The sequence below is a fragment of the Cervus canadensis genome, chromosome 28 (assembly GCF_019320065.1).
Source record: "Cervus canadensis isolate Bull #8, Minnesota chromosome 28, ASM1932006v1, whole genome shotgun sequence".
In the NCBI taxonomy this organism is placed as follows: Eukaryota; Metazoa; Chordata; class Mammalia; order Artiodactyla; family Cervidae; genus Cervus; species Cervus canadensis.
In genome coordinates, this window is record NC_057413.1 from 157,121 (window position 1) to 410,111 (window position 252,991).

At 48.2% G+C, this 252,991-nt stretch overlaps 2 protein-coding genes across 8 annotated transcripts; one reads left to right on the top strand and one right to left on the bottom strand.

The window, feature by feature from the left end:
* Positions 1 to 29,135: 29,135 nt before the first annotated feature.
* On the top strand, positions 29,136 to 45,084 carry IRF4 (interferon regulatory factor 4). 5 transcript variants are annotated; one of them, XM_043450674.1, is made up of 9 exons: positions 29,136 to 29,227; positions 30,379 to 30,654; positions 31,631 to 31,817; positions 32,588 to 32,676; positions 33,312 to 33,456; positions 35,436 to 35,543; positions 37,792 to 38,145; positions 41,592 to 41,704; positions 43,634 to 45,084. In XM_043450674.1, the coding sequence occupies exons 2-9, from the start codon at positions 30,439 to 30,441 to the stop codon at positions 43,775 to 43,777; spliced, it is 1,356 nt and encodes a 451-aa protein (XP_043306609.1). In that variant the 5' UTR covers positions 29,136 to 29,227; positions 30,379 to 30,438; the 3' UTR covers positions 43,778 to 45,084. The 5 variants fall into 5 exon arrangements, with proteins under 5 accessions (XP_043306609.1, XP_043306610.1, XP_043306608.1 ...); XM_043450675.1 differs by having other exon boundaries at positions 29,195 to 29,227; positions 30,384 to 30,654; XM_043450673.1 differs by having other exon boundaries at positions 29,196 to 29,227; positions 30,298 to 30,654.
* Positions 45,085 to 77,979: 32,895 nt separating this feature from the next.
* On the bottom strand, positions 77,980 to 195,125 carry EXOC2 (exocyst complex component 2). Of its 3 annotated transcripts, XM_043449222.1 has the most exons (29): positions 194,717 to 195,125; positions 177,911 to 178,043; positions 171,460 to 171,617; positions 166,888 to 167,064; positions 164,351 to 164,477; positions 156,982 to 157,095; positions 155,489 to 155,613; positions 154,216 to 154,296; positions 147,305 to 147,450; positions 147,093 to 147,174; positions 146,275 to 146,377; positions 142,834 to 142,952; positions 136,490 to 136,615; positions 133,715 to 133,839; positions 128,658 to 128,723; positions 128,329 to 128,486; positions 127,846 to 127,967; positions 126,506 to 126,567; positions 121,919 to 121,999; positions 121,625 to 121,684; positions 120,878 to 120,939; positions 119,320 to 119,386; positions 115,702 to 115,818; positions 109,581 to 109,722; positions 87,778 to 87,833; positions 85,663 to 85,785; positions 82,445 to 82,506; positions 81,098 to 81,157; positions 77,980 to 79,522 (listed from the first exon to the last, which is right to left on the bottom strand). In XM_043449222.1, the coding sequence occupies exons 3-29, from the start codon at positions 171,575 to 171,577 to the stop codon at positions 79,429 to 79,431; spliced, it is 2,775 nt and encodes a 924-aa protein (XP_043305157.1). In that variant the 5' UTR covers positions 171,578 to 171,617; positions 177,911 to 178,043; positions 194,717 to 195,125; the 3' UTR covers positions 77,980 to 79,428. The 3 variants fall into 3 exon arrangements, with proteins under 3 accessions (XP_043305157.1, XP_043305156.1, XP_043305158.1); XM_043449221.1 differs by lacking the exon at positions 177,911 to 178,043; XM_043449223.1 differs by lacking the exons at positions 77,980 to 79,522; positions 81,098 to 81,157; positions 82,445 to 82,506; positions 109,581 to 109,722; positions 177,911 to 178,043.
* Positions 195,126 to 252,991: the final 57,866 nt, after the last annotated feature.

The following is a 252,991-nucleotide window of genomic DNA, read 5'->3' on the forward strand; positions in this document are numbered from 1 at the left end:
ACGAACCCAGAACTAACTCCCAGGAGCTAGACTTGTGATGATTAACATCCAATTTAGATATCTAATTTGTTAATTTATTGTGAAAGAGAAAATACTAGGTTAATAAAGACTAATTTGACCCCTAACCAGGTTGTCTTTCATTACCGGATTTGGGGAGCCAATGTGCTGTGCACCTTAACTGACATGATGTTCTAAGTCAGATATGTCTCAATAAAGCTGAGAAAAAGTAAAGCATCTTGTGAGCTGGTCCTGAGGCATCACCCTGCCCTCCTGACGTGGGGCTGAGGTCTGGGTGCGGGGGTGGTGGTCCTGACAGATGCTATGCTGTAGCACCCTGGAGCATCTGCCCAGCCTCCACCACGGAGGGCTCTGTCTGGCCCCTGGCAGCCACCCCGGTGTGCGCCCTCCGCCCACACTGGCTCTCAGGGTGCCTTTGTTAGCCTTTGTTAATCAGGCTTCTCCCTGGCAACGGTTCCTGCAGGACTTTATTATTTATGGAGTGCTGGCTCCCCAGGTCCGTCCCAGCAGGGACTCCCACTTCCAACTTGTGGGGCTGCTCCTATGGCTGCTGCTTCGAGACAGCCCGTGAATCCCAGTGTCTGTGCCCTGCCGTGTCGTGTTGTTAAAGTTCAGAGGACTCCTCAGCCCTCAGAGGGGTCACATGTGCAAAACCAAGGGGCATGTCGAGCCCAGGTAGCTTGGGCAGCAAGTGGGGTTCAGAGCTGTTCACGACCTGCCGCCCTGCACACCAGCGTCTAGTCTTGAAAACAAGGAAACATTAAGACACAAAATCCTGTGATCCCACGTTAGGTGACCCCTCCCATGCTGACACTGAGTTATTAATAATTTTATCAAGAATGTGCTTTCAACATGCCTGTATTTATAGATGTGTTTAACAAGAAATCACCAAGACCTCGGAGGGAAGTTCCTCTTCCCTTTCCTTTTTATTGCCCAGAGGAAGGGAGAAAAAAAAAAAAAAAACAGTGGTCTCTGACTTGTCCCTGAGGCTTGAGAATGTTCACTGTCCCTTCTAAGGATGTACCAGGGTCTCCTTGGGCTATCAGGGGCTTGAACGCAGGGATACCAGCTGCATTTCAGGGGTACGCTTGCCCTCTCGTTTCCTCCCAGCTGCAGCGACGGGCTGTGACAGGGCCAGGAGCGGGGTTAGCATTCTCTCTGGTCCCCGAGGCCCCCACCTCGACAAGGGCTGCAGGGCTGGGCTGGGCTCGCCGGCCACGGCTGAACACTTGCAAGTCTGGGGTATTTTAGCTCCAGGTGAGGTCGATTACAAGGAGATAACCGTCCACAGTTCCCTTTCCTGAAGCCTCTGGTTCAGTTTGAGAGGATGTGAGGGGCAGCATCGACTGGCAAAGGAGCCAGGCTGCCAGGCTGCCAGTGTGCTGATGGGGCCTGAAGGCGACCTTCGTACCAGGCCTGTTTAGGAGACCCGGGCACGGTGGGGACTGAATCTGGGCGAGCAGCCCCTCCCGGGGTGGTGGGATGGTTTCTGGAGACAGTGCGGGTCACCCCAGGTGCGGTTGGTGAGCTGGACCCAGGCAGGCGCCCCACTCGGGCGCTCTGTGCAACAGCCGTGCGCTTCCCTCAGAGTCCACTCGCCCCCAGATGCAGCCAGGCCGGCACAAAGAGGAACCACGCTCCCTGGTGAGCGGGCCTGCTCCGTCCTCCGCCAGTCACTCTGGGTTTCCCCAGGGCATTGATGGCAGCCTCTTTAGAACATAAGAATCAAGAGGCCTCCATGTGTGCCCCAGAGAAATGCCACCTTCTGCTTTGCAAAGGGTGTGCCCTTCATGGCGAGAGGCCGCAGGCACCCAGCTTCCTCAGAAGGGCATCCAGAGAGGCCCCTCCTGCGGGACGTTCCGTTCCCCCGGCGTGTGTGCCGCACTCAGGGTCAGTGACAGGCCGGCAGGCAGGAAGGCGTGAGGCCAGGTCCGTCTTGGGGGCACAGGGGGTGTCCCGGCTCCCACGGCACAGCATCCCCTCCTGCCATGTCCAATGCCGGGAGCTCGGAGCTGCGGGTCCCGATGTGTAGCTGGGGTGGCGGCGGCGGGGGCAGGGAGGGTGCGGCCTGGGCTGGAAACCAAGCGGCCGGTGGGGTCCTGGAGTCTCTGAAACAGCTGGGGAAGCTGCGAGAAGGCAGCTCCCTCCCAAGGGGAGCCTCTCCGTGGGGAGTCTGGTGTGAAGGAAGTGCCCCAGGAGAGCTGGGTGGGGCTGGCCATTGCCCTGCTGCTCTAGGGACCCCCTTGTGCACCCCACCTCCCATCTGGAGGACAGGATGGTCAGTAGTCACTGAGCACTTCGTGTGTGATGTTTCCCTGAAGTCACACCCTCTCAGCAGTCTCCTCACATGGATTTTACTATTATCCCCAGTTTTCGGATGAAGAGGCCAGATTCTAGAGAACTTGAGTGTTGCCCAGTCTCAGGTCAGAAAGTGGCCGTGTGAACCCTGGAGCCCTGCAGCCTGACCAGCCACTCCAAGGTCGCCTCCCTCTGAACACCAGCGTCCCTGCAGGCGCAGGCATCCCTGCAGGCGCGCTCTTAGGAAGCCGTGTGGGGAGCAGCCAGCGCCTGGTGAGACCTGGGGTGTCCAGAAGTACGGAGGGCTGTGTCCTGTCCTGACTCCCAAACCCGAAGCTCAGCCGGCTGGCGGGGCGTCCTACTCGCTGTGGGCCCGACTCTGTCCCACCGGCCGGGCCCTCCGCAGGGAGGGGCGGAGACCCCATGACAGGACGGAGGACACGCCCCTGGCTTCCAAGAAGTGTGAGTGTGGGCAGCTGGTGCTGAAAGTGGGTCCCAGAGAGAGGAGCCTGGTCGCCTTCACGCTCTGCCCCAGAAGCGGGGTGTCGGGAACCAGCCTGTGACTCACCGCCCTCATCTTTAAAAACTGTCCCTGAAGCGTCTGTGCCTCCCGGTGGGCCCCCGACCTGCACTTTCCCGCAGCCCACCTGGGCGAGTGACCCCTCCGAGGGAAGGCAAGCGGAGTCAGGACTCATCTGACGTCTGCCCCACGAAGGTGGGGCAGGGCCCCGGTCAGGCCCCGGTGCGCACCTGCGCAGGTGCCCGGGACTGCCTGGGGGAGGGGAGGGGTGCGGCTTGGCAGCCCTGCCTTCAGCGGCCTTTCAGTTGAGCTGGGGACAGGAGACAGTCGCTCCAGAATGTTCTGTGAACAAACACTGCACTTAGAAGCACAAGTGCAGGCCAAGAGGTCCCCCTGTGCAGGGTATGCTAGCTGCGGATGGAAGCCAGGGGAGGGGGAAGCCAAGAGGGCCCCCTGTGCAGGGTATGCTGGCTGCGGATGGAGACCGGGGGAGGGGGCAGCCAAGAGGCCCCTGTGCAGGGTATGCTGGCTGCGGATGGAGACCGGGGGAGGCGGCAGTCAAGAGGGCGCCCTGTGCAGGGTATGCTGGCTGCGGATGGAGACCGGCAGTCAAGAGCATGCAGGGCGGGGTGACCTGGAGGCATGGGGCCCTGGCTGTGACTCGCGGGCAGGGTGGGCTGGAGGCGGACAAGAGCTGTTGTGCGGGTGGGTGTCCCATGGGATGCCCACAGGCCCTTCCCAAAGACCATCCACCAGGCAGGGTGGCGGGCGCAGGTAGGTCACCTTGACATGGTGGCGGGCAGGGCTGGTGTGGCTTCCCCAGAGCAGAAAGCATCAGGTGCCAGAGGTGATCGGCAGGGCAGCCCCTGCAGACAGAGGGCTGTCGGGCTGCAGAGGCTCGGGTGGGGGACGCCCAGGAGAGAGGGTGGGGCACCCTGGGGTCACCCAGTGCTGAGGTTCCCTGCGAGGGAACCTCTGCACAAAGTGTGTCCCCATCAGGGCTGCCGAGACTCCTCACCCAAACTCCAGGCTCCAGTCCTGGAGCTTCCGGGCCGCGTGGTCACTGGGTGCTCCTGGCGACCCAAATGCCCGCCCCGTCCCCAGCACTGGGACTTGGGAGCCGGGGTCCTTGTGCCCCTGCCGCTCCCGCTGGAGGGGGAGACACACCGGCTACAGAGCACTGATGACAGATGTCTCGTAGTAATAAAGAACCGTAGTTCATCTGTCTTTTGTTACCACCAAGAGCCAGCAATCCTAAACCATACAAGTGCTAAAATACTCCTCCTCCCAAATTTCTGTGGTTCATCTAAATCTCAGTAACCACTGTGTATGCTGTAGTTTTAATAATATAATGGCAACCTCAGACATGGTCATTTTAAATACACACCCTTTAATTAGCAGTGTCTCCTACATGGACGTGAACGTGGAAGACTTCCCGCTGACAGCAGCCCTGGCACAGAAAGAATAAGACAGAGAATATGTTAGTTTTAGTTTTGTCCTTTTCTTTTTCAGTAAATTCAGAAAATGGCTTCCCTGGGGGCTCAGACGGTAAAGAATCCGCCTGCAATGTGGGAGACCTGGGTTCGATTCCTGGGTTGGGAAGATCCCCTGGAGGCAGGAATGGCAACCCACTCCAGTACTCTTGCCAGGAGAACCCCGTAGACAGAGGAGCCTGGTGGGCTACAGTCCATGGGGTCGCAAACAGTCGGACATGGCTGAGCCACTGACACTTCGCATTCAGGAAGACTTGGGATCCGAGCCCCATGGGGGCAGTTTGGTCTCTAACATGCAGAGTAGATTTGAAATAATCAAGGGCAGCCCCTCTGTACATTTACCGGCCTAAACAACATTGGGACTGGGACGGATTTGAAAGCCAGCAGAATTGGTCCCAAAGAAGCATAGTACCGCTGTGCTCAGTCGTGTCCGCCTCTTTGCGACCCCGTGGACTCTAGCCCACCAGGCTCTGCTGCCCATAGGATTCTCCAGGCAAGAATACTGGAGTGGGTTGCCATGCCTTCCTCCAGAGGATCTTCCCGACCCAGGAATCGAACCCAGGTCTTCCACATTGCAGGCAGATTCTTTACTGTCTGAGCCACCAGGAGGGAAGTATGGACTTGCTGTTAATGGAATTTGACATCACATGGGATTTCTATGAATCTCTCCCAATCTTATCCTTTTAACACTTTTCCTATTTGTTACTTAACATGAAAGAAAATTTTCAAAATTAAAGCAAAAGTGGTCTGTGATCAACGATGAGTAAAGATAGGCTGAAAATCTGACATGAAGAGAAATTTAGCTTTGACACAATCATCGACAAATTTGCAAAAGTTAAGGCATTAAAACAAATTGTAATTACTCATTAATGTGACAGACTGACACAAAGACATATATGCATTTTCCCATTTTTCAAAATACATTTTTATTGCAATTGAAAGTATTAGTCCATGACTTTTTCTATCCTTTTTACTGTGACATTTATTTTAATTTTGTTCCCATTTACTTATTGGCATGATAATAAATATAAAATTCAATAAGAAGGTTTTTACACCACGTGTTTCTCTTTTGTCCCGTACTGTTTTTTGTTTCATTTCGTGGCCGTTATTGGCTGTCACGTGGAGACTCCTGGTCGTCTCTGCCATGTGGACCAGTACTCCCAGGGAAATCCCGAGGCCCTGAGACTGTCAGTGTACTGCGGCCTGTGTGCATGGGGGCTGGAGCCATTCTGATCTGTCTTTTTCATGTTTCCTGATAACTGGGATGTGGCCAATGTGCTTCCATTTCATTCTCTGTAGAGGCTCCAGTGAAAAGACTGAATAGTCTCTGACTTCTCCCATGTCTATTTTTTCTGGTCCTTTCTTCAAAGAGAATTGAAGTGTACTGTTGCTGTCTGAGGCCCCTGGAGAGAGAGCTGTTTCCTGCGCAGTGTTCTCCTGTGGTGTCCCTTCCACTCAGAAACTCATGTACAAAAACGTACATTTCACAAGAGACTCAGGTACAAACACGTGCATTTCACAAGAGTCTCAAGTACAAAAACCTGCATTTCACAAGAGGCTCATGTACAAAAACGTACATTTCACAAGAGACTCATGTACAAAAACGTACATTTCACAGGCGGCTCAGGTACAAACACGTACATTTCACAAGAGCCTCAGGTACAAACACGTACGTTTCACAAGAGACTCAGGTACAAAAATGTGCATTTCACAAGAGACTCAGGTACAAAACGTGCATTTCACAAGAGGCTCAGGTACAACCACGTACATTTCACAAGAGGCTCAAGTACAAAAACGTACATTTCACAAGCGGCTCAGGTACAAAAGCATACATTTCACAAGAGGCTCAGGTACAAACACGTACGTTTCACAAGAGACTCAAGTACAAAAACGTACATTTCACAAGAGGTTCAAGTACAGAAGCATACATTTCACAAGAGGCTCAGGTACAAAAACGTACATTTCACAAGAGACTCAGGTACAAACACATACATTTCACAAGAGACTCAGGTACAAACATGTACATTTCACAAGAGACTCAGGTACAAACACATGCATTTCACAAGAGACTCAGGTACAAAACGTGCATTTCACAAGAGGCTCAGGTACAACCATGTACATTTCACAAGAGGCTCAAGTACAAAAACGTGCATTTCACAAGAGACTCAGGTACAATACGTACGTTTCACAGGAGACTCAGGTACAAACACGTGCATTTCACAAGCGGCTCAGGTACACACACGTACATTTCACAAGAGACTCAAGTACAAACAAGTGCATTTCACAAGAGGTGAACAGAGGCTGAAAGGCCCCCTCTCTCCCAGTGCATTTCAGAGACTCAGATATATAATCATTCTACAGACATACAACTTACTATCTTCTCTATTGCAAAAATCACAATGCCTTTCTGCTTGCTGTTGGCACCTAATTTAGGTTTTTGTGAGGCTTTGATGAATACCAGCCATAAAGCATGCCTTTCCTGGGACTTCCCTGGTGATCCAGAAATAAAAATAAATATCTTTCAAAAAATTTAAAAAGCATGCCTTTCCTGTGTCAGAAACTACCAAGTGCGTTTCTTTTTTTAATTGAAGTTTAGTTGGTTTACAATATTGTGTTGGCTTCAAGTGTACAGCAGAGTGACTCAATTTTATATATTGATGCTTTAAAAATTTTATTTTCCATTATAGGTTATTACAAGATATTGAGTAGAGTTCCATGTGCTATTTGGTAAATCCTTGTCCCTTACCAGTGCGTTTCTAAGGTAAGGGTACCAGCCTAGGCCAAGGGACCCTCAGCTCCTAGGGTCGGGGCCTGGCCCATAGCAGGAGCTTGAGTCCGCCCCCTCTCCCACCCCTCCCAGCCCCTGCTTGGGCACTCCTCCGGCCAGCAAGCCCCCAGGCCCGGCTCCTGCCCGCCTTGTTCCCAGACCCCAGGGCACAGTCTGTGCTTCCCCCTGCTCCTGGAGTGTGGGCTGAGCCATCGTTGGAGGACAGGAGCCCCTGCTCCTGCCCGCCTGCCCGCCCAGTCCCAGAACAGCGCTCAGGGCCTTGTTTGGCATGCAGTTAGCACCGTGGGAACTGCAGGAATCTAAGCAGGACCCGGCTCAGCCCACCCGGAGCTTCAAGCCCTCCGTGTGCCCACATCATTCGTTTCTTTAAGAAATAAATACATAAAAGTCAAATGTTTTGAGAATTGAATCTTAGCCTCTTTCTTTTTATCAAGGCCTCACCACTAGCACCTGAATCTTGTTTTATTTTGCTTCTCAAGCTAAAAATATACTTCTGCTGACATGTTTATATCTTCTCTGTATGTAAGTTAATCAGTCAAAACCACTAGTGGCCCCACTGTGCCCACAGCCCTGGGCCAGGCCCCCGCCCAGCCAAGCCCATGGGTCCGCTGAGGGCACAGGTTGCTCTGCACACAGAAAGCCCTGTTCCAGGGTCTCCTCCAGGATTCCCTCTGAGCCAGAGCCCAGCTCCACCTCTCTGACTGCAGATGCGTTCCTGTGGCTGGGATTTTTAAACACAGCTACGCATTTCTCACAATATCACTGACCTTCGTCTGTCACCTTTCACTCCAATCCATGTGCTTGCTATCTGATAGCCCCATTCTGTTTCCTGGATTTCTTAATTCACTGCCTTTCTCACAATTTATGTTCATTTCTCAGAAGAGGGTGATGCTGATTGTTTGCTGTGAAACTAGCTCTGGACAAAGTTCACAGAACCAGTTGAAATGGTTGCTTAAAGCCATGTTTCTTCTCTCGAGAAGCATGGCTGGTCCTGGCACTGCACACCTTTCTGGAACAGACGCGGGACGTCGGCGGCGGGAATACTGAGTGTGCCCCAGGCTCAGCGTGAGGAGCTCCGCTGCGGTACCACGTGCAGACCTGCCTGCTTTATGCCTGCACCCCTTTTCTCCAGGTTTCTCAGGAAAAAGTCCACACTCTAGGTCTTCTCTCCAACAAGTTCTTCCTGAGATTATGAAAATTCATCCACCCTCTGCAAGTGAAAGGCATCTACAACGGCATTCAGAAAATTACTCTGGCTTGGTCAGTTCTGTAATGCTTCACAAAATGCTCCCATGCCGAGAGCACCTTCAGGTGCACTTACTCCTTTTCCCAGCAGAGCCGGTCAGCGTCCCGCACCAGTGCTCAGCTGACCTGGAACTCAGGTCCGACTCGTAGTCCAGTGCTCTTTGCTCTACAGCACGTCAGAACCAACAGGCTCTCTCTGTGAGCAAAACAAAGATAACCGCCAAAATAATTTGGGCACAAAGGTCGAGGCAGTGTTGTCATGTGACACAGCCAGGTCCCAGCAGATTGATTTATGATTTAATAAAGCGGAATTGAATCACAGAATCGCAGGCCGCAGTTGCCTGGTCTCCACATGATCCACTCACACAGGAAAGTGTCATTCTTCAAGGAAGGTGGCTCTGAAACTGTCTTGAGGCTTGTAGACTGGAGCTGGTTGTCAAAGATGCACTGACGAGGCCCAGAGCAGCCAGTGGTTAGAAGGGCAGCAGGTAGAGAGGGGTCTGCCGCGGGCACCTGCTGGAAGAACCAAGACAGAGGCGCAGACAATAAGCTAAAGGGGAGCGGCAGCGGCAGCAGGCAGGTGGCCCGAAAACCGGGCAGAGAGGGAGGAGGGAAGCTGGTCTGGGGGAGGGACGGACCAGGAGCAGGGCCCACGGTCCCGGGGACTGGCCGGGAAGAGGGCAGTGTGCTGCTGTCATGCTGGACAGGTCAGCATGAGCCACACATTCTCCAGCACAGCTCTAGACCAGTGGGAGCTCTTCAGTCTGCACCGAGTCATCAGACGTACCTCAACATAACCTTAAGACCAGAGTCTCGGTCTCCTCTTGTACAAAATTCTTTTACCCTAGAACTTAAAAAAAATAGATCTGAGGTCCATGGAAAAGAATTGACTTTTTCAAGAGAAAATTTGAGTAGGAAAGGAAACCATGGGGCAGCTGAAAAGTAGTTACAACAACCGATCTAAAGAGGCAATCGTAAGTATTTTCATGCATGATGGTTAAGTACGGTGGTGACTACATCTATGACTCTCTTAGCTAGAATAAACCTAGTTGAGTTGTTGAACCAGTAACCCTGCCTCCCACTTTTTTTTCTGTAAGTTTAAAACTTGAAGCGTAGAAAGCCAAGTCACCACTGTATTCTTAACTTAGCTTGCATCACTTGGGCAGTGAGGACCATGTTGCTCACTCTGGTCATGACAGTTGACAACTGTCAATATTTGGAAAGAGAACTTTAAAAATTACTCCTGAAGCTTATCTTTATGTATCTGTCAAACAGAGGTAGGGAAGAAAACCCTGACTTCGGATCTACTCTAGCAATGTCACATTTTCCCCCAATGTTTTAGAATGTGCTTATTTTTAACATGTGTTTGTTGCCCGGACCCTGCTCAGCAAAACACTGTGCATATTTCACAGAGTATGCGTGAGACATCCTCTGTCTTTTGCTGCCCGTTGTTGTGGCTGATCAGCAAGTCAGAGAGAACGTTCTACATGACACTTTCTAGGAAACCAGTGGGATTTAACTGGTAGGTCAGCATCCTTCCTGCCCTTCAGCTCACTTCAGAGGTTGGCCCTAATCAGAATTATTGATCATTCAGTTGCTTTTCCTGAGTTGTTGGCAGGCATTGTTGGGTGAACCTCCTCCTAGCACCTTCCACTGGGGCTGGTGTGAGTTCCCATGTCCTCAGTTTGCTGGCCTTCAAGCAGGGACAAGACTTCTCAGAATTGCACTGTCTTGTAACATATCAGATGTAGAATCATTAAAACAGAAAGTTATCTTTTTGCGTGAGAGGCCTTGGGGAAAATTTAAATTGTTAAATTTAAATTGAAATTGAAATCATCTCTTCTCTTCCACAAAGTCCCCACAGCTTCCAGCGAAAGGAGGTGGGGAGTGAATTCACTACCAACCCCTTTATCCAAAACTTGGCCACAATGAGGTCTTGGGATAATTTACCCGACAGCCTCCATTTCTAACCACTGTTCACTTTTCACAGGTCCATTAGAGCTGAAGATTCTAGAAATGTCAAGTGCTGCCTCACGGAGGGTTGGATATGTATTGGGTATTTATAGTAGGTAATTATAACTTCATCAGGAAGGCTCCAAACCCCTGGGAATAACCGGGATTCCAGGTAAGGGAGAGTATTTCTGTTCCCCAAAAAGAGGCCCCAGAATTGTTTGACTAGCAACAGGAGCTGTTGTTTAACACACAGCGAAGGAGACAGGCTTCTTTCTTCTTTTTTTACTGTGGCAGAGGTTTGAGTCTGCCATGGGGGATTCTGGGGGGTTTCAAGCCTTTTTCCCCTTTGCATCTCATGTCACAGTAGGCATGCTCCATCATGAATGGTCCCCACCTCACCACGAAGAACACACAAGGTCCTACAGGGCAGACCCCGTGGGTCGCCTGTCTTCTTCCTGGCCAGGTTGGACATGGGTGGCCATGCGTACACACTGTTTTCCATAGAAAGACACACACAAGCGCTGACTACACAGCCCGTTGGGTTGCATCAGGTGCTAACAGACGGTGCAGCTGTTTGACCGGCAAAAACATCTTGCTCGGTCTAACGGTCACTGTGGTCAGCAGCATGCTGGGGTCTGGCCTCGGTTTGGGGAGACCACGGCCCAGACTCCAGGGAAGTCCCTGGGATGGGGCTGCCCACCCTTCTGCAGTGCGTTTACCCTCCTATTGGGGTTTTTTTTTTTTCCACTTTTTTAAAAACAGCTTTATTGAGGTCAAATTTACATACTATAAACATCACTTGTCTGGAGTGTTCATCTCAGTGAGGTTGAGAACCCTGACCTGGCCGTGCAGCTGTCCCCGTAAACCAGATGCACCGTGTTTCCACCAGCCCGTGGCCTTCCCACCCACCCCGACGCCCACCCATGCACTGTCGTTCCCTGTAAACTGCCTTGCAGAATGTGTCATATAAACAGGACCTCTGGGTCTGGTGTCCTTCCTGGCATACAGTTTTTGAGAGTCACACATGGTGTAGCATGTGCTGGTATTTCTTCCCTTTTTATTGAACAGCCTTTGTTTTAGTTTTGTTTTGTCTTGCTTTTTACCAGAGTTAAGGATTCATCCATGGTTCTGCACTGGGCTGTCTGGGGGCACTGTGTTGTCACGTGTGGAGGCAGGCTGCTCCCAGCATCTGGTGGAGAGGCTGGCAATGCTGATAAACAAGCCCAGCAGCAAACGTGACCTGTGCCCACACGCCAGCAGTGCTGAAGCTGAGACTCCCTGGGTTGGGCCTCAGGAAACATCCTCTGACCCTCAAAGCACATGTTCAAAGCCAAGTGTCACCTGAGGGACTCTTCCTTGTGTGTACCAAATATCATTGACGTTATGTTTGCCTAATTTATATGAATGTTTAAAATATAAACTCATTTGCAAAATTGATACTATTTTTTATCATTTTGGAAAATTTTGCAATCTCCAAAAATATTATTCAACAGGTTGCATTGTCCACCAGGGAGAAAGAGGAGGAAGAGGAGTAGATAGTTCTTGTTTCCTGGTTGAGGTCTCAGTAGAACTTGGTTCTGGAAATTTATTGACAGAAAAGGGACAAATGGTGTGGCTTGTACAGCTTAAATTCTAGGAGCTGCAAGAATCATTGGGGGCTTATAATAAAGGAATTTAATAAAGGACATTAAGCTTACTTAGGAAAACATTGCACCATAATTTTTGTGGCATAACAGTGTTATGTACTCTGGTTATAATTTTCCACTTCATCTCCAGACCTTTGAATCTCAATGTTATTCTTAACATTAATGAATAAAATTTACAGGGGGCAGGAGTTAGAAGAAACAGATCCAAAAAACAAAACTGAAGATGTTCTTATCACCCAGCCTAACACCTCTCTTGAGAAAAAGAAATCAACCAGAATTAAAATATTTTGTTTTACCTGAGACTAGAGTCCTTGCTTGACTTTTCCTGTCAAGTGGTTGAAGTACCAAGAGGTGGGATTGTCTCTTGGTTCCTTTGAGCTTTGTGTGGTGATGAGTAAGAAACAAAGTTCTCTGGAACTTAATAATGCAAGAGGAGACTGAAGTGCTGTGAGTGGAAAAGCCGTCCCCAGTAGGGGCACCTCTGGGGATCCGGCAAATAAACAGTGTGTTCCTGCCGCCCTGGGTGGCTTCTCGCTCAGACCACTCCTGTGTCCCCACGGACGAGGCAGGGCGCAGGGCAGGCTGAGCGGGGTCTCCTGGCAGCTTGCCTGCTTTCTGACCTCCCGTATCGCCCCTGGGTCTCATCAGCTCCTCCTGCCTTCACGTCAGAACTACGTGGTGGAGGTAAACTGAGGGCAAATGCAAACATACATGTGCAGGTGTGCACACATGTATGCACATGGGCGCCTGCATGTACAGTCACATGACACATGACACACAACATGCACACACACACAACACACGTGGGCATGGCACAGATGCACACACACATTCCTCAGAATGACCATAAGCACTTTGGAGACACATTCATCACCCCCAGGTAGTTATTTTGTGTCTGTGTTACAGTTGAGGACACAGGCTCAGAGAGGTTGAGTAATTTGAACAGGGCCACACAGCTGTTAAGTAGTAGAGATTAGAACGAAGTTTTCTCTAAATCCAAATTCCAAAAAGAAAAGTAGTACTAAAAGAGATTTGGCCTTTAAAATCTGTACCCAACATAAACAGACCAGGTGATGACAAGCATTTGTATCTCCCGGTTCTGGAGGCAGAAGTCCAGGGTCAAGGTGTCAGCAGCAGACACGGCGTCTGGGGAGGCCCCGTCCCAGTTCACAGATCTCCATCCTCCTTTGTGGCCGAGGCAGCTGTCTGGCTCACCTCTGTGGGGACGCCAATCCCATTCCCGAGGCTCCACCCCCAAGGCCCAACCTCCTAACACCTTCACCTTGGGGGCCAGGGCTGCAGACGCGAATGCCTGTGGCACCGACCCTTCAAACAGCCGTTCTGGGGAGCTCACCCCTGGCACCGACTTCCTGTCAGGTTAGTACTGCACATTCCTCACCTGGAAAGGCTGTGGACAAAAGGCTTGTGTTCAGAGCGAGGAGGCTCTGCCATTTCTGTTGGCTTGCTCTTCACTCCTGCCACCTTCAGTCACAGTTTCTTGCTAACAGTTCTTTGGGGGCCTGTCTGCTCAAATCCACATACAGGGCCCTGCAGTGCCCATGCTGGTCACCTCTAGGAGGGGCCACTGTCGCTCTCTAGGCTAAGCAAGGAGTCAGCTCATTTGTTTAAACTTTGCGTTAAAACAAACAGAAGTTCTGGCATACCCCTTTGGAGATCTGCTAAGAACACACAGCTGGCCCTGCGGTGCCCCGGGCCGGCAGTGCGCGTGGCGCGTGCTGACACAGGCTGACTGTGCGAGAGGAATCTGGGCAGGAGTCACCTTCCTGTCAAAGACTGACGGGGCCAAGCGACAAACCTCCGGTGGAGCTGAGCCTCCGAGCTCCCTCTAGTCTGGGAGGCGGGGTGCTCAGGCAGCTTTCCAGACTCTCGCATGTGCCCCACGGAGTATGAGCTGTGAAGTGACGCCTCTGGGGGGGCCGGGGGAAGACTCAGGGTGTAAAGTCTGCTTTCTGTGCTGTCACCTCCTGGAGTGAGTCGGGAGCCAGGCTGACGGAACAGCATGTGTGCCCTGTGAGTTTGCCTCACACCCCCAGCGCTGGGAAAGCAGGAGTCCGCCAGGAGCCCTGAGTACCACCCTCAAACAGAGCAGGGGTTCTCACAATAATAAAGATACAAGTAAAAGTGCTTCACTGTAGGTGAATTCAACAGTCACGCTCAGCACAGTGCGTCGCCCTCCACCTCGCTCCTGGGGCTGCTCGCCCCCAGCTCTGGACGCCCCCATCTCTGGATACCCCCAGCTCTGGACGCCCCAGGCTCTGGACCCCCCCGGCTCTGGACGCCCCCAGCTCTGGACGCCCCTGGCTCTGGACTCCCCTGGCTCTGGACACCCCCAGCTCTGGACGCCCCTGGCTCTGGACGCCCCGGGCTCTGGATGCCCCCGGCTCTGGACCCCCCAGCTCTGGACGCCCCCAGCTCCTGGAAGCCCCCAAGCTCTGGACGCCCCCCAGGCTCTGGACACCCCGCAGTTCTGGATGCCCCAGGCTCTGGATGCCCCCAGCTCTGGACACCCACCACCACCACACCCCCACCTCCCCCGTGGGCTTGTGTGTCCCCCACGAGCGGGCAGAGGAGCCCTGACGACCTGTTGCCTGTGCGCCCTTGTGGCCCTGCCCCCTGATGTCCCAGGACACAGCTGTCCTGAGTCCTGGCTGCTCTGACAGCTCTCAGTTCTGCAGGGTGACTTACGTCTCCTGGATTCTGTTACCTTACCAGCTACTTTTAGAAATATGAGATGCTTGATTCCTAGTTTCCGGCTCCCCAGGCTGGCAGAAGCTGGAACTGCCTAAAAGCCTGATTCCTTCTGTGGCCCATATGCGGGCAGTGGCTCCAGAGCAATCTGCAGGCAGGGGTCGGGGGGAGGGGCGAGGGTGGGGGTGGATAAGGGTCGGGGTGGGCTGGGAGTCGGGGTGCGGGCTGGGGGGCACCTCTGCCAGGGATGGACGCGGAGGCCTTGCTCCAGGAGGTGTGGATTGGGCACAATTGTGGTTGTGAAACGAGACTCAGAAACAGAGGCAAGGTTCAAGCCTCGCCACCCCGAGGTCTGTTTCCAGCAAGATGACCTGCTGTGGGGTCTGGCAGTGGGGGAAGTGGGGGAAACTACCCAGGAACCCGAGATGGGTGGGGCCAGAAACCCGGTGGCTTGAGGAAGAGAGGGAGGAGCCCTGGCCACTCCCACCTCCAGGGGCAAACGCACCTCCTGTGAGCAGCCAGCAGATAGGAGCGTCCCCCCCATGGATTACAAGTGTTGGGTCCTAATCTATGGAACAAAGTAAGCGTCCGTGAGTCCACAGTGATGGATATAAACACATAAATAGATAAACAAAGGACAGAGCCCGGCAGCGCCTCCTTACAGAAGAATTCAAGCCAACAAATGTGGAAGAAACGGGAAAGGGCCAAATCACCAACAGGCAAACCTCACAGTAATAGACATCACAGGAAAGATCTGCTCATGGACGCAAGTCACTGGACTTTGAGAGAAAAATAGGGTGTTTTCGTAGTCTCTTATGAAAGATACCTCTTATGATAAGACAGGCAACTTATCCCTCCCCAGAGATTGATCAGTTAAAAAGAAAGAAACTAACTGCACGGTCCTTACCGTGGTGAGCACCCACAGCGTGGTGATCAGTGAGGAAGTCCCGTCTCCAGGAAGAAGAGACTCCTCAAGGTGATGCTCGCGGAGGGCCACGCACATCTCTGTGGGATTCCGGCTGAAAGGCATCCCCTTAGCCGCTCTGCACTGAGGAAACGCCAGACAAGTCCTCATGCTGACACTTTCCATAAGATCATGAGCCCAAGGGCGTGAAAGACAAGAAAATGTTGAGAAACCATAGAAAAGCTCTCATGACCTTCTCTCCTAAAAAACAAACAGGTGATGAGGGTTGAGATGCAGAGAAGCTCGTAAGCTTGGCCTGAGCTTGGCGTCACCTGGAAGCCTTGCCAGTCCAGTGCAATGTGGCCCCAAAGTCTCTGTCGGGATGAAATGAGGCATGAGAGAAAAGCACCTGAGTGTGGCAGATGGAGATGGACAGTTAAGGTAGTACAAACTCAGATGTCTTTTTTTTATTATTATTAATTTAGTCTCATTTGAAAAACTGCCTGAATTCTCAAAATCTTGTTGCCTGCCTGAGAACTTGCTTTATGTACAGCACTATTGTAAGTCTTTGGAAAAAGAAAAGAATTAGAAAACAGGATCCTTACCCTCAGAACCTAAGGGAAAATAAGGCATTACAAGACAAAGACACAAATCAAAGATTAGAATATGCCTGTAATCATTGACCACACACTCCCCTCACCTACAGCGCTTGCCAACTCTAGTCTTTTAGCCTCTAAATTGCAAGTGGTTTCGGGGGATTGAATTACTTTATTTATTTATATTTTCGGCAGCACTTGGTGGTTGCTGCTGGGTGCAGGCTGTCCCCAGGCGTGCAGAGCAGAGTGCTCACTGTGGGGGCCTCTCTCCTTGTGCAGCATGTGATCTGGGGCGTGTGGACTTCAGTATGTGCAGAGCACAGGCTCAGAAGTTCTGGAGCACTGGGGGCTCAGCTGCCCCAGGGTGTGTGGGATCACCCCAGATCAGGGGTCAGACCTGTGTCTCCTGCATTGGCACCACTGGGCCACCAGGGAAGCCCTAAAGTGCAATTGTTTGAAGATGGGTGTCAATCCGTCAGTGCCTGGTCTCACAGCCTAGAGAGTGCCTTGCATATTGTTAAAGGTACTCAGAAATATTTATTCCATGTATAAAATGTCTTACAATTTCTAAAAATGCTTATAATGAGTGGATAAAGAAATGTGTTGTATACATACATGGGAATTGTTCGACAACATGGATGGACCTTGATGGAGGGTGTTGTACTCGGTGAGGTGGGCAGATGCTGAACCCGGGGTGGAGGGCAGACACAGGACAGATCCTGTGTGGCCTCACTTGTGTGCAGAATCTCAAGCACTCACAGCAGAGGGGAGAAGAGTGGCAGAGAGGGATGGAGGAGGAGAACGGGTGATGTTCAGAGAGCAGGTGATGCTCAGAGAGCACCGTCAGCTGCAGGCACCAGGCTGAACGCGCACAAGTCCTGGAAGTCAATGTTGAGCCTGGTGCCTGCAGCTGACGGCACTGTGACGCACTCACACTTGGCTGAGATGACTGACTTGTGTTAAGTGTTCTTGCCGCAAAGTAACAACAACAATAGTAGTGGCAATAGTAATAATAAAAGGGATGGGAGGAAACTTTGGGAGGTGATGGATGTTTGTGGCCTTGATCGCGTCCCAGACGATAGTTATCCCCAAACTCAAGTTATACATATTAAGTAGGTACAGCTTTCCACATGTCATTCATACCTCAATATAGCAGTTCACAATTTAAATACATAATTAATTGACTTTTAGAAACCATGCACATGGACATTAGAGGAGCTCTGAGGTGGAACTCCTGCCAAGCAAAGGGACAGCGCGTTAAAGGTGAGCAGGACAGACAGTACCAGTCCAGGAAGAAGAAGTCAAGAGCTGTGGGTGAATGCTCGAATTTGGGCTGCAAGAAGACTATTCTGGGATGGAGGGAGACCTGCCTTTTTCCACAGAAGACACAGCACTCAGTCAAGAGGAGCTGGGGGTGATGGAGGTGAGAGGCATCAGTGAGGTTCGAGCTTCTGGTTGAAGAGAATAGAATAGGCCACTGGGTCCAAGGTTATGAGGGTGATTGTATCAGGAAGATGAATATCTCCAAAGTATTTGGTCAGATGATCAGGGTTGATTCAAGAGTACTATGAGGCCAGGAGACACTGAGAAGCAGGAAAGGAATTCAGTTAGATGCCAGTGGAAGATGAAAGTGATGAAGACAGAGCAGGAGCTCTCTGAAGACCAGACCCGAGCCCATTGTGGAGAAGGGGCTGGTTGGTCTCTGCAGAGGAGCTGAGAGGCCCCGAGACTCAGAAAAGGGAGGGGGCCATTGGATTTCTGCCAGGAGAATGTCCTTGGTAGTTTATTAATAAAAGTAGCTTCTTCACAGTGAAGACCAGAGAACCAAAGGTCAACTGAGAACGTATCGGGAGCAGCAGGCAGCCGGGTCACATCTCTGTGCGCTCAGTAACTCAGTGTCCGACTCTGCGACCCATGGACTGCAGCCCTCCAGGCTCCTCTGTCCGTGGGATTCTCCAGGCAAGAATACTGCGGTGGGTAGCCTTTCCCTCCTCCAGGGGATCTTCCCGACCCAGGGATCGAACCCAAATCTCTGTTGTCTCCTGTACTGGCAAGTAGGTTCTTTACCACTAGCACCACCTGGGAAGCCCAGTAAATCTCTGTATTTCCACCCAAATACCCAACGCGTCCAGAAGACCATCCTGGAATTCTGAGAGTGGAATTCTATGTTTCCCTAACAAGAGCTTCAGTCCAAGCCAGACTTCAAACAACCCAGAAAAACACACCAGCGTGAAGATGCATAACTTGCATCAAAGACGTTGGAGGAGAAATTTTACAGGAAGAAGGAGGGGAACATGGGGCTGGCATAGACTGAGGGGCTACAGAAACATGCGGGGCAGAAGGTGGCATCAAGCTGGGAGTGTCTGGTGTGTGCGGGCACCACCCCGCCCTTGCGGGCCGACCTCCAGAGAGCGCGGGTGACCGGCTCGGACAGTGACGGGAGAGGAGGCCAACCGTCTCCGACCTGAAGGTCCGTCTGAACCAGGGATGCTCCTGTGCGGTGGTTTCCATGCTGGTCACACCGGGCTCTGCTCACAGGAGGCAGGAGGCTGAGGGCCTCTGTGTCCCGCTCATCTGTTGACACGGGTGCCCCTAGCACCCCCTGATCTCAAGGGTTCATCCCTAAGGGGAATCCTAGCACCCACCCCATCCCCACCTGCTCTCTGTGGGCAGCAGGGAAGCAGCGTCGATAGCCCTGCGTGGCAGCTGCAGACCAGAGGCGAGGCTGGCCCCCTGACCCAAACCCTGATCCGAAGGTTCACCTTGTGGAGACCTCTGACCTCCCCACACGGGGAGACCACGTGGGGACAGTCATGGGAACAGGTGCCTGACCACACGCAGCCCAGCTCCCCACTTCCAGGGCGGGGCAGCGTCACAGTTCGGGCTCGGTCTGGGAGAAGAGCCTCCACAGAGCTGCTGCCTCCTCAGGGCGCCCCTGCCTTTCCCCCCGACCCTCTCCTTCCTGCCGCCCCAGCACATGTCTGCTCAGAGCGGGCCTGGCCCGGGCTTTCCTTCCGGGAACCGGAGCCTTGAAGGAAGTCACCTTGGGTGGCCCCCATCAGGGCCACCCCAAAGCTGTGCCAGGAAACCTCCTGGAAGGGAAGTGACCGGACCACATCGGGGAGCGTGTCCCTCCTGACCTCCACTGCCCAGCCTGAGCACTCTGGGGACCCACCGTGCCAGAGAAGCTGGGGTCCCCCCGCCTCACTGCCCGCCAGGGCCTGTCTGCCCACCCCCAGGCTTCTGAGGAGGACTCTGCTGCTCTTCAGAGGGCAGTCCACCCAAACGGTCCTGATCCCGCATCCGGCTCCCATCCTCCACCCTGAACATGGTCACCCTCCGAGCCTGCGTCTCGGCACCCCCAGGCCCAGCAGCGCCCCGTCTCCCACCCACCGAGCCGGCTCCTCTGATCCCTAGTCCCCCACTGCGAAGTGGCCTTCCTGACCCCTGGTCCCCTTCTCCCAGCTGTGTCCAAAGTGAGTGGTCCTGGGACCCCAGAGACAAGTGGATGGAAATGCAGCTTTCTGAGCCCAGTGGCCAAGTCTACACCCTGGACCCCAGTGACGCTGGACAGCCAGGGTCCTGCCCACACGGTGCGGGTCCCACGGCTTCCCCCACTGAGGCTCTCGCGGGCTTCCTGCTGGGTCTCGAACCCTTCCTGGCCCTTTATCCCCAAGCACCCCTTCGCCCGGACGGCGCTCTCCCACAGGGTCCCAGCTCGAACATCCTTCCCTTCCTCTGTGACACTGATGCCCTCAAAGTCCAGGTCAAACACCATCTTTGAGACGCTGAGTTCCCTCAGTGCCACCCCCTTCCTGTCGGCCTGACCAGATTTCCTCGGGGGCAGGTAGTGCCTCGGGGTGCGGGGGGCTCCTGCGGGCCCTTCTCCTGGCTTCCTAGGAGCCTGGCCCCGGGACCCCAAGAATCTCAGAAGATCTCTGCAGAGACCCAAGGTATGACTCCAGCCTGAAAGGGAGAGACTCCAGCAAGAAAGGGAGACTCCTTACTTCCAATTTTGGGACCCTGCTTCTACAAGCCCTGCCTCCCACAAGAGGGGGACCACAGCAGAATCTTACCGAGAGAGGGGACCTTGCAGTCGCAGGACTGTCCACCATCCCTGCCCCCGTGGAGGAGGGTGGGACCTGGACAGGTGCTTGGGCCTGGGTCACGGGGGCACCTGCTTCTACTTCCCTGAGACCTGGTCGCACAGTGAGGGACGCAGCCTGTGGCAAAGCCGGGGCCTGAGGTTCTGTGCTGTAGGTCGAGACGCGTGGACAATAAGGCAGAAGCCTCAGGATGGACAGATGGAGGGACGTGGGCAGGTGCACAGGGCCTCCTCACAAAGGACTGAAGCGTCCACCCACTGGGACCTGTGAGTGATTTTCAGGGTCTCAAGAATAAGCTTTTTTTCCTGAGCATTATCCAGTTAGCTAACAGAAAAAAAACAGCACCGACTGTTTTTTTCCATACACACTCATCAACTGGGTGCTTTAATTTGAGAAGCAAAGGAAACAAATAAGGACTTTGCTGATGGACCCTGAACTTGATTTTCAAAAGGAAGAAATTTTGAAGGAATTGAGAAATTCCATTGAACTTTTTTTTAGTAAACTTTTAAGAAGGATTTTTAATTTATAAAGATGGAGGCAGAGAAGAATGGGTTAGAGGACTTTTGTTATAGATGCTACAAAAAGAAGTCAAGAAATAACAAAAATGTATCCCCCAGAGGGATGACATATTAATTTATAAAATAAAAACTGGTATAAATCACAAACTGGCAGAATGCAAAATGTTATGCTTCCCAAAGATTCTATGTGGGTCGCCCAGAACGAACACCTCAGAAAACAGCCTATAAGAAACCATTCATCACCTGTGACCATCAGGGATGCTGGTGACACTTTCTTCAAGACACAAGAAAAGTGCACAAGCCAAAGAAGTGTGATTAGGATGTGCACAGCACTGCTCCTCTGAGGCCTTACTTCTGTATAAGCTGGTTCCTTTTTACACTAGACAGACAATATCAACCAAAAACAGAACAGAATTCAGTGAGCAGAAAGGAACACTCAAGTTCATGGGTTTATTCAAAGTGCACTGCCTACTGGCTTTGAATGATGATTTTGCAAAGAGTTGAAGCACAACATTTAGAAGAGAAAGGGATTTTCTGAAGGGAGTTTCAAAACAAATTTCAGTTTAAACGGGGTGAAGGACACAGGCTACTTCAGGAACCCATGAGAGCCTCCTGGACTCAGGGTACCTAGGAGGAGCTGTGGGGGTCAGACAGGTTCCCAGGGCGCTGGGGGACCACACACAGCAGAGGGGACAGAATGGGGGGACAGCCGGACACTGACAGAGTCAGCAGGGGGAGAGCGCGCGCCCGCTGGAGACCTCGGCCCTTCCTGCAGAGCCGTCCCGGCTGCTGACGTCGGGGCCATGGCAGGGTAAGCCTTATGAAGGACAACCACCACAAGCTCTCGAGAAAGCTGGACACTTCTCCGTGTCCGGCACACCCCTGTCACTCCCCAGGGGCCATAAGCACCCTGCTTGCCTTGTCTCCCTGGCCGCACAGACCGTTCAGACCTTTGAAGGCTGCAAGTCCAGCACCTGGACGGGACTCTGGGAGGGCGCCTCCGGCTAGCCCTCTGCTCCTGCCATGGTCTCTGGACAAAGGCGAGCCGGGCAGCATGCACTCTGACGTGGGAGGCACATGAGGGCAGGGGGGCACCAAAGCGGTGGGCAGCTTTGTCCCTTAGGACCAGCGAGCCAGGGGATGGGCGCGTTGGGGCCAGATCCCAGGGGCCTCGCAGAAAGGCTGCTGACGGCTCAGAGGCCAGGGGGCTGCAGCAAGCTGCGTGGCCTCACGGACCAGCAGGTCCTGTTGACATCAGTGCCCCAACCCCACTCACGAGTGTCCACCTCTCAGATGGAGTCCTAACACCTGTCTCATTTTCCCACTGGCAGGTGGACGGGGAACGCTGCCACCCTGCCACCCCCTGAGCTCAGAAGGGGCAGAGCAGTGTGGTCTGTGGGGTCCTGCCGCGCATCTTCTGAGGGGAGACCGAGGCCTGGCTCTGCTCAGAGCCCAGAATCCACACTGCACTTCCCAGGGCATCTGCTCCCACAGCCCAGGGGCGGGGCGGGCTCAGTGGGTGACCTGCGTCCTCAGATGGGGTCGGACTGGGCCCCTCACACTTCTGAAACAGGGTGAAACATTCGCGTTCATAAATGAAGACCTTAGAACATTAAAAAGAAAATACGCTCAGATTTTTTAAGCTAAACATATGTGGAGAGTAGTTGAAAGAAACTTTTTTAGTATCCAAATTAAGGTTAGCAACTCATGCTAAAATCAGTTAATGCGTACAAAGCCTCTAAACAGCTGCATGTGAGAGGCTGTCTGTCCAATGCCTAAAGCACAGAGCAAACAGGAACCAACTATCTCCAGGGTGACCTGGACGAGGCTGCTTCCCAGCCGGGGGCGCCCCCAGATCCTGGCCCCACTGCCAGGCCCCCCGAGTTCCCACATCGTCACCCTCGGTTCCCCTGCTAGGACCTCAGGGAGGGGTGCCAGCCCTCCACCAGATGGCAGGGGAGCCAGCCTGGCACAGCCCGCAGGGCACCAGTGAGGGTGAGGGGCGTGCGGGGTCCCTGAGAGGAGCCTGTGGTGGGGGGCACAGGTGAGGATGAGGGGCATGTGGGGTCCCTGAGCAGAGCCCGTGGGGCACAGGTGAGGATGAGGGGGCATGCAGGGTCCCTGAGAGGAGCCCATGGTGGGGGGCACCGGTGAGGGTGAGGGGCATGTGGGGTCCCTGAGCGCAGCCCGTGGGGCACTGGTGAGGGTGAGGGGCGTGCGGGGTCCCTGAGAGGAGCCTGTGGTGGGGGGCACAGGTGAGGATGAGGGGCATGTGGGGTCCCTGAGCAGAGCCCATGGGGGGCACTGGTGACGGTGAGGGGCGTGCAGGGTCCCTGAGAGGAGCCCGTGGTGGGGGGGCACAGGTGAGGATGAGGGGCATGCGGGGGTCCCTGAGCACAGCCCATGGGGGGCACAGGTGAGGATGAGGGGCGTGTGGGGCCCCTGAGCAAAGCCCATGGGGGGCACAGGTGAGGATGAGGGGGCATGCGGGGCCCCTGAGCAGAGCCCGTGGGGCACAGGTGAGGATGAGGGGGCGTGCAGGGTCCCTGAGAGGAGCCCGTGGTGGGGGGCACAGGTGAGGATGAGGGGCATGCGGGGCCCCTGAGCAAAGCCCATGGTGGGGGGCACAGGTGAGGATGAGGGGGCGTACAGGGTCCCTGAGCAGAGCCCATGGGGGGCACAGGTGAGGATGAGGGGGCGTGCAGGGTCCCTGAGCGGAGCCCGACCACCAGCCTGTCCTGAATGCTCTGAGCAGGCAGGAGCGCCCCTTCCTACCGAGGCTACTGCTCCCCTATTGGGAACTGATGCAGACAACATGCACCCCTCAGACTCAGCCCCATTGCTCCTCCAGGCTAGCCACTGGGGTCAGGTTCCTAGACAGCCTGCCCGGCGTGAGGAGGACCCCAGCCCTGTCAGGCAGAGGAACTGGCAGGATGCAGGCCAGTGCTCCTGGATGGGCTCTGAGGGCACCAGGCGCCTGGTGCGGGGACCTAAGACAGACGGGACTGAACCCCCAGCAAGGCCCCAGAGACGCCGGCCGGCCACGTGCAGGAAGGAGGCGAGAGCGACAGCCCCACCCAGGGGGCGGCGGTGGGAGCAGGGCGGGACCTGCAGGCACAGTCTTCACCACTGGCTGCCCAGGCGGCTCAGGGGGCCAGGGTGGGGGTAGTCAGGGGGAGCAGGGTGATCACTCCCAGAGACTGTGTCAGGGAGGTGTGCTCCCAGAGTCCTCTCCACCCCCGAAACCTGCTGCCCCCACCCCCAACCTCTGGGCCTGGAAATGCCTCATTTCAGCTCCAGCTCTCCGCATCCAGCCACCTGCTGCCCTCCTCTGACCGCCCTCCACGCACCCTGGACCGAGAGCCCCTGCTCTCCCTGGGCCCCTAGGTTCCTGCCTCACCCAGGCCCTCTTGCTTTCCGTGGAGAGTCCTCATCTCCCACCAAGGGTGCAGGGGCTGTGGTGAGACGATGCTCAGAGAACCAGCACCATCTCTACGTTGTGTGAGCAGGAACGTCTGTGTGCATGCAGCTTGCTTGGCCTGAATTCTCAGAGTGAAGATGACCACGTGTGAATAAGAGGCAGCCTGCGTGGTTCCAAGCCCCTGGGACTGGGGGTATTGGGTGCTGGGGCAGAGCCCCCGGCAGGACCCACAAGACTCAGGAGTGACACTTCTTATGTGTCAAGTGACAGCCTGCCCCACAGGGTCCAGCTGGAAGAAGGGGTGAGCTTGAGAATAAGCCAGCTGCAAACAGGAGGAACTGGCTTTTCACCTAGTGCTTCAATTTTCAGAAAGTTGCCCAAAGTCTCTGCAAACCATTTGCCCTTTCGTTGGTTTGGTGAAGGGAGCTGGCAGAATCACACAGTTCCTTGTTCAAGCCACGTCACTGTTGATGTAGAGTCAGGAAGACACATCACAGGAGGCTTCTCAGAATACTGGCAAGAAGAGGAGACAAAAGGGAACAGCTGTTTAAAAGTCTTTGATTCTGTGACTTTCTGTCACATAATTGATTAAAATCACAAACCCAGTTTCCTATGTGCCTGGCAGGGGATTGTTCTCCGTGCCTGTGGGCAACAGGGTCCCCAGCCAGGCCTGGGCTCTGGGGACGCTCCAGGCTGTTCTGTTTCATTGAAGAAGCTCAGGCCACTAAATTAAGTGGAAAAGTGTATACAGTCCTGCGTGATAAAAGACCAGCTTCAGGGGTACTGTTGATATTGCCAAGTGATTCGTCACTTTAGAAAGTCCAGCTCAGTTCCTTTAGACTGGGTATGTGGTGGTGACAGCGTTTAAGGTTCATGTCTTTTCCATCCAAAGTGTTCCACCGCAACTCCTGTCCTGTGCAAATGGTTGATGAGGTTATACTTCCCAGAGGATGAAATATTCATGAGCAGGATGCTCTGAGTGTGGAACAGAACTGTACAGAGAAGAACGAAGTGGAGACCAAAGGTTAGGTGAGTGGCTTGAAGAAAAGGCAGTTTTTCTTACTCTGAACTCACTATAAACTGGAAGGCCACTGGTTCTAAGAGCAGAGGAGGAAACAGCTGTTCAGGGTTTGGAGACGTTTCCCTGGTCCCTGCGCCCAGCCTCTGCAACAGCAGGAGGGCTGCCTCTCCTCTCTCACTGGAGGGGGCCCAGCTGCCCTGGGAGTGCTGCCTGCCACAGACAGACCCGCCTCGGAGCCGTCTCCATGGCAGCTGAGGCCCTGCAGGCTGGGGGAGGATGGACATGGCCGAGCGGAGCCGCGGGGGTCTCGGCGGGCCGTCTCTCTCTCCTCACCTGGGCGCGGCCTGGGTGCTGCCCTCCCTGCCTCCGGGGCAGCTTCAGCTGGAGATCAAGTGAGAAAAAGTCTATGCGGTTCCCCTGGATGTTGACGCATAAGTGACCAGAGTCTCAACGGGTTGAACACGGGGTGTGCCAGGTCTGGGTCCCCGCAGGACTCTGGGAGACAGGAAAGCCACGTGCACCACTGACCTCGGAAGGGGAAACCTCAGTCAGTTCAGACCTCAGGAGTCTGAGCCAGGGCCGCTGCCTCCGCGCCTGAGCGTTGAGCTGTTAATGTCACCACATAGTAACATTACTGTCTACAGAATCCAGCCCCATGCCATCACAGAGCACCGCGACACCTTAGTGTCTACTACACAGACAGTCTACCTCTCAAACGCTCTAACACACGCACACAGCCTCACAAGAGGGTCAGAACATGCTGTATGGGGTGCACTAGAGGTCTTACTGTCTGTTACTGCACTACCACACAGCCAGTTCAGTTCAGTTGCTCAGCCGTGTCCAACTCTTTGTGACCCCATGGACTGCATCATGCCAGGCTTCCCTGTCCATCACCAACTCAGGGACTTCCCTGATAGCTGAGTTGGTAAAGAATCTGCCAGGTAAAGGAGACCCTGGTTCAATTCCTGGGTTGGGAAGATCCCCTGGAGAAGGGAAAGACTACTCACTCCAGTATTCTGGCCTTGAGAATTCCATTGCTTACTATATATTACTAATAATACAATAATAACATAAAAATACTGTCATATAGGATGCCACAGTCAAAGGTAATAATTAGCAATGCATATACGAACAGCTGAAGAGTGTTAGAGGAGATTATTTACCTTAAATTAACCACATTATAACAACCAAACATTTTTAGTATTTTCCTGGATTTTTATAAGTTCCTAAAACCACTACCATATAAATGTTTTCAATGATATAAATAGCTGCACAGTTTTTATTTTTTTTTTGGTTGCACTGTTTTTAATACATTGTCATTCCCTCCTTGGGCTTCCCTGGTGGCTCAGTGGTAAAGAATCCACCTGCAATGCAGGAGATGTGGGTTCCATCCCCAAGGAAATCCCCTGGAGAAGGAAATGGCAACTCACTCCAGTATTCTTGCCTGGAGAATCCCATGGAAGGAGGAGCCTGGCGGGCTATAGTCCACAGGATCACAAAGAGTCAGACACGACTGAACAACTAAACAACAGTTCCTCCCTTCTTGAAAAATAAATTAGTGAGAAAATAGTTTTATCCAAAACAAGGTTGTTTTTTTGTATCTAGTATGGGTTTTTCTAAAATACTTTTCTTGCATGTGAATGTATAATTTTAAAAGATTGATTTCTAAATTACCGAATTTAGGTAAATTCAACTTTTCTTATGGTTTCTCTATGATAAATGTGAAGTGAAAATTGAGCTCCTGCGTTCAGACCGGGCTCCGTCTACAACAGCACTTGGCCATCTGGACAAGTGGCCGAAATAAACAACCTCCTCACAGAACTCTCTGATGGGCTCTGTTTTGGATACACGTTCAACTAACTGATTTCCTACTTGCGCCATTTGAAGGTCTTCTCTGAGGGGCACTCTGAGCTCCTCCAACATGTGGGGGAGGGTCAGTCTAAACCTCCTGTCCCTTCTGCTTGAACCGTGACTAAGACGGAAAACTCTGCAGTGAGCAGCGAGCTGGCAAGGCCAAGCCCTCCCTCCCCACCTCCTGGGGCAGTGAGGACTTCGAGAGTTCAGTGATTAAAACACACGATTCTCTGTATCCACCTCATCATAACAGAGAAAATACCACTTCTGGTAGATCAATATGACAAATGAGTAAACCAGAAGATGGCGTTGAAGGTTTGCAATCACATTTTAAAACAAGGCGACCTGGTTTTCAACGTCTGAAAGTGCATGAGTGAGGGGAACGGTGAGACAACCAAGTCCGGGCAGAGGACATGTGTGTGAAAGCGCAGAAAGCTCTAGTTGTGGCTGTCTTTGTTCTCAGCAATCCCCCTTCTGCTGCTGGTGAGCACGCTGGGGAAAGCAACCCGCTGACTAAAGCGCAAGGCAGCTGGGAGGCAGCCACGTCCACTTTGTTGGCTGAGGTATCCAAGTGCTGAGCTCAGCTCCTGACAGGTAGAGGGGGCCCCCAAAATATCTGTTGAATGAATGAATCCATGAAAGAAGAAAGGAAGGAAAACCGCCGTGACCAGAATTTTCTTTGAAAAATACCCTGTTGTTTACTACATAGACTCTGATAGTGGAAAACTTACTTGAGTGAATAAAAACATAGCATCCTGTTAATTTCTGAGAAAGTCGTTGGTTTGAGGAAAAGCTTACCCACTCTGCACCTCGTGGCTGTTTTGCTCTAGGCCGAGCTTGGTTGTTTCTTTGGGTGGGAGACGGTGGCCCAACATTTAAAAGAAAAACTGAGAAATAAGTGAAATCAAAAGCTTTTCAAAAGTTGCGAGTTGACCTAGGGTGGTAGTGGTCTAAAATCATATAGAAACCAGTGATCTGACGGTTTACCTGAAATTGGTAACTACACAAACATGCTGAAGCATTCAAGATGCTGGGGGGTGGGGGTGGGGGTGGGGGTGGTTAGATCTTGGAACATTAAGTAAAATCCCTCTGTTTAAATATTGCTCTTATTCTGGCCATTTAAACCCCTACTTGTAAATTGTTTCTCCCACGTTGCGGTTAAAACTATGCCACTGCGAGGAGGACTTGGACGCTGCTTCCAGTTCTTTCCTGCGGCCACAACTAAAGCTCTCGGGGTGCTGTCTCAGTCACTGAAGTCCTCCAGTTGTGCCGACCAGCAGGATGCGAGCATTTCAAGCGCACACAGCGTGTGAGCGCAGTTTATAGCTCAAGGTATCTGGGCCATTTCCTTTTTTCTTTTCAATGAGTGTGATGTTCTCTAAACACGGCGGAGGGGCGGGGCTCCCGGTGACAGTCAAGGGTGCCCCCCACCCACCCACGGTCGTTCGACGCGGACAGTCCTCTGTCTTTGGTTACGAACTCTGCAAGCCCAGTCCCCTTCGCACCAGATTCCCGCTCCTGCACGCCCCCACTTCCCGCCCTGACAGCGCTGGCGTAGCTGAGCTACTGCTCAGCGGTCCCCGCGCGGAGGCGAGGTCCCCTCGCGCCTTGCCCTCGGCAGGAAACCGCCCGAGTGAGGTTCCCTTGGCCCGTGCGCCCGACTCGAGGTGCGTCCCCAGCGCAGCCTGGCCCCGCGCCCCCGGCTCTCCGTCCGCAGCCCGCTACCCCATCCCGCGCACCCGGCTCCCTGCCCAGAGCCCCCTGACCAACCCCGCGCCCCAGCTGGGAGCCGGCGTTCCGCCAGCCCGGGTTCCGACCCGGCCTCGCGCCCCGGGCTCTGCGTCCGCAGCCCCTAGCCCAGCTTCGGCCCCATGGCCCCGGCTCTCCGTTCGCAGACCCCGCCGCACCCCGCGCGCCCGGCCCTCTGCCCGGAACCCCCAGACCAGCCCCGCGCGCCCAGCTCGATGCCCTCAGCCCCCACCCTGCCAGGAGGCGCCCCGGTTGGCCCCGCCCCGCGTAGGCCCCGCCCCAAGCGCGGCTTTTAAGCTTTATAAAGTTCCTCTTTCCTACCTCGGAGGCTTAGTTTCACTGCTTGGACTTGGGACTCACCGCTGCCCTCAGCTCGAGTCCGGGCGAGGTAAGACTTGGGTCGGGAAGGACCAGGGCTGCGAGGCGGGTACCGCAGAAACCCGTCCGGGGTCCACCTCGGGGCAGCGCGGGGCACCCTAGGGTCGGCACCGGGAGGGAGCACGCCCCTCGAGGGAGCCGCGACGCCCACCCCATCTGCTCTTGGCCGGGGAGTCCCGCGGTCCCAGCGTCCGTGGGTCGGCCGAGCCCGGGCCCTGGGAGGCCACGCGCGGGACCGGGTGTGATAACGAGGTCGCCGGGCCATCAGCGGCCGAGGGGGTCGTCGAAGGGACCCACACCGGGCGGCAGGCTTAACCGCGGGGGACAGACCCTTCCTCCCGAGGCTGTTTCTGTTGCTCCTCGCTCTTGAGGGGCTCAAACTCACCTCAGCCCCCGGCTCGCGGCTTCCCGACCGGTGGTGGAAGAGGAGGCGCTCCAAATTCAGGCCACTAGGGGCCCCGCGCTCCGCGACCCCCGTCTTCCCGGCACCTTCCCGCCCCCGCTCCCCCCGCCGGCCTCCCTGCCCGGCTGATGTTCGGCGCGCGGGGATCCCCCACGACGAGGCTGCGCTCGCCGCCTGAGGCCAGGTCGCTCTGTCGCATGTGGCTCCCGGGCCAACTGGTCGTTGCTACCTGCCTGGGGCTCCGGGGCATTCTTGGGGCAAAGAGTGCGAGTTTCAGAGAGAGCCGCGGGAGAGCTGCTGCCGCCGCTCACCTGGAAGGCCAGGCCACAGGGGATCCCGCGAAACACGCGGGGCCACTGGGGAGTGGGGACTCGGGAGAGGGCGCAGGAGGAAACTGGCCGTGGCAGGAGAAAGGGACTGTCCACGGCTCAGGCCTGGGCAGGGTAGCGGGAGTAGGAGTGAGGAGGGCCACGCGCGGTGGCAGTTGGATTTCGGAGGTGCGCGAAGATCAGAGCCCTGAGTCTGGGCAGCGCGCGGGCCGCAGGGGGAAACGCGAATGGAGCGTTCAGAAGGTGAGGTCGCGGACGGGCTCGGGGAGGCGGCAGGACGGCGGGCCAAGGGCACGCACGAGCCGGGGCGTCTGAGAAGGGCCTTCTCTCGGGTCTTCGGCGTCACAGACTCAGCGGCGCGCGCCTCGCCGCCTCCGAGACTCCGCGGCCTCGTGGTCATTGCCGGAGGACCGCCTCCTCTCCCCGCAGCGCAGAGCGAGTGCCGGAGCGGAGCCTGGGTTGCGAAGGGACAGCATCGGCGCGCGGGGCATGAACCTGGAGGGCGGCAGCCGAGGCGGCGAGTTCGGCATGAGCTCCGTGAGCTGCGGCAACGGAAAGCTCCGCCAGTGGCTTATCGACCAGATCGACAGCGGCAAGTACCCGGGGCTGGTGTGGGAGAACGAGGAGAAGAGCATCTTCCGCATCCCCTGGAAGCACGCGGGCAAGCAGGACTACAACCGCGAGGAGGACGCCGCCCTCTTCAAGGTACCCGGGGCGGGGCTGGGAGGGGCCAGGGCCCTCGCGCCGACCCGACCCGGGCTCCGCGGGCCGGTCCGCGCCGCGGGCTCCGGGCCTCGTGCGGGAGCGCGGGTGGCCCGCGGCTCCTCCCGGCCACTTCGCAGAGGGCAGACCCGGTGCCACGCCTGAGCGCGTGGGGCGCACGGTCCCCCGGAGTCAGGTGCCCGTCCGCGCTCCCGCCGGGTAGAGGGGTGGGCCAAGGCTGCGCCTCTCTGTCCCTGGCGGCCTCTTTCTGGAACTTTGGATACCTCCTCGCCTCCGCGGATCAGCTGTGTCTCTTCCTTGCGCGCGGACAGGTGTGTGCGCTGAGCCTCTCAGGTCTGGTCTCTGCGCCCCTCCCCACGTTGTCCCGCCTCACGCCCCCTCTCTGGCCAGCGCTCTCCTTTAGGCCTTCGTTGCGCTCTGTCTTCGTGTCTCTCCCTCTGTCTCACTGTCTCTGTGTGACTCCCTCTTCCCGAGTCTCCCTTCCTCTTTCTCCTCTCTCTCCCTCCCAGGGTCTCCTTCGGGCCTCTCTCTGGGGGTTTCTCTTTGCCCTGTGTGTGTGTGTCCCTGTCCTGACCGTTTCCCCCTTGGGCCGTTTACCCAGCGGCCAGTGCTGCAGGGCCCGGCCCCACCACCTGTGGGCAGAGCGTGGATGGGGACTTCCTCAGGGAACTTGCCCAAAGAGTACCTCAGGCTCTCTGACGTCCAGAGGTGCCCTGTGGTGGCCCCTCAGCCCACAGCTCTGTCCTTGCTTCCAGCCTAACTGCTTCATTGGGTGGGTGAGCCTTTGTGGGGGTACTCCAATTTCACCCATCTTTTATAAACACCTGGTGTCTTTCTGTCCCACATTCCTGTGACTCTGAAGCCCCCCCCTCCACCATTCTTTCCTTTAGAAATACAAGTTCCAGATTCATTTTTGAAAGACCTTCATTTTAACTTTTCCCTGCTTCTTTCCCACCAGGCTTGGGCACTGTTTAAAGGGAAGTTTCGAGAAGGCATCGACAAGCCAGACCCTCCAACCTGGAAGACACGCCTGCGATGTGCTCTGAACAAGAGCAATGACTTTGAGGAGCTGGTGGAGCGGAGCCAGCTGGACATCTCGGACCCCTACAAAGTGTATCGGATTGTCCCCGAGGGAGCCAAGAAAGGTGGGCTTCCCGGGCTGGGGCCGCCTGCACTCACACCTCACGCTCACTGTCAGAGTCTGGTTTTTTCTTTGCTGCTTTTGTAGCCTGCTTGCCTGGGCCTCCCACCCAAGCCTAGCAGGTGGTTTTCCCAGCTTCTCTGCGTCACAAATTGAAGTTCTCGTGGTGTTAGTGCAAGATGATTTCTCAGACTCCTGGTCTCTTCCTGTGTATGTGCATATGTGTGTGTTTTCCAGTTAGTTCTCCTAAGATATGGGCCAGATTTCCAAGCCAAAAATGGAAAAGCTGTTTGAAGCTTTACTTACTCATCTGTTTCTTGTGATTAGCCATTTTGCAGAAGGGAAGGTTCATGATCTACATATCGTTACCATTTGTAGTAAGAGAAGTGTCAACATTTAAACTTTGCCATGGTCAACTGGGCTGCTTGTTAAAACTAAAGTTCCCACTTTCCAAGATTCTGACCCAGAGCAGAGCCCAGTTTAAACAAACCACAGGTGACCTCACTAGATGGACATCTGCTGGGGGAGCTCATGCCACGAGGCCCATCACCCTCGGGCTTCTCTACTTGTGCTCCCTTTATGGGACCTTGTAGGAACCAGTTTAATGGACTGGACAAATAATTGCCCAAGGGAATTGCAGAAAAATGCCTTATTTGTCAACACTGTGCTATGCATTCTAGGAATTAGACGCTCAGGTATTTTTCTAAGATTTGACATTTCGTCCTGTCAGTTCCTTTTTCACACTGTGCATTTCCCTCTTCCCCAAACCCTCAGGAGCAAAGCAGCTGACCCTGGAGGACCCACAGCTGCCCATGAGCCACCCATACAGCATGCCGGCCCCTTACTCCTCGCTGCCTGCTCAGGTATGGGAGGGGCAGGGCTTCAAGCAGGGGAGTCGGGGCCTATGAGAGGCAGTTGGGCCAGATCCCACGTGGCGGGAGAGACCTGCAAACAGAAGCAAGCAGAACTCCATTTTTGCTGTTTGTCAAACTGCCAAGCCACATCCCAGGTTGCTGGATGAATGTTTCAGTTTCCACCTGGTGTTGCTGGTTTGAAGAGAGGGAGATGAGGGTGGGTGTATCTGCTTGCTGGTTAGATTTCCCCACTGACTCTGAAATCTTCTGGGAAACAGACCTTTTGTGGAAGCCAAAGATTTTGGAAGCAGGGCTTTATCATGTGAAACCACAGGGCAGCTGACCCTGTCGGACTTCTCCGATGTGAATTCCAGCTCTGTTTTATTCACTTTGCTGGAAGGGAGGTAGAGCCCCCAGCAGGGCTCTTGGTTTAACCATATGATGAAGCCTCACATAAAGCGTCGCTTTACAGCGCTATCTCGTTTGTGCTTTGGATTCTTTGTGGCGAGTTTCCACCACGACTTTTCTGATAAGAGGATTTGGCTGCCTGCCACACGAGCGGTCCCCGAGGAGTCTCGGGGGGCTCCCCCAGGCTGACCCCTAGCTGGCCGCTCTCCACCCCAGCCCCCCTCTGGTTCCTCCAGCAGGTTCACAACTACATGATCCCGCCCCACGACCGGGGCTGGAGGGAGTTCGTCCCCGACCAGCCACACGCAGAGATCCCATATCAGTGTCCCATGACCTTCGGACCCCGCGGCCACCACTGGCAAGGCCCAGCCTGTGAAAATGGTAAGGGCAGTGCCTGTGGCCAGAGGGCCTGGCCCCTCCTGGCCTGACCTCCGGGCAGTCCCGTGGCTCTCTGCCTGCTCAGAGCTGCCAGGGAAGGCCCTGCATGCAGTAAAGGAGGGCACGGGTCCCAGAGGAGGACTCCAGGTCCATGGTGCCCGGACCGCTGTGCCCCTGGACAGGCTCAGGGCTGCGTCATGGAACCCAGGGTCACGCCAGGCTCCAGGGAGCTGCCCTGCTTTTCACAGAATGTAAGCAGTGTGCCCACAGCTGCCCAGTGAGGCTGAGGGCTGGGGTCCACCTCCAGGTCTCCTGACCCCAGAGCCCAGCCACACAGGACAGGGAACGTCAGAATTCAGACTGGCCGACTTTATGCTTATTAAGCTAACATGTTTCTCCCTCCTTGAATAATCTTAAATTTTATTTTTAACCTTGGGCAAGAAGTAGTTGATTTTGTTAGTGTTCCCAGAGAAGGCTGGACCATCCCTTAATCCTGACTGTCTCTGTCTATACATCTGCAAAACTGGCATCCCACAGCTGTGGCCTAGCCTCCCTGCACCCACCTCAGCCCACAGGGACCCCAGGGGAGTTTTGTGCTGGTAGATTTCTCTTAAGCAGTGGTGTGTCCAGGCTGTTGTTCCTGGGATTAGAGGTGACAGTAAGAAGAGGAGGTGTAAATACTGTGAAGGAAACACAGAAGGTCTCCACAGAAGCGGGCCTGGTGGGTGCTGCTCTTGGACTGAATGGCGTGGTCCCCGGAGGCCTTCACCAGCCCTCAGAATGAGACCTCTCTCAGAGGTCTAGTTTGCTAAGTGCAGAGAAGATTTCACACAGTGTGTTCAGTGCATCAAAGCACAAGCTGTCAGGACCTGTGAGTTAATTGTTTATATAGAAATCCTGAGACCCGTCAACACCTAGATGTTTTGAATGTTCTAGGAGTATTGGCTCCTTTTTCCAGTCATGTCCAGCTCACTCTTGGCTTGTGGAATTGAAGAAGTAGCCTATTATTTAAGATTGGTTTTGAGTGACAAATTTTTTTAAAAAATCGCAAAATTTGGTTTTATTAGCTTTTTAAGAGTGATTTGCAGCAAAAGTTGGTTTTCCATATTGTGGTGGGAGAGTCTGGACAGGTTCCTGCAGTTCAGACCTGGGTCTGGTGCATCAGCTCTGCTGAACTAGTGACCCTGGTGCAGAGGGTAGGCTGGTGGACAGATCTTGACACATAAGTGACATTATGTGATGTGCCAGCCAGCTGAGGTTCTAGCACACACTCTGTGTTAACGTCTCACGCAGCACAGCTGCTGTGCTGGCTGGAGCCGTGGTTCCCTTTCCTCCTGAACCCAGGAGCAGTAACTAATGAACCGGGCCTATCAACATGTAGGGTTTTGGTCTGGCTCTTGGAGGTTGGAACTCATGTAGAGACCTGGGCTCAGCTCTGCTGTGAGCTCTCTGTGTGCATGTGGTGAATCACACAGCCTCTGAACTCAGTCACCCTGCCCATCAGCTGTGCAGGGACAGTGCACAGCCTTCCAGTTATGAGACGAGTAGATGCTGGGGCTGAGCCTGGCACACACAGTGAACGCTGCACTGGGGCCTGGAAAGTGACCAGGACAGTAGGTCTCAAACGTTCTCAGCAGACACACCCACACAGGTGACTCGGAGGCGCTGGAGGGTTAATGACAAAAAAGAAGGGAAGGAAGGGAGGGAGAGAGGAAGAAGACTGTAGAGGCGATGCCAAGGTTCCTTCCAGCTGTGGAGAGGCTCCGTCCCTCTTCAGCCTTGGTTTTTCAGTAGGACCTCAGGCTCCTTGCCTCTCGGGAGGGGGTGTGTGTGGGGTGGGCAGTGTTGCTCCGGAGGGCCCAGGCCCTTCCCTCCCAGCCTGGTGCACCCCCGGGGCTGACGGGCCACCCTCAGGCAGAGGCAGCTTCCCTCTGCTTCCGAGGGACTCTTAGACGGCATCTGATTTTTATTTGCAAATGCAGGTTGCCAGGTCACAGGAACCTTTTATGCTTGTGCCCCGCCTGAGTCCCAGGCCCCCGGGATCCCCATAGAGCCAAGCATAAGGTCTGCCGAAGCCTTGGCCCTCTCAGGTGAGTGGGGGCCCCCTGGAGGCGGCGTCTGTGAGGGTCCTCTCACCTTGGGTGGATTTGAGGGGTCTGGAGTGGGTAGAAGAGTTAGCATCAGGGGCCGGCTTCCCAGCCTGACCCACTTCTCCAGGTGGATCTGAGCTGTGTCAGCTCTCCAGGAATGTGCAGGTGCCCCAGTTCCATTTGCCAAGGGCCCCCTTCAGCCAGCTTCTCAAACCACGCTGCAGGGGCTCCTCATCGTCCTTGCAGGCTTAGCTGCAAACAGGTGGCCCATCGGCATCCCAGGACGATAGTTCTGGGTTCTTTCTCCTCATCACATACAGTGCCTTCTCAGCCAGCATCTTGCTCTTCCTTTGAGCGTGGTGTGTCTCACAAACAAATCCAGATCAGATCTGGTCTTTAGAGTTTCATCTCTAAAAGAGGCCCGGATCTCAGCCGTCTCACCTGTTTTAAGGAAGACACCTTGAGGTGTACTAAGCGTGTGTGATATATGCATATTTATCTTTTAGATAGTGTTTTGATTGTTTTAAAATGAGATTTGCATATGTTAAAAATGAATAGCTTATGCTTTGGAATTCTCACCCTGCTCCCTGCCCTCTTTGAAAATCAGAGACAGGAAATATAAGCTGGATTCTCCAGGTTTCAGGAGAGCACAGCTGGGGCCCTTCCTTGCTCTTTCTGGTTCTGAGGTTCTGAAGGAGGCTTCCTGCCTTTCTCGGATGCTCCTGGATGGTGGAGGGAGCAGAGGTGTCTGAGCAGAAAGGCCTGTGTTGTTTTTAGAAACTTTCAAACCCTTTCCTTAAGCACCTAGGACTTGAGTGTGTGCCTAGAGAGTAGGAAATAAACAGCTATTTATATCCCTGTGACCTCGTGATTTCTGATGACGTTCAATGAAATGAAACCCCGAGTGGCCGACACCCACTCCTCGGGGTTCACAGCGGCAGGAGCGGCAGAGGCGGCTGGAGGCAGTAATGTGGGTTGTCTGAGTCTCAAAACCTACCCTTGAGGAATGAGAGGCTTTTGTGGGTTTCTGTGGGTGCGCTCAGTACAGATTACCATCCTGGCCGTTTATCCAGGGTCAGCCAGCCGTTCAGGCTTGAACCCCACGCAGTTGCCCCTGGTACTTCAAGTCCAGGGCCCTCGGCAAACCAGGTTGGTCCTTTCAGCCCATGGGTCAGATTTTAGAGAAGGTGCTAAAATCAGCAAAATTTCAGAAATGAGCTCATGTTGTTTAGTTTTGGAGAAAGCACGACTCTAGAGCCATCCTCAGACTCAAACATAAACCAAGGTGTGTCTCAACTGACTTTACGCTTGGGCTGTTTCCTTCATTTTTACAATAAGAGTAGAACACAGACAGTGGGAAAATAAGTTAAAAATCAGTAAAGCAAAAACGTGAAATAAAAACATCATAGTCCCACTCAGAGCTCACCAGTGTTAAGGCTTGTCCTTCCCCAAACTTCAGTGTGCTTCTGTGTGTATGATTTTCTTTTCCTAAATGACATCATACTGATGTTTTTAGTGTAGTTTTGGATGTATGGACATATTTGCCTTTTTCCTGAAAGACCATTGTACTTTTTTGCTGATAAGAATTATTTAAGGTAGGATTCGGAGAAGGCAGTGGCAACCCACTCCAGCACTCTCACCTGGAAAATCCCATGGATGGAGGAGCCTGGTGGGCTGCAGTCCATGAGGTCGTGAAGAGTCGGACACGACTGAGCGACCTCACTTTCACCTTTCACTTTCATGCACTGGAGAAGGAAATGGCAACCCATTCCAGTGTTCTTGCCTGGAGAATCCCAGGGACGGTGGAGCCTGCTGGGCTTCGTCTATGGGGTCCCACAGTCGGACATGACTGAAGCGACTTAGCAGCAGCAAGGTAGGGTTTACTTCTTCCAAATTCAAAACTGATGGCCATGCTTAAAATGAGCTTTCGTTTGGTGGCACGTGACTTGGTGTGTTAGACATAAATGCTGTCATCACCACTATTGAGCTCTCCCCTAGATTCTGTGTCTCACACATTTGGAAAAATGCTGGGTTAGAGAGCGTCACAGACTGACGCAGAAGTCCTTCACCATTGGGCAGGCTCAGGCTCAGAGAGGGTCGTAGGCCTTGCAGTGTCTGCCCCCAGACCCCTTGGTACAGGCGTCCCGCCAACGATGCTCTTCTTGGGCAGTCGCCTGGCCCGTTGCTGAGTACCAGCTCCGGGCTCCCGGCAGTGAGCCTGCACTGACCGCTAGCGCTGTGCTTGCAGACTGCCGGCTCCACATCTGCCTCTACTACCGGGAAGTTCTGGTCAAAGAGCTGACCACGTCCAGCCCCGAGGGCTGCCGGATCTCCCACGGCCACACCTACGATGCCAGCAGCCTGGACCAGGTCCTCTTTCCCTACCCGGAGGACAACAGCCAGAGGAAGAACATCGAGAAGCTGCTGAGCCACTTGGAGAGGGGCGTGGTCCTCTGGATGGCCCCCGACGGGCTTTATGCCAAAAGACTGTGCCAGAGCAGGATCTACTGGGACGGGCCCCTGGCACTGTGCAGCGACCGGCCCAACAAACTGGAGAGAGACCAGACCTGCAAGCTGTTTGACACGCAGCAGTTCCTATCAGGTGAGGTGGAGAGGCTCGGCCGGAATGGGGTGCCTGTGCGAGCCGGGCCTGGGAGCGTGGAGCTGCTGATGGTTGGTGTGCCCCCCGCAAGGGTCATGGCGGCAGGTTGCTCAGCGGGGCTTCCTTCTGTGCGGCCCTGCGCCCACCAGGCCCGACCCCAGAGTAGGTCTCCTGTTGGTTCACCTGTCACCCCATCTGCGGGAGCCTGTGAAGCATGGGAGATTGTCCCGGACCTGTGGTTCAGGCTGAGGTCTAAAAAGTTTAGGATGTACCTACTCCTCACCAGCCAATAAGGCTCCTGTTTTACTGGCACAAGTGGTCTCAGCAAGCATATCTGCTGATGTTTCAGCTCTTTTACGGTTCCTAGAAAAATTGTAAGGTTAGAGGTATGTTGTTAACGTTTGTGGTTGTGAGATGTGTCACCCTCAGCAGATGTCTCCCAGCAGGTGGGACCCCGGTAAGTGTGCTGAACTGATTTTGCAGAGGGGAAATTATGAGTTGTTTCTAGATTTCAAATCACATTTTCCAGAGTCACCAGGTTTTGTTTTCCTAGTATTGATTTCGTGGCAATTAAATCAGGCCTGGGCTGGCTTTTGCGAGTCCTGCGGCCACCTTGTGGGGGGAAGTCCGTCCCCAGGGTCCGTTCAGCTGTCACCATCACCAGACCTCTTCTGGACGGAGAGCTGGTTCTCCAGCATCCTTAGCTCTTTTTGTATAAGCGCCTCCTTCAGAAACAGCCTGTGTCTGGGCTTTCATGGGCTGCCCCTTCCCTGAAGCTGCTTCTTGATTCAGCTCACCTGGAGCGCAAAGCCCATGCAGTCCACTAGCAGAGACTGCGCTCAGCTCCGGGGTCCGTGGCTCACGTTTGCTGAGGCTGCTCTAGATTCTCTTTCGTTGCCCAAGCAAACATGTCCCTGGTGACTCACCCTCCCCCAGAGGCAAACCGGCAGGAGGAGGGAGAGCTGGCCTCTGGTCCCTGGCAGCAGCCCCTGCCTGACCCAGGCCTCACGACGCATGGGGTCGTCCGTCCTGGGCCCAGTGTGTGGACTGCCTGCCGCGGAGCTTGAGGAGCCGGGAGCCTGAGGTCCGGGGCCAAGTCAGGAAGAGCCTGGCTCTGGGTCTCCTCAAGGGGACAGGTCTTGGATTGAGAAGGGTCACTGCGGGTGGGAGGGGCTTCATCCTGGAGAAGGGGCCCTCGCTTCTTGGGGTGTCTCTGGCCCCGCAGCTGTAGGAACGGAGCTCTGTTGGACATAGCTGTCAGCCTCTGGGACTGTGGGCCCCGTCATGTGGGGTGGTATGCTTCTTCATGGAGGGCTATGCGCCTCCTCATGGGGGGCTGTGTGTCCGCTCATGGGGGGATGTGTGTCTCCTCATGTCCTCATGTGAGGCTGTGTGTCCCCTCATGTGGGGCTGTGTGCTCCCTCATATCCTCATGTGGGGCTGTGCACCCCCTCATGTCCTCAGGGGGGGCTGTGTGTCCCCTCATGTCCTCATGTGGGGCTGTGTGTCCCCTCATGTGCTCATGTGAGGCTCTGTGTCCCCTCATGTCCTCATGTGAGGCTCTGTGTCCCCTCATGTCCTCACGTGGGGCTCTGTGTCCCCTCATGTCTCATGTGAGGCTGTGTCCCCTCATGTCCTCATGTGAGGCTGTGTCCCCTCATGTCCTCATGTGAGGCTCTGTGTCCCCTCATGTCCTCATGTGAGACTGTGTGTCCCCTCATGTCTCATGTGAGACTGTGTGTCCCCTCATGTGCTCACGTGGGGCTGTGTGTCCCCTCATGTCTCATGTGAGGCTGTGTCCCCTCATGTCCTCATGTGAGACTGTGTGTCCCCTCATGTCTCATGTGAGACTGTGTGTCCCCTCATGTGCTCACGTGGGGCTGTGTGTCCCCTCATGTGCTCATGTGAGGCTCTGTGTCCCCTCATGTCCTCATGTGAGGCTCTGTGTCCCCTCATGTCCTCATGTGAGGCTCTGTGTCCCCTCATGTCCTCATGTGAGGCTCTGTGTCCCCTCATGTCCTCATGTGGGGCTGTGTCCCCTCATGTCTCATGTGGGGCTGTGTCTCCTCATGTCCTCACGTGGGGCTGTGTGTCCCCTCATGTGCTCACGTGGGGCTGTGTGTCCCCTCATGTGCTCACGTGGGGCTCTGTGTCCCCTCATGTGCTCACGTGGGGCTCTGTGTCCCCTCATGTCCTCACGTGGGGCTCTGTGTCCCCTCATGTCCTCACGTGAGGCTGTGTGTCCCCTCATGTGCTCACGTGGGGCTGTGTCCCCTCATGTCTCATGTGGGGCTGTGTGTCCCCTCATGTGCTCATGTGGGGCTGTGTGTCCCCTCATGTGCTCATGTGGGGCTGTGTGTCCCCTCATGTCCTCATGTGGGGCTGTGTCCCCGTCCCTCATGTTGTGTCCGACCAAGAGCTGTTTCAGTTTTGCTCTTTCCCTGTGACCCAGGGCTGTGCTCTGTGCTACTGCAACCTCTTGTCTTGAAGTGTTTTCTGAGGTTCGAGGAGGAAACTGAACTAAAAGCTGCAGCTGTGCAGGCGGGCCCCTCCAGTCAGGGATTCCCGCGAACCTTCTTGAGCCGCCAGGCCTCTCAGCCAACTGTTTCAGAGAACTGAGCCAACGCAGAGGCGTGGGTGTCACCCCCGCCCCCTCGCAGTGTGGAAGCCTGGCGCATGTTCTGCTGAAGTCAGTTAGGTTTGATTTGAATTCTGGAAGAAAAAAAAAAAAGCAGGAAGTCAATGGTCCAGTGAGTTAGCTAGAAACTTTTCTTCGGTTGAAGAGAACAGTGGAAATCTTTGATATCTACCCATTCAGGATCTGCAGCCTCCTGGGGACAGCCCCGCAGCGGGGCGCACATCTGATAAGGCCGCCGCGGCTGTGCACACGCGGCCGCGCCCTTGTGAGCCTCTCCTCTGCGGACTGACATGTGCTCTGGGGGCGGGGCCAGGGTGCTGGCTAAAGTGGGCGCGGGGCGGGCCCAGGGCCCCATCCCACCTTCCGTTCTGAGGGAAGCAGCTCAGAATCACCGGGTCTCCAAGATAACTTCCTGCACTCTGCAGTGTCAGAGGTCGTGGGCAACACAGACTGTAGATTAGAGGTCCTGGGTCAAATCAGAAAATTTTGATTTTTTGGAAAAAGATTCTCCTCTGTGTAAATGATTCTTTTGGCCCAAAATAGATCCATTTCCTTTTCGTCCTCACCTACTCCTTTCCGAGACCTTTGCTTCCTTGTGGGTCCAAAGCTGCAAAACGAGCCCTGCCTCTTGGGGTGCAGCCCCCTTGAGGTGAAGGCGGTGCCCCGGAGGAGACCCGTGGGAACACTCATATGCACCCCCGCGTCTGGTCCCGCCCTCACCTATGTCTGGCCTCCACATCCACGTGGGCTCCCATCCCCTCCCCGCGTCCAGCATGTGGGTCTCTGAACTGCTTCCGTTGGTCTGCAGAGCTGCAGGCGTTCGCGCACCACGGCCGGCCGCTGCCAAGGTTCCAGGTGACTCTGTGCTTCGGGGAGGAGTTCCCAGACCCTCAGAGGCAGCGTAAGCTCATCACTGCCCACGTGAGTGTCTGGTCACCTTCGGGTGACTCAGGAACGGGCCCTACTTAGAGGGGTTCAGGTGGGAAATCAATGTCCGGGGCCCTGGGCAGAGCAGGAGGGAGGGTGTCTGGGGACAGTGCCTCCCAGCCTGGACACCTGCCCATCACCACCTGGGATGACCTCTGGCCTGCACTGCACCCGTCCCATATGTTTTGTTTTCCAAAGAAATAGTCATATTCCCATTTCATAGGGATTTAAAAGGATGGGGCTAAAAGTTGCCCTTTAAAATTCTTGACATTTACTGTTACTTTTAAAAATGCCTTCTAGCTGATCTTCCCTTAAGGGGAAGCTTTCCCCCTGACTTGAGTATTATGTAAGCCCCCTCCAAAAGTCCCCCATCCTCTTTTACTTCTGGGTTATTAGAATTTATTTAATTGTCGGGAGCTGAGGGCCATCAGTGTCTGGTGGAGCAGAGTCTCTATGGCCTTCGGGCAGCTCAGGCCATGGTCACGCTTTCCAGCAGAGTCTAGCATGGGTTCACCTGCACAGAGTAAACATCTTTCACAGAAAAGGAAAGGAGGAAGGTTTAGAGAGATAACATGTAGCATTAATTTGCCTCAGAAAGCAGAGTTTTGAGTACTCGAGATTTTCAAATTTGAAACTGAAGCCTCTGAAGGCTGTGATCTGTGAAAGTTATTAACAGGCCCAGGTGACAAATAGCAGCAGGGAAAGTCACACCAAACAATAAGAGATTTCAGGTCAGATCTTTTAAAAAATATTGTAATTAAAATTTTCAAAAAGCTTTTATTTTAGCCGACAATGTTGTGACAGTCTCAGGTGGACAGCAGAGGGATTTGCCGCACACATATATATGCATCCACACAACCTCTGCTTCTTGATTATAAAATCAAAAAACAACTGACCAACCAAGAGAAATACAGTCCCCATAAATCTTTAGAGTTTTCTCATGAATTCTCTCACTGACCCGACAGTTACTGATATAATAACAGATTCTTGTTAACAACTGTCCAAGGACTGAGTGACCTTGGCACAGGCACACAACACCTCGGAAGACGGTGGTGAGCCCTGTGTCTGAGTCTCGGGGCTGGCACACACTGGCCTGGGTCAGCCGGGACCCTGGGTGCACCCAGGAGTCTTGCTCCCCTTATTATGGATTGAATTTGCTTCAGTGACTTCAGATGAGTTATGCCTGAGCCATTATATGTTGACTCTCATAAAGGCTCAGCTGAGGAGCACAGCTGACGGGATGAATGTGCTCCGTTCCTTACTGTGAGTTCAGAAAAAGCTGAGCACTGAATACTCTCTGGTGGATGTGCTCCACCCTCATACTGAGACTAGAGGGATCTGGGGTCAGTTAACTTCTCTTTTTCCACCATCCCTGTTAAATGGCAGATGTGGAAAAATAAGTCCAGTGGCCTAACTTACCGGATTACATTAAACTTGAATGAGACTCAGGTTTGATCCCTGGGTCAAGAAGATCCCCTTGAAGGAGGGGTTGGCAACCCACTCTGGTATTCTTGCCTGGAGAATCCCAAGGACAGAGGAGCCTGGAGGGCTACAGAACATAGGGTTGTGAAGTTGGATGCAGCTGACATGACCGAGCATGCACGCACCTTAATTTATCTTTAGTTTTACCTTAATTTTTACGATTACCTTTAATTCAGTCATTTTACCAATGTGCTTGATTTAGTTCTAGTTTAGTGTAAATGTCAAGTGGCAGTTGGTTTTACAAACACCATCATTACCTTTCCTTTCAACTGAAGCGCAGATTCAGTAGATCCTGTTTGTAAGTCTCTGTGTTCTCCAGAAGGCTCCTCATATGGCACGTCTTCACGGTCAGGGCACCTGACTGTACGTGTGACCGCGTCCTTAGATGTGGTGGGTTGTTGCCAGATGTCGACGATGTCTTGTTTTGATCTTCCACTGCAGGTTGAGCCTCTGCTAGCCAGACAGCTCTACTATTTTGCTCAGCAAAACAGTGGACACTTCCTGAGGGGCTATGACCTGCCCGAGCACGCCGGCGGCCCGGAGGACTTCCACAGGCCCCCGCGCCACTCCTCCATCCAGGAGTGAGGGCCCCGGGCGGGAGATGGCGCACGCGTAAATATGCGCGAGGGGGCGGCTGGCTGAGCCCCTGCTCTTTCTCTGTGAAATGTGGGAACGGGGGCTTCAGTCCCACCCCTGAGGAGAACATTGGTAGAAAATCAACTTGACAGATGAGCTTTTTCGAGAAGAAAGAATGGTTTTCAGGGTCTTCTGTGGACCCCGATGATAATGTGAAAACTCATCATCATGTGGTTTACATTTACTGACTTGCTGTCTCCAGTCTGATGTGGACTCTTTCTTGCATGAAGACTGAGAAACCTGTGCTTCATCGCTGACCGCCAGGATGGCACGAAGGTACCCAAGTGCCAGTCTGTTTCTCAGGGAAGTAGAACCTACTGTTCTGCCCAGAGGAGGAGTGTGCCGGCCGCTGTGGATGGCGCACCTCCGGATGCTGACGAGAAGACAGACCCGGCTCTGGGGGTCCCCACCTTCCTGGGGCCCCTCCCTGGGTGGCCCGCCGCCTGCTGTCTGCACCCCCAGGCCCGGAGCTCAGCTGGTGTGACCCTGCGGTGCTTCTCGAGCCAAAAGCATCAGGGCCACCCTAAGTGCCGTGTTTTGTCACCTCATACTGACTGGTTAAGATACTTTTTGTTTGTCTTTTTGTCTCTCATGCTATAGAAATTATTGCTATAGCAAAAAGAGAAAGATTGACAGATCAACAACCCAAGACATATTTCTGAAGCTTGGTGCACGTCTCCCCTCTTGTCCTGTTTGTTAGGAGACCGGCCACCATGGCAACACTAAGAGGAGGAGTGCCCGCCTGCCCGGGGAGAGCCCTGCGCGAGGGCAGGACAGGGCTCTGCAGATTGAGCAACTGCAGGCCAGGGGAGCTGTTTTTGCTTACTTTGTATATTATACGCTTCCTCATGCCAGTGACCGCTTGACAGGGCCTTAAAATTATTGGGCTATTTCCAAACACGGCTTTTTATAGAATCACTAAGATATCTAATTGCTTAAGTGAACCTGACCACTTCTTTGCTCTTCCTTTTGGAAAAGTACAGATGTTTGGACCATGGTCTAGCAGTTTATTTCTGTCCTACTAGGAAGTAACTGCCATAACTTAGGCTCAGTGTATGAACTGATGATTCTCTTATTCTAGGCTGTGTCTTTAAGTAATTCAACAAACTTGCATTAGACAGATTGTAGCTTTTATCCAGAGAAGGCAATGGCACCCCACTCCAGTACTCTTGCCTGGAAAATCCAATGGACGGAGGAGGCTGGTAGGCTGCAGTCCATGGGGTCGCAAAGAGTCAGACATGACTGAGCGACTTCACTTTCACTTTTCACTTTTATGCATTGGAGAAGGAAATGGCAACCCACTCCAGTGTTCTTGCCTGGAGAATCCCAGGGATGGGGTCGCACAGAGTCGGACACGACTGAAGTGACTTAGCAGCATCAGCTTTTATCCAGCTTAGTAAGCAATGAAGGCTGGAAATGTCATTTCTTCTTTTTTTTTGGAAAACGTTTTTAGGGATAAAATAATACATATTACCCACAAAAGTGTTAGACAGTACAAAAAAGCAAAACCCAAAGAGAATCTTCCTTTTTTTCCAATCCAAATCCTCCTCCTTTTAGGTGCCCACAAGAAGAATTTGATTGTTCCAGCAGATTTTACTTTTCTATAGATAGACACAAACCTAAAAAATCTCAGGGGTCCTTCGTGCACCCAGAGGTGCGGATTCACCTGCTCCTGGGGTGCTCCTGCCGAGCCCAACTTGAGGCCCTCAGCGCGGTTTAAGCAGTTCATTACCCACATGGAGTCCACCCCTTCCGACAGTAGATTGCACTCCGTGGGCCACAGTGACTTATGCATCTTATAGATGTGAGCATCTGGGGTACATTACCCCCGGGGGGCAGGAGACTGCGGGCCACAGCATGGCTCTGCCGCGGTTGGCCGGCACCCCAGCCTCCAAGCAGACGCGCGAGCCCCTCGTCTCCTTTTCCAGCACGAAGCTGCTCTGACTAGAGCTCCGTGTCTGGCAGATGCTGTTGGCCGGGGCCACACCCGTCCACGAGCACAGCGTGCGTGAGCGGCAGCTTTCTGTGGTCTAGGGGATCCACAGCGTGGGGCGGTAGGTGGAACACCATGAAGCAGGCCCGGTGAGGGACCCCGATGTGGGCTCAGTGTGTTAGTGGAGGGTGCTGTCAAGTTTAGGCCCTTGTTATCTGGAAGAGTTTTAGGTCCGTGGGGAAGGTCTCGAGGGCGCCCCTGGCTTGTTTCTTGTTCCTGAGGTTTGGTCACACTGTGGGCAGACCAGCATCTTCTGGAGCACCACAGAGAGCTCCTTCACACCATGGCTTCGGAAGCTCCTGTCACCACGCGGAGACCCAGCCAGGTGGTCGGTTTGTGATGGAGAAACTGATCCATGTGGCCCAACAAGCCTACAACCGTGGGGACCTCCTGAGTCCAGCAGTGCCCTGCATGAGCAGAGAGGCATCCACGGGCTCAGCTGTGAACAAGGCTTTTGTCCCGGTCACTGCGAACAAGCCTGGGTGCAGGTCTGACATGGGCTGTGTCCTCAGGCTGGTGATGGGGTTGTGTCCCCAGGGAAGGTTGCACCAGTGAAGGTCTTTTATTTCTGTGAATCATTTTATTAGCGAAAATCCAGACACAGCATAAGCCCTTCCATTCTCCTGCGGTCACATCACCCCGCTTCCTCCACAGGCAATTCTCCTCTGAAGGTGCTGAGCTTCCTTAAGCTCAGCATCTTTGTTACCTGTCTCCCTAAACAGCTGTAGCTCATGTGGGCTGTCCTGCCGTGTGCATCGTCTTGCAACTCGCCTCTTGGGCCCCGACTCGGAGCTGGACACATGTCAGTGTTTGGGGGGTGGTCTCCTCTAGCCCTGTTTACTGTTGTGGAAGACTGTGAGGGCCGCTTCCCGGTTTCTCTTTTCACGACTTTTAGGAAGGCAAGTGTGTGGAGCACAGCTGACGCGCAGGAGAGACAGGCCAGCCTCTTCCAGGGCAAACTCTCTGTTAACCTCTTGGGGAGGGGGCTTTGCAGGTGCAGAGGGTCTCCCACCACCCAACCTCCCTCCTGAGACTGTTCTAGGCTGAACAGTCCTTGGACAATTGTACATAATCTTATGAATTTTGCTGTAAATTGCTTTTCAAAGCAGATTTATATTTGTGATATTTTAGAATCTTAATAAAGATTTTTTTTAAAAGCAGTCTTTTATGGGCTGTGTGTGTTATTAAACCCTCATCTTGATAGCTTTTTAAATACTTCCTCCTTCTGTTGCATTTGGCTGCCTGTTTCCTTCCTGGTTGCTGTGAGCCTCCCAAAAATCAGATCTCACATGTTTAGCTTGTTTAAAAAAAAAAACACACCCTGCCGCTCGCGTCCCACTGTTGAGCAGCTCCCCACCCCGCGCCCTACCACCGTGAGGGTCTCAGCGCCGAGGACCTGTGTCCACGCTTCCTTCTGTTCCGTCGCTGTTGCTAAAGGAAAGGGGGTGTCAGTTCGCCAGCATCCAGACTGTGGAAAGCGACCAGTCAGGTGCGGGGGGGGCACAGATGAGACAACCCCACCCCAGGGCCTGCGCCCCTGCCCCCGGTCTTCAGCCCCCGGCTCCTGCCCCCACATGTGCTGTTAAAACCCTTGCAGCTGAAGACTGTGTGATGCTCTCAGAAGTATGTGTCCTTTGCATATAGGAACACTAGAATGCTAGATCTGAATAATTTCAGATTTGCTAAATGGTAACCAAATCAAAATAATGGGGAAATAAACTATGACACTGCTCTGGGGGCCCTGTCTGCTCAGAAAGTGTGGGTGGACTTAGTCTCACAGCAAGTTTTATTCAAACAATCTGTCCTCGCCTTACATCTGAAAGAGGCTTTCAAGGGACTCTGTGCCCTTGAGCTTGGTCTCAGGCGGTTCTCCATGGCTGTCGGGTATCGCAGGGGTAAGCCTTTCTCCACCCACAGGGCAGGTTTGGCTGTCCTGGGTTCACCTTCCTCGACAAGTGCTCCCGTTTGCTGGGAGGATCACCGTCTCCCACGTCATCTCTCTGCAAAGAAGCTCCAGCGGTTGAGTGAGGGAGGTCATGTTTTTCCAGGAGGTGCTATCCCCGAGCTGACCCCGGCAACTGGGCCAGTGTCTTCTGAATTAGTTATGAGTCCTGGGCTGTTACAGGCACCTGGAGAGTCAGGAACTCTTCAGTGACCCCCGTCTGCCAGGGGACAGCGTGTGGCCCACGGCTGTCCGGGGAGACTTGCTGGAGGGTGGGGACCCTGGCGCTGTCAGCGGGCGTCTGATCCAATATATTATAAAGTTCATTTTATCTCAGTCCTTGAGCGAACGGTCAGAAGTTTGGAATCTGTGGACATCTTATGATCTTTGAAAGCTGTTGCTTCGCTTCTTTAGAAATTCCTGTTCTCCTTCTCGCCCACCCCCACCTGCCCCTGCCTTCCCATCAGCTGGGCATGACGGCGACTGCGCGGAGAATCGTCCCAGTGGATAAGGCGTCTTTGTCTCCCCTGACCTCTCCTCCGGGTCACACTCCCACAGTGGCCCGACACCTCCTCTTCGGGAAAGCCTCTCCTGACTGCCCAGCCACACCTCCCACCAGGGCCCAGCTCTGACTGTGGCCCTTCTGAAGGCGTTTCTTACCCCACTGTGTACACCCCCTACACCCTACCTGGCTCACTCCCGGGCAGAAAGACAACACTTGTCCTTGGTGGGAAAAGGGAGGGCTCAAGAAGGCTGGGAATTTAAGAAAGATCAGCACCCCCTTCAGCCCTCTGGACTCAGCCAGACCAGAGAAAGATGCTCAGAGCCGAGGAAAGGGGCCACCTGAGAAGAAACGCGTACCCAGGCGTCAGTGTCTCCAGGGTGAAGGCCAGCTGTCCTCCTGGAGAGAACCACCATGGAGTAAACCTGAGAGGAGCGTCCGTGTGGGTTTGGGGGCCCAGGGCGGGATGGGAGAGCACCACGCGGGGTGGGCAGAGCCGTGGGTGCTGGCTATCTGAGCGAGGCCACGCCAAGGGCCAGCACCAAAGTTAGTGCCAGCTCGAGTGAAGGGGTGCGATCTGAAGGGAACCGAGATCAAGCTCCCTTGGTGGAGTAAGAGCTAAAATGAAAATTGCACTGCTAAATGAAACACAACATATTTCTTTGAAACATCAGCCACGGCTTAGATTTGCACCTGCTGTGAAGCCTTTGACTGTGTGGATCACAATAAAGTGTGGAAAATTCTGAAAGAGATGGGAATACCTCTTGAGAAACCTGCATGCAGGTCAGGAAGCAACAGTTAGAACTGGACATGGAACAACAGACTGGTTCCAAATAGGAAAAGGAGTACATCAAGGCTGTATATTGTCACCCTGCTTATTTAACTTATATGCAGAGTACATCATGAGAAACGCTGGGCTGGAAGAAGCACAAGCTGGAATCAAGATTGCCGGCAGAAATATCAATAACCTCAGATATGCAGATGACACCACCCTTATGGCAGAAAGTGAAGAGGAACTAAAAAGCCTCTTGATGAAACTGAAAGAGGAGAGTGAAAAAGTTGGCTTAAAGCTCAACATTCAGAAAACTAAGATCATGGCATCTGGTCACATCACCTCATGGGAAATAGATGGGGAGACAGTGGAAATAGTGTCTGACTTTATTTTTCTGGTCTCCAAAATCACTGCAGATGGTGATTGCAGCCATGAAATTAAAAGAAACTTACTCCTTAGAAGGAAATTTATGACCAACCTGGATAGCATATTTAAAAGCAGAGACATTACTTTTCCAACAAAGGTCCATCTAGTCAAGGCTATGGTTTTTCCAGTGGTCTTTCATGGATGTGAGAGTTGGATGGTGAAGAAAGCTGAGGGCTGAAGAATAGATGCTTTTGAACTGTGGTGTTGGAGAAGACTCTTCAGAGTTCCTTGGACTGCAAGGAGATCCATCCAGTCCATCCTAAAGCAGATCAGTCCTGGGTGTTCATTGGAAGGACTGATGTTGAAGCTGAAACTCCAAAACTTTGGCCACCTCATGCGAAGACTTGACTCACTGGAAAAGACCCTCATGCTGGGAAAGATTGAAGGCAGGAGGAGAAGGGGAAGACAGAGGATGAGATGGTTGGATGGCATCACCGACTCGATGGACATGGATTTGGGTAAACTCCAGGAGCTGGTGATGGACAGGGAGGCCTGAAGTGCTGTGGTTCATGAGGTTGCAAAGAGTTGGACACGACTGAGCAACTGAACTGAGCTGAACTGTGTGCAGCATGACCCTGGTCACGCTACATTCTGTGTTGTAGTCACTGTTCATTAATTTTCTTTCATACAATAAGGTTCTTGAAGACAGGGCTGCACCTCACCGCATACCTGGTGTGTGTGGGGCCTGCCCTCGAGACTCAGAAGGCAGTATTGGGTGTGAGGATGAAGCGAAGGCCACTGCAGAACGCGCACCGGGTGCCACTGCAGCACGTGTGGTGGAGAAATGCTCATCGGGTTACGTGGTGTCCCCGTCTGCCAGGGCACGGAGCACGGGCACAGGGCCCTTCTGGAGGGAAGCAGGAGACTGTGGGCTCAGCCCTCCCCTCCAGGGTCCCCGCCCCCCCTCCTTGGACCTGTGTCTTTCTGCTGTTTCCCCTGGGAGACTGTCCTCTCAAAACTATCTCTTCGGCAGGGAAGCTCTATACTGTGCTGAACTCTACTCTGGCCCTTCTGTCTGAGGTGACCCCTCTCTGCATCACCTCCACCCTCCCTGGGGACCTCCCTCCATCACCCCCACCCTCCCTGGGGACCTCCCTCCATCACCCCACACTCCCCGGGGACCTCCTTCCATCACCCCTCCCCCAGCACCCCTCCCTCCCTGGGGACCTCCCTCCATCACCCCTCCCTCCCTGGGGACCTCCCTCCATCACCCCTCCCTCCCCGGGGACCTCCCTCCATCACCCCTCCCTCCCTGGGGACCTCCTTCCATCACCCCTCCCTCCCCGGGGACCTCCTTCCATCACCCCACACTCCCTGGGGACCTCCTTCCATCACCCCTCCCTCCCTGGGGACCTCCCTCCATCACCCCACACTCCCTGGGGACCTCCCTCCATCACCCCTCCCCCACCCTCTTTGCCCCTACAGGGTCACTCTGCCTTTGGTTCTACTATTTACCTCGTGTGAATGGCAAGGTAAGGTTGCTTAAAAACAGGAAGGAAAGGAACACTGACGTAGACTTTTAACTGCGGTACAACACAGAAGTAAAACGTGTGCTTTGTAAGGCAAGCTCAGCGGCACCAAGTCCATTCACCTGACACTTCACAGCCATCACCCTTGTCACCCCAGAGCGCTTCATCTCTCAGGCTGAACCGGTCCCGAGAACACTCACTCCCCTTCCCCTCCCTCGGGCCCAGGAAACCACCATCCACTTTCAGTCTATGAATCAGAGGCTTCTAGGGGCCTCATGTAAGTAAAATAATTCAGGACTTGTCCTTTGTGACTGGTTGATTTCATGAACATAATGTCCCCAAGGTCCATCCATGTTGTAGCCTGTGTTGGGACTTCCTTTTTAAGGCTGGGTGATGTTCCTTTGGGGGAAGGACCACATGCTCACCCATCATCCTTGCACAGATGGGCATCTGGGTTGCCTTCACCTTTGGCCTGTAGTGAATAATGCTGCTGTCAATATGGGGTACAATACCTGTTTGAGACCCTTCTTCTAATTCTCTGGGGGCATATGTGGAATTATCAGGCCATCTGGTAATTCACTTTTAATTTTTGAGGACCCTTCATTTCATATCATTTTCCACAGAGCTGCACTGGTTCACACTCCCACCACCAGGGCACAAGTGCTCCAGTTTCTCCACATCCTCACCAACACTGGTTGGAACATTAAAAAAAAATTCTATTTACTACGAAGCACTTCCTGAAGACCCACTGTGTTCCTGGCCTCTGCTTCATCCAGGGACGCGCAGCCTCTGAGAGTGGTGTCCGTGGTGGAGCTGGGCCCCACGTGGGCAGTCTCTCCCTGGCCGGGGGCAGGATGGCCTTCAGGAAGGGAGGTGAAGAAACAGGCTCAGGAATCCTAAAGTTACTGTCGGGTTGGCCAAAAAGTTCCCTGGGGTCTATGACAAATATCCTTATTCAATTCGTTATTGTCATTTAAAATGTGACTTTTCAAAATACATTTAAAAGTACTTAAAAAAAATTTAGGTTGACTCACTTTTCAAGCTTAAATGTCTGCTTTAGCGTCACTGTAAGTAATGACAATTTGTAAATACACAAAGTGAGTGTGATTGTTTTATTTCCATTTCCCAGTATCCACTGAAACAGCAATGATTTAGAGACACCCTCCCCTGAAGCATCTGAAACGAGCCTCCCGGGGAAACACCAAGCTTCTTGGTCTTCAGCTTCCCAGGAACACGGCGTGGTCTTTAGGTGTCAGTGTTTGTCAAATCAATGGATTATTTAATCAGTTAAATTAATTAAATAAGTTAATTAAAAAGAATTAACTTCTTAATTGACTATTGGCTTCATGGGAAATATCAGTATGTTCCATCTCTAACCCGGTACCTTTCATTGGCTATGAAATCTCCTATTAATGAAAATGCTGTAATACATCTCAGTTTCTTTTTCTGAAAAAGCTTCAAGGGTTCAGTTGGTAGAAATGGGACTCGGTGGCTCCTAACAAAGCCTGCACTCCCAAGGACCACGCACCCTGCGCCCACGGGCGGCTCCGGGCCCGGGGGTCCCCAGCGCTCAGGTGTGACAGGCCTGGAGGCTGGGGCCTCCCTGACTCCTGCCTCCCCCCACCCTGGCTCCTCGCTGTAGACGGGGACTCACCAGGGACTTCTCCTGGCAAGAGGACCAAGAAGGGCAGCCCAGGCTGGGGTGGCCCCCGGGACTCACTCTGTGACCCTGGTCTCCCTGGGACCCTGCTGCCTGGGACCCCACCTCGAGGGCTGCTTTCTTCCTGGGGAACAAGCTGCAGCAGCAAAGTCAAGGTCCACGGACACTCATGGCCCCAGTCATCCCGTGCAGCGCCACACTTTGGGGGAAACACCGCTCAGGTTTAGATGAAAGTGTCCTTTCTCCTTCTGAAGAAGGTGTGGGGTGTGGGCAAAGGGCCAGACCTGGGCCCTTCTCGTCACCCCTGTCCGTGACTGCCGCAGCCCTCGGGGCTCTGCGCTCCTTCCAGCTGCAGCCAGGACTCCGCCACCCTGGGGACCAAAGATTCTGCCAAGGGCGCTCCCCAACTTGAGGGTCTAAGAGGGGTGGGGGGAGGGCAGGGGTCTGCACCCTTCCACTAACCCCGATGTCTTCTTGGGAAAGGGCCCTCAGGAGCCCCCCTGGAAAGACAGCAAGACATCCAACCGTTTCACACGGCCGTTTAGACTAACAAGACCTGTGGGGCAGAGAGCGTAGTGGGCGCAGGGTGGGCCCCACGCGCCCTGGTCCAGGAGCCTGCGGACGCCGCAGGCCGGGGGGCAAGGCTCGGGCAACAAACGCGGTCTCCCAGGGCGGCGAGGCCAGTGCGTCTTTGAGGGACCCCAGCGTCTTCACCTGGCCGGGCGTCGGGGGGCGCTGGACCTGCGGGGCTCCGTGCAGCCCCGCTCCCGAACCCCACTCCCAGACCCCAGTCCCCGGCCCCCCGGGCGCCCCCAGTCCCGCCTCCGAGCCAGAAGCGCCCGCCTGTTCCTGGAAGCCCAGCAAAAGCCCCCACAGCCGATGAATAACTGCTCCGCGATTAGAAAGCACCGACCGGCAGCAGTCAAACCTCAGGCGGGGAAACACGGACCTTCTTCCTGCGACAGCCGGGCCCCACCCCCACCCCATCCGCACCCACCCCCATCCCTCAACTCCCCATCCCCATCCCCCTAACCCATCATCCCCCACCCCCATCCCCTCATCTCCTTAACCCCTTCCCTCAACTCCCCATCCCCCAACCCATCATCCCCCACCCCCATCCCCTCATCTCCTTAACCCCCATCCCTCAACTCCCCACCCTCATCCCCCGACCCCCCATCCCCCATCTCCCTAACCCCCAACCCTCAACTCCCCACCCCCACCCCACCCCATCCCTCAACTCCCCACCCATCCCTCAACTCCCCACCCCCCTAACCCATGAACCCCCCCACCCCCCATCCCTCTGACCCCCACCCCCGTGGCTCTAGGTCCCTGGGGGCCACGAGAGGGAAGAGCCCCCCGCCCCCATCTGAGGGTTCCGCACCCCCTCCGTGGGGGTCCCGCAGGGTGTCCACCGTCCCCCTCCCCCTCTCCTGGGATCGGGGACCCAGGCTTTCTCAGGCCACCAGGCCTCCTGGGACTTCTGTGGGGCTGCAAGGCCCGTGGGGAGGGCCTGAGGGGCCGGGGTGCTGGCCAGAGAGGGAGGTCTGAGGCAGGAAAGAGCGGCAGCTGGACAGGCCCCCGGGGTGCAGCTGGGCCGCCGGCTGGGCAGCGCTGGACACAGGGAGCCAGGTCCAGGAAGGCGCCCGCTGAACCGGAACCGGAAACTCCGGTCTGCCCTCCCAGGTGTGTCTCCGCGTGTCTCCAGGGGTCTCCGCCGCCTCCTTGCAGGGGGGAAAATGACTGCCACGAGAGGTTTCCTGTGAGTCAGAAGCCGGAGTGCCCTCTGCCCAGACAGCCCAGCTCTGCTGGTGCCGCCCTGAGGGCCCGGGAGGAGGAGGTGGAGGACACGCGTGGCTGAGCCCGAGCGGGCATCACTGGTCCAGCCTCCACCTCCTCCCATCTCGGGGCTGGGCTAGGTCTGCTGGCTCCAGGGTCATTAAACAGAGCCATTATTGAAAATTAAATATCATAAATTATAGTAAAAGAAAAAGAGCAAATTCTCATTATTTGCAAGTTACCTGGCTACTCTTTACCGCCATCTCTGCTCTGGAATTTACGGGTAGTGTGTGCTGTGGTACACGGTGCGGCCCCGAGTCACTTTCTGCGTCTGTGAGCACAGATGGAGGTGGGGTGTTCGCCCCACAGCCCCTGGCCCTGGGGGCATCCCCTCCAGCCCCGCTCAGAGAGAGGAAGGTGGAAGACAGGAACAGCCGTGGTGTCTCCTGAGGGCCCGGGAGGGGGCGGGTTGAGTGGGGGTGCTCCAGGCCACAGACGCTTCTGCATGCCCGACGGTGGCCGCCCCGCCCTGGACATTGCCGGCCTCCCTGCCCTGGGCATTGCCGGCCTCCCTCTGGGGCCTTCTCCTGGCTGCAGAAATGCACTACGAGTCTCTCCCAGGGTAGGCTCTCCAGCCCCCCAGGTGTTTCCTGGAGCCCCTCCCCAGGCACAGAAGAGACACCCCCCGGACTGTCACCCCAACTCTAGGAAGCAGAAGAGGGTGTGCCCCGGGCAGGGTGACCGAGGGCCAGCGGTGGGCTCTGCCCAGAGTGTGTGCCACTTTCTCTCCTTGACAGCGTCTGCTTGCCCCTGGTCCCTGGCTGCCTCACCACCTGGCGCCCACAGAGAGGAGGCGAGCTCTGGAGAGAAGGGGGGCAGGTGTGGATGGACACTGAGCCTCGTCCGTCGGGGGCGGGCGGTGCTCTGGGGGGTTCCCCTGGTGGCTGGGCGGAGGGCTAACCCAGAGGGCGAGTGTGGACCAGGGCACCGGCCGCCTGGGCTCCGCCCTTGCAGGGTGGACCACGCCTGGGTGACCTGTCTGGTCTCCCCCCACTTCCTGCTCCTGAGACGCTGATGGTCAAGGCCAGCTCTCCAGGTGCAGACAGAGCCTCTCAAAACAAGGAGGGACTACTGCAGTCCTGTTTGTAGAGGCCGAGGTTTTACCAAGTGTCTGAACTAACGTGCAGAGTCTCGTGCAGACAGAGGGGTCAGTTTCAGAGGGTGTGCATCTGGGGTCACAGGGGGTGTAATTTGTTTTCTAGTTTATTCCAGTGATGCTATTCTAATGTGGACACCTTAAGTTCAGCTGCCCACCCACACCACCGATATGTCATTATTAGTAATCCCAATTTCTTGCTTAATTTCCATGCAAGATAGGGCTTGCCTGTAAAATGCATTGACAGAGGCACATTCTATATTTAGTGAAAGAGATGTTATCTCCAGATTACAGGGAAATGATTACATCAAGGTCCTCTGTTGATGAAATAAATAAACCACAAGAAAGAAATAAACTGTATGAGTCGCTGAGAACCAAAGCGAGCTGGCTTTCTCGCATCTAAAGGTCCCTTTGCCCACAAGTGTCGTCCAAGTGAATGGGCCACGTGCCCTCTGTGGTTCAGGGAACAGCAGCTGACAATCCTCTAGGTCCAGAGGAAGCCTCGACCACAAGCCACTGGGGCCATGGGCCATGTTAGGGGCGGAGAGAAGCAGGTGTCATTTGCCTTTAGCATAAGACTCAAGGTGGACATCCTTCCGCTTTTCTGGACATGGAGACGGCGGTGCAGGGCGGGGAGGCCGTGGAGACTCTCGAGCTTGGGTTCCACTTCCGAGGGGTCACCTAGACAGCCTCGTGACCTCCTCAGGCTCAGTGCTCCCTGGTACAGAGCAAGGCGTGGGGGCCCTTACGGGGTGACCTCCCCAGTGTTCTGAGAAGGGTGTCGCTTCCTCAGACGATCAATCACTCCAAGTTGTTAAAAACATGTTATCAGAAACCTCCTGTATGTCTTTTCTCTGATAATTAGTGATGTCAAGCATCTTTCTATGTGTTTTTGGCCACCTGTATGTCTTCTTGGGAGAAATGTCTATTTAGATCTGCTCTTGTTTCGATTGGGCTGTTTGCTTTTTTGACACAGAGCTGTGTGAGCTGTTTGTATGTTTTGGAGATGAATCTGTTGTCCGCTTTGTTTGCAGATACTTTCCCCCATTCTGAGGGTTGTCTTTTCCTTTTGTTTGCTTTGGCACATCCAGACGAGCTTGGGTACGGCAGAGGATAAGGAGACAACATTGAATAAATGTCAGAGGTAGGAAGTGGGGAGCAGGTGAATGGAGTGACTCGCCCAGGTCTGCGGCCGCTGTTAGGGCGAGCTGAGGCTCAGCTGACGGGCTCTGGCCTGTGTCCAAGGGTGGAGGCTCACACCACAAGGGCATGTGAGCACGAGACCGCGTGCCTCTCCGGGGCGACACTAGGAAACGCCTTCTCTCCATTTTGAGTGTCGTCCCCCACCCTCAAGCAGCCTTGAACCATGCTCTGCCTATGGGGCTTGCGTACAGCTGCCTCCTGACGGCCGGGCCTCCTCCCACCCGCCTTCTGCTCAGATGCGCGTGGACACACTCTGGGCCCAAGAGAGCTTATGGGCGGTGGGGGCTGAGGACAGACAGGAGGGGGAATGGCAGGGCCGGGGCTCGCCGGTCACCAAGCTCTCGCGGCCCTTTCCCGGCCCTTTCCCGGCCCTTGGCCTTTCTCTCTGGCTGCACAGAGTGCAGAAGGCTGGGATTCAGGAAATCAGCAGCAACTCCAGTCAGGTACCTGGAGCACAGAGGAGTCCAGGTCTGTGGGCCCTCCTCTCCTGGCCAGCACCCCGCAGGCTCCCTGAGCCCCTGGCAGGCCGTGCTGTGCAGATGCGGGTCCCTGGGTGTAGGTGTCCTCTGTCCACCGCGTCCTGGGGCTGTGGGCTTTGTCTGACTGGACCCGCATCCTCAGGGACCAACGCGTGGTTCCAGCATCGCTGACTCTGAGGACGTACGTGCAGGAAGAAAGCAGACAGGGCGACGGTCTGGCCTCCTGTCCTGGCTCTGCCTCTTCCAGGAAGGGGGAAACTCCAGAGGGGAAAGGTGAGCAACCTCAAATGAGTTCTTTGCACAGCGCCTCTGACCACACACACTCAGAATGGATATTTCATAACTGACATGAGAATTACCTTAATCACAGAACTGGCCAAGTGACACTTAAAAGGGGTGCGTTCCGCTCCCCCCGGGCTGGGCAGGAGCACCCAGGGACCCTTTGTGTGCTGTGTGTCTGTTCTCTACGCTAGGGCGGGGGCTTGCCTGGGGGGGATGCAGCTAGGAGGAGCCATAGCCAGAACGAGTGGTCAGAGCAGTGACTCATCCCGCTCTGTAGGAGCGATCAACGTTCGCTTTCAGAGGAAAACGCCCAGGTCAAACGCAGTTCTTCAGTTATTGAAAACACTGTGTGGTTCCCCATCCTTGGCCTGAGTCACTGGCACGAGCCAAGTGTGCGAAGAGAGCTGCCCGCTCACTGGCCTCACTTGTTTTTGATTTAAGATGAACTTTGTGTTAGAAACGAGAAATAGCAGGTCTTTCTGAGGTTCTAGGGCCACGTCTGGCTCAGGACCGGCAGAGGCAGTTCTGACCCAGAGGCTCCCGCTCGGAGGTCTGCCAGCCACAGACGAGCCCCCACGACCGGCCTCGGGGCCTGCGGGCTGGCCTGGGCACCCGGGCTCAAGACGCTGAGATAGCCCGACGTATGAGCCGAACACTGCACCGCCTGGACCCTGAGTAATACTTGGCTGCCTCCCCAAATCAATCTCATAGACGACTGCTGTGAATTCTCAGAAGAACCTGCAATACTGTGCCCTGGAAAGACTCTCAGGGCGGGGACGTCGGCTCTGACCCCAGGGCTTTATACACAGAACGCCAAACTGACCGTCCTGACCGCTCTGACGTGACGGCTCGGTGACCAAACGCACATCCACCCTGCAGTGCGGCCATCACCACACAGAGCTCTCCTCCGAAACTCAGAGGGACGGCCTGCCCTGCCCCAGCCCCGGGCCCCCACCCTCCTGCCCTCCAGCTGCCTGGATCTGACTCCTCCAGGGACCTCCTGTGAGCAGAACCACACTGTGTTTGTCTCATGGCGACTGGTTTACTTCAATGGGCATTGTGTTCTCAGAGTCATCCACGGTGCAGCTTGGGTCGGGATTTCCCTCCTTTTGAAGGCTGAGCGATACCGCGCTATGTGGATGGACCACATTGTCTGTCTTTCTGCGGACGGGCACGGGGCTTGCCCCCACCTCCTAGCTGCTGTGAACGTGCGAGCATGAATAGCTCCTGAGTCCCCACTCTCCTGTCCTTTGGGTGCACGCCCAGCGTGGAATTGCTGGACCACGGGGTCCTTCCTCGTTCAGCATCTTGAGGAGTCGTCATGCTGCTGTCCGCGGTGGCTACGCTGTGTCACCCCTGCTCATCTTGTTCCGTGGGCTGCTGCAGAGCTGCTGCCTGTTGAGAAAAAAGAAGCGTCTGCTCTGCACGGTTCTGGGGTGGGGGCTGAAGGCCAGAACAGCAGTGTGGGCAGGGGTGGTGTCTGGGAGGACCTTTCCGGTGCATAGGTCTCTGCTTGTGTCCTCACGTGGTGGATGCCCATGGTGCGGGAGCTTTCAGGGTCCCACTGACCAGGCTGCTAGCCCTAAGGGTTGAGCCTTGAGACCCAGCCCTCTCCCAGAGGCCCCTTGTCCTGAGACCATTCCCTTCAGTCAGTTCAGTCCCTCAGTCATGTTTGACTCTCTGCGACCCCATGGACCGCAGCACACCAGGCCTCCCTGTCCATCACCAACTCCCGGAGTTTACTCAAACTCATGTCCATTGAGTCAGCGATGCCATCCAACCATCTCATCCTCTGTCGTCCCCTTCTCCTCCCACCTTCAATCTTGCCCAGCATCAGGGTCTTTACTGGAAAACACCCTGAGGATCAGGATTTCAGCAGATGAACTCAGAGACATGGGCATCCAGACCACAGCTCCCCAGGACCGAATCTTCTCTAAGTTAGAGACAGGAAGGTGTGGTTTTAACCAAATGGAGCTGGAAGGTAGTTGTGGGGGAGCAGGAACCCCAGGAGAGCCGGCCAGCTGACCAGCATTTCTGGGGCCTCTTCAGATGTGTCCTTGTGAAGGAGGGCACTCTGGCAGGAGGTGGCGAGGGTCACCCGTGCACTGGGCGGCGTCCTCGATGGGATGAGGGAAGCCCGGGAGGTGAAGTGCAGCCACTTGAACCTGGCGAGACTGGGGAGGAGGACCACGCGCCTGGGGAACATGTGGGGTTTCAGATTTTGGGGGCCTTTTTGACCTGGAGGTAGTTCTTGGGGAGTCAACTCAAGGGACCTGCTGATAGGAGTTCAGACACTTCAAGGGTAATAATCACAGTAAACCTGCAAAGAGCTGTGATTTACGGGTGTCAGCGTACTCACTCCCTTCACAGCTCCACGAGGGAGGAGCTACAAGCCCCCACTTACCCAAGTGAAGAGTCACCCGAGGTCCCACGGGGGACGGGGAGGGGCCCGGCTCAGGCTCTGCGCTGGGCTCTGCCTTCTCTGCTTGCACCCGGACGCCCACCCCCAAGGAGAGCAGACACACAGCCTGGGGCGGGGCGGGGCGGAAAGGCCGGAATGTTCTGTCCATCCATCTCTGCCGCAGCTCCTCGAGGGCCCGCTGGGTGGGGACCGCGTCAGACAACACTGCCAAGGGCCCGGTGACCGCGGCTCCAGTTGGACTCTGTTTGTGGAAACTGATATTTCAAGTCTGATGAGTGTGGGCCCCCAGGATGGGGTGGGGGTCTTGTGCCCTTATTTTTGTCTCAGATGTGTCTCTACCAGGTACTATAGCAGGGTCTGCACACCACAGTCCGCGGGGCCGGTCCATTTGACTGGGTTTGAAGTTTTCACCAGCCTTTAAAAAAAATGTGAAACACTTCTTAGACCTCATTGAATGTGATTTGACCTCATCAAACAATTTCCGTTATCGACAGCAGCACTAGGAATTGCTCTGAGGCCTTAAATGACCTTGTCTGCCCAAAGTGTAAATAAAACGACTGTTCCGACCATTCCCAGCACACAGCCCAGGGCTCTGTGCCCGCAGCATCTCCGACGGGTCCCTGTGTGTGTCGGGGGGGCATCTTGCGCCATCTGTGACCACGCCACTACTCTCACTCCCAGGATTAGTGTGAAATGACTCCCAGGCATCACACCAAGAAATAAATGAGTTTTAAAAGCACATATGTCTTAGAAAACTTTTTATTCATAACATATCATGCAAATCAATTAAGGATTATATTAAAACTCCATGATTTTGTATTGTTCAGATTCATCTGGGTTTACCTTAACATTTCCTGACATAAATGTGCCAGAGACATCTTTCTAATCTAGTTGAACTGAAATCAGATTCCAGTGCAATTTCATTTTCCAAAAAAAAAACAACAAAAAAAGAATGGTCAAAGAGAACATCACGCAATATTAGAAACAGGAAAGGCTAATTTCCCTGGAGAGCCCTGCAGATGTGCGGCGGGGATGGAACAAGGCCGCTCCCTGCCGAGCTGCGTGGGGTCGGGAGGCGGCCCCAACATGGATGGCTGCCGCCCGCCCCCCGGAACGTCATGCGCACAGGCAACACAGCTCAGACCAGCATCATCCCTGATTGTCAGCGCTTTATGCCCGGAGCCCAGGGCGTGAGGCGCGTGTGTGATGCCCACGAGCGGGCTGGCAGGCACCCCCTGGCCCCGGGAGTCCGCCGCACAGCGGCCGTGCGGGCTGCCTGTCCCCGCCTGCGTTCCCAAGGCACCCACATTGCGTGACAAGAGCGCCTGGCGCATCCGCTCTGTTGGGGGCTTCCTCGTGGGCGAAGGAAGGTCGCTCAGCCCTGCTTTGAAGAGGGAGCATTTCAAAGCCCCCAGTTTCACCTTCATGCCAGCTGGGGTCTCCCACCTGCATCTGCGCTGTGTCCACACCAGACACGGCCCGGATATGGAGGGCGACCAGCCCCCCTTTGCCCAAGCCTGAGGGTCCCGGGATGCAGGCTGGCCCCCACGTCCAGGCTCTGGGAGAGCAGCCTCCTCACTGCTGGTGTGCCGTCTCCACAGCAGGACTGGGCACCCGTCAACCCCGTCTGGATGTTTGGGGCACAGGCGGGTTCAGAGCACCCGGAGGAGCGGGAGTGGGGGGTGGGGGGGAAGAAGCCCCCCTGCTGCCTCACTGGGGGCAGTGCCAGCCTCAAAGGGGCAACAGGGGGGCGTCAAGCCTGGTGGGTCTGGGGGGAGCCTGGAGGGTCTGGGGGCCTGGGGGGATCTGGGGGGCCTAGGGGGCAGTTTGGGGGGAGCCTGGGGGGAGTCTGGGGGGCCCGGGGGGCACAGAGCAGGTACGAGGGGAGTCCATGTGACAATGTTGTGCTGAGTGTTGAATGAACTTGAAATCAAAGACGAAACCACAGCCCATGAGAGGAAGCGGAGAGGCTGCAGAGAGAGTGAGGCTGCAGGGATGGAAAAGTGGGCCTGCAGGGGGCGGGGCCTCAGAAACCCAGAGACACGCGGCTCTGCTTTTTCCTTCCCTGATGACAGTGGTGATTGTTTTGTTGTTTTTCTGGTTTTTCAGACTTTGAAGTGATCCGTTAGGGGATTCGTAAGAATCAGGGCAAATAAGCAGCCCAGCACATCTTCACGACCTGCCACTGGCCTCTGTGGTTTCAGAGCAGGTGTTACGACAGAGTCTGGAACAAACACGGTTGAGGCGTGGAGCTTCGCCTGGAGCCCAGGTCTGGCCTTTGCAGAAGCTGTCGTGGGAACCGATCAAAGAAACTGCAGGAAAACGGCAGCAAGTGGATCAGCCATGATGAGCACACCTGCCCTTGGCGAGCACAGCCGGAATGAGTAACAGAATCAGAGACCGGTGGGGAGGCACAGCAGGCCCCTCAGGGACCCTGGGGCAGAGACCCCCGAGTCTCCAAGCGCACAGCCCTCGTGGGCCCCAGGGTCGGGAGGTCCAGCCCTCGAGGAGGTCCAGCCCTGGGTGCTGGACCCCAGCAGATCCAGCCCTCGAGGAGGCGGCGGCAGGGGTCTTGCTCACCGCACATGCAAGGGCATCGGAGGGCTCTGCAGGCTCAGCACCAAGCCACGGTTTTAAGGGATGTATTTGCGGCCTGTCCCTGAATGCCTGCCCGATTCAGACCCTGTGTCCCCTCTGGGCTGGGGCTCCCTGTCCCTCCCTGGCTGATTCCCAGGACACGGAGCCTGCCGGCCCCCTCCCCTGGCCTGCCTGGGAGGGCCCATGGGGCAGGGGGCACATGCCGGGGAGGGAAGGTTCTAGAGCAGCATGAGGAGGGGGCTGCAGGCGGGGTGACTGGAGGGGCCCCGCTGTTGTGCGGGGCCGCAGCCGCCCGCTGGGGGTCCCGGGCTCCCAAGGCTCCTATTGCCGCGGACGCAGGCATCACCCCCGGCCTGTCCGGAGCCGGGGTCGGGGGGCGCTCTACTGTGTTGGGAAGGTAGATGGTGGGTGAAGAGGAGCGCTCACCCCTGAGAACCCACCCGGTGCCTTTAACACAGCACTGGACAAACACAAACAGCCCCCCTCTCCTGAAGGTCCCAGGAGAGTGGCTGCCTCGGTGGAAACAGTGATGGAGCCGCGAGGTGCCCGGGCAGCAGAGCCGCGGCCCCGGCCTGACTCAGGGAGGAAGTCGTGTTTCCACTCAGCTCAAAACAAGTGGTTTCAGGACGGCGCGTGTGTCACCGGCATTTCCCTGTTGTGTTTATGAGATGAGGTGGGAATAGGCCCCGTGGTTACTCTAATCTTGTCTTTTACAAGAAACAAGAAGCCCCCAGTGGAACACTGGGAGGGGGCTGAGAGGCGGGAGGCGCTGGGGAAACCCAAGGACGCCCGCAGGGAGGGGGCGCGCTCCGGGCTGGAACTGGGCCGAGCCCTCTGTCCAGCGGCGCCTTCTCAAGATGGGCCGTGCCAACAGCCGACATCCAGGGGGCGGGGGACACAGGCCACCCCAGGGCCAGGCTGGGCCGGGTGCCCTGGAGGATGGTCAGCATGCAGCAGGTGTGTGGGGTGTGGGGACGCTTGAAAGGCTGGGGCTCGGGAGTCCTAGGGGCCCTGAGGTCGGCAATTTCCCCAGAAACCAGTTCAGAGGTCACAGCTCCTACTCTGTGGGGACAGGGCTGCACTGGTAAGGGCCAAAGCGAGAAAGTGGCTATTTCGGTGACATGTGAATGGTATCCGCCACCCTGGGGAGGCGGCCACACTCCTCGAACACAGCGCCCGTGGAGGCCCAGCCCCAGGCCCCGGCTGTGGAATGTGGACCATGGGCTGGGGGCTGGTGGCCGGGAACTGGGGGCCGGGGGCCATGGGCTGGGGTCCGGGGGCCATGGGCTGGGGGCTGGGGGTTGGGGTCAATGGGCTGGAGGCTTGAGGCTGGGGGGCCCGGCCTCCTGCCCTCGGAAGCAGAGTTCATAGGAGGCTCCAGGATGAGCAGCCCGAGTGAGCTGCCTTTGAAGTGACACGCTGGGTTCATGTCTATATTTAAACCAGAGTGAAAGACAATAAACCAGATGAAAGAATTCGCTGAAAACAGCCTCCTCAGCAGCGGTGACGCCAGGCAGCCACGCCGTCTGGGCGAAGCGCGTGTTCCACTCACCTGTTTGGGTGGTGATCAGGCAGCAAAACAACGGGAGGAAAAAAATCCCCACTTTTTCACAAGGAGGCTTTACTGGAAAATCTAATAAACAGAGTCGGAAGCACAGCAATCTTGAAACCGCCTTCTCTTCACCCAGTGCTGTTTTCATGATCGGCTCTCTCATGGCCGCCCTGAGGCCTGGGCACCGGGCCCACTCCGGTGGCCAGCGGTCACAGGCTGCACCCCCGTCATCTGTCAGGGGCTGAACTGGTCCCCTCAAAATTCATGCGCTGCAGCCCTAACCCCGCACCTCGGGTCTGGAGACGGGCCTGTAAAGAGGTGAGGTGGGGTCACTAGGGTGGGTCCTGACCCCACAGGACTGGTGTCTCAGGCCAAGAGGAGGTGAGGACACTGGCAACACGGCACGCACGGGGCAACGAGCCCCTGGGGGCAGGGGCGCGGGGGGCATGCCCAGGCTCAGGACAGCGGCCTCCGGACGGACACCCTGGGCCCAGCCGGCCAGCCTCCAGGACTGAGTGTGGACAACTTTTCTGGCTTCAGCCGCCCCGTCTGTGGTACTGCTATTTGTGGCGGCCTTGGCAGACCCACACCATCTCTCTAGAGACTTTTTTTTAAGAAAAAGGATACTTGGAAGACAGCGAGTCCCCCTCATTTTATAGACAAGGAAAATGAGCCCCCAAATCTGTGATGCATCTGAGCTCAATCCACAACCACTGAGCAAGTTGACGGGCTCCCCCTTCCAGGAGGCTCCCCAGGGCAGCGTGAGAACTGAGGGTGCTGGGGGCAAGTTCTGGAAACACTTTAAAGGGAGACAACAGGATCTGCCAATAGATCAGATGTAGCGCCAAGTCCTGAGACCTGGCTGCAGAGACCCGAGGTCCTGGGCTCAGACAAGGTACCAAGGTCCCGGCTGGGCTAGGGGGGTTCTGGGCGAAGCCAAGAGGGAGCGTGGGGCTGGCAAGAGGGTCGCGGGCGGGGCGAGGACGCCGGGAGGGACCGAGACTTGCGGGTTCTGGGCCGGGACTTGCGCCCCGCAGGCGGCACACCCAGCCCTCTCGGCTTGGGAAGAGCTGCAGGCCACTCCTCCACCCCGGGCTCTGTCGTGAATCCTGCACCTGCAGGTTACAGACCCGTTTTCCTACTTTTGGTTTAGACAGGCTTTTAAAGCAATTAAAAATAAGAAAAAATGTCTTTGATGTATATTCTTTCTCATTTTTAAAACATTCAGTATTCTTCAGCATGTGTGTAGGTAATAATTTCCACCTAGCATCTTCCCCTTTGATTGAAAATCTTCCTTGAACATTTCTTATAACATAGGTCTTTGTTTGCTGGAAACGAATTGCCTCAGCTTTACTTTATCTGAAAACACCTATACTTTACCCCCTCATTTTGGAGAGCTACGCTGACTTGGTAAAGAATTTCAGAAGGGCAATTTGTTTCAGTACTAAAGATGTTTATCTACTGTCTTTGGCAAGGTTAGTCCTCCTATAATTTCCTCTCATTAAATCCACCTGTTTAGGCTAAAAATAAGTTCAATACATCTTCTATGAGATAGCCATCCAAATACTTGAAGACAAGTATTATTCAACAGTATATTAAAGACTCAGTACCAAGGTGCCAGGTACTGTCACATGAAATCAGTGTAACTCTCACTTTCCAAGACGGTGAGGCAGGTGAACCTCCACAGAGCCAGCGAGGCCTGGCGGGTGAGGCTGTCAGGGGCCGCGACTGCCCTATCCGTGGGGAACCGCCACCCCAGCCTCACTCAGCATCGTGTGTCCTGCTAAGAAGTGGCCTCAGAGGCTGGCCAGGCCTTACCCAACTGGCTTGAGGCTGGAGAGGCTTAGAATGTGGGGAATTTATACGGGAAGCCTGAAAGTGAAAGTGAAGTCACTCAGTCTTGTCCGACTCTTTTGTGACCTTATGGACTGTAGCCTACCAGGCTCCGCCGTCCATGGAATTTTCCAGGCAAGAGTACTGGTGGGTTGCCATTTCCTTCTCCAGGGGATCTTCTTGACCCAGGGATTGAACCCAGGTCTCCCACATTGCAGGCAGACGCTTTACCACCTGAGCCACCTGGGAAGAGCCACTGGAAGCCTGGCTGGAGCCTCTCGGGTTCACCGCCCTGGACTTAATGGAACAGGATCCCGGCAGGGAGAGGCACGAGGTAGGGGGAGGACTGGGGACCAATGTCTGTAAAGGGCACAGATGCTCAGAGCAGGGACGCCGTCATCCCAGGACGTGGGTCAGCTAAGGCGCCAGGTCTGAACACTTCTAAAGAGTGGACTTTGGTGTCACCCCTTCCAGAGCCCCTGTGTCCGCCGGGACCCCTGGTGCCTCCTGAACCTGCCCTGACCGCTGACCCAGGAGTTCTGCCCTGGACCTGCCGGACTTCCTGGCCAATGGGTCCCATCCCTCCGTGCCTTCCCATGCTCACGGCCCTGGGGGCCCTGAGTGGTACATCCAGCTTCTTCAAACGCAAACAGAAGCGCCGGGCTGCTGGGCGCGAAGAGGATGAACGCTGCCAAGTGTCCTCTCAGGCGAGCTTGACGGGAAGGGCCCCTGACCACGGGGCGCAGGGTCTGGGGGGCGCAGGCCTTGCGGCCTGGGGCTTCTGCGCCTGGGCCCGTCCGTGCTGGCGTCAGAAGGTGGGCGAGCGGCTGGGCGCAGGTGGGGCTGGAGGAGAAGGGGCCGGTGCAGGACGCACACCTCTCTCGCGTCACCAGCAGGCGAAGACAGCTCGGTCCTTCACCACATGGCAGTTTTCCGAGGCCCCGAGAGGAGCCCGCAGGCGCCGTTTCCATGGTCGGTGCGGGTGGCTCCTTGGGCACCGTCTCCCGAGCGTGGGCTCCACGCTCTGAGCTGAGCCAGCCCCGGGGCCGGCCTGGGGACACTCTGCCCGCCGCTGCCTCACAGCTCTCTCCTCTGATGGGAGGAGGTTCTGGCGGAGGGGCTGTGCGCGCCTCCCTCCCCGCTTACCATCAAATCCAGGGCCAGGGGTCCCGTTTGAGTACAGAACCACCTTGTTTTTGAGAAGTAGCTTGCGTTTCCCATTTCCCCTCCATTTGGCTCCAGTCTCCACCGCTTCTCATGCCGCCCACCTCCGGGTCCGCCTCTGTCCAGCCTTCGGACCCGACTGCCCCTGTCGAATCTGTTTTTGATTCCTTTGGGATCGTTTTTCCTTTTTACCTTTGTGTTTGACGCTTAGCTCATGTTCAACATGTGAGCTGCATCTCACGTTTTGGTGTGGAATTATTATTATTCAGCTCTCGATTTTTTCTAATTTTTGTGATGGTTTCTTCTTGACCAATGTGTTCTTCAGAAATCGGGTCGAAAATTCACATGTGTACAGTTTTTTTTTTTTTTAAAGTTACCTTCTCATCACTAATTTCTAATACAGTTTTATTGTGGTTAGGAAACATGATGCTGATTCTTCGTTATTTCTTGACACTTGGTTTGTGGCTACTATATGGTTAATTCTCTATCTAATAGATAGAGATAGTAGGCTTCTATAAATTTCTGCCAGATTGCATTCTAATTGTGCTTTTCAAGTTTTCTTTAAATTTTATAATTATTTTGCCTTCTTAATCCATGAATACTGAGAAGAATGTGTTAAAAAAAAAACAAACTACCAATCTGACTGTGGATTTCAGCAGTTTTTAAATTATATTTCTTGAGATTATATCATTAAGTGTACCCTAAGTTTAGAACTATTTTATTTCCCTTGAGAATTATTACTTTTACCATTACATAGTAACTATTTTTATTCCTGAGCACATTTTGCTTTAAAGTCTCCTTTATTTGATATCAAATTAGCACTACTGCCTTCATCAATATTTTCCTGGCATACTGTTTTATTTATTTTTTTCCCTGGCCTGGCATTCTTTTGCTTTTAATCTTTACGAATCTTTATCTTTTAGGACCGGTGTCTGTCTAGGCACTCAGTCATGTCTGACTGTTTGCGACCCTGTGGACTGTAGCTTGCCAGGCTCCTCTGTCCTTGGGATTCTCCAGGCAAGAATACTGGAGTGGGTTGCCATGCCCTCCTCCAGGGGATCTTCCTGACCTTGGAATCGAACCCACATCTCCTGTCTCCTGCACTGCCGGCAGATTCTTTACCTGGTGGGCCATCAGGGAAGCCCACTTAGGACCCAGAAATAACATATTTAAAAATACCATGTACATGGAATTTGTTATTGTTCTAATCTGAGGTTCTAGTTTATCTGAAAACATTGTAATATTGTTTTAATTCGTTTAAAAATATTTTTACTTTCGTGTTCACATTTTCTATTTATTTTTTATACTTCACTTTCCCCTAATTCCACTGTTTAATTCCTCACCAACATACACTGATTTGAAAGTTATCTGTATTTTTCTTTTAGAAAAAAAGGGCAATTTTTCATTTTTAAATAATTTAAGACATAAAAAGCTTCAAAAAATAGTATGAAGGATTCACGTATTCCTTCTCTTCACCCAACTTCTCCAAATATTAGCCACTGCACAATGACCCAAACCAGGAAATCCCAGGCAAAGATTTATTATTAATGCATCTGCAGATCTTATTCCAGCATCACCAAGTATCCATGGAGGTCTTTTTCCTGGCTCAGGACCACCCAGGACCACATGTCTCAGGTAACTGTCATGCCTCCAGCCTGGGACAGTGCCTGGTCATCTTCCGTGACTGCACTCTGGAGATGATCCGTGCGGTACTTTGCGGACTGTCCCTTAGTCGTGCTTGTTTTGTGTTTCTTTTTGATTAAATTTATGAGTATTGCTTCTCTGACATTTTTGCCAAAAAGTATGTTAATGCTGCCAGTTGGCAAACTGGGTGTTTCGTTCCAAATACTGTGCTTATCACATACCGTTCTGACCGTACCTCCTGATTCAGTGGGACAAGGTCAGCCCCAGGCAGCCCGTGGCCTCCCACAGCCCAGAGAGGCTGCTGGGGTGGCTGTTGGGGCAGCCTCCTGGGAGCTGGTCTGGAGAATTTAACTTGAGATGGTCTGGTACTACTCAGAAGGGTGGTTTATTCAAGTGTAAGATCCAGTGAGGTGTGCTTCCTTCTAGACATTAAACCATATTCTAAATTGTTATTGCAGGAATCCAGTAACTTTGAGAAAGAACCTCCTTTAATGAGAGCTGTGGACAAATCAGAGATGCTCCTTATACCTGTCTCACCAGAATTTATTTTAAGGCAGAAAATTTTGACTTTGCTCAGGATCTGATTAAATCTTAAAAATCATGCAGGCAACTTATAAGGGGAAGATAGACCCAAAGAACAAAGACAGTGACTTTCCAAGGGCCTCAGGAGCAAGTCAAACAGAAATCAGCTTGGACCTCCTGCCTCTGGTTTGAGAACAAGTTCACTGGCGGAGAAGTCAACCATCTGGTGCTTGAGGCAGAACTGACTGACTGTGCCACGTCTGCCCCCGGAAAACATCTGAGTGCTGAGAGAACACATGCCAGGTGATCTTGTAGCCTGGAGACGGGATTGTACTTGGAGGTTCATTTATTTGGCATCTTCACTGAGCAACTATCAGCACTTGCTTACAGTTACAATTCCACTCCTGTTGCTTTTCTGCCTTGGAAGCACCTAGCAACCGAGAGCACTGCGTGTGTCGTCTGAGCCCGACCACGTGCTACAGATGAGTCAACAGAGGCATTGGGAGGTGACGCGCTCCCGGCTGCTGCAGAGCTGAGGCGGAGGCTGGACAGGGGGGCCACCTGGAGCCGCCCGTGCTGTCCTCACGTGGGGGCTTGCTCTGCTCTTGCCGACCACGGGCACAGAGCGCGTCCATCCATGGCCACCTCCTGCCTAAAACGAGCCTTTAAAGCCCGCAACCCTCCTCTAGGCACTCCCCTAGCTGCATTTTCTTTTTTCATTCAGTTCATTTCCTTTCCATTCCATTTCAAAGTATTTTCTGAATTCTCTGGTGATTTCCTCCTTGAGTTAGCTTCCAAATATTTGGAATGTGTTAACTTCCAAATACTTAGCTTTATTTTATTGACTTCTAATAAAAGTTAACACAGTTTATTGACTTCTTAATTCTCCATACGATGTACATATGTTGTGTGTTAGATCTGCCTGCAGCCCTGTGTAAGGCATGGTGAATGTTCTGTCCTGGTGAATGTTCTGTGGACCTTAACAGCGTGTATCCTACAGGTGCTGAATGTAGAGTTTCACGAATGCACTCAGGTTAAGATAGTTGGTGGTATTACTAAGAACCTACATCTTTCCTGATTTTTTTTTGTTGTTGTTGTTCAGTTTTGTCAATTGCTAAGGAGTTTAACAGGAAAAGGAGTACGTCAAGGCTGTATATTGTCACCCTGCTTATTTAACTTATATGCAGAGTATATCATGAAAAACGCTGGGCTGGAAGAAGCACAAGCTGGAATCAAGATTGCCGGGAGAAATATCAATAACCTCAGATATGCAGATGACACCACCCTTATGGCAGAAAGTGAAGAGGAACTAAAATCCTCTTGATGAAAGTGAAAGAGGAGAGGGGAAAAGTTGGCTTAAAGCTCAACATTCAGAAAACTAAGATCATGGCATCTGGTCACATGACCTCATGGTAAATAGATGGGGAGACAGTGGAAACAGTATCAGACTTTATTTTTTTGGGCTCCAAAATCACTGCAGATGGTGACTGAAGCCATGAAATTAAAAGACGCTTACTCCTTGGAAGGAAAGTTATGACCAACCTAGATAGCATATTAAAAAGCAGAGACATTACTTTTCCAACAAAGGTCCGTCTGGTCAAGGCTATGGTTTTTCCAGTGGTCACGTATGGATGTGAGAGTTGAACTGTGAAGAAAGCTGAGTGCCGAAAAATTGATGCTTTTGAACTATGGTGTTGGAGAAGACTCTTGAGAGTCCCTTGGACTGCAAGGAGATCCAACCAGTCCATCCTATGGGAGAGCAGTCCTGGGTGTTCATTGGAAGGACTGATGCTGAAGCTGAAACTCCAGTACTTTGGCCACCTCATGCGAAGAGTTGACTCATTGGAAAAGACCCTGATGCTGGGAGGGATTGGGGGCAGGAGGAGAAGGGGACGACAAGAGGATGAGATGGCTGGATGGCATCACCGACTCGATGGGCATGAGTTTGAGTAAACTCTGGGAGTTGGTGATGGAAAGGGAGGCCTGGTGTGCTGCGATGCATGGGGTCGCAAAGAGTTGGACACGACTGAGTGACTGAACTGAACTGAACTGAGTTTAACTCTCCAAATATGGTAACATCAGAATTGCCCATTTCTCCCTTTCTCATTTTTTCTTCATGTATTTCAATGCTCTATTCGTTCTATTAGGTCAGACACATGCAGAATCATCTTTTTGAATGCTTTATAATTATGAAGAGTCCTTCCTTGTTGCTTCTGAGATTTTTGTCTTGAGATCGACTTTATCTCGTACCAGCAGAGCCACTTGAGCCTCCTCGCGCGTCACTGCATGGTGTACCTTTTCCATCCAGCTACCTTCAGTCTAGGCTTCCCCGATGGCTCAGCTGGTGAAGAATCTGCCTGCGATGCAGGAGACCTGGGTTTGTTCCCTGGGTTGGGAAGATCCCCTGGAGAAGGGAAGGGCTACCCACTCCAGTATTCTGGCCTAGAGAATTCCATGAACTGTATAGGCCATGGGATTGCAAAGAGTCGGATACGACTAAGCAACTTTCACTTCACTTTCAACCTATCTGTGGTTTTAATTATAAAGTACATCTTTTTTTCTGTGTCTTTAAATATAAAGTGAATCTCTGTATATAGCATAATTTGGATTTATGTTGCTTAATATCCATTTTGACATCCTTTTTGCCCTTTTAATTGACATTTAGCCTATTAATGTTTAATGAAACAATTGCTATGGTTTTGTTTGGGTAAACCACTCTATTGTTTGTTTTCTATTCTTTCAAACATTTTAAATATTATTTGAATACAAAATATTATTTCAATTGTAACTGAATTCTTCAGTTTTCCGATTGCTTTTCAGCTGTATTTCTCTATATAATTATCTTAGTGATTGTTGTGGGATTACAATGCATCCCCTTTGCACAGTCCATTTGCAATCAATATACTATTTCATGTAACTTGCAGAAATCTTGCAACTGTATGTCCATACCTTGTTCTCTCATGTAACATCTACAAATGTTATAGACCCACATGAAAAAAATTGTTAGTTTTTACTCTAAACAATCAGATATGTTATGTGTATGGCATATCTATTATGTCTTAACAGAAAAGGAAAAAAAACCCCAAAACCTTTGCATTTCCTGAGATGTAGTTACACGATGTATGCAGGTGTCTGTACAAATACTGGGCTGTAACCACCCCAGATGCCCTCCGTCCACAGCTGAGGGACTGAGGCCTCATCAGAAGTCACCTCCTCTCAGTCTGAAAAACTTCCTTTAGCACTCCTTATGGTCCAGTTCTGCTGGCAACACGTCCTCTGAGTTTTATCTGAAAATGTATTTTGATTTCATTCTGGAAGAGTATTTTCACTTGATGTGGAATTCTGGTTGACTTTAGACACGGCCATCTCACTGTCCTGGGTCTGTGGTTTTTGATGTGAGGCCAGAGTGAATCCAAAATTTGCTCGCCTGAGACACCTTGTTTCTCCGCTGCTGCTACTGGATTTGCTCTTTATCTTTTTGCCTCTCACTGTTATCCTTCTAGAAGTCCAAATACACATGGCATACTATCTGACAACATCTAACACTTTATCCCAAGTATTTCCCCCCCTATTCTACATTTTAGATCAAACCCAGTGACCTGTAGACGTCGGTCTCAGTTGATTTTTCTGTTCTCTTGAAAATGTCCTCCATTTTCCTTGTTCATGTGTTAGGTGATTTGGGGGTTTTAATTCTAGATCAGTTCAGTTGTTCAGTTGTGTCCAACTCTTTGCAACCCCACGGACTGCAGCACACCAGCTTCCCTGTCCATCACCAACTCCTGGAGATAAACTGCTAATAATCTGGATCAACAACCAACTGCAGCTAATTGGTTAGACTTACATTCAAAGAGTCTGTGCGAGTTTCTTGACTGTAGCTTTAATCTCAGGCTGCATCTTCCTCTTTAGCTCAACTGCTCTACTTCACTCAGGTGTTCAAGGATGTTGGCCAGAGAGTTAGGCAGCAGAATTTGGGGGTCTCATCTCTGGCTCCTTCTTTCCTAAAATCCCTCCTCTCTTTCCAGTAGGGGTACTTTTCCGGACACAATCTTCTAAGAGCAGAAACACATCAGTTCCCGCCGGCGCCCCTTGCCACCCTCCTCGCCGTGCCAACTGCACCTGGTTCCCAGCTACAGGCCACAGAACAGGAGCGGCTCCAGGTGCCGTGATCCTGAGTGGATGCCGCCTGCTCTGTCCACTCCTCAGGGCCTTCAGGGGGTTGCCTTATGGATGATGGCCAGAGTTCTTGGTTGTTAACCCCGAGAGTCGTCTGAGAGGATTTTACCCAGCAAGAAGAATTAGAACTCTACCTTTTGAAAGACTAAGCTTCACTTTGACGGTAATTATTATGCCCTAAAACACTAATAATTCAAGGATGCATAAGAGAAATACCTGTTTTTTAATGTAAATTTGTCTTTCATAGAGCTCATCTTTTTTTCTGAGTCACTTTCAGAATATATCCACAATTTGGGAGAAGGACTGTTCCACCTGTCGGAATCTGTGACTGGTGCCGTGGCAGCAGCCATCAGCGCCCTTATCATGCTGAGGCAAGACTGCAGCTTTGACTGCTCAGGTCGTGACCCAGGCAATGTGCCTTAACCAAGAGCCTCAGCCACACCTTCTTGCTTGGCAGCGCGGCCCCTCCCTGGGTCTGAGGCCCCCTCACCCTCCAGGCATCTTTTCAATCACAAAGGGGCTTCCCATCAGTCTCCTCTCCCAGCTCAACTGATCGTTGTTCAGTCGCTCAGTCATGTCCAACTCTGTGACCCCATGCACTGCAGCCCGCCAGGCTTCCCTGTCCTTAACCATCCCCCGGAGTTTGCTCAAGCTCATGGCCATCGAGTTGGTGATGCCATCCATCTCATCCTCTGTCACCCTCTTCTCTTCCTGCCCTCAATGTTTCTCGGCATCAGGGTCTTTTCCAACCGATTACACTTCAGTATAACTGAGCTGGGCTACTCTGTGGCTATCTTTGTGTCTTTCCTGTTTAAAACTTTACTATGGACAATTTCAAATGTATCAAAAGTGAAGAGAATGCTATATATATATGTATGTCTCTCACTTTAAGCTTAGTGAGGAAGGCGCACTGAAAGGCAAGGTGGGCCTCTTGTGCCAGCTAGCCAAGCTGTAACAGTGAATGAAAAGTCCTTAAAGGAAACGAAGAGAGCTGCTCCACTGAACACACGGGTGATGAGAAAGTGAAACAGCCTCACTGCTGATACGGAGAAAGTGGAGAGAAGACCGACCAGCCGCATCATCCCCTTCAGCGGACGTGTGATCCACAGCAAGGCCCAGCTCCCTTCACTGTGAGGCGGCTGCCGGGTAGGAGTGTGAGACCAGAGGCTGGCTCGCGGGGTCGCCGGGAGGCCGCTGCCTCCGGAACGGGAGTGCTCCCTGAGGGCTGAGCCGGAGCACAGGCAGGTGCCCAAAGGACGGAGCCAGGGAGGCCGCGATGAGCCACCAGCCACTGTCCACTGGAAGGAGTGCTGCCCAGGACTCTGGTGGCCAAGTGAGGCCAGGGCTCATTTACCATCTGAACATCCCAGGGCCCTTAGAACCATGTTAAATCTACTCTGCCTGTGCTCTGTAAATGGAACAACAAAGTTGGGATGACAGCGTATCTATTTACTGGTAGTTTACTATTTTAAAAAATTTCCTGGTGACTCAGATGGTAGAGGATCTTGCAGGAGACCCAGGTTTGATCCCTGGGTCAGGAAGATCCCTTGGAGAAGGAAACAGCAACCCACTCCAGTAATCTTGCCTGGAGAATTCCATGGACAGAGGAGCCTGGTGGGCTACAGTCCATGGGGGTCACAAAGAGTCGGACATGACTGAGCGACAAACACGTTTTTTTTTTTTTGAACTATTTTAAGCCCACTGTTGAGACCTACTGCTCAGAAAACAAAATTCTTTCCCAATTACTGCTCGCTGACAGGTACCTTCTCACCCAAGAGCTCTGACGGACGATGAGGCTTGTGCTGTTTTCACACCTACTAACACAGCCCCAACCTGCAGCCCATGGAGCAAGGAGTCATCCTGACTTTCAAGTCTTGTCATTTAAGAAGCACATCTCACAAGGCTACAGCTGCCAGAGAGCAGTTCTTCGAAGGATCTGGGCAACCCTCTGGAGAGGAGTTGGCATTCCAGATGCCGTGAAGGACATTCGTGATTTGTGCAAAAATGTCAGAATGTCCACAGTAACAGGAGCTGGAGAAAGTGGATCCCAGCCCTCAGGGATAGCTTCTCAGGGCTCAAGATTTTTGTTCATGTATGACAAAAAGCCACAAAATTCTGTAAAGAAATATCCTTCAATTTAAAAAAAAGAGGGGGGGGGGAGAGGAAGAAGAGACTTCAGTGGAAGAAGCAGCAGTAGGTGAGGGGGAACAGCATGAGGACTGCAGTCATGCATGGAGCCTGAAGACGGGACCGAAGTGCATGGATCTCAGGATGAAGTCTGAACAGAGGAGGAGCTGCTTCCCATGGATAAGCAAAGGAAGCGGTTGCTTGAGACAGAATTTACTCCTGGTGAAGATGCTGTGAAGACTGTGGAAATTATAACAAGGGTTTAGGATATTCTATAAAGCTTAAAAGCTAAAACAGTGGCAGAGTTTGAGAGGATGGACTCCAATTTTGAAAGAAGTTCTACTATGGGTAAAATTCCACCGAACAGCACTGATACTGCAGAGAAGGCACTGGTGAAAGGCAGAGTCAATCCATGAGGCAAAGTTCACTGACTCATCTTAAGGAACAGCCGCAGCCACTACGACTTTCAGTGAACACCACTCGGACAGCCGGCAGCTGTCAACACAGAGGCAAGACCCTCCACCAGCAGAAAGACTGTGCTCACTGAGGCCTAGATGATATTCGGGTAGCACTGTCTAGCAATAAATCATGCTTTAACTGAAGTATGTACAGTTTTTAGGTATGCTATTGCAACTTAAGAGTGCAAACACACTCTGAGAACCCAACAATCTGTATGCTTGCCCCTTCTACTGCGGGGGTCTGGGCTGAGCCCACGGTCGAGGCCGACTGTAGCAATTCTGCTCATCGTCCATGGTGCGTTCTTCACTCCCCTGTATTTCCTGTAGATTATGAGGCAGACAAATCCAGACTTCAAGTCTCTTTTTAGCAAGAATTCATCATAGTACTGTGAGATGTATTTCTGATTATGGGATAAAAGATATGTTGTGCACACTCTGTCTGACTTGGTACCATCAGCCCCTGGCATGGGGAGTGGGGTCGTCAAAACAGGAGGCTCATGGCTCCTTTTTCAACTTTTAAAAGTTGCCGTAAATGCTCACGTTTGTGAGCAAGAAATATGAAGCACGCACATGTAAGCAGTTTGGTGTTATGATCAAACAAAACAAAAAAACAAAAAGTTAACCTGAACTTTCAGTTACAGAAGGCAGATTGAAACCACACATTAACCTTACCTCTAACCAAAGCCCTACGAAAATGACAGAGCAGCGTGTGTGTACACACAGCGTTCATGCCCAGGGCATTCAGAGTCCACCTTTTGCACACAACACAGATGTAATTATACAGACGGAGTTAACACCACAGTTAAACAGACACACAGGAGTTTAAAAGCTGCCGAGAATATGGGTGAGTGGAAACTGATGGGGTCAAACTTAGATCGTAAATTGGCAGCATGAGAACAAAGATGCAACCTAGTTCACACTGCAGAATTGAGCCCAAGAGTCAAGAACTTATGCTATGGGAACTCCCCAAATGGGGATAAAGTCCAATGGTCCATAAAGGCTGTTAAGAAAGAGACAGCTGTCCCCACCCCACGCCCACCAACCCACCACAGTGGAGCCAGTGCTTCCTTCTCCTCGACGGTGACGCAGGAGCCTGTGTGGCACCAGGGCCAGAGCAGCGTGGACACCTGCGTGAAAAGCTCTGCTACAGCCCTGCCAGAGAGCTGACTCGGGACAGCCACTTCACACGCGTATTAGTACATGAGACACACTCAACTCTACCTATTTTAGGAAACTTGTCTTCATTAAAAGTTGGTGGGGACACGTTTTGACCCTCAACCACCAGCCGATCCCTTAAGCACATGAGCAGGACAGAGGCAGGGGTGTCTGGAACCACCTCAGAGTAGAAGACAATCTCTTCAGTTCACCTTCAAGAAAACCAACTGCAGGACGGGGCTGGACTGCCTTGGGTACCACACCCACGGCAGTGACACTTGTCTTCCATGATGGGGTCATTTCTGGAATGCGCGTTCACAGACACCAAGGTCTTGCAAACCCAGACTGCTTCCAGGACTCTCCTCGCGCAGAAGGCCAGGCCGATGTGCAGCCCTGGCTGTGCCAAGCCCACGGGGCTCTGTGCGCCTCACTTCTCGGCAGCCAGGCCGATGTGCAGCCCTGGCTGTGCCAAGCCCACGGGGCTCTGTGCGCCTCACTTCTCGGCACCTCTTTTTCCCTCCATGTCCTGCTCTACCTCTTGGCTTCCTCCACACCACCGCGTCCAGCCATCTCCTCTACTGAATTCTCTCCTGCAGCCCAAGCAGGTCTTCTCCAGGAGCCGCTTCCTCCGTGAGCCCGGCTTTGAGTCTGGAGTTTGTGTGTGCCCACGCTCCACTCAGAGCTGGAGATGCTGAGTCTCTGCATCACTGGCACTGTCCTCGGCCACCGTGTCTCTGAGCCCGACACTCTCGTCTGGCTACCAGGGGCCCGGCAGGGTGGAGCCACCGACGAGAGGACAGGTAGCAGGTGATGCCGTCCAACAACGATCAGAAGACACGGGGAAACCGGGGTTTAAGTATTTATTCTGGGTGTTAAAATTAGACATACAAAAAAATTACATAGCAAATGAAAGTGTTGAAATAAAGATGCTTAGGGAAAAAATATCAACGAAATTACTTTGTAGTAAAGACACCTTCTTTATTGGCTGAAGGGTCTTCATCATACACTTAAAATAAGACAAATGCTCAGGACTGTGGTTTTGTCATTTGAGTCACAGACGCAGGGGATACAGGGGTGAACATGCCTAGGAGAGACTACCTTCAGTGTATTTCTTCATAAGTTTTGTTCAAGACAAAACCTTCCTTGACACCAAATGAACAAACACAAGACTGACTTACTTCAAATGATGGACACAGCACATGGCCATGGAGGACCTCAGAGCTCCTTGTACTAATACATCAACGCCAGCACTGAAAACGGGACCGTGGCATCGGGGAAAAATCTAAAATCTGACTCAGTTTTCTGAAGCAAATGGTGTGACGAAGGCAGGTCAGGGAAGCCGAGTCTGCAGGAGGACACGGCGGCCTGACCTGTTCTGGTGACACAGACACCACCACAGCAGAGACTCCGAACCACCAAGCAGCACCCTGGAGAGGCCAGAAAGGTGGTGCGGGTGGGCAGCAGGGCTCCCGGTTCTGGAGGAGGCGCTGACTGCAGCCCCTCACGTGTGCGGGGCTCAGGGGGGCAGGAGGCCCACGTTGGGTTCAGGGCGAGTCCCACAGAGGAGGCCTGACAACGTCAGCGCCATGCACATAGAAGCCAAGCAGCAGAGGTAACTCTGAACCCGAGGCCACAGGCAGCTTCCCCCGCGTAACACCGTGGGGGGCGGGCCTCATGCTCTTCTCAAAGTCCACTTGGGTTAGGGCTGGGGGCGCCAGAGCCATCGGTGTGAAAGGAAGGCGTTCACACAGCTGCACAGCTCAGGGCAGCTCCAGGTGCTCACGTAACCCACGCATCCCCTCCCAAGGTGTCCTGGAAGCTGCAGGACACTCGGGAAGACACCCAGGGCCTGAGCTGCCCTACCTTCTGTAGCCTTCACCACGCAGCACGTAGCTTTGAGACGCTCCCTAATTTTTAGAAAGGTATAAAGTCATACTGTTAAAGTCGCTCAATCACATCTGACTCTTTGCAACCCCATGCACTGTACAGTCCATGGGATTCTCCAGGCCAGAATACTGGAGTGGGTAGCCTTTCCCTTCTCCAGGCAATCTTCCCAACCCAGGGATCGAACCCAGGTCTCCCATGTTGCAGGTGGATTGTTTACCAGCTGAGTCATACAAGAATGGCAAAGCAAATACTTCCTGGGCATTTTAAATCAGGTCAGTTTGGTTGAAATAAAACATACACCAACTTCTTTCTAAGCTCCCCAATGAGGGGAAAGAAAAGAGAGAGGGCCAGCTAGGCTTCCACGCAGACACCTGTGGGCGCTCAGTGGAGCATCGGCTGGAGGCTCTACGTCTTCACGGCAGGTGGGGGGGCAGCCTGGAAGCAGGCCAGCTGCAGGTGCATGCCACTCTTGACCCGGCTCAGCAGCTCCTCCAGCAGCCTGTGGGAGAGACACAGACAGCCACGTGGCTCCTGCCCCGTGGTGCTTCTCCAGCCAGAAAAGTCACTTTTCTATGGGCTCTGAATTCCAAGACAGAAGAAACTCAAATAAAGAAGGTCCTCTATGGGAACATCTATCTGTAGACATACTTACGTTTATACATGAAACCGTCCTTCTGCCCCTTCCCCTGGATTAACTGGACCCCTCCCTAAGCAGACTGACGTTTGCGGTCTAGCACTCCAGAGCTCTGACATGCACTGTCTGTGACTCTGATAACACAGCGCAGCGTCTCACGACCCCCACGTCAGGACCAAACCCTCTTGTGCTGCCCATCTGTAGTCACCTTTGCCCTCACCCCACTCCTTGGCAATGACTGATCTATCTTCCATTCTCCTTATTTTGCATTTCTGCCTTTAACAAATATTGGAGAGGTGAACTGAAGGCATGAAGAGGCACCCACAGAGTTGGGGTAGTCCAAGCTGCAGCAGTGACTCCACCTGGCCCCTATGCTGGCCAGATACAACTGGATAACTTCAGGGCCATGAGGGGTCTGACAGCTCCCTGGGCTCAGATGACGCAATCAAGAAATGAGCTTGCTGGTACTTGGGTCAAGGGATTGCTTCCTGGTTTAACGATGCTCCCAGCAGACCTAAAACAGCCCCGTCTGGCCTTCATCACTGTATCTGTGGCTCTCAATCGCCCCAAACCACTGGTCTTCTGAGGAGATGAGTGAGCACTACTTGCATGGGTTGACGGTAAGTGAGGCTTTAAATCTTTCACTTAATTATATTAAAGGACAGAACAGCATTTGAACATAGGTCAGTGAGGAGGCGGGACTGGAAGCCAGGGCTGCCCAGCTCCTCTTAGACAGACCAGGTCACCCTGCTCTCCCAGCCCTGTCCACGCCTCCAGGGCCCCCTCTGCCCGTGCAGGTCCGCCACACTTCCCTACGCCGTCATAGCTGACCCTGAGGGCTGCACGCGGTCGGGGCTCCCTAACTGTCCACGACCCGTCCGGCAGCTGCAGGGTGGGGGACCTCTGCTGGGCTGGGGAAGGAGCTCAGGCACGCTGACATCTGCCTGGCCTAGATTTTGTTACATGAGTAGCAAAGTTGAAGATCAGGCTGAGACTATTAATACAGTACTAGTGGAACATATGTAACTTCATTTTGTCACGTGTGCACATTTACTCTTAATGCTTCACATCACCCGGAGCACAAATGTACACTGCTGACCTACTTGAAAGACAAAGTCTCTGAGTCCTGCATTTTACTCTGCTGTCGTCTCTTTTACATTTCTCTAAGTATTGTTTTCTTACAAATTTCAGATAATAATAGTTTTCTGAGTCAAAATAAACTTTCTTATAAAAAAGTTTAAGTGACTAGTATAGTTACTTAAAACAAGGAAAGAAGTAATTTCTGAAACGTCATAAACCAGGTTCCACCTCCTCCTGCCACGTGGGAGACGGGCTAACGCCAGGCACGCCCAAGGGCCACCGAGTCCCACCTCCCTCCAGGCTCCACCTGAAGACGTGTCCAGGTGACAACACGTCACCCGAGAACAGCACGAGACTTACTTTCTATCTGCTCCGCTTGAGAGCTGAGGCAGGGCTTCCAGGGCCTGCTTGAAACTGGATCTGTAAGAGACAGCATCCCAGGCAGAGACACGCCGGCCCCACCGGGAACAGGGACGTTAGAGAAAAGCATGTCTTATGTTCAGAGGAACTCACAGGCCGGTGAAGCAAGTAGAGCAGGAGGGAAAGTGAAAATGAAAGCAAGGGTTTGCAGAAGCAGGGCCAGAAGAACTAAAGCAGGAAATAAAACATGACTTGAAAAGCAAAGGAGAAACTGAATTTTACCCAAGGTGCTTCTAATAGTAGATGAGAGCTTGGTGTGGAGTTGTTAAATTAAAAAAGGTTTTTACTTTCAAAACAAAACTGAACTATACAGATAAAGCAGTTGCTAAGAAAGGAAGAGAGCTAGGTAGGAACAGGGGTGATCTTGTGCAAAATGAGACAAAGGGGCACTTTTGGAATTGACACATTCCAGGCCTGATATACAGCCAACTTCTTATAATAATTGAACATGTCTTAAGAGCACTTAGCTATTATATCTAAAATTTGTATAATAATGGAGAGGTATATGTATATACACGCATAACTCGATATCATTTCATTTCAAATATGGAAAAGGGAGAGAATTTAACAAATGATTTGGTATGTCTAACTTTCTAAAGTAGGAGGTGCCAGCAGAGTAACTAAATCAAGTAGTAACGCGGAGCAGACGGCGGCGGGAGCCGTCAGAAAGGCTCCTGGTGAATATCCTCATGCGTTAGGAAGAAAAGGAAGTCTTCCCAGCCACATGGTGGCAGTCAGGTTGAGGGCCTGAGCTCGCCATCCAGAGCTGGAAACAAACGGCAAGTGCATCGTGGGACACGTTTAAACAGCTTCCTCGTGGACCCGGCACTTCCCAGGCGGCACTGCCAATGAGGTAAACAGTCTTGTGTAGGCAGAGCTGTTTCAGTTCGCCTAATGATGTTTCAATGATAGGAAATCCTGACTTTCATTCAAAACAGCTAGAAATTATCATCAAATTTCCACTACAAAATTTTGCAGAGAAACCACAAGGCTTCCTCTTATGCTGACATTCATTAAGAGTCTGCGATGAGTAAACTGACTCGATTCTTATTTTCTCCTTTTCAAAGGAAGTACAGGATGCTCTGTGACAGCGCTCACAGACCGAGGCTCATCTCCACCATGAGGAAGCGCCTATGCACCCTTGGCTTGGTGTCGCTCAGTGCTTTTGAACAAGACAGCTGGTCAGATGCAAACATGACGTCACCGAGTCACGAGCGTGCGTGCGGGACCACCACCCATACCGAGAGCCTCGTGGGGGCTCTCGGGACGCAGCACGGAGCTCCTCACCTGCTCTCCGGTGTCAGGTGGGCCGCCACAGTGTCCCGCAGGGTGCAGATTTCAAGCCTGGCCTGGAGGTGAGAAAGGGACAGGTGACCACGGGGAACCATGCCGACTGTCCAGCAGAAAGCAGCAAGGGTGAGCTCCAACCTGCTCCCCGCAGAGCAGACCGCCACGGCCACGGCAGCAGCTCCTTAGCGCAGACCTTCTAAATCAGCCCAGGGAGACCAGCCGTGGAAACGCTCCCTGTTACTCAACAAGGGTGTGAGCTGTCAAGTCTGACTCCATAGAGGCAGGGGTCTTGCTCTGAAAGGTACAGACTGTGCCAGGGCCGTCCAGCCCCAGGCCTCACCATTCAACAGCACCTCCCCTGGTCTCCTCGGGGCGGAAGCGAGGTCTCACTGCCCCGAGGCTGACGGGGACGGAAGCACACAGGCTGCCTCACGGTCCCCATGCTGCCCTCCAGCACCGTGGCTCCCCCTGGCGCTAAGTGCTGCAGGCTCCGTGCTGCGCTGTTAAAACTACAGCTGACTTTTCTCTTTTGTTTTTTCTTTTCTTTTTAAAAACAAAATATGACAAGTTGGTCCCAGACAAACAACATTGAAAAGGAATAGCACAGTCAGAGAAACTCAGACCTTCAGACTTCAAAATGTCCTGCAGAGCTACAATAATTCCAACAGTGTGGCGCTGGCACATGGCCTGACACGTGGAACAGGACAGGACTGAGTGGCAGAAACAAACCTTTACATTTACAATCAAACCACTTCCAACAAGGCGCCAGGGCCATCTGGTGGGGGAGATGGTCTCTCTAATACATGGTGCTGGGACAGCAGGGCAACTGGATGTCCACACTCCAAGGACTGCAAGTGAGCCTCTTCCTTAAAACAAAAACTGACTCCAAGGAGAGCACAGACCGCGTACGTGATAAAACTGCACAATGCCTGGAGGAAAACCAGAGTGGGCCTTTGTGACGTCAGGCTAGGCCTGCCTTCTTAGGAATGACAACAGAAGTACAAGTGACAAAAGAAAAAAGAGAAAACTTGGAATTCCTCAGAATTAAAACATCCTGTGCTACAAAGGACATCATCACAGGTGTGATGATCACACAGAACAAGACACCCTTGGCAGACATGGGCATGGCCACGACCAGCCAGTCACACACTGCCGATGAGGATGTGGGAAATCTGGGTTCTTCATACACAGCGGTAGGAAAGCAGCTGCACCTCCTCTGAAAGCAGTCTGGAGTTCATCCAGTGATTCCAGGAGCCACCATAACCCAGCGATTCTAGTCCCTGCTATATGCGCAAGAGAATGAGAACATGTGGCCACAGAGAATCTGCACACAAGTGTTCACAGAACCATTCTTCCTATCAGCCAAAAAGTGCAAACCCTAGTGTCCATCAAACGATGGGCAGACAGACACGAGGCAGCAAGCCTACACAGTGGAATGCTAGCCACAAAAAGGCGCGATGCAGGCTACAGCACCGAAGGGCCTGGAGCTGCCCGGGAGGCTGTCTAAGACACACACAGGCAAGGATGAGTGCCAGGCTGGGTTTAGATTCGCCCACAGAGAGGAAGGCTGACTTACATAAGATACATGTGCAGTCTAGAAAGCAGATGTTTGGGCCCATTTTTCAGGGGGTCAGAAGCCTGAAACAGCTCATGATGAGAAAGTGTTCATGTGACTATCTGTCTTTACTGTTTATGTTCTATATATATAAAAACGGACCTACAAAGAGAATATCAAGAGAAAAAATAAGGTAGAACTTTCAGCTCACTATTTTAGGAGATGGATTAAATCACTATAAAATTAATCTTTGCTAGAAACTTTATTCAGACAAAGTGACAAGGTGTTTTAATTAACCTATGAATTATACCTATTATAAGAGCTGTGATGATTCACACAAAACACATGGGCTGTTGGCCAGCAAACGCTCCTCCTGGCCGGCTCTTGGGAAGGTCTGAGGCTGGTGGCCACTCAGCTCTTCATGCTAGGCCCTCTCTGTTACCTGCTAAGGTGGAGGTCACACACGGGCAGCTGCAAGGGCAGTGGGCAGAGGTTTTCAGAACAGAACTGACTGTCTCCAGGGAGCACAGGGCATGGGAGACCAGGCAGGTATGGAGGCTGGGCCTCCAGCTGATTCAGACATCTCTTCTGGCCCCTTCCTGTCAGCCATGAGAGAAACTCAGCCATCAGCTAAATGGGCTGCAGAGAAGGTGTGGGGAGGGGGGATTTTGTTCTAATTCCAAGACCCCTTGGGCTTCCCTGGTGGCTCTGCTGCTAAAGAATCTGCCTGCAATGTGGGAGACCTGGCTTCGATCCCTGGGTTGGGAAGATCTGCTGGAGAAGGGAACGGCCACCCACTCCAGTATTCTGGTCTGGAGAATTCCATGGACTGTACAGTCCACGGGGTCGCAAAGAGTCAGAGACGACTGAGCAATTTTCACTTTCACTTTCAAGACCCCTTAGGCCCAAAGCAGATACTGCAACTTCCCTTTAGTTCATCTTCACACACACAAGGTTCCTGTTATGAGTCTTCAGGTTTTTCTTTTTACTGATACATTTTCTTATTTTTATTATTACTCAGGTTTAAGTTGTTATCTGTAGGGGGTTGGCCTGAAAGTAGGGCCTCAGCCAGTACTAGAAGCAACACTTCCAGGACTTTTAGAAAAACTCTCACGAGGCCCTTGCCATGAGGCCCATGGGTGGGGCTCAGGCCCCCACAAGTCTGCAGTCCTGGCTCCTACAATCTGGCCACGTGTAAACTCGGACCCATCTGACTTGGATATCCAAGTTACATTTGTTACTGTAATTATGCAATTCCATGAAATACAACATACACCAATGGAGTATGAGTAGAAAGAAATAGCTGCCATTTCTATGCAAATCGCACTGACTGCTCTGGAAAGACTATTTACAAGTAAGTTGCTAAAAATTCCCTGTTAAATTAGATGTAGTGAAGACATCTGTAAAACAAACAAGAAGAACATGACAGAGCGGCAGGACTCTGCATTCAGACAGGCGCATAAGCACCGCCACACTCTGAAGGGAGAGCAGCTCTGGGGCCACTGACGTCCTGGATGTGGTCCCAGGGGACGGTGCACCCCGCAACTGGCAGAGCCACCGGGAAATAACACAAAGCCTGTGTGGACCTCCTGGGGCTACAACCGACATATGTCTCCGTGGTTTAAAAACTGTGTCCAGATGCACAGGACTGGCGTGGTACCTGTAAAGCTCCATTTTTGCTGAAGGATGAGACGCACTGCATGAGCCGACTCAGCTCCTCAGAGACCGCCTCCACCACCCTGGACAGCACCCGGGGCACCAGGTCCTTGGAGACAGTGAACACCTGACGGAAGGTTGAAAATACGAAGAAATGGTGTGTTAGGGGGACTTTCCTTGACCTGAATGTGTTAGACACAAAGGGATGCGCGAAGCAAAACCGCCCCCAGGCCTCCTGAGCCAGGAATGGGAGGGAGACGCGGCCGACTCTCCCGAATGGGAGGGAGACGCGGCCGACTCTCCCGCCGGGTTCCCCGACCCACGATAAAAGGTAACCTCCAAAAACAGATCGGCAGAGAGAACTCTGAAAGGTGCTGCTGCTGATGGTGACAAGGTGAAACAGTTTTAAGGATTTTTTCCTCCTCTTACCCTTTTCACAAGAAGAAATGTGATTTCTAAAGAGGAAATTGTAGACACAAAAACATACTGGGTCAGACTCTCCTTGGATCAAAACAACTGCTACTTCATACTGGGTACATAACTCTGTATTGCACAAGACTTTCCAATTTTACTATTTGCTGAATTAAAAGTATATTTCCTTTCATTTGACAAAAACACCATTTTCAAGTTTTGAATTTTGATAGTTTCAAACTAAGAATTACTATATTTGGTGAAACATTACTATCCTGACATATATTAAACTAAATCATATTTTCTTTTTAGCTTTTCCATTTTTCAGATTTAATCACTAGTCTTAAACCTTCAGATCAACCCAAACATAACCTTAGCATTGAAGAAAATTCTGGGCAAGGTAAGACTGTTTGGGAACAGTAAACAGTAAATGTTACGTACAGAATTCTACTTTCAGCCCCTGGGATGTGTGGAAAAGGGACCGGAAAAGCCTCTTTTGTTTGTTTGTTTGTAAACAATGACAGTGGGTGCCTCAGTAGGAGTCACCACCATCACTCAAAGGCCCACGCACCCTGCAGCGCCCTTGGCACCGCCTGCGACGGGCTGTCTCCACCGCCTGAGGATCTAATGCCGCACTGACTTTTCCAGAAGCTAACCTAACAGAAGAGCGTTTTTATAAAGATCTCTGATGTATAAAAAGCATCAAAGTTTAAAGTATGCCACTCATCATAAAAAGGTGTATGTGGTAAATTCCCGCCTGAGCTAAACCATGTAAAACTTTATCTCACGGAAAATGAGTGTACCATGCCACACAAGGACCTGAGAAGGATGGACACCACGGCCCGCTCTCTGCAGAGGCTGCTGGACGTGGCTGCCTCGGCAAGCAGGCAACTGTGTCCTTCGCTCACGCTCTGGTTCAGCCTCCATGACCATGTGTCTCCAGGTCACCGAGGTGACCCAGACAGCACGTGTGGGTACAGAGGGTGATGCAGACCTCACCCCCTGATGCACCTGCACAGAGGAAGACACTCAGAAGGAGGTTTTTTGGCAGTGGTCACTGCAACAGCAGTCTTCTACTGAGAACCTCTCTGCTGGGCGCACCTCATCTACTGGACGATGGCCCACGGGCTGCAGCTGAGCCAGAAGTCCACAACTGTGAACTGCAAAGGCAGCCACAGTGGGGACAATGGTGGATGGGACACTAGCGGAAAGCTCCCTGGGGAGCGGGCCATGCGTGACCGGCAGCACCGGTGTCCGGGAACCCTCATCAGTCACAGAGGGGAGGCCACCGCCTGCGCCCTGCCACAGGCTGAGCCTGTCCCTCCAGCACGCCCCACGGCTGCCAGAGTAAGATGCCAACGCTCACTGGTACCTGGTGTAAACCAGGGCAACGGGTACCCAAGGTGGAGAAAACATCCTTTCACTCTCTAACCTCTTTACCTTCCAAATATCCATTAGTTTTAATTATGAGAAAAAAACATACCAAATTTCAGAAAAAATACTCTCATAGTTAAAACACGCACATATGGGCATTGAAACCAGATACTGTGTTTTATTCAGTAAAACTCAGTAAAACACTCAAATCTGTGTTTTAGTCAGACTAAAAATACATTCTGAAGGAAGAAGACCCCCTTAAGAACCACTGAATTTGCCCCTGCTTTCTTGCCCAGTTACCCACACCCCTTAGGAATAGTTAGCGACAGCTTACCTCTGCATGCACGGCGATTATATTCACCAATGCTTCTTTCAAGTAGTTTCTGACACCTGCAATCAGACGGGGGAGGGAAAGGCATTCAGTGGAGACGCGAGTGCCTCGCACCTTCCATGAGGCAGATGGACAGCACAGGCCCAAAGCTCCTGGGGGCAAATGGCCAGAGGGCTACGCTCATACAAGTCTTTAAAAGGGCGGAACTGCAAGTTTTCTTTCATAGTTCTTCCATTTCTCTCATTGTTCTGTCCTCTGTAATCAGTCTGCTTCAAAAGTGAAATTTAAAACTGCCCGTCGATGTCTTCATACACGTTCTTCATATGTATGTATGTAAACACACACACACCAGACCAAGACCAAAGGAGAATATTTACCAGAGTTTATGAAACACCTGCTACACACCTGCTGCAGCATCGGCTTCCAAATTTAAAGTCAAATTATGCAGAATAACTATTTTGATCTTAGAAATGTAAGTTCTGGGAGAAACTTCTGAAAAAGATACATTCCACCTGATTCTGTAAGCAAGTTAGAGACTGGACAAACCCAGGACTTGAGGCTGGCAGGGCTGCCCTCCAGTGCGGGCACACGCTGGGGAGGGGTGGTCAGCAGGTGAGAGCATGGGTCCAGCCCCATCTCCTCCCCACAAGCCAGGACCTGCGGCAGGAGGGCTGGGAGACCACCCCAGCCCCCACCCACAAGTGTGAGGTTCACACCCTTTGTGGGGTTGCAGTGAGGAGGCCCTGGTGCTCACAGGGCTCCTAAGAGCCCCAGTGCTATTTTGTAAGAAAAAGTATAAAAACAAAATACTGCTCTAGTAACTCCAAAACAATTACTTTCACTTGGAGGAGAACAGTATTTCAGGATGCCTTCCACAGTTAACAGCATGAACTGAGAATTTCTTCTGTATGAAACAGAAAATTGTGTTGCAAAGTCACTTTCCCCACAATCTGCCCAAGCTGCTGATGAGTTAGGAGGGCTGAACCACAACCCTCGTGAGGGCCCGGCATGTGTGGATTCTAAACACACAGCTGCGTCAGAGGCCGTTGTGTTCCGGGCCGTGTGTGGATGCTCACAAATTTTGAGGAGCCAATCTCATAAATATTTCTTTGGTTCTATTTTGCTGATGGAATAACTGAGAAAACAGATTGAAACATAATTAAATACAAGTATGTTGATTCTTCCTGAGAACAAGGACAGCTGCAGGGTGGTAACAAGTCCTATTTAGGAGGAAACAGCCATACCAGTGAAGGTGAAAGGTGAAATGTGTGACTAGTGCGATGACCAGCAGAGCTGGCTCCCCGAGAGGATGCCCCCTAGGCCAGGCAGGGGCTTGTGGGCCTCAGCGCTGTGCTCTGGTCAACCCGACCACTGGGCTTAAGACTCGAGTCTTTAAATTGAACCGTGTGGAGGGCTGGCTTCTGCACACCCAGAGGTAAAAGCAGTCCCTGGGCCCGCCACAGTGACCACACACACACATGCATGTGCAAACACACACAGAGTCCTCGGGAGGCTATGAGCCCGCCGGAACTCTCTGCTCACACTCTGCACGGGTTTGGGAAGGATGGTGCATGTCGCCTGCCCCGTGGAAGGGGCGCCTGGCTCCCAGGTGACATCGGGGAGATGGGCTGAGTGAACGAGAACCGCAGCCAGCCCTGACCTCAGGCCTCCCCGGAGCTCCTGGACGGCCCTGACTGGTGAGCTGCAGCAGAGGTGCTGCCTGCTCCACACGGGGCATCTCTCAGAGGACAGCGAGGCAGGGAGCTCTCCCCGGTGCGGCCGGGCCGGCACGCAGGCTCCACCAGGCCTCCCGGCCAAGTTGGCTGACGCCGTCTCCCTGCTGGACTGTCAGCTCCGTGGGCATGGGGCTTGCCCCCTTCACTGCACCTCTGGGGCCTCACACCCACCACACAGGCTGGGCGGCAGCTCAAGAATGTTTACGCATAAGAAACAAGAGGGCAAAGGCAGCATGTGCTTACTCACGATGATGCTCCCAGGGTTGAGTCCTCTTAGGCTAAAAAGTGAACGCGTGAGTGAACAAACGTGAGAGAAAAAGCACAGGCAGGATTCTGCAGTATCCACAAAGAGGGTCAACGCTGGGTGTCTGTGTGAAGGGGATGTCTGCTAAAGCAAGTCTCTCCCCTTTCACAGGATTTAAGAAAACAAAGGCAGCCTTCTGAAGTTAAGTTTTCAGGATCCATTTGGAAAATATAACTTGAATAAACAAAGTACAGCAGAATACAATACTGCTGAGGCTAAATACATCTGTTTTTCAGCCTGATTTTTCCGGCTGTATCCCTGAGCAAACGGCCTGCTCCAAAGAACAGAACATCAACACGGCCTGAACGCTCACTATGCCAGGTACCTAGAAGACGCCCGCCTCCTAGAACCGTGAACACTCGGGATGGGTGCTGGCTCTCGGGTCGGCCCAGCAGAGCGGGTCATGAATGCCAACCTCGCGGGCCTCGAGCAGGCAGGCACGCACACAGGAAGGCAGAGCAAGCACCGCTCTGTTGTGATGCGGCAGTCGGTGTTGTTTGTAAGAAGGTTCCTCTTAGATGAACGCCCACGACTTTCCATGTTCTTCAGACACAGAATGAGAAGAGCTTCTGAGTATTTACAATCTTGCCTCCTCAACTCCGAACGTGGAATCAGAGTGTGTCATGGTATTTGACGAGAGAAGTGTCCCCACCCACACAGCACCAGTCCAGACTGTCGCCGAGCAGCGTGCCCAGTGGTGCAGCGGGAATTCCCCACGGAGTGGCAGAGCCCAGCTCTTCTGGGCAAGAGTCCCCGGGCCCCCCGCAGGATGGGCTTCTCACACGGGGGCCTGGACCTCAGAGCATCTTTGCCAACAATGAAGGTCTTGTTTTTCATACATTAAAGTGGAAAAGAAGTCTCTCTTCTAGCTGTATTTATTGGTTTCCTGTTTTAATCAAATAGGGAGGACACCATTTTGGAATAACTAGCAGAATTTTTATTGAATGCCTATTACTGTTACCTGCCAGACTCTGTTCCACGTGCTGGGGACAGGGGAGTGGCCTCAAGAACAAACTCACAAAAAACAAAGCCCCCTCCTCACAGGGCTACATGCCCCTCGTGTTTCCCCACAGGAGAGAGCCTTACCGGGTCTCGGAAGCAGCCCTCAGAAAGCAGGCTCCAGGGACAGAACCGTTCGCAGCAGTAAAACGGCGCTTCTGCTTGACAAGACCCCTCAGCGCTGTCTGTGGAGAAACGGGCCCTACCAGCGGAAAAGCAAGCAGAGCCGTTCTGTGCCTCCCTCAGGAACGACACCCAGCGACAGCCTGAAACACAGGTGCACCGGGGCACACACTGACTGAAGCTTCGGGTTTTCTCCTTGAAATACGGGACACTGTTTTTTCCAATTAAAAAGTGTTATTCAGGCAGACTCGAGTTTTCCTATGATAATTTGAACAAATGGGAAACTGTCTATTCAGTTCAAGAGTGCTATATAGGCAGACTTGAGTCTTCCTATAATAATTTGGACAAGTGGTTAGGCAGTCCTCTCTAGAGAGTATCCACATTAAAGACCAGAATAGTGAAAACTTTGGATTGATCAAGACTATATTCTTGTTTTGAAAATATTAAATGCACACTGAAAAGAAGACACAGAATTGTAAGTTTTCCTAATAACAAATAAAAGTCCAGTAAGCTTCCCCTTTATCTTTCTCCCTAGCATGGTGTGTCTTCTACGAATATAATTTTTTTTCCTAAAAAGTAAGCTGACAGTGCTCATTCCTGAGTCTTGCGTCTTTCCCTGATGTCCATGCACTCTTCAGTGCTGGTGTGCACACACTGACCTTATCATCACTGGCTGCTGAGGGTTTTTTAGCATGGATGTGCCGTAATTTACTCATCTTATTTATTCTAAGTTGTTTCATTACTTCTACTCACTCATAACTTACCCTACTACTCAGCAGTCACGCTACCTTTCAGTATACAACATCATAAACAACACCACGAGGCTACCGGTCCTTACACTCTCATAGAATAATTTACTCAGATACCTTCCAGAAGTGAAATTGCTGAGTCAAAGATTTTGATCCATTCTGCCAACTTGAAATTGAAAAGGCCACTCAAAATTAAACCCCCACTTCCTCATGCTATTTTACTTTCTACTTGGATTCTCTACTTACTATAATTAATAAAAACCATAATATACGCTTCTCAACTATGATGATGACAAAACTTTCCATCAAAACACTATAAGAAAAATTCAAGCAAAATGCAAAGGTCAAAGGAAATTTACTTTGTTATACAAGACTTAGACCGACAGAATAAACTGTCTGAGCGAGAGGTGGACAGAGACACTGCAAGTACAGAAGACACTGGTCCCCCCTCCCCAACACCCAGCTTTCCTCCAAGGCACTTCCTGCTAAATCCTCCACACACGGCTGGTCTCAGGCACCCTGCCTCTTGTTGTTCTGAAACACTGCACTCAGTAATAAAAGTCTGACTCTGGAAACTCTGGAGAGACTGCCTACTTTATAAACCACATTTCCTGTTTTTAACCCTTGTGCCCTAAATCAGTTACCAGTCCTAGTCTACAGATAAAAATAGATTGAAAAATACTATAAATATCCCACAATGTACTTTTTTTTTGGTCAAACTGAAACACTACATGAAAGAACTTTGGGGTATTTCTTTTCAAGTAAATCATCTATTCAATTACAGTGTGAAGACACATTATTGAAATTACGGCCTATTAAAGGCAACCAGAAACGGGATCAACACTGTCAGTTAGAAAGGCTTAAAACTTCTGCAGCAAAACCACTTGTGCTGGAGCAGAGAACAGCTTCAGGTCCAGGTCTTTATGTTTAATTCACTCTTTCTTGACATATCTGGGATTTGTAAATGAATGCTTGGGGTCAAAAGAACCCATTTCATATGTAGTATATGAATGAATAAATAGGTCTCTACAGTTTTCTATTTTCTTTCTCAGAATCCTTTTTTTTTGGGGCTTTAATTAATATATCTCAGATCATGAACTCCTTATTGCCAAATTCAGACTTAAATTGAAGTAGGGAAAACCACTAGACCATTCAGGTATGACCTAAATCAAATCCCTAACGATCATACAGTGGAAGTGAGAAATAGATTTAAGGGACTAGATCTGATAGAGTGCCTGATGAACTATGGACGGAGGTTCGTGACGTTGTACAGGAGACAGGGAGCAAGACCATCCGCAAGAAAAAGAAATGCAAAAAAGCAAAATGGCTGTCTGACGAGGCCTTACAAATAGCTGTGAAAAGAAGAGAAGCCAAAAGCAAAGGAGAAATGGAAAGATATACCCATTTGAATGCAGAGTTCCAAAGAATAGCAAGGAGAGATAAGAAAGCCTTCCTCAGTGATCAATGCAAAGAAATAGAGGAAAGCAATAGAATGGGAAAGACTAAAGATCTCTTCAAGAAAATCTGAGATACCAAGGGAACATTTCAGGCAAAGATGGGCTCAATATAGGACAGAAATGGTATGGGCCTAACAGATGAGCAGAAGACATTAAGAAGAGGTGGTAGGAATACACAGAAGAACTGTACAAAAAAGATCTTCACAACCCAGATAACCACGATGGTGTGATCACTCACCTAGAGCCAGACACCCTGGAATGTGAAGTCAAGTGGGCCTTAGGAAGCATCACTACGAACAAAGCTAGTGGAGGTGATGGAATTCCAGTTGAGCTATTTTAAATCCTGAAAGATGATGCTGTGAAAGTGCTGCACTCAATATGCCAGCAAATTTGGAAAACTCAGCAGTGGCCATAGGACTGGAAAAGGTCAGTTTTCATTCCAATCCCTAAGAAAGGCAATGCCAAAGAATGCTCAAACTATCACACAATTGCACTCATCTCACATGCTAGCAAAGTAATGCTCAAAATTCTCCAAGCCAGGCTTCAACAATATGTGAACTGTGCACATCCAGATGTTCAAACTGGTTTTAGAAAAGGCAGAGGAACCAGAGATCAAATTGCCAACATCTGCTGGATCATCAAAAAAACAAGAGAGTTCCAGAAAAACATCTATTTCTGCTTTATTGACTATGCCAAAGCCTTTGACTGTGTGGATCACAATAAACTCTGGAAAATTCTGAAAGAGATGGGAATACCAGACCACCTGACCTGCCTCTTGAGAAATCTGTATACAGGTCAGGAAGCAACAGTTAGAACTGGACATGGAACAAGACTGGTTCCAAATAGGAAAAGGAGTATATCAAGGCTGTATGTACGAGGCTGTAAATAAGTCACCCTTCTTATTTGACTTATGTGCAGAGTACATCATGAGAAACGCTGGGCTGGATGAAGCACAAGCTGGAATCAAGATTGCTGGGAGAAATATCAATAACCTCAGATATGCAGATGACACCACCCTTATGGCAGAAAACAAAGAAGAACTAAAGAGCCTCTTGAAGAAAGTCAAAGAGGAGAGTGAAAAAGTTGGCTTTAAGCTCAACATTCAGAAAACAAAGATCATGGGATCCAGTCCCATCACTTCATGGCAAATAGATGGGGAAACAGTGGCAGACTTTATTTTTTGGGGCTCCAAAATCATTGCAGATGGTGACTGCAGCCATGAAATTAAAAGACGCTTACTCTTTGGAAGGAAAGTTATGACCAACCTAGACAACATGTTAAAAAGCAGAGATATTACTTTGCCAACAAAGGTCCATCTAGTCAAGGCTATGGTTTTTCCAGTAGTCATGTATGGATGTGAGAGTTGGACCATAAAGAAAGCTGAATGCCAAAGAATTGATGCTTTTGAACTGTGGTGCTGGAGAAGACTCTTGAGAGTCCCTTGGACTGCAAGGAGATTCAACCAGTCAATCCTAAAGGAAATCAGTCCTGAATGTTCACTGGAAGGACTGATGTTGAAGCTGAAACTCCAATACTTTGGCCACCTGATGCGAAGAACTGACTCATTTGAAAAGACCCTGATGCTGGGAAAGATTGAAGGTGGGAGGAGAAGGGGACGACAGAGGATGAGATGATTGGATGGCATCTCTGACTCAATGGACATGAGTCTGAGTAAACTCCGGGAGTTGGTGATGGACAGGGAGGCCTGGCGTGCTGCAGTCCATGGGATTGCAAAGAGTCGGACACGACTGAACAACTGAACTGAATATATCTCCTAGTTTTTAAATATGAATAGGAAAACTCTGTCCTATGAAAACAGAAAATAAAATATCACCATCCATGAAAATAACAGTAAATTTATTTCACGGCTTACTTTTTCCATTTCTAAGAGGATTTATATTCATAAGAGTTTAGCTTTCATAAACTTCAGAGACAAACTTTACCTTTGAAGATTCTAATACAGGCAAGGGAGTCATAATCTCTCCGATTTCAAAGTCAGAATCTGGTGTGTAAAATAGTCTGTGAACTTATTCTAACCTAAAATATTATAGAACACGATACATTTAGCATGAAGTATCAGTTTCAACATTCAAAACTGATACTGAATTTTAGACTTAAAGGTATAAAAATTTAATTAATATTAATATAAATCAATTTTATTTGCTTCAATTTCTTCTTTTGGCAGGAAAAAAATGTTTTCATTAGAAGGCAACTTCAATTAGAAAAGTAAAAATGAATGAATCAGTTGGGCGAACCGAGAGCCTGTCATACAGAATGACGTAAAATAAAAAGATACTGTATATTACTGCATAAATACGGAATCTAGAAAAATGGTACTGACGAGTCTATTTGCAGGGCAGGAACAGAGAGGCAGACATGGAGAACAGACTTGTGGACAGAGCGGAGGGCGGGCAGGGTGGGACGAGTCGAGAGAGTAGCACTGACGTGTACACACAACCACGTGTAACAGCTAGCGGGGACCGCTGTGCAACCCGAGCTCAGCTCAGGGCTCCGTGACAACCTCCCTCCCCGCGCTGGATGGGAGGGAGGCGAAAGTGGGAAGGGATGCACGCGTATTTACGGCTGATACACGTTGCTGCATGGCAGAAATCAACACAACATTATAAAGCAATTACCCTTCAATTAAAAATAAAAAATATAAAGGTGACAAGAAAACAGAACTCATTCTACATATGCAAATGTGTTTGTTTCACACTGTGAGGTGTTACAGTTATATATATACTTCATAAAGGTCTGTAGAATCTTCAGATTTCACAACCTCTAGGAGCCCGGCCCCAGCCCTCAACAAGAATGACCTCAAAGGAAATCAAACTAATAAACGCTTGTGAGGGAAGCCGGACTGCAGACCACAGCTCTGGAGCCTGACGGCCTGCTTCAGGACGGCAGCCCCACTGTCTAAGCCGTGGCCGTGGCAGAGGGTGCACGTGTGTGGCCGCTGCAGGTGGCCTGGTCCTGTGCAGCTCTGCTTCCAATGCTGGAGCCGGCATGGTGAGCAGAGCACGGAGCGTCCACTCTCAGGACCAGGTTCCACCCACAGTGTAAGCAGCAAGGTTCAACTAGGCCAAGCTTCTGCTATTAAACCAAAGAAAAGGCCTTGGAATCAAAAAGAGAGGAGTTGTAATAAAATCAAAGGCAGAAAAAACATGAAAGCCAAGAGTTAACCTGGAGCTTCGTCTTCATGTATATCAGAAGGGATCTCTGGAGTCAGCACATGGAGAAGTATAATTGTGAGGAGGGGCTGCAGGCCTGGCCAGTTGCAGTGGAGACCTGGACCTTGCGGCTATCAGAGCTGAGAGACTGCAAAGCACCACCGCAAGATGTGAGCTTGGAAACAGCGCCAATGGTCATCCTTGCTAATTGTGATGTTCTGCTGTTAAGGTTTCTAAGTCTGCAAGTAGGAGTTGTCCCCTCTTTTCCAGTTAAACAGAACTCTCAGCTAGGAAAGCACATATATCCTGTTTCCTGCACACACATGTACCAGCATCTCAGTGGAGACACGGCAGCCTGCTCCCCACAGGCGCTCCTGCACCTCGTCCCTGTCGGCCCAGGACTGGGAGGTGGCCCCGCCTGCCCGCACCTCCCCGTGCAGACTGCCCGCACTCCCCAGCAGAGGAGGGAGCAGCGTGCCGCCCTTCGGGCTCTATCCAACGTCAGGGCCTGGCCTCGGGTGGGACAGGCCTCCCTGCCTGGATGAGCATGTCACGCTCACATGCCCACTCCATGCTGTGGGCACTAACTGGTCTCCAGCTTCCAGTTACTTCAGACAGAGCTGCAGTGGAGACGCTGTCTGCTGGTGCAGAGACGCTTGCTCCCCTCGGGGACATCCTGGGAGGGAGTGGGCCCCTGCCAAGCGCACCGCTGCCTCTGCCAGCCTTCTCCAGGGGAAGGCAGAGCAACCCTGCTTCCCAAACCACGTCAGCAGCAGTCTACATGCTATCTAGGTGGATATGGACCCATCAATGTGTCTAAAAGGAGCACTTGCTCTAGTTTAAAAAAAAAAAAAAAGGATTTCCACACCTATTTTCCTTAGCATAAGATAAAAAAGTCACAGCACAGCACAGAGGAAAAAAGAGAAAAGTCTAAGAATGTACACCAATTTTTCTTTTCACTAACACAACCCAACTGTGCAATACAAGAAGGTGCGTGCCTTTCATTTCCATCACGTCTGAAGTCCCTGAAAGTACCTTTGTGGTTTCATAAAGCCTACCATCATCTCTCCTTCAATACACAAACTTGCTCAGAGTGACATGCACTCCACGTACAATCTCAGGTCCTTATTACTGCAATCACAGGCTGCCACAGCATTTGCAATCAGAAGTGAAAGCAACTGCAAAGCTGAAAACTGCGTTTTCAAATGTATCATGCTTGGGAATATACTTTGGTTGTCACTCAAACATTTTGATTACTAGTATGAGATATTAACAGAGAACTGAAGTAAAATGACCCAGAAGAAAACTCATACTCAAGCACCCTCCTGCACAACATGAAGGCTCTATTCACAGTCTCTTCCATTTGCTCCTGTGGGGGACACCTGCCCTGCAGCTGTGGGTGCCCTGTCACCAACACCTGGTCCCAAACTGACTGCGGGCAAGCTGTCCCGCTGCCCCACATGAGTGGAGGAGACGGGGGGCTGCCGGAGCACCGGCTCACGGAGGAGCCGAGCCACAGGGCAGCCCAGCTTCTGTCAGCCACACGTCCTCGGCTTCAGGGAGGGAGGCCAGCCTGAAAATTTCCTTTCTGTCGTGGGCTTCCAGGAAATTCTCGAGACGCTGCTTTAAAACACACACTCACAAGTTTTCCACCAGAATGTGCAGAATAAAGGGCCAACCAAATGGCTAACTGTTAAGCTATACTCAGAATAGCCAAGGGTTGGCTTTCTTGGCTCATTAAGAGAAGACGGTCACGAAAGTTCACCTGGTGTTGGGAGAGACACAGAGAGCTGGCATTTCTGGTCTGGCTGTGACAGGTCAGAGGAGGTGAAACATCCAAAGATCACGCCGTGGTTTGGTGTTCTCACAAGATCTGGTAGGTGTGCGTGCTCTGCTGGAACCAGTGAACTTGGCAGTTTCCGAGTGTGCAGTACACTCAGGTAACGACACTCCCCAGGTGCACAAGACTCCGGGCCAGGTTGCAAAGGCTGGTCTTGCAGAGGAGGAAGGGCCGGAAATGCCAAGCGAGGGTGAAAAGGCGTCCCCAAGCACGCCCTGCGAGAGACCTGAGTGGGTGGGAGCGTTGAAGCTAAGCGTAGCAGAGGCTCGGGGCCGTTCTCCCCCAGCCTACGGTGGGGAAGGTTCACGGATGCACAACTTAAATGACACTACACATCCTGGGGTTCACAGCAAACCCTCCGAACAGTCACCGCTGTTCCAGCACAGAGAAGGGCAGCTCTGCCTAGAAGACAGCAACTGGGGGCCCTGACTGACCCACCCCATTCCAGAAACCAAAGTGAAGTGTGAAGTTCAAAACAGAAAGTTTAGGAAGGTAGGTGAGAGAACTTCCACGCAGGCAGTGGAAGTGAATATGGAAGTATGAAAAAAGTTCTGTCCTTAACGTCTCTCTACCCTTTCTACACTGAGTCTTCAGACCTGTCTACCCATGGCTGTTCTGTAATTTCTCCTACTCCCTTTGAAATCAAACTCCTGCACCACGGTTGGAGGTAAGCTGTCTTGGGAGGCGGAAGTGGTGTGCTGACAAGGCTCACTAGTCCTGGGGGAGGGGTAACAACTACATAATGTCATTAACAATGATTGTCAGTAAAGAGAGGAGACCATGTGCACACACACAGACACGCACGCACCTGTGCGCCGTCCTCGGGTATCTGCCCTGAGCACAAAGATGCTTCCTGGGTTTCCGTTAGACACAGTCTATCCTCAGTTTGACTACTGTGACTTCAGTCCTTTAGAGTCTGTTAACCGCTAATTTATTAAAACACTTTTGATGGTGACCTAATTTGTTAAGAAGTCAAAATACAACAACTGGAATCATCTGAACTTCACCCTTCCCATTGTGGTGCATGTTTTAAACAACTGGGAAAGTGAGCGTTTGCCACCGTTTTCAGGTGAAAGCAACAATTTGGAGCCGTCTTGTTACCATGCCCCTCAGGCACCCCATGCCCCCAAATCCAGGGGCACTCCAGCACTCTGAGGGAACCCGCACCCGACGCTGGGCACGGGGACCAGTGCTGTGCAGCGCCAGGAGGACAGGGGCATGCCTCTGGTTCTGAGGAGGAATCCGAGTGCAGACAGCGTGGCTCCAACAGCCAGGCCAGACTTGCTCAATGACGGGCCAGCGCCTCCTGGGCCAAGCCGCGGTGTCCGCTCCGTGGACGCGTGGGGTGCCTGCCTGCTCGTGGGCTGGGCTTGTGGACAAATGGAGGGGCCAGTGCCGCTGTCGGCTTAGCATGCTGGGCCACGGCCTCCACCAGCCTCCAGGTCGTGCGCTGAGCTGGAGACCAGAGCCGGGGCAGACCCTTTGGCGCCCTTTCAAACTCCTCACCCAGAACCGTCTGCAGACAAACACCTGTGAGTTCGGAATGAGCACTAAGCTCACAGCAGCCAAGGTCACCGGAGATAGCAAGTAGCTGGGAAGCAGAACGGAGCGCACCAACGGCAGGGTGTGCACGAGGTTCCCCCGCTATCTCCCAGGGCGCACTTTTACACAAGTTTTAGAAAAAGACTCTTGGTCATAATTAGACAAAATCAGGTGAAGTGAGTGAAAAAACCTCGGATACTGTTCACAGGACCTAGAAACGGAAGTTCTGCAGACTCACAATTACGAGATGTCCACACAGTTTCCCGAACACCAGAGGGGACACAGCCTGGCAGGACCATGTGGTTAAGGAATGGGCCAGCTGATGTGACTGAACAGAAGCAACGGTGCTGCTGAGACGTAAGAAACCAAAGGGAACGCAGTGCTTGTCCAATCGTGCAAGACTTCTGGGTGCGGTTTAACGAGAGCAAAAGGGATTACAAAAGGCAAGGGGGGGATCTAGGGAGGACAGACACATACAGGGAAAGAATAAGACAAATTTGACAGAGGGAAGTTTTTCCGTATTTCATATCATTTCATACCCGACTGATGGCCGGCTGCACATCTGAGGAGAGAAGGGACTCAGTGGGTGTGGCACCTGGACACAGAGAGCAGGCAGGCCTGGAGCCCCTGTGGAAAGACTCCCAGCCAGAGAGGGAACAGTTTGATTACTATGATAATGAATTGACACTCAATTAAATATGCTCAAGCTGAGTTAGAAAAATATGCTCAAGCCATGATAATTAGAAAACATCTTCACAACTTAGCGACTGAACAACAACTAGGAGATAAAAGATCATGGCAACAATTACCAATGGTGCTAAAACTACTGATGAAAAGCTTGACAGTTTTAAAGGGTGGAGAGAGCTGATAACACTTGAATCCAGTTTTCAATCTCAACATCACAAAGAGGGGAACAATCAAACATTACGGACGTCCTGGTGACAAAATCCAAATTAAAATCAAGCCTGAAACTGATAAAGCTTCATTAATCATAAGTTCGGAAACACAAGGGGCAGAGAAACATGGCAGATGACACAAGGAGGAAACAATATGAAAACTCCAGAAAATGAGAGTATCTACAGAACCGTCTGATTTATTCAACAAATAAGCTGAAGAGAGGGCCATCAGTCAGTTCAATCACTCAGTCGTATCCGACTCTTTGCGACCCCATAGACTGCAGCACGCCAGGCTTCCCTGTCCATCACTAACTCACGGAGCTTGCTCAAACTCACGTCCATCAAGTTGGTGATGCCATCTGATCATCTCAACCTCTGTGTCACCCCCTTTTTTTCCTGCCTTCAATCTTTCCCAGCATCAGGGTATTTCCCAGCGAGTCAGTTCTTTGAATCAGGTAGCCAAAGTATTAAGAGTTTCAGCTTCAGCATCAGTCCTTCCAATGACTATTCAGGACTGATTTCCTTTAGGATTGAAAAGGCCCTAGAGAAGGGAAAAATTACTTCAGAGACACGCGAGTAAAAAGCAACACATAGACCCTGACAGGAGCCCTGATCTGACCGAACTGTCTAAACAACATTTATGAAAATTCTGGACACTGACTGTGTTCTGGAGTCTAAGCTCAGACTGCTTGCTGCAAAACAGGCCAGTAACTGAGAGGTGAGCTGTCAGGACAAGGAACGCAGCTGAATTCGGAAAGCTGGCAAACGAGAGGAGGGTGGGCTCATGCCCCAAAGGGCCTTCTTGCCTGAGTCAGGACTCAGGCTCCTTCTACACTGAAAAGGGAGAGGGCAAAGCCAAACACGTCCCTGTTTCCGTCAGCCTCCAGAGGGCATGAGTGAATTCCTCCCTGCAGCCACTCACAGGGGGCCTGGTCAGGAGGCTTTCTGTGAGCTAAACCAAAGCATTTTACTAGCTCGATGCTCATGACCCAAGAGGCAAAATTCCCAGAGATGAGCCACGTACAATCTAAGCTTACAGGCACCATCCCTTTAGTGATTAATCTGTAACAGAATACAAAAGGTTCTTTCCTACTGCAATTGGATATTTGATAAAATTAATGGATTGTTACATTTTTTTCCAGATCTGGTAATAGCATTGGGACTGTGTTTTCAAAGACATCATCCTTATCTGATCCGTGTGTGGATGAAATGACCCTTCATCCAGAGAGGGCAGGGGACTGGCCGTGAGCTCAGGGCTGCTGAAGCCGCCACGAAGTCAGCTCCGCACTTCCCTGTTCTGCTGTGATCAACCTCTAGGAATGTCCAAAATAAGTTCAAACAATGACCTTTTGCACAACAGCACATTAATTCACCCTGGTGCCAAATAGCTATCAGTTTAAGACACAATAAAATAAATACTTCAACAGATAATACATGCAATGATGAAAGTATGTAGGCCATAGGTCATCTTAAGGTTAATACATTTCACATTGAATACCATCAGAGCCAACACTTAGCTTTACTGAAAATGCTTGGCAGACACTCTGCAACCAAATGTCCAAAGCACTGTACAGTTTTACAGCACTGACAGTGATGCAGTAAACTGCTTATGAAAAAGGAAAAATGGCTGGGAAAAAAGTAAAGTTAAATAATGAAAGTGCAATTTAAAAAAAGAGGACTGACTAGGGTCATCCTCCTTTGAAAAATGTAAAACTGCCTTTCTCCTATAAATAGATGAAATACAAATTTATTAAAATCTTCCTGACAGTATTTTTGAAATGAAATTAGGAAAAACAGGTCAAGAAATTGATAAAACTACTCTGAGTTCAGCACCAGGAAAGACCACTGAGTTGGATGTCTCTTCAAAGGTGGAATTCACTTGACTGGGATCTCTTTCAGTTAAAAGCAGAATCAGTAAGGTGGCAGACTGGTCTGTGAGTAGGGCACAGGAAACCTGTGGAGGATGATCAAGAGAACGGCAGGTCACCAGGCATTACCACTTGGGTTCCACGTTAAGAGACAAGAACAGATGTGCACAGGGTCTAACAAATAGCACCAGGAATGTGATGCTCATAAAGGCGCCCTCAGAATTCTGCAAGGCTCGGTCTTCAGAATAAATCTGGAAAGGTGAAATGACACTCAGAGACCTTTGGGTTACACCTATTTTGTAAAAATCTAATTACTTCTAAATGAATAGTTCACATGGTGTTTTTGGTAACTGTTTTCTTATTTAATCACCCAAAATTCTCTTCTTCAACATTAACTGAATTAAAGGATAATTCAATCTGATATTCTGTTGAAAATACCTACTAGGGTAAAAACCAAACTTCAAATTAGTATTTTACTTGGTGTGTTTTCCCTGTCATCTCCGGCCCGAGTAATTTATGCCAAGGTGTTTCTCACTAATCAACCACCTGGTGGAGGAAATGTACTGGGGACGGCTTTCTCCACACTGGCACCCAGGAGGGCCACGGCACGGAGATGGAGACGGAGGAGGGAGGGCTGGAGACGGTGGGGCGGGGCCGGAGGGGAGGGAGAGGTGGTGGGAGTGGCGGGGGAAGCCACTGCTGGGCCCCTGTCTAGTTCCACACATGCTGTGAACTGACCCTTGAATGGCCGGCTCGGGTATTTTATAAAACACAGAACTAATATTTGGATGCTGAAATAACTCCTCTTCTTTATTAATGGGACAAAACAAACTTTTTATTTGCTCAACTCAGCTCTTATCTTTTGCCTGCACACCTGGAGCCAGCCCTGGCGGTAGACTGGGTTTAAGGAGAATGGTGTCTCCCGGCACTGCTGGGTTTCGAGTGGGGCTTCCCTGCGGGAGGGAGGAGAGCCTTCGTCCACCTCTGGGGGGATGGCGGCGCACGGGCTCTGTGCCCTTCTCCACTCCCCGCCCGGCCTGTGGGAGGCGGCGAGAGGGCAGAGCAGCTACTTGCAGGAGGAGCTGGTGAGAGCTGGGCTTGCTCGGACCCGCAGCCCCCGCTTTCCCGCAGCCCCCGCTTCCCTGCCTGCTGGCGCCTGTGTCTTTTCCTGCGATTGGTGTCAGATCGGGAGAGAGGACTGTCCTTCACCAGTTCCCGGGGCCCAGAGATTCTAATGGTGTTTCCTGCCTTTCCTTCGTGCAGGCTGAGGCAGCAATGGATGAGAGTCCCTCCGACGTGGGACACGACCACTCCTCTCTTAGGAGGATCCAAGGAGCTGTCCTCACACTTGGTAAACCTCCCCACATGCTCCAGGAAAGCATTCTCCCTAGGGGTGTGCACAGTTTGACAAGGAGTGAGATGGGTGTTTCCATGGTGGTGCTGATTTGATGAGACAAATGGCAGGCAGCCTGCCCACCAGCCCAGTGTTCTTCACTTGAGGTAAGTGCAATTAGCTCACTGGAATACAAGGGTCTGGTTAAATCACAAAAGAGTATAAGAAAAGTGTTGAGGAAAAAAAGAGACATACAACAGGCAATCAAGATACTCTTCACATGGCAGTGGAAATGCATTTACAGGCAGGAATAGGCGATCAGCCAGGATGAAGAGCGTGACTGCAGACTGGTCTCAGCCTTCGCGCCGGATCCACAGCGACCGAGGGAAGCACAGTGCATCCCACGCGAGCCGGCTGCCCTCCCCATGCACCTGGCCCCCACGCTCACAGCGTCCACCACACAGATGTCTTCCCTCCTCACAGCATCCACCACACAGATGTCTTCCCTCCCCCGGTACTTCCAACGACTACAGTTAACAGGAAAGCATTTTGAGGCAAAAATCAGTCAAGTACTTATTAAAAAATGGTTGATTTTAAATTAATCTTTTACCTTTACGAGTATATGTAAACATACATGTTCTAGATAGAAAACAAATATTTAAGTGAAAATTTAAAGAAAGATTACTTTTTTTGTTTAGTACATTTTTAAGATTTAAACTTTCAAGTGTACTTGTAAATGAGATTATTTTTAACTGAGCTAAAACTTATCAAATGCAAATACTCAGAGCCCTTAATAACTGAGGATAACAGAAAAATGACACAATCAGTTAAGTGACTCAGAACTAACCAGAATAATCTTTCCTGATATATATATACATAAAATTAAAGAGGTGATCAACCGGATTTTTTTTTAAAATTAGTACAGTGTCAGAAACTATATTTTTTTAAAATTTATTTCTAACTACAGCAATACACAGGTAGCTATATGATTTGCAAAATTCAGCTCTGAAATGAAAAATGAAATTGGAGATGAAAATTCTAAAGATAATACTAAGGTAACTGAAATTCTTTTGGAGGACTAAAGTCAAACTACTGTGGCTGCTCAGCTAGGTCTCAAAACTTCAGTCAACTTTAAAGAAACGAAAAGTTGCTCTATGACTATAAGAGACTGAGGTTCAGCTGGGGATCCAGTCAAAACCACACTGAGAACAGAACTAGATACAGCTTAGAAAAGTGAAACCGACATCGACAATTTCTAAGAGGTTTTGGCACCAGAGGAATGGCGCGTGAATGGCGGGCGGGGCAGTGGTGTGTGCACATGCCGAGGAGAGGATGCTAACCTGAAAGAAAGCACCACGGGCCTCCATGCCACACAGCCAGCAGCACCTCAATTTGCACAAAAAGCTCCCTGGGTAACCATGACGTCACTCTGCATCCATCATCACTCACACTGTGGGCTGGGAAGACGCGAGGGGCAGAGAAGGACCCCAGACCTGGACACTGAGTCAGGCCACACCTGGCAGCAGGGAAGACCCAAAGAGCCTGGCGATGCCCACCCCGCCCCCTTGCCCTCCTGAGTCCTCACAAGGACTGAGCAAGATGCACCTCAACTGTCCCTGAATAGCAGGTTATGTTGTGCACAGAGATGCCATGCAGAAACGTGCTCACATCAGGTATCCCTGACACTCATGTTTAAATCAAATGCAATTACTTATGACTGAGGGATTGCACATAGCTTCCACAGGGCACAAGCGCTAAAATGTTCACCTCAATTAAACAAATGCCAACATTCACTGTGTACTATTTGTTAAAAAGTGAACAAGATTAATGGAAACTAGAACATCACACGATTTACTTTCCTATCAAAAAACAACAGAGAAAAATCACTGCCGAAGCACAGAGCAAATACTCGAAAGATAAACTAAAGCATGACACATGTTTGCTGAGACTTGAGAACTATGAATTCCCACTGCACGACTGGAGCTTGGTGGACAGGTGGGGCCTGGGAACCAGGAGAGGCCCTGGCTGCCTGGAGGCGGCGTGGGAGGAACCAGGAGCAGGATGAGCAGGAGCCGTGCCCATGAGTGAAGGGGCATCTCTCCCAGGGGTGGGACCAGCCTGGGAGCACCCCACAGAGCACCAAGGCCAGCACGTCCATGGACCCCAGGATGGCTAGAGACATGAGAAAGACACGAGAGGACACAGGGGCCTCAGGCGGAATCTCTGAGGCGCCGCCCAGACAGCTATTTCATGCCAGACTGTAAAGTGGAACCTGTCGGGCTGTGAGTAGTCAGAGTGACAGGAGCTCAAGGGGTTCTGAGCCTGATGTCCTGGCCACCTCTCCCCCACCCTCCGGAGGGAATGAGGATTTGTCTTAAGACAGCTGAAATTTAGGAAATTGTAATAAGTTGGCTTAAAGCTCAACATTCAGAAAACAAACATCATGGGATCCAGTCCCATCACTTCATGGCAAATCGATGGGGAAACAGTGGAAACTGTGGCTGACTTTGTATTTCTGGGCTCCAAAATCACTGCAGATGGTGTCTGCAGCCATGAAATTAAAAGAGACGCTTACTCTTTGGAAGGAAAGTTATGACCAACCTAGACAGCATATTAAAAAGCAGAGACATTACTTTGCCAACAAAGGTCCATCTAGTCAAGGCTATGGTTTTTCCAGTGGTCATGTATGGATCTGAGAGTTGGACTATAAAGAAAGCCGAGTGCTGAAGAATTGATGCTTTTGAACTGTGGTGTTGGAGAAGACTCTTGAGAGTCCCTTGGACTGCAAGGAGATCCAACCAGTCCATCCTAGAGGAGATCAGTCCTGGGTGTTCACTGGAAGGACTGATGTTGAAGCTGAAACTCCGGTACTTTGGCCACCTGATGCGGAGAGCTGAATCATTTGAAAAGACCCTGATGCTGGGAAAGATTGAGGGCAGGAGAAGGGGACGACAGAGGATGAGATGGTTGGATGACATCACCGAATTGATGGACATGAGTCTGAGTAAACTCCAGGAGTTGGTGAAGGACAGGGAGGCCTGGCGTGCTGTGGTTCATGGGGTCGCAAAGAGTCGGACACGACTGAGCGACTGAACTGAACTGAGTATTAAGAGCTAAGTATACATGAGGCACATGCATTACAGGCACACAAATGACTGAAACCGCAAGGAGTTAAAGCACTTGGAGTGCGTATGAGTGTGCATGTGCACAGGTGTGCAGGGCCTGCTGCGCAACAAGTCCTTCATTTGTGAACCAGGGATTGGTTACCTGTTGGTACAAGCGTTCGGTACAGCTGGGCCCAAATCATTTGTTTGTGAATGTGCAAACTCCCAATAAACCTTCATGGTGGCACATGTCACCTGAACTGGTAAGGATCTTGATATCTCTCCTAATCTAATTTCACCCATTTCCCTGCCGCAATCGCTACTGGGATGTAACATGAACTGTGGCATATGCCACTATATTACCTTCCTAAAGCTCCCAAATGTTGAAATTCCCAAAGTCACCTAGCCCAAGAGTTTTGAAAAAGACTGCAGATCGAAAGCTCCAGAGGCTGTTGACAGACCGCCTTGAGACCAGTGATCCACCCAGGGAGTTAGGTTTGCTCATGCGAAGTCAGGAACTCAGCTTACACAGAAGGTGCATGTCATCAACGGCCCTGGATAACTGATCACTACCCCTGAGCTCATGGACTGGGCTATAAGACACTCCACCAACGTAAAGGGCAGTGCTGGGAACTAATGGACAGGATACTCCCTCGTAGATAATTATCTTGCACATAAAACACATGTAATTCCCATAGGTTCCATCTAAAACACCACGCCTACCCTCCAGGGGCCATTATCACATATGCAGAGTAGACGGCTGGAGTCTTGACACTTGAGCAGATGCCTGAGGACAAAGGACTCATGACCATATGGCAAAGGGAGGACCCTGCAGGGAGGATGTGGGAAGTCTTCCCTGTGCGCTGTGGGCAGCTGGTGAGGCCATGGGGTAGAGTGTAGGGTCAGTACTGACCACGTTGCAGATTTTACTGTAAGACACTACAAAAATTTTAAGCAAGTTTCTGACAGGATCTGACATACTGTAAAAGGATGTATTTGGGATGTGAGCTGTCATCCAGTCTGGACACAGAAAAGAATGTATACCTGAACGAACCTAATTCCCAGGGTGGATCACTGGTCTCAAGGTCATCTGAACAGCCACTGGAACTTTTGATCTGCAGTCTTTTTCAAAACTCTTAGGCTAGGTGACTTTGGGAATTTCAACATTTGGGAGCTTTAGGAACGTAATATAGGAAGGAGCATTTAGGAAGGCAATGAATGGCCTTACGGGAGAAAGATCAACTATGATCAGCTTTAGGCAGGAGGCTCAAACGTCTATAATGATGGATGGAGACTTCAGGAATTAAATACCTACAATAACATAATGATTAATCATAATAACTTAATGATTCTGACTCTCAGCTTATCCTTCTGGCATCACTGTATCATTACCCCTAATATGAACAACTTGATGCTTTCAAATTGTGGTGCTGGAGAAGACTCTTGAGAGTCCCTTGGATGGCAAGGAGATCAAACCGGTCAGTCCTAAAGGAAATCAACCCTGAATATTCATTGGAAGGACTGACATTGAAGCTGAAGCTTCCATACTCTGGCCACCTGATGCAAAGAGCCGACTCACTGGAAAAGACCCTGATGCTAGGAAAGATTGAGGGCAAGAAGAGAAGACGGCGACAGAGGATGAGATGGTTGGATGGCATCACCAACTCAATGGACATGAGTCTGAGCAAACTCTAGAAGATAGTGAGGTACAGGAAACCTGGCGTGCTACAGTCCATCGAGTTGCAAAGAGTCTGACATGACTTAGTGACTGAACAACAATATGAACAGTAACAATAAAAAAAAACATATTTAAAGAGTAAATGATGCTATCACCATCTAATAAAAGCATCACACAACAAAAAATGACAGGATATCACAACAAATCGTTGAACGAATAAAGGTAACACAACTTTCCAGCAGGTCACGGGTGCAGGCACACGCGCCCCAAAGACCTGGTATCTAATAAGAACAGAACCATGTTCACACCAGGCAACACCAACATGTTAGTAGGTGGCCTGGCTTTATGTATTCCATGGTACTTCATACAAAGAAAGAAGTATCTGATCAATCAAAAATGTATTTCTTTCAATGAGCAAGTTATTTCTAAAACATACAATACCAAGTGATCTAAGTGACATTTATTTGACGTCACACGATAATACTGGAATTGTCTGCCATCTTTCCACAGTTGAGTTTTCTCTGCTAAATGATGATGATCTTACTCCCATACCTTCTCCTTGGATGTTTCACCTCTCTGGCAACCATAACTGGGTCTTCCATAGAAGCGACCAAATGTCTTAAGTAAATTTTTTGATGAAGGTCGTAAGGTCATTGCATAAAACTGCACTCAGTCTACTGCTTCTATGCAGGTAAGAAGCACCCCAGGAAGCAAGTGTGCATTACTGAGATGATCACACACTCTGAGGTGTAATTAATTATCCTCTGGAATTTACGGTTATCTGTAAGCCATTTTAAGCACTAATAATTTAAAGTCTCCTAATCTCCAAACTATCAAAAAGTGCGTTTAAGCTAATAAAGATTTAAAAATCAAGCCAATCTCTTAGTTAAATATGAAAAGAATGGGAACAAAAAGAAAAGCATCTTAAGCATGTATCAAGAAAAGCAAATCCATATTCATGTCTCAGGATGCATGGATCTGGAGACCAGTAATCTGAAACCACCCACCTGTCGGGGGCAGGCAGTCCCTCCAGTCGAAGTAGCCAGCGTAAATGCCAGGTTCCAAGGAGCCCACGATGGGGTCTGCCTTCAGCTCAATGTAGCTTTCAAACAGCCTCTGGTCCAGATCTTTGAGTGAGGCCATGCTCACCTGTGAGCACAGCAGGAGCACACCAGTGAGACCACGCTCGCTCAAGCGCACAAGTGGGAGCACGCACAAGCGGGAGCACGCACGGGCGTCTACTTGCGGGTGAAGAAACGGCAGAACAGTGTAAGTAAACGCTGAGCAGGTCTGAACATTACTTACCGGCTTTCCCACAAAAAGGCGTGACTTTTACTTCGCCGCTGCTAATAAAGAGCACTCTAGCACGGCAGGTGCCCTGCTTCCCCACTGTCTACACAGGGCTCTGAAGCTCACTCAAAACAGTTACAGAAACATAAAATCATTGTTTTATTTTAATGTCTCCAACTTAAATTTTCTAATTTACTATTGAAAAAACTTTTTTGGTAAGAATACTTTGTAAAAATTAGAACTTCTGAGGAAAAAAAATTACAGAAAAAAAGCCCTGTTATTTTCATTTCAAAGATGACAGAAAGAGCACTTTTAACTGAGCCAGTGCTATAGAAATAAACTCATCAAACTATGGTGTGTGTGTGTGTGTGTGTGAGACAAACTGCTGGGTAAGACAGGCTCAAGGAAGGACTGTACAAGGCTCTAAGACGAGGAACAGAGCCACTATTTTGTAGTTGTATTAAAAAAACAACAAAATTTTAACTAGAATAAATAAAAACAGCAAAAAAAATTATATACAATTAAGCTAAAAATAATCAAATATGCAAAACACATTGCCTATGGTTCAAGTGACTCAATCTTTAAAACTGCTTGCTGTAAACGAGCTTCCCTGAACTTAAAAAAAAAAAAAACCTGTCCTTTCTCCACCTCCATGCTGAAATATTGGAAAGAGATTTACAGGTGTCACAGAAAACCTCACTCAAGAACTGAATGCCACACAACTAAAAGATTCCACATGCCACAACTAAGACATGGCTCAGCCAAATAAGCAACACATAAATAAAAATAAATATACATGTATAAAAAAGAGAGTCTTCCCTCCCTGGCCTGTGAGTGTCTCAGGAGATAGGAGAGGTTGGGGCTGGGGGCCCCATCCCATCCATCTCTCTCTAGGCATTCGACTTTAAAAAGTAATTTAACGCCAGACTTTAATGGCTATTATAACATTCTTGGGTAGATCAAAAATATGCAACTATCCAAACTGTAAATTAGATCATTCTTTTAAAAAGACTGGCACAGAGTATAACAGCTTTTTATATATGTAAGGATCATTCTTTGGATTTATGTAATTACAGCTACTGCAGTAAAATTATAAGCCAAAGTTTATTAACCATACAGCTCTGGTTTTCCCTTCTCAAAGGGCTCAGAGACTGGCCTGCAGCCTCTGAGACCCTTTAAAGAGAATGTTCTCGCCAATGAGCATCTGAGAAAGTGTTAACCTGCCAAGCAAGGAAAGACATGCAAAAGAAAACACCACAAGGGGATGTTTCCTATCAAATGCGAACTAATCAGCAGTGACAGCCAAATGTAAGGGCGCTGCTTCTGAACAGCAACCTGGCAGGCAGAGTCTGCCAGGAGGGAGCCTCTGCAGCAGCAGTTCACTTCCAGGAATTTACTGTGAGGAAGGGAGGAGGGTGATGTGGCCAGCATTCCCTCTCAGTGACAGCCACAAAGTCACCTGAAGGTTCCCAGCAGGAAAAAGTGAAAACAAGAATTTTACAATGGCACATCCAACAGTAACAAATACTATAAAGCCATAAAAGTCACATTTATAAAAATGGGAAAGTGCTCAAACAGAAGAGCCAATACAAAAAGATATATTCATTATAAACTGAATTCAGAATATTGTTTCATATTTTAATGACATATAGACACAGGTCTATGTAAGATACTAATTACTATATATTCTAAAATAAGAGTGTTTATCTTTCGTGGATTACAGGTGATTAAAAAAAAACTTTTTTAGATTTGTATTTCTCCTTTTAAAAAATGATTAGGTCTTAATTAAAAAAAAAAATCATTTATTTTTGGCCGTGCTGACGTTCCCTGTTGGGCGGGCCGTCTCCAGTTACGCTGAGCGGGCTTCTCGCCGCGGCTCCTCATACTGCACAACATGGGCTCCAGAGCGTTCCAGCTTCAGCAGTCGTGGTACACGGGCTTAGCTGCCCTGAGGCACGTGGAATGTTCCAGACCAGGGATTGAACCTGTGTCCCTGCACTGGCAGGTGGGTTCTTAACCACTGGACCACCAGGGAAGTCCAGAGGTCTTACTTTTACAATAAGGGAAAAAAAATGCACGATAAAAAAAATCTCCAACACTTGAGACTGGGAGGCGCTGGCACCGCATGTGGACACGCATGGGCACACGGGTCTCCACAGCACAGCCCAGCGGAGGCCTCCAACGGGGCTCATGCCAAAGGAGTGTCTCGCAGCGAAAGATGGTTTGGAAATGCTGACAGTTTCGTGTTTATTATTTAATGCTGTTTTATGAAGTTCAAAATGATATACATTTAAGCAACCAGCGTCTGATCCTATTCCTCTGGTGTCTTCTCATAGAAACAATTTTGTCCTTTATTTTAGCACAGGCATGATGCCAGAAGAGCTGGCACTCTGGACTCAGCCTGAGAGGCCTGCTTTGTTAACTTCCCTCTCTCTGAGCATCTTTCTGCATGAAAAACAGAAAGAAATTAATTTCCTTAATTACTTCAGAGAGCTATTTTCATCAAACAAAACTGTGTAAAAAAACCATTCCAGTTTTAAAGGATGAAAAGGGAAAAAGTGAGTTAGTGGCTCAGTCGTGTCCGACTCTGCAAGCCCATGGACTGTGGCTCACCAGGCTCTTCTGTCCATGGGATTCTTCAGGCAAGAACACTGGAGTGGATTGCCATTGCCTTCTCCAGAGGATCTTCCCAATCCAGGGATCCAGCCTGTGTCCCCTGCACTAAAGGCAGATTCTTTACTGCCTGAGCCACCAGGGAAGCCCCAAAGGATAAATGATCATTAAATTTTAATGAACTCCTAACAAGCATGATTATTTATGTAAAAATTAATTCCATTCTTACAGATGAAGAGTAAGATTAAGGGAACTAAAAAGGCCAGTGAAGCTCTTCATGAAACAGAATGCAGAAGGAACTGTGTCTGGAGAAACTTTGGCCAAGTCCCCGAGCACGGCTCAGGGGAGACCTGCGAGAGGCGGGGTCCGGGGGGAGAGGACGCCCAGCAGCAGCTCCGAGGGGCCTTCCCTCTGACCGCAGAGCAGAGCATGGATGACCAGTGTTCAAGGTATCTGAATGCCCTGGACTGCTCTCGGATCTGGGCCTCCGGAGTTATGTTACCTGAGAAGGGAACCATGAAAAACAGGGGCAGCTGGCAGCTTTTTTACCTTAATGCAAGAAACATGTTTTACTTCACTGTCATCATGAAATTAATAAATCCACTCATAAAAAACAGAAACAGCACAAAGACTATAAATCTAGTTTACTGTCTATTCCTTTAATGCTCAGTTGAATGCTTTCAAAATATTCAATTCCAAATTCTGAGTGCCACAAATAGCACCGCCCAGATCCTCAAATCACCTTGGTTTCAGAACACAAGAGCCTGGACAAAGACTGGGAAGGACACAAGAGCCCACCTGCATGTCAATTTCCTTCTGCTTCTTACTGACACAGATTCAATCTACAGAAAATCCCCACTTAAAACTTACAAAAAATGCTCAAAATTCTCCAAGCCAGGCTTCAACAATACATGAACCATGAACTTCCAGATGTTCAAACTGGTTTTAGAAAAGGCAGAGGAACCAGAGATCAAATTGCCAATATCCACTGGATCATCAAAAAAGCAAGAGAGTTCCAGAAAAGTATCGATTTCTGCTTTATTGACTATGCCAAAGCCTCTGACTGTGTGGATCACAATCAACTGTGGAAAATTCTGAAAGAGATGGAAATACCAGACCACCTGACCTGCCTCTTGAGAAATCTGTATACAGGTCAGGAAGCAACAGTTAGAACTGGACATGGAACAACAGACTGGTTCCAAATAGGAAAAGGAGTACGTCAAGGCTGTATATTGTCACCCTGCTTATTTAACTTATATGCAGAGTACATCATGAGAAACGTTGGGTTGGATGAAGCACAAGCTGGAATCAAGATTGCTGGGAGAAATATCAATAACCTCAGATATGCAGATGACACCACCCTTATGGCAGAAAGCGAAGAACTAAAGAGCCTCTTGAAGAAAGTCAAAGAGGAGAGTGAAAAAGTTGGCTTTAAGCTCAACATTCAGAAAACAAAGATCATGGCATCTGGTCCCATCACTTCATGGCAAATCGATGGGGAAACAGTGGAAACCGTGGCTGACTTTATTTTGGGGGGCTCCAAAATCACTGCAGATGGTACCTGCAGCCATGAAATTAAAAGATGCTTACTCCTTGGAAGGAAAGTTATGACCACTAGACAGGCTATTAAAAGGCAGAGACATTACTTTGCCAACAAATGTCCATCCAGTCAAGGTTATGGTTTTTCCAGTAGTCATGTATGGATCTGAGAGTTGGACTATAAAGAAAGCTGAGTGCTGAAGAACTGATGCTTTTGAACTGTGGTGTTGGAGAAAACTCTTGAGAGTCCCTTGAACTGCAAGGAGAGCCAACCAGTCCATCCTAAAGGAGATCAGTCCTGAACATGCATTGGAAGGCCTGATGTTGAAGCTGAAACTCCAATACTTTGGCTACCTGATGCGAAGAGCTGATTCTTTTGAAAAGACCCTGATGCTGGGAAAGATTGAAGGTGGAAGGAGAAGGGGACGACAGAGGATGAGATGGTTGGATGGCATCACCACCAACTCAATGGACATGAGTCTGAGTAAACTCCAGGAGTTGGTGATGGACAGGGAGGCCTGGCATGCTGCAGTCCATGGGGTTGCAAAGAGTCGGACATGACTGAGGGACTGAACTGAAATCTCTCCCTGCTTTTATATGCAATTCCTAATCATTTCATATATTTTTAAAATGATAAACGACTTCTCCAATGATAATGTTAGTGTCATTATTATTATTGCATAAAAACAAAATGCCCACTTTCTACAAATACTAACTTTTTACTACAAGAGAACACCTTGTAATTCTCAACCAAAAATTTCTGGAAATAAACTCGACATTTGGCCCTGAAGTCTTAAGTCACAACATTTCTCATCAGGATGATTAATCTTTACGAAAAGGCAGGAAAAGAAGACACAGCCACCCACTCTGACATTTTCTATCTTTAAAAAAAAAATCCCAATCAAGTTCATGAACTGGAACCATCATTTGTAAAAAGTATGCAATCCATCAAGAGCACTTTTTGATTGTAAGATTAACAAGATCACTATCTTATTCTGTGCACTAAGAAAACTGTACTGACATTAAAAAAAGTGGCTCCAGCTTGCTTTACTTAGAAATCTGATAAACCTCTGCCCAGGAACCAAGCAACCTTTAATAATAACAAGATCACTGCATCTTTTTCTTTTCTGATTACTTGAAAAATATAAACACTAAAGTGCAACATCATTTAAAAAAAACAACACTCCAATGATTTATTTATGCAGGATTCATTTTTGTCCAGTTCTCCACATGCAGCACTGGAGAGGGGAGGTGGTGTGCTTTTCAGGAAAGACAAAGCAACCTAGAGCTGCACCTGTGCAAATGCTTCAGCAGGCACGCAGAAGCTCCGCTGTGGTCCCCGGAGCAGGAGAGAGGAAGGAGAGGTGATTGTGAGGTTCAGGGTTTGCTGTTGGCTAGTGACAGCTCTAACCTGAAAGGAGACGCATCTGAGACGCCTCTGGAAGCCTTTCTCTCCTTTCCTACCCTCAGTTTTGGGAAGCTTGGGTGAGAAATATGCCAGCTCTAGTCCTGCAAGGACTTTGCTCCAGAGAAAGAGAAGAGCATTAACTCCAGGTGAGCTGTGAGAAAGGGCCGGGAGGTGAGGGTGAGAGGAGCAGAGGGCGGAGCGAGCGGGGTGGGGCGGCATGAAGAAAACAGCTGAAAATAAGCGGGTGACAGGACCCCCGTCCCTTCACAAGTCATTACCTGTGTTATTTTTTCTATTCCCTGGAAGTTGTGTTTTTCAAAATGGTCTGCTATGTTTAGGAAGGTGTGACGTTCTAGGTAGCAGCAATTACTTAGGACTATCAAAAGTCGCTGTTCCTAAAACCAAAACAAATTTTTAAAAATTACATTTACAGTAACAGATTGAAAATTTAACAGATAACATTTATCACTTGCTAGTTACAATCTTAGTATTTCATATCCATATTCAGCACTTTGTTTATCTTGGTTCCTTCTTTCCAGTAACAGAGAAACATAATACAAATCTGTAATTCTACTAACTAATCACTATGACCTAATACACTGAAGAGTCAAATCATGTTTAACTCAAATTCCTTTGGAAATCTAACAGCTGTATGGAAAGCAGGCAGATGGAGCACAGGAAACCAGTGAGATGGAGTCAGGTGCTGTTCTTAGGAAAGGGGTTCTACTTTGCTGTTTATTTTACATGTTTTGCACCCAAAATAGCTATAAAAATGGATATTAAAAATAACTACCAAAAAACGTTGAAACTTTCGGAAAATAACTTCTAAATTTTTCATAACTTGGAAGAAAACTGTAACGGCACCTACAGACGGGCTCCCTCAGCCACGAGGCCGTTGCAGCCCTCCTCATGGAGAGTCTCCTCCTTGGGGGAGCGAGGGGACAGAGGCTGGGCACCTGCCCAGTCAGCCCCAGAGAGGGCCACGCTACACCCCCAGGCTTCTGGCTGCTCACGGTGATTTCGCATCAAAGTGACCAGACCCCCAGGGTGACGAATCAATCCTCTTCGTAGAGTTCAGAAGAACTGGCTTGTAAGGAAAGTTCTAGGAAGGGCTCTGTCCCACCTCCTCAGGGTGAGGGTTTCTCTAGAACAAGTGTGACTAATCCGAGGCCTCGGTTTAGATCCTGACTGAACTCAGGGCAGAGATCCTCCCTAGGAGACACTCCCACCTGTACTGGGCTCGCTGTGGTGCACTCACCAGTGACTGAGGTCGGGAGGGAAGGGCAGGTGCGCAGACCACAGGGCCGCCCTGGCTGGGCCCGCACTGCCCAAGAGTCCCATTCAGGGCCTTCACAGTGTGCAAACTGCTAGGTCTCTATTTAAAGTTTCATTATTTAAGTTCTGGCAGAGTGTGGTCTACTTGTTGTCTTTTGTGGTCGTCAAAAAATATAATTAAAAGGCCCAGAATTATTATGGTGGTTTAAAAGTAATGAAACGGCCTGAATGACTCTATGGATGAGAAGTGGAGGTTAAAACAAAGAAAATGAGCTATCATCTACCCTCCTCCATGCTCCACGTTCAAACCTTGGCCACTGTGAGACTGGGGGTGACAGGCAAGGCTGGGGGAGGCCGGACCCCTGCCATCATGTGGCCCTTGTAAGGCACTTGACGTGCAGTCACGTGACTCCTCGGCAGCCAATCTGATCTCAGCTGGTCTCCCAGGCCCACAGTCCATCCTTAATCGCCTTCCCTGGGGAGCCGGCTGCCAAGCACCCTCCCGCTGCCCCGCCCTCCAGTGGCCTGCTCCAGCCTACCCTGTCTCCTCTGCCCTGTTCTGTGGCCCATCTGCGGCAGGATCTGCAGACTGAGGACTCCACGGTCTCAGGCACCATCCTGGCCCTCCACAGCGTCTCTGTGATGCAGGCATCAGGCCACCCTCCGTGGTGCCTGAAGCCCTTCGGTCAGTGAACAGCAGCCAGAAGAGAACCAGCAACAAGCCCCCTTTCGTCCCATGCTGCCCTCTGCTGGGAACCAGGACAAGACCCTGCAAGGACCTGAATCCCCGGGGTCAAATCTAATGCAGTATCATCCAGTGGAGAAACGCACAGGGACTGAGCTTGGCACCAAATCTGGAACAATCTCAGGAGAGGGGGACAGGAGACAGTGTGACCCACTCAGGGTTCTGGCTGAGAGCAGGCAGATGGAGGCTAAGGCGTGTTTCGAGGCGGGGTCCAGGCTCTGAGGAGAACTGGGCCCAGTGGGTGTTGTCAGTCCAAGAAGGAAGATGCTGAGCATGCGGCAGCCGCCTCTGCACTGGGAAGACTGTCGTGTGCAAACCGGGCCTGTCCCAAAGACCGGGAAAGGGGCAGCCCTCCCTTCCACTGAGAAGGACGCTGCCTCGGCACGTGCTTAGCCTTCTGTTCGTGTTCACGGGGGAAGCACGGTCTGAACTCACCAGACGGCCTCCACTCACCCTTGACCCAACGCAGGCAGTGCCCCACAGCCGTCCACTCGCCCCCACAAGCCCTGGCTTCAGTCTGACCCGCGGGCACTCCAACAGTCTGCTTTTCCGTCTGGATTTCTTCCTCTCTGATGCTTCCTTCTCTGGAGCTCCCAGGCTCTCTCTTCAGGCCTCCCCTTGGATCCTGAACCCCAATATGATTTCTATATACGTGGTCTCCTCTCTATCCACTAGGACTGTCCCTCGTATCCTCATCCCATCCCAGGCCTCACACTGCTGATTTACAAATCTGTACCTGGACTTCTCTCCTGGGGGCCAACTGCCCACTAGACATCCCATCTGAACACCTCTCATTCAACACATCTGGTCCCAAACTGATGTTTTAATCTTTCTGTAGAACCAATTTTCTTTCTGAATTCTCTCTGTGAACAAGTACTATTATCTGCCTAGTCACACAGTAATTAAATCTACAACAGAGTTTTTAAAAAAATTACTTTGATTATACTTTTCCTAATAAAACAAATCCTTATTTCGGAATTGACACTTATAACAACTGTAGAAATGATGTGTGTGTGTGTGTGCTAGTCACTGAGTCATGGCCAACTCTTTGCGACCCTGTGGACTGCAGCCCACAGGCTTCTCTGTCCATGAGATTTTCCAGACAAGGATACAGGAGTGGGTTGCCATTTCCTTCTCCAGGGGATCTTCCCAACCCAGGGATCGAACCCGGGTCTCCTGCACCACAGGCCAATTCTTCACCAACTGAGCTACAAGGTTGGTACTTATAATAACTGTAGAAATGATATATGGCAGGAAATTTAGGTCATATTTCCTTTCTTGAGAGAAACATACACACCCATCCTTCAAGCTAATGACAAACTGGAGAGGGTTACTACTAATTTTCAAGATAACTGGAGTTTGAATTTTAACAGCTAAATTAACATACAGAAAAAAGCATGTGTGTGAGTCATTCCTAAACACACGCATGTGTTTAAAATACATGTGAGTTTATAGGAAAGGTGATTTGGTTTTGCCATGGAATTTTGAGTTTAAATAAAATGCTAATAGGGAACTTACCGCCCCCCCCCCAAAAAAAAAGAAAAGAAAAGCAGAGCTTCTCTGATTAAAGAGGAAAACAGAGAAAGGGTGCTTGTCCTTTGCCTCCTTCCCGCCTTTCAAGCACTAGAGCATGACGTGATGCAGAGAGCACACGGAAACACTCATGCTGTAGCTGTCAGCCAGTAAGTGTGGAATACACACAGAACTATATCTTTACCAAAACTTTCCAAAAATAAAGCACCAGAGTAAGAGTAGTGTGTTATGGCAATAATGCGGTAACAAAGAAATTTTAGGCTGAGTTATGAAACAGTCATTACGCAGTTTTCAAATGACATGTTTTACTTTCTATTTATCATCTCTTTACGATCTTACTTACAGAAGTCAAACTGAAGTCTTCATGGATACTTCCAAACAGATCAGGAGAAGAAACATCAACGGAGAGACTGAATAGAGAAGTAAGTAAGAGAACAGTTATAGTTAAAGCACTAAAATTAAAAACATTAATATAATGTTATATGTCAATTACACCTCAGTAAAAAATTCCATAAAACCTATGTAAATTTGACTTTAAAATCTTTGGGTTAAAAATCATATAATTTTCTGCTTTTTAATATTTAACACCTAATAGCTCCAAGTAGAAACTGTGAACTATCTGTTACATGGGCCATATAAAATGTGTTTCTGGGATCTTCCCAATAATTTAATTTCTAGGTATAGACTCTCATAATTGAAATGTTTTTGCCCATCACAATCTACAGGGAACTTGTTGAAGCCCATGTTCACAGTAAATGACTAACAGGAGAGCTGAGTTAGGAAATTAGTTACTAACCCACAAGTGACCAGACACACAGAACTGTACGGGAAGAGACACCAAAGAGCCACCAGTCAATTTACAGACACGGCAGGTGACAAGTGACATCTCGGCAGGACCTCTTTCTTTAAATTTAGCCAACTGATTTTAGAGTTCATATGGAAGATGAAAAAGATATCAAATAATATTTTAAAATAGAAAAAGCAATAAAACGATAGCAATCTGAAAAAAACATTAAAAATAATGATAATTAAAACAATAAAAACTGATAGGAAAACATCTGTGAATGAATAGAGCAGAAAAAGTTTAGAAATACCTTCACTGCTAGAATTCAATGATGTGTGGAACAGAAATGGTAACAAAACAAGACTTATTTAATCAAAAATATCAGGAAACTGCTAACAATATAAATTCCTAGTAAATGAATGTGCTAAACATATAAAATCAAAGACTAACCAGAACTGAATATTTATTAGGCCTCAGAGGAATAAATGTCTTATACAGTGAGAGGCAAAAAACAGACAAATATGGGAAAATATCCAGCTATCAGTTATGTTACAGCTTTAATTAAGAGGCATTTATTTCAGTATTATTTGTGTGCAAGCAGAAACCTCAGGTACAGTAAGTCCCATGTGCCAAATATTCAGAAAGACGAGGTTTCAACAACCCCAGAGAGCAGTACGATGACAGAACTCTCTCTCGGACCTAGAAACGTCAGGACTCAGGTGTGCCCTGGGCTCAGGTAACTAAGCTGGCCGGGATATCACCCCACCCACACTGCGGGCCTCTAATAGCAGCTGCGACAACGCCCAACACAGAGCGGCATGGCTGCCAACGATGAGGAGTCGTGCATTTTCACTCTCTTATTACAGACCCTGCTCCTCTGGGTAGTGAGAAAGCTAATCGTGTATTCAGTTTGCTCAAAGTGCCTCTAGTAAAGCTGAGACAAGTTCAGAAGATGAAGAAACTGTGGAAAGAATACAGGCCAAATACAGAAACATAATTCACATGAACACTCGCTCTCTTACTCTAAGTCTCAGGATACAAGCCCAAACACAGAGCAGGAGGCCCTATTTTCAGTCTGCGCAGACGCTCCAGCAGGGCTGCTCTCAGCCCAACTTACTGTGCAGTGTCCACATCGGCATCCGGTTTGGTGCTCAGCTGCTCCAGACAGTGTATAAAAACCTAGGTCAAAGATGGGGCATTTCAGTGATTAGGAACCCTCAGATGCTCATCTGTTTGGACAGCAAAGATAATTTTCCATAAATGACCAGAAATGCAGCGTGTACCCCGCAAGTGGTGTATATGTATGTATACCTTGTTGGGGATGAACTGTGCATCCCATATACAGAGCACATCTACACGGGCACATGTGAGAACACAAGTACTGGGAGTACGTGTCTCCATGTACAACGCTCAGTGATGAAAAAACTTGCAGCACCTGTGTTTTGATCCCACTATTAAGTCCTTGAATATATTTTATATATGCATTTTATTGCCTTCCTCTCACTCACTCATGTGTTCAACTGTGTATATGTGCCCATAAGGCACTGGTCCCAAAGAACTTGGGGCTCTAGACAAAATGTGAATCAGTCATGTCATTTAATCTGTGCTCCAGCAGATAAATACACACACACGCACAACGTGTGTACACAGAACGGGCAGCATAATAAAAATGAATTACTGGGGGAGGCACTGCTAAGCAAGCTGCAACTATTCTTACCTTGAACTTACCTACCATAAACTATTATGCACTCACACAAAATGAAAAAGGGCACACATGATTGTCGGCATCTGCTCTACACCAAGTAAACAGCAGGGAGACCAGCGGTCAGCACTGTCTCAGGTCTCCACTGCTTCTACAAAGTACCTGCATGATATTGATGCTCAGTTGGCAAACCTCCTCCTGGGTTTTAGGGTGCTGGAAGACCTGTAAGGAGGAATGAGAATTTTTGTACTTAGCTAAGAAAACTTTTTGTTCATGAAGCCTGATGTGAACAGGGAACATGTGAACAAGGGCATCCAGGGTGGGGAACCCGATGCTGAGAGGGATGCAGACAGAGACACGGCCTCGGGCCTGAGTGACGGGGCGGCAGTTCCGGTGCCGCAGTGACCCAAACCCGTGTGCTGGGCCCCCCGCCTGGGGCTGCTCCCCGACACTCACGCTGGGCTCTCCAGGCTTGGACTCCAGGACACCACGCAGTGACTGCAGGGAGAGCAGCACGCAGCGCTCGAACTGGCAGGGCTGCGGAGACAGAGCAAACAGGCCTGGGCACGCGGCCCCGACACCTGACTGCCCAGGCGAGCGGAAAGGATGGGGCCACACGTGGTGCCCCTGCCCCGGGGCCAGCAGTCTGCACTGGGTGTCAACAGACAGTCACTCCCAGCAGTGGAGAGGATGTCTAACTCAACTAGAACACAAGTCAGGTAAAACGAGAACTCTTCAACATTCTACTCTTCTGGAAGAGGGCAGGGGCCAGGATGAGGCACAGCTGTGACACATTCTGGGAGAAGCGTGAGCTCCGGGCCTCACTCGTCTCTGGACCCATCGACACAGGTGTGTTGGCAACCATGACAGGATGAGGGCTGGCACCTGTCATTCAGAACTGTCTCTACAGTCACCTTCTGTGTCCATCAAGTCAGAAAATGAAACTTGAAAATATCTCCAACAAATGGCCTATGAGTCTAAACAAGCCCCAGCTGCTCCTCTGGGGTTCCCTCTGTGCGCGTCCACTTCAGAGGACAGCAGCACACATTCTTGTTATTTGTGCATTCTTGTTATTTGTACATTCTGGAGTGGAATCAAAACTGTCACTTTTTACAATAAAAAGGCACAGAAATAAAATAGTGGATTGCAAAGCAGAGTAAATGCAATGGAGAGAAGGACTGGGCCCTCAGAAGAAAACAAACAGAGGGGTCTGTCTCAGCGGGAGAAGCCCCTGGGACAGCGAGACCTCAAGGACACGGGCAGCCGCCATGGACAGAGTCGGAGGGGCCGGGGAGGAGGTAGCAGAACCTGTGGGGACAGCCCCGTGCAGAACCTGCAGGCAGAACTCTCCTCCATACATGCTTCCGTTATTAACAACTTGGGGGGAACTGAACAGAAAAAGGAGACATCGTATACAAACCAAAGAAACACAAGTTTATACTTTCTCACAAGAAGGAATCCAGGCATAAGAAAAGCTAGTGGTGGTAGTAGTGAAAGTCACTCAGTCATGTCCAACTCTTGCGACCCCATGGATTGTAGCCCGCAAGGTTCCTCTGTCCATGGGATTCTCCAGGCAAGAATACTGGAGGGGGTTGCCATTTCCTTCTCCAGGGGATCTTCCCGATCCAGGAATCGAACCCATGTCTCCTGCATTGCAGGCAGATTTTTTACTGACTGAGCTACCTCAATTGGATGTCATTTTAATACTGCACTCTGGAGCCGCCAGAGGGCACCAGAGAGAACGCGCCAAAGTCCAAGTGAAAAAAGAAGGTTGGGGGTGGATACAGAATGAAAGGCCACCTACACAAAGTATTTAAAGAGTGAAAAGCCTCTTAGAGTTGATGAACCCACCTACCTGCCCCAGAAGGCAGGAAAATCTAAGACGTTACCACAGTAACACTGGGAGTTCAACCCCAAATTTCAATGGCAGGCAGTTCAATGCTGCTTTCCTGTGTGGTCACTTTGCTCTCCTGCACTAGGGTCAGGGTTAGGGTCAGAAAGTGAGCAGAGAGCCCCGGGGCCCGAAGGCACGGGAACAAGTGCGTCCACATGGCTGCTACTTCTTTTTTTCTGAAAAGAAAGAAAAGGCACCATCTCTGCATTTTGTCAGTGAATCACCCAAGTTAGCGCATTGTAAGTTGTCACATTATCATTCCAGTTACTCTGAAAGAAGAAAATTCTCAGAATTATCCAAACTGAAAGCAGGCAGAAAACATCTTCAGCACTTGTAGAAAACAGGATGCTCTCCAGCGAGTGTTTCGGGCACAGGCCTGGGGCAAGGCTTGCGAGCACTTCCTTAACTCGATAAGGACTCACAGGGAAAGCAAAACAGCCTCATGTCAAACAAAGGGGATCAGTACTACAAAATGCTAAGATAAGAAAGTGACTCTCCGTTCAAACCTGTGAACTCCAGATGTGCTACAGGTCAACACTCATGACTGGACCCTGCCTGTGGCTCCAAGCCGGGATTCATCTTCCATCCCGGGAAGTCTGTGCCCTGGGCTGACAGCCGCTCAGCTTCCGCAGGCTGACGGGGTGAGCACGCTTCTTCAACAACGGTCATGAGACATACTGGCTGGCGCCAAATCACCGTAAAAGGTTTAGATCTCTGGCTTGTGTGTCACGAGACATGAAATTAGCTATTCTACGGTTACAATCTCTGACCACATTACGGTTTAACTTGACTAGAAACAAGTCTCTACAGTAACCATCTCAGAGGACCTTCCAGGGCATTCATCTTCTACAAACCTCAGACGTGGCCACCTCTCACACACTGTGGACCCAGATGTGCAGCCACCACACACACTCACGTGTGCATGAGGGACACTGACCTGCAGATGGACCTGAAGCCAATGGTATTTTATGACTAACTTGTTTCATTTCTATTAGGCCTTTTTTTTTTTAATGAACATAAATCCCTGAAGGCAGATGCTGTGTTTTCTCAAGATGAACATACATCTTTTTCTTTGTACAACATGGTCTGAAGCTGGAACCAAGACCCAGGGTCAGGCCTGCACTATCTGCTCTGCCCTGGCGTGTGTCATTCAGGGCAGGTACTCAGTGGGGCTGGTCCAGTGACGTGTCTGTGGTCTGCCAGGCTCGCTGTGATAATTAGGGAGGACAGGAGTATAGGAAGAACTTTGATAATGGTAAGGCTTCATGTAAATGTAGGGTCCTTTGATTATAGTGGTCCTAGTGATACAAATATAGGTTGATAAATTAAAATCCTCTGTATATGTATAAAGCTTTGTGGGTTACAGCTTATTTCTATAGCATCTTGTTTAATTCTAACCAACAATACAGTGAACAAACATTCTGCTGCTTCTTTAGCTAGAGGCAGAGACGTTACGTAGCTTCGGAAGATGCACAGCACTGAGACAGCCGAGGAGAGCCAGGTCAGACGCCGAAGCTGGGCTGTGCCTCCTCCTCACCGTGCCCGACACAAGCACAGCGCCAGCCAGACACACGCTGTGGGTGAAATATTTTACTTTCCAGGAACCACAATATGGAAAGTGAAAGAAAAACAAATTTTAATTTATAACATGCAATATATCAAAGTATTATTTCAACATGTAGGCAACATAAAAACTTGAGACGTTTTTCTTTCGAGTTGTGGGGTCTGAAGCTACGTGCCAAGTGGCTGCAGTGTGAGCGGTACAGGTCGGTCCCACCTCCTCCTCCTAATAGAATCCCTTAGTTATAAGAGAGTTTGTATTTAAACACAAATAATAGTGAAAAATAAACCAAATAAATTAAAACAAAATTTTAAAAAAATCCTTTAAAATATAATTGTAACAGAGTTATTAAAAATAAATTTCCTAATTTCAGCATGATTTAATTTACAAAAATTCAGAAGTATTTTTGGTATTCCACACACACACTTGCCTATCTTTGTATTAACTTAAAAGCGAAATTTTGAAAAGAAGTAAAGAATTTCAACTTGTCAAAAATTCCCCAACTGTCAGAGAAAGACTGTGGACAAGCACACAAAAAAATTCAAGGACATGAAGAAACATTATAGGGGATGGCTGCTCCTCACCAATCTGAGCCCCACTACCCTCTAAGTGTGGACAAGGCAGACCATTTTATTCTAGTGTCCCTGTCTACTAAGGTAAGACAAGTTATTGGACAAGCAATGTGCTCGGCCGAAAAACTACATTTTTCCCCCAGCATCTGTTACAGATAGTGGTAGGCATGTGGATAAATTCTGGCCAATTAGATGTAAATAGCTGTCAATTATGGCTCCTGGGAAAATGCTGGACTTCCCTGTGGACAGGAATAAGGCCTGATGTTATGGCTGGAATTGCAGTTGCCATCCTGTGACCATGAGGTATCTTGAGAAATAAGCCACACTAAGGATCACAGAGCAGAGGTCAGAGGAGCCCTGGACCCTGCCTGCATTGCATACTGCAGCCGCCACACCAGTCCCACATCTTCAGTGCGAGAGAAGGAGGACATGCCCCCTTGTTTAAGCCACTGCATGCTTAACCTTGCCTAAAACCCACCTACAGGGCTGCTGTGGATCCATGAGACAGCTGTGAAAACACACAGCTCACGAACCCTGGTCTTCTTTTCAAGGGGACTCTGAAAAACCTCAAAGTCCCATCTGAAAAGATGGCAGCTCTAGAGTGGAAGACTATAGTTTTAACTGCCCACCTGACCTCTGTATGTATCTGGAGAAATTCTTATTGTCCTCTGTTTTGTCTTAGGGTCTAGCAACAATATTTTGTTTTTTTCTGTCTTGCTGTTCAGAAAAATTCAAGTTGCTGGGAAGCTTAGAATTACATTAAAAAATGTTAACACAAACAAAAAGCAGGAGTTACAGGATGAAGAAAGATCACTCTATTACTAATTTTTAAGCATATGTGGTTAGTATTAACCAAAAATGACTATGAGAAGGAAAACTTTGAGAAGTTTGTTTTTCCATTTCCAGAAAATTTTTAGGGTTCCAATAGTGCACTCGCTCATTATTATCATAATAAATCAACTATTCTGAATGTAACAGACACTAACGACTAATCATCTAGAGGAATTTAAACTTACTAGAGATGTCAGGCCTTCGCTGTCGACAACCCAGTCTTCCTTCTCCGCCAGTCTCTTTATGTCTGCAGGGAACACAAGTGCACAAGCATGTCTTACTACAGTTGCCTCACTGAGCTCCAGAGACATAAAATCCATAAAGGCTATGGTCTTTAACTGTTTTATATAAGTTTGCAAAAAATTAGTGAAAACAGGGATAGGCTTCCTCGGTGACTCAGTAAAGAATTCACCTCCCAATGCAGGAGTCCTGGGTTCAATCCCTGAGTTGGGAAGGATCCCCTGGAGATGGAAATGGCTACCCACTCTAGTGTTTGTGCCTGGGAAATTCCATGGACAGAGGAGCCTGGTGGGCTACAGCCCATGGGGTCACGAAGAATCGGACACGACTGAATGACTAACACACACCTAATTCTGGAAGACTCAAGGATTTAAATGTGTGTTACTCACTGGATTTTTCTAATAAAACAATGTAAATAAAACTGTCTACTATGCAGCCCAATCTGAAGAATGCCAGGCCAGGTTCACTGACAACTTCACACTTATTCAGCACTCCTGATAATATTCAACAGGTACAATATAAGACACAAGGCATTTCCCCCAAGATTTCTAATAACCAGTGTGGACTCTCTCTGTCCTGCACATTCCCTACAACAACAGCACGATGCCCATGGCAGGAGAAATAGATCTGGGCACACTTAAGGGCCCAGCCCTCACCTGGGCCAGAGGCCAGTTTTATGCAGACACAGCCAGCCTATGATAAAGTCCTGAGGAAAGACAACAATGGTCTGCACCATTCATAACAATGTTCTTGTTTGTTTCTGAAATATGTAATACCCGAAAGGCTGCTTTGTAAAGATAACCTTTATTGTTTATGACTATATGCAAAAATCCTGAAAACTCTAAAAGTATTAAGAAAATGAGCATCACCTGTAACTTCTGTGCAAAGAGAAACTTAATTCTTTTGACTTAATGCTGTTTCTAAATAAAACATTTTAAATATACATGTATATTTTCCAAATTAAGATCATACTTCATACACACATTTTATAGTCTACTTTTTACACTTGACATTTTCCATAAGGATGTTCTTATATCCTTAAGCATTTTTCAAGAGCATCCATTTAAGTTCTGCATGGCCCGGCATCTCAAAGCAAACAGGATTTGAAAAGTATTCAAAAAAGAAAAAAAAAAAAAAAAAAACTACATTGAACAGTGACAGATGGTCTGAAACATTCACATTTCTCTAAGAGCATCTGTCCTGCTTCTGAGGATTTGGGGACTGGAGAGCGGCAGCGTGCGTGGGAACTGCTGCTGAGCCGACGTCACCAGTTCTCTCGACACACCTTCGGCTGTGTGCTGCAGTGTGACCACCACGCAGCGCACCCGGAGATCCAAGACGAGGTCCTGGATGGTCTGCAGCAGGTCACTAGGGATCTCAAGGGCGGCCAGCGATTCACACGTCAGCCTGCGGAACAAACACAGCGAGACAAAGGTGAGCACGGGGGGCCTGGAGTGGTTCCTAACACAGTTTTGGCACCCACCACGCTTCGCGGTGGCACCGACAAGCTGCCGCTTTACGCTGAAAACAAGGTTGGTACAACCCATGACAAGCACTGTGACGTCACAGGGACACTGACTGAGCAGTGGCGAAGGTGACGCTCGTCAGACCCAAGCGCGAGGAAGGCTCGGGAGCTGAGTCATCAGACGACACACAGGGAGCAGTGGACACAGAAGGACAGAGCAAGATTCTTTGCTGAGTGTGTCTTTTTTTCCCCTAAAAAGACAAAAATATTTGCCCCTTCTCCAGAGAATGCGCCCACACTTACCTGAGAGTCTGGATGACGTGAGCCAGCCACTGGCCAGAGAGCTCGGCCTTCACCTCCCAGCCTCCGTGCTGCCGCCCTCCGCCCTCCGCCGCGCCGAGTGGGAGCAGGGCCCCGCGGACCAGCTTCACGAGACACTGCATGACTTCCTGGATCATTTTCTACACGTTAACAAACAAGCAGAACTGCATTAAAAGACATCAAACTTGACTGAATCAACTGGGGGGAGTCAGCCTGCACAAGACAAGTGTCTTGAATGTAGATCAGGCCTTCCAGTCACTTTAAGAAAACCCTACCCCAAGAAAGAGTCTACATACTTATCCTTAACTTACCTTAAAATCATTTTGTCTTTGCCTTACATTCTTTGATCTCTCAATGTGGCCTGACTTCTCAGCGGTCTGAAAAATGAAAATAAAAAACCCCAAAAACCTATTAGTTGTCTCTAGAAATAATTCATAAAAATAAGAAATGGCTTAGCTGCTGTATGTAAGGAGAGCGAGAAATATGGTTATAACTTGATTAAAAGGAATGTACAAGAAGTAGTCTAAGTCTCTGATTAAGGGATGACTAATTAGAAAACCCTCCTTATTCCAACAAGAAGCTATTTATCTTCCTAAAAGCTTTAAGTACAATTCCCATAAATAAACCTAAGTATTAAGCTGAAGCTATCCTTTCTGTAGGTGAATTTTACATGCCGTTCTCATCCACAACTTTTTACGGTTAAACCTACAGGCACGCAGCCCACAGTGCTGCTCCAGCACCGCTGCCCGGGTGTGGGTGTAGAAGCGAGAGCACAACAGCGCTGGGCGGGTCCGGCCATCTGCGGTCCCCGGCCCACTGCCCCCTCCCTCAGTGTGTGTGCTCAGGCGTGTCCGACTCTTTGTGACCCCGAGGACTGTAGCCCACCAGGCTCCTCTGTCCATGGGATCCTCCAGGCAAGAACACCTGAGTGGGTTGCCATGCCCTCCTCCAGGGGATCTTCCTGACCCAGGGATTGAACTTGCGTCTCTGGTTATCTCCTGCACTGGCAGGTGGGTTCTTTACTAATGCACCACTTGGGAAACCTGTCCCCACACTCCACCCACAGAGACTATAAGCATGAATGGTGGCATTTTATTTTTTAAAAAATTTCACATCGGCAATCTTCTTCCAGGGATTTTTGTCCAGTTTGGAGGGAATGTATTCTAGAACTGACTGTAGAACCAAGTTTTCCTCTGATTTCTCTTTCTCCTTAGAGCAATGTGTAGAAGACTACTTTATACTGATTAAGAGAGAAATCTGTTTAACTGGATTTCAGTTAACTTTTTATTATCAAATTTTCTTACAACCAAATATTATTCTACAGAATGTCCTATCAGGACAAACTTGGGACACTTTCCAAAGGAACATCATGAAATGGCATAATATAAAAAAACTCACCACCATAACCTTAAAAGGAAAAACACTGGTATATTTAGGTGGAGAACTTTAAGTTAGGAATAACTGCATTATAAATGCTACAATACTGACACCAAGGTAATTTTAAAATACTTCAGGTAATGTCATTTTTTAGGTATAAGCCAGAGAAACTGTAGAGAGTCATCTACATGATCAACACTATTGACCCGAAGGAGGACGACAAGGATAAGGATGCTGGTGTTTTCACCAAGAGTCAGACACCCTGACAGACAAAGCCAGCACACGCAGACACACACCCTTCTCTGGCAGTAACTCACACTTCTTGCACAACTTTTAATGTTTTTTTCTTTGTAGTGATGCTTTTTTTGAAAGAATGAAAAATCATGATAATAATTCAACAAGCGAATTCCTAAGTCTCTTGGCCAACAACACTCAAAATTCTTTGTACACCAGGATTTACAGAAATTGATGCTCTTCTCCCTTTATTTTTAAGACACTTGAGAAGTAACTGAAGTGACGCAGAGCCGTGGGGAGATGTGACCAGAGAAGCTCATGTTGGAATCTGACCACCTGGAAGGATAAGAGGCACAGGGTGAGGTGGCCCCTCCCCAGGGCTCCTCCTGAGGCTTCAACGCGCAGACACAACTGATGAGATCACTGGGGACTGAACTCAGCCTCCCGCCCTTCTCTCTGGGGTGGCACTGAAAGTTCCTACCCTCTGAACCCACGGCCGGTCCTCTGGACAAGCCTGGCCTCAGCGGGGATGAGACACTCACTAACATGCCTGCACACTTAGGAAGTCACAATATCAGAAGTGAAGATCAAATATATACTTCTCAGTACTTACAATAAGTCACAAGATCACAGTTCCAAATTCACATCTCCAGCCCAAATCTTTCCTCACAGAAAGATCTCCTTTCCGAATCTGAATTTCAGATTGCCTTCTTGGTGTCCCCAGAAGGCCTGAGCAGAACAGGATGAAAGGGTGGCTTTCTGGGTCTGGAGTCTGCTGGCCTGCAGCTGGGAACCACAAGGGTCTCCAGCATGCTGACTGTGGATCTTGGGGCTATTAACTCCACAGTCCTGGAAGACAGTTTCTTGGAATAAATCCATTCCCTCTATATATATACTGCTGAAAACAGAGCCAACATCCTGGTAGTTGTTTTTCTGAGCCCTGCCCATAAGACCTGGCTTACTGTGCTGTGGAGGAAGGGGAGGGACTCTGAAAGAAGGCGTAATTTGTCTCCGTGAAGGGTCGTGCCCATATAAAACTAAGTATCCTGACTGTCAGATGACATTTTTCTTGTTGCATCTGCCAGCACTAAATGCTTGTCCAATGGGAAGATTACTTCAGAGTCCTCTGTCCTGTGAAATAGCTTTGAATCAAAGGAAAGAATAAAAATCAACTGTTAAAAACATCATACTAAAATTAAGGTTAAACTCTTCCACAACATTTTGCCCACCAAACAGGTGCTACTGCATGCATGAAGACGCCAACTGGACAGAATAACTGTTCGGGCTCCAAGGGCCTGTCTCTAAGCATGTAAAGAGGTGAGCAGGTGGAGTGAGTGGGCGGGGGAACCAGTTGTAAGGCCTTCCTCTTCCAATTGTTAAAAAAAATTGTTACTTATTATTTTTATTTGATGAAGAGTTGAATATCTCCAACATGCTGAATTATGTGCAGTGTGCCCTTTTAAAGTTTTAAAAGGAAAACTTAATTTTGAAACAGAACATTTTAATTTACATTCTATGAGTTACACAACTTTTTAAAATGCTGATTCCGATATTTAAAAATTTGGATACTTTAAAAGTTCTCACCTGAAAATACACCATATTTAAAATATATCTAAAGGTGAGATCTTACCCTACTATTAACCATTTCACTAGCTAAAACCCTTAACTCTTTCCTGCACACACAGACCAAAACTACTTTGTGGTAAGACCAACGGTTAGATTGCACTGTTTTGATTCACATATGTCACTTCACATGGCCGTGACTAGTCTGAAGAACTATCTGTTAAACTGCTGGAAACTCCATCTCAATCTTTTAACGGATGAACTCTAATAAAACAAAACAGTTTTACAACAAGAAAAGATAAGAAATTTCAAGTAAGTTGTAACTAAATATTTCAGAGCTTTCTTGTATGAGATTCAATACCAAAACCCCTGGACTTCTTCCCAAGATTAATTTAATGAAGTCTCCGGTTTTCACTCACAACAGTACCCTCTCCTAACTCCATTCCCACCACTGTCCTCTGAGGTCTTACTCGTTTTCCAGTAGAGGATAACTTAATTTAAAAACACACCCAAATCTGTAGAGTAAATTACACTTAATTAATAATATTACTACAAACTTTTAAGAGAAGTTTATGACTATAAATAGGTAGAAACTCCACAGGCAAATCCAACTCATACAACTAATTACAGTGATTTTTTTTCAGGGCTAATATTATTCCTGAGCTCATTTATTTTTCATCTGCAATTAAATACTTCTTCTAGACATTTACCACAACTAGGTATAACCTGTAAGGCAGGAAAATACAGTCCCTTTTCACTACATTATTCCAGATCAAAAACTCTAAAAAGACTCAAGATGAGATAACTACTGTCCATGTTGGGGGAGACCACCTTCAGAAACTGATACAACTGGAAGGAAAAACACTCTGCTGGAAAAAAGAAAAAAAACAACAACAAGTTTCAGGCAGTTTCCAGGGCTCTGCTCCCCTAGGGTGTGAGCACCGGCCTCAACGTCGTCGCCCCGCGTGCCTGGTCAACACCATTCCCTCACTGCTTACAGCTATGAGACACCTCTGTGTGCCAGGCCGACGACACTTCACATACTGGAAAGAACACTGTCTCCAAATAGTGAGAGCAACACCTCACTCATCCGCCGGATACTGGCGTGAGCATCTCACACACCGTTACCTGCCACGTCGCAGCTAGTCAGCTGCACACACTGGATGTTCAAACGCTGACACTCGGCAAAAGCAGCTACGAACACACCTGTCCAGGCACTGGTGTGGAGGCACCTCCCCTTTCCAGTCTCAAGAGGGGCCTGCTTTGGGGGGGCAGGTAAGAGGGTGAGGGTACGACATGGTAGGGGGGCCGCTGCCTCCCACAGAGGCTGCCGCCCTCACGGCCGTGATGAACAAAGATGTGGGCTGGTGGGGCCCGTGTGTAGTGGAGCGCTGACAAAACCCGCTTCGGGACACTTGAAAGCACGCTCCTCCTTGGGCAGCAACAAGCAGGTCTGCATGTGCGAATGCCAAACTGTGTATATGCTGCATGGGAGACTGACCTCTGCACAGTTAACTTTCAACAGAGCTTTCTCATAACCACTGATAAAAGGCCTCAGAGTCTACACCCTGGGACCTGGGGGCCTGTCACGGGTGAACAGGACTGGAGACAGCAGAGCTGCCTCCTTACGTCCCTAACTTCTGTGCTACCAAGTGTCTACGATCAGGACGCTGAGCACATGTGCAGCTTGTGAGAATGTAAAGGCTTAAACAGCTTCTCAGGCGGATCACACAAGGGCCAGGAACCAGGGTCTTTAAGTTCTGTCCAACCAGGAAATTCCCACTCACTTCAGACCCGGGTGCAAGATGCAAACACTTTTTCCTTGTTTTATCATCGTTCCCTGTCAACTGCATAACAGTCTCACCCACAACACGGCCTGACTGGCACTGTCCTCATCCAGAGTCTTGTTCTCTGAGTGGCCATCTCCCCAAACCCTCACCCGCCTTCCGGGAGATACTCACTGCTCTCTCTCTACAGTCGAGGGCACCGAGGCCAGAACAGGGAGGTCGCTTGATCAAGGCCACATAGCTATTAGTGTTAGGGCTGTGTAGAATTTTCAACTGATTTTAAAATGTCTGACAATAGAGGCTCTGGGCTTCTGAGGTTTTAAAAAAGTCACTTCAAAATATAAAATGATTAAGACTAGAAACTCACAATGACTGAGCTACATCTATAGTCAAATCTGCACACATACCTCACTGAAAAGGCTTCCATTAACATATGAAATCCAGAGTTTCCAGAAGTTGGGCAGCTGACTTAACACAAGCTTGGTCAATTTTTCAACAAATGCCACCCGATGGGGAGTTCTGCATCTCCACGCTAAAGGGGAAAAGAAGGTAACAGCATTAATATACTTTTGAGTCAAGAGTGAAAATCTCTTTAAACACAGTGCTGTGCCCACAACTACACAGCTGGGCAGTGGTGCAGCCAGGAGCCCAGGGAACCTCAGAGCCGGGCCCTGGGGAAGAAAAGGGTGCGGGAGCCCTACAGGCAGTGGGGAGCAGTCCTTCTGCCCAGCCCAGTCCTTTCAGCAGCGGCTCCAGAAGGCAGGCTACTGCTCCAGCAAATTAACCACAGCCCTTGCAAGAAACACACTTATTTGCAAGTAACTGATAAAGTCTCACACTCTTTAATGGGAGACAGCAAAACCCAGACACTCAACATTGAACATTCTCAGTGTCTGAGAAGCAATAAAACATGATTAGCCAGGATGAAAGGCAGGGAAAAGAGAATGAGAACAAGAAAACTGGGAGAAAACTAGTTAAAAGTAGTTAAGAGTAAATGACAGGGATGGAATTAACCCACAAGGACAATGTTTAAGTAAAGAAAAACACAAAAATGATGAAGAATGAAAGGGAAGAAATTCAAAAGAACCAAACGGACTTCTAGAGATGAAAAAACAATGTGAAATGTTTAGGTTAGTCACTGAAAATAAAACATCAGAGAAGCTGAAGGCAGAGTAATCAACTCTATAATGAAGCAGAGTGGAAAGACGGGTGAGGGTCAGACCTCCACAGTCTATGGATAACCCACTGGCTCAACACACATGCCACTGGGGTCCAGAAAAGGAAGCAGAACAGAAAGATATCTGATAAAGTGATTGCCCAGAATCTCCCAAATTTGATGAAAACTTTCAGAATTTGATAAAGTAGATGCAAGAGGCCTGACAAAACCGAGGCAAGATAAATTTGAACTACTCGAGATGGACCATGGCAAACTAAGATCATGGCATCTGGTCCCATCACTTCATGGCAAACAGATGGGAAAATAATGGAAAGAGTGAGAGACTTTATTTTGGGGGGCTCCAAAATCACTGCAGATGGTGACTGCAGCCATGAAATTAAAAGGAAGCTTGCTCCTTGGAAGAAAAGCTATGACCAACCTAGACAGAGTATTAAAAAGCAGAGACATTATTTCACTGACAAAGGTCCATCTAGTAAAGGCTATGGTTTTTCCAGTAGTCATGTATGGATGTGAGAGTTGGACTATAACTAAAGCTGAGCACCAAAGAATTAATGCTTTTAAACTGTGATGTTGAAGAAGACTCTTGAGAGTCCCTTGGACAACAAAGACATCCAAACAGTCCATCCTAAAGGAAATCAGTCCTGAATATTCATTGGAAGGACTGATGCTGAAGCTGAAACTCCAATACTTTGGTCACCTGATATGAAGAACTGACTCACTGGAAAAGACCCTGAGGCTGAGAAAGATTGAAGGTGGGAGGAAAAGGGGACGAGAGAGAATGAGATGGCTGGATGGCATCACCGACTTGATGGACATGAGTTTGAGCAAGCTCCAGTAGTTGGTGATGGACAGGGAGGCCTGGTGGGCTGCAGTCCATTGGGTCGCAAAGAGTTGGACACAACTGAGTGACTGAACTGAATTGGACTGACTAGAGATGGAGATGATATAATTCAGTCAGCCTCAAGTGTCACTTCAAGTTAAGCCTGTTAGAGGGTCAGCTGGCGGCAGGGCAGCGCAGCGCAGCACAGCAGGGAGAGGTGCACACAGGGCTCATGGACACCGTCACCCTGGTCATGGAAGGAGGTGTGCTCTGACACTCGGCAGTCTGTCTGGGTCAGACCCCGGGAGCCTCTGCTCACCAGGCTACACGGCACACACTGGACAGCAGCCGGCAGCGATGCTCCTCCCGATATTTACTCCAGCGTCTTAAAGGGGGACACTGACAGTTACAGAGAGAACCTTCCACTTAGCACAAAAGAATCATCTGATTTTAAGTTGTGCTTACGATGGACATTCATTCATATTATTATCTCTACTCCAATACTTGAAAGAATAATATGAAATACTTTGAAATAATCTTCAGAGATATTTGAAATTAATAAGAAGTATTTCTGTTACCTTATCTGCATTCCTTACATTGATTATTGAGGTTATAAGTAATCAGTGACTAATAGCATCTGTTACATGAATGCACTATAACCAATGTGTTTTGTATTTCACATATGTAAACAAACAACAGACAAATGTCAACCTCAGGAAAAAATGTAACACAGTTGCAATTTGAGATGCCTTACCCCAGGAAAGACGATTACCAATTTATGATTAATATTAAATGAGCAACTTTTTTCAAACCAAATTTTAAAATTCAGTAAAAAGTTGTCTACTATTTTTCTGTACTGCCTACAGAAATTAACTTTTGTTGCAACATTCATCCTGAAGATGTTCTCAGAGAATTTTTTCTGTGACATATTTTGAAAAACTCAACCACAGAAACGTGAGTAACACTGACCTATGCCCAATGATTTATTAAAAAATCAAATGGCATTTCTTTAATGTGCAATGTAAAATACACTGTGATTAAGTTTAATTTCTGGGCTGTTAACAAGTAGAAAGCATGATGGCTGGTAACAGCAGCAGGAACACAAGTAATTATGGAATTTTCCAGGAGAAAAACGGCAGCTACACAAACACAAATCTGAAAGAAAAAGTGGAGGGAGACACGCACCGTCATCCCGACCAGGCTGGAAGCTGCTGCCCCTCTTCAGCGACGCCGTCTGCCCGAGGTGACCAGGCGCGGGGGCGCGCACCTCAGCGTCGAGGTCCACTGGGGCGCCGTGAAGGCCCGGGGGCCCTGCAAAGAGACACAGTGTTTCCTTGGACTCCCGGAAAGTACTAGGTGATTTAATGGACCGAAATTTAGACCTCGCTCTAAATTTCCATCTTTTAAATAAGATAGCAACTAAAGTAGAACTAGAAACATTTTGTCTAAATAGCTTTTAAAAGTCACTCCTACCATACAGATTTGGAGGATTAAATCTGTTACTCTGGCTTAGTACAGACACAGAACTTGTATATCATTTCAGAATGAATGTCTGGCAAAACAGAGGGGGAGGGGTCATAAACATACAAATCAGGATGAAAAATCATTTTTTGAAAAGCAACTTGGCACTGGGAAAGGAAGATAGAGAGTCTAGTGGGGCAGACTTGCAGCATACACCTCTGCCTGCTCCCTTTAAGCCTCTGAATTCCACGATTTCTTTTTCTGGGTCATGGGGCCTGGCTTCCCATTTTTCTTACTGCTGCCAGCCGCCTGGCCCGGGTCCCTCCCAGCCCACACTCTGAACACCCCAGAAGCTAACGCGTCACTGACGGGACCGCGAGTAGACGCTGCACTGTCCCAACAGTGAATCAGATGTTCAAGAGCTGGTGTACTTACTACTAGTCTCCATTTTAATTTGGAAGCTAATTTTGTCTTTTCAAATTAGATTAAGAAACAAATGTACAATCGTGTAAAATCCTACTGAGCTGCATCTAGTATGAAAACAGCTTAAATAAAGTTGCACTGCTTACCCACAACAGCAGCAATTTCCAACGGGATGCACTGTGAATCAGATTCACAGCACCCTAAATATCATCTTGATATCTTCTCCTGAAGAAAGGACAAAGCGAAAGGACAACCAGACCCCCACTGCGCTAGAGAGAAGGCTGCTGCCACTACAGCCACAAGCTGGTACTGTTCTCCAATCCCTCTCTCCTGGATAACTTTCTTCTGTATATCCTCTATGGCTTACAAATCTCAAAGCAAGAGAATAAAATCCTAGTACAAGAGTCTGGAAGCACTGTCTCTTCTAAAGCCACTGAAACAACGGTGAGCAGGGAGGGCACAGCTACGCGGGACTCAGGGTGGGGGAAACACGACCAGCACTGCCCACCTGGACTTGCCTTTCCTCTTTAAATCAACATAGATCATTCTGGGTTCATGTTGCTGTGAAAAACATCGAGGAGAGAAACTACTTTTTTAAATCTCCAAAAAATAAACTTTAGAAACTTCCTAATATATATCCTCATTATAACAACTTTAAAATAAAACTTATTTTATTAAGATATCTAATATATGTATAACAACACATTTACTGTCTTTTCAAGCACAGACCTGTTTTTGTAGTTTTGCAGAAAACTTGAGGAATCTCTAGCCAGTCTTCTAGTGGAAGCTACACCTAACCTGCTGCCTGGGGGCCACCTGAGCCTACGTTACGGAAACACTGGAATTAAACTTAGTAATCCCACTAATTGTCTACATAAAGGTCCCAGTTGTGTTTTTTAAATATCAAAATAAAATATAGTTTAGTTATACTGTATAAATTCACAAAACTGCACATAAATTTGAAATGTAATTTATGCATGTATTTGATGAGCCTGAGTTGAAAAATACAGCCTTTATGTATTTTAAGACAATTGGATAAACAAACATATTTATTTCAGCAAGTAATTAACCTAATAATCTGCTCAACATTTGAAATATTTAAAACAGGAGATATTTAGCACAGCCTCTATGCTTACTATTGTCCCTCTGTAATAGATCCATACTGTGACGGTTCAGATTAAACCTCTCAGGCGTGATGTATCAATCTGCATTTTCATACAGAACCGAAGCCACACAGAAATGTATCTCCTTCTGTCGTGTGACTGTGTCGCGTGGCTGTGTACAGACCCTCCTGCTTCGATCTATTCTAGAAGTGCTGGCCTGCCTCTACCCGGCCACGCCACTGGGAATGACCTAGAAGTGCTGGCCTGCCTCTACCCGGCCACGCCACTGGGAATGACCTGGGAGGACGCAACAGACTGATGCTCCCTGGAGTTACTAGCTTGTATTTTTTAAGACTTAAACTCATTTTCAGAACAAAGGAAAAAATGCCTTTGAAGGCTACCTTTAAAAATCCTGTTTGAGAATGTCGGTAGGGGGTTAAACCAAAGGTTTTTCCTGACAGGAAACCTGAAGATTTAGTCTCATTTTGGCCCTATTTCATAGGAATTTTAAGAGACAAATGACACTTCTTATAAGGCGGTAAAGTTTCGGAAGAGAAGCCCAACAGTTAACTAGCCCAGGATGGAAGAAAACAGACTTGTCCACAGGCATTTACGCTTTAAAGATGAATTCTTTAATGCTGATCTTTATTCTTGCTCTTTCTCCATCTTTGTCTCCCCTTAGAAAAGCCAAAAGTTCGCACGTGGGCTACAGAGGCAGGCCACGAGGAGCAGCGACACGCTCCCGGGTGACCGGCTGGCGGTGCTGAGGGGCAGCGGTCACCTCCTGTCTGAGTCCTGGTGTGCACCATCAGGCACCACTTACCAGGCTGGTATGTGCTATTACCATAAAAGTGGCATCCAGAGAAGGTGCTGCTGCAGTGTTCACAAGAATAGCACCCTGGGACCTACCTCTGTGGACAAAGCTTCATGTGCAAAACAATCGATCCTGGAAAAACGTGGCTTTTATGGAGGATTCAGTTCAGTTCAGTCATGTCTGACTCTTTGCGATCCGATGGACTGCAGCATGCCAGGTTTCCCTGTCTCTGAAAATCTACCACCATCTTTGCTCATGAGCTTTTCTTGAAAACCACAAGACAAATACAATTGGCATTTTTAAACCAAACCACCATGTAAAACTTTAAAAAAAATTATATTAGGGTCCTTAAAGTAATGCATAAAAACCAGCTTTACCTACGAAGACATCTTCTCCTGTCTGAAATATTTACAGTCTATCTTTTAAAACTGTGTTTCACATGACAAAGACTGTCTCAGGTCTTAACTCTTCTGCCTGGGGGTGAGTGAATCAATTTCTCTTCTTTGGTGTTAAAGTCCAAGTGCAGATGTCACAACAGAAGAACTCACAATCTATATTTTAGATTCAGAACCCAACAAGCCTTTGGTTTGAAAACAGGTTCCTGAGAGGACCTGAATGAAAGTGAAGAAGCTTCACAAGAAGTGACAAGTGTTCGAAGAGACGCAGGCACTGCCATCACCACGCCATCAGCTCATCAAGTTCAGAAACCCATGTGATGGTGCACTGGCTTCAGGAACAGAACAGAGAAGTCTGTGGAACTGTGTGCCCGACTCGGAGAAGCCGAGCAGTCCCGTGGCTCCTGAGGCAGCTCCCTCACATGCAAAACGGAGACCTAAGTCATGTCTGAACCAGACAATGTCCCAGGTTTCTACCAGACCCACAAGCTTGTGATTATGAGAGGATGCCAACAGAAAGTCCAAATGATATTTAGGAACCCTGCCCCGTACTGACCTAATTTCTGTTACACATAACTAGGATATCTATAAGCGGGAGTCCATTAGAACAACTAGTTGTGAACTAACAACAACAACAAAAGCTACAGTTATTCCCAGCAAACTTATAACTAAGGCCAATATTTTATATAAACACCCCCCCCCCCCACACACACACGCCTTCACTACATCATTACAGCACCCGCGCAGAGCAGACAGATGCACAATAGAGCTGACGTGTCCAGGGACACTCACACTGATGACGACAACCAGGAGAGCATCTAGGGGCCAAGTGGCCACAGTGGACACTATGTCACTAGCGGCTACTTCTTGTAAGAAATACAAGTTCTGTCTCCATCTGCCTGATGCCTTTGCACTGCCATCATCTGCCTTTGCACTGACCATTGATTAAAAAGTCACAGTATCTATGTACTTAGTTACTGGACACATTAAACTGCTTTTGAAATTGACAGTTAATTGAATGCTTGATATCAAGAAAGTACTGGTAACACTTCAGGTAATGATAATAGCTTTCAAGAAGTTCAAGTGATATAGTTTTCACAAAGCATGTTTATCTTTGAAAATTACATATTGAAATAACTATAGGTGAAATGAAGTGACCTACTTCAAAAATAATTCAGGGTGAGGGAGGGGTTGTAGGTAAAATGAGACTGGCTGTGAGCAGATAACTGTCTAAACTGGGCAGACACAGAAGAGGTCATGGGATCACCCTCGGTGCTCCTAAGTATGTTTGGAATTCTCCAAAATAATAAACTCCTTCTGATGTGAGCTCAAAGAATATACCAGCTTTGCAATTAAAGAGCATGGACTTGTTAGGACTGTCTATATTGTTTATATTAGATGTGTTTACTGACAACAGGTGGATATGGCTCAAGATGTTCTTCTGAATGTCAAAGGACAGTTAAAATCATAATCTATAAACATCTGGCTAATGGATTTAGGAAACTTACACTGTATTGTCATGAAATTTGTGGAGTAAATTCCAAGAGCTAAAACTGTTATGTTGCACTTTTCAATCAGAAAGACCAACTTATGGAAATAACTTTACATAAACCTCATCACTAACAAAAAGGTTCCAGTCAATGCGCATTCCTTCAATTATGCCGCCAGCAAGGAGCAACCTCGACAATAGGCTTGGTCAGAGCAAGTAAAAAGGCAGGTCTCCAGTCACACAGAAGCGAGTGTCATTTTCCCTAGAGATGTTGACTTCCAGCAGTGCTGGATAAGTAAGTTCAGAGATGCTGACTTTCAGCAGTGCTGGGTAAGTTTAAGTAAATACAAAGGCACGTCTCCAGTCACACAGTAGCAAGTGTCCTTTTCCCCGGAGACGCTGCCTCTCGGCAGTGCTGGGTGAGTTAAGTTTAGCAGTATGAAGTATCCAGATGACAAGGACTCCACCAGGTAAGGCTGCATCTCCATTTACCTCCAAGAAGGACCCAGACTTTAGTGACTTTAGGGATTTTGGGTATCAGAGCTTTCAGGTACTGATGTAATGGTAAGCATGAAATTTCCTGTGTGGTCTTTATAAATTACACACGTTTTCCAGAAATCTGAATATTTTCATAACTAAATCATGCAGTCGGATTGTTTCTTACAAGCCTGAGCAGGGAAGGCTTCTGACGGACCCCAGCCCTGTCTGTACTCCTGGCCATCTGACCACTCTTCTGCGGCCCTTCCCTGGAAAACCACACTCCTTGAGGCTCAGTGGCAACAGGAATGTCCCGGGGTCTCTGGTTAACCAGGCTGAGGCAGAGTTCTGTACTCTCCTCTTCGGAATACCTCTCACAATTATACTCACGTGACAAATAAACACCTATGTGACTTTTTAAACCATGTCTCTCTCGCTAGGGGACAAGCTCCAAGAGGCCGGAGACACATGGGTCTGCTCAGCGCAGTACCTCAGTCCTGAGCACGCACCCACCACAGCGTCTGCCAGCCCTGCTGCACCAGAGTCACCCGGAAGCTGTGAAACCACTGATGTGTGGACACCACCACGAGAGTCTAACACAGTGGGAGGGGAGGGGAGGAGGCTGGGGAGTGACAGTCTTTAGAAACACCAGGGGACTGTGTCAGGCAGCCCTGGGTGAGAGCCTGCCTGACCGAGCAGACTCCAAGCACAAGAAACTGAGGCCTCCAGAAACCCACATGGACCTCAGACTGTGTGTGCTGTCTGATATTTTCACTTGTTAAAACTATAAAATAATTAGTGACACAATAGGAGTTTGGATATGGCATCAGGAAAGAGATATTTGGGTTTTCCTAAACATTAAGAATAGAAAAAAACTGATTCACAGCTAGAGAACACTCAGATCCAAGCCAGCTAACCCACGACAGACTGTCAACAAACGCTGCGGCCTCCCCGTGCGCCGCCTTCTGCGCCAGCACCGCTCCCTCGCCGCCTCACTCTCCTCCCAAACCCAGCGTCACCGAGACGGGAGGGCACCCCTGGACTCGGCTCAGGGCCTGGTGAGCAGAAGAGCTCAACAGGCAGCTGATGGAGTGACGAAGGCAGGCGCCTGCCGATGGACACAAGTACCATCCCTACACGCCGTGTCACTTCCGCTGGAGCTCCTGTCCCCTGCCCAAAGCTCTGCCCACACGGCCAGTGCCCCACGAGACAGGCGTGCTGAGGCTTACCCCAGGCCCCTCAGTCCCCGGCCCAGGGAGGATGCTGAGGTGGGGGTGGGGAGGGTGGCACAGGCACGATGAGCGTGAGCCCCCCCAGTCGAGCCCCCCAGGGCGTGCGAGTGACCGAGGAGGACGCGGGGGGCTTGCCTCTGAGGTCCCGCACGCAGCCCTCCCGGCAGCCGTGCATGAGCTGGAGGATCCACCGGTGCTGGGCCCCGATGCACTGCCACGCAGGGTCGCCAGGCGCGTGGAGGTCGCACAGGTACCTGAAACGGCAAGGCCACGGCTGACCGCGTCGGCGTCTGCTGCACAGCCATACAGTCAAAACGAAAGCCAGCATGTGTTAAAGTCACAGCTTTTAAGGATACCTAAAACTTTGTTAACTAGTAAAGCATTTGTCAATCCTTACTCTTTAATATTCAGTTCTAAATGAAACGTATTCAGATTTCCTTGCATGCAATTAACAATAAAAGTACATTTTAAAACGCTTGACTTTATAAGAAGATGACCAAGATGACAAAGACAAGTGTGTAGTGGTCCTGATCACAGTGCTCCGACTTAGTTCTCCGTCACACAAGAAACACCAGCAGAGTCCTCCGCCTGATGGTTTTCTTCTCTGGTCTGAAACACACGGCCACGAGATGGCAGTGTGACCCTGCTTTCTATACCCTCTAAACAGGGCAACTGAAACTTCAGACCACCGTATTACACAGAGGTTTGGTGACAGCAAACACCGACCTATAAGTCTCAACTCTAATTCATGAGAAGACAGTCCTCCAAAAAATGCAGTATAGATGGGCACTTTTCTTAGTTTTAGAATAGGGTGAAAAATATTTAAAGTCTTCTTTGTTTGTGAAAATTCCCAACCCAGATACACAACTGAAGTAGATTTCTGCTGAAAAATTGACAAATATTATTCAAAACTTAGCCCTCATGAAATACGTAAATATAACAAGTTAAAGCAAATTAAATCAACTCCAAAAGCTGGACTTGCTGTCTTAAAATTAAGCTGTCTATTGTCTTGGGGCTGAAGTTCCGTTTAAGAATAAACGGTAACTAATGGTGACAAGCGTGACCTCTTGCAGGGACACATCTGGGCCTCTCTCCCAGGTCCTCCAGCGCCAAGCACTTCCTTACCCAGTCTTCTCAACCAGCAGTTAATCAGAGGAGGAGTCAGTCAGTGACCAACAAAACCTGGCATTCGGGAACAGCCCCCTCCCCGCTGCAGGATGAACGGGGGCGGTGGTTTTCTGCGGGGTTGTCCTGTGTGGGCCCTGGGCCTCTGCTCACGGGGCCGGGAGCCTACTGAGCTGAGCCTGTGGACTGTCTGTCTGCTGGGGCTTCTCCTCAGACAGGAGGAGCTGCGTGGGCCCCAAGGCTCCTGCAGCAGCACCTCCTCCTGCGCTCACACTGCACCCTCAGAGCCGCACCAGCGGCAAACACAGCACCCCCCGTCCCCCCCCCACCTTCCTCTCTGATGCACGCACCTCCCTCTGCTCAGTACCCCCTCAAATTGTAAGGCTCTTCAGCCCTTCCAAAATTTAAGAATAATCCTCTTTCTACCATCTTGTTAATGGGTATTACACAAAAGTTTTATAAAGAAAGATAAATTTGTTGTCTCAGAAACTCTACAGTGTTTCAGTTCAAAAGTACAACTTGTGTTAAGCTTTCCCCTGGTTAAATGACTTAATCCAGTAACTTTCATTTTTTTAGGATGTAGATTAAAAACATATAGTTTCATTTCAAAGATCTTGGCTTAGAATATGATACAGATTATTGCTACTTCCTTTTAAACTTCGTTACCAAAGAATACTTTTTAGAAAGGCCTTTTAGTGGGAAAAAGGTAAGGAACGTTAGCTATGAATGAGCACAGACTCAAAATTTTAAACTTTAAGAATTAGAGCCATTAGGCATACTTAGACATGATTTTTAACAATGACCAAGGAAAGAATCACACCGATATGGAAAGAAGCAGTGATGCGTGGTACTCTGCTGCTTGGTCAAGCTGCTAGCAGCAGCAGAGCAGGGAGAGAGGGAATCGCGAGAACGCCCTGACCTAGAGTCAACAGTGAGCAGCCGCACGGCGACAGGCTGGGCCACACGCTCGGGCCCTGCACAGCTTCCAACACGTGGGAACTGAGACTGCAGTTCTGCTGATAATAAGTTGAGGGCCTCCACCCCCACTTGGTGCTCACGGGATGGCTCATCATAGATTCCAAACTCCAACAGATATTTAACCTGGTTGTGATGTTTTTCCTATTCTTTAATAACTAAACCCTTAATTTAAAAAGGATGATAAACTGCTCCATGTAGTCTCAAAGTGTCAAAAATAAAGATTAAAAAGTAAATAAATTACTTGACATTTTCAGTGACATTCTTGTTCTTTTCCTTTTGAAAGGACAGGGAATAAAGCATTAAATAGGCCATTTAAAAGAACCTTTTAAAATATCACTATCTTTTAAATGGTATCTAGTAGGTAACCAGTCACGGGAACTGTGCATGAGTTATCTACACAATGGCAATTCACTACATAAAGAAATCCTGCACTCCATAAGGTTTAACATCATTTTCCTACCAGGAAATGTAACAGAATAACTGTAATTATTAGTGAAGCAGCATGGCAGAACACAGACAAGACGCTAAACAGCTTCGTATCCTCAATGACAGATTAACCTTCTTGGAACTCTGTTACTTTGCATGTTAAAAAAAAAAAAGAAAAAGCAGTTGGATAACAACACACAGTTAATTAGCAGCATTAAATTTCTATGATTCTACAAACCAGAAAAATTCCTAAGTGCACGCTTTCTTCTGGGGACACTTGGAGAAAAGCACAGACAGGCTGTGAAGGCAGACAGCCGGAGGCCCCGACCTGTGGAGCAAGTGTGGCCCAGGTGCCGCACGGCGACTGCGTGGCTTGTTGGGGGATAGCCGGCACCCCAACTCCCCACTCCTGCCCACGTTAAAACTCCTTCCCTCTTGAGCAACACGGTTCCCACCACGTTGTGGGGTGCACATTTCTGCTGCTACTGCCATCCTTTCCAAGTAAGCATTCCCACTTCCTTTCCAAGCCTGGAAGCTTTCAGAGCCCTCCGCTGTTGAGCCCCACCCTGCCAGCAGCACTGGAGCCTTGTGGGACAGCGCCACCCCCAAAGCCAGCCAGGGAGCAGCCGCCCAGCCAGGGAGCAGCCGCCCAGCCAGGGAGCAGCCCCCCAGCCAGGGAGCAGCGCCCCAGTCAGGGAGCAGCCCCCCAGCCAGGGAGCAGCGCCCCAGTCAGGGAGCAGCCCGCCAGTCAGGGAGCAGCGCCCCAGCCGGGTTAGACCCTGCGGACAGGAGGAGAGGGCAAAGAGGCTGCTTTCCCTTCACCCAAACCGGCAGCATTCTCTTGCCTTTAAAGGGTGACTGCTCCCCAGTCTCTGAGTGCACACAAGAACCTGGTGTCCTACATGGGTCCCCAGACTTCTGCTGCTTGTCTTCCCTTCTGCCATCTCAGCATTCTTCCAGTTTCCCCGAATCTCTGTAAGAGCGACAGGACGTGTCCAGCATCACCCAGATATACGCGATTCGTCAAAACTCTCACAGAAGGTTTACCTTATATAACGTTTCTGGTCATGTAAAGTCGATGGTGTCTCAAGCAACTTCTCTAGAAGTAATTCTCTTAAAGCTTCAATCCGTGTTTCTACTTCAGCATAATCTGATTAAAAAACGAAAAGAATTACAAGATTTACAGACTGAAAATTTAAAATCAAAGTATGGAAAGCAGACTGGCTGTGTGGGGCAGAGGGGCTGACTGAGAAGAGGCAGGAGGGGATCTGCCCCAGCGATGAAACATTCTCTCCAGGGTTCAGGTTACAGGGTGTGTGTACCTGTCAAACTCACTGGACTGCAGGGTGCGAGCCTGTGCATATGCTGCATGGAAATTTATCAAAATAAATAAACTTTTCTGGGTCCTTATGGATTTCTTTACAAATTTAATCAAGTCCGGTGATAGTTCTCCCAGTTAATAAGGCATTTTAGGCTTTTATTTTCTGTAACTCTACCATAGAGATAATTTCAAAACTTGCTTAAAGTAGGGTTAGAATTCATAAATATAGTAGTTGTCTTTCTAAATAGGGAAGAATAAAATGTAGATTTCCATTTCTGTAAAATATCTGTAACGATTCTTTTCAGTAAAAGAGACCTAAGTAGCATCACAATTACCAAGCATCAAAGAATGTCCAGCCATCCTATAGTTCTCTCTCCAGGTCAGCAAGAAACTCCATTATGTTACTTCTGAAGTACCCGTCTTACACTTGAAAAAGGGCACCATATAAACAAAAGCTAAAATGCACGTTAACATTCTTTGCAAAATACATTCCACAATTTTCCTATAAAAGCAAAGTAGAAAATCTTAAAGTAATAAATCTTACATTTCTTGAAAACTTGCACCTCTGTTTTCCCAAAAAGTGACTTGGCCTTTTCATAATCATTAATAACCACATCATAATCACCCTTTAAAATAAAGAAACATTTTGGAGATTGTCAGTAAAGTTTAATTAATTTGGTTAAGATAAAAAACATCTTAACAACTCTTTAAAATGTAAGACATCTAGGACCACAGGTACATAAATAGGCGCTGTACCTTTTGGATGTTCCTTTCAATATTTAGAGGGAGGTTGAAAAGAAACTTGAATCGCTGGAGCACATTGAGTGCATTTCTAGTGGAATCTGCCTTGTCCTTTCGACCTAAGACTTCTTGAAATAACGTATCTGCAGTGTTACTTGCTCCTATTTTAAAAGGAGAAAAAGAAATTTAGATAAAAACTGATTTTAGTCAGAAAATGTGAAACTGGACAAAAAAAACAAAATGTTAGACTGCTATTATACTTGATACTTAACTCAGCAGACTTTTCTAAAAGTCAATTATATTGGAGTTTTGGGTTTTTTTTACAGTTTGCTAAAACACAATTTCCATCTTGCTTGCTAAGTCTTTTCATATGTGTATACCAATTAATGGTATCCAATTAAAAATAACCATACTTACCAGGCCCAAATAAATTCTCTAACTTGAATCTACATTTATTTTAGCTTCTTTTAAGTTTTACAGCATTATGGACCCTTAGGTTATTTCATTAATTCAGACAATAGGTTAAAACACACACATATACATGATGCATGCACACACAAGTACACTAGTTAAATTCTCTGGATTCAGTATCTATATATTCATAGTAATTAAAAAAAAAAAAGGAAGAAAAATTTTTCCGAAAAGTTATTCAAAAGAAGTATTTTAAACCTAACCCTATTTCTATGTAAAATTATCTATGCAGCAGGCTACGTAAGCAATTTAAAATATCAAATTTTAACACATCATCATTAATGAATATTTCTTAAATCAGCTTAATATATCTTAAAATGATAAACTGGACATTTTATATTTACATATATATATGTATTTTTTTTACCTTAAAGGCCTCAAATTATATGAATCACTAACGAAAGTTCATCTAAAACAAAATTTACTGTATATAAAAATACTTAAGCTTTTTCAACTTGTGAATAAATATTTTTAATTAGTCACAAGGAAAGGGGAGAAAAAGGATAAACTCTTTTTGGCTGTTTGATCACTGCTCATATACAGTTTCTACATTATCTGGTCTAGTGACTATACTTTAAGCAAAGATGAAAAAAATGACCTCAGTCTCACTGGGTGGCTGGCATACCGCATTCTCTAGTCCACACTGTGGGTGGCCTGAGTGTGTTAAAAGTTGTCTTTGTAACATAATTGTTTTATCTAAATAATGTTTAAATTCTGTTGAAATTTTAAAGGCCTGATATAAAAACTTTGTTTTGTCAGTATAGCTATTTTCACCACATGTTCTTTAACGTAGAATACTAAATTTCTACCATGAGAAAAGTATATATATTCCCTTACTACCACCAAATCAGATAATGATGAGTAAATGAGTATTAGAAATCTGATTAAGGTTAAAACTATTTTTCTTGGAATACTTATTATTAAGCATTTATCATTTAGAAATAGACTTCATGAATTGAGGCTTCATAAATGAACAGATTTGTGAATGAGGACTGAATATTTTTAAAGGCTGATTACTTAGGTGTGTGCTGTGAATGTTAAATCCTCAAGCACTTTCTCTACAATGAAGGAGCACAAAACATCAAAATTAGATTTTTTTCATCTTGAAGACAATAAAACAATACTAACTAACAATTTTAAACACCCCTAAAAAGCATGAAAACAAGCACAGGTAGAAAATCCACTTAAAATTAAATAATACAAATATTTGATACAGAAATCAAAGAGGCAGAAATTATAAGCTATCAAATTATAATTATACAGAAATATATATAAAATTTTAATTTATACACAAATTTTAAGTTATGAAATTATGATTTTAACTTATAAAACACTTTGTCCATACATTATCATTCTGCTGTGAACTTTACTGCATTCACAATAAAACTTTGGGAGCTCATAACTGATAACTGGATGATTATATACAGTAAGAAAATAATGAAAGCAGTGAAGCCAAGATTTGGGCAAGCAGATAAAAATCAGCAGCAGCTCACCAGCCACTTGAGGTCTTTACTCTGTGGGGCAACTGAGAAGACAAGGACAGGCTGGCTCTGGGAGCTGAGGCAGGAGGCCCTGGAGCAGCCCCACCACATACAGCAGCCCCAGGCCCGTCTGGACTGAAGGCCGTCCCTCCCCCAGGCAGGGACAGTGTGTCCTGCTCTCAGGGACGGACACCCCCAGCAGGGACAGCAAGGACAGAGGCCTCAGCTGGGCTGGCAGGGCAGTGACATGTCCCTCGGCCTAAGACAGGGCGACAGGCATGGGTCTGGAGGGCTCCACGCACATGGAGCCAGAGGCAGACACTGCATGGCTCCTGGAGCCGGAGGAGTGCAGACGGGCAGCCTCAGGGACAGAGCTGACGCCACTGCACGGCAGCCGGGTAGAGAGAACAACACTGCCGTTGGGAAAACCTCACGCCCTCTCGCCACAGACCACGCGCGGCACTCCATGCGGCGACAGCACTGGGGCGACCACACGGCATCACACACAGGTATCCAGCCATCACGCTGCGCGCCTTGAGCTTACACAATATCCGTGTCAACTGTGTCTCAGCAGAGCTGGAGGAAAAGATGGGGAGATGGGCCACTGCAGCACTGCCCCCGGAGCTTCGGTCCTCAATGATGGGAAAGCCTGAGCCTGCATCATGAACCGTCACCCAAAGAAAACACCAGGTGATTCTGAGGTGCCTGGTCACTTCGAGAGTGTCTATCAAAGCAGACACGCGCTCTCTGTGGTCCTGCTCAGGCTGCTGGCACCAGCACAGACCACAGCCCAGGCGACGGTAACCTGCGTGTCTGCCTGGTAGGAGCTGGGGCTCCCCCACAGACCCATGACACAATCTGTACCCCAGGAACAGAAAAGCTAACGAAATTTAAGGTAATTTTTCAACATACAGTTAAACTCATAGCAAAACTCTGACACAAAGAGACTGAACAATCTGCCACGTGTCTTGTTTCTCCTAACAAACTCCAGAAATGGACAGACAAGCAGACATCACAGGGCGACACGAGGTGACAAGGCCACTCTGAGTCACCCAGCGCTTGTCTCCAGCCCTCCTGAGGCTGAGCCCCCACCAGCCTCACGTCCCCAGTCACGCATCTCCCTGGCTCCTCTTCTGTCTCCACCCAGCTTCCTTCCAGTCCATTCTCAACAAATGGCAGAATGTTTAAGTTCACAATCTGACTTCTCTATTTAAAATCCTTCCGGGGCTCACTAGGAGCCTCAAAATAGACAAACTCCAAGACATTGCATAGAAAGCTCCTCACAAGCAGACCCCTCAACCCACAGCCTCACCTCTCATATCCTGCTTACTGAACTGCGGTGGCTCCCCCGACTGGGGGCGCACCTGGGCCCGCTGAGGGCAGGACAGCGCAGGGTCGCGTGCAGGACCGCGTCAGGGATGGGGCAGCTGAGCCCAGCAAACAATCCTAACAATCAACTGGAAGATGACGCTTGTTCTGTGACTTCTAAAACTTTTTGTTGAAATGTTAAAAACTTGCTGTTGGTTATAAACCACTAAGAAATTTTTTTTAAAGAAGAAAAAAACAGTAAAACTAATTTTTATTTAGTACACTATTAATAATAAAACATTAGAAGCACTGAAAATTCAAGTGTTTAATTTCTTTGTAAACAACATTATCAAGATAGCCTGCCTTCTCTTCTTGTCATAAAATCTGCAGCATGTATCAGGCACCCTTTCTAAGCTCCAACAAACGATCACGCTCGTGTCCACAGCTGTCTGCTGTGTTCCAAGCACCCCAGGTGAGCCTCTCGTCATACCCTCCTGGTTTCCGTGGGGACACACACCCTCACCGAGCTCCTCGGGGCTCCCACGTGGTGACAGCACCCCAGCGCAACCTGTCTACACCCCCAGCTGATGGGTCTGAAGCCCGCTTTCCCTGTGCAGGCGCACGGTCATCTCTGTGGACCACGTCCTCCTGTGAGTTTCTCTCTGGGAGACGCGGAGGCCACACACAGGCATGCTCTGTGTCTGAGCGTGACTGGCAAGCGTGGGAACTGGGCACCCCCAACTCTACCACGAGGGCAGCTGGGCGTCCCTAACTGGTGAGCGATGGGTGGATGGGGAGCCAGAAACCAGGCGTGCACTGACGCAACGTGGTGAGAATGCTGGCTACTGAGAGCCGCGCGCTCCAACCCAACAGAGGCTGCCTGCAGTTCACGGCACAGACTCGGAGTCAGATCTCCAGACACAAATGCCACTCACTACAGAAGTGACTTGGGAAACGCATGTCGTCTCTCTGAGCCTCAGATTTTTCATCAATAAAATGAAGATAACAGAACAAGCTTCCCAGAGTAACTACAAGGGCTGAGCACCTGTAGGATGCGGAAGCAGCACCTGGGCCTGGCTGAGGGGTGCCGAGGTCTGGCTGTCACAGCTGCGACTACAGACGCCTGGGCCACACCGTCCCTCCCTGCACCCGGCGCTATCTAACCCGCAGCATCAGACACGTGGGACTGTTTCAAATAAAGTTAAAAATTACGTTCCTCAGTGACACTAGCCATGTTTTAAGTGCTCGACAGCTTCACCTCCGCTGCCACAGAAGCTGCTGGCGGTACACTCCTGGAACAGGCAACACACAGAGGAATGCAGATTCTACAGAAATCAACAGCCATCACTGCACACAGAAGCAGTACTGGGCAGCGTGGCTGTACACTCCTGGAACAGGCAACAACACAGAGAGAGGAATGTGGAGTCTATAGAAATCAACAGTCATCACTGCATCACTGCTTTGAAATTAAGAAGGAATTATTAAGTACCAAAGCAAATATGAGAAATGTATCAGCGAGAACATGTTTTCAAGCATTTCAATGAACAGTTTCAAAACTGGTAAATTCTGAACAAAATGGATTAAATTTCTTATGGCCAATGTCACCCTTCAGAAACTTAAAGTGAAAAGGATTTCCCAAATCTTAAGAAGTTTCATTTAAAATCACTCAGGAAAAGCACTTGTAAGTTAGTACGTAATCACGCACCAGACTGCACCCACTCTCCTGCATAATCTCTGCACAGCTCCTCAAGAGCAGTGACCAGGTCCCACGTTCTGGGCAGGGACCTGCTGGAGGGCGGCAGTCACACGTCTCCCAGGTCTGCGCAGGACGCTGGACCAGCACGACACTAGACACGACCAGCCTTACCAAAGTTGGCCAAGTTCACCTGAGCTACAAACTCACACTGCAATGCAAACATCAACATACAGCTGACAGAAAGATACTTCTAGGAAAAAGGGACTGCTACAAAGGAATATATTCTACAAAAAATGTTTACCCCAGGAAGTCCTGAATCTCAAAGGACTTCTCAAAGAAGTGACATTCATGTTAAGCCAATTTACTCAAAAAAGAGCAAACTTTCAGTAGAAATTTAAAAGGACACATTTCTAGAAAAAGTTTGTGCTTATAAAGGAATAAAAGTAAAACAATTTCTCCTACAAATTTTACTACCACACGTCTCAAGGGAGAATTACCTAAAGAAAAAAGTTATGTTATACACTATGCTGGGCCTCACCATGAAACAGATCTTAATTTTTTTCAACCTTAACAAATATCCATTTTCTTCTACAGATACAATGAGATACTTACTAAGACAGCTTGTTCTCACTAATCACCTTTTCAAAGTTACCATCATCATTTTTTTTTTAAACAGATATCATGGTTTGATGGCAATTTCCCCAGGGAAAATAACATCCCCAAGTAGAAAACAGCCTTCCAAGCCCTTAAAATATCTGACTATGTTAATACAGAAACAGCTTTAGTAAATGCTTATTTGGGCTGAATTCAGACTATATTCATTTGAACAAAGCTGGTGACTGGATACTCAGACAAGAAAAAGAAATGAGGTAAAATCTCAAGGCAAAATGATAATAATACAAAAAAACAGAGAGAAAAATATTTAAAGTGTTGTAAAACTCATACATTTTGAGATGAAATCGAAGTACTCAAATTCTACTACAGGAAAGCCTATATCAAATTAAAACTTCTTTCTAGAAAACACTTATTATCAGAGATCCCAAGGTTTATGAACAGATTATTACCAAAAAGCCCAGAAACTTCTGCTGATGGGACTAAGACAGAAGTGCAAAACTGACTTGTTATCACAGTCCTACATTATAGAATCACTGAAGGGCCGATGTTGGGGGTCTTCAATATTTTAGTTATTCTCGACTCTACTTCCTGGTGAAGTTGTATGCTCTACATACTTATGCTTGACAACTAGGAAAGTCCCCTGGACATTACTGCTCCTTGTCAAGTGTTTCACTATATCTGTGAAGACAACAGTTTACTTTCAAGTTACTAATATTATAACAGGGACTGATTTATCTGCTGAGTTTCTTCTAAATCTGTAGGGTAAGTAGCTGGAAGTTCATATGTCAGCAGAAAGAAGGGGAGGTGGATACAGCCTTGAATTCCATGTATCAGTTTCTCTAGGCCTACAATTCTTACAAAATGTCTCAGAGTTAGAAGCACTCAAGAATGCAGCTGTCTTAAATTTGTTTTGGAAAAAGGCATGGCATAAACAAATAGACAGCTCGGTATCTGTCCTTCCAGCCCTGATGTTATTTGTGTTACCACTGGCAGATGCTTGAAGATGTTGTTCTGTGCTGTTGGTCAGTAATGATCCTAGCTACTGCCACAGCAATTTTTTTACCTTTGATGATGTCATTTATGTACTAGCCTCCTTTATGGTAGCAAATTTTACTTTTTAAGAAGCATACTGGCTTGATCTCAAATGATGATTTCTCATAAACAAAATGCAAACAGAACCAGAACATTCATTTTCAATATTTTTACTCTCCTCTACATTCATTAAATCACTGATATTTAGAAATAAATACCAAAATACAACTTAACTGCCTTTTTCTGTGAAACCAGGTCCAAAAACTATATCAAAGCTTGTTATAAAGTCCATAAATAAGTTTGGGTAGTAGGACAAAACTTACTGTTCAGAACATTCTCCAGTTTCTGCGTCATGGACCCTTCTACTTTTTCCGTTCCATCTGCTTCTAGTTTTTGATGGATAGCTAGAAAAAAAGCACCAAGTTAAAATGTAGGCTATTTTAATGGGTGGGAAAATGGTACATCAAAAAAGACATTTTTAAACAGCTCAAACAATGGTTCTATTTTCACTGCTAGAAAGAAGCACAAACACAAATGCTGCACAGTGACAGCGGACAGCAGCCTAAGTCCCGGCAGGTCAGCGCTGTTAAACAGCTCATAGTGCGTGGACCTAGTCATCTGATCATGGAGGCTGAGCAGTAAAGATGACTGAATTAAAAAAGAAAAATAAGGCTTAAATTACTAATATGTTTGGCATCTGGCCACAGGAAAGTCATTCTTATTTCTCAGTTCCACCATCTACAAAATAGAAATATTACTGTTTGATATCTATCAACCTCAAAATATTTAATTTCAGCTGTGGGACATAACATGGCAATATAGATATTATTCATGTTCTACTCAGTCTATAATTATTTCCCTGGAGGTTCTCAAGAAATATCTAGTAACATCTACCAACATGTCAATTTGTGGATGTGCAAATTACATTAGAGCTTTTTTGCTAGTATTTATATATGTCTGAATGATTCTGATAAAGTATCAAGAAATCATTAATTTATATTTAAAAACTTATACCTACTGATGAGAGGTAGTTTTAAAAGCAAATCAGGTTTCCTCAGGTGAATCATTAAGAAAACTTTCAAAGTAAGTCTCCAAAATTCAATTTCAAATTCAAAACTGTGACACAGTTAAAGTAATAAAAATAGCAAGGTAAACATTCCTGAGACATGACTTTAAGCAGAGCACCATAATAAGTTTCTAACACATGATGTGCATCCAATAAGAAGCTAGTGATGAGGCTCTAATATTATTTCTATTTCACAGATGGGGAAACCATGGCTCAGTGAAATTAAATAAGTTGACCAAGGTCATACAGCCAAACCCAAAATTTGAGCCGAGGCAGTGTGATCCCAGGACAAAAGCTTCACCCCATCCTACCCACACTGCACGGCAGGTGACCCAAAGCCCTCAGCCTGCTTCCACGTCTGTACATTGGGAACAGAACTATGTGCATGGGAACAGCGTTCAGTCACCAAGAGGAGACTTCTCTCACAGTAACAGCCGTGCAAACAGCCCCAGTATCATAGCCTGTTAGCCCTCTGCAAGCTCAGGACTGGAGTCAGCGGGGACGCCCCACAGACACCAAGGGCCAGCTACCTGAGAGGGCGTCCTGCGCCTCAAAGAAGGTGCTGAGCCCCCCTTTCACGTACGCCAGGCTGCCCTCGCTCTTCTTGTTAGCCTGTCTCTTCAGGTGCGTGATCGCCATTTTGAGTTGTTCAAAACTGGAGTGAAATGAAGAAACCACAAGAAGACAATTGATAATTGTAAAATACTGAAGCCTACACTGGAGACACAGACTAATACAATATGTAATCAGATGAAACCAAGCTTTCAAATTCTTACCCAGACCTAAACCTTCGCACGTGACAAACGCCAAGTTACAGCAGCTGTACGACAGCTCTGCGAGCCCTCCCGCATCAGACCCGGGAAGTGACTACACACGCAGACGTGCTTACACCTAACCCAAATCAACACAGGATTTGCCAGGTAAGGAGTTCTGAAGAGCACCTCCAGAGGCAGAGGCCCGGACCACCCGGGGGTGGGTGGCAGGACCCCCGGACGTCCCCTATGTGCACGTCACCACCAGGCCCCACCATTAGCAGTGATCTCACAGGACTCACGGGGGCAGCTCAAAACTTAAGTGAACAGACCGTACTATTGCATCTTTATAACTCAAGCAGAGAAAAATGGGCTGGTCTCTGCATTTCAGAAGTTTTATTTCCACTAAAGCTAAGAAAATCTGGCCATAAACTGTTGACCATATTCTTGAGTGCCAAGATGGTACTACAAAGAGAACAGAGATCAATCCTGACTTACGGTAACAGAAAAGCACATCTATGATGTAAAATCAGAACCATCTTCCCCAAAGAAAGACTTCAGACATTTGCTCTAAAAATTTACCAGGCCAAATTGACTCTAAGTATATACCAACTTTTCTTGTTTTCTATGATGGTTTTGACCCCAATAGGTGGAGGAAGAATTTCTTCTAAGGTGTATTTTAACAAGTTGGGATGTTTCAAGGATACAAATTTTAAACAATAAACCATTTATTCAAACATTTCTAGTACACAAAAGTGTTCTAGCTAGTCTTGCATTAAGAGTCACAGATCTACTGTTGCCCAGAGGGTAGGTAAACTCTTAAGTAGTATAAACAGAGGAGCACTGTAACTGGATATATGACCCTTGTTTATTTTTTGGCTAATTTTAAGTCAAGTCTTTGCAAAATGATAAACAACTCATCTTCCTTTGCTCTCTGGTCAGGAAGCAGGTACCTTCCTTGTTTTAGACCAGTACTTGAGAACTCTTGTTACCTGAGCAGGGAGGGGGTCACACGCAGACACAGGACAGCAGCTGAGACTCCGAAGTTTTACCAGGTGGCACAAACAATGAAACATACAGAAACATCAGGGTAGAAGGAAATAGGGCTCCTCAAATTAATGATCCCATTTAATAAATAAGGAGCCAGCTACTCTGATGTGTTCACAAGCACCTGAGGTCGAGAGGGCTGCTAAGCAGCACAGGGAAACCCGCGCTACCACATCTGATGAGCTGCACCCCGAGAAGCCACACGGCACGGCCCGCACCCTCACCTGGTGTTGGAGTGGTTCTCGATTAGGTACCAGGCAGCTGAAAAGTTCTCACTTGTAAAGTCAGCACTCATTCCAGGGAACAGCATTTCTAAGTCCTTCTGGGGAAATTTACCTCTGAGGGAGGAAAAAGGCTTAAGATGTGTTTAGGGTGCTATTACTACAAAGATGTAACCAAGAGTAATAAACATGGACACAAATCATTACAATGATACATGAGACATTACAGAGTCTAAATCTGTATGTGTGAAAAATAAACTTCCTACACCATATAAACTGTATATATAAACTTTGTATATATGATAGAAAATTAATTAAAATACAGAAATCATATCAATAAAAGAATATAAAACTTAAAGAGGCTGAGTTGATACTTCATGAAATCTATCCAAATAGAAATCATTTCCTATCCAAGAGACAAAATTTAGGTACACTGACATTAAAAACAGTAAATCAACCTGTTAAAATGCTTTCTGTTAAAGACCTATGTGAAAGCTGGCTAAGACACACTGGTGCCAACAACAGTTGCTGACCCAGGCAGACTCGTACGGCACTCACGCTTTTATGAGCAGGTCTAGATCAAGCTCAAGGAAAGCTGATGCTGATGAGCAGTCCCTTATCTGCAGCCCCTCTGCAGCTACGAGGAAATCTGTGCCGCCACGGGCGAACGACGGCAGAGCCAGGCTCCTTACAGCTCGGTGACGCTTCTGGGTCCTGACTCAACCAATTGTGGAACCCACCATCTCTGGACTTCGTATATTATGAGAAATAAAAAATATCTTCCTTGCTTACAGCACAACGGACTTTTGTTTTCTATTACTTACAGCTGAAGGCATCCTGAATCTACCCTAAAATAAGACATGTTACATGAACACCTCAAAAGGAACGTGAGAGAGAAGATCCAGAGAAAGCTGACAAGAAGTGACGCCCCTGGAAGCAGAGATGCCCCGTGGGGAGCAGAGCCACAGAGGCAGCGCAGGGCTGTATGCAGGGTTTACAGAGTTTCTGAACAACCTTGAGGAAGTTATTTTACCTCCCTAAGGCTCCATTTATTCATGAGGACAATGGGATCATAATACCTTCCTCAAGAAAATGCTGAGGATTAAAGTAGGTAATGCATGTGGAAGGCTGAATAGTTTTTGACACTTAGTAAATGCTCAAAACTGTTACTTTGTTACCTTTATTCTTTACACTTGGTTCTCTATATTGAATAGATTCTTTCATTAAGAACCATTTTATCTGATTCTCCTAACAACATGATGAGTTACATGATCCCATTTCAGAGTCAGGAAATAGCTCCAGTACTTCTACTGTCAAATAAAGAACCAGAGAATCTTATGAAAAATGTCTCTCTCTCTCTCTCGCTCTCTATATATATATAGCTATAAATCTAGAAAAATAGAAAGTGGGGGAGAGATTCAGAATGCAGAAAACTGCTAACGGTCTTGGTAATAAGGAAGAGCAGAAGCACTGTGTCAGAGGATCATGAAGTCTGGAGACTTAAAGCTCTGTCCAGAATAACTGGGTCTTAAGGTCTGACCCTCTAAGTGAAGTCATAGCTTACCAGCAAGGCATATTCTAAGTGACCGACTAAATCCACACTTTGAACTCACTAACCAGAGAGTGCGAGCAACAGAGTCTAACGTGTAACACATGATGTGATTCCACTAAGGAACCAACCTTTTCTGTAGCTGACAACCTTCGTGCCCCCACAGTGCACGCTCCCCATTAGATGGCAGTGTGAACTCAGATTACACCTTCCGAAAGGGTTTAGCCATGAGGACCCAGGTACAGTGGTCAGGTGCAAAACTACAGGAATGTCCTCAACCCAGCAGCATTCACTTTCAAAGAGGAAACTGACCTGACGACCCCCAGTCAGCAGAACAACAAAAGTCCTTCTGAGAAAAGTTCGCTGGCCCCACAGAGAGGGCTGGGTGAGCAGCCTGGCTGAGCCCACGCCCCTTTGCTCCAGCTCCCAACTGCAGGCAGAAAGATGGGGGAACGGCGGAGTGCGGCTCTCCTGACGTGTCACAAGTGGTCCGCACAGCTCTCACTCCAACCCCGTGTTACTCTGTGCGTTAAACACCGTCAGCCTGTTGGGGATTGTGTGTGTTTTTCCTTTTGGTCTCACACAGTTTCTGCACGCAGACACTGTACCACAAGTACACAGTCCACAAGTCTGTTTTTAAAAAACTTCTAAAAGGTATTCTTTTCCAATGCGCTTCCCTTCCACACTCATACTAAGAACTACTTTGTCACCTTTCCTTGTTTTCTAACTGGAGCAGGAAAACTGGTCACCTCTTCTTTCTACTGGAAGGCAGCCTGATGAGGGGCAGGCCAGGCTGCGCGGCTCATGAAGCCTCTGTGGACATAACCCAGAGGTCACGGGGCATCAACTCACTGCTCAAGACACTCTTCCCAGGTAGTAACTCCCAACAAAAGGTAGATCATACAAAAGCGGGGCAGGGTGTGGCGGGGAGAAGCTCCACCGTAATGCCCTTACTCCCATGTCAGTCAGTCCAGCCACTCAGTCGTATCTGACTCGTTGAGACCCCATGGATGGCAGCATGCCAGGCCTCCCTGTCCAACACCAACTCCCAGAGTTTACTCAAACTCGTGTCCATTGAGTTGGCGATGCCATCCAACCATCTCATCCTCTGTCATCCCCTTCTCCTCCCGCCTTCAATCTTTCCGACCATCAGGGTCTTTTCACATCAGGTGGCCAAAGTATTGGAGTTTCAGCTTCAGCATCAGTCCTTCCAAAGAATATTCAGGTCTGATCTCCTTTAGGATGGACTGGTTCGATCTCCCTGAAGTCCAAGGGACTCTCAAGAGTCTTCTCCAACACCACAGTTCAAAAGCATCAATTCTTCGGCGCTCAGCTTTAGTTATAGTCCAACTCTCACATCCATACATGACTACTGGAAAAACCATAGCTTTGACTAGATGGACCTTTGTTGGCAGAATAATGTCTCTGCTTTTTAATATGCTGTCTAGGTTGGTCATAGCTTTTCTTCCAAGGAGTAAGCGTCTTTTAATTTCATGGCTGCATTCACAATCTGCAGTGATTTTGGAGCCCCCAAAATAAAGTCTCTCACTGTTTCCCCATCTATTCACCATGATGTGATAGGACCAGATGCCAGGATCTTAGTTTTCTGAATGTTGAGTTTTAAGCCACCTTTTTCACTCTCCTCTTTCACTTTCATCAAAAGGCTCTTTAGTTCTTCGCTTTCTGCCATAAGGGTGGTGTCATCTGCATATCTGAGGTTATTGATATTTCTCCCAGCAATCTTGATTCCAGCTTGTGCTTCATCCATATATGTACCATCTCCAAAAGCTTCACTTACAAATACTCTCTTATTAGGTAGAGAGGACTTTCAAGAAATAAAACCTAGGGAAGGCTTTTACTTATTAATATGAACATGTTTTTATCTTCTTTTTCCAGTTTAAATAGTTTGTCTCCATCATAATTTAAGCAGTGCAAAAAGTGCCCATTTGTGACAATCAGTATATTAGAAATACAGACTTTTTACAAGCAAATCCTAGTCTCAGTTCAAAGTAAAGTTATTTTTTTTCCAAGTAATTAGTAACATTTTTATAAGTTTCAAGGCACTGTGTGTGCAAAATATCTTAAAAGCCTAGGAACATGAAGGCCTTTAGCAGCTGAAGGAGGCCCATAAACGCCAACTGCTAGGCCTGTGGGCAGAAAGACCGCAGCACCCTGACGCGCACACAGGGAGACGCGCCCCTTGCTGCCTCTCGCTGGCGGCTCACACTCAGAGGCACTGCAGGGCGCCCTGGGCTCCATCCCGCACATGTGACTGTGGGACAAGAAGCTCCATAAACATTCACACTGTCATAGACAGGAGCCGACTCCTCTTCCACAGACGACCTCAGCACTTCAGTCTGGGAATAAATCAGGACCACAGCAGTTTACAACAAGTAGTTGTAATTCTTCAAATCTTCTCAATTAATATATTTCAACAAGCAAGTAATTAAATCCTGTTATTCCTTCTCTGATGACATTTTTTAAAAAATTAAAAATAGGTTGTCTCCCATCTTCCAAGTATAAAAGCAGCCCCAAATAAGATTAATAAACAGAAATAAAAGACACAGTAAGAGGAAATGCTCTCAGGGATTCTAACCTGAGTTCAGCCCCATTCTCTACAGGGACCAAAGCTTTTATCTAAAAAATATGAAGTGAGTCAGGGAAATAAAATCCATACCCATATTTTAACATCTGCTTTTCCTTTCCCATCCTCTTTTTCTAAAATAAGGCTTCTCTATTTGAGGTCAGACTTCAATAAAACAAATGCAGCTTTCCTGACAGTATCTTTAAAAGCTAAGAAGGAACCTGAAAAGCATTTTTCTGGCCAAAACTACTCTCTTCTCTTGGTTTCAATACATTTTCCTACTTTCACCTTCCATTTTCTTGCTTTCTGGAATCTCTATTCATTCTTCCTTTTGATGAGAACACTTGTGAACGGGCCGTCCTTTCATTGTGTGCCAGGGCCCCCACGCCGTCCAGGTGCGCCTGCTCTCTGCTGTCACAGAAGCGGAAGTGGGGGCTGACAGAGACCAGGGGTGCCCGGCACAGAAACACCTGTCAGATGAGCGTGCCCCTGGAAAACCACCGGGCAGAGAAGGGACCGGTGGGGCAGCTTCCAGCACTCCTCACTGCCCACCCTGCCTGCCCCCTGGAATTCCCTCTCAACTGGTTTAACATTTCACTGGTTTTCCCATTAATGAATGAATTAAATAAAAGCTTGGACATGTCTGCATTTTGTTTTTGTATGACAGTCAAGCTTCTACCTTTTCTGAAACTATCCTTTAGTTATTCCATGACTGAGCAAATTATTATTGAAACTTTCAAGCAACAGCTTGGAAGAAATATTGTAAATTTTATCACCATTTGAGCACTTCTTGAATGTACATATTACTATTTTAAGATTTGAATACAATTTATCACCCTGAAATCCTAAGTCATGAAAAGGCTTTTCTCCTGGGCAGCAGAGCACTGACTAATACGCTGTGAGCGCACACCCGCCCCCCTCACCCCGCCCGCTCAAACACACGCCCCAACACAGGCCCCTGCCTGCAGACTCCAAGTCACCCTGCAGGCAGCAGGAGGGCCCGGAGCCACGTGAGAGAAGGGCTTGGACCCAACTCACTCCTTCAGAGGAGAAAGAAAAACCATTTCCAAAGAGTCGGGCACTTTCAGTGCCTTCTGGCTGGTCACCATTACATAAGGATTACTCTGAAACCTCTTCAGAAAGAGGGCTCTACAGGATGGGAGGGGGTTTGGGGAAGAACAGATACATGTATATGTATGGCTGAGTCCCTCCACTGTTCACCTGAAATTACCACAACATTGTTAATTGGCTATACCCCAATACAAAATAAAGTTTAAGGTTTGAAAAATAAAATAAAGGAAGAGGGCAGTAAGAGAGAGCTCAAGCCCCCTTCACGGCTAGTGGCAGCAGCACTAACAAGACAATCAAAAGGTGAGAGGACATGAAAAGGTAAAGAGATTAAACCGCGGTGGATTACAAGACAAACTAAAACTCAAGGAAATCATTTTATGATAGTGAGAGTCGCTCAGTTGTGTCAGACTCTTCATGATCTCTTGGACTATACAGTCCATGGAATTCTCCAGGGGATCTTCCCAACCCAGGGATCAAACCTACATCTCCCGAATTGCAGGCAGATTCTTTACCAGCTGAGCCACAAGGGAAGTTCATTTTATGACAGGAAATAACCAATTTAATCCTAACTTTGATTGTTCTGTCTAGTTCAGTTCAGTTCAGTTCAGTCGCTCAGTCGTGTCCGACTCTTTGCAACCCCATGAACCGCAGCACGCCAGGCCTCCCTGTCCATCACCAACTCCCGGAGTTTACTCAAACTCATGCCCATCGAGTCAGTGATGCCATCCAGCCATCTCATCCTCTGTCGTCCCCTTCTCCTCCTGACCCCAATCCCTCCCAGCATCAGGGTCTTTTCCAATGAGTCAACTCTTCGCATGAGGTGGCCAAAGTACTGGAGTTTCAGTTTTAGCATCAGTCCTTCCAACGAACACCCAGGACTGATCTCCTTTAGGATGGACTGTCTAAGGCTCAAACAAAAGTCACAATGTATTCCTATACTCCCGTGGGAATCTTTTTCAGAAGAACCCCCCAGAGGGCCCTTCTGCTCCACACTGCATATGGCGGACCTTAGAAAGAAGCAGAATCCAGGGCACTGAAGCAGGCCACTGGAGGATTTACTCTCAACCACAAGGTCCCCTTATGCAGGAAACCCTGTTCAAATAAAGACCCAGCAATTACCTTTCTTTCCTGGATGTTCTTAATCCTTAAACTCTTAATTTATCAGGCACCGAAACCCTTAAAACAGCTCCAGAATGACCCATGGTGGCCAAAGAGCTTCACAGCTGTGACCCAAAACAGTCCACGCTCACTAAAACCTGACTTTTAAAAACCTCAGGGCTTTTTCAAAACAGGACAACCTCCCAAGACACAGATGTGCTCCCTCCCTCTCAGCTGGCACAAATGCCAGCAGGGAAAAGCGCCTGCTGGTGGCTTACTGGTGGTCTTCAAGTGTAGGCTCAAAGGTCAGATACATAAAGGTTAATGGACAACCTTCCCCATGCCTAGAGAAACCTAAAGAAGCTATGGCTAATGGGCTAGGGATTACTCTGTCAGCGGCAGAAGTGTTTATAGAGCAACACTCAGTATCATTATCACCAACAGAGTCGCCAAGGCCAAGAGACAAATCAGACAGGACTGACGTGCAGGGGAGCTCGGGCAGGAAGACGCAGGGACAAAGGCGCCAACATGGAAGCTGTGAGCACAGCACTTGGGATTAAGAACCGGGAATTCTGGATCTGGTCCAAGACATTTGGAAAGATACCATTTACCCACCATAATTCTGGTAAAGTAAGTCTGAATTAAGTATGAATTACAGGTAGAGAACGTAAACAAAATGACAAGACTACGCTGGGTCTAATTACTGTCAAATATTTCCTGAAAAAAATCAAGCACATGGAAAATTTTATTTTAATCTCAAATACCATCTAAATATTTAAACTTACCAGCTCCAGACAACAAACTAACTCTCGTATCATTAGAAGTATTCGTTATTAAAAATTTCAAAATACATTTTTCCTTCACAAAATGAAAACTCAAAAACTAAAGAGGTAGGTACGTTTTGCCAACATTTTAATTGGAACATTCACTCTAGCAGGCTCCAGAAATGACACCGATTCCCAACGACAGAGGCATCTTCAGTCGTGCTTCCCTGCATGTTTCTGGAGCCTGAACACATGAAATGCTTCAGCACGTGGAAAGCAAGACAACTGAGGTGAGGCAGTACTCACTTTTCAATCTCGATGCCGAGTGGGTTGGCAGGACGCAGGGACAAGGGAGGAATCCCTTTATTCCTGTCGGTGCGCATGTCATAGTAATTCATCTCATCAACCCACACAGCGGACTGATCCAAAATGCCTACCAAAACAAGGAGCACAGACTTAACAGGATACACACACCCCAGGCACTGTCTAAATCTTACTATACTGCTTTCCTGTTTTAAGACCTAACACAAAATGAATACCAAAGTAATTTTTTAAGATCTGATGGCATAAAAGCTTTAATTTTTTTCTTAATTAAAGCACTAAAAATACATAAAAAGGCAGAAACAACAGCTCTTTATTGTAATGTACATTATTTGATATAGAAGATAAATTAACATCTGAGAAAAAGCTCTGCTAAAACACATGTATTTTACAAATAATAAGCAGTACAGTTAATTTGGTGTATCAACAAAGTATCCGACAATTCCTTATATAAAGAAATCAGTCAAACACCTTCTAAGGACCGCATAGCTTGTGTGATGGAAATGACTGAGCCGTTTAGGAAAAACAAAACGTCATCTCTGAAAGCAGCACCCTCTCTCATGTGACTGAGCCCTCTGTCACTCTCCCTGGCAGGCACTTCCCAGGGTCCCCTCTCAGACCCAGAGCATGGGCAGGGAGCCGGGTGAAGCGGAATGCAGGGCGGGGCCAGGGCCCCCTGAAGGAAGGGCTCTTGGCCCAGGCAGCCTCCAGTGGCAGGACTCCTTGTGAGCCCTCTGTTTCAATCAGCACCACATTTGCGCCAGGACGCAAGAAGGCTGTCAGAGAGAAGTGCAGGTCCAGGCGCTCCCAAGTGCGGTTTCATAAGCCTTTCCTGAGCCTGTACATGCTAAGTCCTGGGCAGAGCATTTTAGAATAAAGTCAATACTTGATAATAAGTTCTCTTTATCTGCTGTATAAACATGATACAAGATGGTACTAGATTCTGTCAAAATGTTTTGACAAAATCAAAAAGGTTCCTCCAGAAAACTGAAAACAAGCTCCTACTTTGTAATTTCACAGTTCAGTTTTCAAAGATATTAAACAAAATTAAGCAAAAATAAGAATATTGTGCATATAAAAATGTGTACATGTATTTGCATACACATTTGTATACCTATGTACAGGTCTTCCCTGGTGGCTGAGACAGTAAAGAATCCGCCTGCAATGTGGGAGACCTGGGTTCAATCCCTGGGTTGGGAAGATCTCCTGGAGAAGGGCATGGCAACTCTAGTATTCCTGTCTGGAAAATTCCATGGACAGAGGAGCCTGGTGGGCTACATCCATTGGGTCACAAAGACTTGGACATGACTGAGCAGCTAAGCACAGTACAGCAAGTATCTATATGTAAATCACATTTTGAATTTTCCCTTAAATCCCTCAAATTTTTATTAAAAAAATTTAAAAATCATTTATGTATTAAAAACTTTAACGATATAATGGTAAAGAAAGGTTTTATGCTCTAAGACAGAAAACAATATTTGCCAAATTCTTTGCTTTCCGCTGTGAGAGAAGTATGGCCTGGGTGTAATTATGCCTGTGACAGCTCCACATTATTTAAGTATTTATCCACTGACCATGTGCCAGCCACTACAAGACCACAAAGACAAAGCAGGGGGGATGCTGTGCACACGGAGAGCTAGAAGAAGTAAAACGATCATTTCCGGAGCACTTACTCCAACTCCACTAAGCACTTCCCTGAATGTCCTAATCATCAGTCCTCTGGCGTAGGTGACCCTGGGACTGCACTCCCACCCACAGCTGGGGCCTGTGTGTATGAGAAGTCGTGTCTGACTCTTTGCAACCCCATGGGCTGTAGCCCGCCAGGCTCCTCGGTCCATGGGACTCTCCAGGCAAGCACACTGCAGTGGGTTGCCATTTCCTCCTCCAGGGACCATCCTGACCCAGGGACTGAACCTGCGACTCCTGTGTCTTCCGCTTTGGCAGGCAGGTTAGGTAGCACTGTGCCACAGCTGAGGGCTGCCCCTAGACTATCCAGTCCTGTCTCACACCAAGCTCCGCCCCAGGCAAGGAAGTGCAGGTAAGTGCACAGAGGGAACCCAGAGCTGCCTGGGGCACGAGCAGCAGGCTTTTCTAATCTGGAGGCGAGAGGCACACCTAAGCCATCAACGTCTTGTCCAGGCCAGAAACGCAGGAAGGGAAGAAAAATGAAACATTATTTAGATGATATTACTGGCTAATTTGTATCACAGAAAGAAATGTCATTATTGTATTCAAGATCAAGAAACTAAAACTGGAATTTTGACATGTTAAATGTGCAGACTTTATAAAGAACTTAAAACTACATTTCTTCTAAGGATTATCATCCTTAGGGTTTATTGTTAGCTCAGTAAACTACTTTTTCAAAAGTAACACAAAATTTTAACCAATATCCTATTCCTAAAGAAAGAAAGAAACTGAATCTGAGAGTAAGTAAATTTTATACTAATTTACCAATTGTCAATTTTAAAAGACAAAACCCAATTTCAGTTTACTCTTGAGAGAAAAGTCACAGGAGATGATACCTATTTTCTCAGGTTTGAGCAACTTGAAAGACACTGTGGAGGTTCCTTTGCCACCCGACTTGGTCGTGACGATAATATCTCCTTTGTCATTCTTGGCCTGTCCCACTCGACACACTATTTTACTTGCAGACATCCACTCTGCTGTCAGGAGGCAATTATGCCCACAAATTGTCAGACCTGAAAGTAAAAGCATGCACTGTAACAAAGTCCAAAACAACAACTATGTCCATGAAAAGACAATTTTGTTAGTGTCACTAGGCCTTTTTCATGAACTGAAAAGCAAATACAGAAATAACATATCCTGGTTCATTAGTTATTCCCATTTTTTTAATATACCCAATATTATTTGCAAATAAACTACGGTCTCTACTGAATTCTGTCTAATCTGTTTTTTCTCTAATATTTAAGACTTCCTTTAGATTACTTTTAATTTTCTTCAAACATCAGTGGAATGAGGAACTAATAACCATAACAATGGCTAGGCATTCCAGATTACTCTATAAGAATCTTAAATTGCTTTCATAGGAATTAGAAAGGAAATTATTGCTATTTTTAGAAGCCTAAAGTGTATTATTAATAAATGTGTACATTATTCTCTAAAAAAAATTTACCATTTTCCTAATAACAGTCTGCACACACTTTTCCTGGTGTTTAGTTACAGGTAATATTATAGAAGGAACTAAAACAAACCTCATGTTAAGCACAGCCTGGAGTCTGCTGAGTCGATAAGCATTCCCAGGCATTACTGGATGACTAGAGCACTTTTCATACCTGCACATCACTCCTGCAATGGAGTCGGTCCACGCGGCCTCAGTGTTTTCCTAAGGGTCCTGTCGCTGCACTACTACACTCTGCCCATGCCTGACATCTCTGCCCCCACGTGAACTGTGGGGCAGCAAACACACGAGGAAGACGGGGCTCCGGCAGGGCACCAACACCCCCACGCACTTCTCCACAGAACACACACCCATGTGGGGCACATTCAGGGGGAAGAGAGGCCAAAGTGTCTTCTCATCATCTGACCTCTGATATTGCTTAGCAGTCAAGTGTGGCAAATGTAGTATTTTTTTTAAAAATCAGATACCAGGAACACCTCAACTTATGCCAAATTCAGTTTAAAAAAATGTAGCGAGGGATTCAAGTCATCTTTTGTTACAACTTAAAGCACTATTTAGTAAGAATGCTATATTAACCATAAAAGAATCAAAACAACTCCATTCTATTTATCGAAATAATTACTGAAAATAATTATAAATTATAATAATTTATTGAAATAATATTCAACCCTGAATATTCACTGGAAGTACTGATGCTGAAGCTCTAATACTTTGGCCATCTGACTCGAAGAGTTGATTCATCAGAAAAGACCCTGATGATGGGAAAGATTGAGGGCAGGAGGAGAAGAGGGTGGCAGAGGATAAGATGATTGGATGGCATCACCAGCTCGATGGACATGAGCTTGAGTGAACTCTGGGAGATGGTGAAGGACAAGGGAGCCTGGTGTGTTGCAGTTCATGGGGTTGCAAAGAGTCAGATAAAGACTAAGTGAATAATAATTGAAATAATTAATTTCAGAGATTTTCCTACAAGATCTATTATTATTTATTCATGTAAGAAATTTAGTTTTTCTTAAAAGTTCCTTTAGAATTAAGTTTTCTATTTTTTTTATGTGATGACATTTACATATTTTAAAATGCACTCGTAACTCAAAATTATTTTTCAAAATGGGAGTGTTTATTAGTTTTCCTGATACTTAATTTTTATTATGAAAAATTTAAGCAATTTAAGAAGTTGTAAGCACTCCTGGAACATTTTTCCATCTCCAAGATAAGCCTGAAAAACACTTCAATACATATTTGCTCAAATACCTTTTGTGCACACATTCAACAGGCTACGTATTTAAATAAATGGAAAATGTTTTAATTTATGAACTGTTTAATTACAGATGCTGGATATTTTGATATCACTCTAGGTCAATACATAAGTTGCTATTTTTAAATTTTATAATATCAAGATTTTGTGATTTAGATAACTTCAGAAAGGAAATAACCCAATGATAAATATCAGGTCTCAAAGTATTAAAGTTCCTAATATAAGTTCACTGCTGGGGAGCTACCTTACATTAAAACTGAGAAAAGGGAGACTTCAGATATACAGACAAAGTTGTAAAAACACACCCAGATGAGAAAACACATATGACAGCCACAATGGTCCAAGTTTGAAGGAAAGGAACCACTGTAATAGTTTGCTCATCTGGTTGTAGCTGTTATCAAGGTTCCTCAGATTTAATATGCTCTGTATTTCAACTAAAAAAAAAAAAAAAAAAGAATAATCATCATATAATTTAGAACAGATTTAAACAGGTCATTTTAAATGTTGTGGAAATTAAGTAAAACCATAAGATCTATTTCTTAAGCATATTCTGCTAAGAAATCTGCTTCATGAAATCTAACATTTTTTAAAAATACCTTGTAGAATTCCAAATAAAATGTTTTTAAAGTGTTTTACTGTATAGATGTCATCAGAGTTAAAAATGTTTAAATTATTTAGTAGGTTAAATCTGCTTTTTAAAAAAATGGTTTCTTTGCAATACCTGGACAAGCTGAAAGCTGAACTAGCAGGTTTATAAAAGTCCAAAACACTTAATCCAGCAGTAATCACACTCCCGAAGCTAGCATGAAATCAGCACCCACGCAGGTCTGTAACAGCCCCCTGTGGGGGCTCAGGGGCCACCAGTGAAACTGTAGGACAGAACTTCCAGCTAGATGGTCATTTCCAAGAATTCTAGGTATGTTTCCACTTTTACAAAGAACAAACTGGAATGAGTTTTGTCAAGAACCAAGACTACCTTCATGAGGGTAATAAACTTTAAGTTTTATTTACTTAACAATCACAAACTATAGCTAAAGAAAACAACACAAAATGAGACATATTTAAGTAACACTAGTGAAAAGAACAAGCTGGGAAGGGCAAGACTCAATAACTAAACGTGGTACCCAACTCCAGTCAGCTTTCTCCTCTGCGAGGGATTTCTGGGCAGCCAGAAAACAACGTCAACAGAAACAAGCGCCAACTCATAACCTCTAGTATTTACCCACATTGCTGTTGTTCAATTGCTAAGTCATGTCTGATTCTCTGCAATCCCATGGACTGTAGCATGCCAGGCTCCCCTGTCTTTCACCATCTCCTGGAGTTTGCTTAAACGTGTGTCCATTGAGTCAGTGATGCTGTCCAACCATCTCGTCTTCTGTTGTCCCCTTCTCCTCCTACCCTCAGTCTTTCCCAGCATCAGGGTCTTTTTCCATTGAGTCGGCTCTTTGCATCAGATGACCAAAGTGCTGGAGCTTCAGCTTCTGCATCAGTCCTTCCAATGAATATTCAGGCTTGGTTTCCTTTAGGACTAACTGGTTTGATCTCCTTGCTGTCCAATGGACTCTCAAGTCTTCTCTAGCAACACAATTTGAAAGCATCGATTCTTTGGTGCTCAGCCTTCTTTACGGTCCAACTCTCACATCCATGCAGGACTACTAGAAAAACCATAGTTTTGAGTATGCAGACCTTTGTTGGCAAAGTGATGTCGCCATTTTTCAATATGCTGTCTAGGTTTGTCATAGTTCTCCTTCCAAGGAGCAAGCATCTTTTAATTTCATAGGTGCAGTCACTGTCTGCAGTGATTTTGGAACCCAAGAAAATAAAATCTGTCACTGCTTCCACTTTTTCCCCTTCTGTTTGAGATGAAGTGATGCGACTGGATGCCATGATCTTAGTTTTTTGAATCTTGAGTTTCAAGCCAGATTTTCCACCCTCTTTCACCCTCATCAAGAGGCTCTGGTTCCTTCATAAATTAAGAAATGAGTCAACAGAATATCTGAATCCAAATAAATTAAAGTGGGAAATCAGAATACATATTCAGAAGCACATACTGAGGTGCCTCCCTTCCTCACCCTGAATGTATATGCACAACCTCAGAGAGTTCACAACTGACCTCACGATGACATCGATGGTTTGCTCTCTACCCACAGGCGTTAAGTTTACAGACAGCATGTGGCTGTAAGTCTGGAGCCTTGGTGATCCCCACCCTGAAAGGCATCTTCATGTAGACAGGTGGCCTGCAGGTCCCACGTGTGGCCAGGCGGAAAATACAGGCTCCTCCAGGTAGAGGGAATTTAAATTTGGTTCCAAGAGCCCTAAGGACCAGAAGAGGCTAAGCTGACCTGAACCGGAAGAGGAACACAGACGGCCATTTGAGGAGAGGGAGCAGAGCTGGGCAGCTGCACTGGGAACCCAGGCAGGAGAAGCCAACACTGAGCAGTAAGACAGTGCCCCACGGCCGGGGTCTGTCTCAAGGACCAGGAGAAAGACAACACAGGCAAAAGTTGATAAAATAATGATTTTAACAAAAAATCAGAAAACCAAACAATTCTTTCATTTCCATCCAGATAGCCCTGCACAGACCTCAGGGGTGTTTTTCTGTCACCTTCATTATTTCCAGACAGTGAACTGGCATCTTGCTTCAGCTGCCAACATAAAGATGCCTTTACCATGAACACACAGCATCGGCCCCGCCCTTACCTATGAGGTCAGCTGGCCCAGTGCCCAGGTTTTCTCCTCTAATCGTGACCTTCGTCCACGGGATGCCTTCATTTGGAGAGATGCCTGTCACAAGAGGGGGCTGTCGGGATCGAGACATTGTGCTTGCTGAAGAAACGAGGTCAAGCTACAGAAGCAACCTATTAAAAGAAAAGCAAGAGTTAGTGCCGGCTGAGGCCAGCATCCACCAGGAATGCCAGAGGCGCACGTGCAGTGCCAAACCCAGCCGTCTTCTTCACACACGGGAGCTGGGGTCCAGCTGCGCGTTAGCCCACTGGCCACACCTCCTGAACATGAGTGACCCAGGACACGAGCTTGTGCAGGGCGGGGAAAGCAGGCATATGGACTTCCAGGTCCACAGGAAAGACAGACTGAGGCCTCCTGAGCTCCACCTCTGCCCCCCAGGTACATGCTGGAAGCGCCTCAAGGAGGACGTTCTGATCTAAACAGATTCATAAAAGTTAAAGAACGTCTCCATTCTCATAGGTGTATGGAATTTCATTTTGTTTTTGTATTAGACTTAGCATAGCAACTTTTAAATGTGTTCAGATCAACACAGTGACATTTTCAACACACAGGCAGGAGCAGCGACTTGCCGACTGTCCCAGTGTGGGGCAGCAGAACTGAAGCTCCTGAGGTCAGATGCTCTGCTCTGACTAGTGCTCCGACAGGCTAATTTCACTCCGTTTTCAGATACAGACACTGCCGTCAGTAAGAGAGCTCTCCACAGGGCTGCAACTACAATCAAGAAGATAATCCCAGCAAAGCAGCACACCTAGTATACAGTACATGTGTCCAAGCTGGTCACTCAGTCGTGTCCAACTCTTTACAACCCCGTGAACTGTGGCCCGCCAGGCTCCTCTGTCCATGGGATCCTCCAGGCAAGAATACTGGAGTGGGTTGCCATAGCCTCCTCCAGGGGATGTTCCTGACCCAGGGATAGAACCTGGTCTGTCTCCTGCATTGGCAGGCGGGCTCTTTACCACTAGCGCCACCTCGGAAGCCTAGTAAATGAAGAGAACTCTTCAAGTGCTGAAGACTTTACATGTCCCACAAGACGAGGGGAGGGTGGGCTCAGAGGAAAAGCACTGAGAACTTGCTGGATGCCTGTCTTTTTATGGGGTAATAAGTTAGACTGTGGCCCCTGCCTTTACCCTGCCATCAGCCAGGTGAGAAGTTCAGTCTCTGATGTGACCAAACAGAGAGGACCAGGACTCAGGGACATCAGGCACGGGGGGAGGAGGGTGCCCACCCTCTAGCCTAACTCCACCCTGTTCGGGCAACAACAGCCACTCTGGAGAAGCTAAGGGGCCCTGAGAAGAGAGAACCAAAGACTCCAACATGGAAGGTCCTCCCGAGAAGGCCTCATGCAGTCACATCACCCAGAGAAAAGCCAGACATAGACCAGTTCTGCCCACGCACAGACGAGACGAACAGCTGTCACAGCCTTGTCCTAAAATACTCAAGGACAGACAGAAACTAAGGTGGTCAGGGAAGATGCGAGAGGTGAAAGATCTAAAAAAAGGCCCAGAGGAAACAGAGATAAGGCTGGTGGTGTGGGCTAAAGTGCTTCCCCCAGACTTGTGTTGAAGTCTGTCTCCGTGTCTTACTGTGCACACTGCTTGTTGAACCCACAGTAGGCACGGCGCGAGCCAGGAAGCTGGAAGGCGGTGCGAGGAGCTGCAGACACGCTTCTTCCCTCCCGGCTGATGCAGCAGCCGTCAGCAGCAGCCGTGACGTAACTCTACGCGCTTTCCAGGTGGCGCTCATATATGCTTACAGAACGAAAGCAGCCTGTGGCCAAGCGAGCACCTCATGACGCGCACATGCAGTGTGCAGTGCTGTTCGTGATCTCAGCCGTTCAGTCATTATTCACAAAATGTGGGGCGAGCAGGAGAGGCCCTGGGGGACAGAAAGCCTGACCGTGCCGTCTTGGATAATCTGCTCTTTCTCTACCAAGTCCTGATGCAGGACCTCAGAGAGTGATTGTGTTTAAGAGTCAGGACTCTAAAGACCGTCCTCTTTAGACGAGGTCACCAGGGCGGGCTCTGATCCCACAGGACCAGCGTCCTCATGAGAAGAGGAGTGAGGACCACACGAGGACACAGGGAGAAGGTGGCACCTCCGGGTCCAGTAGGAAGGCCTCCGGAGAAGCCAGTCCTGTGACACCCTCATCTTGGACTTCTAGCCTCCAGATCATGAGAAAATAATGTCTGTTGTTTCAGCCTACTGCACCCTGTTATGGCATCCCCAGCAAATGAACACACTGGATAACAGGAAAAAAAAAAAAAAAATCACCCTTCAAAAGTACTGTAAACTTTGATCCCAAATTAAGTGTATGCAGAAGAAGAAAACTCTTAGGCTTAAAAGAACAAGATGCCATGAAAAGGAATCAATCCAAGAATAAAAGCTCTTGAAATCTTCAAAAGGGGCAAAAGAAACAAGATTTATATTGTCCTGTTAATGTAGGAACTGACTGTCGGTTTAACCAAAGTGGTAATAAGGCTGCAAATAAGCAAGTGTGTTTCTGGGAAAAGGGGGAAGGAGTTTTAAACTTCATCCAGAAGTGACCATCAAGATACTGGCAGATTAGTCGCGGCTTCTGGAAACATGGAGGTGGTGCTGGCAGAGAGCTCAGCAAGTCTGGGGTGTGGGGGACAATAAGGAGATGACGGGCCTTTGCCTCTAGGTTCTGGTAGGAGACGCAAAACCCAAGGAGTGTCTTCACTTTCCACAAGCCCTAGTACCATTTGTACGTGCTCCTCATGACAGCCCAGCATCAGGGCTGCCAAACCAGAGAGAGCAATCCTGTGAGTAGAGGGCTGGGCTTCTGAGCCAGATGCCATCAGCTTGTCTCCTCTGGAAAAATCGAGGGGGCTGGAGACTGGGTTTAATCACGCCTGTGTGCCTCATTTAACATAATTAAAACAGCAAACAACAGCAGCAAAAGGTGTAGGGCTAGAGGACTTTACCATTCATCCAATAAACCAAATATGCAAGCCGAGGTTATCTTGCACTCCCCTCCCTCCCCTCACACACTGTGAATCAAGCAGTCAGAACCCCCTGCAGAGCGCTAGGTCAACTGCTTCTCTGCCTAGATACCAAAGCCAGCCAGAGCCTACCTGGTCACTCTGTCCCTACTAGCCCTCCCATGCAATCCATCCTTAGCAAACACCAGAATCAATTCTCCAAATTACAGGTCTAATCATCACTCCTGATTAAAAAACCACCTCCATGACATCCACTGCTCAGTGGTCTCCAGTGCACACAACACCCTCAGCACTTATTAAAACCTGTTGCAATCAGACTTGTCTACCCTGCCGGGCATCCTCATCTTCTCTGTCATCCATCTGACACTAACTACACTAGCCCACTCACTTCTTATGAACTACCAAGTTCTTTTATGCCTTCCTGATTTCATTTACCTTATTTCAACTAAATGGAACGTCTTTCCAAGTTTGTTAAATCCTTACCAATATTTTAAAGTCAAGTTTAAATGTTACTGTCTCGCTGTGTCATCTACCAACTACGCCAATTATCTCACTGTTCACTGAACCCAGGGTAGGCAAGGTGCACGGAGAAACTGGAAGAAAACCTGAGAAGCTGTAGGAACTGCCGACACGTTTATTCTCTCCTGACTGGTGCAGCAGCTGTAATGCAGCCGCGAGGGATTTTCAGGTGGAGCTCACAAGCTCACAGAACAAAAGCAGCCCGTGGTCCAGCGCACACGTGCGGTGCTACATCAAGACGTCCATGTGCAGTGCCATGAGTGATCTCAGTGGTCACATAACCATGCGTTTACAAAACAAGGGGCGAGAGCGAGGGCTATGGGGCAACAGAGCCTGACCACCACCCTCTTGGCTGACTGGCTCTCTCCCTCAGGTTAGTTTCTCTAAAAAGTCTCCCGGATCCCTCCTTCCACAGAGCTTCATCCTGCTGTGAAACAGACCTGAAATTAAAATACCTCTGGACTCAAAAAAAAAAAAAAGCATGTGCATGTGCACACACACACACAGAGACACATACAAAACATGAACAACTAGGACAGACAATTCAGTTTACTCCCAATTTTCTAAATCCATTTTGAAGGCATTTACAGAGGATCATAATCTTACTTCTGGCATCCTCAAAGTTTGTCCAAGTAAAACAAAGTGGTATCTGCTAATAATAGGTAATTATCTGGGCCACAATGGACAGTCATGAATTACAAGCACAAAATCTATTTTCTTATTTATGACTGAAAAAGTACAGCTCTATTCCAGACACACACATCAGAGGCAGCTGAAAATCCAGTGTTCATTACATTGGTTCATATGCAAAAATTAAATGGCATTCCCTTACCCTGATGCATCATCTACATATCTTCAAGCATGGACAAACCATTACCTCAGGCAGATCAGTAAGCCATTTGACTTACAAGTACAAGAGTATCTGCTTCTACACTCCAACACCCACAATGTGCATGGCAGTACCCACCCACAAGGTTACGTACTCCGTAGTTATCTGTTGAATGAATCCTGGAAGATGTCTCTTTTCAACCCACCCCCAATTAGAACCATCTTGCATTACAGATAATGTTTTTATATTTAAAATCAGAAATATATGAAATACATTACTATCATTCTCAAGAAGGACTAAGACTCAAGAAAACAGAATTTAGTTTATGAACATTTTCAGTTTCATAACTCATGCTAAATTAACAGGGATATTTTTAAAGGGAAACTTTCATCTATAGTTGTCATTAAGCGCCTACGGATTTTCCTCACAAGGATTTTACAAACGTGATAAAGCAAGTCTGAAATTCTGTCCTAAGATCTTTCTTATATAAATACACTGAACAGAGGTTAACAAAAGTCTGACTTTGCTGTCATAACCCTCATTTTTTAATTAAAACAATATCTAGCCTTTATAATATACAGCCATATAAGAGTAAAAGAGGTAAGGAATAAAAAGTGAACCTATCTAAAATTACACACCACAAGCTAATTTTATCTTTTGAAAGCAGAATGACAGAGGCAGGAGGTAAAGGAGCTATTATTACTCATGTAGGGAAAATTATTACAGATACAGAATAAGCCATTTTTAAGGCAATATCCTTACCCAAGCACACTAATAATAAAGGATTCAGTGATACAAATAGACAAATGATAAAGGCTGACAGCATTGGAGCAGAACTTCACACACACACACACACACACACACACACACACACACACAGAGGCATGGGCAGAGGAGTCACAAATCATTACACACTGACTCTTAGCCTTAGCTCCACACTTAAAACCTGTTAGGTACCAAACAGGGTTATAGGTTTGCTAAAAAGGAATCATACAAAAATCTGCTGTGTTGCTAAACAGAATGTAGTTTCTAAACATTTTTAGTTTCACAACTCATGCCAAATTAACAAGGGTATTTTTAAAGGAAAGCTTTCATCTATAGTGGTCATTAAGTGCCTAGAAAGAAAATAACCCCATTTAAAATCACACCAAAAAGAATAAAATGCTTAGGAAAAAGCTTAACCGAGGAGGTGGAAGGCCAATATTCTGAAAACTATAAAACATTCATGAAGGAAACTGAAGATGATACAAAGAAATGGAAAGATATCCCATGTTCATGGACTGAATGAAATAATTTTATCAAAATGTCTGTACTATCCACATCAATATACAGATTTAAAGCCATTCCTATCAAATTCCTATCCATGACATTTTTCATAGAACTAGAACAAACAATAATAAAATGTGTATGGAACCACAAAAGACTTCATATAGTCAAAGCACTCTTGAGAAAGCAGAGAGATGGAAGAATCACGCTCCAACTTGAGACTGTACTACAAAGTGACAATACTAGCATAAAAACAGATACACATGTCAACAGAACAGAACAGAGGGCCCAGAAATATACAGTTATTCATGACACAGGAGGCAAGACTACACAGGGGAAAGACTGCCACTTCAGTAAATGGTGTTGAGAAAACTGGACAACTACATGCAAACAAACAAAATCATGTTTTCTCACACCATAAACAAAAATTCAAAATGGATTAAAGACCTATATGTAAAAAAACACAAGAATTGCACTCTTTCACATTGATTTTAGCAGTGTTTTTTTTGTCTCTGTCTTCTCAGCAAGGGAAACAAAAGCAAAAATACACACATGGAGCTACATCAAACCAAAAAGCTCTTGCAAAGCAAAGGAAACCATCATCAAAACAAATGTGTAACTTACTGAACATAAGATGTTTGCAAATAATATGTCTAATATGGGTTAGTATACAGAATATATTCACACAACTCAATATCAAACAAACAACCGGAATAAAAACTGGGGAGAGGACTCAAACAGGCATTTCCCCAAAGAAGACATGCAGATGTGAAGAGGCACGTGGAAAGATGCTCAATGAGTGCAAATCAAAGCCACAACGAGAGGTCACCTCACATCTGTCAAAATGGCTATCCTCAAACAGAGGAGAAGTGAGTGTTGGCCAGGATGTGAAGAATCCTCATGCACTGGGTTGGTGGGAATCTAAGTTGGTGCTGCCACTACGGAAAACAGTATAGAGGTTCCTTAAAAAAAAAAAAAAAAAAAAAAAACCTAAAAATAACTACCATATGATTCAGAAAGTCCACTCTGGGTATATATCTGAAGAAAACAAAAACAATAATTCAAAAAGATACACGCACCTTGCCAAACTTTATGGCAGCTTTATTTACAATAGCCAAGATATGGAAACAATCCAAGTATTCATCAACAGATGAACAGATATACAAGATGCAGGGTGTGTGGGTGTGTGTAGATATACACACCATGTACACACAGACACACACACATTCACACACAATGGAACACTACTCAGCTATTAGGCAGAATAAAGTCTGCCATTTGCAACAGCATGAATGGACCCATAGGGTATCATGTTTAGTGAAAAAAGTCAGACAAACAAAGACAAATACTGTATCTTTTCACTTGTATGTGCGTACTAAGGTACTTTAGTCGTGTCCGACTCTTTACAACCCCATGGACTGTAGTCCACCAGGTCTGCTGTCCATGGGATTCTCCAGGCAAGAATACTGGAGTGGGCTGCCATGCCCTTTTCCAGGGTATCTTCCCAACCCAGGAATCGAACCCACATCTCTTATGTCTCCTGTACTGGCACACGAATTCTTTACCAGTCTTGCCACCTGGGAAACCCTGACTTATAAGTAGGATTTAACAAAGAAAGCAAATGAATGAAAACTACAAAACAGAAACAAACTCACATATACGGACATCAAACCAGTGGTCACCAGTGGTGAGGGGGGGATGGGATGAGTCTTATCAGGGATGGAGAGAAAGAGGTGCCAACTACTACATATAAATCACAAGGATGCAATGTACAGAACAGGAAACACAGAACTATTTTATAATAATGTTACATGGAGTACAATCTATAAATACTGAATCACTATGTTGTACACCTGAAACTAATACAATCAGTTCAGTAGCTTAGTCGTGTCCAACTCTTTGCAACCCCATGGCCTGCAGCACACCAGGCCTCCCTGTCCTTCACCAACTCCCGGAGTTTACTCAAACTCATGTCCACTGAATCAGTGTGCCATCCAACCATCTCATCCTCTGTCATCCCCTTCTCCTCCCACCTTCAATCTTTCCCAGCATCAGGGTCTTTTCAAATGAGTCAGTTCTTCGCATCAGGTGGCCAAAGTATTGGAGTTTCAGCTTCAGCATCAGTCCTTCCAATGAATATTCAGGACTGATTTCCTTTAGGGTGGACTGACTTGATCTCCTTGCAGTCCAAGGGACTCTCCAGAGTCTTCTCCAACACCACAGCTTAAAAGCATCAATTCTTCGGCACTCATTTTTCTTTATAGTCCAACTCACATCCATTCATGACTACTGGAAAAACCATAGCTTTGACTATACGGACCTTTGTTGGTAGAGCAATGTCTCTGCCTTTTAATAAGCTGTCTAGGTTGGTCATAATTTTTCTTCCAAGAAGCAAGCGTCTTTTAATTTCATGGCTACAGTCACCATCTGCAGTGATTTTGGAGAACCCCAAAATAAAGTCTCTCACTGTTTCCACTGTTTCCCCATCAATTTGCCATGAAGTGATGGGACCGGATGCCATGACCTTTGTTTTCAGAATGTTGAGCTTTAAGTCACCTTTTTCACTCTCCTCTTTCACTTTCAAGAGGCTCTTTAGTTCTTCTTCGCTTTCTGCCATAGGGGTGGTGTCACCTGCATATCTGAGGCTACTGATATTTCTCCTGGCAATCTTGATTCCAGCTTGTGCTTCACCTAGTCCAGAGTTTTTCATGATGTACTCTGCATGTAAGTTAAATAAGTAGGGTGATAATATACAGCCTTGACGTACTCCTTTCCCTATTTGGAACCGGTCTGTTGTTCCATGTCCAGTTCTAACTGTTGCTTCCTGACCTGCATACAGATTTCTCAAGAGGCATCTAATACAATACTATAAGTCAATTATTTGTTGCTGTTTAGTTGCTGAGTCATGTCTGACTCTTTTATGACCCCATGGACTGTAGCCTGCCAGGCTCCTCTATTCTTGCCTGGGATTTCCCAGGCACTGGAGTGGTCTGCCATTTCCTTCTCCAGGGGATCTTCCTAAACTGTGTCTCCTGCATCAGCAGGCAGGTTCTTTACCATTGAGCCACCAGGGAAGCCCTGGAAGTCAATTATATTCAACTTAAAAAATTTGGAAATTTTAAAAAGCAATAATTCTGACATGTCTCCAGACTCATGTTAATTTACCAAGAAGTTTTCAACTACCTGAACCTGAATGGGAATAAACAGGACTAAGAGGACCCATATGGGAATTAACAGACAATTCTCTCATTTCTTTTTATGGTGTTGATATGTTTACACTGAAAAAAAAGTACACTTAAGAGTGATTTTTTTTTTCAGTAATGGAATAAAAAATTCACTGTATCTTATAAATTGCTAGTCTAGTTCTTAGCGAATTATATTTAGTGGGACAATAAAAACTACATTGAAACATTTCTGGATATAAGGAAGCACTATAATACTACATTCTGTCAATGATTTATTCTGTAGATACAATGAAAGTTAGAGCCTAAGTGTTTCTTTGCTTCTCAACACTGTTTCTCTAAACTAAAGAACTGGAAGAAGCTGAAATAAATTCTAAACTTGATGCCTTTTTTTTTTTTTAATGTGAAGTACTGGTTTACCACAGAGTTATCATTTTGTGGCAAATAAATTCCTTCCTACCTATAAGAACAAAGGACATCACACAAGAACAATAAGGGTATCTTCAAAAAGGTTTCAGACTGTCATTTAAATTTTATCTTTTTAGGTAAGTAATAGATCACACGGTAATCTAGATATATTTTAATAAACCAAAAATATTCCAAGCTATAGGTCTCTGAATGAAGCTTTGATAGAACCACCTCAAAAACTGAACATCTATTAACAGTTTGGAGACCTGGGCTCTGAGCTGGGTTCTGGCGCTGACGACTAAAAGCCCTGGGTTACTTTCATGTGCTCTCAGTTTTCTCATCTGTATAAAAGGTGGTTGAATGAGATTACTCTGAAGGTCACTTTTTAGCTCTTGATTCTATGAAAGTCTTACTAATTAGGACAAAGGTTTTAAATTCAATTACTAATATAAGACTATAGAAACTGGCTTTCTTAGCTTTTAACAATTAAACTATAATAAAAGCATGTTGTTATTCATTTAAAAATCCTTGGACTTATTATAAAACATTTCTATATATCAGAAGAATCTGAATTTTTAAGATCATTAATTTTCAATGTTAGGGTATTTGATAGCCTAATTGTCCCTTTCATTTCTGAAAGTTATATTGCAAAGACTCCAAAGTTATCTTTGCAATATAACTTTGCTGTCTAGGCTGCAAAGCTTTTACAGATACTTCTAGAAATAAATTATTAAAAGTAAACCATTATAATGGGCTTCCCTGGTGGCTCAGGCAGTAAAGAACCCACCTGCTATTGCAGGAGTCATAAGAGACGCAAGACGCCAGTACAATCCCTGGGTTGGGGAGACTCCCTGGAGAAAGACATAACAATTCACTCCAGTATTCTTGTCTGGAGAATTCCGGGGACAGAGGAGCCTGGCAGGCTACAGTCCACGGGGTTGCAAAAGAGTAGGACACAACTTAGCAACTGAACAACAACAAACCATAATAACAGTTACCACAGATTAAAATATACAATTATTTATTTTTAAAAACAAACCACAGGTTTTTTTTCATTTCCCCAGTTTCATTAAAGAAGAAACAGAGGAAGAGATGAACAGACAGAGGGAAGGAAGGATAGGGGATGTAACATTTAGGTAAAAAGAGAGAATTTAATTATAGCTTAGAAATTCTCATTTAATTAATAAACCAAAGGAAAATGTGGAAAAGATACTAGAAACAAACATGATATGTCATTTCTGTGTGACGGCACAATAAAAAAAAAATACAGATCTTATAATTTTCTGTGTTAAAGATCTGTTTTGCATTTTTTATCTTTCATTTAAGGTCTACAAAAATGCCCACAAGGTCAAGGAATTTTAAAGCATTAAAAGTAGTTTTTAAAACAATCTTCACAAACAGCTTTGAAAATATTCACCAAGCACCTGAGTATAACTCAGAAATCAGAAAGTAAACAGCTTCACAAAGCTTAAACTTTAACTCTGAAATGGTTATGCATTATTAATTTTAAGACACTACTTTTGAAAACAACTGTTTAATTGTCCTATATTATAACCTGGAGAGAATCAGAATCTATTCAAAACCAGAACAGACTGCAGGAGCCAGACTTTATGGGACTTGCCTAGGTCTTGTGTTTCTGTGTCTTTTCAAAACACCAGGAATGGAATTCAGAAATTAGCAAATAAAATAAATTAACAAAGTATTTTATCAACAAATCTAGTAGGAAATTATTCATTACTGATGGAAATAGAGTTGTGGGAATTTACTGAGTATGCAAAAATAAAGGCTGCGAAGTTAGTGCTTATTGCCTAAGTTATTAACAAATGAACATTCAAAGTCAAAGAATATGAACAAGATTCATAACTCCCCTCTTCACAAGATTTTAACTCACTGTACTAGCCTTTTATGATCTCTTCTTCCTCTTCCTAAAATAATAAAGCAATAAGAATTATTTTCTAAATGGAATACTGGGATACAAGTGGGAAAACAAGGGAATTTGGTTTACATAAATTACCCATAAAAAACATCTTGCTCCACATCAACTTGACTGTTTCTTTGAATCCTTGTGTGAATAAGCGGCACTGGGCCCCAGCTCTGCCCACCACGGGCCAACACCAACTTTGGGATCTCCTGGAGCCTGCACCCAGCCATGTCAGTCACGGGCCTCACCCAACGGTTGGCTGGCATCAGCTCAAGGACCCCCAGGATCCTGCAGAAGATACTCAGGAACCTGTTCTACCCATCAGTGAGCTCACTGGGTCCAGTCTCCGCCCATGTCTGTAAATACAAATCTACACTAGTTTCAGGCTCCTTAGTGTTCCACTGTATGGATACATAATCAAAGTGGCATTCAGATGGCTTCTGATTTTTTGCTATTGGACCATAACAATGAACACTTGACCACAAAAGATTTTTGAACATTTACCCAGCTATTAATATTTCCTTTCAAAACATTCAAAGAGGGCTTGCTGGCCAAAGGATGTAACATGAATACCAAACCGGCCTGCAGGCTGTCAGCACACCCTCCCACCAGCAGCAGTGGGCGTCAGCAACCTGTTCAATCTGCAGCTGTCAGACAGGCAAGACAAAACCAGTAGTTTCAACTTGCACTGTGTGTGATCCCATTTTTCATCACCTTTGCATCTTTTTATTAGGTTTAATTTCCTTAATTATAAAACCTCTAATGAGAATGTTCACTCTCTGTCCACATTGTCCGAATCTTCCCAGTTATTACTGTTTTTCACATTGCTTATGGTGTTCTTGAGGGCTTCCCAGGTGGTGCAGTGATAAAGAATCTACCTGCCAAGCAGGAGACGCAGGTTCGATCAATCCCTAGGTCAGGAAGATCCCCTGGAGAAGGGAATGGCAACCACTCCAGTATTCTTGCCTGGGAAATACCATGGACAGAGGAGCTACATACAGTCCATGAGGTCGAAAAAGAGTCAGGTATGACTTGGCAAATAAACAATAACAACAGAGCTCTTGGCCCTCCAGAAATTTTTAGTCTTTTAACATCAAGCCTACTGACCTTTTCTTTGCTACTCTACAGTCACACATTCAAAGTCAAGTCCTGGTATTTTAATGCTGTTTTACCTTTAAGATTATTTAACTCATTTGGAATCCATTTGGAGTACTGTGAATAGCTGGCTGACCACAATACCATCTCACCAAATAACCCAGTTTCCTCCACTGATCTGAAATGCCACTTTTATCACTGACAAAAGTTCTCATTTTGAGTCTGTTTCTGGACCGTCTATCTTTCACCCTACTGATCTAATTTGCACCGATGACATAATTTTACGTTATAATCAATTGTCTGATAGTACGATTAATCTTTAACAAGTTATCTTAACCACAGCACACAGGTACTGGTCGAGATGAACTCTAAAATATTTTATTTCATTGTAAAACTAATCCTACTAGGATTTGGATGGGAAGTATCACCACCCTGAAACACTTTATTATTTTTTCGTCTGTGTCTACTGACTAAAGTTCATGTAGAGAAGGGGTTTTGTCTGCCCCATATACTGCTGTACCCCCAGAATGCAGAACAGAGTGTCATACAATGAATGCTTAACACAGACTTGTTAAATGAACAAATGTATCAATTACACATAATTTCTGGGTAATTTCAGAACAGTTAAAATATCTACAACATTGAATCTTCCCACATACTCATTTTTTTTATGACTGTCAAGAAACTATTCAGCTCTGTTCACAGGAAAAGTTCATGGAATTAATCTGAAACCACCTTACTGAGTCTTTCTCAATGGAAACCATTTCCCAAAAGGTCTTTTATGTTTTCTCTGCAGAAAATCTTATTGCCTTCAAATACTGTAACAGCTCTGGCTCTTACTCATCAATCTTTGCATCATTTATTTCCATTGCTTTACTGTATTTGCTGTAAAGTCTCAAACAATGCCAACCATGGTATGTGCAAGCAGACCGACCATAGCAGGCGGGCCTCAAGAGCACTGCTTCTCCACCTGTCTTATCACCCCAGTAGAAGCCTTTTTATTTAGGTCTTTTTCCTAACCACCCCAAAGAAATTTTAACATCACAAATACACCATAAAACCTGCATTATGTACTGCATCTATGCCTATCTGCACATTATACACAAGGATTTAAGAATTTTTGGTCCCTTCAAGAGCTAATTCTCAGTTACTGTGCTGGTTGAGAATACATGCGCTAGCATTTTACCACTAAGATGTCTGCTACTGATATTATGTGGTTATACTGCAGAAAATCTTTATTCTCATTTACTGAGAGTTAATTTTTTTAATTAGAAATGAATTTTATCAAATACTTTTTCAGCATCAAGATCATTTTTTTACTTATTAATACAATGAACTGAAATAATTTCCCTATTAATGAATTACCTATGTTCTAAGAATAAGCATACTTGGTTCAGTTTTGCTAGTCCTTTAGGCATTCCTGGATTTGACTTGCTAATTTAGGAGTTCTGCATCTTCAATCTCATTAACAATTAGTCAGAAACTGCCTTCTCTTCTATTCCATTGCCTGTCTGTGGTAGTATCAGGAAGCATGCAGCAGTTTACAAGCATCATCGAGAACTCACTGTGTCCAGAGCGCCATGCTGGCTTACAGAAAGACCCTGAAGTTTTCACATTTGTCATCTTATACATAGTACAGGAATTTTCTATTCCTTGTAGGTTCCTGTTACTGGCCTATAACACCATCTCATTGTAGTATCACATTGGGTATAATTACTGGGTGTGATTTGGGTTTTATTTGGGTATGATTATTTCCTTCATGATTATGAAAGTGAAGGTCGCTCATTTGTGTCTGACTCTTTGCGACCCCATGGACTACACAGTCCATGGACTTCTCCAGGCCAGAATACTGGAGTGGGTAGCCTTTCCCTTCTCCGGGGGGATGTTCCCAACCCAGGGATCGAACCCAGGTCTTCTGCATTGCAGGCTGATTCTTTACCAGTTGAGCCATAAGGGAAGCCCTAATCCTAACCATGATTCTGGGTCTGTAGTTTATAAATCTTAATGATTCTGGGTTTACAGGTTTATAAATCTTAAGACGATTTTAGTGTATTTTTCAGAAAGTCAGTTATTTTGTTCTGATTTTCAAGTTGAATATCATACTGCTTTCTCCCATAGCTATGATTTTATTATGTTTTTCATTGCCTTGAGTATCTGTAAACATCTCTTCATGGCTAGACTCATCAATACTTTCTTTTAACGACCTTTTATAACAACAGTCCTGATGTAGGCCATACATTCTATCTTCTTTTTCAGGAGCAAGCTTACTAATTCATTTCTGACAACTTCAACGTGTCAATTCCTCTTCCTTGTATTTTATTTTGCTTTTCTATCTGTCTGGACTGAACACTTAGTTAATTTGTTCTAATCCAATATAATTCTCACTCTTGATCCCCCACAGATAAGGCTTTTTTCCTCTGGCTTATTTTAAGATGTTCTCTTTGTTATTTTCTGCGGTTTAAATATAACATGGTCAGATGCAGATTTTCTAGCATTGATCCTGCATGGTCTTCTCCAGGCTTCCTGGATCTGCGCATTGTTGTCTAGTGTTAATATTGGAAGAGTCTCAGTCACTATTGTTTCACGTCATTCCACAGAGAGGCCCTAATGCACAGGAGACTCACCCACCTGCTACCTAGACCCCGCTCCCTGTGTTCATCCCTCCACCCCTCCACCCTGTCCCCTAAACTGTACATGGAATAAGAAAACAATGACAACAACAACAACAAAAATCCTTTAAAGTAGTTTCTAACAGTAGTTCCTTAGGAGGTCACAGCGAGAAACAGGCCAACAGTAGCTGGAGATAATCCACAGTGGTTTTCTCACTGTTTTGGTCGCAAGACCCCTTAAACCCTTTTTTAAGAAGAGAGGGGTACCCCCCCTCAAAGGGCCTTTGGTTTATGTAAGTAATAGCAATTAATATTTACTTTATTAGAAATCAAAACCTGTAGGATGCTTCAGGGCTTCCCAGGTGGTGCCAGTGGTAAAGAATCTGCCTGCCAATGCAGAAGACTAAGAGATATGGGTTCAGTCCCTAGGTTGGGAAAATCCCCTGGAGAAGAAAACGGCAAGCCATTCCAGTATTCTTGCCTGGAGAATCCCATGGACAGAGGAGCCTAGCAGTCTACAGTCCATGGGGCTGCAAAGAGTCGGACATGATGGAGCACACACACAACATAGGATGCTTAAGTGGCTTTTTTACTTCTAGTGTGAAAAACTGTAAAAAATTTTATCCTTTAAAAAGCTCATAATGTCTACACTCTAACTCCTTTTCTTTAAGCTCTCTAAGTGATTGGTCCAACTTTGCCAACAAAGGTCCATCTAGTCAAAGTTACGGTTTTTCCAGTAGTCATATATGGATGTGACAGTTGGACTATAAAGAAAGCTGAGCGCTGAAGAATTGATGCTTTTGAACTGTGGTGTTGGAGAAAACTCTTGAGAGTCCCTTGGACTGCAAGGAGATCCAACCAGTCTATCCTGAAGGAAATCAGTCCTGAATATTCATTGGAAGGACTGATGCTGAAGCTGAAACTCCAATACTTTGGGCACCTGATGTGAAGAATTGACTCATTGGAAAAGACCCTGATGCTGGGTCTTTGAAAGCAGGAGGAGAAGGGGATGACAGAGGATGAGATGATTGAATGGCATCACCAACTCAATGGACATGAGTCTGAGTTAAACTCCAGGAGTTGGTGATGGACAGGGAGGCCTGGCGTGCTGCAGTCCATGGGGTCGCAGAGTCGGACACAACTGAGCGACTGAACTGAACTGAAGTGATTGGTCTCAAAGTGATGCCACGAATTAGCTGACAAGGTGATACTCTAAATGTTCTGAAAAGAATGCAAGACCAAGAGAACACTTAAACAAAGTGGTTAAAAAAAAAAAGAAATACAGGCGCGCGCGCGCACGCACACTCACACACACATATATATTTAGCTAAATATTTGTCATTTCAGAATACTTACTGCCAGAAACTTTTTCTATAAATTTTAAATCATTATAAATATTTTTATATATACATATTATAGGTACTTATAAACTTTTATAATACATATATTTAGCAACTAAATACATAAATTTAGCAATTAAACAACCAAAAATACCTATACACACATATATATGGATGTAGGTGTGTATACACATAAAGCTTCCATGGGACAGCTTCCTGAGCAGATGTTCAGAGAAGCTGCAGTCTGCACAGCAAGCGACCTCCCTGGACAAGACCCTATTGTGAAGAAAGAGCAAAACCTGCCCCGCTGGCAGCAGCTCAGCACAGGGAGCCTCCAGCAGAGCCTCCAGGGAAGCCCCAGAGAGCCTCCAGGAACAGGTGAGCCTGGCCCTGACCTTGGAGGCCTGGAATCCCCAGGAGTGACGCCAGGCAAGCACCACAGTCCCTCCTGCCCCCTGGGGCCACAGCAGACCTGCAGGTCCAGATGCAGGAAACAGGCCGGCCACCTCAGCCAGCTGTGTTTGAAAAGTATCAGCTTCCTCAAAGAGGGCGTAGAAAGTCCTAGAAAAGGGCCCCAAAGCTGGCAAGAAGTGACTGACTCTTGTTTCCTGCAATCAACTAAACGGAAATTCAAGCTCTGAGCTAGTAATTTATATAGGCACTTTCAACTTTTGCAAATAAAAAGATATAATTCCTTTAAAAATAATAATTAGATAATCTATACACTGATAAATATGTTACTATATAGTTTATATATATATTGATTTTAGGATGTACAGAAAAAGTTTAGCATTCTAAAATGCTGAACAGTTTGACTAGTAATGGTAAGACATCAGAGATTAGCTTGTCCACAGTCACAGGTAGAGAGGAGCAGAGCTGAGATTCAAAATCAGGCCTCAGGGCCATGCTGTTCGATTCTCTGTGTGATTTTTTAAAATTTTTATTATGGAAATTTTAAACATACGTAAAAGAAGAGAGCCCAGCATAAGGAACCTCCACGTTCCCGTTTTGTCTGTTTTCAACCACATCTCCTCCTCAACATATGTTTATGCTGTGTTCAGTGAGCACTTTAAAGCAAATCCCAGGTACACCGTCTCACCCATAAACACTTCCGTGTGTGACTCTGTAAAGGGATACGCTAATTGTGCTTAAGAATTCCTGGGAGCATTAGGTTATCACTATCACCACAAACACAGAACCCCTCAGAAAAGGACACCAGAGAAAATACAGGATGACAGCACTTAAAAAAAAAAAAAGCTTCTGACATGGCTAACTTCTAAAATCTTCTAATTGTGGCTCAGATGGTACAGAATCTGCCTGCAATGCGGGAGACTTGGGTTTGATCCCTGGGTTGGAAAGATCCCCTGGAGAAGGGAATGACTACCTGCTCCAGTATTCTGGCCTAGAGAATCCCATGGACTGTGTAGTCCATGGGGTCACAAAGAGTCAGACATGACTGGGTGCCTTTCATTTTCAAGGCCAGGATGGAAAGTGAGCAAGGGACAGGAGGGAGGCTTTCCCTCTCAGATCATTTACAGAAGCCCAGGGTTAACATCAGCAGGAAAAGCAGAACAACCAGCCGCCTACATGAGCTCCTCTGCCAAGTGTCAGTGGCCTAGCCTTTCCCTCCAAACAGACATTGGCCACACTAACTCCATCCCAGCAAGACTGCTGGGAAGACGGGAAGAGGAAGAAGTCAAAAGTGGAAAACCCAATACCATCAACAGTCTACATGTGCTCAATTAAATCACAAGACACTTAACCTTCTCTGCGAGAATGTTCGGAAGGAGAGAGGAATGCAATCGAGAAACTACTGCTAAATTATTTACAATGAAAAAATTAGGGGAAAAAGATATTGTCCTAAATTTATATTACTGCACAAAAACAAAGTTTCATTTGTCCCATGGTGACATGGGCTCAGCACAAGCGCTTCCATATGGGGCCTGTTATCTTTTTTTGATAGTCTTGACTTGTGGAATCTTTACTATGAGTAAGTCAATATGACTGTTAACAAATATAACTACAGTAAATGGGTATGCCAAAATCAATGTAGATTTTCAAAAAAGGTCACGGAATCAACTGTCAGTTTAAATTGGTCACTTTTATTGAAATTGTTCAACATGACAGAATGTCACTTAACTACCAGATTCCTTTACATGAGCAGAGCTGGATTAATTTGACCCAAATTTTACATAATAGCTTTCCCAATTTCTAAAAATGCATCAACTTTGTCGCCTACCTTAAAACTTCTGCTTTAACTGCCTAGCCCTACCTCAAAAAGAAACTTCCCCAAGGCCACAAATCTTGACACAGTGAAAGCAAAATCCCGCCGCACTCAGCAGCGCCATCACTCCTGAGCCCGGGGATCAAACGGGGAGACGCCTCCGGAGGAGGCTGCAGCCCAGCTGTGAGGGATGAAGCTGCTGCAGCGGAGCCGGCTTAGGAGGAACTCTGGGCACAGTCCCGGCATCTGAAGTAACGTAAACAGTCGTGCTCCCTCCCATCCAGCCTGTTAGCAGCCTCACGGCTGAGGGAGACCACACACTCGGACCACACAGCGCCAGCTCAACTCGCACGCAACGTCCACCAGCTGTCATGGGGTGGGGGAGGGGACGGGGGGTGGGGAGGAGAGGGGAGAGGCGGGGAGGGAGACGGAGGGGGGAGGGGAGACGGGCGGGGCGGGGAGGGGCGGGGAGGGGGCCGTCCACCCTGTGTCACTCCGGAGGGAGGGAGGGGAGGGGAGACGGGCAGGGGGCGGGGGCGGGCGCACAGCCACCGAGAAGTGAGGTTTCCTGAGAAAACAAGCCGCCAGGCCCGGTGTGGCCTTGACCTGCACTCCCCTAACCAATTTAGTAGCTGATGAAGGATTAACAAAGCATCCATTTAACATCAATTAACCTCCTGTCCATCACAGGTCAAAAGAGAAAATTACCATTATACAAGCCTTTCATTAAGATAAAGACAGATACGTTTTCTTATAATCTATAATAAATACTTAAATAAGGGCACACATTCTTTTAGATTTATATTACCGTTGATTTTAACCCGCATGCCTCTTTTCCTTTAATGAAGCACACAACACGAATGTGAAGTGTTTCTACAACAGAGGTCAGAAAATTTTAATTCTATACTTTTTCCGTATTTCACTGTGGCACAATCTTTAATTTTCCAAAAGACTTACTGGTAGAATAAAAGACGGTAAATGGTTTTTTACATAACTTCAGACTAGATGTACATAGAAAAAAATAACAAGTAATGACATTAAAGGAGAAAAAGCAGAAAATGTAAGCCCAAAAATAGGATTAAAAGGATTTAAATCAATTTAAAAGGATTACATTTTTTTTAAACTATTTAGTATGGAAGAATTTTTATTTGAATAGCAGATAAGAAATGTGAACAAAAGAAGGGATCAGGTGATCTTTCCCAGTCAGGTACTGAAACAGAGAAGGGGGCAGGGCACAAACTTTAGAAGAGAGGCTCAGCTGAGGATGCAACATAAACATCCGGTCCCATCACTTCATGGCAAAGAGATGGGGAAAAAATGGAAACAGGGACAGATTTTATTTTCATGGATTCCAAAATCACTGCAAACAGTGACTGCACCCATGAAATTAAAAGATGCCTGATCCTTGGAAGAAAAACTATGAAAAACCTAGACAGTGCTTTAAAAAGCAGAGACATCACTTTGCGGACAAAAGTCCACAGTCAAAGCTATGGTTTTTCCAGTAGTCCTATATGGATGTGAGAATTGGACCATGAAGAAGGCTGAGTGCCAAAGAACTGATGCTTATGAACTGTGGAGTTGGAGAAGACTCTTTAAGAGGAGAGCAAGGAGATCAAACCAGTCAATTGTAAAGGAAATAAACCTGAATATTCATTGGAAGGACTGATGCTGAAGCTCCAGTAATTTGGCCACCTGATGCGAAGAGCCAACTCATTGGAAAAGACCCTAATGCTTGAAAAGATTGAGGGCAGGAGGAGAAGGGGACGACAGAGGATGAGATGGTTGGATGCTATCGACAACTCAATGTACAGGAGTTTGAGCAAACTCTGGGAGATAGTGAAGGACAGGGAGGGCTGGCGTGCTGGAGTCCATGGGGTCGCGAAGAGTTGGACACAACTGAGCGACTGAACAACAATACAACAAAAGTTAACATCACACACCTGCTGCCAAATCACAGCACTTTACAAGTGGATATGGTCCTAAACAATTCACAGAAGCTTCCAGATGAAACTAAAGGCCAACCTTGCCAGAAACAGACCATTGGCAAGAGGCAGAGGGCCAGCTCTTCAGGGTTGCAGGACTCCCGAGAGCTACCCTGTGGCAGGCACACCGTAGACCGGGCCGAGGACTACACTGTGCAGCTTACACTCGAGCTACAATCCAGGCTTCCTGAGACCCACTGCCCCCGTCCTTTCCATACTGACACCAAGCTGTAAGGGGGAAAGAGCAAGCAGAAGGAACCACTAACACCAAAACCAAAACCTAAGGCAAACCGTATAGTCCACCCCAGTCTTAAACGCCACCAACAGTACTAAAGGATGTTAATGAAGCTTTTGAACAAACCCAGTACAATTTTCCAGGAAAAAAAACAACACACAAACAGCCTTATTAAGTCAGTTCCAAACTCCTTTGCCTGAACTCCAGGCATTCCATAATCTAAAATGCACTCACATCTCAGCCCTGGGCCTCTGTTCCTAGTAAGCCAGGCAGACATTCACATGCCTTCTCTCCAGAGGGCCACATCCTCCCCCATTAAAGTCTGATTCCATGAAGCCTTCCCAGTTCCTCCAACCCCAAAACATCCTCTCCCCTCTCCGAATTCCTATTATATTTACACTGAGTATTGCAGCTTAGTTCTTGGCTATTTAATGGAGAAGACAAAAATATCCCCTTATGAATCCAGACCACTTTTATTGCTAACATGTGTCAGGCATATGTTAAAACTGGGAGACACAAAAATGACTAAGACTAATCCCTGTCTGGCAAGAGCTTCTTCTTTTGACAGACGTGTAAATAGCTACAACCCCTAAGATAACACAGGACAGGACAAGTGCTAAGTGGTTACAGGATCCCCTGAGTTGGAAACTTTCAAAGCAGGAAACTCTGAGATGATCTAGTTTTCTATATTCTCGGGAACAAGGAAACTGAGGCCCAAAAAGACTGCTGAACAGCTGAGCCCAGCTACACAGCAGGGGGCGGCAGCACACGGACCAGGAGGCGGAGCTTCAACCCTGTGCTTTCCAAACTGAAGTCTAAGGACGCCTGCAGGTGTGTCCACAGCTCCAACGTGCGTAATTTCTCCACAGTCACTGTAAGTCTGTGTGTGTGTGTCAATAATTCTTTTAAGCTAACATAACAGTGTGGAAAATCACGTGACTGAAACTCAATATTTCCACCATGCAGTCTCACCAGGTGCTCCAGGGGACCCAGGAACATCTTCCTGGGAATCTGAGAACAAGCAAGGCCCCAGCACATCTGCATTATTTCCCATTCCAGTCAATCTAAAATCCTCTCTGCTCAAAACTGGCCTAAAACTCACCCACTCAGCAAACATGTAAGCTCCACTCTGTGGGGGTGCTCTCCACTCTGTGGCAGATGCTGATCTAGGAATCCTGGCTAGATGAGATGAGTAAACTAAAGAAGGGGTGGAAAGTAATGCAGACACTAACTGTACAAGCAGCACTTCCTATGTTGCCTAAGGGTGCCAGGCCTGACACTAGAAATTGTTCTATATGTATTAAAGGAGTATTAAAGGACTCCCTGTGCAAAAATGTTAAGTACTAATTTCATTTCCCACTAGGTTTATCCATAACAGGCTCTCAAATTTTCGTGGAATGAATGAAAATTTAACTTGTCAGGTTAATAATCATCTTTTAGAGAGGTAATTTTCAAAATGATATTCGGCTTAGGAAATTAAATACCTGAAAAGAAGAAAATATCATTTTCTGAAACTTCCAAGCATTGTTCCATGTTACACTGGGGGATTCTCTGTTTAAAAACCACTAAATTTTTACTTAACCAGACAGAAGAGAAGATTTCAGTACTAAGCACAGGTCACCCTCTTTCTATTGCCTCCCTTTGGGTCAGCAACTTTTAACACAGAGGTTCCTTAGGAAGCTTTCTGCTTCCAGTTCCAGTGCCCTGACACCAAGCCTGCCTAGAAAATAATCAAAATATTATGCATTGGAAAAGGAATCCACACAGCCTCAGCTAGAATTAGCTTTTCAAAACAGTACACCCAAATGAACTCTTTAAGATTTTTAAAATACTTAAAAAAATTTTTTCCTTATAAATTTACTCAGATTAAAAAAAAAAAAAAAAGACACGTTTCCTCATATGTATTAGTAGGAGCAGTCTTCACCGATATAAGCAAAGCTTACTTCCATTCAAAGACAGCTGTTTCTTAGGAGAGAACACAAGAGTTTGGGCCCCAGGGCCTCACTGCAGGCTGTCACTGGCAGATAAAACACTGAGTAATTACACGATTTCAGGCTACTTACACAAGCACTCTGAGCTTCCGTCTCCCCATCTGTAAAACGCGGACGATACCTTCAATCCAGAGAAACACTGACGGGCACCGAATCAGTCTCAGTATAGATCTCCAGTGACGCAACCGAAGGGAACAAGCAAAACCTGCCTCTGGGATTCGTTCTTCACCGATAAACATTCAAACTTTACAGAGTAACAGGTAAGCAGGTGCGCCGAGGGGCAGGAGAGGCCAACTGCAACCCTTCCTCGAGCGTCAGCCCGCTCCAGGGGCGCTAGCAGAGAGGAGGGGCCGGACTCCGGGACCCCCGCAGCTGCCCAGGAAGCTGGGCCGGGGCTCCAGGACCCTCTCGGTCCCCGGGTCAGCGGGGCTGGGGCTCCGGGACGCCCGCAGCTGCCCAGGAAGCTGGGCCGGGGCTCCAGGACCCTCTCGGTTCCCTGGTAGGCGGGGCTGGGGCTCCAGGACGCCCGCAGCTGCACTCTAACAGTCCGGGCTGCAGAGTGACACGGGCCTGACGGCAGTTGCCGGCCCTCCCGCCCTCCGCCCGCGCCCCCGGAGGCCTCTCCAAGGCCTTGGCCCGCACACCTACCTGCAGGACCGCACGGACAGGGCCCCGCGCCGCGGCGGCCGGCGGCCCGCACCCTCACTTCCGCCGTCGGAGCGCCGAGGGTGTCGATCGGCCGCGCGACCGAGCTTCGAGCGCCCGACGACCGGGCCTCAGGGGCGGGGCGGGGCGGGGGCAAGAGTAGGGAGACGGGTGGGAGCCGAGGACCCGGCCGCGACCCCGGTCCTTCAGAAGCCGCGGGCTGACCCGCGTCTGGGCAGCAGCGACACGCAGCCCGCGAGGCCGCGGTACTAGCGGCCAGGAGCCCTAAGCGCGGACACTCGGGCTCGGCCGCCGGCCCCGGACACGGAAAGAAGACCCTTGCGGGCCTGGCCAGAGGAAACCGGCTGCCTGACAGGGAGCGGCGGCCGCGGGTCGGCCGGAAGTGACGCGCCGCCCCGGACGCGGCGGGACCGGAAGGGAGCGCGCTTTTCCGGCCGCAGGGCTCTGCGTGCGTCCAGGGCTCAGTTTTGGCGTGGCCGGCCAAGGGCCGCGCTGCTGCCTGTCCGGTTCTCGTATCCACGCGGCTGTGTGGTCACTCCAGCGGGTGCCCCAGCAGGCGGGCCCGGGTGTCGCCCCGGGCTCTGGGGGTGTCGCGGTGCTGACCGCGGTAGAACGGTGCGCTGCGTCCGCCCCGCGGTGCATCCGGGGGACCGGGCCTCCCTTCCCAGAGGTCAGGCAGCAGCTGGTGGCTGGCGGTTTCCTAAGAGCCGGACACGGGCCCAGGTTCGGGTTAGTCTCCTGTGACGGCAGGGCTCGAGCAGGCGCTGAGCATCGCTCACGGTGTCTTCTATATCATCCCGAGAGCCCCGGGTGGCACCTGGGACAGGCCTTTCAGAGGGAAAGCGCTGTGACAGAGGGGCCGGCATCGCAGACGCACTGCCCTGCCCCGCATCGCGCACCCAGAAGCCGCCATCCCGCTGGGATGGTAGAACGGCCTCAACGGCACGGCTGTGGCTCCGGCCGGGAACAGCGCTGTGGTGCAGTGCTGTGTGGCCGCAAGGGCTCCTGTGGACCTCATACCACACTGGTGCGGTGTCTCCAGTAGAGCCCTGGCTTCCGCGGCAGGGAAGGATGCTCTGCCAGGGCGTAAGAGGGTCCCCTCAATCCTAAGACCTCTCCTCCGGGCTCCTCATACAGGCGACAGAGAAATGACCCTTCTCATTAGGGGAAAATCGGGGCAGGGAGGGATACTTCTGGACTCAAGGCGCTCCCTGGGCATCTTTTCTGTGCCTGGTGATTCCAGCAAATGGGTAAAGCAGCACCCCTGGCCTGGCAGGCATGGCAGCCAGGAGCTCAGACCCCACAAGGACAAAGGTCTGGTCTCATCGTCAAGGAAGCAGCCTAGACCGGCTGGTGGAGAGGGAGGGAAATCCAGAATGAGTGGTAAAGGAGGAAGATAAATCTATGGCCCCAGGACCAACTGTGGCAGGAGCCCATAGCTCCACCTGTCAACACTCCTGGTGTGGGTGTGACATCAGTGTGAGGAACGGATGTCAGGACCACCTGAGTACAACCGGGCGCCAGCAGCACTCACCAGGGCCCATGCATACCCCTCTGTGGCCCCTCTGCTGTCACACCTGTCCCTGTGCCTCACGGCTTTTTCCCTGGACACATGGCACGCTGAAAGCAGGCTGCAGGGATAGACTGGCTGCCTGGCTCCCCGGGCCGCTGGGAAGCAGATCCAGCATGTCCAGAGCTCCACTTCTGACTGGGGCCCCGTACCCAGGGGACCCCCTTCACCCACACCTCTTCTTGCTTCCTGCCCTTTCCCACTCACTTCCCCATCCCCTCCTGGTGTTTCCTGGCCTCGCCTCCCAAGTTAAATAGTAGCCTGGAAACCATATCTCATGGTCACCTTCTGGGGAATCTAGCCAAGATAGTCATTATCACAGAAAAAAAAAGAAACCTACACTTACTACAATTTGAATATGTGTTGAACACCTGTTAGAGAAATACATCCTGAGAAAAAGGTAATAATTTTGAACAAACCCTCTGAGTTTTTCTCAGTTTTTCTCCCCCTCCCCTCGGAGGGAGTGCTCCCTCCCATGCGCAGTAACTCAGCTGCCCCAGGATCACTCCCCTTAAACACAGGCAGCTGGTAGTACCGCCTCCTGGTGAAACTGAACCTGTTTCTGTTGCTCCTTCTGTCTCCATGATGCGTCATTCCCAAGTCAGGCGATCCTGCCATTAAGCTGGTTTGAATGACTCTTGAGGACTCACAGGTCTCTCCTGGATCAAAAAAAGAAGTAATACTGTATCCCTGAGACAAACAATCAGAAGAAGGAGAGAGAGTCTTTTACTAATGTAAAAATTACTGGTAGTGTTTCCCTTCTTTTTTCTTAAACTTCTGGTCCACATTCTAGAGCCAGCTGGCAAATGTTAGTGCCATACATGTAGAAGCTGGCCAGAAATGAAAGCATTAAATCCCAAATTGCTGTAGTAGCTGTTGAAGCAATTAAATACCATTGTATAGCTTGTGTTTTCAATTCTGCATCAGATTTCGTTTGACCTAGAGAGGAAAAAATAATTCTGAAGCATGGAATTCCTTTGGTTTCAGTCAGGAAACACTTGACCTCACAGTTCGCTATTCTATAGATTTTTTTTTTAACATAAAGAGCACCTGAAGTGTTTCCTGCTACATGCATATCAGCTCGTAATGGACAGTAATTAGTACAGATTCTAATCCTCAGACCAATTGTAATCTGCCATATCTAGTGATCTTTTTTACCAAAGACTGACCATTGTTTGTTCTGTTAATTCACAGCTTAACAAACCCCTTGCGGGCAAATTCCTGTCTGTATTATAGACACCACAGAGCCTTACATAGCAGGTGTTCAATACAAAAGGCCAGCTGCCTTATAATGACTCTAACCATAACCTAAATAAGTGTTGAATTGAAAACTGAAAATGTCATGACAATACATTATGATAGTGGCAGAGTTGGAGAGAAAGTCTGTTTCAGAATATGCCTAATGCTCACTTAGAAGCATAAGTGTACTCTGTAAATCTTGACAATATGTGAATTGTAGAGATGTTTTATCAAGTACCACCCAACTTTGTCATTCTTTGCTGGAATCCTTATGGTTTAAGACCACAAAGATGATTTGAAATCCTCCAAGGTTGTAACAGTCATGAGGCTGTTTTAGCAATTCTTGAATTGGGCCTACTGGTTAAGGAGTCTTGCTACCCTGTACTCCTAGCAAATGCCTTTGTGGGCGCTTGATCTGTCTCCAGCTTCAAAGCTCTGTAGCACAAAGGACTCAAAGTAAATGTCTCTAATTTTATTGCAAAGCAGAGCCCTTGTATTTTTCCGCTTACCTTCTATTTGCATATTTTGTTAAGAAAACTGTAAATAAAGCTTGGTCTACACAAGGATATGGCGTAACTCCACGGCTGCCACCCAGCACAAAGACGCAGCTGTGTTTATTTCGGGCTCTCTCCTGGGTGTCTGTAGGTGGTCTGGAAGAGAACAGAGGAATTGCGGGAAGTCAGTGACTGCTAGGGGGACGAGAGGTGTGCAGCCCTGCTAGGTCCTGCTGCTGCTGGGGATCTCCGACTAGGAATTTAGACCTCTTTATGCTCTAAGTGAAGGCCTTCACTGAATGTAAGGTTGCATTTTAATTTGTTTTAAATAGCTAGGCAGTAGGAGGTGGTTGGGGGCTTTTTTTGCTTTGTTGTAGGTTTTTCCGTGTGTGTGTTTTGTCTTCAGACTTTCCACTTGAAGGTCCTGTGTACTTTGCCTCTGTCAGTGGCCATGGAAAATGGTGCCATGTTCCCAGTTAATTCCACTGATGTGATCCTGCCCTGATGGCCTGGGGCTCGGATCCGCTGGCTGGCCAAGTGGCCCCTCTCCTCTGCGGTGCACGAATGTCACCATTTCGGTTCCACCCAGGCAGGGAGAGGTGTTGCCAGGTTCTTGGCTTTCGTGTAGGATCCCAGTCCTCTGGACACTTCTTTGTGAAGGCTTCCCGCTTCTCAGGAGTTTCAGGAATGCCTCGCATGCACACATAGCCAGGCCTCAGATCTTATTCCTTTGATTTTTATCTGAGTCTTCATTGCTCGGCTAACACCTTGTTTGCCACAAAGTCGGTTAGAGACTTTAAACTCCCTGAAGGCAGTTTTCTCCTCCTGTCTTCGGTAGGTTTCACCTACACTGTGGACTAAGCTGTCCCCTCTTGGGTAGTGAACATGAACCGGGGGGCTTATCTCGGCCCCCCCGCCCCCAGCCCCCTCCCCCTGGGAGCTCTGCCCTGTGCAAGCAGCAGCTGCTGCTTTCAGGGCCCAGTGTCAGCCGGCCCCCAGCAGGGTGGAGCTCCCTCTGCACTTTCCGTGGCATAGAAGGGCAAGTACACAAAAAATTAAAAGCCAAGGTAATGTCCAATCCACTCTTCAGACAACAGCCTGTACCTTTGTTCTTTCTGACTGGACCCTTATAACAAAAGTGACAACATAAAGTGTAGGCAATTGATTTGAGTAAGAACTTTTTTTTGTGCACTTCCCTGATAGCTCAGCTGGTAAAGAATCTGCCTGCAATGCAGGAGACCCCAGTTCGATTACTGGATGGGGAAGATCCGCTGGAGAAGGGGAAGGCTACCCACTCCAGTATTCTGGCCTGGAGAATTCCATGGACTGTGTAGTAGATGGGGTCACAAAGAGTTGGACACGACTGAGCGACTTTCACTTTCACTTTATTTTTGTGCTCCTGGTGGAGTTTGAACAGTGACATACTAAAAATAAAGAAACAAATATCCACGGTCCCTGAAAAACCAGGAATTGACTATATTGCTATTGGTGTAAATGTAGATGTAGATAGTGGGCTTCCCCAGTGGGTCAGATGGTAAAGAATCCACCTGCAATGCAGGAGACCTGGGTTCAATCCCTAGGTTGGGAAGGGCTTCTGGAGAAGGGAATGGTAACCCACTCCAGTATTCTTGCCTGGAGAATCCCATGTACAGAGGAACCTGGCGGGCTACAGTCCATGGGGTCGCAAAGAGTCAGACACCACTGGGAAACTAACACTTTCACTTTCATAGACAGATAGATAGATAGGGATATAGATTGATTATACTGAGAGTCCAAAAGCCCACATTCTGAGCCTGGCCTTATGTGAACCCTGATCAGAGACATTCTGTGACCCCTTGAGAGTTCTGGTCGTCTCATTTTTAAAATAAGGTGGTGGGTTGGAGTCACTGAAAAGTCCTTTAAGCTCTCAAATCTCATGACCCCTCTTCCCAACAAGCAGCTCTCCACAGTGAATTTTGGCTGAACTGCAGGCCTTCCTCTAGCAACTCCATCTGACCGTACATGTAGGACAGGATATGGCAGGTGTTAGTGGAGTTTCTCCAAATAACTCTATATGCCAATGGTAGTGGGTCACATTAACTGTTCTTGGTATTCAATTAAAAGAATTTTTTGTTCCTTAAATTTGCCACCTATGAGGCAATCCACTTTAAAACAGAACTCCTAAGTTACCTTCTCTGAACTTGAAGCCAATCATTGATCCTGTTCTGTTTGCATGACTTTTGCCCCTCTGTCCTGAATCACGTCCACCCCTCCGAGCTCCCCCCAACCCTATGAACTGATTGCATTGCTTCTGTTCCCCTGGCTGGGTGCTGAGTTGGAACGCCAACAATAGGTTAGCTGTGAAGGAAAATAAGAGGAGAACAGTATAATGTAGACATGTGAGGTGACTGTCAGCCTTGTGTTTTTATTGAATTCCTACCTTTCCATAAAGTAATTCTTTCTAAGCTTGGCCTCGTGTTTTTGGATCCCAGATGTACGGGGCAGTGTTGATTCGCGCTGTGAGGCTTTACATACACGTATCATGCTGGGCACCCATCCCGCTCTCGGAGGCGCTCCAACGTGCAGACACGCTGACAGACTTCCCCCTGTGCATGTGCTGTCTTTCTAATATACAAGAGCTTTTCAAACTGTAGAAGTGTGAGGCTCCCTAACAAAATTTTGTTAGAGCATTTGTGAAGACTATGTCTCTAATGCTGTAATTATATTTTATCCTAGAAATTTACATGCTCCGTTTGCTGATTGTAGGTTGTGGAAGGAAACTTCAGGGACACTGGTAGTCCTTTCATACCATCTGAGCTTTGTGTATGTTTAAATGCCATTCTCACTGCTGTTAAGTGGCCTTCTGTTTGTAAGCATGTATTTGTCAAAACACATTTAGAAGGAGGTTTTCGTTCTTTGGGAGAATAATTTTTGAACCAGAATTTATAAAACATAGTTTCCTTGGTTACAGTGCTGGTTTGGTCTGAAGTGCTAATTCTCTCTCGCTGTCTAACTGAAGAGCGACCAGCCATGGTGTGACAAGACACAATATGGATTAATAGCTAGAAGGAAGTTAAACACCATCCAATTTAATAGTACTTTGCATAAAACATGCTGCTAACTGTTGTTGCTATAGTTTAGTCACTAAATCACGTCTGACTCTTTGCGACCCATGGACTGTAGCCCAACAGGTTCCTCTCTCCATAGGATTTCCCAGACAGGAATACTGGAATGGATTGCCATTTCCTTCTCTAAGGGATCTTCCCTGCCCAGGGATCAAACCCACATCTCCTGCATTGGCAGGCAGATTCTTTATCGATGAGCCACCTAGGAAGCCCAGCTAGTGACTGACTTTAAATTTGGCAGCAGTTTTTCTAGTAAATATAATTTCAGACCAAAAACTGTAATGTAAAGTGGACATCATCCAAATAAAGGGGGCAGTGCATTGTTGTATGGCCCTGTCTGCCCCTCCCCCAGGGTGTTGGCATACTGTCAGAGAAATGGAGACAAATTAGTTCTTAAAGAACTGAGAATGTCTTCCTGAATGAGACCAGGCAGTGTCCTACATCAAACAGAGGCAAACTTTGAATTTTTAGTATATCTCCTATACTTACAGAGTTTTCACATGGGTTTCCTTTCTTGGTTTACACACCACCACACTCTTTCCTTTAAAGATGTCTAATTTCCAGACTCACCAAATTGTATACATTAAATATGTGTGATTTTTGTGTTCAATTCTACTTCAATAGAGCTGGTAGTAATTTTTTTAAATGTCTAAGATATCTATGTTTAACTGATGCCAGAGGCAGTTGAATTCTAGAAAGCACTTTCGAAAGTTTATTTTCTGCACAAAACTAATCGTCCCACCAGGAATTCAGAGACTCTGTGTGAGCTCTTGGCAGCCGTCCGCGCTCACTTCTCAGACCCACAAGTACTGACGCAGCGCCTCGCAGTCTGGTGCTGCTCGTCTCTCCCGCATGTCCTTTCTGGGTTTCTGTGAAGTAAGCTTATCTGCCATTAAAGATATTGTAATTATGATTTTTTGCAATATTTATTTTTCAAAAGTAAAAAAAGAAAGGTCTATTTTGGGTTGGTGGGAGGTGAGGATGATAAATGAAAAATCCTGGTTTTCGTCTTTGTATTTTTTTGTGTGCAGGTCCTGTTTCATAAATATTTACAATTCAGGCCAAAACAAATTGATTGCCTGAGAGAATCTTTTGGGGGAAGACGTTTAACAAATAAGAAAATAGCAGCTAAACAGTGAAGAATCTGACTCTCCCGCTTGCTTTCCAAGCAGACGCTAACATACTCAAATCAGCAAATTTTGAGTAGAAACAAGTAAAGGACTGGGGTATTGGTGAGGTTTGAGTTGATAGTTATGTAAGCCATGTTAGGGGTGGAAATAGCCCTGATAAACTTGCTGCTTTCAAAGCGAGTGACCTATACACAATTAACCTTTGAATTTTTCAATGTAACCTTATTTGTGTAGGAAGCAGTATCTATATCCACAGTATATGCACACACATTCACATTGTTGTGATCTCTATGGAGACATAGAAATATAGGCCATTGGTAAGCTTCATATGAGAATACATTTGCAATATACATTATTACCACTATTTTTGGAAAAGGACAATAACAAATCATTCAAACGTGCTTTGAAACTATATGCCCATCCTGATTAGGAATCTAATAACTGGATGTTAAACAGTTTTAAATTACTATAAATGTTATATATTTCATGACATTTTATGAACCTAAATAATTTAAAACACTGGCCTTGCTTATAAAATATAGGTTGCAGGTAACTCTTTTGTGGAATCAAAGCTATCTCCTTTACCCAGTGAGATTTCATGTTGTCTTAGCATATAAACAGCAACAGCAAATTAACTTTTATAACCTTTAGGAACCTTACATTTTTTAAAGTGGAAATTAAAATAGTTCTCTTCGTAGAAGCATTTTAATGAACTGCACTTCTAGGAAGACTAAGCAAGCAGCTGATTTAAAAATGAAAAAATTAAAAATAAAACATTTTAGTAACTCTGGCATATGAATTTAGGCTGACTTAGCTTTTTAACATACCTGTAATATTTATAATAAAATTAATATTGCTAATAATATTAACAATTAATTATAGTCACCAACTGCTGAGAAACAGACCAAACCTTCCTTCACATACATCATCTGTGGGAGTCTGGGGTGTAAACCTCTCCGTCTGGTGTTGAGTTCTTTTCAGGCCCCTGTAAACATAATCGCAGGGCCTCCTCAAGGCCAGGCCAAGGGGCCAGCCTGGAGGGCAGGGGTGGTGGCCTTGATGGGAGCAGCGGGTGTCAGCTTCTTATCCCTTTTGCATAAGCAGTTCATCTTAGATTCACAGTGGTTGATTATATCCTGTGGCTTTTGATCTCCTGAAAATCACACTTTCATAGTGAGGAGAAAAATTGTTAGGAAACCAGAAAAGGCAGCAGCAGCAGGCAGGCAGACAAGGACCCTCAGCTGAGAAGTGAGGATGGAGGATAGGAAGGAGTGGGAATGGGGAGTCCACATATGGGGCCCTCCCTTCCTGCGCACCCCTCCTTCCATTTCCATTTCTCAACAGAGCAAACACTTCTGAGAAAATTAAGAGTCTCATGTTGACTGCAGGGGCTTTGGCTTTCACCTTCTTTAGGCCACCTTGTTTATGCACGCATACACACACATGCATGCACATGTACACATGTACAGATGCACACCCACGTGTGTGTGCACACACCTACACATGCATGTATGCACACGCATAAGTACACCCACACATATGTGCACACATGCATATGTACACAGCCACACATATATATGTACACATGCACACACACCCATGTCCAGACACACACCCGCAGAATGAAAAGCCGAGTTTGGAGGTATCAGCAGCTGAGAAGACGACAGGACAGTGGGGGGCAGCTCCGGGAGGCCCAATCCCGCGGGTGCCGGCGTGAGGCCTGGGGCGCCGTGGGGACTGCAGGCGTTGGATGTTCAGATTCCACTGTTTTAGCCCGGTTTAACCCACCTGCCTCATCCTGTCTCATCAATCACAGTTCAAATATTTATTTTCCTTGCATCTCTTTCATCTTTTCTGTGAATTGAGGCCTTCGGCAGAATTCTGTGTGTGAGAAGAAGGCTGACAGCAGTGTTCTAATTTTTAAAACATTCTCCGATTGACACCCTTCTCTTTTGTGGCCGACCTCCTCATCACAGGAAGGTTGTAAACCATGCTTTGCTTTCAACAGCTCTTGAGAGTGTCGGAGGCCGTGTAATGGGAGAACCATGTTTGGGAGGGTCTGGGCTTCGTCTCTTTGTCTTGAAGTGAGTGGACAGTCCATGCTGGCAGAGCCTTGGCCTGGAAGTCTGTTGGGTGCCTTGTTCTCTTAGCTATGCACTGCATTTTGCCTCTCTTACAGAAAAGTGCTCAGAAGAACCAGCTTATTTTCTCAAGAAAAAGAAATCAGGACCAACCTGGTTTATTTTGCCTTATGCTTCCGATAAACTAATCAAAATCAGGTGAATTGTCAGCTGTATACAGTTGGATGTCAGACGCAGAAAACGACACACAGATCCAACGGTCCCGTTCTCCAACAGGGTGCCTGCACCTCATTTGCTGTCCGAGTTGTCACATTCCAAGGGGGAGCACAGACGAGATGCTCATACTCAGGCTTTCAGTTTTCTGTTCTGCGTGACCCTCTTGGCCGCCTGTGCCCCCACAGCCCACAGTGCAGGTAACAGCCACCCTGCCATAGAAGCCCTCAGCCCAGGCTGGGAGTTTTATCAGGAGTAGTTTAGACATTTTCAGAATTAATGCCTGCTGGGCAGTTCCTAAGTTCGGCTGTGAACTATGTCAGCACACAGGTTGTAAAGTACAGTCAGCGTTGCACAGCCCGGCCTGGGAGCGGCAGCAGCTCTCTGCCAGACGCAGGGCAGGGCTGGTCACAAGTAGGGGTTTGGTTCTCATTTCTCCTGTGAAGTCCACTTCTTTTTAAAAATATTTTGCCATTTCACATCTAGGGAAGAAATCATCGGCCATGCTAAAATTTATTGTTAACTCCAGCAAAGTGGAAACGATAGTGGGAAATATTAGAAACACATAATTTAGCTTTGAGACTTTGTACAAGTAGTGAGGCGTTACCTTCCCCTTGTGTCTGTTCTGACTTAACGGCCGAAGGCGAGTCTCCTGATGGACTGCATCTGATGGCATTTATTTCCTTTAAAGGTCTAATTTAACCCAACAAGACAGACATGAGAAGAGACCACTACTGGAAAAAATGATATGAATGTGGATAACGTGGTTTCTTTTTAACATTTTATTAAAACAAGTGAAATGAAAAGAAAAAATCCTAAAAATTTATCTGAATTTACCAAGTTAGTGAAGTTCTGCCAGCCTGTTTTCTACGCCATTCAGAAGGTCAAAAGAGCTGCACTGGATTAAACATTTGGCACAGCCATCCAGGGTCAAGTGTCTTCTTTATTTAAACTGTAATATTTTCCTATTTTTCATGCTTGGTTCCATTACTATCTCTGTATTTTTAATAAACATAGACTTACTTTCCTTTAATACCTTTTCTTAAAGCACATACTTTAATGTGCTTTTTAAACAAGCAAGCCTCAGAGAATTATTGTGAACCTCAATTACATATGTTGAAAAATACTTTTGTAGTTTATGAAGAGCTGTGTAAACATGAAGTGTTACCGTTATTACAGGCACAGCATTTCTTATAGAGTGACTTTCAAATACATAATCAGTAGCACATGAAAAACCATAACTATGTTATTCAGCTCACATCTGTATATTCAAAATCAGTACTTCAGCAATATTTGCATAGTCCAAGCAGACATTTTTCCTCTTTTAGTACCTTTAATTTTAAAACAAAATATATACGGAAAAGGAATTCCATTTAAGAATTATAGTAAAGTTTTAATAAGTTTGATCACCTGAGCAGCCAGACACCTTTATGTATTTATTTTTATGTGAAGATATGTGCCATTGTCGTTGATTATTTTTGACAGTTTAGCACTATTTTTCAAATTTTTTAAAAAGTAACTCAGAATAGCAATTTATTTATTTATGTTTTAAAAAGTAACTCAGAATACCAATTTAATGTTATTGATTGTTTGATTAAAATGAACAGATGGAATTTTTCATTTCCCAAATCAGTTGCCCAAACTAATTAGCACAGCTATATTTGAAGATTTTACTTTCAGATCGCAGCCTTGGCAGTTTTGCTCCATGGAACAGTCTTATTAATGTCCTGTTTGAGGTGAATTGACGTGTGGTTAGTGTGCCCATCAATTACGCCAGTGGCAGAAATATGTACAGACCATGGGAAGGCAGCTCTCCTGACTAAGGAAGTAGCCTCGACCAGCCCTGCGTAAGACACAAAACTGAAATTTTTTTTGCCCTCAACTGGCATACTTTCAGGGAGTCAAATTAAAGTACTTGTCTTTGGTAACTAATTTACTTAACATGTGCATTTGTTTTCAACTATTCTAAATTATGATTTTAAAATATTTCATGCAAAATGTATCAGATGTTAAAAATTCACTCTCTCTGTATGCACTCATTTCGGAAATGAAAGACGCACACATTCAGGATGAAATGGAAAGTCAGTTTTAAGGTGTAAATTCTCTAAGCCATGTGTATAATTCAATTTTTGCCAAAATTGTGTTTTTATACAACTTCATTGAAGTAGATTCCCCTTTGAATATTAGGCAGTACAAAATTTACAGCAGTGGTAGATTATTAGAACAACATGGGATAACATCTTGATAAAATTAAAAATTCCACTGTTAGACTTCGTATTCCTAAAGAGAAATGCCCATGCCAGGCAGGCTGTGATCTTTAAGAAACTCCAGTGCTGCCATGAAGCCTTCTTACATGCACAAGTCCGACAGAGGAATTGAGCCAAAGCATCTTATGAAGATTCAGACATGGACAGTCAATTGTTGAATTTTACCAAAGAGTTCTGAATTTTACCTCCTATTCATTGTTCATTTTCTCTGGTAACTGAGCCCATCACTGGGTTTCCTTTCTTTCTTTCTTTAAAGGAGAAAGCCAACTTGTCTTTTTAGTTTCCTGAAAAAAACAGGCATTTCTGATGGTTTACATTTAGTTGCAATTTATAAACACTGTCCTGCAAAGCCAAATGGGGCACAGTCGTCTTTTGCTGACGGGGACTGCCTTTTCTTCTCATTGTCCTAGTTTGAAATGGAAACACTGAACTGCTGAGAAAATGCCATGAAAATATAACCTACTGCATTCCAGGAAAATAAATAAGCAAGGCCACCCAAATTTTCAATTAGAGCTTGTGCAGAATGCAGGAAGTGGCAGGAGATCCGTCCCGGCGCCCCAGGCAAGGTCGCGGACACGGCGCAGTGCAGGAGGCTGGAAGGGGCTGCAGGGCGGTGTGGAGATGGCCCGCCTCCAAGGAAAACTGCAGCCCGCTGGGGGCGCTGAGGCTGGGGCTGCCGGCGGGCCTCCCACCCTGCCCGGGAGCTGCCAGGCTGCACAGCTCATGGGTGTAGTGGTGGAGGAACACTTGAAAGTTCTGCTGCGTTATGTGTTAAATCCCAAGCTTCCTGAACATTCTCACTGTCCCTCACATACAGAGTAGTAGCCGCTGGAAACAGAAATGCTCCAGACACTTGGTAAAAATTAGAACATGCTCGTGAGTCACAGTGTCAGGCAGGTGGGCGGCCTCCCTGTGGGGGCACAGCCTGCAGCCCGTGGGTGTGTCGGGAGCCGGGGACCGGGGGCCCTTCCCGCCCCAAGGCAAGGGCTGGCTTCTCCTGAGGACAGGTGTCTGAGGGGTGGACAGTGACGCTGCAGAACTTCATTTCCTTAAGTGTGTTTCTGAGATGCTCAGTCACTGGTTTAAAGGTAGGAGAGCTGGAAGACCACAGACTCTTCAGGGCTGTGTGTCTGTACCTGACTCTGGTGTTCCCTCACTGGCTTTCTCTTCCACTTCTCAAGTTTCACTACAGCGTTTGGAGTTTTGCAGCTCATCATGTTGAAGTTAGTTAAAGAAAAAGGATTAAAAAAAAAAAAGGAAAAAGAAAAAGGGTTGTTTTACAGTCACACGATGTTGGTTGAACTCACAAAGCAGCCCCTGTTATTTTGATGGATTTTATCTGTGCTGTGCGTCTACTTGTATTTAATTTCAATCCACACTAAAGCCTTGGGTCACCTTCACACTACCTTGATGGAAAGTGAATCTACACATTGGATTTACTTTTACAACAAGGGGTGAAATAACTGAGGCATTGCTATGGACTACAATTGTTAAAACAAGGAGGAAACTCACAGATGGATCAGGGCTGGTAGAAGACGATGCCCGTCTCTGCAGCTGAGGATGAAGCGTGAAATCCAAACGATGCTTTGTCATTGTTGAAGCAAGGATACCATGCATTTATCATAAATATAGGAGAGCTTTAAAACACTGATAATTCATCACCTTACAAACCCAGAGTCAAGGGGACCTGAGCACTGGCTATTTTTCTTCCTGGAGGGGTCCTTTTTGTTGGAAACATTTTCTTGGCAAATCAGCTATTTTGTTAGGTTCGAAAGGCTATCGTTTCATTTTCACAGTAAAGTCATGAATGCCCGTTTCACAGAATGCTGCAGCATTTCCTACACAATAATTGAAATCTTATGGTTTGGGGGTGTGTTCTTTACCCAGTTTTCCTACACAAAATAAGAAACAGGGGAAAAAAAGAAACCTCTTCCATTTGCATTAGTTTCTCTCTCTGTATATACATGCCTTTACATTTAGTAAGTTAAGCAGTTTTCAGCCCTGGGGAAATCTGGGGTCCAGCCCAGGGGGGAGGGAGCTGCCCTTGGGGGTCCCATGAGCCGGGCATCCCCAGGCCCCCGAGTGCCACCTCCTTGTTTCTTCTCCCTCTTCTCTCCCGTCTTTGCCATGACCGAGGCCATCAAACCTGCTCCCAGGAAGTCATCTAAGGAATTCCCACTGAAGTGTGTTATTCATTAGGTTGAACTTATTTATTCAGCAAGTGTTCTCACGCGCCACACTTGGTGAGAAATACAGGAACGACATTGGTGTTTGCCCTTTGGATAAGACACTGAGACAGATAACTACATGGCAAGTCTTTGGGCTCGACTCAAGATCACATGGCTCTGATTTCATGGATGAAGAAGCTGAGGCCTAGAACTCGACAGCCGATATAGTGACTGTGTTCAGTAAGACTCTGCAGGAGCCTGCTGGGCTAGTTTCCTTCTGAGTTGCTTCAGTGGCTTGTCCTCACAGGTCGTGGTGGGTGACAGTCCTCCCGTCCCTGCGATGGGCTCCCCGTCCCCCTGGGGTTGGTCTTGCCCAGGCTTATTTCTACATGGGAGCTGTGGCAGCGAGTGGCCATCACCGGCTCTGTCCCCTTCTTCCCCTCTTGGAGGACATCTGCCTTGTTCTGGATGAAGACAGCTTCTTCAGTCCGGGTCCTAGGAGAAGGACTGGGTGGAGCAGAGCCTCAGCCAGGATGGGGACCCCGAGAGCCAGAGAGGGGCACCACAGTTGTCAGCTCCAAGCGTCTGGGATTGTTTGTCACGGCAGCAAAGCACCGCTCAGGCACCGCGGTGCTGCTGACGAGGTCCCGTCCTTCTGCACTGCTTCACCGTGATCGCGATTCTGTACATCACTGTCCCAGTTTTTTGCACTAAGTTCAAAAAGTGGGCTTGTGGAGGGCAGAGGCCCATGCACCCAGCTTCAGGACCCTCATCTGACCAAATGTCAGAAGCATCAGCTAGGCGCCATGAGAGGAGGGTCTTTAGAAGAAAGGAGGCAGGAGAGCTTTCTGTCTTTGGTACTTCAGGTCGCCTCCACCAGGGCCGTGCGTTCCCGCAGGCAAATGCCAGAGAAGGTTGCCATGATGGGCAGAAAGTGGTCTGCCTCTAAGATAGCAGGAGAGCCTGCACAGAGCACCCATGGGGATCCAGAAGGCCCTCCTGGAGGAGGCGGCCTTTCTGCTGGGCTCTGAGGAATGAGCGGGAGCTCAGCATTCCAAGCTCACGGGTTCACCTTGCTGAGATGCCCCAGGAGGAAGGCCTGGGATTCTTCCAGTGAACCTTTAACTCCAAGAATCAGTATTTACTACATCAGGGCAAGTGTTTGTTTGTTTCGATGGGAGACAAGGTACTGAAATGCAATCTCTCTCCCGGCAATTGCTGACAGTTCGGCTCGAGTCCTGCGTTCGCGTGGTTCCTCTGCTCTCGCTCCTGCGTCTCCACCTAGCACCGGGTGGTGTCTGGCTAAGCCTCCATCCTGAACCCGGGCGCTCAGTGAAGAGCAACCAGTCCAACTTGCCGGCCTTCCTCATGTCTACATAACTTAGGAAATTGTCACACTTTAAGAAGCGAAGGAAATCCAGGCCTGTGCTTAACATGTAGAAAAAAATCAGAGACGTCAAGGTTTGCCCAACATTTACGATGACTCTTCCTGAGCAGCAAGTCACGTATCTTCTTTCCATGAAGATCATAATTCACAGCTAAACTGTATATATTCCTTTTTTATATGGAACTGTGTGTGCCTTTACAATTTCGTCAATGACTAAAATTTAAAAAAAAAAAAACTGGAAAAAAGCAATGTCTTATTGTCCTTAGAAATTGACTGACACACCATGGCTTTATTTCAGCTCAGTATTTTAAAATGATGTTCCAAAAAATCTGAATTTCTTGTCCTGTCTCAGCTCCTGGAGGCGCTGAGTATGTCCCTGAGTCTGGCGATAGAGGCTTGGCATGCAGGGCCAGGCAGTCCTTGGATGAACGTGCTTATCTGAGTGCATCTGTCTGCTGGTCAGTGGGCAGCTGGTGGGAACTGCTGGGGGCGGGTAAACATGGAAAGAACCACAAAGACTGTCTAGTCCAATATAGATTTCCAAGAGGGAACAAATTTCTTAGCATAAAAATGACCAGACCAGAATGTTTTATGTAAATAAAATAGTCACCGTAAAAGTCAGAGTGTATTGCTGCCCTCCTCACTGGAGGCAGTGAGGATAAACATGCAGAGATGGAAATGGGCTTTGGGACCCGAGAGATGCGTGTGAAGCCCTGGTTCCGCCTGGCGGTGCTCTGGGCACGTGAGCCCCTCCGATCGTCAGCCGTGGAGACCACGTCTTCTGTTTCCAGCATGATGGTGTCTGGCACAAGGCAGTTGCTCCTGAAGGATTTGTCTCCTTTTCCATCTAATTACTCACCAGGTACGTGGTAAATATGAAATACTCATCAAGTTCCTTCTTGCTGGAGAGGTGGGCTCAGGGCGCTGCCCGGGACTTTCCTCTTCCTGCCCTTCAACCCCCTCCCCCGCCTCCTGCTGAAAGACAAACCCAAACCAGAGCCTGCTTAGAGGTCATGGCAGAGGGCCACCTCCAGGGGAGTGGGCCACTCTGGATTTAAATTTGTCACCATTTTCCTTAGAGGGAGTGAGAGGAAAAATGAATTTAATTTAGTATAAAAAATAAACATTTCTGGGTACTGGAAACGTTTGTGGGGTTTAAGAGCTGTTATCATTAATCAGTCAAGCATGTTTACCCAGAGTCCTGACGGCTGTGAAACTGAGCCGCTTGCCTGAGCCCTTCAACAGAGACGCCCCTGCAGCTGGGATGGAGGGACACACGTGTCTACAGCCACCACCCTGTGCCCACCGACTTGGGACCAGGCTGGTCGTTGAGTGTCTTCCAGGGCTGGAAGTGGGGTGGAGGGGGGCTGGGAGAGTGGACCGGAACATCGCAGACTCCCTGCATCTGCGACCAAAGCCTGTTCTTGAGGTTGTGTTTGAATAGTTTCCCCGCTGCAGTTTTGAGAGACAGCATCTCCTGTGGGCTCTCTTTCCTGGGTATGAAGTTGTTGTGGGAATTATCTCCATCAGCTGATCCTCTCGCGGAGAAGGAAGCATGGCTCTCATGGAGGTGGGGCAAAGTTGCTCAGGTGCAGACTTGCAGCATCCGTGGTCCAACTGGTGGGAGGTCTGTGATGGGAGCATAGCTGGGACCTTGTCCTGTGATTATGCTCCTTCTGTCTATAGAAGGAAATTTCCTAAGAAACTAAGGCACAAAGGAAGCCCAGAGCAGAATACATGAAACCTTAAAAATGAGCAGGTTTCCTGTTGAGAACAGGATTTGCCTCTAATAGGCATATATGTATTAGTGGGTATTATTACCATTATTAAGAGTGAATTTGGTGCCGAGGATGGTGATGGAGATGCCTGGAGGGGACCATCAGGAATCCTGCTTGAAGGTGTTGCATGGATGAAGGCCAAGCTGGAGCTGCCGGACAAGGACAGAGCTAGAGACACAGATGTGACCTTGAGAGCAAGGGTCCTGAGGGTGATCGTGAGCACAGAGCATCTGGGGAAGTGGAGGCTCCAGGAGAGGTGCAGGAGGGCCCCTCAGGCTGGAGGGTGATGGAGCTTCAAGCAGAGGAGTGCTTGGCTGTGTTGCTTCTGCCCCAGCAGTCGGTACAGTGGAGTGTGGTACATGGAGGTCTTGGAGACTGGGGCAAGAGGGGGTTCCATGAGGACAGACGTAGCCTGTGTGTGCTTCATGGGAGGAGGAGAGGAGGTGCAGGGGCCTCTGGGGATAGCACCCTGGTTCCATCACTGATGCTGTCCCACCTGGGGTGTGCAAGCTCTGATCTTCAAACCCTCAGCCTTCAACTGGCACTTCCATAGGGACCATGGTGTCCTCAGCACTTCCCAATCTTTCCAAGAAGAATTGAGAGGCAGCAGTGATGGTTCAGGCACTTAAGGAGTGGCGACGCTAGAAACATTCATCCAAATGACGCAGAAACTGGCTCGAAGAGGTTTGCAGGTGTTGGTTTGAAAGTTGAGGGATCCTGTGTTCTAAAGCTAGTCTATAGATCGTGCTCTTCAAGTAACAGAAGGTTTTCCTGCCCTTTAAAATGACCGTATGTCCTTAATTTTTCCAGTAGTCATGTATGGATGTGAGAGTTGGACAGTAAAGAAAGCTGAGCACTGAAGAATTGATGCTTTTGAACTGTGGTGTTGGAGAAGACTCTTGAGGGTCTCTTGGACTGCAAGGCGATCCAGCCAGTCCATCCTGAAGGAAATCAGTCCTAAATATTCATTAGAAGGACTGATACTGAAGCTGAAACTCCCAATACTTTGACCACCTGATGCAAAGAACTGACTCATTGGAAAAGACCCTCATGCTGGGAAAGATTGAAGGTGGGAGGAGAAGGGGACAACAGAGGATGAGATGGTTGGATAGCATCATCGACTCAATGAACATGAGTTTGAGTAAACTCCAGGAGCTGGTGATGGAGAGGGAGGCCTAGCGTGCTGCAATCCATGGAGTTGCAAATAGTTGGACACGACTGAGCGACTGAACTGAACTGAACTTAATGTCCTTAATATATAAAATAAATCAGACATCTGTAATAGCAACGAAGAACAATTAGGCAACTCATATCATTTTGGAAATCATTATAGATGCTTCTTAACCTAAACGGGTCTTCTTCTTGTTATGGACTGAATCATGTTCCTCAGAAATTCATGTGGAAGCCTCACCCCAGTGTGGTGGTATTTGGAGATGGATGTTTCAGGAGGTAATTAAGGTTAAAGGAGGTCACTGGTGGGGCCCTAATTCCCGAGGACTGCTGTTCATATACAGACACACACTGTGAGATGTGGCCACCAGCAAGTCCAGGAGAGAGGAGACCTCAGAAGAAAGCAAGATGCCTAGTCTCTGGTTCCAGCCTCAGAACTGGGGGAGTAAGTGTGGGTTGTTGTAGCAGCCCCATCTGTGGCATTCTGCTGTAGCCCTGCTGTTGGAGACACTCCCAGCTTCTCACCAAGATGCTCAGTTCTACTGCTGCAATATCTCTAGTGTATTCGCTCTCCACCAGCCATCCTGGGGCCGTGTCTCAGGCACTTAGCTCTTTCCTGGACTGCTGAAATCGCCTCCGTGTTTGTCTCCACTCATCCTTCGTTTGCCTCTGGGACCAGAGCCAGGAGGAGAGCAGGAGTGGAGGCCTGCCTGGTGCCGGGGACATGGAGCTGAGGTGGAAATGGTCACAGGCCCAGGCCCTGGACACAGGGGGTCCAGCGGGATGACCAGCACAGTCCCAGACAGCTCACCACACCACTGACTCCTTCATTGTTTGGTTCACTAAACAGGCCACATCATGAGCACTTGACACCCAAACCTGATGGTGGCTGAACAAGAAAAGACCCTTGACCGGGATGAGCGTATGTTCTGCTGGTGAGATGATGCAAGACAGGGAAGGGGCCGGGAGGTTGAGAAGGTGACTTGGGTTGGGGGGGGTGTGTGTGTGGGGCAAGTTTGAGGGGGGTGTGAGGGGTGGGTGTGGGGTGCGGGTGTGGGGGGTGTGAGGGGCAGGTGTAGGGTGTGAGGGGGTGGGTGTGAGGGGCAGGTGTGAGGGGTCAGGTGTGGGTGTGAGAGGGTGGATGTGAGGGGCAAGTGGGTGTGGGAGCAGAGGTCTGGCTGACCCTGGGTGACCCAGTGTCTCGCTGGCCTGGGGGACTGTGTTTCCTTCTGTTTGCAGAGGGCAGCAGGTGGAGGTTCATGCCCTGGGGGTCAGAGGGGCCCAGACCTCCTCGGAAAGCAGGAAGGGCATCAAAGGAGCACTGGGTGTGTCCAGAGGGAGGCAGGAGTGTGCTGGGTCAGGGCTAGTCCTGCCGATTACGGGGCGGACAATGGCACAAGCTCGAGTGCGTCAACGAGAGATGGCGGCGGGTGAGGATGAGGCCAGGGCAGCTGCAGGGATGGGCAGGAGCCACGGCCACACTGACAGATGGGCTGTGGGAAAGGGCTCCACGGGCTGTGGCGGGGGGGGGGGGCTTGGCACTTAAACAACGGTGCCAAAGAAACTGAACGCAGGCAGGTTGATTCCTCCAGTTCCATTCTTCTTTCTCAGGATTGCTTTGGCTATTCGAGGTTTTTTGTATTTCCATACAAATTGTGAAATTATTTGTTCTAGTTCTCTGAAAAATACTGTTGGTAGCTTGATAGGGTGGAGAAGGCAATGGCACCCCACTCCAGTGCTCTTGCCTGGAAAATCCCATGGATGGAGGAGCCTGGTAGGCTGCAGTCCATGGGTTCGCTAAAAGTCAGGCACGACTGAGCGACTTCACTTTCACTTTTCACTTTCATGCATTGGAGAAGGAAATGGCAACCCGCCCCAGTGTTCTTGCTTGGAAAATCCCAGGGATGGCAGAGCCTGGTGGGCTGCCGTCTATGGGGTCACACAGAGTCGGACACGACTGACGTGACTTAGCAGCAACAGCAGCAGCTTCAATAGGGATTGCATTGAATCTATAGATTGCTTTGGGTAGTATACTCATTTTCATGATATTGATTTTGATTTGAGAGAATAGCACTGAAACATGTATATTATCATATGTGAAACAGATCGCCAGTCCAGGTTTGATGCATGAGACAGGGTGCTCTGGGCTGGTGCACTGGGAGGACCCTGAGGGATCACATGAGGTGGGAGGTGGGAGGAAGGTGCAGGAGGGGGACACATGTACACCCGTGGCTGATTCATGTGAATGTATGGCAAAAACCACCACAATATTGTAAAGTAATTAGCCTCCAATTAAAATAAATAAATTAAAAACAATAAATGAATTAAATATAAAACAATTCAAATAACGGGAAAAAAAAGAAGCTAAAGTCAGAGAATTGAAGTTTCTCCCTAATTTTAAATGTTCTAAACCTTTGCAAAGATATTCAGTTTCTGTCTTCCTAATTTTTGTAGAGCAGACAATTTATAATTAAAGAATTAACTTTTGTCTTTTTGCGCTTTGAATATTAAACACTGTCTCTGACAGGATGTATAAATATTAACATCAAAATTATAATATTAAGGACTAGTTTAAAGAATGATTAAGAATGCTGTGCTAGAGTTTGCCACAAAGTAAAACCCTGTCCCTATATTTCCAGTGCAGTGAGGAAAAGGTACTTTTGTCTCAGAGGGGTCAGGCATTAGCCATGGAGCTGTTTGGGGACTTGAAAGTCCACCTTAAGTTCTGTTTGTGGAGTTCTGTGATGCCCTGTTCCCGGGCTCTGAAGGAGCTGCCAGCAGAGGGAGTCTAAGGATTCTGGGAGGACACGCCACAGTCCTCAGCGGACCTTCCTCCTGGCAGCTACCTCTCGCTCTGGCCACTGTCTGCTAGGTGGTGGACTTGGTGGTAATGCCAAATGCTGAAGCTGGAGTAGTGAAATTTTTCCTTATTTGAATGTTTCTCCTGTAAAAGCTTGTCTGTTAACAAAGTTTCAGTATTTTTCAAAGTTTGCAAAGATATATCCCTTCTTAATGTCTATAGAGATGTAAAAATGGGATCCAAATCCAAAGTGAAACAATGACATATTCTGAAATAACCCCTCTGCTGTATTATGTTCTTAACTGGCCTTAATGGGAAATAAAAATGTAGGCTTCAACTGCTATTTCTTTGTGGAATTGAAACCTAGGAGACCCCCTTCCCCGTCTGAGCAGCCTGATTCCCTGACTTTAAACAGTTAGTAAGTTCCCAGCCCTGAATATTCATTGGAAGGACTGATGCTGAAGCTGAAGCTCCAATACTTTGGGCACCTGATGCAGAGAACTGACTCACTGGAAAATACCCTGATGCTGGGAAGGATTGAAGGCAGGAGGAGAAGGGGATGACAGAGGATGAGATGGTTGGATGGCATCACTGACTTGATGGACATGAATTTGAACAAGCTCTGGGAGATGGTGAAGGACAGGGAGGCCTGGTGTGTTACAGCCCATGGGGTTGCAAAGAATCGGACACGTCTGAGTGACTGAACTGAAGTTCCCAGCCAGGGAATGAATTTTCCCCTCGATGTTCCCTGTGGTTCCTTGTGATGGTTTGCAGAATGCTCTGCGGCTCTATGTACCTCTGCCTGCCGTTCCCGGACCTTTGTGGTTTCCTCGACAGCTGTGGGTTTTTCTCATGTGAAACCACAGGTCAGTCCAGAACCACAGAACTGATCCTCACACTTGGAATTCTAGCCACTGTCCTGCAGGGTTTTCAGAGCCACAGCTGGCTCCGTACCTACATCCAGATCATAGATGACAACCATCTGATGCTCAGATAATCACTGTTTCTCCAGTGGCCCAGGCCAGCCTTTCTCAGCAGTGCTGCCTGTTGGCGGGCTTCCCCTCAGATGGAGCCCTCTCTGACTGGAGACCCTGTGGGATGAGGGTGCCATGGCCCCGGCGCTCATCCCCATCCTTGTCTCTGCAACAGGAACGTGCCCTTTGCAGGGTCTCAGACCAAGGTCATCGCCAGAAACCCCTGAGGGCTGTGCCGCACCCTCAGTGTGTCTGTGAAGGGTCGTTAAGGAAAATGATTATTCTGGGCTTCATTCAAGAGGGCACTTCTGCTGAGCTGGTTCCCAGTCGGATCTCAGCAGAGCTCAGTTCCATCCACACAGCCAGCTCAGCACCCTCTGCCCACCTCCCCTGCCTCCCCTTTCTCTCTCTCAGTCCTCATTGCACCCAAGTCTTTTCTCAGGCTCTGCCCTGGGGAAAAGTCAACACTAGGACACAGACTACTCCATATCACTCAGATGCAAAATAAGTAGAGTGCAAAAGTGACGCAAGGATCTGAGAAACACGATGGTACTTAAAGAACTGAGGGTGGAGCAGGCATTCACTCTTCCTTCCAAGGGAAAAAATGGAGAACGACTGCTCTAAATTCTGCAGAAGACTCTCTGTTGCCCCTTTTCCCATGGCAGATTCACACCCCAAACCCTACACTTGGGCTCAGACTCACCTCACGACCTAACTCCTAACCAGTGACTTCTGATGAGCTGAACCCTCGACCCTGCACCACCTTCGACAGCAATGCCGAGACCTCCTTCTGGAAACTCTCCTTGCTCCGGACACAGGCTCCACGGTCTCTGCACCTCATTCTTCCTCATGTTGCTCACTTCCTGAAGTGTGGCTTTTCTGTTGCTTTGTTTGATAAATAAAAGCTACTCCCTCCACCCCATGTTCCACTTATTTGGGCTACTTATTCTAGAATGTAAGCTAAAAAGCAACCATTTGAAAATAAATTTCCTTGATTCATACTATTTTCATTGGTGTGGGGATAGAAATATGGTTGGAACACCTAGAAAATTTATACTTGACCCCAGACCTGCGGAACTTGTAACATCGCAGGTACAGAGTGATTAATGTGTCAACTTGTGTGATTTGTCTTCTTTGAACCATGTGTAAATAGTGATCTGTTTGACACCTAGTAAACTTCAAAGACAATGGTCTATCGTGCAATCCTGTGTAGGAGAATATGGTGGTGAGTATGTAATCATGAGAATGAAGGGAAAAATTGAAACTCCAGAATAAGATTTAGATGCCTGAATAAACATAATATAGTTTTTCTGAGATGCATTTGAATGATAAGTGAATGCATCTTCAGTAGTTATTTTTATATGAGAAGATTGGAAAACATATTTTAGCAAAATACTGCCAAGCAGGGTGTCATTTTTGGGCCAGAGGTGCCTAGAGTTGATGAGGCATCAAAATACAGGTGTTTTCAAGATTAGAGGGAACAGTCTCAACCTGGAGCTGAAAGAAGAACTTACCCCTGTGACCTTATGAGTGTTGACTGAACCCATAAAGCATAGACTGAGAGGTTATTGCTTTATTGGAACACGTTTGATTCCAAGGATCTGCTCTAATATTAAATGCTTGTTCATGGTAAGTAGAAGCGGCCTCTCTTCCCTAGCAATAGCTGTTATGCGTGGGAAGAGTGCTGCTCTCCCCGCAGGAACACGGTCGCCTGTCAGTCGCTGGGCTGTGCCTGCCTCCTCTCCCCCGCCCCACCTTTCTCCACACTCAGATGTTTGCACCATGAACCATGCATGTCCCTCTTCGTAAACATCATGCTTTTCTCTTTAGCTCATGACTGAGCTCCTTGGCCAAGCGCTTTATGGTCATGCAGGAGTGGGAATGTCACATAAAACAGAATGGGTTGTGAAAACAGGCAGTTCCCATCTCTCCCAAGACTCGGAGATTTCTGGACAACCTCCCAGGAGGGGAGCACTAGGGCATATTCCGATTTTATAGCATGAAGCTCAGGATATTGAGTGAAACACAGTTATGACATGATTGGAAATGAAATGCTTTTCTGAAAGCCTTTAAATGTCCAGCAGTGCTAAGATAAGTTTTACTGCATTCATGATGATTCTGTTTGCTCCTTTTCCTCCCATGTGGGCCTGTGGCAGGGTGGAACAAAGGGCTGCGTTCATACATTCAAAGCTATTGTCATTTTTCTTGTCAAAGATGACATTGTTGGAGGCAGTGTGTATAAAATTTCCTTCCTGCTGAGTAGACCACGTGGAAAAATGCTTATTTTATTTTTTCTTATAGGAATAAAATTGCAATCTTTCAACAGAACATGTTGATTATGCCATCTGGCACATAATTTCCATGTTTAAATTAAGCTGAGAAATCAATTCAGTGTTGAAAGATATTATCCGTTTAACATTTTTTCACCTCCAAGCAATTTGAGAAAGTAGGGCAAAAATAAGTTGTTTTCATTGCTAAGTATGTGAATGATATAGGTCTTGAATATTTTCTTCCACGCAGAGGGAAATTATAATTTATAAGTGGATCACAGTGGCCCTTGGGATTTCTCGTCCTGCAGTTGTGCCGAAGCTCTACTGTGTTACTGGAGCCCAGCAGGGGGTTCTGGTGACTGGGGGCGGGGGGAGTGGCAGTTCCAATGAGTGGATGTGTAATTATCCAGTTAGTGCATGGACCTGTTCTGGGACTTGTTCATTTTGTTCAGACTTTTCTTAGTTAAGCAGTTTGTGGGTCCAGGTTGTTGTCAATAGTAAAGCTCAATAAACAGAGTATAACATGCAAATTAGGGCTGTTAGTGAAGCTGAGTAACTAACAAGTGGTGGAAACTCAAAACAAACGGGGTGAAACAGTCACTTTCTGCTGGGGATCCAGGTTCCTGCATCAGGATCTCCTGATGTCATTGCCCAGCACCAGAGAGCTTCCCCCCATCTCTGAAGCCCCAGGACCTTTGCCCATGCCCTGAGCGGCAGGACAGGCAGCCCAGACATTCGCCACAAACTGCCAGCAGAAAGGGGGTTTGAAAATGAAGGCCTAGAGTCATGTGGTAGATGGGGAAAAGGTAACAACTGGTTAGATTTCTGCTTTTCTTTCTTTGATTAAAAAAAATTAATTTAAAAATAATAGCTATCATTTTGCTATTTAGATAAAAAGCAATTTTTTTTAAATTAAGAAAGAATGGGAAGTTTGCACTTATGGAGGAGGAAGAGCTACACAGCTTTAAAGTTCTGGGGTCATCCTGTCCCTAGGCTTTGACATCCACCTGTCTGTCGCGATCAGAGCACACCTCTCCACTGCTGGAGGCGCCAGAACAGGAGATTTGAGTGTTTTCACACCAAACAGAGCTTATGGAGCTGCTGCAGCAGGCAGATGGAGTTTTTCAGATAGTTAGATTCTAGTTCTAGTTCAGCAGTTCAGTTCAGTTCAGTTCAGTCGCTCAGTTGTATCTGACTCTTTGCAAGCCCATGAACCGCAGCTCGCCAGGCCTCCCTGTCCATCACCAACTCCAGGAGTCCACCCAAACCCATGTCCATTGTGTCAGTGATGCCATCCAACCATCTCATCCTCTGTCTTCCCCTTCTCCTCCTGCCCTCAATCTTTCCCAGCATCGGGGTCTTTTCAAATGAGTCAGCTCTTTGCATCAGGTGGCCAAAGTATTGGAGTTTAAGCTTCAGCATCAGTCCTTCCAATGAACACCCAGGACTGATCTCCTTTAGGATGGACTGGTTGGATCTCCTTGCAGTCCAAGGGACTCTCCAGAGTCTTCTCCAGCACCACAGTTCAAAAGCATCAATTCTTCAGCGCTCAGCTTTCTTTAAAGTCTAACTGTCACATCCATACATGACCACTGGAAAAACCATAGCTTTGACTAGATGGACCTTTGTTGGCAAAGTAGTCTCTGCTTTTTAATATGCTGTCTAGGTTGGTCATAACTTTTCTTCCAAGGAATAAGCGTCTTTTAATTTCATGGCTGCAATCACCATCTGCAGTGATTTTGGAGCTCAGAAAAATAAAGTCAGCCATGGTTTCCACTGTTTCCCCATCTATTTGCCATGAAGTGATGGGACTGGATCCCACGATCTTTGTTTTCTGAATGTTGAGCTTTAAGCCAACTTTTTCACTCTCCTCTTTCACTTTCGTCAAGAGAGTCTTTAGTTCTTCTTCATTTTCTGCCATAAGGGTGGTGTCATCTGCATATCTGAGGTTATTTGGTATTTCTCCCAGCAATCTTGATTCCAGCTTGTGCTTCCTCCAGCCCAGCATTTCTCATGATGTATTTCTGCATATAAGTTAAATAAGCAGGGTGACAATATACAGCCTTGACATAATCCTTTTCCTATTTGGAACCAGTCTGTTGTTCCATGTCCAGTTCTAACTGTTGCTTCCTGACCTGCATACAGATTTCTCAAGAGGCAGGTCAGGTGGTCTGGTATTTCCATCTCTTTCAGAATTTCCCACAGTTTATTGTGATCCACAGTCAGAGGCTTTGGCATAGTCAATAAAGCAGAAATCGATGTTTTTCTGGAACTCTCTTGCTTTTTCGATGATCCAGCAGATGTTGGCAATTTGATCTCTGGTTCTGCCTTTTCTAAAACCAGCTTGAGCATCAGGAAGTTCACGTGTCACATATTTCTAAAGCCTGGCAATAGATTCAGTCAATTTAGAAGGTAGATACTGAAAGTTTTGCCCAGGAGCTTTGCACAATAGTAGTAACAGTGAAGATAGCAGTGGCCCTGCTTCCTGTGCCCGTGACGTCCTGTGACCGAGGCTGTGGATGGAGCATCAGGGCACAGAGGCCCGGGGGCGCCAGGGAGACCTGAAGGGGTGTCCCGGGCCCCCCGCCACGGGCGCTGTGCTCAGAAAGCTGTCTCACTTGTTTTCTAGATTTAAAATCGTGGGCAATTTCTTGTATTTATAAAAACAAAGGCAGCATGTCTGGGAGTCTGGCCGGGGGTGTTCTCGGGAGATTCTCCATGCATGGCTGAGCCTGAGACGTGAAGACCGAGGAGCCCCTTCCCGACTGCGGCTGCTGGTGAGGACTCAGGCCGCTTCCCTTTCCTCCAGACCCAGGATGTACTTTTCTCCTAGACACTGTCATGGGGGCTGGGCACCATCCTCCTGAGATGGAGAGACGGAGACAGAGACATGAAGAGAGACACAGAGATGAGAGACAGGTGAGGAGAGGTGTGAAGATGGAGAGCCAGAAAGACTGAGGGTCACGGAGATGGAGAGAGAAACCAAGGGATACAGAGAGAGACAGAGAGACCGGGAGACACAGAGGTGGCGCTACGGGGAGGGAGGGGGCAGATAAGAAGCTAGAAGAGACACAGGCACATTGGCAGGGACAGCCGTGACCCAGCTCTCTGGCTAGAAGACTCTGGCTGAGTCTATGGCCAGAGGGATGCGCACAGAAGTGGCCTGGGAAAGAGCTGCTCTGATTGACGCCTTAGCTTTCGGATGCTTGTCGCAGTGGATCGAGTCCCACCGTGGAAAGCAGAAGGCTGGGATGGACCCAGGAAAGCACAGCGCCCTCGCTGCCTGGGGGCCGTGGGGCCTTCCTCTCCTCGTCCAGCCTCCAGGAGCCACCAGGGGGCTTCTCCAACTTTTCTGTTTGTTCAGGAAATTAATTTGAAAGTAGATTACGTTGATTATTAAGTTCAGACTCGTCTGGTTCACCTCTGGGCTGTCCTTCACGCCCAGCAACATCTCCCAGCTTGCTGCCTGCTTTGGCAACTGCCACCAAACCCTCCTAGTTACAAAAAGTGATCAAAATGATTGACCTCATTTTCAAGGCTGGGAAAAGACGTGAGTAAGAAACTCTAATAACATTCAGACTCTCATACAGCTTGAACTTCCTACCTCTGCAATATGAAATGCATGTTTTATACACAATTTCCATGGCCGTTTACAGGTGTTAGATCAGAAGCAGGAGTCAGGGCAGACGGGACAATCGAATAAAACAGCCACGCGGTTCAAGCAATGTGTGTTTCCTTTTTATATTATCTGGGCATCTGCAAAGTTTCATGCAAATCAATCTTAATTTACCACGTGTTTTGGCTCTTTCATAAAATATTCTGACGATGGTATTTCTACATTTTAGCTGTAAAATTCTCCATAACTGGGGGCACTTATTACATTTTTAATATGTGAAATGATTCAGTTAGTACAAGAATTCAGGAGAAGTACTTATGCCAGGTAGAGAAATCAGCTTCTCACCAGTTCCCAGGAAACTGCTAACACCTGTGTGTTGTTCGGGGGGTAGGGGTGGGGAGAGGGGGTGGGGGTCAGTGTTGGAAGGCAATACCCCTCCTAACTACCTGTTTTTTTCCTACCACGATTGAGGTTACATGTGGTCCAGCCCTGCAGACAGACAGGCTGTCACACTAAGTGAGAACTTTGCAAGTGCTCTCAGGTAAGTTTGGGCTGAACCAAAGGGTTGTGTGGGTCACTGTGGTCATCTGCTCCTGTGTGTCACTGAGCCGGGGCTTGGCTGTCCTGAAATCCACTGGTTCATGTTCATTTTGGAGGATGGTGAGGAGAGGCCACCACAGTTTAGGGTTTGAAGAGAATCACGTATGAAGCTGGGAGGTTATTCTCAGACAGGGATTGATTAGGCCAGTCCAGTAAGTGTCATGTTAGAACACAGCAAAGCTTGGCTCCTGGAGTCACTTAGGGAGAGTCTGAGGGCTCCCCAGGCGGCAGCAGTGGCTGAGAACCCGCCTCTCAAAGGCAGGAGACATAACAGATGTGGGTTTGATCCCTGGGTTGGGAAGATACCCTGGAGGAGGGCATGGCAGCCCACTCCAGTGTTCTTGCCTGGAGAATCCCATGGACAGAGGAGCCTGGTGGACTACAGTCCACGGGTCACAAAGAGTCGGACACGACCGAGCGACTGGGGATGCACGCGTGCATCAGAAGAGTCTGGAGAGCCAGAGGCTCTTCAGCTGTAGCTGGAAGAACTGGGGGCCAGGGGTCCCCCAGAAGGCCCCCTCAGGGAGCTGTCTGGAGCATGTGTGTGTGCCCTTGTTTTCACAGGAGGACCCGAGCTGCAGACCACCCACCTGTCTCACACAGGCAGGCATGCACGGTCCCACTCCCGGAGGGAGGTGAGCATCCGGGGCTTTCTGCTCTTCTGCTGACCTGTGACGAGGGCTGGTCAGGGCTGGGGGATCTGGATTTAGCATGCTCAAACTCATTTCTTTTCCACATTCCAAGAGGATTTCTCCCCTGAAAAAGAGGGGGCACAGGAAAGCAAGTTCCAGTGTTTTTACTCAAACATAATCCCTAATATCCTTTCTGGGTGCTCCCCAAAAGGGCCATTGTTTTTAAAAGGAAAATATCAGTTAAGATGAACCATGTCACTCTGGGACCTTTAAAAAGCCAGTGGGCCTCTCTGCCGGACCACACTCGAAGCAGAGATCATAATCTATTCCTTTCTTGAAAATCCCCAAAGTGTTTTTGAAACGGTTAGTAATAATAAACGAGACAAGGGAAGCCAGGTGGCCGGCCATGAGGTGCCCGCAGCGGCTCCTCCGTGAGGCAGGTGTCTGAGCTGTGTGTTCTGAGCAGCAGCATTCAGTCCCTTTCGGAACACATGCTTCTGTTTTCGTTCCGGCGTCCGGGGCAGCTGGGTTAGCTTCATGCCGCCGTGTGGGCTCTTGGAGGAGGTGGTGCTGGCCAGCCAGCTGCTGTCTACCTACGGGAGCAAGGAGAAAATGCCTCTGGGGACTTGGAAGCACGGAATTGTTTGGAACGCACCCCACATTTGCGGTGAATCGGTGTTACTTCTGTTTATAAACTACCCAATTTAAAAAAAGCAAAACAATAACACCTTGGCTCTTCTTGAGGGTAGAAACAGCAACAAGTGGAAAGGCTCCCTCAGCGCCCCCATCCTGATCCTAGCCACTGCTCATGTGCTGTTGGCTGTGGTCACCTTGAGAAGAGGCAGGGCCGGGTCCCGTGTTGCTCATGGGCACTGGACGCTCCTGGCTCGCTGTCCGGCAGGACTGCCCTGTGCAGGGCAGTGCCCGCCCTGCGGATGGCTCTGGGGACCCCAGGAGGAAGCGCTTGGCATTCTCGTTCTCCAGATGGAGAGGGGGAGCCCACTCAAGGGGTACCAGGCGGGACCTCGGGCGGCGGCTGGACCTCGGGCGGCGGAGGAAGCCATGCGAATCACCATTTACTCTTCATGCTGGGACAGCACTGAGGTTCCACAGCTGAGCCTGCAGAGAGAGGACTGGCCCTGTCTTGCCAGCGGGAGCTGCCTGGGCCAGGGCTCCCATCCTGGGGGTCTATGGTGTTGCTCAGGGCTCCTGGGCACCACGCACCTCCTGTCCTGATCTAACCGCCATTCTCATCCCTCAGTGAACATGCACCACTGAAAATGCCAGGAGTTAGCTCTCTCACCAGGGGAAACAGAAGTGAGGAGAAAAATTACCGTGTGGAAAGCGCCCTAGAGAGGAGGCCACTGACTGCCGGTGGGCCTGCTCCTTGCCCTGGGCTCCAGCTCTGGGGGGACAGCCCTGGAGTTATTGGGGGGGGTTGGCAACATCTGCTGACGTCAGGGAGGTTTCTCTAATGTTCACCTGATTCAACAGGGGGGCAAAGCGAGGCGTGAGCGCTAACGAGTGTCCCCTGCTCTACGATCCTGGCACGGGTTCGAGGCTCAGAGGCCACCCGACAGCCTTTGTGTCTGACACCCCATCATCACCGAAGGCCCTCGGCATTTCTACCTGAAGCAGGTGAGCTTGGGCGGCCCCTTCTATCCGCTCATTTGAGAACACTCCCTGCTGTCTGCTGAGTTCTGGGCTCTCTTCCCAGTGCTGGAGACGCAGCAGGAACAAAATGGAACTCCCTGCAAGTGCAGGGCTTACACTCCATCAGGGAACACGGACAACAAAACCCATGAAGGGTGTGAAGATGTCAGAAGCGACAGGGGCTGTGAAGAAGCAAGGGCTGAGGACTTCAAGCCAAACATGGTGAGCAGAGATAAGAATGGTACTGTGTGACAAAGGGTCAGCCCAATAAGAGGATGTGATGTCTGTAAATGTTTGTGCACCGAACACAAGGCACCCAAACAGGCAAAGCAGGTGTGGACAGAGGAGAGGAGAGGCGTGGCGGGGTGCGGACCAGGGCGCAGGCGTCCAGCCCTAAGACGGGTGAGGTCTGAGGGCCTCGTGTGGAGACGGTGACTGCTCCGTGATGTATACTTGACATTAGCTGAGAGAACAGAACCTGAATCTTCTCACCAAAGGAGAAGATGAGGAGGAGGCCGGGGGTGGGGGAGCTGGGGAGGGGCTCACATAAAGTGATGACACTGCGAGAAGATGCAGAGACCTGGATGTGGGTGCCAGGCTGGAGCTGTCTGTGTGGAAGGACCAGCAGGGGCAGAGGTGCCCAGGCCGGAGTGCCCGCCTGGGTTTGGGGTGAGCAGGAGGCAGAGTGGCCAGTCTAGAGTCTTGCCTCTGAGAGCTGTGAGGAGGGCCATTCGCTCTTGGCTTGCAGCTGTCCTCAGGACGCTAGGTCTGAAGGCTAGGGGTATGCTTCAATTGAATCTAATTAAAATAGCAAATCACAACATCTATTTTAATTTCTTCAAGTACTTAAGAAAGAAAATATTAACTTTACTATTTCAATGGCTGGCATCTTCTATAGGTGGTTTGTGGGCTGTCAGAAACAACTCTCCATTAGTAAAACATTATTTGGTTATAAAATAAATTAAGGAAATCGCTTTAAAAATATAACATAAAGTTTTTGAATTTGGAGTGAATGTTGGCCTCCTCAATGTTGTTGTTTGGGAAGCTGACACATATTCTGGTGAGTGGCCATTCCTCGAAATGAGTACTTTATGTTTCCTATTCAGGACTGTTTTCAAATATTGGAAAATTAAAATAAAACCCCACTTGTGGCCATTGCTTGGGGTATGTGAATTTGGTTTTCAGAAACTTGCAGGTCATTCTCAGCACGTCATTCCTGACGTGGTTCTGAAGGGTCACCTGTTAAGGTCTGATGGCAAAGCAGGGAGGTGGGCAGCTTCAGCCTCAGACAAGGCCCGGCTCAGTGTTTCTGATTCCTGAGAGCAGGGTGCTGGCGATGAGGCCTAGGAGGCGGGTTACTGTGAAACTGCTGTGAATGCAAGTCCTCTGGAGTGACTGTGCGTAGACAGATGCTAACATATTAACTGTGCTTTTTGCGGGCAACAAAGGTCATTTTTTAAATTGAAGTTGCCCTTCATATTTTGACATGGGTTTGACTTCAGTACAGGTATTTCACATCAAGCTAAAACAACCTGATGGAAAGAATGTGTGGATAATTTGGGGAATAAAAAGAAAGTGAGTCCCTGGGTGCCAGCACTAAGGTGACAGGGGAGTGGGGTGCAGCGGGCCTCCTCTTTCCCTGTGTCCCCCTCCCTTCCGGCTGGAAGCAATACCCCTCCTCCAGCTGTTTTCTAGTCTCTCAGCGAATCTTCTAGTGGTACAGGTCCTGGCTTTGTCCCTCTATTCCTGGGGGCAGTCCACTGAGACTTAAAGTTGAGGTACCCGGGCCGAGCACACACCTGAAGGCCCCTCCTGCAGGCTCCAGAGCCTATCTCCTCCTGGGGACCAGAGCCCGGCTCTCGGCCAGGCGGGCAGACGTCCTCTGGGACCCGGCACTTCTGCCACACCGCCTGCTCCCTCAAGGACTGGATTCTGTGGATATCCAGTCCTCTAGGCTTTATACTAGACTGTCACTGTAAGAAGAACAACTAGTTCTAAAAGATGGTCTTGTAACACTTTTGGCTTCCTTTATTCAATGAACAATTTTTGGATGATATGATGCCAATAATTTCATGACGAAGGGGAAAAACCAGGCTTCCAGGCACTGCCATCATCTGAGTGTTCTGTAACAAGGGAAAGCAGTTATTTTTAAAGAAAAATGCTAGAATATGGCAACAGAAATAAGAGCAAGGAGAAGTTAAGTGCCACTAAGGTCTAATAATTTCAAAAGTAATATGTTCCTTCCTAGGACTTATTTAATGACAGCATCAAAGTCAAATGACTATTTCCTTGGTTTTCCTGATGCACCAAATTAGAAAGCGTCTAGGAGAGTTTTTAGTGGGAAAGTATTGTGCTCGTAAGTCAATTTTTCACCTCACATCAGAACTCCGGCAGTGTTTAAATGTGTCAGTGGCTTACGAAGCTTCACTGATGGAGAACATGCTTTTATGTGGGAGGAGATTTAACCCTGGGAAAGTGGGTCAATTCCCATAATTCTCCCCTTACGTTTGAAGTTCTGGCCGAAGGGCATTAAATGCTGCCATCAATTAGAATTCATTTGACAAGATGTTGGACAGTCAAGCTAAGTTCTTGATTTAAAATTGTGATTTGCAAAGAATGACCTAGTGAAACACTTGCCTCCGTGTCAGCACCCAGCACCCAGATGAGGGGAGGAGGGTGGTACAGCCTCAGGCTTGCCTGACGGGAAGTGCTTGGCAGCTTTAACATGGGTCGCTGGCCTTTTGCTTTCATTAATTAATTCCTTATCAAAGTAGTAGTTGGACCTTTCTTATGACTCCCTCATTTAATGTTTAGTGAACTCCTTTATATCTGGAACACTTGTTTCAACATTTTTCCTCCTTCTTCATCTGAAGCCTGGCTCTCCCTCTGTGCCTCCCCAGCAGACCCTTCCATGAAGGGGGCTGACCCTTCTCCTCCGCAGACTCTTTCTTTCTCTAGATCCCGCCTGCTTACGTTTCAGAGAACTGTCCTGGAATCTCTCCTTCGCTCACCCTGTCTCCAGTGTCCACACTATCAGGACCGACACCTTGGATGCCCTCTTGACAACTAGGCCACTTGCCTTCCTCCCTGACCTCTTGTTTCTGAACTCAACTGGGTCCCCTGCCCCGCAAAGCTGATCTGCTGACTTGGGGTTGTGCTGAAGGAAAGCCCAGATTACTGAAGGCTCCCAGCAAGGAGAACGGGCAGCTCATACTTGGAAGACCAGAATTTGGTGGTGGTTGTCAGGGAAGGGATTCTAACAACAAGAGGAGGGAGAGGGTTTTGGGAAGCAAGATCAGCTTATAGACACCCTCCTGATTGGTGGGTGGTGGGGTGACAGGGTGGTGTTCTGGGAGGCCACATCCTCAACCTTCTGGTCCTAACCTGTCGGGGGTCCATGTGCTTGTGGTCAGCAGTTTCCATCAGGGCGAGTCTGGTTTCCATAAAACCACTTAGAACGCATGTCAGTCATTGTGTCCTGCGCCCTTCAGGGAGGAGCCGAGGTCCTGGGCTCTTCTGCTCTGTTGTTTAACTTCTCCTCCTTTCCGTTGCCCACCAGGCATTCATGTTTTCTTCATTATTAACTCCTACGCTGGGCTTCTGGGGCTCTAGGGAGGTCTAGAGCAAGGCCCTTGAGTTCAAGAGAGAGAGGCCCTGGGGTGGGGGCTCTTACACCCAAGAGGGTCCTCAAGGGTCCTGTTCCATGTCTGGGGCAAGACTCAGCCCCATTGGGACGTCTTCCTGCTTCTCAGCCTGCTAAGCCCCAGCTTGCATCTGCACACTGCTCCACAGAACAGACTCACTGTGTCTTACCCACGTCCTCCGGGGCCCCCCAAGTGTGGCATCTCCCCGGCACCTCCTGCCAGCCCTCACGAACAGGAAAGGAAGGCATTTGAGTGCAAGGGTCCTCCATCTAGACCTTGGAGGTTATGTGTGAGAAGGCATCTAGCTGTCCACTCCAGACTGCACACTTCATGGAATGCACCCCTGGACAAATCGGGCTGCTTGCAAAGAGCTGGAGTGCGTAGGTTCCACATGGGTGAGATGCACCTATGGACATGGTGGGGGCTGGCTTTCACTCTTGCCTCAGCCAGGATCCACCTCGTCATGCACGTTAGCTGTAGAGACGACCAAAGACAGAGCCAAATTCTTGGATTTGGGAGCCTGGATTTGCTCGTGTGGAGGGTGATTACTACCTGAGACCTTAGAATTCCATCCATAGACAATAGAAGGGTGTTCATAGGAGCTGTGTCAACTGTAGATGAGCCCGAGGCTGTGAGGTTTTGGTACGATGGCCAAAGGGTCTGCTGGGCTGGGTGAGTGGCAGGGACATTCCCACGCACCCAAAGCCTCAGTCAGGTGGATGTGAATGTCACTTAGATTCCGTGCAGTTAACACAGACCTCTTCCTTCTAATGGCCACTCGGTTTCTAAAGGCTGTTCTCAACTCATGAAAGTCAAACTACATCCTGTATACAATTAAGTTTTGCTTTTAAATGCATTTTATCATATGATGAGTCTTTGAAAATGTATGCTTCACATGTGAACTAGGGGGCAATGATCATTCAGGATATTTAATGCTGAATCTGTATGTCCAGCCCCACTGCAGAGCTTATGTTCCACACTTTACTGATTTTCCTAAACTTTCTAAAATAAGCCTGTATTACTTTTAGAGATGCAGAATAATTCTGTATAAAATACATATTTATATAGTTTGGAGTGGGTAGCTGTTCCCTCCTCCAGGGAATCTTCCCCACCCAGGGATGGAACCCAGGTTTCTCACATTGCAGGCGAATTCTTTACCACCTGAGCCTCAAGAGAAGCCCAAGAATACTGGAGTGGGTAGCCTATCCCTCCTCCAGGGAATCTTCCTGACCCAGAAATCAAACGGGTCACCTGCATTGCAGGCAGATTCTTTGAGCTACCAGGGAAGCCCCATTTTATACATATTATATATATACATAATGCATATATTTACTCTGGTGATCCTTCCTGAATTCTATACCCATCTGCTGGAAATTCAGCTACGATGTTTTTTTTTGTTGTTGTTGTTGGTTTTTTTAGGCATCAGTGAGTAGCTTGCAGGATCTTAGCTCCCACCAAGGACTGAACCTGTGCCCTTGGCAGAGACCATGCAGCATCCTAACCACTGGACCACCAGGAAAGCCCCTCAGATCCTTCCTTGCATCTGGGATGAGCCCTCCATGGAGACAGCAATCTGAACCCCTTTCATCACCATCCTTGTCCACCCAACAAGGATGTTTGGCCTGAAATTTTCAGAACTTCTCCTCCCACTTGGTCTCTCTTTACTGTCCCTCCGACCCACCTCCATATTGTCATAGGGTGATCATTCTAAAACACAGGCTCGCCAAAGACGCCTCTGCCACGTGGAGGAAAGTCACACTCCTCAGTGTGTCCAGGGACTCCATTGCCTGACTCTGGTCAAGGTAAGCTCATCCCCCGTCCACTCTCAGAGGTCCTGCTCCAGCCTGCCGGACCACTGGCAGTCACCCTCGCCTGCCTGGCTAACTCAGCCATCCTGCATGTCCACCCACCACTGGCCACCCACACATCTTTCCAGACTGAATGTAACCTCCTACTCTGAGTTGTTCGATCTACCCATTTTCTACCACAAATGCCCTATGGTTTTTATTGCTTGTACTGCGATGAACTTGGAGCCTTTGTCAATTCCCTCTGTGTTTCCAGGCCTGTTTGCATAGCTAGCAGAGATCATTCAGATCAGGGGCCTGTTCTGGGACTGCAGAGCTGGGGTCTTCCTGCTTATTTCAGGCCATCCCAACAGCTGTGCTGAGGAGCAGACCGGCAGGGACTAGACCTCTCGGCCTCACGGTGAAGCCTTGACTGTGCAGGAATAAGCTTTAAGTAAGCAAGGCAAACAGCGCGCTGAGAAACTGGCACCTGGGGGCCTTCCCGAGAGCCATCCCGGGCGCTCGAGAAGAATAAATGCCTCCAGACTCGGGCTTGGGTCAAGGGGGCTGGTTTGTCAACTGCTGCTTCGCTGTGTAGGTGCAGCTGGTGTTAGGCCTTTGCATGACTTATTCTGATGTCTAAATCTACTTTTTGACAGGGAAACCTAAAATAAAAAAATCTGCCTTGGATTTTGGAATGAAAACCACTGCACAGATTCCTTGTGAGACAGGGCTGCATTCAACTCGTGTCTTCCACAAGACTCAGAACTGTGTCTTTAAAGGAAGAAGGAGTTCTGGGGGGCAGTGAGCCAAGTTTCTGTCACGCTCTGTTGCGCAGTGGGAACCGGGACAGAGAAGAAAGGAGTGTGTCAGAGCACAGGGGCGACCCGCCACGACCCTCTTCCTATGGCCTAATCATAGCTGCTTTGTGAAGGGCCAGTCATATAACAGATAAGTTGAGATTCTTAAACTACAATGCTCTGCATGGAGAAGGAGGTCTGTAGCAAACTGACAGTTCCACCCGGAGACTAGCTTCCCTCTGCTGCGGTGCCCTAGTCCTAAGAAGCCTATTGCACAAAGCATTACACTCTGGCAATGTTGTAAAAGAATGGTGGTTAGATTGTCTATTTTAGAATCATCTTTCCCTTTTTTGCCATCACCAAGCAGCTGCCCCAGCATTTGCAAAGCAGCTGTTTCATGGCGAAATGGATCCCAGCTCCAGCAGCCACCAACTCACTAGTGATACACCCCAAACATCTCTGTGATAAGTGACAAAGTCCTCATGTTTAGGTATGTTCTGACATGAATCATACCCAGAGAATCTGGGGAAGAGAAATGGGAAAAAGAACACAAATGTCCAAGCTTTTTGTTTGTTTGTTTCAATGTCACATGTAAGGTTACTGCCAGAAGGCACATTCAATTCTCTTGACCAAAAACCTTCATTCAAAAATGTCAATATCATTTAACAGCAAAAGCAGTAGAATTACTCTATTCAATAAACAGTTAACAATACACAGACATTTTCAGCTAAAAGAGGACTTACCAGAGTGTACCTTTTAGCGATTTAGTAGTTAATTAGTAAAAAAAAAAAAAAAAATCTTTTAACAACATCTGGTGAACAGTCTCTAATTTCTGAAGTTTTGGAATGAAAATCCACTGCACAAATTCATTGCTATGAACAGTCTGCCCGTTGTTTACCTTTATGCCAATCTCATTCTCTACCAGGAAAATATATTTCAAATGTGTTTCTGTATTAAAAACCGAAGCATAAGAAAAAGCAATTTCAGATTTCTGGGCATGACGTTAATGCCGTGCAGTTCACCAGCTGCCACCCATGGGTTAAGATGCCGTCATGGACTTGGCCATAAAGTCAGCCGTGTTGGACAGAAAAAGAACGAACGGCCGTCCCTTCCCTTCCATTTGCTGCCTCCTCTACACCGGCCGAGCCCCGGAGCCGGAGGTGGGAGGTGGGGCTTCTCGCCCACTTCGCCTCACCGTCGCCTCCCTGTCCTCTGCTCCATGAGAGCGGGGTCAGCGTGAACGACCCTGGGCACAAGCATCTCCGTCCGCGAAGGTGCCGGCCTTGCCAGGCTGCGGGTGCTGCCGCCATAACCTCCAGGCCGGCAGCGGGCAGCGCCGACAGCCTGAAGTACTTAACGCTGTTCTGCAGTTTAATGACTTGCCAAGGCCCCTCTCTTTTAAAATTTTTAAGAAGGTTTTACGGCTGAGTTAATTTACATGCCTGGTTTACCCAGACAATATCGGGCTACATTTTGCTTTGAAATGCATGACATTAGTCACTGACATGTATCGGGGTCAAAACTCGATCTTGTTAGAGTGACACCTTGAATTGATTAGAGCTCTTTCTTCTAAGAAACACACAGTGTGTACACATTCACAGCCTACGTCCTCAGAGAAGCCACTTGAAGTTTCCAGGATAAAGTATAGCTTCAGTTTATCAGTGAGAAAAAGATGAAGGAGCCAGTTTAATCAGAAAAGCGGTCCTCACTGGGAGGTGCTCTTTCATGGTGAGAAGGTTGGGCTCTAAGGACGGGCTGAGGACAGGCTGACTGCCCATCAGCTTTGAGGACTGGACGGGCCACCCGTTCTTCCAGGGACCTGGCTTCCCCATCTCAGGTGGAGCTAAAGTTCGGTTCATTTTTGTATCTTCTATAGAACCGTACTCGCTATAGGATTTCTATAAAAACCTTTTGAAAAAAGCCCAGTTTAGACCCTGTATGGGGAAAGGTCTCCTAAGAAAACAGACCTGGGTGTGTACGTCTGGGGCTAGGATCTACAGCCGCCTGCCCTGGGAGATGAGACCCAGCCCGGGGAAGGGGGTTGTCACTGAGAGGCTCTGAGTGGGCTCTGCAAAGTGGATTTGGGGAGGAATTGTTGCAGGTCTTGTAGGGAAAGAGGAGGTGGGACCTGAGGTCGTCCTCAGGGAAGGAAACCCACGGAAAGGACAAAGCTGCTAATGGGAACCTCATTACCCTCCCTTCTGGTCCTGTGCAGCTGGGATCCTCATCCACGCACCCGGGGTTCTGTGTGGACAGCCCAGTGTCACCTGCATGGGTCTGGCTGGACTGCAATACAGCTGGGGAGAGGGGCTGGCCCGTGGGGTTTCGGGAAGTTTGCACCACGGGCTTCCTTCCACCCAGGTAAAAAGTGAGCCGGGGAGGACCATCTGACCAGAACCCGGCAGGTCACCTGCACGGTGCATCCCGTCGCTGCAGGGGTGTGCCTCACTGTGCTAATTAGATCTTTCTGATCACTTGATCTGTCCTGGGTTGAGACATGTGAAATAAAGTTTTCTGAGAATAATGCACTTCTGTATATTTCTTCTTATAGTGATTATTTATTTGATTTATGAATGTAGGTACTGTATTATTTGGTTTATAGAATTTAATGCATTTACCTTCTTTGCTTGACTCAATACTTTTGCTCTAAAGTCAGCGTTAAATAATATTAAAAACAAAGTTTGTGGTTTGTATTTGCCTAATATCTTTCACCATCACTTATTTTAATGGTTAGATTGCTTGCTTGCTCAGTTGCTTGTTGTACTCAACTCTTTTGCAATCCATGGACTCTAGCCGCCAGGCTCCTCTGTCCATGGGGATTCTCCAGGCAGGAACACTAGAGTGGGTTGCCATGCCCTCCTCCCGGGGAGTCTTTTTGACCCAGAGATCGAACCCGTGTCTCCTGCTTGGCAGGCAGATTCTTTATCACTGCGCTACGTGGGAAGCTCTGTGGTTAGATTACATATGGCATAATATTGGATTTTGCTTTGTAGTACAACTTCTAAGTCTGCCTCTATTATTAAGTATGTTTTGCCTATTTGTATTTGTTAATCTGATTCTTATACCAGTTGCTACGTGCCATGATTATTAACATTATACCTTTTATCTACATTTAAATTTTTCATAATATGGCTTTATTTTAATTCCTCTTTCACTATTTCTTCTGATAACTTGGATGGTTTAGATTTTTGTTCTAATGATCAACTTTATAAGTTTCCATTTCTTTAGACAATATCTTTTGACTTCCTTCTATTAACATTATTATGATTAATATATTTCCCCTTTTCACCTTCTTTTTATTCCCCCATCAAGCAATTTTATTTATTTTATTCTTATGTTATCTTATATCTTTAAATATACCTTTATTACCTGATTCATCAGCTCCAAGTGGCATAACACTCTGTCCAGAGTAAAAGATGAGGATGAAACTAGCAAATTTATGCTTTATTTGCACTTTCTTCTTTTTTTCTTCTCACACCATTTGTGGCATTATTTCCATGGACAAGATTAATAAAATATACTGTTTTCGACCCATATTTAAACTCCTGCTCCTGCAATTTGATGGATTCAGTGCTCACTGCCAGCTTGTGGCCAAAGTCCATCCTTCAATGATTTCCTTAGTTCAGAGTCATGGGAACTGAGTTCCTTCACGTTCTGTGCTTTTGCTGTTGACTTTTTATGTGAGAATTCAGTTGATGTGACGTTCTCAGGCCTTCTTCTATGTCATTAAGCCATCACAGGCAATGTCACCTGTCTCCTGAGTCACTTCTGACTTTGGGAGAAGTTGAGGCTGGCCTGGCAGTTTCTTCGCAGAGAGATTCATCTAATGTGTGCTTCTTGTTCATTTACTTCGGATACTCAATGTGTTCTTTCTGAAAAGTCCAGTTACTTTACTATGGTTGTTTCTTAATGTTGATCATTCTCTGTGAGCTTTTTGGGGGGACGTCTCAATTGTTAAACTCAAAGCTAATTGTATTACTTCTAAGCACTCCTGAAATATATATATTTTTAAATTATAAAATAATTTAAATAAACATAAAAGTATAGAGAATATTAGAAAAAATAGTCTCCGTAACTATCCCACACTACCAAATCTTAAGCTTTACACCTTTTTTAAACCAAGATTTGTAGGAAAAGTGTGAAAAGATCCTCTATCATGGATCTGTTGCTACAGTTAAGTTGATTTGTTAAAGTGAGCCTGAACTTGTTAGCCTTGAAATCCATTGGCTTCATTTTTAGAGATTGTATAAAATGGTAGCATTCCTTGGAATCTTTCATAGGTGTTGATAACTTAAGATATTTGTGACTTTATCTCCTTAACGATGGCTTTGTGATCATCATATGATCTGTCATATGAAGATCCTCTCTGGTTGCAAGACAATTACAGAGAGGGCAGCCTTTGCAATCAACAGGGAAGCCTTCGTGTAAACATCTAGATGTCACCTCAGATACAGGATGTGTTTAAAGCATGGTCCTTGCCCTCAAGAAGCAAGTAAGTGGAGCATACATCTGTGAGCAAGCAAAATGGTGCAGACCAGCCTGAGGTGAGGCCGTGATGGAAGCAAAGGGCAGACGCTCATGACAGAGAGGTGTGCCTCCATGTGTGGGAGTACTGAAACATTCCCTCCTCCCCAGCAAAAGCTGCCCCACCGCGATCCCTGGAAGCTGGGCATAGCCTGCCTTCCACAGCACAGGGAAGCTCAGCTTGCCAGTGGAATTAAGGCTGCTAACTGGCTGACCTTGAGGTAGGGGGATGATCTTAGCTTATCTAGGGGGACCCAGGGTCACCAGAAGTGTCCTTAGAAGTGGGCTCGGTGGCAGGAAAAGTGAGTTGGGGGAGATGTGACCACAGAAGGTCAGAGAGATGGGACACGGCTGGCTGTGAAGGGGAGGAAGCGTCCTGAGCCCCAGACACGGGGCCTCCAGGAGCTGGAAAGAAGAGAAGACGGAGTCTCTGACAGAAGCCCAGCCAGGCCTCAGTCCTGTCAAATGCATGATGTTAGCCCGAGGAGCCCGAGTCGACTCCATCCCTACCGATGGTGAGAGAACTGCACTGATACCAGCCCCAGCTGTGGTCCTCAGTTACCAAAGCAGCAAGGAGACCCGAGCATCGCATCCGGGAAGGAGAGAGGAGGGAGGACGTCACAGGAGAGGGTCTGGGGTGGGGGCTTCCGCTGGCAGCACAGGCAGCCGTGGGCTGGAGCTGGAGCTGGGAGGATCTCAAGTACTGGGCCCAGTCAAGAGTCAGTGACGCGTTTGTGCAACCGTGAAACTCTAGGTTTTGTCTTTTATAAGGAGAAGTGGTGCTTCCAAGCAGAGCGGAGCCTGGGGGTCCCTGGGAAAGTCAGAGGCTTTTTTCGGTTTCGATGGCATCTGCAGAGGCCGTCTGCTCTGCTAGAGTTCCCAGGATGGAGACCCTGCACACCAGATTGTAGGGTAAGGGTGTGGGGCCAGGGCTGCCCACGCTGCTTGCCCGGGAGGCCCCGGATCACCAGCTGGCTGGTCCATTCTGGCCCCTCTATCACGTGTCCACGTGAGTGCGGCTCACTCCAAAGCTAACTCCTTGTTGTTCTGCTGACAGTTGCTGCCTTGGGTTGCCTCTGTCTCCAGGTCCTGTCATTGGTGTAAAAAACCAACTGCACGATTAGCCAAGCTGATGGAAGAGGAATAGGACATGAAGACAGCAGGATGTGAAAGAAAGGTTGGATTAACTCTTCGCCCTCTTCTTCACCTACCATGCCTGCTCAGGGCCAGCCCTTGCCCGCTGTGCCCAGCCCGTGGGCCCCCAAGTTCTGTGACTCAACGTAAGTTGGGAACTCTCTGGGTAAGTACAGCAATTTAACTGTGAATGCCTGTTTGGAAAACCTGCCACACAGCCCAACACATCCCTGGGCTTATTTATGAAGTCCTTTTGCTGGAGTTCCTCCCAGCTGATTGGATTTTTCCTGGGGTCTCTGTGGCACCAGAGCATGGAGACCAGGGCATTATTATACTGTTGGGTTATGCTACTATGTTATACCAGACCTTGAAACTTGACGGAATTTACCTGCTCTGCTTTGTACTTGCCTGAGACAGGTGGACCCTTTGCCCCCCACCTTGACTAGAAAGCCAGTCCGCCCACCTCCGAATTTTCCAGGGTCTCATCCATATCTGGCTGATATGATGAGATTTATTTGCAATTTTGCACTTGGAGTTGACGCTGAGATAAGACCTTGGGGAAGCTGGGGCAGGGTGAGTGTAAATTGTACTTGGGACGAATGCACACTTGGGGGCCAGCAGGGGGGTGCTCCGGGGTGGGAGAGCATCCTTCCAAAAGTCACGTCCACCTGGGATCTCAGAGCGTGATGCTGTTTGGAAACAGGGTCTTTGCAGGTGTTAGTAGTTAGGATGTGGTCATACTTGAGTAGGGAGGAGGCCGGGAGGCCAGCTCCAGAACTGCAGGAGGAGGAATGCACTGCTGCCGTCTGAAGTCATCCAGTGAGTGCTTGTTCTTGCGGCCATGCATTTCCTCAAGCCCACATCTCCGTGAAGAGGCAGGAAGCAGCGAGAGAAAGGGGAGCTCACCACGCTATTTCCAGCCTGGGTGGCGTGTGCCCCCCAAGGGTTGGTGACAGGCAACATGAAGTGTGAGGGGTGAGACAGTCCCAGATGGTCACTGGGGCCGCATACCGTCCGGCTGACTGCAGTCCAGGCAGCCGGGCAAGGAGCCACAGACCAGCCTTCCGGCCCGCCCGCCCTGGGAGCTCCCGAGATGCTGAGAAACGGGCATCTTCTCTGGTCATCGAAGAAAAACAAATTCCTTGTGGCCTCTAATTTTCCTTTTATTGCTTTCTGACGCTGACTGCCTTGATCGAGGCTTCCCCTGGGGATTCACACACCTGAGCTTGCACTCAGGTCAGAGTGTTTACTCTGGGCAAAATGCAGCTTCCTGTTTCGGAGAAGAAGGATTTAAAAAGGATTTTAAATGGGCTCCCAAGACTCCTTGAATAGCAAACAGCTTTTAAAAGACAACGCTTTAATGGGGGTATGGGTAACCAGTTCAAAAACAAAAGGATTGAATATCCCTTTAAATGTATGTGGGCTTAAAATGCAAGAAGGGAACAGATTTGGCAATGTTTCTTCTGGATTTTTACCGAATTCAAAATGCTTGAAAAATTTCTCCACGTGTGACCAAACACAACTGCAAAAATTTATGAATGACCCAGAGACAGCAAAAGTGATCATGCAAATCCAAGCAGCTCGTTGGTGGCTGTGCCTGAGAGGAAGGGTCTCCTGGGGCCCCCTCCAGGCGGGGAGGGCGCCTAGTGGGGGGCTCTCAGCCCTGTGGAGCCATCTGGGGCTCTCATTAGGACAGTGGACAGTGGGTCTTCATGTGAACAGTGGATTCTGTGAATCAGAATCAGCACGTTTACTCGACAGAAGGTGAGCAAAGCCTGGTGCCGAGCCCATCCAGTGGAGAACCTCACCTTGACCTGCTTAGTGAAGTGGTGCTGAGGAAGCCCAAACACTAACTGTGCTTTGTAAGCCCAGGAACCTCCTTCTGGGTGGAATCCGCATGATCGGTGGCAGGCAGGTCCTGCCTGGTCCATAGGCTTCTGGGCGTGCAGCCGCCGCTCCTGGGCAACCTGGGTCTTGACCTCATGAGTTACCTACCACACTGGTTTCAGGGCAGAGAAGGAGAATGCAGATCCGGTCAGTTCTAAAAAGCCCTAGCCTCTGCCGAGCGCAGAAGGGCGGCGGGAGAACCTCCCAGAGCTCCAGGGAAGGGGAACGATGGGGCCTGGTGGTCTCCGTTTGGGCCCCAGAAGCAGACACTGGCATGAGGGTTGAGGCCCACCTGGGTGTGTTTAGGGGTGACCCCAGAGCTGGGGCAGAACCACAGAAGAGGTGAGACCAGCCATGGGCACTGGCTAGTCCCATCAGGATTACCCGGCTGCAGCACAGATGGCCTGAGGCTGCTCCACCCCAGCGTGGAGACGGCTGCCACGCCCGGCCTCCCCCTTGCAGGTCGGGTGGGGCCAGTGGGAAAGCGCGGGTTCTGGCAGCGGCTTCTTGGCAGACACCGAGGACCAGCCGGGACCTCCGTGACGCCTGCTGTCATGATCACTGGGTGAAGGGGTGGGCAGCAAGTGCCAGAGTTCAGAGGAAGGGAGAACTTCATGGGGCGTGGTGAGGGGCGGCCTTTACAGACAGTCAGGAAGGTTGGTGGGGGGGTGGTCTCTGGCCTTCTCCTGAGAACCTGAGCTGGTGGAGGAAGGTTGATGAGTATCTCCTCAGGGTGCCCTGCGGGCACAGGGTTGGTCCCTTGTGGACTGTGTTGATAGGGGGAACTTTGAGCAGAGAAGCACGAGGAAGGATTAGGTGTGGAGACCTTCCTGTGTGTCCCCCAACACCATCCTCGCATCTCCCAGAGCAGAGGGATCTTCTTATGCATGTGCCTGTATGTGAACATTGGCTCCCGTGACTGTGATGGGTGCACCTGGCTGAGAAAATGGATAGTTGGTGCTTCTTGGTAGGAGTTGCAGGAGCAATCATGTTAAACCACTTAGGCTGACATTGAAAGTGGAAGTGTTGGTCGCTCAGTCGTGTCTGACACTCTGCTGCCAACTGAGCTATCAGGGAAGCCCCAGCTGGCATTAGGCAATTAATAAATTGTAATGTTGCCCATTTACAATCTAATCAGGTAATATAGTCCAGATTTGTGTAATGCAGCCCGTCAGAGATGAAAGGCGAATGTGCTTTGTGATGCTTATTCTAAAGTGAGATTAGAGTTAAAGAGTGAGGTACCTGCTGTGTGTCCCTGGTGGCTCAGCTGGTAAAGAGTCTGTCTGCAGTGCAGGAGACCCCGGTTCGATTCCTGTGCCGGGAGGATCCCCTGGAGAAGGAATAGACTACCCACTCCAGTATTCCTGGGCTTCCCTGATGGCTCAGTCAGTAAAGAATCTGCCTGCAATGTAGGAGACCTGGTTTCAACCCCTGGGTTGGGAAGGTCCCCTGGAGGAGGGGATGGCAACCCATTCCAGTATTCTGGCCTAGAGAATCCCCAAGGACAGAGGAGCCCGGTGGGCTACAGTCCATGGGGTTGCAAAGAGTTGGACACAACTGAGCGACTGAACACCATGTGTAGGGCTTGCCTCCTCGTCAGAAGCATCAAGTTAGCATTATCTGCCAGCATCCCAGGGATGGTCTGGGGCAGTGAGCAGTGGGGTGCCCAGGAGCCACCTCCCAAGGACTTGGGGACCACATCTCCTCTATTGGGTGCCCAGTGTGACGAGCACCCTGGGCCCAGGTCCCTGGAGTGTCTGGGGCAGGGGCCTCAGTGCTGTGAGTGAAACTGCCCTCTGTTGAGCCTTGTGCCCTTCAGGGACTTGGTGCCTATTTGCCCAAAAGAGCTTCCCTGGGATGGTGATGCTGGTGCAGGGCAGAGACTCAGGATGTGTGTGGAATAAATGAGGTGATGGCGAGCAGGCCTGAGAGGCGTCGGGCCTGCTTAATGGATCGCTGAACAGCCCAGGCCTTCAGGAACCTCTCACCTTCCAGAACCCCTGTCCCCAGGGGCTGTGTTCATCCCAGCTTTTGTTCAAGTTTCTTTTCTCTGACGAGGGTTCAGAGAGACTCTGGCCCTGCCCTTGCCTAACCAACCTCTTTCTGTAGATCGATATGTATGCTCATGTCTTTAGTTTTTATTGGGCAGTAATTCTGCGACCCATATGTAATTCATTAGCATGTAAAATGCTCTGCTATTTGAGCCAAAATAATATCCAGGCTGTCTGAAAAGTCTGGCAACAGAAGATAAACTTATTTCAAATAGTTTATTAGTTACATTTTCAAATAATATACTTAATATGTTTCCCCTCAACCTCCAGACACCTTTTAGGTAAAGTAACTAAATTTAAAATAAGAGGTTTGATCTCTAGCCTGAAAAAATACAATAAATATACTATTTCCCCCATGTTTCCAGAATATTTGGAGTGTACTTATTGCAATTTTGTTTCAGATTAACAATAGGATCATTGCTTTAAATTTAGAGGTACTTCATCTGAAAAACTGTCTGGAGGTTGAAGAAAAACATGTTGAAGATATCTTTTTTATAATGTAAATAACATGTTTAAAAGTAAGATTTTCATGTGTTTGCGGAATTTTTGTACATCGTGTAATTGATAAGCGTCTCGGGAAGTTTATTTTAAATTCTTTGTTATGGATTAGTTAAAAGAGACCAAGTACTTTGACATTTATTTTCAAGTGTCTACTCATAATACGTTCAGAAATAAAAAATAAAGATTGAGGTTTTGGCTTGATCCAAATTTTACACTCTGCAAAAAATATTTTAAAAGGAGAAAATAATAAATTCAAAGTAGGAAATAGGGCAAAGTGCCCAGCATTCTCCATCAACAATGTGTCTGTGTTCAAGCTCCACAGGCTCTATAAACCCTTATGGGGTCTTCATGGGTGGGGTGTGCAGGGGCGGAATAAGAGTTCTTTCAACTGATGCTCACAGGTCAAGCCTTCACGTCTGAGCAAAGCCATCTTGGTGGAAGATGGGGGTCAGGTGACCTTGGGATCCCTGGGTCGGGTGGAGTGGTAGACAAATCTGTTTTGTTCCCAGAGGGTGTTCATATCCAAGTTCAAGGTTGACAGGAGAAGCTCAGACTCACTCTCTGCATCTTGACATGGGTCAAGCGAGACCTGCGCCTGGGAGCCCCTTCGGATGAGTTTGTGTGTAAGTCTGTCCCAGGGATCCAGGACCGGGAGCGCTGTGCTCACAGGGTTCGTGGTCATCAGCCACAGACCCTAAACTGCCACAGTTGGCAAACTTGAAAAAAGCAGGAATTAGAGAAATTCAGTAAAAATCGTAAGAGCCCATTAAGACATTCTAGAAGAAATCTGTTTCCAAAACAAACTGGGTTTTTTAATGTAAACCCTGATCACGGACCTAACCCTCCCCAGCACCCTCCGAGGCCCGGAGCAGAGCTGGGCAGACCGGCTCCCAGGTTCACGGTGTAGTCATACCTCTTTACAGCTTTTTGAACTAGTGCTTACTGGCTTGAAATGTAATATATTTTATGCTCCAATTTTCTTCTAGTTCTGTCTACATATGCCTCAGGGGGAAAATGCTTGCATATCCCCCTGACCTTTTAATTAATTACTGCTGTTTTTCTCTGCACCTAGCATTGCTCCCTGAGGACTGAGGCTCTCTCTGGGGGCATATTGCAGACCCGCCTCCCTCGGGGGTGGAGGGGCCCTGACAACAGTGGAGCTTTTCGTTTAAGGGGCCCGTCCGTGTAGACCCAGAACTGGCAGTCAACAAACACAGGGCCTGACCCTCTCAAGGCGCATGGGGACTGACTCTCACGTTGACCCAGCGCTCTACAGCCTCATGACGACGACCGGCATCACGTACCGTGTGACGTGTGACGTGTGACCGAGTGGGGCCCCACCTCCTGAGGTTATGGAGGTGAGAGCCCACTGTGGCCACCGGACCCCCTTCCTTCCCCGTCATACAGATAGGCCTGTGTGACCAGCACAGACTCTGAAAGTACAGTTTACATACTCAGCCGCCGGCAGAACTGTTCAGGAGCTGTAACAGGCAACCATCGATCTCGGATGAGATCCTCTCTGGTGAGGCCACTGAGCGTCACCGGGACCCTGAGCCGTGGCGTCTGTGGGCGGTGAGAGCGGGCTGTCTACTGGTGAGAAAAGGAGAACCAGGCAGGGAAGATGGTGTTTGAACTTGGCCTTGAAATGGACAGGGCTGTTGTGTTTCCAAAGCTGAAGAGTGGGAGAGACCTTACAGGTAAGCGTGGCCTGTGGGTGTGACCAGCGTCTGGGCTGGGTGGGGAGGGGGGCCGCAGGAGTGGGTGCGGAGCCAGGAGGGCGGTCTGACCGCGGGCCGAGCGCTCGGGGCTGGCAGCCCGCGGACCCCGGGATGGGGCTCTGAGAGCTTGGGGCCCCGGGCCCTGTGGACCCCACGGTGGGACCCCGCGCTCCCAGCACAGGGCCTCTGTCTGTCTCTGCGGCCCCTCACCCCAGGCCTTCCTCCAGAGCGCGATGCTGTCTGTACTGGAACCGTGTACTTATTTGTGCGAAACTGCAGTCAGAACTTTGTGTTTCTTAAACTTGCGTTTCTAATAAATTTCGGCGGTTTGCTCTCGCCTCCTCTCTCTGGGCCCGGCGGTCGCTTGGTGCCGGCTGTGTCTCCTGCACCAGCCGTCCTGCCAGCCCGGCGTCTGCTGCAGCTGCACCACCAAAGCCGCCCCACCCAGGCCACAGTGAGTCCCTGGCCGACAGACACGCCCGGCAACACTTTCCTTCAGTTCTTGCTTCTTCGTGATTCCTCAGAGACGACTAGACATGGTCCACGTACGCTTCCCAGAAGGGGCTGTATCCAAGTGCCAGTAAAAGGTGCCGGGAAGGCGCTTCCCAGACACAAGCAGGTGGTGGCCACGCGGGCCTCAGGTGGCACCCGCATCTCACCTGCAGGAAGCTCAGGCGACGGCCCAGGTCCTCCGGCACCGCCCACCGCCCCAGCCTGTTCCCAGGAGACTCGGGAGCAGTGACTGGCAGAGTCACAGCCTGGCAGGAATGTCGCAGTAAATCCAGCAAGTGTTCCCAGGAAGGCCTGAGAGAAGCTGGTCTGGAATCGATTTGTAGCTTTTCCCGACTCCCCTCTGCCTGATGTCTCTGATGGGCACTTTAACAGAAGATCTGCCCTGGTGGGGCGGGCGGCCCTGCTCTCCGGGGGCTGTGGGCCCACAGAGAAATCTGGATGTCTCTGGGCTCCAGGCCCACCCAGGCGGAAGTCAAGACCACCGTCCGCCTCTGCGATAAGACTTCACCTCTCCGCAGCTGTGCTCCATGACCACGCAGGGCCAGGCCTGTTCTCTCTCTGGTGGATGCGGGCCGGCTAGCCCACCCCTGACGCCCAAGGGATTTATGAAAAGACACCTGCGAGGCAACACCGCGCCATCCAAATAGCGAGACCATTTCTCTTGTTCCTTTTGTTCGGGCTAAATGCCGATCCTCTTCTGTCCAGCTTTTGGCGTACACTTGAACTGGCTTTTCTCCTGTGTGTCTTCTTTTGCTTAACACCGGAAATTGAAGGGCTTCAGGCCTTTCGTTCTCATAAAACCTTGGCTGCTTTTTTCTCAATATTGGAAAAGTCAGGGTGCCATGTGGGTTACCCACACGTGGGGTGGGGCTGGAGGGGTCTGCGGCCCTGTCAGTCCCTCCCTCCCCTCCCCTCCTTCCCCTGCCCTCCCCCCTCCCCTCCTATCCCCTCCCCTCCCCTCCCCTCCCCTCCCTTACCCACCTCTCTGCTCCCCTCCCTCCTTCTGGGGGCTTTCTGTGTCCACCTTCAAGGTCTTTAAAGTGAAAGTTTGTCAATTGTGTCCGACTCTTTGCAAACCCCATGGACTATATGGTCCATGGAGTTCTCCAGGCCAGAATACTGGAGTGGATGGCTGTTCCCTTCTCCAGGAGAGTTGGGGTGCTGTGCACAGACCTCAGCAGGCTACTGCGTGGTAAAGACTGAGACTCAGTTTCCTTTTGATTTAACGAGAGCAAGTCAAGGGCCCCTGAACAGGATACAACACCCAGTTCAAAGTCAATCGTAGAAGACTCTGAAAAGAGGAAGAAGACATGGGATGCTGTGGGACAGGGTCTTTCATCCTGACCCTGTCTCGATTTTGATTAGCTGTGGATGTGAGGCCAAAAAGAGGCTTCCCCCATGAGCGGAAGTTCCGAGGAATGACAGACACCCTCTGTCTCAGCACAATCAGCTTCCCAAACCCTAGAACCAGGCTCACTATTTCTCATCCTTCTGCCCTAACTGCTGTATTACTATAAATTGTACTATAAATTGTGGCCTTGTGGAAAGGAGGGCATAGTAATTTTATACTTGGCAAGTTCACTAACAACATAAAGCTACCAAGCCATTGATCAGCCAATCAGTATTGAGTTCCCTGAAGTCTGTGTAGAGAGGTCTGATAACTTACCTAAAACCAGGGTGAAACAGGAAGAAACTGCAGAAGTAACAGAAGCTCATGGAAGGTAAGAAGAATTTTAAAATGACAATTGTGAAGAAACTTAGAAACGGTCCTCTCCAAACTCCTGTGAACAAATCCTCTCTACGTCTTGCCTCACAAGCAATCCTACTGTCTTTGCTGAAAGATTTTCAGTGTTCAAACCTGCGACCTAGCAGTGTGGCCATTCTGCCTGCCCTGAGGGTCAGCAACCTTCTTTATCCTCGGCCAGAGTATATCAGGAGAAACACTGGGCTGGGTGAAGCACAAGCTGGAATCAAGATTTCTGGGAGAAATACCAGTAACCTCAGATATGCAGATGACACCACCCTTATGGCAGAAAGCGAAGAAGAACTAAAGAGCCTCTTGAAGAAAGTCAAAGAGGAGAGTGAAAAAGTTGGCTTAAAACTCAACATTCAGAAAACTAAGATCATGGCATCTGGTCCCATCACTTCATGGCAAATAGAATGGGGAAAGAGTGGAAACAGTGACAGACTTTATTTTTGGGGGGCTCCAAAATCACTGCAGATGGTGACTGCAGCCATGAAATTAAAGACACTTGCTCCTTGGAAGAAAAGTTATGACCAACCTAGAGAGCATATTATAAAGCAGACATTATTTTGCCAACAAAGATCCGTCTAGTCAAAGCTAAGGTTTTTCCAGTAGTCATGTATGGATGTGAGAGTTGGACTATAAAGAAAGCTGAGTGCAGAAGAATTGATACTTTTGAACTGTGGTGTTGGAGAAGACTTTTGAGAGTCCCTTGGAGTGCAAGGAGTTCCAAGCAGTCCATCTGAAAGGAAATCAGTCCTGAATATTCATTGGAAGGACTGATGCTGAAGTTGAAGCTCCAGTACTTTGGCCACCTGATGCGAAGAACTGACTCCTTAGAAAAGACCCTGATGCTGGGAGGGATTGGGGGCAGGAGGAGAAGGGGACGACAGAGGATGAGATGGTTGGATGGCATCACCGACTCAATGGACATGAGTCTGAGTAAACTCCGGGAGTTGGTGATGGACAGGGAGGCCTGGCGTGCTGCAGGCCATGGGGTTGCAAAGAGTCGGACACGACTGAGTGACTGGACTGAACTGAACAGAGTGGGGTTTGCTCATCAGATGGGGGCAGGGGGGTTGGAAACCAGGCCTGGGTTGTACCTGGGTTACACCTCCCTGGACAGGTGAGGGTGCTGGAGACTCAGAGAAGAGCAAGGTCCTCGGTCACTGTGAACAGCGACAGTGTGGGGCCCACTCCACCCGCCCCTTCGCCGCCTCCCGTGAAGTCAGCTCTGCTCTAGTTGGTCTGAACCAGAGCCAGCAATCCTAATACTCAGAAGTTTAGGATCCTATTTCTTACACAGGGCTTAGAATAGAGGGGAAATCGAGAAGTGCTTTATTCTGCCTACTGTCTAATGGGACTTGAGCTCTAAAAGGAGAAGTTGCACAAAACAGCAGAAAGGGCTTCTTTTTCCAAGGGAAGCAGCATGGCTAAGTGGTTAACAGACTCAAACCTCCTTCAGAATGCTCTTGGCAATGAAATAGCCTTGTATGCATATCCAATGCTAGAAGAACAGTTAGTGCTGGTTGCTAATTCTAGGAGGTCCCTGTGCCCACGAGGGGTCTTTAAAGAAGATCTTCTAAGAGATGTCTGTGCCCATCTTCATATATTTTCATTAGCTTTGCTTATCATCATGCTCAGTCACTCAGTCGTGTCTAACTCTTTGTGACCCCATGGACTGTAGCCCTCCAGGCTCCTCTGTCAATGGGATTTCCCAGGCAAGAATACTGGAGTGGGTTGCCATTTCCTTCCCCAGGGGATCTTCCCTACCCAGGGGTGAAACCTGTGTCTCCAGGACCTCCTCTATTGCAGGCAGATTCTTTCCTGCTGAGCCACCAGGGTCATCAATGTAGCTTTAAATGCTGATCTTTGTGGGAAGAGAAGTGTGCTCACCTGCCCGGTCGGTGGTACAGAAGCCTGTGAGTGTGTGTGCTCCCGTAGACTGTCAGCCTGTCACAGACAACACCCTCCTCCTGCTCTCCCACAATGGGAGGGGTGGTGGAGTGATGTGCACCCTGTGCCTCCTGGGCTGGGTTTCTGCGCTCTAGGTCTGAAAACAGTTTATGCCCGTGATCTGGGGACGCCTCCAATTTCTCCACCTAGTGACGTGATGCAGTTATGGCGTAGAGATGCAGAGAGGCGTAGAATGGGGCAGGACTGGCACAGCTACAAGCTGGGTGAGCGGGAGTTTGCTCTGAGCTTTCTCTTCTGAGCAGTGGGCACAGGGCGTCTTGGTTATTCAGTGTTCACCAGAATTTTCTTTACAGTATCGCAGGACCCTAGACCCCAGTTATATTCTGCTTAGGAAAGGTGATTTTCTTTTTAAAAATGGCAATTAGAAATCATTTTGCTGTTTTTAGCAAAATTTAAAGGAATTAATTATATCAGTTTTTCATATGCGTTATAAGGCTCTTTTATTCATGGAATTCTCCAGGCAAGAAAACTGGAGTGGGTTGCTATCCTCTTCTCCAGGAGTTCTTCCTGACCCAGAGATCAATCCAGGGTCTCTTGCACTGTAGGCAAATTCTTTACTGTCTGAGCCACCAGGGAAACCCAGATACATACATACCTGTGACTACTGTATTCATAGGAAGCACTTAAGTGTTCAAAATCAGCGTGAATTTGTGACGTGCACACTGGTCTGTGTCATGAGAAGTGATGAAAGTTCTGAGTTTAATCGAGTAAGTGGACTTTTCCACAAACCAGCAGCGGCTTTGGTCAGATGCCTCCTTAGCACTGGACGTTCCTGAGTGACTTTTGTGATGGTGGCTTCACCCCATTCCTTGACTTGGCTGCTCTGCTGGGGAGGGTCTGTGTGGGGGGTGTGGGGTGGGAGCTCAAGGATGACTGTGACGCCCACTCTGAGGAGGCAGTGAGGGATCTGCTGGAGGAGGGCAGGGTTGCCAGGTGGAGTGGCCCTTCTCCAGCCCTTTCTGCCTCCTTCTGGTCTACTTGTCTGTTGGGGAGCAGGGGTGTCCCATCCTCCGTCTGCGGAGCCCCAGACGCTGTCAGACCCCAGTCCTCTGGTGCAGAGAGCAAAAACGAGAGAGGGAGACTTGGAGGTTACACCTTTACATTTTGTTGGGAAATTAAAAAATGGTTTCTTCACAGGTATGATGGCACATAGGGCTTTGTGCCCGTGTACGTGTGAGATGCATTCAAAACATTCCCGGGAGGTCTTTAGGAAACGTCACATCTGCACGTCACCGGTTCAGAAGATGCCAGTGTCCCCTGTGCAGACGGAGCTGTGACCCTGGTCACTGGCAAACCTCCCCATTGCCCCGGGCCTGCCTGCAGACGGGACATGCCTGTCACTGCCGTCTGTTTCCAGGTCCCCACATGGGCTTAGGTCTGGGCGCAGAAGCAGGTTCGAGCAGGCTGGTAGGAGACGAGCTACAGCGACACCCGGCGCAAAAACAGGAGCCTCCAGTTGCGTGGAGGTGCTCAGGACCTCTTGGGATCGTCGGTGAATTCTGTTGGGGGCTTTACCGGGGTCGTCAGAGGCCAGAACACCAGGTCTGTCTCTGGGAGATACTCTCCCTTCACACCACACCCTCCGGCCGGGGTTCTGGTTTGTAACATTGCCCGCCTTGGAGCCAGCTGTTACCGTGGCTGCTTCTGTCATGACACCTTTGTCTTTGTCCCCAGTCTCTGCATCTTGGGAGTCGACAGGAAGGATGGAGTTTCAGCAGAACGTGTGTTTCGCTGCATTGAAACTCCGGCTGCTTCCTCAAGTACACACCAGTATGTCCAAGAGCCACAGAGGACTCACTGATCTCATCACAGCCCGTGGAGCCTGAAGCGTGACCGGCTGTTTTCCGAGGAGAGTTCCTCCAGCACAGCCCCTCCCCCTCCCACAGCCCTCAGGACTAGACGCCACCGTCTAGCATCCCCGGCCCAGGGAGGAAATCATCCTCTGATTGTTACTACTTTTCTTTCGGTGGGAGGGATGGTTAAGCTAGCTTCTTACCAAATGTACAATAAATTAATTGATAAAAATACTTACGAAGAGTTTCTCTTTGACTTTTTGACAAAAGTGAAAGCAAAGACACAAAAGCACAGAAATATTTGTTGAAAAGAAAGCCCACAGGAAATGAGAGAAGCTAATATTCTTTGTAGGCTTGAAACATGAAAAATGAGGCTGTTTTATTTAAGAGGGGACAGGCTGGATCAGTCTTGGGGGCAGTGCTACATAATAAAGAAGGCCAGGGGACCCACCCAGCATTATTTTCTATATTAAAGTGTGTGCATTTTGCCACAAGCAAGAGGAACTGATGGTAGTGAGTAGGGAAACATGCTTTAAATGTGGCAGCACACACACACACACACACACACATGCACACACATATGCACACACTCACACATGCATACACACATAGACATGCTCACATACACATACACACATACACTCACAACATACACATGCACACACATATACACGCACACCCACACATACACATACATACAGACTCACACGTATATGCACACATGCACACATGCACACACATACAAGCTCACGCACACATACACACATACACTCACAACATACACATGCACACACATACACACACATACATGCATATACACACTCACACGTATATACACACATGCACACATACATGCATGCGCACACACTCACATATACATACACACACTCACACACACACATACACACAGGTCCCCCTGGCAGCCCTGAAATGACCTGATCTCCTTTGGGATGACGCTGGAGGCACCGCCTGGCCCCTTCCTCCCCAGTGACAGGTGCTGACTGAGGTCCCTGACTGAGGTGCAGAGCGCAGGAATGGGCTCCTGAGCCTGGTCCGCTTTGTCAACCTTCAGAAAACAAAGCTTTCTATCCAAATGCAGATTCAATGCAAAATTCCCTTTTCACTGTATGTTGCACATATACAAAACTTTGTATTTTTCAAAGGACATAATTTATTATCCATATCTTATTTATACATTAAAATATTTTATTAAAAACTTAAAGTATGGTAAACCCAATGTGCAGCCTATAACTTGAAAGTTTATTTATTTACACACAAACTGATTAAAAGTTTCTTTGCCTTAGGTGGTACATGGCTATGTTTTAAAATCTCCATAAAACAGAATCAAGTACTTGCTGTGAACTTACCCAGGACACACAAATAACAGTGAAACAACTGGAAGCCTCCTAAATACAGGCATTCACTTGCTCCAAAAGGAAGTTTTGATATATTTCTTCATTGTTTTAAAACCAGGAGAGAAATTCAGAGCATTCACTTCTGAAAGTTTCTTAAACTTTTTGCAAGGTTGGAGATGATGGTTTTAAAAAATGGCTAAAGACCTACTAACACTGCTAACTGTAGAATCTGAAGCACTGGTCCTAGGATTACACCGTTTTATTAGCAAATCAGAAATAATTGTAATGTTTACAAAGCTGGAGTGCTAAACATTACATGATGGAGGCCATAGAAAGTGGTTTGTAAGTTTTATTTTCTTTCAATGTTTATTCAAATTTCAAAAAACCTTAACCCTTAAGGTTAAAAAAAATTCAGTAAATATTAAAGTTTCAATTTTAAAACAACTTAAAAATTTAGAAATTCTGAAAGAGCAATAGATACTGTTAAATAACTAAAAATAACTTTCACACTAAAGCTTTGTAAGCCTTTAGTCCAGTTCAGTTGCTCAGTCGTGTCCATTCTTTCGACCATGACTTATCTAACATAAGGTACTATTATTTATGCATATTTTGAATTTTTATATTTCTTCCTATTAAATCAGTAGTCTTCACACATGGTTTTAGTAAAATCTTCATCTCTCCAGCATCTTATTCTTTTAAACAGTGAAGAAGGAGCTTTCCAAGTCTATGTTCTTGTTAGGATTGAAATGAAATTCTTTAAGATTCAGCACTGTCCTTGTGAAAGATAAAAAGTAAAGGCAGCATTTTTGGGCGAGGTTTTGATAAGAGCTTTAGGACTAACTCAAAGCTTCATAATTTCTAGGGAAAGGATAGGAAACTTCTATTTTATACCAGTTAATGGTGCTATGCAGCGTCTCGTCTCTGGGAGGTGGGCCGTGCCGGCAGGGGGGCGGTGGTGGGCAGAGCCTGGCGTGGCGTGGCTGGGGGGCCCCCAGAGCTGGGCTCCCGCAGAGCCTGGCTCCCCGCCGGGAGACCCCGTGTGCCCACTTTGCGGAGCCTGGAGCACGGACAGAGAGGGTGTCGAGGTCTGAAGACGTTTCTGACTGTGAATTGTTTTAGGTCTTTTAAAAACGGCTTTAACTAGTTTAAAGGACTTTGTCTTGTTTGGTTCCATTTACATGAAGTGTCCTCACCGGGCAAAAGGGGTGGGGTGGGGTGAAAGGGTGGGGGTGGGAGTCGGGAGGGAGCTTGGGGGGTGTGCGGGGTGGGCAGGGGTTAGTGTGGGGTGGGAGGGGGTGGGCCAGGGTTTGCCGGGGTGGGGTGCCTGTGGGGATGGGATGGGGACATGGGTGGTAATGGAAGGGTGGGGTTGTGGTGGGGGAATGGGCTGGGGTTAGGGTTAGGGTGGGGTGGGAGGTGGGGGGTGTGTGTGGGGGAGGGGGTGGAGTGGGAGGTGGGGTGGGGGTGGGAGTGGGGCGGTGTGGGGTGTGCGAAGGGAGGTGGGAGATGGGATGTGTGGGGGAGTGCGTGTGTTGGGGGTGGTGTGTGTGTTTGGGGGTGTGTGTGTGGGGTGTGTGTGTGTGGGGTGTGTGAGGGGTGTGTGTGTAGTGTGTGTATGTGGGGGTGTGTGTGGGGTGTGTGTGTGGGGTGGTGTCTGTGTGTGGGGTGTGTGTGTGTGGGGGTGTG

Bases quoted from the DNA above. Each gene is read 5' to 3' on its own strand.
- EXOC2 (XM_043449221.1), bottom strand. From the start codon at position 171,577: ATGTCTCGATCCCGACAGCCCCCTCTTGTGACAGGCATCTCTCCAAAT. The intron at 155,614-156,981 runs GTGAGGGTGCGG...ATTTCACTCCAG, and splicing joins GAGAACCACTCCAACACCAG to TTTTGAACAACTCAAAATGG. The intron at 85,786-87,777 runs GTAAGCTGTCGC...ACCTTCCGTCAG, and splicing joins TAATCGCCGTGCATGCAGAG to GTGTTCACTGTCTCCAAGGA.
- IRF4 (XM_043450674.1), top strand. From the start codon at position 30,439: ATGAACCTGGAGGGCGGCAGCCGAGGCGGCGAGTTCGGCATGAGCTCC. The intron at 32,677-33,311 runs GTATGGGAGGGG...TGGTTCCTCCAG, and splicing joins ACTCCTCGCTGCCTGCTCAG to CAGGTTCACAACTACATGAT. The intron at 38,146-41,591 runs GTGAGGTGGAGA...GTTGGTCTGCAG, and splicing joins CACGCAGCAGTTCCTATCAG to AGCTGCAGGCGTTCGCGCAC.